The following is a 243793-nucleotide window of genomic DNA, read 5'->3' as shown; positions in this document are numbered from 1 at the left end:
GCTACTGACTTTAGGCTCCAGTAGTCCCCTAGGACTACACATACCAGTACTTCAGGTGGGGCTAAACGACTAACACATCTATCACTGTACATATTCTTCACATTTTTTATTTATTATTTGTGGTGTTCGTTTCTTTCCCTCAAGAGGGATCAATAAAGGTTTTTAATTTATATTATTAAGTTCAATTTCAAGCTCCATTACTGGCAATTTGTGCAATTTGCTAACGGAGCAAATTCACCTTGGGGTAAAATTCTGATTATGGGTGTATTGATTTTCTTTCACCCATTTCAGTTTTTCCTTATGCTGTTGTACGAATGTAAGTTTATTCGAGTTATTGTGTGTGTCTCTCTCTCTCTGGTATACTTTGAATTTATAACACTGATCACAGCTTCTTTAAAATATTTTTTGATACTGTGATTTCATACCTTCACTAGCAAGATTCCTGCATTGGTTTAATACGCTAAAAACAATATTTTATTTGCAATCAAAGTATAGAACATTTGCATAGATTGAAGAAAAACACCCATGTTTTATGCACATTACTTTTCATTACACAAGTGACCATTTTCGCTCCGACGTAATACTGAATTATTTCAAATAAAATTAACAAACACCATGTGATAAAGTTTTGTTTTATTGCAAAAGAAATCAAGGGAAAGCGAAACTGTCCCTGCAGAGAAAAATATCATCTAGGCTCTCTTTATACAATCTAATCTTGGGCAAGGGAAGGGAAGAGTTGACACACATACATGTGTGCACAACAGAAGTGTGTGTGCGCGTGTGTGTGTGTAAATATATATATATATATATATATATATATATATATAGACACACACACGCAATCAAATCAAATCTGCATATATCCACATGACTGCCTTTTCTATGTGAAATAAAGGCAAGTTTAACATGTATGTGCGCTAATGGGAGAGGTCTGGGCACAAAAGCAACAACCAAATTAAATTAAAAAAAAAAAAAAAAATATATATATATATATATAGAATTATTTTAACATTAAATCTCACTATGTTTCATGAAGCTGCCTTTTCCTCTCCCACTTTCTTATACAAACACTCCCCCCACCCATCCCAAATGCCCAGAGAAATAACTTTAACTTAGCCTTCACCCATGTTAATGCTACACAGGAAAAAACAAAAAAAACACAACTATGGGGAGGAGTTGTGCTTTTAAAAAAAAAAAAAAAAATATCCATCCAACTTAGCCCCTAGAAACTTCTTCTTTGACCAAACTGTAGGAAAGCCTGCATATAATGGTTTATAGTGAACAAAAACCAAAGTAAGAAAAACAGAACATGTTCTCTTCTATCATAAAGATCCAGTCCAGTAGGTCTCAATTCTCCAAAAAAATAAAAAAAAATAAAACGCAACTCCTGCTGACACTGCTACCAGAACTGGATAAATACCCGTTTCAGATTTAGCCCACTTCCTTGCACCAAGTCTTCGCCCAACCACAGGCAGACGAAGCAGGATCCAGGGATACATATTATTGCTCCTCATTGATTCTGATGACTAAGAGAAACGAACAGTGTGCTTTCTCACATTTTCTACCACTTCCTGCTTTGCGCCTGGGACTAGTGCTCCATCTCTAGCTGATTCTCTGAATGAGCTTGTCATCTGAAAGACAATACAAGGTGCTCACGGAAAAGTCTGAGATGAATCCCTCACATGCTCCTCGTGACACCTGTTTGCAACCACGAAGATCAATAAGTGACAGATTGGAGGCACGTCGCAGGTAAAGAAGTGATTCATCAGTTACCCATTTGCATCCTGAAAGAGAGAAGGAATGAATCACAAAAAGTCTACAATTCTATAATTATTGTCTTTAAAAAACAATCCTAGTCAAAACAGAGGGAATTTTTTGCATAATCTATACAAATAACATATCCTTATTGCTGTCAAATTACAATTATTATATGGCATTACAGTGTGGAGTAAAATTACACAAGAGGGCAAATTTGTTTATCTTTGGATTTACAACAGGTAGAACTTATCTCCGAATTATTACCTGCAAGGTGGATATGTGTGAGGGAACTACGGGTTGAAGAACCAACTGCAGTTAACAAATTAACAGATTGATCTGACAGCAGTGGGCAGTGACTGAGATCTAGCTTGGACAGAACTGGGCAGTGTCGAATGATCAGCCGCAGAGTGACATCAGAGATGTCCAGGCCTGAAAGTCGTAGGTCAGTCAGAAGGCGTAGCTTGCTTCGTGAGTCATGGCCTAAGAAACCACAAGAAAGTAGACAAATGAGTAACACAGGCATAGTGGAAAGAAAATGAATAAAGTACATAATATTTAAGCAGCCACCTGATTTGTCAGAAGGTGGTGTGAGGAGACCTCTGATCTGGGCGTCCTTTATCGCTACGGTCCAGCGCAGGTCCAGAGTACGCAAGAGAGGACAGCTTGAACTACTAAGTGCTGAGACTGCCGACCACGAACAACCAGCAAGTAGTAAATCTTTTAAACCTGTTACATAAAAGTGGGAAATATATGTGAAAGGGAACACTACAGCATACAATGGGAAACAAAAAAAAGTTTACTTGACATACAAAATGAAAATTAACTGTTTAGCCAATTTTATTTTTGTCCCCACTTTCCATTTATTGACCTCTTACAGTAAAACTTTATTGTTGGTTGGATGGGCAGTTCTAGAAACAAGATAAAAAGTAGGATGGTTCCAGAACCCCTCAATGGCATTATTTTGCCAAAATACACACTTAAGCTTTAAATGCAAATGTTTTTCGTTTAAGACTTTTGTTTACTCCACAGTAGCTTGATTGACAAAATACTATCTGTTCTCTCATTCTCCAGGTACTGTGGTCTGGAACACAAACCACACACTTTTTGGTAAAGGATTTCTTTTCTTCCAGGGTGACACCTTGGATAACAATCTCTACTTACTAATATATTATGTGTGATGTGCGCAGGTGTGACATACCAGGAAGGGGAGATTGAGACAAATTATGAAAAAAAAACCCCCCAAAAAACCACTTATCTAGCATTAGTTATTGCATTTTCATGAAATGAATTCCATTAACCAAAGTTAATTTAATGTATGTCTTCAGGAAGGAAGAAGCACTTTTTTTGAATTTTGTAAGTTGATAACATTTTTGCTGTTAAAAAGACCTTAATCTGCAATTCTAAGTAAACACCTTTAATGGAAGATGTTCTCCAAATGAGTGATTAAAATATTAAACTGGGAGATTGTCTATATTTTATCATTATCTATGTATTTCTAATGGTATAAAGCAAAATCTGCTCTCATAATTGTGAGACATATCCGAAAAGTTACTATCCTAAATATTAAATCTTAATCTAGTTGCAAATATTACAAGAATACTTTTAGGCTTTGTCCAAAATGCTTGCTGTTTCAGCAGTGTCTCCGAATTTCTGAATTGATGCAACATGAAAATAAATTGACTCAAAAAAAAAAAAAAAAAAAATCAAATTATTTCTGACCTATTATTAAACAACTAAAAGAGCAAGTTTAAAGGGACACTATAGTCACCTGAACAACTTTAGCTTAATGAAGCAGTTTTGGTGTATAGAACATGCCCCTGCAGCCTCACTGCTCAATCCTCTGCCATTTAGGAGTTAAATCCCTTTGTTTATGAACCCTAGTCACACCTCCCTGCATGTGACTTGCACAGCCTGCCATAAACACTTCCTGTAAAGAGAGCCCTATTTAGGCTTTCCTTATTGCAAGTTCTGTTTAATTAAGATTTTCTTATCCCCTGCTATGTTAGTAGCTTGCTAGACCCTGCAATAGCCTCCTGTATGTGATTAAAGTTCAATTTAGAGATTGAGATACAATTATTTAAGGTAAATTACATCTGTTTGAAAGTGAAACCAGTTTTTTTTTCATGCAGGCTCTGTCAATCATAGCCAGGAGAGGTGTGGCTAGGGCTGCATAAACAGAAACAAAAAGTGATTTAACTCCTAAATGACAGTGAATTGAGCAGTGAAATTGCAGGGGAATGATCTATACACTAAAACTGCTTTATTTAGCTAAAGTAATTTAGGTGACTATAGTGTTCCTTTAAGAAAAGGATTCTTCTTCATTTTGATCTTTCAGCTGTTTAGTATATTGTTTCCTAATTTGGTATCTTTACATGGAATTGCCATGTTTAAGAATACCAAATTAGAAAGCAGTTTGGCAGATCGCTTCATCATTCACTACCCTTAAAGGAACACTGTACTCACTATAACAACTTCATCCTGGCCTCAAAATTGCAATATTTCAAAGGGACACGTTAGGCACCCAGACCACTTCAGCTCATGGTGTTTATATTGCAGCTCTAAGTCTGCCCTCAGTGGCTGTCTATCAGACAGGGCTTCCGGAATCGTAAAGCAGGGGTAGTGGCGGGGTAGTGCCAGGAATACAGCTTTATATTCCTGGCACTATAGTATCCCTTTAATAATCAGAAGACTTGGAAGCTCGGCTTCAAGTCACTCCCTCCAAGCCCTCTGGATAGGAGAAACAGGACTGTATGCATGCACAGTGCTGTCACGGCTTGTCATACAGAATCATTACATTCAATGCCAGAATCATTGGCGGATCGTGGAAAGCCCATATATGCATGCATAAATACATCCATTGCTGCGCACAGAATCCTTCATAATAACAACAAGTACACAACCAGAAAAGGAGACTGCACTGCCGCTAAAAGCAAAAAAAAATAAAAAAATATGAATTTAAGGCAAGTAAAAAGGTCTTGTTTTCCCAGCTTATACCGGCAGTATCAATGGGATATAGCTAGATCCTACTGGGGTGAGTCTGTAATCACAGTGGCCTGTAGCACCTTCACCCAAATGTGGTTTTAACCGAGACTTTAATGTCTAATCTATAGTGCTTAAGAAAAGTGTTTAGTGAAAACCATGTTGCTGCTTTGCAAATTGTTTCAGGGGATGCCGTGGCTCTTATTAATTATATTATACAACCAATACTCTAACACCAGAGCATGCTGGTTATTGCTGTACCATTGGATATCTCCACTTTTGTTTCTACCCATTTTGCTTCTTGGAGAAACTTCTGCTGAATATGTATCGTAAGACAGGGATTATACTGCCCCCCACACTGAATACAGCAGAGCTCTTAGTAGCTCTAAGAAGTGTGAGTGTGCCTTTGCTACACTAGTGTATTTCAGTTACTTTTAAAACATATTGCACTATTCCAACACTTCCGAATAGTTTGCAAGGAGGTCTAGTAGGGGGGACAGTGTCTTGAGTGGGTTCGTAATAGTCAGGAGGAGGTCAATGGCATAGGCAGATACATTGTATGTTTGTGAGTGAACAGTGAAACCAATGATAATGCGTGTTGTGTGGATGAGATCAAGCAGAGGTTCTAATATGTGGACAAAGTTTATGGAGAATGGGCAGCCCTGTCATGTTCCATTATAGATGTGGAACGGTTGCGGATTTGCATTGGGGATCAAGAGGTTAGCTGTGGTTGCCGAATATATAACGTTCAGGGTGTCCAGAATGGGAGTGGGGTAGCTATGTTTTTTTCTAATGCTGCAAACAGAAAAAAATCATAGGAGTCTGTTGAATGCCTTTTTGGTGTAGAGTGACAGGAGCAGTGTTGATATTGCTCTATGGTTGGCCACCCATACTAGACCTAGGGTTCTTCTAGTATAATCACTAGCTTGGCGGGTGGGGATGGATCCCACCTGGTCTGGGAGAACCGCTGTAGTCAGGTTTGGGTGTTGTCTATTGGTTAGTAGTTTAGTGAAGATTTTGATGTCCACATTTAATAGTGAGATTGGTGTATAGTGCCCTTGGTCTAAGTGCAACTTATTTGGCTTAGAGATGAGGCAGATGTTTGCCTGTAGCATGTCTTTTGGCAAAGCTTTGCGGTAAGTAGCGGTCACAAGTGTGGGGTGAGAATGTCTGAAAAGATTGAGGCAGAGAAGTCATCTAGGCCTGGACTTTTGTTTTGCTTCATCAACCGTATTGTGCTAGCGACTGCTTCTGAAGTAACCACTGCAGACAATGCTGCTACAGCTTCGTCCAATAGTGTAGGGAGGTGCAGTTTATCTAGAAATTAGTATTCCCTTTTGCATGCGGGAAGCTTGTTTATGGGTTATGGGAATGATTATATTGGTCCGAGAAGTAGCTACGATAGATCTAGGCTATTTTGGTTGACAGTTCTGTGTGTTGTCTGGAGGGGACGCATAGTTTGCAAATATCTTTGGCCTTCAAATGCTTGTGGAGCCTATGCGCCAGGAGGGTATTAGCTTTATTCGACTTTTCTAGAACATTTTTTTTTGTCCATCGCAGAGCCCTAACAGCGCTCGTAGCCATGGTTCTGGTGGATTTAACAACAATCGATAAGTTCGTCTTCAAGGCCTTTACATTTTCAGGATCAGCCATACAGCAAACCAGTATGTTAAACTAAACATTCTAAATATTTTCAGTGATATTCCTTTGTTGTGGAGAATCTGTTCTTTTGAAGGAAGCTGCCAAGTCTTCCTTGTATGGCCTTGGGAGAGCAGAGGCGGGCCGGTGACCATTGTGTGAAATGGAGCCGGGCAGCGAGGGAGCTGTAATCTCCTGCTCTGCTCCCTCGTGTGCCCGGCAGTCATACCGGTAGCCGGAATATGACTAAACAGTGCGAGAGGGAGCAGAGCAGAAACAAGATAGCAGCCCCACTGGACTTCTGTGTGTGTGCGAGTGATTGTGCCTGCGAGTATGTATGAGTGACTGTTTAGGTGACCAGTCCCCCTCTGATTGCATGGGAAAGGTGATTTTACTCACTTTCTTTCCCACGACGCGACGGTCTCGTCGTGGGCTGTACCCGCCTCCATGGCTGAGAATCAATCTTGATGTGCATTGGGAGGCTATTGTGCATGCACTAATCTGTATCTCCTAATAGAGCAATGCATCTCTTTGGGGAACATTCAATGCCTCTATGCCGAGCTGTGCCTATAGTCACCATAACCACTGCAGCTTAACGTAGTGGTTTTGGTGTCTGGTGCCTTCAGGCTTTTAATGTAAACACTGCCTTTTCAGAGAAAAGAGTGTTTACATTGCTGCTTAGTAATACCTATATTGGTGCTTCCTATTCCAGTGCTGCACAGCTGAAAATTAAGCCGTGTAAATTAAAACAATACTGGCTCCTGGCTTTTTTAGCTGGCTACTATATTCCAGCAAATTTGTCATGCCCTGAGCTAATGTCACCGAAAATATGGACTTAAAAATGCACTCTAAGCAATGTAAAAGAACCACTAAAGGCATCCTGACTCTGGGTACAGTGGCGCTTTAGTATTAAAGCAGCATCATAAACGGCAAGCTGTTTTAGATTACAATTACAGAAATGCTGTGCAGGGCATAGTGCCTCACAAGTGAAGATGAAAAGGTCTACCAATGTAGTAAGAAAAATCATTGTATCTTCAACCATGTTCTACTAAATATACACAAAATTCTGTAGGAAGAACAGAGCATTTGGAGTTAGGGAGCAATGGAATTGGAATTCTGTCAATTTCCAGTAAAGGAGAGATAAATCCAAGTCTTGTTGTCTGTGACCATTACTGGAATAACATTAAATACTAGGAAGCCTCAAAAACCACAAGAAATTGGCAAACGTCATAAATATATCTAGTCCTTACCAGGCAGTCTGTTGATGAGCCATGTGAGTTGTTTTCTAGATATATTTGTCCAACTAAGGTCAAGATGAACTGGTTGTCTTTTAATTATACCACTGAGAGCCTGTGGTACCAGAGATTTGCAGCGACTAACATCAATCTTGGCCCAAAGACGCTTGTCACAGCCCCTAAAAAAATAAATACATTTAGACGTTTTGGTCAACTGACATCTAAATGCAGTGATGCAGGCCATTATCCAAAAACAAACTAATTATTAGGAAATGTATGAGGGGATGAGCATTTCAGTCTGAAGAGTACGAATAAGAGACTTAATAATGCACATTTAAACAGTTATAAACAAAGCAAATTAAATATAGTCATTCTTAAAGTGGTTCTTAAGGCAAACTTCACTACCTTTGTCAAGATTGTCAAGACAAATTGTCTACTTTGCCTTATGTTTTAAATATAAATCGATCACAAATGAAGAAAAGAAGAACAGATTGTGAAAGAGGATGTGAAGAAGAAACAATAGGAGATAGGCAAGATTAGGTGAGAGAGCCACTTTAAATTTGGATATAGATATAAAAAGCACAAACGTTCAGAGACTTTAACTAGTGAAAAAATGTAACTGCTTCTGTTAGTCTATTAGGTCGGTCCCTTAAAGCAATGACAAGATGGAAGCCATGTTATGGTGTCAGCTAGGTAGAATTTCATCTAACCAAATGTTCCACTACTATTTCCCTATGAACGTAAGATGATGGCCAAGAGGAAGACAGGCAATTGCCACAATTACACAGGCATGTATAAATATTTGGTAGTATGAACAGAAAAACCCTATTTAGTATTTTTTTTACTTTCTTTACGGATGGTCAATACAAGTTCGACACAGTTGTGCTGGGCGAACAAATGTTAAATTCCATCATCAGATAAAAGGGATAATAATAAGTCTGAGATGGTTTCTTTGTCATCAAAGTAGTACCAGAGTCACAAGCGGTCACATCCTCAGCTCTACACTTCTGTGAGTTGCCCGAGATATGGGCAAAGTACATAAACAAATGTTTGTAAAACACTGGAGTTGTACGGGTCACAGAAATGGCAACAAGGGTTGTTGGGGTGCTAACAGGGCTAGACTGTGATGGTTACCAGCATAAAATGGCCATGTGCAACTGTATTTACAAGTTGATCAACACTGTGAAGCAGAGGGTAATGTAAGCCCCCGGAGTGCGGTTAACTGTTTTCTATTAGTTATCATCTTTGCCAATGTAATTAATTCACAATAATTTTGAAACTCTTGGTAGTCAGTCATTTTTCAGTGCAATGGTAAAATGGTACATGTGTTTTTAGCATATGTTTTTGCAAGCATTGTACATTGAAATAGATTGAACTTGAGTCCAATATTGCAAAAATTAATTTTTACATAAAATTTTATTTATTTTTTCAAAATTGTGTTTTTTACAGAAATCGTCATTTCCATACCCTAAGTAATGTTACCACAACAGGTATTAATTTGATGACACCGCTAAATATAGAACTTGAGATCCAGTATTTACAATTTTGAAGCTGCTCGTGTTTGATGGCTTTTGATCCTGACAGGTCTGCAGCCTACTCAATGTAGGCAAGAGGGAAGGGTTGATCCCTCTGTCCTTGGAATCCCTGCTACCTGCAGAGTAAACTTTAGCTTACACTCTCCACCCTCGCCAGTGAGTGTTATTCAGGCACATATCGCTGGTGTAGTAGTGCCTGGCAGCCTGTACTATTGACTAAGCTGCGGGAGTGATATCTACTCTATCATGGTGGACACCAAATGCTACCTGGTTGTTAAAGGCCAGCAGTCTCCCGTTCTGCAGTTCAATCAACGACTGCACCGTTTCGAACTACAGCAACGCATACCTACTCTTCCGAGCAAACTAAGAGGTAGATGTAGCAGACTCCATTCCCTTATATTTGGTTGTACGTTCCCAGTGCATTTTGTCTCACAAATGCAGGCAGCGGTACCTGGTCGTTGAACGCCTGGAACTATTTTTTGCCTCACGATTCCGCAAACTCGGGCAAAGATGGTTGGGATGCCCGTCCTACTTCCCAACCAACTAGACGAATGGCGTTCAGGAGATATGATCTACCTAAAAGGGTTTGTTGGTGTTCGCACAGGTCAAAACTTGAACATTCGTTCGTTCTACTGAACCTGATTTTTGTGGGGTTCCTGTATTCCTTTCATGTATTTTGGGGGTATTGTAAAACACATATGTAAGTTTCTGTATTTGAGAGATAATTGAGTTATCCTAACTTGAGCTCAATTTTCTCTCAAACACAAAGGCTCTGGGGAAAATAAACCCATGTGTTCTTGATTTGAAAACCCCATGCTAGGGGCAATGCATAAAATATTGCGTATGATTTATTTTGTTTGATTCAGTTTTGTGCTTTGTCTTACTATATTTCAATCTTAACATCTCTACTCGCAACTAGTGCATTTACAGTTGAACGTTTGTCATAACATTTCACTACTTTGGTATCCTGCATCTCTATTTTACTCACAAAATGATGTTAATTCCATTTGGGGCAATTATATATATATATATATATATATATATATATATATATATATATATATATATATATTCCAATGTAATAAGGTGCACTCACAGGACTTTTTTCAAAGACTTACTTTATTTTTAAAACGTGAATTCCATGTGAAAATATCAAATCGACGTTTCGACCCCTATAGGGTCTTTTTCAAGATCAATCTTACAGTGTACAACCATGCATATATATAGGTATTTACTAATAATCACTTACCTAAACGGTGTGTGTGACCAAAGCTCCCGCTCGAAAATCTGAAACCCGGAAGTGATTCAGTGCCACCACGTGACTGCGTGTAATGACGCGTGTGCGTCGTTGCCAAGCAACGAATCTAAACAAAACATAGCCTCCAATGGAATATCTATTCCGCGGGCTGCGAGCAGCTCTAGGGGGGCTCGATCGTGTTCCTAAGTGCCAGTGACTGAGTGGTACCTGCCAATAATAATTGGCAAGGTCCATCCCTGCTTCCCCATGGAGGATTACTATAATGCATTATCTGAACTGTCCGAGAATTAGACGAGGGCTATAAAAAAGTGACATCACACGTGAAACATAGTGAAAGTGCTTATGCTAAAACATGCAAAATTACAAATAAAAATAAAAATAAAAACATCCTACCCAATCCTCCTCGGACAGTCCTGCTAAACATAATTCTAAACATAATAAAATCTTATATAAGATACTAGGGACAAGACTAATGTAATTAGAACCCATGTGTATTGTATCATAATATATAAGTGGAGCATATAATACGTGCTACTCTATAATATACCAACTTAATGTATTTTTTCAAAAAATCCATATTTACAACATATAATGGTGTCCATCCAAACTTATGGACAAAATATGCACATATCATGCTGCAGAATGTTTACTAATAGCTAGTATAAGGCCATGATGCCTTGCTATTCTGGACCTGTTAAAGGTAAAAACCTGAACCCAATCAATCTATACTGGACACTGTGAAGTGTCTGATGAATGGAATGCCTATAGTTTAATTATAGTACTTAAAATAACCAGACAATTATTCTATGAGAAGCATATTTACAAACATAACTACCAGAAATTCCGGTTATTTGATGACCAAAGTGTCTCCCAACTAGACTACCGAACCAATTCCAAAAATAAGTCTCTAATTCACAAAAACATAGAGTATGTGTTATATTCATTCAAGCCACGGGGTGGCTTGAATGAATATAACACATACTCTATGTTTTTGTGAATTAGAGACTTATTTTTGGAATTGGTTCGGTAGTCTAGTTGGGAGACACTTTGGTCATCAAATAACCGGAATTTCTGGTAGTTATGTTTGTAAATATGCTTCTCATAGAATAATTGTCTGGTTATTTTAAGTACTATAATTAAACTATAGGCATTCCATTCATCAGACACTTCACAGTGTCCAGTATAGATTGATTGGGTTCAGGTTTTTACCTTTAACAGGTCCAGAATAGCAAGGCATCATGGCCTTATACTAGCTATTAGTAAACATTCTGCAGCATGATATGTGCATATTTTGTCCATAAGTTTGGATGGACACCATTATATGTTGTAAATATGGATTTTTTGAAAAAATACATTAAGTTGGTATATTATAGAGTAGCACGTATTATATGCTCCACTTATATATTATGATACAATACACATGGGTTCTAATTACATTAGTCTTGTCCCTAGTATCTTATATAAGATTTTATTATGTTTAGAATTATGTTTAGCAGGACTGTCCGAGGAGGATTGGGTAGGATGTTTTTATTTTTATTTTTATTTGTAATTTTGCATGTTTTAGCATAAGCACTTTCACTATGTTTCACGTGTGATGTCACTTTTTTATAGCCCTCGTCTAATTCTCGGACAGTTCAGATAATGCATTATAGTAATCCTCCATGGGGAAGCAGGGATGGACCTTGCCAATTATTATTGGCAGGTACCACTCAGTCACTGGCACTTAGGAACACGATCGAGCCCCCCTAGAGCTGCTCGCAGCCCGCGGAATAGATATTCCATTGGAGGCTATGTTTTGTTTAGATTCGTTGCTTGGCAACGACGCACACGCGTCATTACACGCAGTCACGTGGTGGCACTGAATCACTTCCGGGTTTCAGATTTTCGAGCGGGAGCTTTGGTCACACACACCGTTTAGGTAAGTGATTATTAGTAAATACCTATATATATGCATGGTTGTACACTGTAAGATTGATCTTGAAAAAGACCCTATAGGGGTCGAAACGTCGATTTGATATTTTCACATGGAATTCACGTTTTAAAAATAAAGTAAGTCTTTGAAAAAAGTCCTGTGAGTGCACCTTATTACATTGGAATATTTACACGGACGCTGAGGTCAGCACCCAGGCAAGAACATTGAGAAATATTTTGTTTAAAAAAGGGTGAGTGCCAAGTTTATCTCCATATACATATATATATATATATATATATATATATATATATATAAATTTATTTATTGTTATGCGGATGTCGGCTGGAAACTTTATTCATTCATCATATGCCATCATCTCAAACATATAATTAGGAAATAAATAAAAAACTATGTAAGCAGTTTGCCAGTTATACTCAACCAAGACAAAAACCAACAACCTGTGGTAAAGCAGAGGCCATGTAAAAGGAAGACTAATAAGAATACCAAGACAAATAATACGGGTAAACAGCAGATAATGGATTGCAAGAGAAAGGATTTTCAAACCCATCTCTGCTAACATTGCCATATTTACCCCCCCCCCCCCCCCTCCTCTTCCTTGACCACTTTGCTGTCTGGCTACCCTACTTTATTTCCTCTAATATTCCATCCCTAATTCTCGGGGACTTCAATATTCCCACTGACCTCAGCAGTTTCTAAACTACTTTCAATTACTTCCTCCCTTGGGCTATCGCAGTGGGTAGTTCTCCCACCCATGTAGCTGGCAATACCCTTGACCTCATTTTCTTTTATGCATGTACAGTGTCTAATATCTGCAACATTCAATTTCCTCTCTCTGATCATCACCTCTCATCATTTCCTCTCGAGTACCACCCCGCAAACTAACCTTACAGACGTAGCTTTGCATGCTACTTTACCAACAAGATTTAACAGCTATGGAAATAATTCTCCCCACCCTGCCTTTCTCTTTCTCAAACACACGTAGATCATGCCTTTCCTACCCTTCAGACTTTCTCCCTACAAGAGGTGGCTGCACTTCTCCTTTCTTCTCACACCACCACTTGCCTGCTTGATCCTGTCCCAGCTCACCTTATCAGATCTCTCTTGTCTTGTGCCTTCTTTTACACACATCTTCAACTGATCTCTCCCCTCTGGCACGGTCCCTCATGATATTAACCCCATAGTGACCGGATGTAAAGGGTATGTCAGACCAAAAAAAAAAAAGGTCCTCAACGATATAGGGTACGTCTGTGGCCAATATGAGCCCTGGAAGTGATCATGATCGCTTACAGCTGCTCTAAGGGTATTGCAGCGATGCCTCGATGTTGAGGCATCCTGCAATACACCACCTGACTGCCAGGCCCCGAGTGATTGCTCCCCCGGAGCGATCACTTCCGGGTTCCCCCACGTGGAGTCAAGCAGTGTAGCGCAGAGCATCGAAAGCCATCAGGCAGGCTTCTGATGCTCTGCCTGTATACTGAGTGCCTCAAGGGTTCGAGGCACTCCGTGAATAATAATAATAAAAAATAAAAAAAAAGTGAAACAAGTACTAACCCCCTCCCATTTCACTTAGCAAATCGCCGCATGAGTCTTCTCCGCCTGGGGGGGGGGGGGGGGGGGGGGATGTCTGATAGCCCATACAGTCTCCCCTCAGCAAATCAGGACCCCCAGGGGCCATGTGATCACTCTGAAAGAGCGGTCACATGGTCCAATAGGTGTCCACAGTGCTGTCATGAAGAATTGGCCCACCGACGTCCTGTTGGGAAATGACCTCGGCCTTTGCCCCGTGCAGAGGCCAACCTAGTGACTACTCGGTCTCAAGCCCAGATGAGCAACCCTGCTGCGCACTCGGAGACACCACCAGTAAGTCAGATTGTCCCTTTCCCGACAGTAGTTGACCCCTGCTAGCTTGGGATGGCCCAGAGGAGTTTGAGAGGTAGCAACTGACCCCACTCTAGACAGATACCGAGCCGTCACTGACCAAGTTGGACTGGGAGGGGAGCGTTTCATCTGGGAACAGGGACGTTTATAAATCGGCTTTTGGAGGTGAAGATAGGCTGGGTTGCCCCCATCCCTTAAGCGCCAGCTGGTAGTTCCTTGGAAGTACCGGCAGGAGCTTATGAGGATCGGGCATGATATTCCCTTGGCAGGACACCTTGGAATATGTAGGACGTTAAACCGGGTAACCAAGAGCTCCTTCTGGCACGGGGTCTCCCAGGACGTTCGACAGTATTGCCAGATGTGCAACCTGTGCCAACGAATAAGGAAAGGCAGGGATCACCCCCGGGCCAAGCTGCAGTCTATGCCCATAGTAGGAGAATCCATTTGTAGGGTAGCAGTGGACCTGGTAGCTAAGCATAGTTCATTTGGTAAGAGGTACATCCTTATCATTGTGGACTATGCTACCCATTATCCCGAGGCGTTGGCACTGCTGAATATCCATGCCGAGACGGTTGCCGATGCTCTTATCAGTCATCTCTAGAGTGGGGTTTCCCTGGGAGATAGTCTCGGACCAGGGCACACAATTTATGGCGGAGGTTACTCGCCAGCTGTGGAAACCGTGCGGTATAAATCTCATTCACAGTTCCCCCTATCATCCCCAGACAAACGGTCTCTGCGAACGGTTCAACAGTATGTTGAAACTAAAAGTTGTGCACGTTTGTTAACCGATTGCAGAGACTGGGAGAAGTTCCTGCCAAACCTGCTCTTTGCGTATCGAGAGGTGCCACAGGAATCAACGGGGTTCTCACCGTTTGAGCTCCTATATGGGAGGAGCCCTCTGCATCTAATTAAGGAACACTGGGAGGGAGAGACCGAGAGCAAAGGTACACCCATCATACCATATGTGCTACAGTTGTGGGAACGAATGGAACAGTTGACCCAGATGGTACGAGAAAACCTGCAGGTGGGTTAGCAAAAACAGCATGTATGGCATGATCGGGGCGCCCAAAATCGTGGCTTACATGTCGGACAGAAGGTAATGGTCCTGCTTCTGCAACCTGTGCGACATAAGCTAAAAGCTGCCTGGCAGGGGCCTTACCAAGTTGTGGAGCAGCTCAATGATACTACCTACGTAATGGTGTACCATGAGAGGGCAGAGGACATGGCAGCAGTTTGTGCTCCCGCCTCCAATGACCTAGATAACTTACCCCTACCTGATCTCTTGGGAGAGGTGAGACCTGAGGAGGACTTGGAGAAGGTACGGCTAGGGGAGTCAAGCTGTTGCTTCCCCATAAGAGAGAGACTTTCTCCCAGCGACCAGGGTATACTCCGCTAACTGTACATAAGGTTAACACCCTGGAACAAGCTCCCCTCAGACAACCCCCCTACCGCATTCGCGAGGCTGTCTGGGAGGGAATGCAAGAAGAGATTCATTTAAAAACTACATGTTATTGAACTTTCCGAGAATCCTTGGGCTTCTCCGGTAGTACTCGTACCGGAGCGGGATGGCATGACCCGCTTCTGTGTGGACTTCCTGTGCCTGAACGATAAGACCATCACTGACGCTTATCTGATGCCCCAGGTGGACGAACTACTAAACCGTATTGCCAGGGGACGATATCTGACCACTATTGACCTGTGCAAGGGATACTGGCAGATTCCCCTGGCTGAGGAGGCTATCCCCAAGTTGGCCTTCATCACCCCGTTCGGCCTATACCAATTCCAGGTTATGCCATTCGGGATGAAGAATGCACCGGCGACCTTTCAACGGTTCCCTTATTTACCCTTATAACATCTTAAAGCATAGAACTTAGCAGGGCTAACCACACAGATATCTTTAGCCATAATATTAGTAAACAAGAGATCCTCCATTTAAAATATATAAATAATTGAGAATACAATATAAAATAAGGATGGTCTTGGAAGCAATAAAGTTTTGTCTTTAGATATTTTATTATATAAAAATATAAATATAGACATATAAAATCCATTACAATAATTTATAGCAGAGTTTATAAGGATTAAACTATATGCTTGCAATATTTTAAACAGAATAACATAACCTCTTGAACATGTCAACATCTCTCAGTCATTATGATATGGAGCGACAGTGTCTCTGTATCCAAATCTCCCCTCTGTGTATTAACCCCTTAAGGACACATGACATGTCTGACATGTCATGATTCCCTTTTATTCCAGAAGTTTGGTCCTTAAGGGGTTAACATTTAAAAAAGGTACACAAATTTATACCTTCTGTGTTTTCATTTTAGGGTTACCATAGTTCATATATGAAAAAGTAACACTTCTTTTACTTTATTAATTTTAGGATCTCCCTTAACTTGGCAAAGATACAAGGCCATAACTAAAACCTAAGGGTGCACACGTCATGGGAAATTCCCTGACTTATGACAAGATGGCATCTTAAAGTCTGAACATCTTTATCTATTTAGGCTTACCGCAATATATTATGTACTGAAAGAGTTGTAGCATAGCCTTGAAGCTTGTTATTGTATTTTGTCTGGGACAAAATGGCGCAAACATATTATGCACTGAAAGTAGGTAAAAGGTTATTGCTTAACCTCTTAAGGCCTGGACTGTTTTTGCGATGTACATTTGCGACCAGGCCTCTTTTTACACTTTTGTGGTGTTTGTGTTTAGCTGTAATTTTCCGCTCTCTCATTTACTGTTCCTATACAATTTATATTTTTTTTTTCCAGGACAAAAAGGGCTTTACATATCATTATTTATATATACTCATGTAATTTAATTTTAAAAAAAATAAATATGAAAAATTGAAAAGAAAACATTTTTTGACTTTTACTTGAAAAATCTTTTACTCATCTACAAAAGAGAATAAAAAAAAACTAAATAGATTCAAAATTTTGTCCTGAGTTTAAAAATACCCAGTGTTTACATTCCTTTTTGCAAGTTAAAGGGCTATAAGTACAAGTAGGATATTGCGGTTTCAAAACATACATTTTTAAAATGTATCAATAGTGACATTGTAATACTATTAACTGCCATAAATCTCTGAATAACACCCCACATGTACATATTTTTTTTTAAAGTAGACAACCCAGGGTATTCAATATTCGCAAACACTGGCCAAAGTTAGCGTTCATATTTGTTTGTGTGTGAAAAAAGTAAAAAACTAAATTGAACGCTAACTTTGGCCAGTGTTTGTGACTAAGTGGCTACTAAAAAAGACTGGACATACCCCATTTGCAATACCTTTGGTTGTCTTCTTTTGTAAATGGTAGGGATCGACCGATTATCGGTTTTACCGATATTATCGGCCGATATTCGGTATTTTCAGCAATATCGGTATCGGCCAATATAGCTACCGATATTGCTGATAATACCTCCCCTAGGACCGCCAGGCTCATTACAAGCCCGGCAGTCCTGGGGGGCTGGCAGCAAGCGCTGTCTTACCCTCCCAGCAGCTCCATGTCTAAATCTCGCGAGACCCGCGGCTGCAGAGCGTTGCCACGGGTTACCATGGCAACGCTCCGCGCGGCACTAAGGGCCGCAAGATTTACACTGGGGAGCTGAAGGGAGGGTAAGGCCAGCGCTTGGTGCTGGGACCCCCACAGTACTTAACAAGCCACCGGACCACCAGGGAATACTATATCCCCCCTCCCTGGTAAGAAGCAGGGAGGGGGGACACTAAAAGAAACAAAAACAACACAATTTAAATATTAAAAAAATAATAATAATTAACATAAACCCCCCCCCTCCATTTTACACAAATTACATCACTACACAAACACAAAAACACACACACACACACACTACACAAACACAAAAACACACACACACACACACTACACAAACACAAAAACACACACACACACTACACAAACACACATACACTGCATTACATATATACACACTACACAAACACACATACACTGCATTACATATATACACACTACACAAACACTCTGCATTCACTATACACACACTACACAAACACACTCTGCATTCACTATACACACACACACTACACAAACACACACTCTGCATTCACTATACACACACACTACACACACACACACTGCATTCACTATACACACACACTACACACACACACTGCATTCACTATACACACACTACACAAACACACACACACTACACAAACACACACACACTACACAAACACACACACACTACACAAACACACACTCTGCATTCACTATATATATATATATATATATATATATATACACACACTGCATTCACTATACACTCTGCATACACTATATATACACACACTACATTCACTATACACACTACACAAATACACACTGCATCCACTACACACACAGCTCCCCTGTCTAAATACACTTCATCCACTACATGTGGCATGTATATTTTGTGCATTTACCGTTAGAGTTTATTTTTTCAAAATGGTAAATGTACAGAATATCGGCAAGTTATCGGCTATCGGCCTGAAAGTTCACAGCTTATCGGTATCGGCTCTAAAAAATCTATATCGGTCGATCCCTAGTAAATGGTATGCCATCATGGGGGTAATTCTCATTCCTGGGCTACCATACGCTCTCAAAGGCAGCTTAACCAACCTGGCCATTTTCAGTGTAAAAATATTTGACCCATATATTTGACCATATAACTTTCAAAAACGCTATAAAACCTGTACATGGGGGGTACTGTTATACTCGGGAGACTTTGCTGAACACAAATATTAGTGTTTCAAAACAATTATATCATCAGTAAAAGTGCTGTTTGTGTGTGAAAAATGCAAAAAAGTGTCACTTTCACTGACAATATCATCGCGGTTACTTACCTTCCCAGCAGCTCCCTGTGTAAATCTCGCGAGGGTCGCTGCTGGGGAGGTAAGTAACAGTTTGCTGCCGGCCCCTCCACTGCACAGCCAAAGCCCCCCTCCCTGGCCAGGTAACAAGCAGGAAGGGGAGAAAACCCCCCCCCACAGTTTTCGCGCAAGTGTGGAATATTTTTTAGAAAGGATTATATTAATGCATGTTTATAATGTTTTTAACTTTATAACGTTTAATGAGAAAACAATAAAGTAAATTGAAATGACCTTTACTAGTGACTAATGAGATCCTTGAGGTTGATGCTGCGAGACTAAATATTTGATATCTGGTTCGACTTTTGAAAGGAGCAAACAAAGGTCTCCTCTTTCGGTGATATTCAGACGACTTCTCTGTTTGTGCATAATATGATTTCTCATCTTTGCGTCAGCTCCCCTCCTCTCCCTCCTCAATTCCCCTCCCCACTTTTTTCTCCCTCTGCACACACACAAAATATTTTAGTCACCCTCCTGTTTCCTACCTTTTAAGTGCAGGAGGGTGACATTCCCTGGGGTCCAGTGATGGCTCAGGTGGATGGGAGTCAGAGTTCCCACTCTGACTCCCTCTGCTTCCTCCTGCGCAGTCTGTGTGTTAGCTGGGAGGAGTGACGTGCAGTCACTTCCTCCCAGCTTTGTGATGTAATCACAGGGGGCCCGGTCGCGCTGTTAAAGCGCCCAGCGCTGACCGGGCCCCGTTACAATCCACATCTATCGGATGGCCCTGACAGCATGGGCCACCCGATGGACCCCTTGGACGGCGGACCCAGCGGTTTGCCGCGCGGGCCGGGGCCACAAATGGTGATGGGGGTATCCGGTCGCAGGGGTACCCGCCCGCCCACCCAATCTCTCACAATGAGGAAATCCCTACCGCACACACCGGGTTGACGACCCATGCACTACATGTGGCACAGCTCCCCTGTCTAAACACACTGCATCCACTACATGTGGCATGTATATTTTGTGCATTTACCTTTCCAAATAGTTTATTTTTTCAAAATGGTAAACGTACAGAATATCGTCAAATTATTGGCTATCGGCCTGAAAGTATCGGCTCTAAAAAACGGTCGGGCCCTAATAAGAACCTTGCCTGAAAAGTCCAGTGGTCTCCCGAGTGCGAGGAGGCGTTTATGTCCGTCAAGCAGGCCCTCATTCACGCTCCCGTCTTGGCAGCCCAAGATCCTAACAAGCGTTTTCTTTGGGTGAAACCGCGGTTACCCTTTCGGCAATATCTATAATCATTCTGGAGCCATCACAACCAATAAGGGGCGACCACAAGGTACTAACCCATCTTCAGGAGCTAATACCGCCACAGCATGTAAATCTCCCATGTTACAATTAGTGTAGCACCCACCAATATTGGGGTACTGTGACATAGTGGTGGGCTTAACACAATATGGCCAAATGGTGAAAGTGAATCCCCATACTTGTTTGCTGAAATAGGTGATTTTAAATCGCCTTGTAAAATTTTATATATTTTTGGTTTTATATGTGCACTGTTCCTTTAACTGTGTTTTACAAAAGGTCACCATTAAACTGATTTTATTTCTTGTAGATCGGTACTGAATTATGGAAAAGTCTATTATGTATATTTTTGTAAATGGTCCTGCTCACATTGTGCAAATATGGTATGGGTTTGACAAATTATGGATACTGGAGCTGTGACAACATATATGCGTGCAGGCTAAGTATAATCACGACAACATTATGAAGCATTTCTCAGGAACACTGTCAGAACCTTGTGTCTGGCTGAGCATCTCATTTGCAGCAGGTCATAACACCAAAAGGGTGCTCTACTAAGTACTGATGATGCTTGCCATGAAGGGGTTCAATAATTTTGAGACTGGAGAAGTCATTATAAGTTGCATTTTCAGTTGAATTTGGGGAAACCACTTGAAGCATTAGTTGTGTAGAGCTATTTCAATTGCTTTTGTTTGAAATGTTCATTGCCAACAGCTGAAAGTACGTACATTTTGACAATAAACCTGATTTTCAATGTTGGTTGAATAATTTTGATTACATATACATAAATAAAAAATAAAATAAAATTTCCCCTTAAGAGGGACTACTTCAAACGTAACAACCTTTATATTGTCAAATATCAATGCCTCAATACATATGATTGTCTGTTAAGGATAGAGGCAATATAAGACAAAAGATAAACAGATCTAAAATTAAAACTTACCATTTATACCAAGCCTTGCAGACCCTCATACACACACAGAGTTCCTTGCGTGTTAGGTATTGGAAGACAGAGTGCCAGACATCCTTCTGCATGGACATGTGCTCCCTTCTTTGGCCTGACGTCAGCCCATTTTCTTCCTCATTCTCATCGTCGTCGTCATCCTCATAATCCTCCTCCTCCTCCTCCTCTTCATCTTCTTCATAATCAGGAGGCTGAGGAGGAGTTGGGCGAATTGGCTGTCGAGGATTTGGTGTGATGGCTTGTAACTTAGGTACGATTGAAGAGCAACTTAGTTCTTTGGGGGGTCTCTGGAGTGTGACTGTGAGGTAGGATCCCCGAAGTCGCATTCTATCTGCCTCAGACTGCTCCCGACCACTGGGGTGATTTTCTTTCTCACGGGTTAGCTGACGCCTCTTCGCTCGTTCTTCGCGGCTGGCAAGGATGATCTGAGGTGTCGCAGAAGGTGGAGAGGGAGGACCAGAAGGTGGTGATGGTGTAAGGAGGAGCAATGGTGGGGATGGAGGAGACTGTCCAAGTGGAGGCCGCAAAACTTTGGCAGGAAAGTGGGGATCACTCTCACAGGTGTCAACAGCCTTGCGTTTCTGTGAAGAAAGATGTTTACAGTGAAACAGAACATTAAATACAACGGCACATGATGTATACCACAAATATGTAAGAGATAAACCAAATATTAGAAGTCACACTGAGCAGGTAATGGCAAAGGAGTTATGAAAAATATAGGTCAATAGACATATAGCAGACAAGGAAGGAAGGGGGGGGCGGAGGGAGGGAGGGAGAAGGAGAGCACAAGCGAGAGGTAGAGCGCTTCTTTGTATGGATGTATCCACTGGTGCAACAAGCTATTGATTAATCTACTAAATTACTCAATTAAGTTCCCAATTAGGGTTAATTTCATGTAGGGTTAAAGGTACACTTCACTGCCCAAATAAAATAAGTTTAATTATGCTTTTTTTCCCTTTGAGGGTATATCTAAAAACAGCTTGCAAAACCTGCAGTTATCTTGTCTGCTACCTTTGCAAACACTTTGCATCTTTCCTATCCCAGACCTTCAGTGGCTGTCCAATCACAGACATTCCAATGCAGCTCAATGAGAATTTTTGCAAGGCAGGTGCTCTGGGCAATTGCTGCCTCTTGAGTTTAGCACCACTGAACAATCCAAACCATAAAGTAACAGGCCGATTGCATGGTTGGAATCCTGGGGGCTCTTACCAGGTTAATTTATACAAGTGTTGAAAGCTGCACTTTTTGCAAAATGAAAAAAATAAATACAAATTATGGTTAGCCAAGTTAACGTTTGCTATGGTTAAAAATAGAGTAAAGATGTGTTATATAATCATAGAGTATATGTCAGCTATATAAACATATATTATGTACTCCAATAATATGATCTAGGAACAACAGAGCACCATAGTGTCCTTGTCCATATTTAGATTCACCCCCCCATAAAAGCATGGGGAAAGAGATGAGCATAGTCGTACGCGTTCAATCATATGCCAAGCAGTCTGTGGTAGAGGATCTTCTACACGGTCTAACAGAAAGTGCTCACTGGGAGCGACTAATGGCTCCTGTAAGACTGGGTAGAGTACAGAAGATCCTCTACCATGGTCCACTCGGCCTTGCTACAAAATATAGGTAAGCAGACCACAGGGCAGGGAGGGGGAAGTAACAGACACACAAATCTTTAAAGATGTTTCAGAAGCTACTATGACATGCAGGTGATCATTATTACTACCCTCTAGGGATCGACTGATTATCGGTCTGGCTGATATTCTGCATTTTCAGCAATATCGTTATCGGCCAATAAAGATACCAATATTGCATAGCAGGGCCGTCATCAGGATCCTAGGGGGCCCAGCACACTCTTACTTACCTTCCCAGCAGCTCCCTTCAGCTCCCCCGTCTAACACAGGCCACAAGATTTAGAGAGGGGAGCTGAAGAGGGCTACTGGGAAGGTAAGTAAGAGCGTGTTTAGTTATCTCCAGTTCCTTATCCCTGTGCCATGCCCATTATATTGGCACTACACTTAACTCATATAAGGAAGGGCTCGGGGAGGGGAGAGATTATCCATTAAACATTTCAGTTAAAAGTGCTTGGCACTGAAATTGCTAAACTCTGCAATGTTCCTGCCAATTATTTTTTTCTTATGTCACTGTGTACAACCGCATCACTACTTTAGTTGTGAAGTGGTTACTTTTGCTGCTTTCCCCTCCTCCCCATTTTATTTTTTTATGCTCGACCCCTGAAAGTGCTCTTTAAATCCCGCCCCAGCAATCATTATCAAATACCTAATTTTAACTCTCCTGAAACTGTCAGTAGAGACATTCACTTTCCACCTTCTCTCTGGTGGTGGTGAAGGTAAAATTCATTTTAAGGATCATTTAAAAAAAAAAAAAAAAAAAAAAAAAAAATAGTATATGCATCTATATAGATCTGTTGATGCTATATAGATACATGAATATCCAACTATAAATAAAAAGAGATATAGATATAAATATATAAAATACCGGCACTCCTAGGCTTTCCAAGAAAATATTCTTTATTCCAGAGGGTAAAATCAACGTTTCAGCTCCATTGCGGAGTTTTCATCAGGACACTAACAACATTTAAAAAATTAAAGGCTTAAATAGGAAGCTTTAATATGATTATTGGCTCCAGTACACAGGAGATTAACCAATGAGGTAATGCACCCATGGTTACCCGGGAAACGTGGTGTGCCTGACCTATCGGAACGGTCTCTTTGCAGTAGCTGATCACATGTCCATACCCGGAAGTGAACACACATGCGACCTGAGCACACCGGGCGGAATCAGGGAATGAGCTCCAGCTGTAAATGTGAGTACTTACCCGAATTTAGCTTCCTATTTAAGCCTTTCATTTTTCTAAATGTTGTTCGTGTCCTAATGAAAGCTCCGCAGTGGAGCTGAAACGTTGATCATATCCTCTGGATAAATAATAATAATATTAAATACTTTCTTGGAAAGCCTAGGAGTGCCGGTATTTTTTTCTATCTATATTCTCGGGGGGGGGGGGGGGAAATGGGAAAATGAGCGACGCTGGAGGTCCTCACACAGCGTGAGGACGTCCACGACACTCTAGCACAGCTTTCCTGTGCTAGAAACCAGGAAGTGCCCTCTAGTGGCTGTCTAGAAGAATATTGTTACCCTCAAAGCAGTATCTATAGTTTATCGTCTATAGAGGATAGTTGATGCATCCTTTAGAATGTGGTACTATCACTAGGGAGTCTGGATAACTCAGATACCAGCCTGGTTAAATTCAAACTAAAGCAAGAATCTATAACAAAAAAAACAAAAAACAAACACACAAAACACCGGTTTCTGGAGGTAATTAATTTTATTTCATCTTCTAAAGATGACCCAGCAGAGGGATACGTAGGACACAATAGGCCAAAATGTATCTATCTTTTGTTAATAGGGCAGTCGACTGCAATCTCCTGTGTTTGTTTTTTTTTTTTGCGGCATGCTCTAATATTACTACTTCATAATTTGTGTGCCAGTGTTAGGAGATTCTAGGGAAGGAGAGAGCTGCATATCGCTCTCCTCCTGCAGGTAGCTGTGCACAGGCACTTGTGACATTTAACCCCTTAAGGACCAAACTTCTGGAATAAAAGGGAATCATGACATGTTATACATGTCATGTGTCCTTAAGGGGTTAAACATATTGGTACTTGGGGAGTTAATTCACAAACAGTGATATGGAGTGAATTACAAAACAAACTGGAAAATTAAGGCTAAAATAACCATTCTATAGTGAGTTAGAGAATTTTTCCAAATTAAATCACCACAATTCAATGTATAGGGAATAAAACATTCATAACAAGCAGATTACATTGTATTTATCACACTGACAGAGAAGTAAAGTTGAGGGACAATTACTATGCACTGTCCTGCTTTTCTTGTGATTAACGCTTTACTCATGCACTCACAAGGTTATTCACAAAAGTTATAATTGTAGGGAATTTAAAGTGAATACAAAGCAAATTTTAATTTAAAAGCCAAACTGGCTCTTTTGGTCTTACATTTAAAATTCACTAAGTGGTGGTGAGTAAATTTCCAGCTCCCCAATATCCCAATAGACTTCAGCAATCCCACAAAGGGACATTCAATGGTCCAAATACAAAAACAAAACAATCACACTGCATTGTAGATAACATGCATGCATTTAATCGTGCAATTTGGTGTATAAAAACAACTTGCAAAAGCTGCAAATCTTGTCTGCTGCCTTTTGCATTTTTCCTAGCCCAGTTTTAAATTACCAAGCACTGAGTTTTAAACATCAGTAGAGAAACAACATGATGGATTCCATGTAGCAACTACATAAGCACCACCATTCATCCAGCAACTGTTTTCATTACTCTGCTATAACCTATAATCTCATGATGTTCTTGTAGTGATGGCGATTAACCTTCTGTTGACAAGTGACAATGTCTGGAAATACAATCCCAGGCATGAAACATGAACCATGTGAATATTTAACACTCCAAGCTTTTTCTTCCACAGTTTTTTTCTTACCATATGTTTCTGTCCATCGTAACATTTGGGGCACTCCCAGTAGTTGGGGAGCTCGTCACTTAGTAGTCCTTCACCGTCCATCTACAGCAGAAAAGAGAAAAGTATCTTAGGGACGTTGCTGTACAAAGCTAGACTCAATTGCATCTTTCAATTTAAGGTATTATGTATCTTATAAACACACACCTCTAAGCAACCAGGGTGCACAATCTCATTGCACACTGAACACTCCATTAGTTTTCTCTCGAAATCTTGTGAGTCATTTGTCTGGTCTACTTCTCCACATAGGGCACAAGTCACAGAATGAGGTAGCCTGGGCTGAAAGAATGATATTACTACATCAGGGAAGGTAAGCAAAACAAAGGTAGAATATATGAGGTAATGCTGTATCCAGAATATTGCACTAGTAACAAATAGAAGAAACTTACTGCAAGGCACTGCCGTAACACACAGGACTGTTTCATTCGACCAGGGCCACCAAATTTCTTCATGTCTTTGCAGTAGTGGCATGTTCCGCACTCTCTCATAATGCATGCTTGACACTTCCGACATCTAACACGTCTTCGTCGAGCACCAGAGGAGGCAGAGGTTCCAGAAAAAGTGCTAGAAGGCCGAGGAGGTGCTGTGATGTGGCGGGAAGCTGGCCGCATCGTGTGAGGTTTGGTAAACTGAATTTTGGGCCGAAGGTAAACCTTGTACTGGCAAAAATAAATAAGTAAAACATAAAGCATATGCCAACTATTGCAATAATAGGCGCGGCAAAGAGTAAATTAGGTAAACAAAAACAGACTAAAAATAAGAAACAAGCAAACAAAACTGATCTCTTTTCCATGTAAGCAGCAGTAAATTAAGCTAATTAAATTCAATACTTCACATACATAACATAGTTGTGTAACCCTGAAGAAAACCAAAGTTAATCTCTACACCCCCTCCTCCCTGCAAATTTTACCCATGTTATTAATCAGGTTCCCCACTAGCAGTCCTATCACAATCAAAACAAAAACTAAAAATAAATACAATGTTTTGCTTACATTTTTGTGCAAAGAATATACCAAACATCTAAAATGATTATTTCACTTATCACACCTTAAGAGTACCAATTTATCAAGGCAACCAACTTTATATTTCAAAAGTACACTGCTTCAATCATTTTACAAAATGGTAAACTAAAAGCTCAACATAAGTTAAATAAATAAAGCTGGTCTGTAAAAGTAAAAAAAAAAAAAAAAAAAAAAAAAATAGATGGTATTTTGTAGGATCAAATTATATATTTTTGATCATACCTTAATCAAATATCACACTATAAGAGGTCTAATCAATATTTAGATTTCACCAATTTTAATAAATGCATGCATACCTGAAGTAGCCATTTTAATTAGAAGAATAGCATAAGCAGCTACATAAATGTTCCTATATTTAGAATTCATCAGTAACATGATAAACTAGATATTAAAATAAACAAGCATTTGAATGATTTCAAATACCCCAACAATCGAGTTTTTAAAGAAATCTCTTCAAATAACACAATAATTAAAGGGACACTATAGTATCCAGAACAACTACAGCTTAATTTAGTTGGTCTGGTGTGTACAGTCAGTCCCTGCAGGCCTTTTAATGTAAACACTGCCTTCTCGGTGAAAAGGGTAGTGTTTACATTGCTGCCTAGTAACACCTGTAGCGGCAGTCACTCAAAGCATCTCTATGCATGGGAAAGAACTTAATTGACGGAGATAGTCAATTCTAATGATTTCAGTCAGGGGGGGAACAAAAACATAGACAAGGGTTTTATTTTATGTTTTTTGTATCAGGGCAATGGCTGGTCACCTAAAATGTTTTTTAACACTATAGTGTCAGGAATGCACTTTTGTATTGCTGACACTAGTGTTCCTTTAATGTCACCTACAGACAGAAGATTGCATATACACAGTATCAAAGAAAAAAAAAGTGAAAATAAGAGAGATCGGAATGCGATGGCATAGCATTTTGGTGCAGGTTTCATCATCTCACCTGATGTCTTTTCGGCCAATGAACAATCGGCAATCCAGTCAGTGCAAGCTCAGGTGGATCTTGTGCATGCTCTTCTAAGAGATTCTGTTACCCTCCAGGAAAAGGCAAAACCAAACAAAATAACAAAAAAAGGAGGAAGAATAGGAGGGGACATCTGTTATAGCAATTGAAAATAAATTTGCTTTCTCTTTTCACTAACAGTCAAAATTAACCAGAGCTTGACATAAAAATGTATGGGAAAAACACAAACACATACATACATACGCACACACACAACGTTCAATACACAAACATGCCACTGCAGACTGCACTTAATAAATAAATATAAATATCAAAGCCCTTAATACAAGACTAACAGTACAAATTGGTAACAAAGTCAGTAATACTCTACAGTACTGATTCACTGAACTATGGCACACAGTACAAGGTGTCACAACACACAGATTTAACTCAAAGGCGGTGAGTGACAAAAGCCAAAAATGCCAACATTGAGGAATACATTTATAAAGCTGTATTATAATTATAGGCAATGACAAAAACATAAGACGTCTGAGTAAGCGGTAGATAAAATATGAAAAAGTAAAACAAGCTTAAAGGAAAGATGTCAACACGAAAAGGCCAGAAAAACTATAGTAAAACGAATAATGCGAGGATGGTGTGGGATGAGAGCACTGACAGGCTCCCCCTGACCCACACAGCTCTAGGACATTTCCTGCTTTCTCACGCTGGAGTGGGAGGGATTGTTTGAGTGTGGCAGCTCTGCAGTCATTATGCGCCTGTTCTGCACAGACTCCTGTGTCTCTGGGACTGGCTGCCACATTCCATGGAACTCGGCGTCTCTACTTCCGGGCTCTGTGCTGACACTGACTGCCACATGGAGAGCTCCCACTAGCCAGCATGTTATCTGAACACAGAGCACGCTGCGGCTCGCCTCGTGGAAAGGGGAATAAAAGCCAGCAGCTTACCCTGCTCTGCCTGTGACTCCCTCTCAGAGGTCTGTCTTGCTTACACACTCTTCCCAGCAGTGCTTTGCAGGAGGCGGGGACACCAGTCAGACACACAAAGAGCAGGGAGATGAGGAGGAGAGCCCGTGGAAGGAAGGAAGAGGGAAAGGCGGGGGTGGTCATACAGAAATCCTATTGGTTGAAGGAGGATTCTCCTCCCCTCTGCACAACTGGTTTCTTCCTGTGTGTCGGCGGAGGGGAGTCTCCCTGTGGGAGTCAATGCAGGCTCTGCCCACCGCAGGCTGGGAGAAGCTCTGCGCAAAACTATCTGACAGACAGTGACCGAGTGTCCGGCCAAGGGGGGCTGTGTACTAAACAGCAACACAGAAACACACACCTGAATGTATACATGACATATGAGATCCCGCCTGGATAACATCAGAACCTTGGCTAACATGCACGGCGTTTCCGGACCAGAGCAATTAGGACATTTTTATATATGTGAGTTAAGCCATATAAGCCTCATATTATATAGTATAAGGAATCCCACCTCCAGTCCCCCCCCAAAAAAACATTTTTCCTAGAATAAACTGTACAGAATTAGTGCAGCTAAAGAAAAAACAAACATTAACAAAAAAAAAACAAAAAAAAACATTTGCAGCTAAACCTTAAAGGGACACTCCAGGCACCAGACCACTTCGGCCCATTGGAGTGGTCTGGGTGCCAACTCCCACTACCCTTAGCCCTGAAACTGTAATTATTGCAGTTTTCATAAACTGCAATATTTACCTTGCAGGGTTAACTCCTCCTCTGGTGGCTGTCTACTAGACAGCCACTAGAGGTCACTTCCTTGTTTGTAGCAGATTTTCTGTGCTATAGCGTCACTGGATGTCCTCAAGCTGTGTGAGGACCTCCAGTGTCGCTGAAATCCCCATAGGAAAGCATTTCCAATGCTTTCCTATGGGGAGGTCTAATGCGCGTGCGCGGCGCGCATTAAAGGACCACTCTAGTGCCAGGAAAACACTCGTTTTCCTGGCACTAGAGTGCCCTGAGGGTGCCCCCACCCTCAGGGACCAACTCCCGCCCGGCTCTGGAAAGGGGAAAGTGTTTAAAACTTACCTTTTTCCAGCGGTGGGCGGAGAGCTCTCCTCCTCTGATCCTCCTCTTCTCCTCCCCGTCGGCTGAATGCGCACGTGCGGCACGAGCTGAGCGCGCATACAGCCGGTCACATAGGAAAGCATTCAAAATGCTTTCCTATGGACGCTTGCGTGCTCTCACTGTGATTTTCACAGTGAGAATCACGCAAGCGCCTCTAGCGGCTGTCAATGAGACAGCCACTAGAGGAAATAGGGGAAGGCTTAACCCATTCACAAACATAGCAGTTTCTCTGAAACTGCTATGTTTATGAAAAAATGGGTTAATCCTAGAAGGACCTGGCACCCAGACCACTTCATTAAGCTGAAGTGGTCTGGGTGCCTAGAGTGGTCCTTTAAGTCTCCCCGTCAGCGGCCGCTTGCGCAATAGGTCTCCCCTGCTGGATGGCGTCGGCGGGAGAGGAGTGTGGGCGGACCCGGAACCAGCGCCGAGGGACATCGGCGCTGGATGCAGGTAAGTCACTGAAGGGGTTTTAACCCCTTCAGCAACCTGGGATGGGGGGGTGAGAGGAAGAGGGGACCTGCAGTGCCAGGAAAATGGATTGTTTTCCTGGCACTGGAGAGTCCCTTTAATTGTAAACTATCCTTTCAACCAACTTTTCCCTTGCATTAAATATATCCTGCCCTTGTGTTTACCCCACTCCCTTTAGAATGTATAAATCATTTGAGCAGGGTCATTAACACCCTCTGTCCTGAATGTCCAACTTATCTTAGTGTAAATAAATGTCTGTTAGTCCACCCAATGTACAACGCTGCAGAATTTGTTAGCGCTTTAAAAGGGACACTCTAGTAACCAGAACCACTACAGCTTAATGTAGTTGTTCTGGTGTCTATAGCCTGTACCTGCAGGCTTTTTAATGTTATGTATTTACATTACTGCCTAGTAACACTTGCAGCACTGTCGTTTACCATCTCCATGCTCTACATGGAGGCACTGAACATTCTCCATGAAGATGCATTGATTCAGATGCTGATTAGTGCAGTTTTTTTGCTGCGCATACGCAATAGCCTCCCAATGCTTTCTTATGGAAAAGCATTGGATTGGCTGAGATCATCAAGTTTGATGATCTCAGCCACAGAGGAGGGGCCAGCAGGTGTGCACAGTGTTGGAAAAAAGGTAAAATCTAATTTTTACTGTGTCGAGATGGGGCCAGAAACTTAGTTATTTTACCACTTTAGTGCCAGGAATACATATTTATCTTACTGACATTATAGTGTTCCTTTAATTATAATAAAAAATAAATTTGCTCTGATTTGTAGAGTGCTTGATACAGCTAGGATATCAATCTAATTAGGTTAGTGCAATTTGCAGTCCAGGAAAAATAATGTAATATCACAATATGCCTAAGAGGCATTGTTACTTGTAGGTCTTTATTTTTTATAAATAAAAGCCTAGGGTGGTTTCTAATGGTGACTGTTGGGTATGGGGCACGGACAAACAGTTTTTATGGAAGATGTCACTAGGGACAAGCTATAGGTCTTGTTTATTGCAGGATGCAATGTGATAGGCAAGGAGCATGAATAAGTAAGATGGATGTTTCCATCATCAGCTGCTGCCAGCTACTGATAGGACATGGAAGTAGAAACTGCCCATTTTTTTTAAATGTTCAAAAATGTGGTCCTAAAATAGTCCTACCTTGAAATAACAATGCAATAACAAGCTATGCATGCAACATTCCAATGTATTCAATCTAAGCTTTATAGAAATCGCTAAAGGGGCACTCCAAATACTTATCACTATTTTATAGGTTAGGGTGCAAAGAGGTTCCCTGCGACATCTCCTTGCACACAGCTAGTTACTGCTGGGATTTACCTGTGTAGTCTTATTCATTCATTTAGATTAACCATCTGAAACAAACAGCAGTGTACAGCTCAATTCACAAGTCTGATTAACAGATTAGCTACCAGAGATCAAACTACATATCTGCTGGACAGTATTATGGGATAACGTCAGAGATCCTATAGGTTAATTTTAGAGGCACTTGGTTCATAAAGCTACTCTTTGGTCTTTGCTGTACGAGATCCTGTGTTATAAATGAGGCTTGACGTGTTTCTCTTGTGCAATGGCATGCATTTCTATGTGTGTAATGTCAGTGAGGCCATGTGCGTGCATTGTGAATGTGGCAATCTTTCTGTATGTGCAACGACCGTGTTTGAATGCACTATCAATGTGCTGCATGGTCCTCAGTTTATACATTGTGTGAGGGGGATTATTGATTTAATTAGTCCTAATTTTCTATGAAAAAGGGTTCCTGTTTGTATCTCTGTCCCCATCTTCCCACTCCCTTGTGGGGTTTTTCCCCCTCACCCCATGCACGTGCCTCCTGCTCTCACATCTCTTCACAAACACCCTACCAGCATTCTCCTGTAGTATGGTTTAGCAGGAACGTGGTACAGAGCATACATGCCCTAATATCGCTTTTGAGAGTTTGTGTGTAGAAATAGGATTTCTACATATTCAAGAGAAAACGTATCATAATATTTGCTTATTTTTCTCCGAGATAAAACTACAAGGAATAATCGAGAAAAAGAAACGAACTAGTAGAGCCGCATTAGATACACACGAATACACACTATACTAGTAGGGATGATGAGAAGTAGCAACTGTTAGTAATTATTAATGTATGAAAGGGGTAAAGTTGAATTCTTCACTGAGGCCATCAGGTGCCAATGTCTTTAGAATGTATATCCATCTGGACTCTTTCATGAGTAATATTTTGTTGAAATTCCCCTTTCTAGTATTTAGAGTGAGTTTCTCTAAGGCCTGGAAAGTTAATTTTGTGAGTTTCTCTAAGGCCTGGAAAGTTAATTTTGTGGGGGACCCACAAAATTAACTTTCCAGGCCTTAGAGAAACTCACTCTAAATACTAGAAAGGGGAATTTCAACAAAATATTACTCATGAAAGAGTCCAGATGGATATCCATTCTAAAGACATTGGCACCTGATGGCCTCAATGAAGAATTCAACTTTACCCCTTTCATACATTAATAATTACTAACAGTTGCTACTTCTCATCATCCCTACTAGTATAGTGTCAACATTACATCTATAGTTATTATTGCTTCTCTTTGGGTCATTATGTCCCCCCTTTTTTCACCATCTTTTAGGGGTAGATGAATAGACTCCCCAAATGAATAATATTGACACCACATCTGTACCTCTGAACTATCCTGTTCATACATAAAAACTGGCAGGAGTGGTAGAATGGAACCATTATTAAGACACAAATACAATATTTATATTAGATAGTTGTACCATGGATCACACTGAATGTTCACTGTATTTCATTATATCATCTCTGTAGTACAACATCAAGTGACTCCTAGAACTAAGATACTGGCACAAAATCACCATTATTGATCATTTAATATGATCTCCATTTATTGCCTATATTATATATAGAACCTGTTCTAGTTGAAATCTCATAATTTTCCGTCTAGCTATGTCCTCTTTTAAACCTTTTTTTGGTCCCATCCTAAATTCACCTAATAAAGATCCATTTATGGTATCCTGGGGTTCTATTATATTCAACAAGGTTCTCCTATTTTCAAATGAACCTCTATAATAAGTACATAGTTGTTTCCACATTTGATTGTATTTTAGGCTTCTACCCCTAAAATCCAATTATGTGGATCCTTTTGAATGTGCCCAAATGTAGCTAACAGAATGCACTATTACTAGCAACATCCGTTTAGCAGCTTCATCCCTTTGTGAACCGGGTGAATTCTAACCCGGTCACTAAGGGTTAACGAATTCACACAAAGGTCTACTCCGTTCTCCGTCACGTCACACTTTTTCAACCAATTAGGAACGGCCCAGATTGGACCAATCAGGTGATTCCTTTGCATTTTTAAACCCGGCATTTTACACCAATCGTTTCCTTTCTGACGAGCTAGGTGTAGCGAAATGCGCGCGTCAGAGGATTAGGGTGTACTGCACTTCTGGATCCCTAGTGCAGTGCACGGACTGGTGACCGCGCTGTCCTACTTAATATATTTATTCATTTACTTTATTTTTTCCTTTTCACCTCACTTTGATTTGTTCTAACATTTTAGAGATTTACTACCTGGGGGTTGGGGTTAGGTGCCCTTGAAGGCACGGGGTACACCATTACAGGGGTTGTTTATATTCTTATTCAACAACAGCCTCCGTAGCACACAGAGTGCTACTTTCAATAGATACTTTGTAGCTCTGTCTACCGCAACTTCATCTGTATCTTTTGTTTCCCCTACCTCTCTACTTGTTCAACTGTCAGTTCTAGTATCGTAGACAGATGCCGGGTGTACCGACCTTACTCTCTGTATACCCGTCCGAATGCTACATAATTACTATTTAATTTGTTTCTTTTTCTCGTTCCCTGCAACCATTCATCGTTAGAATTATTTACTAGTTGCCACGGCTGAGACACTGAGGATTTCAATAAGCTCCTTGGTATATCATTGCCAGTTGTTTAAAATCGTTAACGACGGATATACCGATGATTGATATAATTTTCAGACATATCACTGCTACTTGGAAAGACTAATTACGATAGATATATTGAGGTTTTTGATGATTATTAAGCATATTATTGCTGCCTATAAGGACTGACTGCAGCATCAATTACCAAACTGTCAGAATATTGTCCATTCTGAACTAATTATCCACTATCACTGACAGTGACGTGTTCTCTGTCTGTAACCGCTAATTCAGCTAAGTGCGGGCAGAGGCCCGCCATATTAAATCAGCGATCTTTTAGTCTTTCGTTATCTCAACCTAGCGATCAGACTATTCCTCTTCCATTCTCTGCTGTCATATCACTCACTAAGTAACTAGTGCTGCAGATTTACTAATTTATTAGTGTTGCAGACTTTTTGATTAACTTTGTAATCCATCAGCTTATTATTGCTACCTGACGAGATAGACTGTGTAATCAATTGTCCAGCTCGCAGCTCGGTGCTCTGCTCTCTAGTCTGCTATATTACTGACAGTTACCGTTTTTTTATATTGGTGGGCTAGACGTCCTGTATCTGTATTACAGATTCGTCTAGCATGTATTTTTTTTTTTTTTTAATTCTTTATTTTATTCGTGCATGGGTAAGACATACAAGGTTGCACAGCCACAACAGCTTGTGCACGCTTAACGTCAGGTAGAGCTTAACAATTGTGTGACATGAGAAATAATGCACATTTTATGTTATTGAAAGATAGGTAAGGGTATCAGAAGAGTCTAAATGTCTTAACAGTTAATAACAATATAGTTGGCTAGTCTCAGACTTTTAAGGTTAACATGCTTGAGGTGTAAAGTTAGATCACGCTTATCTTGTAGAGTATCCTCGCCCTACCATCTATGCATCACTACTATTATGCCTATTTGTGTTTACTTGTAAGACATACATTCTATGTAATAACGACAGGCCTGAGTAGCTTAAACACCGAGTAGGTGAAGCATTAAGATTCAAGACATTTTAGAACAGTCTCGTTGCTCGCTTTGTCTATATGATACACAGCGCAATTATAGTGGTGTATAACATGGGAGGCTTAGTTCAGTGCTAAAATAATGCAAAAAGGAGATGAGAAACAAACTGATAAAAAATAAATAAATCGACATAGGCACTACAAGCAAGAGCAGAACACATGCCCCTCCGGTTTGTACTCGTCGGCACACTCCCGCCGCTGACTTGTGTGCATAGCGATGGCAGGTAGGAGAGTCCAGTGAGTGCCGCTCCGTCAGTTTGAGCCCTGATCCTGTGCCCAGAGATCCTGTTCGGGGTGATCCGTCCAGGCGTTGGGCTGCGGTGTGAGGCACATCCTCGCAGGTCTCAATGCCCAGGAAGGCAGCAGTAGGGGACCGGACCCAATTGCCTGGTACAAATGCTCGGGCTGCAAACTCCTTTGCTGGTGTGGCAAGACAGTCCAGGGGTGGGTGCTCCAGTCAGCTCATAGCAGTGTTGTGGTTCCTGTCTGCTGGTAGTCAGCTTTTCCAGTACAGACCGTGAGGCAGCCATTTTGTCTGGAAAGCGCGGTTGTTTGAGAGCAGGCTAAGGTCAGTGGGATCTGTTCCTGTTGGCGTCAGATCTCTCCAGTGTGGGCCAGGATAACCCCCCCGGCCCATGGGGGGGGGGGGGGGGGGGAGCGGGGCCTGTGAGGAGTGTCACAGGGCTGCTGTGTAGCTGCTAGATTAACAAACAGGATGGCGGCCGTCCACCCTGCTTCTCTCCCATTTAGGCCGCAGGCTCCAAAGTTTCGTGTAGCCCTCAGGGTCCCCAAAACTCCCGATCTTGGGGTCTGCGGTAGCACCCACAGCTCCCTGCTCACTTTGCTGTACTTCCATGCTGAAATCAGAGCCATGTGTGCCATAGTTTTCAGCCCAAACAGCCAGATTTTGCAAGAGCCTCTCCCGCATGCGACCGGTCAGCACGGCGGTCAGGCCCCGCCCCCCTAGCATGTATTTTTAACTCACAATTTTGGGTGTTTATTTCACAGCACACACGTATATTTTGTTTAATAAAACTTTATTATTTTTTCTATTTATCTGAATTAGAATTGGTCTATCTGGCCTATTATAAGTCCATTGGCTATTTTGATATCCCATTTATGCATACACTCTGCATTATACATTAGATACATCATTTCTTGTTGTTCTACAAGGAATAATCCATTTAAGTTTCTTTAACAATCAGGACTAATAACTCAAGATTTGTTTAAAGGGACATTCCAGGCTCGGTCTGACCAATTTTTTTAAATAAATATATCTATTACTAACGGCAACCAAATCTATCCATTGTTCCATATTTGTGGATGCGTAGTGTGCCAATGTAGCCTATGGTCTGAATTTTGTTCATTTGAAAAAGAAAAGATTTAATTCACTGACAAATTATAGAGTAGTGACATTAGAGCATATCACAAAAACAAAACAAGAGATTGCAGTTGACAGCCCCATTCAGAGATTTAAAGCGGTTGTAAATGGTTTGACACAGCCCACAATACTTTTGCTATAAGCTGTTGAGCATTTTCAAGCATCCTGTGATCAGTGGAATTGCAGATGGGAGCAATCGAATCCTGGTCAGACCACCTTACCAGTAAGTGTTCTAGGACAATGCCTAACAATATATCTGCTTACATCTTCATAGATTGTTTGAGCAGGAATTTCTTCACCTCTGGTCTCTGTATGTCAAATATTACTTTCCATAATTATAGAGAGTCGCAGAATACGGTGGCAATATATAAATGCCAACAATATTAACAGAAATAGAAATTTGGCCGAACATGGAACGGTATCAAAGTTTTGGTGTGCCTCTGCCCATTATAGCCACAGTTTATTATTCTTAGTTCACAGGAATGGAACTCAACTGTAGCCCATGGATTTCAAGGTGTTTTGTGTCCAGAAATGCTGTACCTACCGTATATACTCGAGTATAAGACGAGTTTTTCAGCACATTTTTTGTGCTGAAAAACCCCCACTCGTCTTATACTCGAGTCAGTTGTCTGTATTATGGCAATTTACATTGCCATAATACAGACATGGACCGGGGGCTGGCAGGAAGCTGTAACTTACCTTCACAGCAGCTCCTGTCAGCTCCCTTCTCTCTTCTCCGGTGCGTGCAGCTCCCAGGTCAGCTCCCTCTGAAACTCTCGCGAGAGCTGCGGGGTCAGAGCGTTGCCACGGGTTACCGTGGCAACGCTCCGCGCGGCCACGAGAGTTGCAGAGGGAGCTGATGACCTGGGAGCTGCACGCACCGGAGAAGAGAGAAGGGAGCTGACAGGAGCTGCTGTGAAGGTAAGTTACAGCTTCCTGACAGCCCCTTCCTACAGCCCATCCACTGGACCACCAGGGAGTGCGAGCCCCCCTCCCTGGCCAGCTAACAAGCAGGGAGGGGGGACGAAAACATAATAATAAAACAAATAATAATAATAAAAAAAAATAATAATTAAAATAATAACATAAAAAAAATAAAACAATTAATAATAAAATAAAAAAAATAGTTACCTAAAAAAAATAACATTAAAAAAAATATTAAAATAATAATTAAATCATAATTAATAAAATGCCCACCCCCACCAATGCTCTGCACTCACACACACACACACACACTGCACTCACACATACACACACTGCATTCATTATATACACACACTGCACTCATATACACACACTGCACTCATATACACACACTGCACTGCACTCATATACACACACTGCACTGCACTCACACACACACACTGCACTGCATTCATTATATACACACTGCATTCATACACACACACACACACACTGCACTCCATTCATTATATACACACTGCACTCATACACACACACTGCACTCCATTCATTATATACACACTGCACTCATACACACTGCACTCATACACACTGCACTCATACACACACTGCATACACACACTGTAAATAAATATTCAGTTAATATAATTTTTTTTAGGATCTAATTTTATTTAGAAATGTACCAGTAGCTGCTGCATTTCCCACCCTAGTCTTATACTCTAGTCAATAAGTTTGCCCAGTTTTTTGGGGTAAAATTAGGGGCCTCGGCTTATATTCGGGTCGGCTTATACTCGAGGATATACGGTACTTCATTGAAATGGCCTGGGTGACTTTATTGGTCCTTTAATAACATTAACAGCAAAATGTGCTGTGCATAAAATTGTGTAAAAACATATACAGTAACTGCAAATTTAGCAGAACTTACAGCCACGTGGGAATTTATATAACAAAGGGGAAAAAATAAAAATACATTAAGTAAAATATCCTTGGTTTAGTTTTGCACATTTGTTTTCTACCCAAAACTAGGACACTAGTACTATGGCAGGTCTCTTATTTGGCTTCCCAAAGAAACCTAAGGTAAGGCCCTGGCACCTGGGATGTCCGCCCTTTAAGGCGGCCGCACAAGGAGGCTTGGGAGCATTATAGGTTGTGCACAAGGGAGCAGTAATCTACCTGCAGCTCCTCTCCGTTCCCTCGCGTGCTGTTTAATGATGCCGGGAGCCAGAATATGACTTCACTGCTACCCCGGCATCATTTCAGAGAGCATCAAGGAGCTGTAGGTAAGCTGGGTGGATTTCAATTAAAATAAGAATCTCAATTTGTGTGTGTGTCTGTGAGCATGTGTGTGTGTCTGTCAGGATGTTTGTCTATCAGAGAGTGTGTCTGATTGTGTGTGTGTGTGTGTGTGTGTGTGACTGTTTGGGTACCTGTCTTCCTCCAATCGCACGAGAACTGTGTTTTTACTCACCTTTATTCCTACGCCGTGCCTTGACCGTTTCACCATGGCTGAAATAATCAGTCTTTATGATCTCAGCTAAGGGAAGATATTGTGCAGGTCGTGAGAGTCACAGCCACGGGAGGTGTGACTAGAGCTGCATAAACATAGGGCACAATCTATATAAACCAAAACTGCTTTGAGCTAAAACCTGTTTTCATGCCTATAGTATCCCTACAAAATTCGATTTGCTAATATCAGTACTGATAATAGCATAGGGAAATCTTTGGAATTAAGATTAGGTTAAGGATTAGTATTCAGTTTAGAATTAGTTTTAGGGTTCGGGTTAGAATTAAGATTAATTCCTGTGCTGAAATCAAGGGAATTCCTCTGCGGACAACAGCAGAGGGAATCCTAACATTGCTATGATTAGGAGAACGATTAGGATTAAGGTTAGTCAAAGGATTAGAATTTGGTTTAGAATTAGGATGTGGCTCAATGTCAAATGGTCCGTTAGGTATGTCATACGCAATGTAGGGTCTGACCCTTCAGTTCACAACACTTGAGGGAGATGCGCCACAACGTATCTCAGGAAAGGTTGCAACTCCAAATTCGGTGGATGTACTGGCTTGACTCAGTGCCACGCAAGCTTCTAATTAAGAACATGAGGGTACACAAATTCCTCTAGGTCAGGACTTGACAAATTTGTTTAAAATCTAGGAGCCAGCTAAAAAAAAAAAAACTACCGTATATACTCGAGTATAAGCCGACCCGAATATAAGCCGAGGCCCCTAATTTTACCCCAAAAAACTGGGAAAACTTATTGACTCGAGTATAAGACTAGGGTGGGAAATGCAGCAGCTACTGGTAAATTTCTAAATAAAATTAGATCCTAAAAAAATTATATTAATTGAATATTTATTTCCAGTGTGTGTATATAATGAATGCAGTGTGTGTGTATGAGTGCAGTGTGTGTGTATGAGTGCAGTGTGTGTATATGAGTGCAGTGTGTGTATGAATGCAGTGTGTGTATGAATGCAGTGTGTGTATGAATGCAGTGTGTGTATGAATGCAGTGTGTGTATGAGTGCAGTGTGTGTGTATATGAATGCAGTGTGTGTGTATATGAGTGCAGTGTGTGTGTATATGAATGCAGTGTGTGTGTATATGAGTGCAGTGTGTGTGTATATGAATGCAGTGTGTATGTATATGAATGCAGTGTGTGTGTATATGAGTGCAGTGTGTGTGTATATGAATCCAGTGTGTGTATATGAATGCAGTGTGTGTGTGTATATGAGTGCAGTGTGTGTGTATATGAGTCCAGTGTGTGTGTATGAATGCAGTGTGTGTGTATATGAGTGCAGTGTGTGTATGAATGCAGTGTGTGTATGAATGCAGTGTGTGTATGAATGCAGTGTGTGTGTGTATGAATGCAGTGTGTGTGTGTATATGAGTGCAGTGTGTGTATATGAGTGCAGTGTGTGTATATGAGTGCAGTGTGTGTGTGTATGAATGCAGTGTGTGTGTATGAGTGCAGTGTGTGTGTATGAGTGCAGTGTGTGTGTATGAGTGCAGTGTGTGTGTATGAGTGCAGTGTGTGTATATGAGTGCAGTGTGTGTATATGAGTGCAGTGTGTGTATATGAGTGCAGTGTGTGTATGAGTGCAGTGTGTGTATGAGTGCAGTGTGTGTATGAGTGCAGTGTGTGTATGAGTGCAGTGTGTGTATGAGTGCAGTGTGTGTATGAGTGCAGTGTGTGTATGAATGCAGTGTGTGTATGAATGCAGTGTGTGTATGAATGCAGTGTGTATGAGTGCAGTGTGTGTGTATATGAATGCAGTGTGTGTGTATATGAGTGCAGTGTGTATGTATATGAGTGCAGTGTGTATGTATATGAATGCAGTGTGTGTGTGTATATGAATGCAGTGTGTGTGTGTATATGAGTGCAGTGTGTGTGTATGAATGCAGTGTGTGTATGAATGCAGTGTGTGTATGAATGCAGTGTGTGTATGAATGCAGTGTGTGTGTGTGTGTATGAATGCAGTGTGTGTGTGTGTGTATGAATGCAGTGTGTGTGTGTGTATGAATGCAGTGTGTGTGTATGAGTGCAGTGTGTGTGTATGAGTGCAGTGTGTGTGTATGAGTGCAGTGTGTGTGTATATGAGTGCAGTGTGTGTGTATATGAGTGCAGTGTGTGTGTATATGAGTGCAGTGTGTGTGTATATGAGTGCAGTGTGTGTGTATATGAGTGCAGTGTGTATGAGTGCAGTGTGTATGAGTGCAGTGTGTATGAGTGCAGTGTGTATGAATGTGTGTGTTGCAGAGCCTTGGGGGGGGTGGGCAATTTTATTTATTTTTTTAATTATTTTCATATTTTTTTATTATTATTTATTATTTGTAATGTTATTTTTTTTTTTTAATTATTATTATTTTATTATTCATTTATTTTTGTTTCATCCCCCCTCCCTGCTTGCTAGCTGGCCAGGGAGGGGGGCTCCTTCCCTGGTGGTCCAGTGGGGTTGGTAGTTGAGTGGGGGGGCTGTGGGGGCTGCAGAGATGTTACTTACCTCTCCTGCAGCTCCTGTCAGCTCTCTCCTCCTCCGCGCCGTCCGGTCAGCTCCCTCTGTCAGCTCACACTGTAAGTCTCGCGAGAGCCGCGGCTCTCGCGAGATTTACACTGGGAGCTGACAGAGGTGCTGAACGGACGGCGCGGAGGAGGAGAGAGCTGACAGGAGCTGCAGGAGAGGTAAGTAACATCTCTGCAGCTCCCAGTCTGTATTATGGCAATGTAAATTGCCATAATACAGACTATTGACTCGAGTATAAGCCGAGTTGGGGTTTTTCAGCACAAAAAATGTGCTGAAAAACTCGGCTTATACTCGAGTATATACGGTATATATTAATGTAGTTGTTCTGGTGTCTATAGTCTGTCCCCGTAGCCTTTTCAAAGTAAACACTACCTTTTCGGAGAAAAGGCAGTGTTTACATTGCTGCCTAGTCACACCTCTGGTGAGAGTTACTCAGACGGCCACTAGAGAGTCCGGTGTCAGTGCTGCACAGTGCTCTGCATGGAGGCGCTGAATATTACCCATAGATAACATGCGCAATATCCTCCCAATGCTTTCCTTTGAAAAAGCATTGGCTTAGCTGAGATCATAAAGATTGATGATCTCAGTAATGGAGGCAGCACCAGCTGCGGAGAAACTGGGACTGCGTGGGGGGGGGGGGGGGGGGAGGAGGAAAAATCACCTCTGATCGGAGGGGGCTGATACCTAAACAGACGCACACATTTATTTATGTCCACCCAGCCTCCCTATCTTCAGGAGAGCTGAGTGAATCATTCCCTGCTGTCCAGTGGAGCTGCTCACTAATCTTCCTGCTGCTCAGTCAGTGTCTATATATTCTGGCTCCCAGGCATCACTAAACAGCATGCAAGGGTGCAGAGAGGAGCTGCAGGAAGATTACTGCTCCCTTGTGTACTACCTCAGCCGGCCGCCTCCATGCTTCCCACGGCGGTGGGCTCCATTGTTCCCTTTAGCTCAAGGGCTGACAAATCCCTGGAGCCAGGGCGAAATTTCTAGTTGCCATGGAGGCCTGGCGCCTGGGATTTGTCGAGCCCTGCTCTAGGTCCATCCCCCAGTATCCATTGTATGGTGAGCCTTGTTCATTTCTTTCATTTAAGGGTAGCAGTGTTTGCCTGTAGTTTATAATGTTTATGGTCACTTTGGGATGTGGTTGGGATGGCTCCTACATCTACCTTTGGCCCTGTTGTACACTGTACTTCTAATCTTGTATTAATGGTAGGGATCGACCGGCATTGATTTTTTTAGAACCAATACCGACAATCTGTGAACTTTCAGGCAGATAGCAGATGACTGACCGATACTCTGTACATTTACCATTTATAGAAAAAAATATTTTTCAACCCAAATCAACTGTTAATGGAACATGTTTATTATTTATTTATGAAAATCTTTTTTTTAAAGTGGTAAATGCACAAAATATACATGCCAGTCAGATTTTTTGTTTTCAAGAATATTTATTGTTAATCTCCCTTCCCTGTCCCTTAGTGTTCCTTTACCCTCACCTCCCCCTCCCTGTCCCTTAGTGTTCCCCTACCCTCTCCCTCCCTCACCCCCCCCCCCCTCAATTATTGGGAGTATATCTAAAAACAGCTTAAAGTTCCAGTTCTGTTACTACCTTTGCAAGCCCTTCCCTTCTTCCCCAAACCAAGCTTTCTGTGGCTGTCCAATGAAACATCTTTGCAAGTTAAACATACTGAGCAATTGCTACATCTTGAGCTCATCTCCACTAAGCTACACAAACCAGAAAGTAACAGGAACTGTTTTCTGCTTGAAAGCCAGGGGGTGTAACAAGGTGAATTAGAAAAAAAGTGCCTATTTCTATTAAAATCTGCACTTTTTGTAAAATGAGAAGAACCCACCCCCAATACACTAAAGCCCACAAGAATTGGACCAAGCACAAAAAAAAAACCATGTGTACGTGCATATGCTGACGTATCGATCAGTTGGTTGCACGTGGCAAGATACGATCAGTAGTGTACGGAGCATGTGCAAGAATACAGGATATAGTATTCCCCCTCCTCCATTGTGCTGGACAAGCCATGCGGTCAAACAGGAAGTTAATTCTTATTTGTGTTGATTGGTTAAGAGAATGTGCGGGTGGAGCTTAATATGGGAGGAGTTATATGCCTATATAAGGAGCCTGCACTATTGTCCGGGGCTCAGACTTTGCTGTATTTTGGTGACGCTAGTCCCTCTGAGTCCCGATCGGTGATCCAATAAAGAATCTCTTCCTTCCTGAAGAAACCTGTGTCCATCTCTCTGTGCTTGGCTTCCGTCAGTTTCTCCGGTATCATTTGGTGCATTGGCCGGGAAGCTCATCGTTCAACGGTAGCTGAGAGGCAGAGGCGTGAGACGGTCTATCTTTGCCCACGTTCTCTACGGCTGCACCCCTGAACTTCTGCGTGGACCTCCCTTCGTCTCGGCGCCACTGGTCTGTTGTCCAGGAGATCATCGGCCTCTACGTGAGAAGTGCTGGGGTGTCCCCGTCGATGAGTGTGAACTCAGGTTCAGGGACGAGGAGGTAAGATAACTGCTGTTTTAGACGGCAGGACCCGCTAGGGGTATACCGATTGTGCGGTAGGCCCAAAGGGGTTTTTGAATCTGTATCTGCCCCCTCTGTCGGAGGGAAGGAGCGAAGGCGCACCGCTCGATCGAACGCTCTTTAGTCAGACCGTTTGATTTGGTTAGTCAGGCAGGGCGCTCTGGTGTAAAATAAGCCCTAGCCGGACACCGGTGTCTTGTCTAGACTAGCGTTCTAGGGTGTATATTTTGTTCGCTAGGTCGGAGGGACCGGGAGACTAAGCGGCGTCTGTGTAAATCCGGTTCGCTAGTTCTCATCCTATCTGGGCTAAGTGGGAAGGCGTGTAAATTTGGAACCCACTAGACTTTTGATAGTGCGACTAAGAGGCGTCTGTGTAAATTCGGTTCTCTAGCTCGCTATATATGTGGTGATTGGGCAGTGTGGCTAACCAAAACGTATGTAGATTGTTTTTAGGTAGTCCATTCAAGGTACTGGCCAATAGTTTAGTTGGGAATTGTAAATGTGTTAACGATTGTTTTAGTAAAGTGTATATCTTGTTAGATAGCGCGAGCTCAGCCGTCTAGCGAGAGTGTTAATAGTGTGTTGCTGTATTATAGTGCACGGTACCATAACCCTGTATATTTACTGACATTGTATAATAAGTACTAATCATTGTCGTCCATTGCATGTTTAACACCATAACCACTAATAATTGTATTGTGACCTTAACTTGTGCTTTGACCTATGCTAACCGTACTGTAACCGCTATTTGTAAAAGACGATGTTACTGGGGTGTGTTATAGACGGGTAATTCGTATATAGAGAATTATAGCGTGGGTGACTGTATAGTTACGCCAAAGGGCATAATATTGATTATATAGTGACTGGTGTAACAGCTGTGTGTGTACGGGAATTCCCTGGGTGATTATTGTTATTGTGTACGTTTCACTTGGTAACCGTACCACGTGGTGCTGTTGCCAGAGGAAACGGGTGTGACTGTTGAATAAGTACGCGTGTATAGTATTCGTTGTCGACGACGTTCCATTGTTAAATATGGGTGCGTCGCAGTCAACGATTCCGGATCCCTTAGGATGTATGGTTAAGAATTTTAAAAAGGGATTCAAAGTTTGTGATTTTGGGGTAAAGATGTCTCCTGTACGTTTGGTCACTTTGTGTACTAGGGAGTGGCCTACTTTGGTTGCGGCATGGCCGCCACGTGGCAGTTTGGATCCAACTCTGGTACAGCGCTTACACGTGGCTGTATCAGGTAGGCCTGAACTTTACGGCCAGTTTCCTTATATTGACTGTTGGAGACAGGCCGTAAATGACTCGCCAAAATGGCTCCAGACATGCCACGAGGAGCAGTGTCGCCTCATGGTAGCTAGGACTTGTTCGTCCACTAGGACTGGTGTTAGGCCCATTTTGGACACGCCCCCTGAGTCCGAGATCCCTTTGCCGCCCCCTTACTTTCCGTTAAGAAGAAGTGACGCAAACGCAGGAAGCCCTGCACCCCTCCCCTCATTACCCTCATCCACTTCCGCTTCCTCCTCCAGTACAGGATCCACCCCCCCTCGTACTAAATCTCCCCTTCCGGAACCAGAACCCACCCCCATTAAAAACGAATATCCTGATTTGGCGCCACTTCAGACTTCCGGTCAAGCTTCATCTAGCTCGGCCCGAAGTGTTCTATTCACTACCTTTTCCCAAAACCAACCTCCCACATCCCCATACCCTATCTCTCCCCGACCGGAACCCATGACTGACGCTTCCCTACGTAGCCCCATCCAAACCCGACAGTTGACTGGTGCCCAACAATTAAAGCACTATCAGATGCCTCTTCGCTTAAATCCCGGGTCAGCTTATATCGATGCCGCAGGACAAATGGCACACGCTGACCCAGTCTTCGTATATGTCCCATTTACCACTACCGACCTTTTAAACTGGCCCATAATTCCTCGTATACTGAGAAACCACAAGCCATGACTGATCTGTTCACCTCAATAGTACAGACGCACAATCCGACATGGGCTGATTGCCAGCAGTTACTAATGACTTTATTTAACAATGAGGAAAGGACAAGAATAAATCAAGCAGCCATTAAAGCATTAGAAGATAGAGCCCGTGCTTTGAACCAAGCTAATCCAGCAGCATGGGCCGCAACACACTATCCCAACACTGATCCCGATTGGAACGTAAATGGTGCTGATATGGTTCAACTTAGAGCCTATAGAGACGCTATAATTGCTGGCATGAAAGCCGGAGGAAAGAAAGCCATTAACATGTCGAAGACAGTTGAGGTGATTCAGAAAAGCGATGAAGCGCCCAGTGTCTTTTATGACCGATTATTGGAGGCGTACCGCTTGTACACCCCCTTTAATCCGGAAGACGCAGACAATTCCCGAATGGTTAACTCCGCCTTTGTCAGCCAAGCATACGGAGATATTAAGCGCAAGCTACAAAAGTTAGAAGGGTTTGCAGGTATGTCCATCACCCAACTAATGGAGGTAGCAAATAAGGTCTATATGAACAGGGATACAGAAAGTAAGAAAGAGGAAGAGCGCAAGATGCGTAAAAAGGCTGATATGCTAGCGGTAGCGATCGCAGGCGTAGATAGACGGGGCCCAGATAGAGGCGATAGTAGATGGAATGAGGAACCTCTAAGTAGAAATCAGTGCGCTTACTGTAGGGAAGAAGGGCATTGGAGAAATGAGTGTCCGCGAAGGGAACAGTCTGAGAAAGACAGACCTAGGACAGGTTATGGAAACTTTAGAGGCAGAGCGAGAGGTAGAGGAGGCCCCGGAGGGAGTAATGGTTATAGAGGGAGTAATGGGAACAGAGGAAGTGTTAGGGAAGACAGGTATATTCCAGCAGCGCAAAGGTCCCGCGATAGAGAAGGTAGGGACTTCGTAGGATTGGCTGACACGGTCATGGAGGACTATTGATACCGACCGGGCTCCATCCCCCTTGGTCGAGCGGAGCCTATGGTCGATGTATCAATAGGGGGAAAAAGGAGCGCGTTCATGATCGACACTGGTGCTGAACATTCAGTGGTGACTAATCTAGTTGCTCCTCCATCTGGAAGGACTATTACTGTGATAGGAGCAACTGGAAGAAGTGCTGAAAGACCGGTTCTTAAAAGTCGACTCTGTACATTGGGAGGCCACGTAGTAAAACACCAATTCCTTTATATGCCTGAATGTCCAGTCCAATTGCTGGGACGTGATATGCTATCAAAATTACAAGCGCAGATTACGTTCCTACCAAATGGAACAACATCCTTAAAGTTTAATGGACCTTCAGGTATTATGACTTTATCCGTACCAAAGGAAGAAGAGTGGCGACTTTATACAGTGTTGACTAGCCAAAACCCTAGGAGTGATGAGACATTATTTAACATACCAGGAGTTTGGGCAGAGAACAACCCACCAGGACTGGCCCGCAATATTCCACCTATAAAAATTGAACTAAAACTTGGGGTTTATCCAGTAAGCCTAAGACAATACCACATCCCGCAGAAGGCTAAGAAGAACATCCAATCCTATCTGGATAAGTTCATACGGTATGGTATCCTAAAATTCTGTACTTCCCCCTGGAACACCCCATTGCTGCCTGTTCAAAAGCCCGGTACAGATGAGTATCGACCTGTGCAGGACTTGAGAGCAGTCAATGATGCGGTTGTTAGCATACATCCAGTTGTACCCAATCCATATAACCTGCTTGCTTTAATTCCAGGCGGGGCTACTTACTTCACAGTCTTAGATCTCAAAGATGCCTTCTTTTGCCTCCGAATTGCTGCAGAAAGTCAATGTATTTTCGCTTTCCAATGGGAGAACGCTGTAACGGGCTCAAAACGCCAAATGACTTGGACAAGACTGCCCCAAGGGTTTAAAAATTCACCTACCCTATTTGGTTCAGCCCTAAGTCAAGATCTATTGGATTTCGAGTCCATCCCAGGAGAGTGTGTCTTGTTACAATATGTAGATGACTTGTTGATAGCAGCAGTTACAAAAGAAATCTGTCAGCAAGCAACGCACGATCTACTACACATTCTCTGGAAGGCAGGATACAAGGTGTCCAGAAAGAAGGCTCAGTTGTGTTTGCCAACTGTCAAGTATCTGGGATTCCATATCTCTGAAGGTCAAAGGATTATGGGGCCAGAGAGAAAAGAAGCTGTCTGCCAAATACCAATACCCAAGAATAGAAGACAAGTGCGAGAATTCTTGGGGGCAGCAGGCTTCTGTAGGATATGGATTCCCAGCTATGCGATACTAGCAAAACCTCTGTACGCAGCTATCAAAGGTACAGAGCACGACCCCTTCTTATGGACCCAAGAACAGCAAACGGCATTTGAAGATGTGAAGAAGGCTTTGATGAGTGCCCCAGCATTAGGTCTACCTGATCACACACGACCATTCTACTTATATGTACACGAGCAAAGAAGAATGGCTGTGGGAGTATTGACACAGTACTTGGGATCATGGCAAAGACCTGTTGCCTACATGTCTAAGCAACTGGATGCAGTGGCCAGCGGACTTCCACCTTGTCTAAGAGCCGTAGCTGCAGCCGCCCTGCTAGTAGCTGAAGCCGATAAACTCACTCTGGGTCAAGAACTTTATGTACGAGTCCCACATGCAGTACAGACGTTGTTGGATTACAAAGGAAATCATTGGTTTAGTAACAGCCGTATGACCAAGTATCAAGCAATGTTGTGTGAAAACCCAAGAGTGCATTTAGAGACTGTAAACACCTTAAATCCAGCTACCCTTTTGCCACAACCTACTGAAAGTCAACATGATTGTTTGGAAGTAATGGATGAAGTATTTTCAAGTAGACCAGATCTTCGTGATTTTCCCATCCAGAACCCCGATGTTCAATATTACACCGACGGCAGTAGTTATGTGAAAGAAGGGATCCGCTATGCAGGATATGCAGTAACAACAATAGACAAGGTGATAGAAGCTCGGCCACTGGCGAAAGGAACATCAGCACAAAAGGCAGAATTGATAGCACTAACACGAGCGTTACAATTGGCTGAAGGTTTAAGAGTAAATATCTATACGGACTCTAAGTATGCGTTTTTAACCACTCATGCCCACGGAGCTTTGTATAAAGAAAGAGGACTACTGAATTCAGAAGGCAAAGAAATCAAGTACGCAGCTGAAATCCTACAACTATTGGAAGCAGTGTGGGAGCCGAAAGAAGTCGGTATCATACATTGTCGAGCGCATCTGAGAGGAGATGGTGATGTAACCAAAGGAAATCGGATGGCAGATAGTGCAGCTAAGCGTGCTGCTGAATCAGGAAGACAGGAGTATGTGGGGCATATAGCTGCTCTAATACCAACTCCACTGTCCCAATGGACTCCAGTTTATACAGCTCAAGAAGAGGAGTGGTTAAAGACTGAACCGGGAAAGTATTTGGAGAACAAGTGGTATCAGCTAGAAGATGGAAGAATAGTCATACCAGCATCACTAGCGGTAGAAATTGTCCAAAATTATCACAACGGGACACATTCTGGGAGAGACAGTACTGAAGAATCTCTCAGGAAACATTTCTACATACCAAGATTGTCCAACTTGACTCAGGCCATTGTACGCAGATGTGTAACGTGTGCTAAGAATAATGCAAGACAAGGACCAGTAAAGCCACCAGGAGTCCAGTTTATGGGGGGACTCCCCATGTCCGATCTACAAATAGACTTTACAGTGATGCCTAAATCGGGTGGACATCGTTACCTGCTGGTAATTGTGTGCACCTATTCAGGCTGGGTAGAAGCATGTCCTACTCGTACAGAGAAAGCAGGAGAAGTTGTAAGATTCCTGCTACGAGAAATAATACCTCGATATGGACTACCCTGTTCTATAGGATCGGACAATGGTCCAGCTTTTGTTCACCAGTGCCTACAACAACTGACTCATATGCTTGGTATAAAGTGGAGGCTTCATACTGCATATAGACCCCAGAGTTCTGGTAAGGTAGAGAGAATGAATAGAACTATTAAGAACCAGTTGGCTAAAATGTGTCAGGAAACCCAACTTAAGTGGAACGTTCTCTTACCTATAGCTCTATTGCGAATCCGCAGTACCCCTACCAGAAGGATGGGCCTCTCTCCTTTTGAAATTATGTATGGACGACCACCTCCCGTACTTGGTAACTTAAGGGGGGATTTGAGTCAGTTGGGAGAAGGAATTACTCGGCAGCAGGTTGTAGAATTGGGTAAGACTATGGAGGAGGTACAGAAATGGGTACAAGATAGATTACCTGTGAATATTTATCCCCCTGTTCATAGTTATCATCCAGGAGACCAAGTGTGGATTAAAGAGTGGAATAATGTACCGTTAGGGCCCAAGTGGAGAGGTCCTTATGTTGTTCTTTTGTCTACCCCTACAGCGATAAAAGTAGCCGAAGTGACTCCGTGGATACATCACTCCAGGGTTAAACCAGCAGCAGTCGATTCTTGGCAAGTTACAGCAGATCCAGAGAATCCCTGCAAGATCCGGTTGAAACGCACTACTCAGTCGGAGTAACGAGGAATTATTGTGGATTACAAATTTTATTGTTACAGGTGTGAGTGAGAAGGCCATAATAAAGCCTGTCCTCTTACCAACACATAGTGTATAAGCCAGGAAAGTCTCGAAGGGACACCTGTGAAGACGAGCAGGACTCCATTCCCTGCAGCCCTCACATCCTGGAAGCTGAGGTTCCATCGCACGGACGAAGACTGAGGATGACGGCGAAAGATGTGCTTTTGATTGTGTTTATTTACATGTGTTTTTATATTCAGGAAGGTAGAGGTACCGACACTCCTAGCTGTGAGGTATGCATTAAGACTACGAGAACAGGTAACCATATTTCCCAAACCCTAATTTGGCATTCACAATACGAGTGTAAAGGAGATGTATCGAGATGTAGATACTTAAATATAGACTATAGTGTGTGCCATTTAGGAGTAGGAGAACCTAAGTGCTTCAGTCCGGAGTATCAACCTCGTACAATTTGGTTGACTCTCAGGAATGGAGATCCTCAGGGGACCCTAATTAACAAGACGGTGTTAGAATCCGTACATTCTTCGGGTGTTCTGCTATTTGATGCGTGCAAAGCGATATCGAGTGGTAGAAAGCCGTGGAATGTATGTGGGGATCTTAGATGGGAGAGGACGTATGGGTCTAATGATAAATATATTTGTCCCAGTAGTAAAAATAAATATGTGAGTCCTAGATGCCCAAATAAAGACTATAACTTTTGCCCATATTGGTCTTGTGTGGGGTGGGCGACTTGGGGACAGACAGTAGACAAAGACATGATAGTGACTAAGTTGCCGACTAGCCCTTATTGTAAGTCTATGGAATGCAACCCAGTCCATATACTTATTAATAACCCCGACAAGTTCCTAGATAAGTATGGCAATTTATTTGGGTTTCAGATATACGGGACGGGTTTAGATCCTGGGACATTATTGTTTATAGGAATAGAGACTGATACGGTATCCTCCCAGACTCATCAAGTATACCATTCCTTTTATGAAGAGATGAGTATAGATAATAAGATCCCCCATAACGCTAAAAACCTGTTCATTGATCTAGCTGAAAGTATTGCCGGTAGTCTTAATGTTACCAACTGCTATGTGTGTGGAGGTACTAACATGGGAGACCAATGGCCTTGGGAAGCAAAGGAGGTAATGTCCGGTTCTGAGGCAGTTGACCAATTAATATCTACACAAGCCGATTATCATATGAGTGTTAGAGGTAAATCTGAGTGGAGATTAAAGACCTCCATCATAGGTTATGTTTGCATAGCAAGGAAAGGAATAATGTATAATACTTCTGTAGGAGAATTAACTTGTCTAGGGCAAAAAGCTTATGATGATGATACAAAGAATACAACTTGGTGGTCGGCTTCAAATGTCTCAGAACCATCAAACCCGTTTGCTAGATACGCCAATTTAAAGGATGTGTGGTTTGATCTATCTATCACATCTACCTGGAGTGCCCCAGCAAATTTGTACTGGATCTGTGGTAAGAAAGCCTATTCAGAGCTGCCACAGGACTGGGAAGGGGCATGTGTGTTGGGTATGCTCAAACCATCCTTCTTCTTGTTACCGATTGAAACAGGTGAGACTTTAGGTGTTAAAGTGTATGATGTGAATCATAGGAAGAAAAGGGGACCCATAGAGATAGGCACCTGGGAAGATAATGAATGGCCTCCCCAGCGTATTATAGATTATTATGGGCCAGCCACGTGGGCTGAGGATGGTACCTTTGGTTATAGAACCCCTATTTATATGCTCAACCGTATTATAAGATTACAGGCGGTGGTTGAGATTATCACAAATGAGACATCACAAGCGCTCAATCTTCTAGCGAAGCATAACACCAGGATGAGGACAGCAGTCTACCAAAATAGATTAGCCTTGGATTACCTTTTGGCAGTAGAGGGAGGTGTATGTGGGAAGTTTAACCTAAGCAATTGCTGTCTTCAAATAGACGACGAAGGGCAAGCAATAGCTGAGCTTACTAGCCATATGGTTAAACTAGCGCATGTGCCTACTCAAGTATGGAAAGGGTACAATCCAAGTAGTTGGTTTGGTAGCTGGTATGAGTGGTTTGGAGGGCTTAAGGCAGTGGTAGGTGGAGTCCTACTGATTTTACTGTTGTGTCTACTCCTACCGTGTCTTATACCCTTAGTAGTTAGGTCTGTGCAAAGCCTGATAGGAAGTATAGCAGAGAGGAAGGCTGCTGCACAGATAATGGCGATATATAAGTATAAGGCTCTAGATCAAGGAGAACCAATGCAGGAAGATGAGTGTTAAAAGATTCACATCATAAGATAAGTCTGGTCTGGTTCAAGGTAACTTGCGGTGTAAGCAAAACTAAGGTTATGTGATGCCTCAAGTAATTGTAAAATATCAAGAGGCATCAAAGGGGGGAATGTGGTGGAATCTCGGTAAAAATAAATTTAGTAGGCCGAGATTACCACGTGGCATGTGTACGTGCATATGCTGACGTATCGATCAGTTGGTTGCACGTGGCAAGATACGATCAGTAGTGTACGGAGCATGTGCAAGAATACAGGATATAGTATTCCCCCTCCTCCATTGTGCTGGACAAGCCATGCGGTCAAACAGGAAGTTAATTCTTATTTGTGTTGATTGGTTAAGAGAATGTGCGGGTGGAGCTTAATATGGGAGGAGTTATATGCCTATATAAGGAGCCTGCACTATTGTCCGGGGCTCAGACTTTGCTGTATTTTGGTGACGCTAGTCCCTCTGAGTCCCGATCGGTGATCCAATAAAGAATCTCTTCCTTCCTGAAGAAACCTGTGTCCATCTCTCTGTGCTTGGCTTCCGTCAGTTTCTCCGGTATCAAATACATGGCTCTCCAAGCACACAATCATACCCACTCTGCAACAGTGATAATGTGGTTGTTTCACACCCACATTATTTGCACAAATTTAACCAAGTCTGGACAATGATATGCTGTGAATGATGGGCTACTTGCCCCAAGCACCCACAGCCTATTACTGTTCTCTATAGCTGGATTTCTACAAAACACACAGAAGTGAAACCACATTTTTACAATAGCAACAGCCCTATTTTAATGCACTTCAAGATTCATTGCGCCAAAACCACTAGAAATGGCTTTAGTGTTTATGGTGCTTATCGTGTGCCTTTAAGGAACAGGTCGAGCCGATCTGTAAAGTCAGAAAACAGACTTCAAACAAGCCTAGCCTTTTTTTTTTTTTTTTAATCATCAAGCTATGATGCTTGAAATAGCATGTGACAAGTGTGACGGACCGCAGTCACCGAATACCATGCCCACTGCTTATTCGTGTGTTTTTCCCTTGTATCGTGTGGTCCCTCTGTGTTAACCCATGTATTTCTATGCCTTTTGTGTATTGTGCCTGTACATGCAGCTATGTAAAGTATAGAAGTGAAATGTATTGCTCTGTACCTCTCCCCCTCCCCTTTGTGAATGTATGGTCTGTCTGTATCTCTTTCCCCTCCCTCTTTCTTTCACAGCAGGATGTGTCCCTCTTCTCCCCTCCCCCCCCCCCCCCCCCCAGCTTCTTGGGATTGAAACCCCTGTTTTGTGTTGGAGACCCCTTGTAGGGATCTGTGCATGTAAAACCATATGTGACTTAATAAACAAAGTCAGTAAGTGTTGTAACCTCCAGAGCTGTGTCTTGTCCAGTTACTGGGGGGGGGGGGAATGGCTGAAGGAAGGGAATGAGCGGAGGTAACCAGTTGGGTTACCCGGGGGTCCGCTACAACAAGATCCTTCTGGAGTATAATGGCCTTGTCACATCCTGGCTCAGGCAATACCAGATGAAAGGTCACTGGTTTCTCACAAGCAACGAAGTAATTGTGCAAGGCAGTGGCTGCCCAGGCTCTGCATACAGAGGTACTTTACTTAATGGATGCCTCTGGCATCACACATGATAGACCGCACACAACAGCCTTGATCTTAACAAGTTAACACAGAACCTTATAACACACATTGACAATGTTTAAGATATAACACACAGGCTTAATTCACAATGTGAATTTCACATTTAAGGCCAGAATAGATTAACTGAATGCATAACTTGCCTCGTGTGGCTATTTTCACCTAAAATTTGAAATTCACATCGAATTCTCTCTTTAGGGTTTATAGCACCACAGTTGGAAACTTACTACTACTACACGCAAAATGAATGTTTCTTTAGCTTGTTTACTCAGTCATTACACACTAGTTAAAATATACCAACATTTTTTTACAACACTCACCTTGATGTCTGTTATCAGAGCATCTGGATCATGTATACCATCTGGTAGGCACTTTTTGTGTGGTGGTAGAGATTCAAGCTTCCTCACTAGACAACTCAAGCCTTCAATTTCAAACCATGTCAGAAAAATGGGAGTATTGGGTGGTGATGGGGGTGCAGGCAGTGGGAGGGAAGGTGGAGGAGTGAGGGGTCGTAGAGAAACAGGGATGGGAGGGATGATAATTCTCTCAGTGTGCCGTCTTCGCTCTCGCTCACTCTGTCTCCGTTCTCTCTCTCTCCTTCTCTGCAGTTCTCTCTCAACTCTTAGACGATCACGTTCCCTCTTCCTTAAACCCTCCTCTTCTTCCCAATCTTGATCTGAGGAATCATCATAATCCGAAGAGGAGGGAGATGAGGAGGAAGAGGAATTAGAAGAAGAAGAGGATGAAGATGGGGTGTCTGGTCTCTGTCTTCCATTAAGTTCCAAATCTACAAAGAAAAAAAGATAAAGAAAATTAGAAGAAAATGTGTCATGTAATGAAGGCAGAACTTTCTCACAGTACCAAACTCAATGCAAATGTTGCAACTTATTTATTTACATTTTGTGTTCAGCAGCGGCTACTGTGAGTGTGGTGTGAGTTAAATGCAATCTCTGTAGTCCAATGTTACATAGTTTTTAAACAATCCAAAGGAGAAAGATTTAAAACTAAAAATAATAATAAATAAAAAAAATAAATTGAAATTTGACTCAAAGTAAATGCTCTTGTCAATAGCACATGTGGTGGTGTGAAAGATGGGTAGTCACCTTTCCACAGGACAGGTAAACAGTTATAATAAAATTAACAAAACCAAGACCAGCCACTCCCCTCGATTGCTCCTTCCCATAGGTGTATATAGTGTAGAAAGACCATAATGTCCCAGTATTAAAAAAGCTAGACACTAAGAAGTATGCCAAAGCATATTATAGGAATAAGGGAACACTGCCATTTGGACTATGGAAAAGAGAATTTACAGCGAGTAAAAATTTTGTTTTTCCATACGTCCTAGCAGCAGTGTGACTGATAGGATGTAACAAGATGAAACATCATAGGGAGGGAGTATTAATTAACAGGTGTGTTTGAAGGATCTTACGCTCGTACCTGGCATCTTCAGAGGCAAGAACGTCTAGTTTGTAATGTTTTGAAAAAGTATGTAATGAACTGCATGTTGCAGCAGGACAAATATGTTCCAGAGTGGCTTATGGCTTTTTAAAATTAAAGAATTCAAGACAAATAGGATTGCTGTATCCACAAGTGGCTTAGATACATTGATGACATCCTAGTATTTTAGACAGGATCCATACAGAATTTTGAAAATATGGTGAAAGACCTTAACGATAATACAATTTGATTACAATTTACTTATGTAATTGATGTGGAAAAATTAGATTTTCTTGATCTCAGAATTTTGCTCAAAATGGATGGATCTGTAGAAACTGAACTATTCAGGGAGACCACAGCATCCAACAATTTACTTAATTGGCAAACCTATCACCCGTATAGACTGAAGGCTGTCATACCGTATGGTCAATATCTATGGGCAAGAAGGAATTGCTCCAATTCTGAATCTTTCCTTCAGGAAGCAAAAACCCTGAGAACAAGATTTAAGAGTAAGGGCTATCCAAAAAAAGTACTCAAGAGAGCTTTCCAAGAAGTAATGGCATTAGATAGAGCTACATGCCTACGGACTATGAAACCTATAACGTTTTTCTTCCGAAATTGGCCCATCTTAAAACATGATACAGATATTGAACCATACAGTATACCTTATCCACATATTAAAGCTAAAAGATCTAAAAACCTCAGAGCCATACTAGTACGAAGCCACTTTGAAAGCAATAATAAGAATAAAATATCTTCCCAAACTTGGCTGACCAGTACTAAGGGTGTGTTCAAGTGTGGACATTGTAAAGTTTGTAACTTTATAAAACCATCCAAGATAATAAAGTGTACCAGGACATTTAAAACGCTTGAATTCAACCAATTTATAAATTGCAGCTCCACATGGTTCATCTATGTAATTACATGCAGTTGTGGACTGCAATATACAGGTAAGCCATCAACAGTTTCAGAGACGAGTATTGCAGCATGTTAATTCTGTAAAAAATATCAATATCATCACTCCAGTGGCTAATCATATAATGAATTTTCACGATGGTAACCCCTCAAACCTTTCTTTCCAAGCCATGGAATTATTGATGCTCAATTAAAAAAAAAAAAAAAATTTCAACACAATACTACTAAAAAAAAAGAATCAAAATGTATCCATCAATTCCATACTCCAAACCATTTATCCATTGATTTATCTTTTTAAAAATCTTTGGAAAACTATCAATAAGACATCATTACAATCTGTACCAAAGAGGGGCGATCAGCTTCCCATATATGTCACAGTTTTTGAAAAAAACTTTATTGGATCATAATCAAATACTTAAATACGTTAAGACACCACATCCTTGAGTACAAGCATGAACCAATACAGACGTTTAAACTTCTTCCCCATTATTAGTGCTTATAATTGTAATAAGCACAAATAAATTTAACAAGTTCACAATCACTGGTGATGTATATACACTTAATTTGGGATGTATCTGATTAAACTATGTGACCCGATTCTACAATTATTTTAAATGTGGTCTTCGGGATAAGACCGATCCACTTGTTTAAAATATATCATCTTTCTCTCTTAAGATTTACCAACTATGGTACAGTTGGGATAGGGCAAAATCTTAGTGGAATGCTCCACTTCTGTTCTTTTCAAAATATGAGTAAATCTTAGTGATCGTGTAACAAGGTTATCCGTTTTTGTTTTTTCCCCCTTTTCCTATTTTACAAGAATCGGGTTCTAATTACAACTAGATGCCTCATCAGAATTGAATATAATTGATCAAATATGGGCTTATAGAGGAGACAAAATCTTTCAGTTTCGTTGTCCTACATTCTAGATATCCTATTAATGGTAAACAGATTATTACTACATACATTCAGCCGATGAGACATTCAAAAATACAAAAAGGAATCGGATTTCAAATGTTCTAAATACCTGACAGTTATTCCCTTTTCTAAAGATAAACCACTACTAAAAATTAAGTAAAGAGGATTGGTATTCAACTAATTTTATTTCGCCAATTCTCTATTCATTACCATCATTCCTATACATATTCCTAAACTAATGGAATCAGATACATCAAAGTCTAAAATAAAATACATTAAGTCTCTCTTTAATGCCTATATATGAATACGGTTTTCTTGTGGGAGCTAGCTATGACAAAAATACTTTGCAGTATTCATCTATTAGAATTCCATGAACGCAATTTAGCTGACTGTCCTCGCAACTGATGTTTTATCACAGTCTGACACAATTTGCTAAATATGGATCTTCAGTGGAAACAAAATATTCAAGTTCTGTTTTACTACATTTTTACATTACGAGTATCTTGTGAATGGTGAAAATCTTAAAGGATCATTATAGGGTCAGGCTGATGAAACCATTATTAGTGGAGAATTTGATATGCACATGATGCGAGAATGGGACCAGAGGGCTTTATGCTTCCTGGGCAATGCTAATGTGGCTATATCCACTGAGAGACGTAAGGCGGCACTATACAAAATTGACACTAAGTTAGTGGATTTGAGTTCCCGAGAATTGGGACCGGAAGCCAATGGCTTATTATTTGGAGACTCTTTTATGAGAGATCTGTCTAAACATATAGTGGTATTTACTACCTTAAATAAGCCCAATTTCGTTCCCAGTCACACAGGTTTTCTGGGAAAGCTGGTCGTTATAGGGGCCGAACGAACAGCAGAGGCTACCAACCTCGTCCCACAGAAAATTACTGGAATTCGGGAACCACCCGAACATACCACCGACAGTTGTTCACCAACAGGGGATCCATTCGGGGACGTGCTTCCCTATGCGGACGCACTGCTCCAGGTAATAAACCTTCCTTTTTTCAATGTACCTATAGCAGGTCGACTAACCCATTTTTTTCCAACAGTGGGAATTGCTTTCACAGGGTCTATGGTTCCTACACACAGTCAAAAGTTTCAGAATAGATTTCCTTTCCATTCCTGTCCAAGACACACCGCCTACACCGTTACGGATGTCTATAATAGACAATCTGGCATTACAAACAGTTGAACAAACTGGTGGAAAAAGGAGCGATCGAAAGATCACCTTTCCCACATACTTTTCTCAGCAACATATTCCTGGTTCGCAAAAAGACAGGAGATCTTCGTCCAATTATCAATTTGCAAGATCTGAATCGACATGTCAGATATCACTATTTCAAGATGGAGGGCATCCATCTTCTCAGGGTCCTGCTATGTGTGGGAGACTGGTTCTTCAGATTCGATCTCAAGGACGCATACCTCACAGTCCCTGTTGCCCGCAACCATCAGACTTTCCTTCAATTCCTCAGGCAAGGGGAAATTTGGCAATTTACATGCTTAATGAAACCAGTTATGGCACTGCTCCGATCGCAGGAGATTCGTTCCATTGTATATTTGGACGACATTGTGATCACAGCTCAGAATCCAAATCTTCTCCATCAACATACGGACATGACAACTGCCTTGCTACAAAACCTAGGTTTTGTCATACATTTTCAGAAATCAGATCTGGAACCTCGAATTTCTAATAGATTCGATACAGGCGATTTTACAATTACTTTCCATAAAGATCAAATCTATAAAGAGAGACTTCGGAAATTGCTGTCAGCTCAACAGATTCACCTACACGATCTGGCACATACTATAGGTCTCCTGCCGGCCTCTATCTAGGCTATATATCCGGGACCCTTAGACAACCGAGCTTTGCAGCGGCTCAAAACATATTACCTACACCGGTCCACATCATACAATCAGTTGATTTACCTACGGGACGAAGTCCGTATAGAACTCCACTGGTGGCTTCACAACATGGAAGTCTGAAATAGTAAAGCCATATTCAGATCGCAGCCAGACTTCATTCTAGAATCCGATGCCAGTCTCCTGGGGTGAGGCGCAACGCGGTAGGAAAAATGCACCGGGGGACTATGGTCCCCCTCGGAACAGGCTCTACACATCAACTGCCTGGAATTAATCGCAGGATCCTTTGCGGTCCGCAGTTTCGCAAAATACTTTCTCAATTGCTCCCTGGTACTACGCACTGACAATGTCTCGGCAGTGTGTTATGTGAATCGGTTGGGAGGATCCCGATCCAAAATGCTGTCCAGGGGGGCGGGGCCGGGCCGCCGAGCCGAGCGGCAGTCATCCATGCCAGCTCCGGCTATGAGATGCTAAAACTCACCTCAACACACTAAAATTAAGCACCAAAAGCCCACCTGGAGCAGGGGAGAGGCACAGGAGCAAAACGCAGGGACACCTACTAAGCCACCGCCGCACAACCGGAGCAAGATGAGCCCATGAGGCCTACGCGCACTCGTCGACGGCAGGAGCCACAAGACCAGATGGCTGAGAGAGAGAGGGGGGACCGGACCCGGCCCCGCTCCCCCCCCTTGGGCCGGCGGGGGTGATCCCGGCCCGCGAGTCAAATCTCCGGAGACTGGAGGCAGAAGGCCTGCACATTGGGGAGCCCTCTCCCACGTGGAGCCAGGATGGCTGCTATCTGCGCACACTACTTGAAGTCATGCGGGGTCACCCTGGCCCCCCGGGAAGACGGATCCCACAGATGGACCCCTCCGGGCAGCAGAATGGTCGTCGTGGAGCCGGCTCTAACCCCTGGATTTGGTGGTGGTCCAGGGAGACCAGCCCCCAACTCTGTGAGCCCTGTGGAGCCGGGGCGAGCTGGACCCCCGGCGGACCGGTGGCCGGGGAGGCGAACACCGGCGACATGCATGTGACCGGAGAAGGGTGAGGCACAATGGAGCTGGAGCTCCAGCGGGGTACTGCAGATGTTGGGGAGGTGCAGGGGACGGGGGCCCAGGGAATTTTCAGGGGTGGGAGTCTGCCGGACCGCTGAAGTCCTTGAGTGCCCACAGCACTGCAGAACTTTCGGCCGACCGGCCAGAGCAGGCCCGGAGCGGAACACAGAGGGGGTTGGTAGCACTGGGGGAGCTGGAGGGACCCTGCACTGAATCACCAGCTTGGCAAAAATATGCACCCCGGGCACAAGCCTGCAAGAGGCCACGGCAGAGAGAAGCCCGCACAGCTATACCAGAGGGTGCCATTACCCCACGCTGGACACTGCTTCCCATCAGGCACTACAAAGCCACATCCAGTGGAGAGACTCACCGGTCATTGTTCCACAGAACTAGACCAGGATATACTATATTGATCCAGCAATTGGACACTACACTAATCATCAGTTGCTTAAAGAAGGGACTTTTTTTTTTTTTTTTTATTTATTTATTTTTTATAATGTTATATATGATTACTATATCACACGTTTAAGTGTTTTTTGAGCTTATATAGAGAGCATATGGTTGATACTTGCTATGGAATAACTTTCGGATGCATATTAAGGCTTACGTCTACTTAATTACTTTAATTTAATTACTTCTCTAAGTTTATTTTTGTTTAATGAGTTTTCAATGAGGCTTAGCCAGGGCAGTACAGAACATGCGATATGATTCCGGCAAACGAGCCCGGACCTTATTAGGCGCTGTTAAAAGGCCAATAGCGCAGATTTATCACTGCTATACACAGCCTGATCACAGTATCCCATTCTAACCGCGTGAGCTTATCTCGCAAAGTGCTGCTGCAAAAAAGTTAATAGGATTTATCGATGCCTCAAGATGCCATATGTGTTTGATGTAATGAGTAAAAAGCCTCTGCGTAGGCAACTGTATGTTGTGATGGATGTAATGAGTAAACGCCTCTGCGCAGGCAACTGCCTATACAGATTGACGCAAAGAGAAACATGCCTCTGCGCAGGCAACCGAACGTAATGATTGAATGCAATGGTAACCCACGCTTATGACATGATACCAATAAAAATATTTAAAAAAAAATAAATAAATAAAAAAAAAAAAAATGCTGTCCAATCTTACGAAGGACCTCTACCAATTCTATCTAGAGAGAAATCTATCCATCCGAGCGGAGTATCTTCCAGGCCCGGACAATCTAGTCGCAGATTGGTTTTCCCGACATTGGAGGGACATCAGAGACTGGCAATTATATCCCCTTTTGTTTCATCAAGTTCATTGTCTTCGCGGACCCCTCACACTAGACCTTTTCACGTCTCGGTTGAACCGCCAGATAGAGGCCTTTTTTAGCTGGCTCCCAGATTCCCCAATCCTGGGCAGTCGCTGCATTTCTAAACCCATGGCTAGAGACAGGGGTTTATGCGTTCCTGCCATTTTCCATGATCCAATGCACCCCTTTATCGGGTCAAAGCTCTAGTAGTAACGATAGTCCTTGTGACCCCTTTGTGGAGGGTCCAGACTTGGTTCCCAATTCTTGTAGAACTATCAGTGAATTACCCAATTTTATTGCCTCAATTCCCTGACATCATCAGGAACCCAGCACGGAACTGCCACCCGCTCGCCCTTCGGGAACGGCTCCAGTTTGTAGCTTGGACTGTTTCAGGGGATCTTGGAATGACTCTGGACTTTCGAAAATATCTCAGACTCTCCTATGGGATTCCTGGGCCCCAGGCACTAGTTGCGCTTACCTCTCTGCATGGCAGACATGGGTCAGCTGGTGTTTGGAGAGGGATATCGATCCCTTTTCAGCACCTCTTACAGCCATTCTAAATTTTCTATCTTGATCAAGGCAGATCCTGTAGGTCGATTATTGTGTTTCGATATGCTATTTCTGCGGTTCACAACTCTATTGACAATTCATCGATAGGGAAACACCCTTCTGTTTGTAGACTTTTACGGGGTATCTGCTTGGCTAGACCCCCTCATCCAAGATATTCCAATTTCTGGGATGTCCACCAGGTTTTCTCCTTTTTGGAATCTTGGCCTTCCAATGAGACTTTGTCGTTACACCAACTTTATGCCAAGTTGACATTACTTCTATGTTTAGTATCCTTCCGTAGGGTTTCCGATATTCGGGCGTTTGACTACCATGCTGTAGTTTTTCCACCCCTGAGGGAGTTAAATTTCATATCACCAGTCGCACAAAGATTAATTCCTCCCCAGGCTTCTATCCTTATTTTCCGAACAGACCATCCCTCTGCGTGGCGCGTTGTGTTCGGTATTATATAGATACCACAGCCACGCTGTGTTCTCCTACCCTTCTGGTTTCTTACATCAGACCGCACAAGCTGGTCTCCACTCCCACTGTTGCTCGTTGGATCCTTGTCCAAGCGGGATTGACCCTTCCTTTGGAGCACACTCGGTCAGAGGAGCAGCTGCATCCTCTGCCTTTCGTGCAGGCAGTTCCCTCTCAGACATCCTATCCTCTGCAGATTGGTCCAGAGAGTCAACATTTCGTACCTTCTATTTTAAACCTGACACATGCTGTACCTTCTATCATATAGGACAGTTAAAACAGCAAATATGAAGCCTCCTGTCTTGCCATAAAATTTTGGGATTATTCTAGCTCTAGTGAACAAATAATCTAAATTTTATTAATGACAGGAGGCGAATATTTCCACCCCCTTTTATAACGCTTATTCCCACCCTTTAAGGTAAGTTTTTAGTTAAGTTAAAGGTGTATATCTGTTCCAACGTTAAATCTACGCACCGTCTGCCATAGGTTTACACTCTTATATTATGTTCATAAATTTATCACTCCTTCACCAATATTTAATACAAAGTATGCCAAGGACTGCTGTTCACTCTATTCACTATATGTGTTTCAAAAACCTGTTTTTTCTCTTGTAAGAGAACCTATACTTTCACAGAATTCACGGTTTCCTTTTAGTGTGAAGACCTTTCTACGGTTCTTAAAAAGTGGAGTATGCAACTCAGTCTTGAATTTACAGGGTTGACCAAGTACAGGACCTTCAGTTTCATCCATTGTTCATGAAGTTATACTGTTTACATGGTTGATCTCGGCTACAGCAAGAAAGAGGAATTGGGAGGAGCTTAATGATATTATATGATATTGTTATACACTCTGATTGGTTAAACTTTTTTTACATCATTGTTAACTACTTCTTTGCTGCTGGGAGGTTCAGTAAAGAAAGATAAGGAAATGTTGGCCTCCTGTCGTTAATAAAATTTAGATTATTCGTTCACTAGAACTAGAATAATCCCTAATTAACAGGTGTTTGAAGGATCTTAGCTGGCATTTTCAGAGGCAAGAACGTCCAGTTTGTAATGTTTTTGATTATTATGTAATGAACTGCATGTTGCAGCAGGACAAATAAGTTCCAGAGTGGCTTATGGTTTTGGCTGCCCAGGATGTGGAAACAGCCCTAGTAGAACGTGCTTAAGGTTAAGAAGGAGGAGAGAGACCTTCAGACACATATGTCTACTGATTGTGATTTTTAGCAACCTGGCCAATAAACCCTTTATGTTGACCTTGGGAACAAAAACAAATGTTATGATATTTGACAGGAAGTGTATCTGTGAATGTAGATTTTTAAGCATCTGACAATTGTTCTTCATTTATAGAGAATTTGAAGCTATGTGCCAAAAAATAAATAAAAAAAAAACGATTCTCCAATATCATTGCGGCAGTGGGCTGGAAAACTATTCTTTAGGTCTGGAACCAGCTGGGTACACCACCAAAAAATAAAATGGAATGAATGTGCTAAAAAGTAAAAAAAAAAAAAAAAAAAAAATCCTGATTTTGAATTGGAGAGAGACATGACTCATTTTTTTTTTTTTTTTTTAAACTGGTAGCAGCTGAGTCACTATTCTTGGCCCTAAAGCAGACTTAGAATATACACAACGGCTTTAATTATATTTACGACATAAGTGCCCACAATTGTATTGCACAAGCTCTACGCACATTACTATTGTAGTGGAATGTAACACAACCTATATGTGTAGTCTACTTTCTAATAGTTTTTTCCAGCGCTCGTATGCACCATGCACTGATTTATTGCACCCGACAAGACTAATGGAAGGGAAAATAAGAGTGGACTTCTTGTAAATGACACCTAGCATGAGTTCCAGTAACACCACAATGTGAACCGACACCTGGTTTGGGTCATTGAGATTCAGCATGAACCCAAGAAGCAGCGCATGCGACCCCCCCCCACCTTGGCATGTAATAAAACAAAAAAGTGACAAAACGACAATCCAAAAAAATAAAGAAATGCACCTTATACACACACTTATATACAAGGATATTTATCAGTAGTAGGTAAATACAGCCTCCCTCAGATCGCTCCCAGCTAGCAATCAACTTGAACACAAGAATATACAAAAACACAACGAGGGAACCGGCTGGTAGTCTAAATAAAGATAAATAAAAATAAATATAGTGTAATACAGTTTTACAATGTTAACACTGCGCAATATGAAATGCACTCACAGGATCTTGGACAGTTCAGGCATATATGGTGCCACCCCTGATGATATGTGGGGCTGGGGGAATCCCCTGGACACTTCCACTCAAAATGCAGGACTCTGGGTGAAGGTATGAAAAAAGCGGCTTTAATTGGATAAAAGTATATAAAATAAATACAAATAGAGGTCCTACGCGTTTCGTCCCTTCTGTAAAGTATGGGACTTCCTCAGGGACCACAATATTAAAATAACAATCAGTGCAGCCTTAGGCTGCTTTTTTGATTGTACTGCACTGATTGTTATTTTAATATTGTGGTCCCTGAGGAAGTCCCATACTTTACAGAAGGGACGAAACGCGTATGACCTCTATTTGTATTTATTTTATATACTTTTATCCAATTAAAGCTGCTTTTTTCATACCTTCACCCGGAGTCCTGCATTTTGAATGGAAGTGTCCAGGGGATTCCCCCAGCCCCCCATATCATCAGGGGTGGCACCATATATGCCTGAACTGTCCAAGATCCTGTGAGTGCATTTCATATTGCGCAGTGTTAACATTGTAAAACTGTATTACACTATATATTTTTTTATTTATCTTTATTTAGACTACCAGCCGGTTCCCTCGTTGTGTTTTGTATATTCTTGTGTTCAAAACGACAATCCCACCTGCCTGCAGAAGGAACAGATAGGGTCTTGAGGGATACAAAAGAGGAGTGGTCGAAGGAGGTATTTAATCAATGCAATTAAAGTTTTAAGGTTCAAAGCGCTGCCAGTTCACCGAGACATGCGGAGACAAAACACACGTCTTTACTGTCACTATCCAAATGAAAAATAAGATACACACTGACAAAACATACAGACCACTTCAAAATATGAAGAACATAAAGAAATATGCACTAATCATTCAAAATATGCAGCACCATGCTGTGATTCCCCCACAACAAAGAATATAAATTTTAAATATACGGTTGTGTGCAATATTTATCCGCAACAAAAAGGTATATTTAAAGTAATTATCCCTAAACAATAAGTGCATATACACCAATATCTATTTATTATAGAATTCAACACACATTAAGGTGTAGAAAAAGAAACACCACTTGTTTAACTGCAAGAGTGATATTTATCTATTATTAAAGAAACATTCCAAGCACCATAACCACTAATTTGGGCTGTAGAGTTTATCGTGGCAAGTGTGTAAGTTTAACACCCAACCTGGATTCTGCTGGTGCTACTGAAGCCTCCCATACTGCTGAAAAGCGCTGCTGTAGTGATTATAGTGCTTGGAATATTCCTTTAACCCCTTAAGGACACATGACATGTGTGACATGTCATGATTCCCTTTTATTCCAGAAGTTCGGTCCTTAAGGGGTTAAACAGCATTTATACCATCATTCCCACTTTATACAAGTGATCGAATAACTAAACAGAATATATTTATTATTTAAAATGTCACTGACCACATCTGAAATTATAGTGAACACTACAACCCTTGTAAAAAAGGTAAAAGGTAAAAAGACCAAAAAAAACTTACCAATGCTCAGAGACTCTCGCTGGAAATCCTTAGTTAGATGGGAACGGCGCGTCATGCAATACACATATCGTTCTAGCACATACCAGCACATTTCATAATAAAATGGGTAGCGAAATTTTGTGGGAACCTAGGGAGCAAAAGTAATCGTTAGTATCTAAAAATAAAAAGCAAAACACCGATTTAGCTTGCTGGTCAAGTTGCAAGCAAGTTCAAAGTGTTTTTTTTTTTAGAATTTGGCAAACTTACCCTTGTCCTATCTTCAATGCTATATATACGCAGCTGCGTAGGGATGTTAAAACTGTGAAGAAAGTTGCCCCCGAACACAAGGGTATCCTGTGGTGTATACACAGCATGAATCCATCCTATAATCCATGATTAAAACAGTTGAAAATAATAAGTTTACAAATTTGAAACATTAAAATATGTTGCAACACAGCAAATATCAGTTTTATTTAGGAGAACTATTGTAGGAATTTTGTTTGAGGACTTAAAAACAAAAAAAGTTATACTTTTAATATCTTAATGTTATGATAAACAATTGTTTTATTATTACACACACCGTATATAAATATATAGATATTTAATTAATATTAAGAAAGTGTTGCCTACCGTTTCCACTACACCTTTTTGATAGCCATCTTTATACACCTTTGGTTAGATTGTCAGTTATGTGACCCTATGTCCTATTCTTATAATGTTAAACTGCCCTCTGCTTTTCAATATATCCTTACAGAAAATGCAAAATCGTGAGCAATTGTTCACACAACTGACATTACTACCATATTAACATTGTACCCCTCTCTACACTATTGTAGCTCCTACAATGATTTCATTTTGCTTGCATTGTCCATTGAAAACCTTCTTGACCCTGGGAGAGGACTCCCCAATTACACAGACGCTAAAGCACTGGAGCATACTGAGAAAGGAACCACAGATCTCGCCCAAGCCGAGCCCGCTAATCCCCATAACCCATAACCCACACCTGGGCGATGGACTCGCGCCGTCCGCCTGGCCGATAGACAGCCAGGATGGATACATACCCATACACATTGTGCTTAATAATACGGGAGTGAAACTGCTACCAGAAATAGCAGACGGAAGACCGGCCACGCTCCTACACTAATTCCATTACACCCAGTTGAAACACTACTACCATAACCTGCCACACAGGGCTAAAATCCACAGAGACCTTACGTGGTATGAGACGCAGTGCTCACAAGCACTGGAGGCAGACGGGAGAGTCTCGGCGATATACCAAACCCTAATCACAGGAAATAGAGCAAAAAACAACCGATACAAGCGCCAATGGGAAGAATGGACAACCAAATCCTTCACGGACGACCAATGGGAAAAAATCTTGATACTGCAACACAAGAGCTCATCTAGCTCCCACTTCCAGGAGGTAAACTACAAGTTGCTAGCGCATTGGTATCGCACACCATCCTTACTCAGCCGATACATCCCGACTATCCCAAACACTTGCTGGAGATGCAACGAGGGCTCTGGCTCAATACGGCACATCTGGTGGGACTGCACAAAAATTCAGCCATACTGGAGGAGCATAGAACATGAAATACAAGACATACTAGATGACCCCCGACACCTAACAATGGAAGCAGCCCTCTTACATCACACGGAGCAACCCCTTTCTACCTATAAAAAAAAAAAAAAAAAAAAAAAAAAAAATCGACCAGGAGGCATCTGCTGAATGCAGCGAAATCCCTGATCCCACTGCATTGGAAGAAAGAGGATCCACCCACAACGGAACAATGGAAACGCAAAGTGGAAGAAATACATACTGCAGAAGCCAAGATAGCAGACCTGTTGGGAAGAGGAGAACGGCACACGGAAATCTGGAGACCGTGGCTATTATATATAGTGTAGGAGACGAGGCGCAAGTAGACCCGGGGGGGGGGGACCCGGGCGCGCCAGGAGGGAGACCCGCACACCTCAGCCTCACTGCCCCCCCACCCCAACCGACCCTACATGTCCTTCCCCCCCCCACCGACCCAACCAGAGACAACACACAAAAACAAACACGATCCAGAGCAAGACACAAGTAGGGACGACACCCTTGATACCGCTGTGGAGCTGGAGACGAGCGAAACCCACAATATCGCTGGGGCTCAGGAGGTGACACGTGGGGTTAAATGATACACAAAAGGGGAATTCACCCAGAAATGTGGAGAGCCGCCGCAGACAAAGGAGGACACAAAGCAATAACACAACAGGGGAAACTTGGGACACCACAACTGACATGGCCCCACGATACGCCAACACCACATGTATAGATAGAGGTACAGATACCCACTGACACACACTGACCGACACAGGAAATAAAGCCAGGAGTCAACCACACCAACACTAGATTGAACAAACAAAAGGTTCCGACCATCTCCACGAGCAAGGAACCCACACAGGCAAACACACAACAACTAGAAAAGGCCACACACGCGACCACTGCATACTACCCGAACAATGACCACCACGTTCAAAAAAAAAAAAATAAAAAAAAAAAAAGCCTACCATATGACAGGATCCCGAGACACAAAACACACATGGGGAAGACTCCAATAAATACAGGAACCCAGGGGACTTGGGGGACAGAGTCTCCCAGGTTATAACCAGATAATCCTACCTACCCTAACAGAAGGTGCACAACACCCTGAGCACAGGTACACAAATCAGATAAGGGGAATTGCAGCGGAAAGGAAAATGTGAAGAGAGGAAGCTGGCAAACGTACTGAAACACGACCTACTGAAAACGAGGCCTGCGAGCCCGTAGGAATATGATGTCAAGTTAGATGCATTGATATATAACATTACCCATGAGACCTGCGTGTCTCCTCACCAACTTTGCATGCTTATACACATCTGCATTTTCGTCAATAAAAAACATATTTACAATCTAAGAAAAAAAAAAAAGAAAACCGTCTTGACTACAAAGCAAACCTACTCTTTCATTAGATACTAATTATTATTATTATTTTATTATTTATATAGCGCCAACAAATTCCGTAGCGCTGTACAATGGGTGGACTAACAGCCACATAATTGAGATCAGACCACTGGACGTACAGGAACAGAGGGGGTTGAGGGCCCTGCTCGATGAGCTTACATGCTAGAGGGAGTGGGGAATAGTGACACAAAGGGTTAAAAAGTAGGGGAATTAAACAGTTTGTTAGAGAAGGGTTTATTGAGTGATTGGTATGTCATTTTTGACAGTTGCAGGAAAGGAGTCATTGGGTCGGGGATGAAAAACCTGCTGACAGTGTAATTGATACGCTTTAATGAAGAAGTGTCTACTCATCCAGGTTCTCCATACATGTGCATTAGCACACTTGGCTTGTGTACTTTCTGAGGCAATTCTGCTAAGTGGAGGATTTTATGTGGCTTAGGGAGGAGGATTAAGAGGGGCTTAGTTTTGAAATTTATCCTGTACTTCCCACCTGCCTTTCCTGATGGAGACGTTAGACAACCCTGTTGTAGAGCACTGTCTCTAATCTGGGGGGTGATCAATCACGCTTTCCCATGTCTTCAAATAATGCTATCATACTCATAAGGAATACTAAACTCCTAAGTGAATTTTAAAGTTTGGAAATTTACTTAGGTTTTATATATAAAAGGAAATGATGTGTGTATAACTCAATGTAAATTTCAACCAGTGTCTCTATACACATACATATAGTATATTTTAGGGTGTTATCAAAGAGCCTTGCTGTATATTATTGTGTAATAAATACATAGTTAACAGTTCTTCAGTGCATTTTCTGGCCTGCTCTTGCATGGGTGTGCTTATCCTTCGTTCTCTTCTGTCAGAAGCAGCACTTATCTGCAAAGACCATGCACAATTTAAGAACTAGTGTACATTCATTAACCCCGATAGCTCAAAAATGCAGTCTAGGAAATTTCAGACCTTTAAAAGGACCACTATAGGCACCCAGATCACTTCAGCGGTCTGAGTGCTAGGTTGCCCTAGTTGTAACCCTGCAGCTGAAAACATAGCAGTTTCAGAGAAACTGCTATGTTTAAACTGCAGGGTTAATAAAGCCGCTTCCCCAATTTACTAGGAGTAAATCACACTTATTTGACGATGAACGTCCTCACGGAGTCCAGCGCCAAAAAAGATCCCCATAGGAAATGAGAAATGCTTTCCTATGGGCGGGTTTGAATGCGCGCCTCTGGCTGCGCATTCGGCTCCACTTGGGAGCTGTTGTCGATAGAGGAGGAGAGGTCACCAGCGCTATGGGAGCCCAGCAGTTTTACTCACCTGGTTCCAGCGCCAGGAGCCTCGTGAAGCCGCGCCCCCTATTTCGTCAAAATGACGAAATAGGCGGGCGCGAGCAATCAGACGCTTCCATTTGGAAGCGTCATTGCTCCCTTGTGCGCATGCGCGGCTTTGCCGCACATACTTCAGAGGGCGGCATTCATGCCACCCTCTGAAGTCCTGAGCGCACTACGCGCATGCGCGCGGTCGCGAGCTGAGCTGACTAACAGCTCAGCTCGCGGTCTTTGCCCACCCCCTCTCCTCTCTGACAGGCTGGAGAGAGAAGGCGCGCACACATCAGACGTATTTTCAAACGTCTGACGTGCACAGGGCCTTTTTAGGGCCCTGCATGATAGGAAGTCCCTCTAATGGCCGTCTGAGTGACGGCCACTGGAGGTATTCCTATCAATCAATGTAAACACTGTATTTTCTCTGAAAATACAGTGTTTACATTAGATTGCCTGCAGGGAGCTATAGATCTCACATGAACAAATACATTAAGCTGTAGTTGTTCAGGTGACTATAGTGTCCCTTTAAGGTAAGCAAATAAATGGTTGATTAACGCTATAGAGTTCCTTTAATAACCGTGAATTCTCTAGTCACACTCCTGCCTATACTCGAGAGTCTATTATTCCTATTTGCAAGCAAATAAAGCCCTTCAATTACTATTTTTTTATTCTCTCACATTTACACTAATATTTTGCTTTAATAATTTAAAGGGGCATTCTACTGTCAAATGAAATGTTTAGTAGATATACCCCCATTGAAAACATGTGTACATTCAAAACAAACAAAAAACATATTTTCAATGAGGGACCCAGTGTATTAAATTGGGGGAGGTAGTGGGCAGTGTGTTAAACTAGGGGAAGGGTAGTGTATTAAATTGGGAGAGAGAGGGGGCAGTGTATTAAATTAGAATGGTGTGAGTGGGAGCAGTGTAATCAATTAGAGTGGAGGGAGATGGGGCAGTGCATTAGTTTGGGTGGTGGAGGCAGTGTATTAGAGTGGAGGGAGGGGGGGGGCAGTGTGTAAGAGTGGAGGGAGGGGCAGTGTATTAGATTTGTGAGCAGTGTATTAGATCGGGGTGGAGGGGGCAGTGTATTAGATTGGGTCTACATGGTGGAGCTGAACGTTCCCCATGGAGATGCTGATTGGCCACACAGCCTTTTGCCACACATGCACAATAGCCTCTTAATGCTTGATCTTAGCCAAAGTGAAGAACACACTCATAGGACTTCAAAATCAACAAGATAACGTAATTTGGTTTTTTACAGCTGTACAACAGCATACATTCACCATTTCAGTCACATTACCAAACGTTCCTTAATATGTCAAGGTAGTTGGACTGAAACATTGATTATATGCAAATGCAGGTTTCCTTAAAATAAATTCGCTCTTTTGTTTACTTTGAAGCCCTACGAGCGCGAGGACGTCAGTGTCAGTTGGGTAACTTTTTTATACAGTACTTTTTAAAATAAGCCTACGTTTCTATGAAAACTGAAGTTTTTGTATTTTTGGCGGCCCACATAAACTTAAACCTTGTTTGTTTGGCCAATGTTAGCCTTTGTGTTTGACATGCTTGGTGTAGAGAAGCCTTTGCTGTGCGGGTCTACCCCTCCCAAACTTTTAGAAAAAAAAAAAAATGAAAACAATAACATAACTCTGTTTCAGTGCCAAGGCCAAGTTCTCCCTCCACCCTGCTCTTCCTCTGAAGCGATGTAGAGGGAGAACAGGCCATGTCACCATTGGATGCCAGTCATAAGCATGCTGTACATGCTTAAATCAGATGTCCAATACGCACAATTAAATTTAGCCACCCTCCCAAGCTGGCTAATGACACCTCATTTAGATTGAAAGTAGGGTTAGGCGAGTTTTTTTCCCCCCTTCCCTTAAAAGGAAGGTTTTCTCAATTTCAAGTTTAAGAGAAGTTGGTAAGACACTAAAACGGAAAGAGGGGCTGAAAATATGTGTTAGAGGGGGTACACAACAAAGGAGAAGAGATTGGAAAGAGTTGAGGGGAAATGAGATCAATGTGCAGGCGGTGAAGTGAGAATAAAGAAGACGAGTAAAATAATTGCGGAGTTGATGAAAAGAATTGAAGTTGAATTGATGAGGTGCAGGAGAGGTAGATTTCCCAAATTAATCAATTAGTCTCTTCAATAAAGTAATATCATTTCTGGCTGTGATGTTGGTTATGGAAGGGCTTGAAGCACTGTGGAGTTGATGGTGTTGATTAAAGCATTTGGGTAATGAGAATAAGTGTTAATGAGAGAGGTAATTACACTTGCTTGGAAAATGAGAAGGTGGTGCTATGGGGACATGATATGGTAATAAACAGCTGTATACACACTTCTAGGAGGTAGCAGTGAGTCTAGTGTGCAAGGGTCGAAACCACAACCTCATGGAGCAGGGTTTGAATAGCTACACGAGGAGATTGCTTCAGAGTACAAATAAAAGTTAATAAAAAGGTGAAAGTGGAGATTGTAGAGCAGAGGTGAAATGCTGCGCAAGATTACAGACTAAAAAAAATGTAATTACAGGAACTAGTTTTGTACCAGGTGGTGGCTGCTCAGGACACTTAAAATTACAATATGTCAATGTAGTCATACTTGTAAATCTCACCTATCCACAAATTGATATCACTGACATGTTTACAATGAAATAGTTCATAAAAAATAAAAACATGTGATCTATACCATGAAAAAAATAAAAATCTAGTGCTCATATTTGGGTCAAACACTTACCAATATGGCTTCCTGACAAGAAAGGATATCAGATAATGTGTTTCTTAATAGCAAAACAAAAAGTATATATACAACACACGTGCTCCCCAATGGTTAAAAATATATAAAATAAATTTACCAACTGTAGAATTGTAAGAAGAACCTTCTAATCTTCTTAATATTAGTATAAAAAATACAATCTACAAACAGAAATGGACATGGAAAAACATAGTGTAATATGTTAAAACACCAGAAAGTGCGCTAATTCAAATTGCACTCGCAGAATAAAAGTGCAATGTAGGCATATAGCGATCTTGAAGACTTGACGGGTATCTGTAATCTTCTTTAAAACAGAATAAGAGAAAGTGAGCTTATGCGGTTTCCAGATACCGCTACTCACGCAAGCCGGTATGGCAAATAGCCAAATGCAGGGAGATGTCTCCAGCACTGCTGACCCGGTCCGAGTGTGGGCAAGGTATTCCAGCGACTTGATGCTAGTGTGTCTGCCCTCTCTGCTCCTTGATTGGGGAACAGCTAAAATAAGTAACAAACTCCCAATGGAAAGTTTGCAGGATTCAAGCTCCGCCCACAGCGTGACGCTAGTGCTTGCGTGAGTAGCAGTATCTGGAAACCGCATAAGCTCACTTTCTCTTATTCTGTTTTAAAGAAGATTACAGATACCCGTCAAGTCTTCAAGATCGCTATATGCCTACATTGCACTTTTATTCTGTGAGTGCAATTTGAATTAGCGCACTTTCTGGTGTTTTAACATATTACACTATGTTTTTCCATGTCCGTTTCTGTTTGTAGATTGTATTCTTTATACTAATGTGTTTCTTAATGTATGCTGCAGGGATAAATCTCCATGACTAGCCTCACTAACCTCTTTGATAACACCCTAAAGTATACTATATGTATGTGTATAGAGACACTAGTTGAAATTTACATGGAGTTATACACACATGATTTCCCTTTGCATATGAACACTTTACATGTGCTAAAAGAAAAAACTTAAATAGAAAGAGCCCACACATACCTGAAGGGATTACAAACGTGTAACCCTGTTTCAGTTCAATACGTTGACATTCGGTTACTTTGTCTCCCAAGAAGATATCACCTTGCTTCCCGGACAACAGCCAGTTCTCATACATCTCCAAATTCTGGTCTGTTGGTGGTATTAACCAGAATACCTAGGGTAAAAAGAGAAATAAAAGATGGAAATAAGGCACTTCGTAAATATCTGTTCAGATCATAAAAATTGCAAAAGGAAAAGCTATCACAATCCAAGCTATCAGAGCCGTGTGGTTTCTAAAATGGCACTAGTGACATTAAACCATTTACATAATCAGATGCAGGCTTAGCTGGTAATATCAAAAGTAGTGAGTGTTACGCAATTTCTTAGAAAGGAACATTTTAAAACTGGACAATTTTAAGTCATAGTTGGCTGCAGTTAGACAAAGGTCAATTATTTTGGCTCAAAGTTAGGCAAACTTTGTGGTTGATCATTTTCTACCTTAGGAAAACTGTGGTCCTCCTAACTGCTCTAGTACTACCTTCAAAATGATACATCGATTCCTGATAACAACCAATCCCATACATGAAACAATCCTGGCAAATAACACTAGTGTATTTCACCATCACATTTTCTCATTCTCCTGTTTTTTCAGTGAGGACAATGACAGTAAGTTAGCCTCATTGCACAAGGTAGATAAAGCTTAACTGGAAATGATGTCTACTTGAAGCCTGCATCATTGAACTTTGCTTCAAGGGACACTATAGTCACCAGAACAACTACAACTTAATGTAGTTCTTCTAGTGAGTAGAATCATTATATACAGGCATTATCATGCAAACACTGCCTTTTCAGAGAAAAGGCAGAGTTAACATTGCCCCTAGGGACACCACCAAGTGGCAACACCTTAGATGGCCACTGGAGGGGCTTCCTGGCACAGTGCTGCACAGTAGGCAGCTCTGCCGTTCAGCGTACCCAATTTTCCTCATAGAGACGCATGGATTCAATTTATCTCTATGAGGAGGTGCTGAATGGCCAAAATGGCATTTGGCCCGCCCCCTTGCCGATTTTAGCCAATCCAATGCTTTCCCCGATGGGAAAGCATTGGATTAGCTAAAAACGGGCAATTCTGATGTTGTCACCAAGGGGGCGGAGCCAGCAGACCCGCGTGGCGCTGGAAATAAGGCGAGTTTTATACATTTTTAAGGGGGCAAGCCACCTAAATGGTGGGTTTTGCACTACAGGGTCAGGAATACATGTTTGTGTTCCTGACCCTATAGAGTTCATTTAACAACATTGTTTCACTTCACAGTATATTTCTTGATCAGCCAGTGCTTTAAGACTGACACATAGGGTTAAAAGTATTTCAAGCAAATTTGTTAATTTCTATATGGATTAAAATGCAAAAACTAAGTTCAGAAGTTATTTTCAGATGAAGCGCATATGGATTACAAAATGAGTGAAATCCCAAATTTATGGACTCATTTGGAAAAGAAAGCTTAAAAGAACAGGATATAAAAGGATCACCAAATGATTTTGATGAAAATAATTCAAGGTCAATGTATATTAACTAACCAATATTTGTTATAGGGGAATAAAGCATTACAAGCTGAATGATACAATGCTTTAAATTGCAAACATACACCCTAATTAGAGATTTAAAAACATGTCTTTATATAACTACCAGTGAAATTGAAAATGCAATAGGACAGGATAAAAGTAATTCAGTTTACTACACATCAAAATTCACTTGGTAAATCTGATAACAGAGAGAGGGAACAAAAAAGTGGAAAAAAATAAATAAAAAAGGTTAGAAAAAAAAAGAAGGGGAAAAAGGGGGGGGGGGGGAGAAGGGGATTAACTAGCAAGCAAGGCAATTTTTAAAAGAAAACAATGTTTTCTGAAGTGGTGGTAGGACAGCTTCCAGTGATTGGGAAACACTAATATCTTTACCATTGCCCAATTCAGTAATGACAACCTCTACAAATGCCTCAGTGAGGATGTTGAAACCCAAAGAAATGTTCATGTTGCTGAAACAATAACTAGAAAAAAAAACTAAAAAAAAAAACACAACACACGCTGTAAAATTTCAGATTTAAAAATTAAAAGGAACCAAAGAGCTTAGCATGAGGTAGATGTGGAAGAAGACAACATAACGTAATCAATAATATAACATGGAAAGTAAAGGGGTCCAATGGATCAGCAATTTAAGAGTGTATAATATTTCACATTACTGTTAGAGAAACAGAGAGGGTTCTTAAAAGAGGGTTACAACCTTTACTTAATTTTAGTTTATTTAAAACTGTAATTTGTTTAAACCTTTTTGTGAGGAATTTGACCTTTAAAGATTTATGATGAAGGAGGGGATATTTATCAAACATGATTTATATCTGGTAAATCAAGCATATGACATATTATATCTGATGTGCTAATACAAAGAGCAGTGTAAGCAATGATAAACATATTTTAGACCAAGTGCATTCCCCATCCCAAATTAATTTGGAGTTTGAGAATCTAAGTATCTAACATCCTGGCAATTACCGTATTCATTCGGAAAATGTAGTTGTATCTTATTCTATACGTGTGTAAAGTGCAATAATCCAAAAAGACAACCTGCTTGATGTATTTTGTGCAATTAATGGGCTAATGAGGAAGTGCATATAGCACAAAATGAGTCAATCTGTGCTTTTTTTTTTTTAGCACTGCCCTTCAGGTTATAGCACAATACACCAGTATAGAATAAAATATACTAGATTGTATGATTATATATTCTTATATAAAAGAAAAAAAGAAAAATATATATATATATATTAAAGAGCTAAAAGATTATAGAAATATTATAGCCTAAAGAGAAATCAGAATACAGAATGTGCGAGTCAGCTGCTTCTTTCAGTCTATCACTGGTGGCAAGTCTGAGGCTTCTCACTGAAACTGGGGCTGAACTGACTGGTCCGGTCTATACCAATCACCTTCTGAATCTCTTACTGTTTCCACATCCAAAAATAAATAAGTTTGGGGAGAGCGTCTAAAAATTCTGTAATGTATTCCTAATATGTGGCTATTAGAGCTTTGCTCTGAGATGCAGCAGTGAAAAATGACCTGTGTATAGCTGCAGTTATCCCTTTAGCCATTGGATCTTTTGAATGAAATGAGTCTCGTACTGGAATAGTATTACTTGTGAGCCACCCAGATGCCACATGCACGGTAGGAGAAGAATGCTTCCCCTTCTACTACTGAAACAAGAAATATAGCTTTAAATCTTTATGAAATGAAGGGTATTTATCTGGATCCATTCTCTATTAAATGCTTGTTTTAGAGATGGATGAAAAGGAAAAACCTCAGGTTTTTTTAAATGAATTTTAGAAACAAATTTTTGTAACCATGAATAGAATGAATGGACTTCTGATTCATTTTCATAAGTATTCACAGACTCTTTAATACATGAGAACAAACTTTCTATTTAAAACCATTTGGTATGGATTAGGAACATGATGCATATCAGGTGCTTGCTCTTAACAGAGTTTAGCTAGTCTATCTGGGGGCGTATTCATCGGATTACACATTCTGATAAAGTAAACAAGTAAATAATTCTGCTTAATAACAAACTTAATATTTATAGACATATATCATAGACCCAAATATGTGATTTACAGTGAAGAAACTCACTAACATCCAGGAAGACAGAGGAAAACAGGCTAGGGATTTGTGCTAGTGCACAGGTAACTGTATTTGTTTGTTTTTTGTTGTATACATTGTGGTTAATGTGTACTACGGTCATTGCTGTGGCCGAGGAGTAGTGAAAGTCTGAGCGCATAACTTATTTTTGTGTACAAATATTTTACAGCCTGCAAGGAGTACAAAGTGTTCACATCCCCCCCCCCCCTCGTTTGTATGCCCTCCTGCTTCCTTTCGTTGCACATTGGTTTGTATAGCCCCCCCCCCCAAAAAAAAACCCTCCCTCCTCTGCCCCACTACATCCCATCACCGGCCCAGAGGATTTGCACGCGCTCTGAAACAGCAATAGGTCCAATTATCCAATCACAGGCTTCTCTATGAGAAGTCTGCAAATGGACCGTGCAACCCCTGTGATGTCAAAAGAGGAGTGGAAGTGCTGTTTTTTTTGTTTTTTTGTTTTTAACAGGTTATACTCCAAAAAAGAGGAGGGGAAGAGTACCTTTTCCATACGGTCTTTACTAGAAAATAAGACAGGGTCTTATATTAATTTCGCCTCTGAAAAGGGCTTATTTTCGTCTGGATGTCTTATATTGGTGAAAAATGTTTGCTAGAAAGCAGGTCTACGTTTGGGGGAATTCCTGGGGCATGGAATCCTGCAAATCTATGTTCAGAGATAATTCCCCGAACTTAGATTTGCGAACGACCAGGGCTTATTTTCGGGGAAACACGGTAGTACCCAATAGGGCATATTACACAGAAAATACCCCCACCTCCCCTTTTAATCCCTAATAACCTTGCTTTGCTGTCTTCCATCCGCTTTGTTCTCTCCTCCCAAACACCCCTCCTATCCTTTCAGGTATATGATGTGTATTTGTCCCTCATCCTTCTAGATTGTAAGCGTATATGGGCATAATAGGTTCAATTTCCCCACCTCTTGTTCCGTTAGCAATATCTAAATGGGAGAAGGATCTGAGATGTAGAATAGATAAAGATAGATGGTATTAGGCCCTTTACCATGTTACGAAAACTATACATCGTTCAAACTATATAGAAACGTCTTAGAAATTATCTAACAGGTGGTACTACGTTCCAGAAAATATTTACCCCACATATTCGAAGATATGGGCATTAATAACCTGCCTACAACTCTGAAGGTGACTTTACTCCATCTCGACTGGCCCAAATTAGGAAAAATAAATAAATGTCTAATCATTCACTGTTTCATTGCTGGTAAAGTACTAATTGCCTGTTCCTGGAAAGATACCCAAGCTATCCCTTGGGCACATGCCAAAAAAACTAATTATAATAGAATTGAATATGGAGAAGTACTATACTCGAATAACCTCCCCTTTCGAAATTAAATAAGTAAGATAGACAACTGGATCTGCAATCTCAAAAAATGCCCCCTCCCCCTGCTCTTGCGCAGATGAACAAAATTAGGTTTTTAATGTATTATTTTTATTAGGAATAATAGTTACCAGATATTAGACACTGAACTCTGCCTGCTCCTCTCTTTTTACTATTGTCTGTATTTGATATTTGTCATAATGCACACTACGCTAAAGATTGATAATTTCTTCCTTTTTTTAAATGTTTTGTTTTGTTAGAATTGTACAGCGCTGCAGAATATGTTGGCGCTATATACATGACTATAATAAGGCATATAAAATCTACAATTCTAGTACCTGCAGCTCCTGCAAGCCCTCCAGTTATTGTCCAGCACACATATTCTGTGATTCACAGACGTCTAAATGAGTTTTATTACATTTTACTGAGAGGTCTTTGCAAGGCAGGTGCTCTGGCCAATCGCCTGCTACTTGAATATAACTCCACAGAGCTAACACAACAGGAAGTACCCGGAGCAGCTGTCTGACAAACAGCAGAAGAGATGCAAGAAGATTAATTTATATAAGTGCCGATTTCTACTTCAGTTTGTTACTTTTTTTTTTTTGCAGCATGTATACATTTACAATGGCAATTTGCTTATACATTTTCTGCACTGCCAAAAATACCTTTCCGCCTCTGAGAATATGGTACCAAACAGACGTTCCCCCGAAATCCACATGAAAATCAGTGTAACACCCTCGAACACTCATGAGACAGTACCTGTGGAGAGGAGATGTTACTGAACACAAGAAACTGAAACATAAGCATGGGTATGCTTGAACAACTTATATACAAAACATGCAATATTTGACAAGCAGTAGCAATTACATCACAGGGGCATTCCAGACACCATGTTTTTGCAGGAGCTAGATCAGGCTCTCATGTCTTCCTCTTTGAGCAGATACGTCACTCACCACCAGCCATTGGCAAGTGAAAATGTAGCCCCGGCAAGTAGAAATTCATCCCGATAGCTTGCAGTGGTGAATAACTTTTAAGCTCTGATAAATATACACATACATAAACATTTGAGAGATTGTAGAATAGGCTTCTCTTACATGCACTAGGGCTCCTCATTCATATTATTTTCAGGAATGAAAAGCAAGCAAATTAGTGTATGTTGGATGCTTTAAGGATACGTGAGATGTGTATGGACAAATGTTTGTGGGAAGGAGCTGGAAGGGAAAGGGCTAATCACTGCTCAGCACCTTGTTCCAGCTCGTGGAGGATTCTCCTTGTAAAGTCTACAGCTCCCAGGACTGTGTGTCGTCCAGTCCCTGGGAGGGAATAGAGCTAGTCCCCTATCCTGTTCTAGGACGGAAAAGCTCCAGGACCTGTTCTTGAAAAAAGTCCGGTTGGACTGAAACGTCGATGTATCATTTGTGCTGAATAAAAGCATCTATACTTTCTACAGACCCCAGAGTGCACTCTTCTTAATTTCTGTATTATGGCTGGAGTTAGCACCGGGGCATTCTAAAGACCAGGGAACTTGAGTGCTGGGATCGTGGGTGGGTGAGTGGGTGAGTGGGTGTATACACACACACACACACACACACACACACACACACACACATATATATATATATATATATATATATACACACACACACACACACATTTAAACTCTACGTATATATTTATGTAATATTTTTTACATAATTAAGTAATTTTATTACTTACAGTGTGAGGGACCTGCCTGACAAACAAGGCTGAAACTCCACAGAATTTGGTTTGCATGCCCTATATTTAACCCTGTAACTTTCCAAGACACCATAAAACCTGTACATGGGGGGTACTGTTTTACTCAGAAGACTTCGCTGAACACACTACTATTTCTGTTCAGCGAAGTCTCCAAAGTAAAACAGTGCCCCCCATGTACAGGTTTTATGGTGTTTTCAAAAGTTACAGAGTCAAATACAAGGCTTGCATTTCAGTTTTTTTACATTGAAATTTGCCAGATTAGTTATGTTGCCTTTGAAACCGTATGGTAGCCCAGGAATGAGAATTACCTCCATGATGGCATACCATTTACAAAAGTAGACAACCCAAGGTATTGCAAATGGGGTATGTCCAGTCTTTTTTAGTAGCCACTTAGTCACAAACACTGGCCAAATTAGTTTTTTTTTTGCAATTTTCACACACAAATATGAATGCTAACTTTGGCCAGTGTTTGTGACCAAGTGGCTACTAAAAAGACTGGACATACCCCATTTGCAATACCTTGGGTTGTCTACTTTTGCAAATGGGGGGGTAATTCTCATTCCAAGGCTACCATTTGGTCTGAAATGCAACATAACCAGTCAGGCAAATTTCAATGTGTATAAACTGAAAAATGTAACATGCTATATTTGACCCTGTAACTTTTCAAAACACCATAAGACCTGTATATTTGGGGTACTGTTTTACTCATGAGACATTGCTGAATACAAATATGTGTACTTTATTGCAGTAACAGCTAACAGTATTATGCTATTCACAGTTAAAATGACATGCAGAACTAAAATAAATAAAAAATATTCGAAATGACATAAAAGCCCTGTTTTTCCTGAACAAAATGATATATAATAAGTGTGGGTGCATTTAATATGAAAGAGGTGAATTCTGGTTGAACAGACATATAGCGCAAATTCAAAGTTTTGTTTACAACTTGTACAACTGCCTCAGTCCTTAAGGGGTTACAGAGTTAATGAAGAGAGCCACTGCAATCTATTTTGATGCAAAAGTATATAAATTGAGTTTTTCACTTCCTTGGAAAATAGAACAACCAAAATAGCCAGCAATCACTTACTTCTGCACCTTAGGATATTGCATCTCCTGAATAACATTAGTAGATTCGGTCTGCCTTTCTTTTAGGTGCCTTGGCCAAATGTTGTCAACCCAATCTATCTGATCCACCTGCAGCACGAACAAAAAAACAAAATAAGTTAATTGAAGAAAAAAAAAAAAGTTATTTAACAATGTTAAGACAGCAACAGAGGAGAAATACACATCAACTGTTAACTTATTATGACAGGATGATGCAGTTTGTAAGAAACTTCCTCAAAACAGCATTTGTAAAAGAAACAATTTAGACATGCTATGAAGAACATAATGCTTTAGCCAAGAGTGCAATCACAGGCTAAATGATTTTTATCAGGTGAATATCCCAAATCCCTATACACATTTAAGTAACGGTTTTTATATTTATTTTTTAAACTGCTGCATTGGTCATTAAAGTGTAAGCTCACCTGCCATCTCAAGGCAAACTTTGTTAGGGAGTACTAACCTAACAATTCCCCTTGCTGCATTCTGCTAAAAGGCAAAATCTCTAATGATATTGAAAGGGATATTCTTATGAAACCCACCAAAACACATAATGGGGCATATAAATGCGGTGGATGGGCCAATGCCGTAAGACAAAAATAACCACTGTTACAATTGCACACAAATTACAGAGCATTAATATGTTTGACATTTAGGTCTGGTCAGTATTAGAACAGAGTAAATCCCAGTACTAAATAACAAATGTAATAATTAACGTAATTAAAAAGAGACAATCCAAGGATCACAACCACTAAGGAATTTATGAAACAGTCCCTGTTGTTTTTGTCATACCATTTTCAAGCAATCAGACAAAAATCTGCATTCATATAACCCAAATCCCTCTTTCAATTCCAACACAATAGTAAAGTTTAACTGACCAGCACATCTCTGCCCAAAGTTAAAAGAACACTCTAGTGCAGGGATAGGCAACTTCGGCACTTCAGATGTTGTGGACTACATCCCCCATAATGCTCTTACACTTATAATGCTGGCAAAAAAAAATCTTATCTCTTGCTTTGTTAAGAGCCTTCTAGACCTTGCAGGAGCCTCCTCTGTGTGATTAAAGTTCAATTTACGGAGCAGGAGATAAAAACGTTAAAACTGGTTAACATCTAAATGAAAAATGAAACGGTTTTCTTTCATGCAGTCTGTGTGATTCACAGCCAGGGGAGGTGTGGCTAGGGTTCGTAAACAAAAAATAATGTGATTTAATTAATAAATGGCAGAGAATTTAGAACATCAGAGGCAAACTGCTTCATTAACCTAAAGTTGTTTTGGTGACTATAGTATGCCTATAGTATTTAAAGGGATCCTATAGTGCCAGGAAAATAAACCAGTTTTCCTGGCACTAGAGTCTCCTGGAGTGCCCCCCTCCCACAGGGCTGAAGGGGTTAAAATCTCTTTAGCCACTTACCCGAATCCAGCACAGATGTCCCTTGGCGATGGGTCAGGCTCCGCCCATACTCCTTCCCCTGTCGATGTCAGCCGACGGGGGAGACCTAATGCGCATGCGAGGTCCGTGAGGACGTACAGCGTCAGAGAACGGGCCAAAAGTCTAGTTTAGATTCCAGAAGCCCTCTAGTGGCTGTCTGTTAGACAGCCACAAAGGGCAGACTTAGAGCTCCAATGTAAATGTTGCAGTTTTCTGAAACTGCCATGTTTAACATTGCAGCAAAAAGTGACACTGCACCCAGACTACTTCAATGGGCTGAAGTGGTTTGGGTGCCTACAGTGTCCCTTTAAGGCATTTTCTAAACTTTTTATGTTTATTAAACAATATTTTTCAGTGAAAAGTGCATGTTAACTTCGAAGACCCAAGCTCAATTAACAGATTAATTGTATTCATCTACCAAAAATTTTAATATTACATGAATACAGAGCCTCATGTTAATCCATATTTCACAATGAACGTTTGGACTAAAATGTATCCTAAATAGAAAACTATATTTAGATTTCTCCGAAAGCATTTTATTATATAAACCAAAAAAAAAAAAAAAAAAAATATATATATATATATATATATATATATATATACACACACACACACACACACACACACACACTACAGTATTTATATTATTACTCATACCACCTTTACCGTCTGTTAGATATTATTATTATTATTATTTATGAAAAGCCAAAAAAATACCACAGCACTGTACAATAGGAGGACTAACAGAAAGATGAATTTATAACCAGACTAGTTGGACACACAGGAACAGAGGGGTTGAGGGCTCTACTCAATGAGCTTGCATGCCAACGGGTGTAGGGTATAGTGACACAGAAAGTAAAGGTAGGGTAGAAAACTAGGTTGCTAGAAAAGTACTTGCACAGCAGGTTTTTTGTTTAATGATATTTGTAGGAAAGGAATCAGGGTGCAGGTACGGAAAGCTGATAACAGTTTGATATTCTTTCCTGAAGAAGTGAATTTTCAATGATTTTGTGAATGTCTAACAGAGCAGGGAAGGAAGTTCCACAGGAATGGTGAACCCCTTGAGAAGTCTTAAAAACCCAGGCATCAGAGGTGGTAGTACAGGCAGAGGATAAGACATAGATCTTGCGCAGAGCGTAGCGGCCTAGACGCAAGACCTCCTCAACTTGACTAGGCACAAATGAAAATTTCCTTTCACTCAATTAAAATAGAGCAGGTACAAACTAGAGCTGTTGAGAGAATTGCTGAGACGTGAAAGGAGTTCATCAGAGACAAGCACTTGTTAAACCCTGTAGGACCCCCCTTGGACTAGTAATGGTGACACTATACTGGACTACATTCCATATTTGAATTGATTTTATGTATTTTTTGTAACACATTTTTCACACACATACATACATTTTTTTTCCCTTGGTGTCAACTCTCCTGAGTGTAGGGAAATTTTAAAATGTGCCAAACAATTTTAAAAATGGTTATATGGACTCATGGAGGCCTACTTCAGCTACTTACTACCCGACATCGCAAAAGCCCAGTGGGCGATGGACCGGGCACACAGGGCTCTGCGAACAGACACTAACACACCAAGAGATATAATAATCTGTTTTCACCACTATACCACTAAGGAGGCTATCCTAAGGTACAATAGAAACCATGAGCTTACATATAAAGGCAAACCTATCTCTCTCTTCCAAGATCTGGCGCCAAGCACGCTTCAGAGACGGCGGGAATGGAGACTGCTGACGGATCTTCTGAAACAACATGAAATCCGCTTCACCTGGGGCCACCCGTTTAAGATTATAGCCTTCAAAGCAGGAAGAACACTCACACACCCACCTGGAGGGGACCCACAAAAATTCCTCCGTGACCTGGCTATCACTCCCCCAAGGGACTTCGCCTTACCAGGACCTACACGACGAGCCCTAACACCTCTCCCAAGAGACTGGTACACAGCCGCGGCAACTGCCGCCCAGGAGAACTAAAGAATCAGGCAGAACTGCTCAGCCCTCCAGGGGCAACCACAGTGACTTTGGCGGCATAATATGCGCACAGGACAGCTAAGTCTCAAAGGGGGGGCACCGCACTGGGCAATGTTTTTTTTGGGGGATACCCTTGTCAGTCGCACTGGGCTTCAAACTAACCTGTTAAGGGGGGGAGGAGGGGAGGGGGGCAAAACGGCACATTATACAGCCTTGATACCAGGGATAAGATGGGGAAATTATCCCGTAACACTGCAAACACGGGTAACACCGGCTAACAACGCAGTTATCACGCTCACTAAAGGGAACAACCAGGATTTGGCGCAACTAGTAGAATGTGGGGGGGGGGAGAAAGGTGGGAAGGAGAGAGACAGCACACAGCCATCACGCACAAGGGGGGGTGAAAAAAAAAAACCCTGGCGAGACCGCCCACGACCCCCCTAGATCCCACCCCAGCACTATAAGGTAAAGGAGAACGGGGCCTACTCAATAGCAACGCAAATGTAGGAATAGTACCTAGCACAACACTCAGGGACAATATATCACACAAAGCACGGAATGGAAAAACACTGGGGAGGGCACGGCAGATAAGCACGCAGGACACAAATACTGGATCACTATTATTTAACTGGGATTGCCCAGAATGTAAGATATATGAAGCCGCTGGTTGCGTACAACATCATAGTGGAAAGGCGCAGGGAGATCACCAATTCCGAGAGGTGAACTTTCTCACACCACTCGGGAGGGGTGAACACCCCCACCATAATCTGGCACAGGTTAAGACCAGATTGTCACCTTACGTTTATTTTTCATGTTTATATTTATGTATATTTAAATTGGTATTTGTTACTCAACTTCTTTCTTTCTTACTCTCTCTCATGACAAGTACTGATCTCCAATCTCGTCTCTCTGCCTGGATGCCGCCCGCGTCGCTGGGGGTGGACCCCACATCAGACCCCACACACAGTGCACACAACAGCCTCCAGATGCCCAGAGAACCTGGCACGCCAACAACACTACATGCACCTCCTCATGGCTCTTAAGGTACTATCACTTAACGTCAAGGGCCTCAACTCCCCAAATAAACGAAGATTACTAGCAAGGGACATAAAGACCAAGAAAATAGATATTGCACTGATACAGGAGACGCACCTCCCCAGGTCGGCACCCACCAGACTGACCGACGGAACCTACACGACAGTACACAAGGCACGCTCGCTGGCGATCCTCATTCACAAAAATTGCCCACTACAAATAAATACCATCCAAGCAGACCCGGAGGGGAGATTCCTTTACATAGGAGGCACCCTATATACTACAAAGGTACATATCATAAATGTCTATGCACCCAACGAACCGGACCAACAGTTCTGGGCGGGCTTGGAGATCTTAGTAGCTGGGGCTCGGGGGCGACTTCAACGCAGTGCCAAGCCCAGCAGCTGACCGGAGTTGAGGCACTGTAAGATCACAGGGTAGAGGGGGACAAGACAAGCTGTTACACACATTTTTGACGCACATGGGCCTAATGGATGCATGGCGACTGCAGCACCCGACCACCTCAGACTACACATTTTATTCAGCACCACATAACACATACTCCAGAATAGATAAAATTTTCCTCAATGGGGCGGGGATGGCTACAAGCCTACACACAGACATTAGCAGCATCACATGGTCAGATCACGCTGACATAACGCTCACCCTAGGCAACCTTCGATATCAGTCCAACTGGTCATGGAAATTAAATACTAGTCTTCTCAGGGACGACGAAACACAAGAAACGACCCGACAGGCTATCACAGAATATTTTGAGCTTAACGCGACACCCGATGCTAACCCCACCACGGTCTGGGCAGCACATAAAGCAGTTCTGCGCGGACACTTTATAAAAATAGCCACGCATAAAAAGCGAGCTAAAACAAAACGGCTACTCGAACTACAGTCAGCCCTACGTAAGGCAGAGCAACAACACAAAACCAATCCGACCGAATCCAAACTCTAGGAGAACTTAACGCCCTCAGACACTCTATCAGGGACATATCCCTGGAAGCAGGGGCTCTCACCTGGCGTTGTCCAGCACACTGCATCATCAGTGTCACATTCTATCCCTGCCAAGATTTTCTAACAGGGTTAGACACACGGCAACACTGACTCATCTGCTCTATCTAGAAGCAAGTTCAGATAAATTTATCTCTAGCCTGTTTTGGCTTTCTGCTGGGAGGTTGGGACTTTATATCACTGCACTAGCGATCAGGAGAAATCAGGCTTTTTGCTAAGGGGTGCCCTCGAAGGCACGAGTTGCTAGGGTCACTAGTGACAGGCAGATAGTCTCCTTTACTATACACCATATTATCTGCAGTTTTCTCTCCCCCTCCCCTTTTGAGTATCAGTTTTGTATTTGAGCTTTTCAGGAGCTCAGTCATCCTTTCACGCTTTACCAGTATTAGCGATTTAAATACTGCAAATTTACCGGTCTCTCTCAGAACCTTGGTCTAGCAGTCTGAGAATCTGCCAAAAGTTGTTTGGTCAATTTGGCTAATATACCGACTCAGCTACTTACTACCTAAACGTCTGTATATATGTGCATTATAAACGGCAAGCTTATTTCATTACAGACCGCTTGCACCACGCTCTACAAAATATCTGACATAAGTGTTTTGGTAAAACTGTCAATTATACCCATACAGCTACTTCACCGCTATAATGTCTCTAAATATAGTGTTTTGAAAACGGCAAGCTCATCTATTTAATGATCATACCGCTTGAACAGACGCTCTGCTATATATACTCAGTAGCAGGAATTTAGTTAGCAGCTTACACCGCTGTATACACTTTGGTGGCTTTGTATCATTAACAGTATAACCCCTTCGACTTTGCAAGTCACAGTGGCTCACTGTTTTGTTCCACTGTCTCCTGGTGTTGCCACATTTTTTTATATATATATATATATATATATATATATATATATATATATATTTATATTTGTGTTTTGGTGGGTCACTATACCAACCGCTACTTTTATTTTTAGTTATAATTAAAAGCGAAGTTTTATTGTTGGGAATTAACTACCCACTTTTTCCCCACATTGGTTTCCCTCCAGATTGAGGGAAACCCACTCTATCAGGATTATTTCTACCTATTTTTCCTGTCCTTTTTCTCTACGTTCCTTCTATTATTTTGTATCCCTGGAAGCGGTATCGCGCTCCCTACAATGGTCAAAAAGACTCTTCTATGAGAAAGCTAATAAAACTGATATATATTGTTTACGGACTGTACATGGAGTTTATCGCTTGATCTCTTTTAGTTCACATATAGTTTTTATGTTTATGTGCACATCTCCGATTTTTCCCATCAGTCCTTTGTCGACAAGAATATGAATAAGGGGCCCCTTACTATTCATCACGCTTACATCTGATACTGGACATTTTGAGATGTTGTTTCATATTTTTTATGATTGGCTTATTATACAATAAATGATATTTTATATACTCTTTATATATGTGTAGAGTATTCTGATTCAGATAGACTCACTCAGTACATTCAATTTTGGTTTATGGTGGTCATTGTGGTGATCCCAGCGATATTGGTCATTAGTATTATTTTTTAAAAAAAAATTATTTTTACTTTGATTTTTATGTTGATTTGCATAATTAATTGGAGCGCTCACATACCAGTTATATCTTTTCTGTTCTAATAAAACTGATACACTTTTAGCCAGAGTGCTCCGCCCGAGACCTCAAGGCAAAACCATTACGAAAATACGCACAAAAACAAACACACTAGTAGAGACCCCAGACACTATTAATGAAGTTTTCACCTCATACTTTTCCGGCCTCTACAATCACTCCCCTCACCTCCAAGCCAATAACACAACCTATATAGAGGACATACAACAATTCCTCTCGAAACTTACCATCCACAAAGTGAGAGGTGCAGAAGCACCTAAGGTCCCTACGAGATCCGATCACTCAGATCGAAGTAGAATCGTCCATAGCATCCCTTAAAGGTAATAAGGCACCAGGACCAGACGGCTACGATATCAGTTATTACAAACAATTTAGGGAGATACTGGCCCCTCCTCTCACGGCCCTTAGTAACCACTTTATGCAAGGCGGGGTGCCCGACAGGGACATGCTACCAAAACCAGATAAAGATGACACACTAGCCTCTAGCTACAGACCAATATCACTCATCAATACTGATCTCAAGATATTTGCTAAAAGATTAGCATCCAGACTCAATCCCCTACTCCCGCGCCTGATCGACCCGGACCAGGTGGGCATTATGCCCGGACGCCAATTGTATGAGAACACCAGACGGGGGGTAGATACACTGTGGTACATGACGGAGTCCAAAACGCCTTCTCTAGCACTCTCACTGGATGCAGAGAAGGCGTTTGACAGGGTGCTGTGGCCCTACCTTTTCAAGCTGCTCCGGTTCCAGGGGTTCCTGGAGCCATTTGTGACAGCGATACAAGCCCTATATACAGACCTGAGGGCGCAAATACTCATAACGGGGGCTCATAAAACACCATTTACCCTGGGTAATGGCACTAGACAGGGCTGTCCATTATCCCCCTTACTATTCGCCCTAACTCTAGAGCCTCTTCTACAAGCTATCCTGCAGCACCCACACATCAAGAGAATAGAGATCAGTAGCACACCATTCAGTGTCTCAGCGTATGCCGATGATGTCATGCTGACACTCCGGGACCCAATGGACTCACTGCACCACTTAACACTACTACTAGAAAGGTTTGGGAATATTGCAGGCTATAAAATAAACTACTCCAAATCAGTAGTAATGCCCTTCCATTTGAAATCTCCAGACATAGCGCACATACGCAGCCACTATCATTTCAAGATAAACACAGAAGAATTTATGTACTTGGGGGTCCACTTAGCAGCAAACACATCATCCCTTTACGCCCGCAACTACAAACCCCTGCTCCGGACCCCAATTACGGAAATGGAGAGTGGACAAATAGGCCCATATCCTGGCTGGGGCGCATAAACACTATAAAAATGAATGTGATGCCGAGGCTTCTGGTCCTCTTTCAGGCGCTCCCGGTCCGAATCTCCCGGGGGGACCTGACGGGCATACAGCGGGCGATCGACTCCTTCATTTGGCATAATAAACGCCCCAGAATGGCACGCACCCTCATGTACACACCAAAACCCAGAGGGGGCCTGGGACTATCTAACGTATATAATTATTACTTAGCGGCACAGCTAGCTCAGGTAGACATGGAGTCGCTAATGACGGTACAGGACCTCCCACAGTTTTTCATATGGGCACCCAAAACACAGAGCCATGCTATGAACCACAAACCCGGCCATACTAAACTCAATACAGATATGGGACCAAACTAAAAGCTCCCCCCTGTCCCCCATGACACCGGTCTTTAGAAACAGGGCATTCCCGCCAGGAATGAGGGCCCAGGACTATAAAGGGATAGAGGCCAGGGGGGCTACAGAGATACGTCCACCTATTTGTAAACCAGGACATAGTCACATACGCGCACCTAAGCACCAAAGCCACACTACAAACAAGAGATTACTTAAGGTACCTGCAGATCCGAGACTTTGCGCAGAGGCCTGAGGTTAGGAAGGCAGCCCAGACACCTCTAACCTTTTTCGAAAGACTATGCTACACGGAGACTACACAATCTAAGCTAATTACATTATTGTATAATCACCTCAACATGGTCCCAGACAAAGAGGGCACACTACGTTACACTGACCAGTGGGAAGCCGACCTGGGGGAGGTCCTAGAGGGAACGGAGTGGCAAGATATATGGGAAGCATGCACCAAAACCACAATATGCGTAACACTCCAAGAACAGGCGTAAAAAACGCTATTTCGATGGTACATGACGCCAGTAAAACAAAAACACATGAGATTGGGCCCAACTGATGATTGCTGGAACTAATGCGGGGGGAGAGGCACATATATACACACACATGTGGTGGGAGTGCCCGAAGGTTTCGACATACTGGCGCAGCATAGTAGACTTCAGCTCACAAATCTTACAAAAACGGACACTAGACCCATGGGCATGTCTCTTATCTAGACCCACAGAGGGCCTCCCAAGACACGAACAAAAACACCTAAACATGATTTATCTTGCGGCCCACCGGGCCGTAGCACAAAAGTGGTCATGCCCAGACCTCCCACAGATATCTATGGTGGGAACAAAACTGCGGGACAATTATTTGATGGATAAACTCACTGCACTCAAGTGCGGAATACGTTGACCACGTTCCATAAGGTGTGGAATCTGTGGGAGCAGTACGACACATAGAACCGAGGCCCGGGGCGTGGGGCGGCATCCACGCGATATATGTCAGTGGCGAGGCCTTAGAGTCGCCCAATGGCCACTGTCATACCAGAGCCCGGACGGGTGGAAGCGGCACCACCGCAGACCGGGTAGCTGGTTAAAGCCAGAACACGGGGCGCAGTCTGCTGGGACAGACGGACCCTGGTTCTAGGCCCCCAGGAGATCACTTCATTTCAACACTTAATTAATTCTACTTGTCTCTAACTCACTATCTTTTCCTTGTACATATTCTATCCACTGCAAGCACACTAGACTTGTAAACAAACAGGAGGAGTGAAAGGCTTGAACACACAGGAAACTTGCAGACCACTTGAGGGGATAGGTGTATGCTGGCGCAAGACTAGGAAAGGGTAGCCACCACCAACGAGTACAGTACCCATGCCAGCGAGGTCACTAAATGAAACTCTCGTTCACACAACTAGCCGATAACATTTACCCCCCACCACCGCTACCACAGTATATTGCTCTACCTGTATACACACTTAACGGAATAGTAACATAAAGAGGGTGGGGTAGACAGAGCATCCAGGAGATGTACAATGCCTATACTGACCACTCAAGATGAGAACACAATTTACATAAGCCTGGAACACCACAGCATAACAAACTCATCAGAGCCAACTTGAATGCTCACGACACTCTACCTACAAAGCCTACTCCTCAACAATACTGCCATTGTATATAGTTGCATTTTGCTTGCCAATCTAAAAGAAAAACCTCTGACAACAATGCACACAGAGTGCACAATATGTGTATAATGCCTGTACTAACCATCCAATTTTGCATTCTGTAATACACGATACAACATTGTACTGTTACTTCCACACTTATGTCTGCATTCTTGTATCACTGCTTGTTCGTCAGAACAAAAATAAAGATTTTTTTTTTTTTTAATGGTTATATGGAATATAACTTCGCAAGACAGATGATATGAGGATTAGCTGGGGTACCAATTAACTCATATGCTTTTAGACCTCTTCTCCCCCTAAATATATATGTATATACACACTTGCATACTTTACAGACATGCAGCAAATAAACAATAAATACTATGCTCACATTTTTTGTGATATGTATCTTTTAGAACTAGTTAGGGGTGGTGAGATGTTTAATTGCAGTAAGGCTAAATAATTAAAGAAACACAATTTTAGCTAACTTCTTGACAATGAAAGCTCACAAGCCTGCAGCTGTCACCCTGATTTTGGTTTTGACTCACTCTGAAACTGAACTACTATAGTAGAGGAACTAGCCAAGCAAAAAAGTTTCACTTCAATCTTCAAACCGTTTCAGATGAGCTTTTACATAGATATGTGAAACAAGTCACATACACTATTATAACTACCAGACGGGACATCTGAGGTTCAAGTGGCATGTATTTAAAATACCATGGGCTCTACTAACTCACCAAACTAAGATTTTAATTAATTTATTGCTCGACATCTAAATAAAGCTGCAGGAAACATGAGAATGCCAGAGCAGGCCAAGCAGCAAAATTACATAGAATTGCTTCTTTACCATCTCATTATTATAGAGATTCACAAACAGAGGATAAAGCACTCACACTTAGGGTTGGTAAAACCAAGTTTAGCAGAGACTATGAATTAGGTCCATGCACTCAGGATTGCTGCAGGAAGGCAGGTTTATTGAAACAAAAACTTCAATGTTTTGGTCCACACAGAGGACTTCATCAAGCTGTGTGTTGAGTGACAGCTCATCTTGCCACTAAAGCCTGCCCCACCTACCAATTCCATATACACCCCCAAGGCAGCAAGTAGCAGCCTGCACTGGCTCACCGACATCCCATCTCATAGCTCTGAACCGAGGAGGAGAGAAGGAGTGAGTGTGGAAAGAACAGAGGAAGAGGACAAAAATAAAAAATAAATAAAAAAAAATAAAAAAAAACACACTGCGATCTCCGACTCCGCATAATAACTTTGGTACTCATGTTGTGAAAGGAACACAGTTGGATCCTCCAATGTTCTCTTATGCGCACTGCCATTGATAAATTCTGACACCAAAAAAGTACTTTTAAACAAATGCAAGTGAAGTTTAAACATCAAATTTCTTACATTTTCCAATAAACACTGCAGACATCAGTCATCAGACTATGTAATCTAGGGCTTTCATATTGCTTAAATGGAACACTCCAGCTTGCTGAAGAGCTTTATGTTTGAAGAATATGTCCTATTTTTTATTTTACAAAAAGTTCAGATTTATTTTAATAGGCTGTGAAGTGCCCATTTAAGATAAAGCACTCCAAGTATACCAATATTCCAAATCCCACTAGTTGCAAACAAGTGGCTTGTGTTTTATAATGTTCTTTATTAAAGGTAAACTCCACTGCCAGGAAAACGATCAGTTTTCCTGGCACTGGAGGGTCCCTCTCCCTCCCACCCACCAATCCCCAGTTACTGAAGGGGTGAAAACCCCTTCAGTGACTTACCTGAGGCAGCGACATGTCCCACGTCGCTGCCTGCTCCTCCCCTGCCGCCAGGGCCGGCGCTACCATTAAGGCGAATAAGGCATTCACCTGGGGCGCCGGCCTCTAGGTGGCGCAAACCGAGAGGTTTCCCGGTGGGCTGCCCTGCTGTAGCTGTCTGGGGATGCTGTGCTGGGTGAGCGGCTCCTTAGCCACCCCCAGCGCAGCCACTCACCTGCTGGGCTCCCTCTGCAGCCGATTACCTTCTCGGGCAGTGGGGTTTGCTGTAACCCCATCCCCCGAGCAGAGCACTGTGCTTCCTGGAGGCAGGGGGAGCCTGTGAACACCGGAAGCATGGTGAAGGGAGCAGGAAGCAGGCTGTGCTCACAGTGCACGGCTCTCCTGCTCCCCCAGGAGAAAGAGCAACATCCTGGATCCTGCAGCCTGGACCTCTTCTCTTCACAGTACCCAAGTATGGCATGGTTAAGGTGGATTTCTTATTGTGTGCATGTTTGTAAATGGGGGAGTGTGTACATTGGTTTGTTTGTGTGTGTAAATAAAGTGTGACTTTATGTAAAGTTTGTGTTTGAGTGACAGTATGTGTGTTAGGGAGAGTGTGCAAGTGACTGTGTGTGTGTGTGTTAGGGAGAGTGTGCAAGTGACTGTGTGTGTTAAGGAGAGTGTGCAAGTGACTGTGTGTGTTAAGGAGAGTGTGCAAGTGACTGTGTGTGTTAAGGAGAGTGTGCAAGTGACTGTGTGTTAAAGAGAGTGTGCAAGTGACTGTGTGTGTTAAAGAGAGTGTGCAAGTGACTGTGTGTGTTAAAGAGAGTGTGCAAGTGACTGTGTGTGTTAAGGAGAGTGTGCAAGTGACTGTGTGTGTTAAGGAGAGTGTGCAAGTGACTGTGTGTGTTAAGGAGAGTGTGCAAGTGACTGTGTGTGTTAAGGAGAGTGTGCAAGTGACTGTGTGTGTTAAGGAGAGTGTGCAAGTGACTGTGTGTGTTAAGGAGAGTGTGCAAGTGACTGTGTGTGTTAAGGAGAGTGTGCAAGTGACTGTGTGTGTTAAGGAGAGTGTGCAAGTGACTGTGTGTGTTAAGGAGAGTGTGCAAGTGACTGTGTGTGTTAAGGAGAGTGTGCAAGTGACTGTGTGTGTTAAGGAGAGTGTGCAAGTGACTGTGTGTGTGTTAAGGAGAGTGTGCAAGTGACTGTGTGTGTGTTAAGGAGAGTGTGCAAGTGACTGTGTGTGTGTTAAGGAGAGTGTGCAAGTGACTGTGTGTGTGTTAAGGAGAGTGTGCGTTAAGGAGAGTGTGCGTTAAGGAGAGTGTGCGTTAAGGAGAGTGTGCGTTAAGGAGAGTGTGCGTTAAGGAGAGTGTGCGTTAAGGAGAGTGTGCGTTAAGGAGAGTGTGCGTTAAGGAGAGTGTGCGTTAAGGAGAGTGTGCGTTAAGGAGAGTGTGCGTTAAGGAGAGTGTGCGTTAAGGAGAGTGTGCGTTAAGGAGAGTGTGCGTTAAGGAGAGTGTGCGTTAAGGAGAGTGTGCGTTAAGGAGAGTGTGCGTTAAGGAGAGTGTGCGTTAAGGAGAGTGTGCGTTAAGGAGAGTGTGCGTTAAGGAGAGTGTGCGTTAAGGAGAGTGTGCGTTAAGGAGAGTGTGCGTTAAGGAGAGTGTGCGTTAAGGAGAGTGTGCGTTAAGGAGAGTGTGCGTTAAGGAGAGTGTGCGTTAAGGAGAGTGTGCGTTAAGGAGAGTGTGCGTTAAGGAGAGTGTGCGTTAAGGAGAGTGTGCGTTAAGGAGAGTGTGCGTTAAGGAGAGTGTGCGTTAAGGAGAGTGTGCGTTAAGGAGAGTGTGCGTTAAGGAGAGTGTGCGTTAAGGAGAGTGTGCAAGTGACTGTGTGTGTTAAGGAGAGTGTGCAAGTGATTCTGTGTGTGTGTGTTAAGGAGAGTGTGCAAGTGATTCTGTGTGTGTGTGTGTGTTAAGGAGAGTGTGCAAGTGATTCTGTGTGTGTGTTAAGGAGAGTGTGCAAGTGATTCTGTGTGTGTGTGTTAAGGAGAGTGTGCAAGTGATTCTGTGTGTGTGTTAAGGAGAGTGTGCAAGTGATTCTGTGTGTGTGTGTTAAGGAGAGTGTGCAAGTGATTCTGTGTGTGCAAGTGATTCTGTGTGTGCAAGTGATTCTGTGTGTGTGTGTTAAGGAGAGTGTGCAAGTGATTCTGTGTGTGTGTGTGTGTTAAGGAGAGTGTGCAAGTGATTCTGTGTGTGTGTGTTAAGGAGAGTGTGCAAGTGATTCTGTGTGTGTGTGTTAAGGAGAGTGTGCAAGTGATTCTGTGTGTGTGTGTTAAGGAGAGTGTGCAAGTGATTCTGTGTGTGTGTGTTAAGGAGAGTGTGCAAGTGATTCTGTGTGTGTGTGTTAAGGAGAGTGTGCAAGTGATTCTGTGTGTGTGTGTTAAGGAGAGTGTGCAAGTGATTCTGTGTGTGTGTTAAGGAGAGTGTGCAAGTGATTCTGTGTGTGTGTGTGTGTGTGTGTGTGTGTGTGTTAAGGAGAGTGTGCAAGTGATTCTCTGTGTGTGTGTGTGTGTTAAGGAGAGTGTGCAAGTGATTCTCTGTGTGTGTGTGTGTGTGTGTTAAGGAGAGTGTGCAAGTGACTGTGTGTGTGTGTGTGTGTGTTAAGGAGAGTGTGCAAGTGACTGTGTGTGTGTGTGTGTGTGTTAAGGAGAGTGTGCAAGTGACTGTGTGTGTGTTAAGGAGAGTGTGCAAGTGACTGTGTGTGTGTTAAGGAGAGTGTGCAAGTGACCGTGTGTGTGTTAAGGAGAGTGTGCAAGTGACCGTGTGTGTGTTAAGGAGAGTGTGCAAGTGACTGTGCGTGTGTGTGTGTGTGTTAAGGAGAGTGTGCAAGTGACTGTGTGTGTGTTAAGGAGAGTGTGCAAGTGACTGTGTGTGTGTTAAAGCGGCACTGTCATGCCGAACTTACCTTTCCTCAATCTCTTCCTCTTCTCCCCCTCTCTCAGGATCTGTTCTTCTTTTCTTCCTGTCTTCTTTGGTTTTCTTTAAAATCATAAGACAAAGTAGGGACTCTTTGTCTTATGGAGGATTTCTCCGCTTGACCAGCTCTGACCAGCTCAGACCAGCGGATGAGCAAAGTGTGCTTCATTTCCGCTGGTCAGAGCAATTTTCCCATGATCCCTAGCGTTCCTCCCTGTTCCCACAATGCTTCCTGTCAGTACTGCCGAACGTCCTGTCACTTAGACAGAACGCCGGCAAAACTGCCGAATTGCATCCTAACAGAATGAGCACTGTTTCTCCATTGGTGTTAGGAGCAATTCGGCACTTTGATCGTATCGGAATTTCATTCTAATGAATGAAACTCCGATCCTATTCATTGCTGTGGCTGCATCTTGCAGCCGCTTAGTAGATAACTCCCTAATTCCCACGGTATCAGGGAGCTATCTACTAAAAGGCTGAAAGACCTAAATTGGTCTTTCAGCCAAATTTACTAATACTAAGTAAAGATTACTTCGTATTAGTAAATAATATGCCCTACTCGCTATACCGCGAGTAGGGGCATGTCTAGTAAGCAGTGAGCAGCCTGTGGCTGCTCACTGTAAAAAAAAAATAAAAAAATAATAAACACTCCTCCCCCCCGGCCCCCACCCCTGCGCGGTGGGTGGGGGCCCTAATAAAACAATTAGGGGGGGGACCTATTATCCTCCCCCCGCCCCCACCCCTGAGCGGTGGGGGCCCTAATAAAACAATATGGGGGGGGGACCTACTGTCCTCCCCCCGCCCCCACCCCTGCGCGGTGGGTGGGGGCCCTAATAAAACAATTAGGGGGGGGGACCTATTGTCCTCCCCCCGCCCCCACCCCTGAGCGGTGGGTGGGGGCCCTAATAAAACAATATGGGGGGGGACCTACTGTCCTCCCCCCCGGCCCCCACCCCTGCGCGGTGGGTGGGGGCCCTAATAAAACAATTAGGGGGGGACCTATTGTCCTCCCCCCGCCCCCACCCCTGAGCGGTGGGGGCCCTAATAAAACAATATGGGGGGGGGGACCTACTGTCCTCCCCCCGCCCCCACCCCTGCGCGGTGGGTGGGGGCCCTAATAAAACAATTAGGGGGGGGGACCTATTGTCCTCCCCCCGCCCCCACCCCTGCGCGGTGGGTGGGGGCCCTAATAAAACAATTAGGGGGGGGGGACCTATTGTCCTCCCCCCCTGGCCCCACCCCTGCGCGGTGGGTGGGGGCCCTAATAAAACAATTAGGGGGGGCCTATTGTCCTCCCCCCCGGCCCCCACCCCTGCGCAGTAGGTGGGGTCCCTAATAAAACAATAAGGGGGGGGACCTATTGTACTCCCCCCGGCCCCCACCCCTGAGCGGTGGGTGGGGGCCCTAATAAAACAATATGGGGGGGGACCTACTGTCCTCCCCCCCGGCCCCCACCCCTGCGCGGTGGGTGGGGGCCCTAATAAAACAATTAGGGGGGGGGGACCTATTGTCCTCCCCCCCCGGCCCCCACCCCTGCGCGGTGGGTGGGGGCCCTAATAAAACAATAAGGGGGGGGCCCTAAATGATCCCCCCCCCCCATCAAGGTGACTAGGGGTCCCAAGCCCCTAGTCACCCCCCACCCAAAACATTCTATCCCCTACCTACCCCCCTCACCCTAAAAATAGTGAGGGGGGAATAAAATAACTAACCTGTAAAAAAAAAAAAAAATATTAAACTTACCATTTGACGTCTTCTTTTTTCTAAATTCTTCTTTCTTCAGCCCCCCAAAAGGCCAAATAAAAATCCATCATACCCGTCGCAATATAAAAATAAAAAAACGAGCGCAAACAAAAATTAATCCATGTTCACCCATGGAGGGCACGCCGCATACTGAGCTCCGCAGGGCGGGTCAAGGCTTATAAAGCCTTGCCCCGCCCTGCAATTAGGCTTAGAACACACTGATTGGTTGGTTTAAGCCAATCAGAGTGCTCTGTGTCATTTTACACAGCGTGGGAAAATTCAAAAGAACTTTCCCACGCTGTGTAAAATGACAGATCACTATGATTGGATGGTTTTCAAGCCATCCAATCACAGTGCTCTGTGTCATTTTACACAGCGTGGGAAAATTTTACTTTCCCACGCTGTGTAAAATGACACAGAGCACTGTGATTGGATGGTTTGAAATCCATCCAATCACAGTGCTCTGTGTCATTTTACAAGCGTGGGAAAGTTCTTTGGAATTTTCCCACGCTGTGTAAAATGACACAGAGCACTCTGATTGGCTTAAACCAACCAATCAGTGTGTTCTAAGCCTAATTGCAGGGCGGGGCAAGGCTTTATAAGCCTTGACCCGCCCTGCGGAGCTCAGTATGCGGCGTGCCCTCCATGGGTGAACATGGATTAATTTTTGTTTGCGCTCGTTTTTTTTTTTTTATATTGCGACGGGTATGATGGATTTTTATTTGGCCTTTTGGGGGGCTGAAGAAAGAAGAATTTAGAAAAAAGAAGACGTCAAATGGTAAGTTTAATATTTTTTTTTTTTTTTACAGGTTAGTTATTTTATTCCCCCCTCACTATTTTTAGGGTGAGGGGGGTAGGTAGGGGATAGAATGTTTTGGGTGGGGGGTGACTAGGGGCTTGGGACCCCTAGTCACCTTGATGGGGGGGGGGATCATTTAGGGCCCCCACCCACCGCGCAGGGGTGGGGGCCAGGGGGGAGGACAGTAGGTCCCACCCCTTTTTGTTTTATTAGGGCCCCCACCCACCGCGCAGGGGTGGGGGCCAGGGGGGGGGGGAGGACAATAGGTCCCCCCCCCTTATTGTTTTATTAGGGCCCCCACCCACCGCTCAGGGGTGGGGGCCGGGGGGGAGGACAGTAGGTGTCCCCCCTTATTGTTTTATTAGGGCCCCCACTCACTGTTTAGTGGACATGCCCCTACTCGCGGTATAGCGAGTAGGGGCATTGGGGAGATTTTAATCTCCCTTGTGCTATTATGGGGGTCATATTGACCCCCATAGAGTGATGGGGGGGACCTGGGGGGCTTATGAAGTGGCAGGGAGCTCTGCTCCCTGCCGCTTCTATAGTTACATATTACAAAGAGGGAGCTGCACGCCGGTAGCTCCCTCCTTGTAATAAACTGAACGAACAAACTAACACTGATACACAGTGTTAGTTTGTTCATCTGATTTTTTCTATTCATTCATTCGTCTGTCTGATGAATGAATGAATAGATGAAATTCCCGTTCGCATGTCCAGGTGTTTCACTGGGCATGTGCGGGAATCTCACAGTCTGTGTAGTGTGGGCAGATGACGTGTCCCACAGGGACTTCACCTACCCACACAAAGATGGCGGCGCCCTGAATAAAGATCGGGGCAGAAGATAAAGAATAAAAAAAGGTAATGTGGGGGGCTTAGGGGCATTTGGGGGTGACTAGGGGGTCGATTGGATGTAGTGGAGGCGGGAGGGGGATTAAAAAAAAAAACAGGATTCGGCATGACAGTGCCGCTTTAAGGAGAGTGTGCAAGTGACTGTGTGTGTGTTAAGGAGAGTGTGCAAGTGACTGTGTGTGTGTTAAGGAGAGTGTGCAAGTGACTGTGTGTGTGTGTGTGTGTGTGTTAGGGAGAGTGTGCAAGTGACTGGGTGTGTGTGTTAGTGAGAATGTGCAAGTGACACTGTTAGTGAGTATGTGTTAGGGAGAGTGTGCAAGTGACACTGAGTGGTGTTAGAGTGTGTAACTGACAATGTGTATAAGTGAGTATGTAGGTGACACTGTGTGTGTTAGTGAGAGTGTGCAAGTGGCACTGTGTAGGTAAGTGAGAATGTGTATGTGTTAGTGTGTAAGTTAGTTAGAATGTGTAAGTGTGTATGCCAGTGAGAGAGTGTGTATTAGTGAGATTGTGTAAGTGACACTGCAAAGGTAATTATTGCAATTTTTAGGAAACTTCAATAATTACCGTTCAGGGTTAACTCCTCTAGTGGCTATGCACGGGGACGTCCAGTCACGGAAATACCACTGCGAGCGCGCCCAATGAGGAGCGAAGGCGGAACCAAGCCAGCACAAAAGACTGCTGGACCCAGGTAAGTGACAGAATGTGTTTTAACCCCTGCTGCACCACGAGGGGAGATGCGCTTGATGGAGGGGGAAGCTATAGTGCCAGGATAACAAGTTTATTTTCCTGGCACTATAGTTTCCCTTTAATATCTACTCAGTGCGCCTCTTTCCCTAAATGTCTCTTTAGTGTAATTCAGAGTTTAGTGAATAAGCCTTTGAGGGAATGTAGCTGCGTTCATAAGGGGGGCGTCAAAATGTATTCTTGCCTAGGGCGGCAAGAATCCTTGCACCGGCCCTGCCTGCCGCTCCTCCTACTGGCTCCGTCGGCCGGCCGGCGAGACTGATCCCGCTCACCGGCCGAGGAGACCTAATGCGCATGCGCGGCAATTCCGCGCATGCGCATTAGGTCTCCCCATAGGAAAGCATTGAAAACGAATTTCAATGCTTTCCTATGGGGATTTGAGTGACGCTGGAGGTCCTCACACAGCGTGAGGACGTCCAGCGACGCTCTAGCACAGGTTTCCTGTGCTATGGACCAGGAAGAGACCTCTAGTGGCTGTCTAGTAGACAGCCACTAGAGGTGGAGTTAACCCTGCAAGGTAATTATTGCAGTTTATAGAAAACTGCAATAATTACACTTACAGGGTTAGGAGTAGTGGGAGTTGGCACCCAGACCACTCCAATGAGCAGAAGTGGTCTGGGTGCCTACAGTGTCCCTTTAATTATAATCTTCTTTATTAATTACAAAAAGTATGTCAATCAACTTTGGTCACTAAAAGTCTTGTAAACCGTAAACAGAAGAAACAATACAAATAAACCAGGACAGAGGATGGCACAACATGAGATTAAGCATTTAAAAAAAAAAAAAAAAAAAAAAAAAAAAAAAGCAACAAACAAGACAAGTCAATGAAAAACCTTAGACAATGAATAACGATGGAAAGAAGTTATGTGAGCTAGCAGTAAGAAAACAAAACAAAAAAAAAATATAAAAGTAAATTTACAGTTTTTGGGGTTTTGTTTGTTTTTTAAACACCAGGGTGGTATCCAGAAACAGCCAAAAAAGTGGAAAATAGCCAAGCCAGGCTGGAGAATACTTTGGTATTAGTGAAAGAGGGTGGGAATGCTTACCGTAGTTGGCCTCTGCACAAGATTTTCAAGTTTTGTGTGGCTGAACTCCAGGCTGATTACATTATATAATTTTTCTCTTTCATCTGCAGGAGTTTCATAGTATCTTGCCCACTGTGCCATTGTCATTTCAATGCCCCTTTGAGTGCCTACATCCATAACATCAACAATGCGTCTGCTCCCTGTAAAACAAAACCAACATGTTTAAATTTGAAATGGATTTTCAATAAAATCACCTTCCCTACATTTTAAAACACACTAGATTTAAAGGGAGGAAAATTAATCAATGAATAATACCTAAACTAAACGCACGTTTTGCAGCTCCCATAGTTTTTGATCAAAAAAGCTGAACATCCAGAGCACATTGAGTCATCCAGCCAGGAGTGACCCAAAACTCACTTTCGGGTATCCTCCTGAGCAGATAGATGCCTAATGCATGTCAATCTTACCTGCTTTTGAGAGCCTCCCTGGCAGTTCCTTCACAGGAGGAACATCTTGTGCAACCACCAATCCTTCCGCAACGTCCGCTGATAGCACCTTGACCATGGGTTGCCGATCGCACAAATTGCCAAGAAGTGCACCCACCAAAACAAGGGCTATTGGGACACTGCACCAAGAGCAGGCCAAGATGGCCACTGCAGAAAGCCTTGAGGCCTCTGCCAACTAAACCTTGTGGTATAAATGTGCAGCCTATGATTCTAATAGGCCTTGCTGCTCCATTACAGACATCAAAAGGGTAAGTCCCAGTCACAAAACAGGATATACAAAATCTCCTACAGGATATCCAGAAGCTACTGGCAGCAGACATAGCTTTGGTGAAAGGTGACATCCAAGACATCAAAGACTGTGATCGAGCCACAGAGGAGGACATAACAGACCTTTAAACTGATATATCTACCATAAGGGACACTATCCACCAATTTCAGTCTGCCCAACAAATGATCACTGTGCAAATGGCAGTTATGGAAGACTGATACCGCATTCCAGATACCATCACGACTGAGGAACTACGACACTATGTCAGACGCTTTGTGGCATCCATCTTACCACCTGGTCAGACTAAAAAAAACTCACCTTTGATGGGGCATACAGTTTGCCTTAAGTGTCACAAGCACCATCTTGTATTATGAGGAACGTAATTAATTGCTGCTCATTCTCACAAAATAAGGACCACTCCATGTCGGCACCAAGTCTTATTCCTATAAAGAGTCTAGCTTTACTCTCTACCAGGATTTCACAACGTCCACACTTCCATGGCGCAGATCTCTTGATTTTGTGACACGACAACTGCAGGCAGCTGGAGTGGAATATAAGTGGGCAACTTCTAGGACCCTCACAGCAACTCATGACGTGACTGTAAATAAGCTCTCCTCTTTCACAGAGGCACCTGCTTTTCACAAGGTTCTGGGACTCCCGCTACCAAATATAGGAGCAGTAAACCACGCTTATCCGCCCAAGCGGAAACCTGAGTCGAGTTGGCGGCATGATGGGCAATGCTCTATGTTTCACTAGTTCCCTCATTAGGTGTCTTGCTTTTCTTTTTGCCAATTCGTTTAACACAAATTACAGTTTAAGAAGGGCTCTATAGCATGCACTATGGTGCAATGTTTAACGCAATGATCACCAGCTTTGGTAAAACTGTAACAAACCCCCAACGCCACCTTTGTTAGTAGTACCCATTAGTTAGATATCACAAAAGGTAAAATTATCTTCTAATCTAAAATTACAGCATAAGCCCTTATTCTCTTGTTTAAACTCGGCCACTGGTTAGAATTGTTATACTACTCATGTTACAATAAAATTTAAAATTAGGGGATATAACTTACGGCTTCTGTACTTTTCTTTGCATATCATGTGTTACTCATTGTGTGATTTTTGAAACAATGTATTGTCTATCGCCTGCCATAAAAATAAAATGAATGTAAAATTTAAAATAAATAAAATGAATGAAGAAATGAAAAAAATTAAAAAAATTAAAACAGCTGAAAAATCTGTGCTATTTATTCCAAGGATGTGTTCATTCTGTGTACCATCAACTATTTAATGGTATGTGTATTTCTTAATTTAGAAGCATACATCCATGGAAGAATATGAAACTGAGAAAAAGGGAGAGGATGATTAAACACTTACCTACAAACATCTTCACATCATTCACAGTGAAATCTGAGTCTGGCATACTGTTGAAGAAGACAGAAAAGTTAGACATATTCCCATCTATGTTGTGCAGGCTACAAAAGCTATTTACCAATGCTTTGGTATTAGGTCTAAGTAATGGTGTCTGCACTTACTTGATACCTAGTCCTTCAGAACTAATGAAGATCAGTGGATCACGAAGACCACACTCTTGAACATATCTCATGTTGAAGTCTAAAAGAGAATACCAAGAGAAAATTATATATGTAGGGGAAGGGATAAAACCACAAAAGATTGATAGGACAGGAGTAGATAAGGGACAGATTGATGTGATTAATGTAACACTACAAGCACCATAACCATACTGCAGCAAACTATAGAAGTTATATTGCCATAAGTGCCATGGCGCCCTCCCAGGGTATGCAGTCAGACCATTTAATGGAAAACTATTGCGTTAGGAGTCCCAAATCTGTATTCCTAATACTATACAGGGAGTGCAGAATTAAGCAAATGAGTATTTTGACCACATCATCCTCTTTATGCATGTTGTCTTACTCCAAGCTGTATAGGCTCGAAAGCCTACTACCAATTAAGCATATTAGGTGATGTGCATCTCTGTAATGAGAAAGGGTGTGGTCTAATGACATCAACACCCTATATCAGGTGTGCATAATTATTAGGCAACTTCCTTTCCTTTGGCAAAATGGGTCAAAAGAAGGACTTGGCAGGCTCAGAAAAGTCAAAAATAGTGAGATATCTTGCAGAGGGATGCAGCACTCTTAAAATTGCAAAGCTTCTGAAGCGTGATCATCGAACAATCAAGCGTTTCATTCAAAATAGTCAACAGGGTCGCAAGAAGCGTGTGGAAAAACCAAGGCGCAAAATAACTGGACATGAACTGAGAAAAGTCAAGCGTGCAGCTGCCAAGATGCCACCAGTTTGGCCATATTTCAGAGCTGCAACATCACTGGAGTGCCCAAAAGCACAAGGTGTGCAATACTCAGAGACATGGCCAAGGTAAGAAAGGCTGAAAGACGACCACCACTGAACAAGACACACAAGCTGAAACGTCAAGACTGGGCCAAGAAATATCTCAAGACTGATTTTTCTAAGGTTTTATGGACTGATGAAATGAGAGTGAGTCTTGATGGGCCAGATGGATGGGCCCGTGGCTGGATTGGTAAAGGGCAGAGAGCTCCAGTCCGACTCAGACGCCAGCAAGGTGGAGGTGGAGTACTTGTTTGGGCTGGTATCATCAAAGATGAGCTTGTGGGGCCTTTTCGGGTTGAGGATGGAGTCAAGCTCAACTCCCAGTCCTACTGCCAGTTTCTGGAAGACACCTTCTTCAAGCAGTGGTACAGGAAGAAGTCTGCATCCTTCAAGAAAAACATGATTTTCATGCAGGACAATGCTCCATCACACGCGTCCAAGTACTCCACAGCGTGGCTGGCAAGAAAGGGTATAAAAGAAGAAAATCTAATGACATGGCCTCCTTGTTCACCTGATCTGAACCCCATTGAGAACCTGTGGTCCATCATCAAATGTGAGATTTACAAGGAGGGAAAACAGTACACCTCTCTGAACAGTGTCTGGGAGGCTGTGGTTGCTTCTGCACGCAATGTTGATGGTGAACAGATCAAAACACTGACAGAATCCATGGATGGCAGGCTTTTGAGTGTCCTTGCAAAGAAAGGTGGCTATATTGGTCACTGATTTGTTTTGTTTTTGAATGTCAGAAATGTATATTTGTGAATGTTGAGATGTTATATTGGTTTCACTGGTAAAAATAAATAATTGAAATGGGTATATATTTGTTTTTTGTTAAGTTGCCTAATAATTATGCACAGTAATAGTCACCTGCACACACAGATATCCCCCTAAAATAGCTAAAACTAAAAACAAACTAAAAACTACTTCCAAAAATATTCAGCTTTGATATTAACCCCTTAACACCGCAGCCAAATGTACAAGTTGTGAACGAAACAAAACATAAACAAAACCTGGCATTTGCGCTATATGTCTGTCCAACCGTAATTCACCTCTTTCATATTAAATGCACCCCCCCTTATTATATATCATTTTATTCAGGGGAAACAGGGCTTTCATTTAATATCAAATGTTTAGCTATGAAAAATAATTTAATATGAAAAAAATGGGAAAAAATAAGATTTTTTTAGTTCTACATGACATTTTAACTGTCAATGTCATAATACTGTTTGCTTTTACTGCAATAAAATACACATATTTGTATTCAGCAAAGTCTTACGTGTAAAACAGTACCCCCTATGTACAGGTTTTATGGTGTTTTGGGAAGTTACAGGGTCAAATATAGCGTGTTACATTTGAAATTGAAATTCGCCAGATTGGTTACGTTGACTTTGAGACTGTATAGTAGCCCAGGATATAAATTTACACCCATAATGGCATACCATTTGCAATATTAGACGACCCAAGGTATTGCAAATAAGGGATGTCCAGTCTTTTTTAGTAGCCATTTGGTCACAAACACTGGCCAAAGTTAGCGTTAGTATTTGTTTGTGTGTGAAAAATGCAAAAAACGCCAATTTTGGCCAGTGTTTGTGACTAAGTGGCTACTAAAAAAGACTGGACATACCCCATTTGCAATACCTTTGGTTGTCTACTATTGCAAATGGTATGCCATCATATGGGTAATTTTCATTCTTGGGCTACCATAGGGTCATAAAGGCAACGTAAGCAATCAGGCGAATTTTAATGTGAAAACAATGAAACACAAGCCTTATATTTGACGCTGTAATTTTTGAAAACACCATAAAACCTGTACATGAGGGGTACTGTTGTACTCTGGAGACTTCACTGAACACAAATATTTGTGTTTCAAAACAGTGAAAAGTATTGCAGCAATAATATCGTCCGTGTAAGTGCTGTTTGTGCGTGATAAATGCAAAAAACGTCACTTTTACTGGTCGATATCATGGTTGTAATACATTTTACTGTTTTGAAACACTAATATTTGTGTTCAGCGAAGTCTCCCGAGTAAAACAGTACCCCCCATGTACAGGTTTTATGGTGTCTTGGAAAGTTATAGGGTTAAATATAGTGCTAGCAAATTAAATTCCTTATACTTTCGGCATGGGTGGTCAGGCAGTTCCCGCTAATTGTAATTAATTAGGATACCTAATTATGTAAAATGATTACATAAATATATGTATATATATATATATATATACACATATGTGTATATATATATATATATATATATATATATATATATATATATATATATATTTTTTAATATTTTTATTTATATATAGGTATATATATATATATATAGTGATATATACGTATATATTTATGTATATAGATATATTATTTCGTTCTACGTGTATTTTGATATAAATATATATATATTAATATCACAATACAGTTAGAACGAAATAAAACACATCTATATATTTTTTAATATTTTATTTGTAATTATTTTTTAAATTTTATTTTTTTACGCATTTACATATTTATAAATATATAACAATAATTATATATATATTTAATCAGTATCAGTCTACGTGTAATTTGATAATATATATATATATATATATATATATATATAATTATATACATATTAATATTAAAATACACCTAGACGGTGTATGTGTGTATGTGTGTGTGTGTGTGTATATATATATATATATATATACTTAGATTATATATATATATATATATATATATATATATATATATATATATATATATATATATATATATATATATATATATATATATATATATATATATATATATATATATATATATATATATATATATATATATGATCTAAGTATATATATATTTTTTTTTTACACTTGTTTAACTTATTTAAATTTTATTTCCAGCCAGCAGGGGGACCAACTGTCATTACAGTTGGTCCCCCTGCTGGCAATACAGAAGCCAGCTATCCCGGCCATGTGATTGTGAGGTCCTCGCAAGGACCTCACTCTCACATGACCGGGAGGCACCGGAGGAGGAAGATCTGCCGCGGGGGGGCTCCCTGGGAGTCCCCCCAACCGCGATCGCCGGCGTGGGACCGGCGGCGACCGGGTAAGTTACTAAAAAACGGAGGGCGTACTATTACGCCCTGCGGCGTTTAGAGCCGCTTTTAAAAGGACGTAATAGTACGCCCTCCGGTCATAAGGGGTTAATGAGTTTTTTGGGTTCATTGAGAACATGGTTGTTGTTCAATAATAAAATGAATCCTCAAAAATACAACTTGCCTAATAATTCTGCACTCCCTGTAGTGTACCTACTGTCAGTCAGCCCCCGTGTCCAATAAAAATGTAAAGTTGTACTTAGCCTTTTTCAGCACCAAGCCTGCCTCAGTGCTGCCTACCTATTTGCCACTCCCCATCGTCACAGACAGGAACATTGGGAACCTAATGAATCAATTAGTTAAAGGGACACTATAGTCACCACAACAACTACAGCTTAATGTAGTTGTTCTGGTGAGTATGATCATTGCCTTTAGGCATTTTCATGTAAACATTGCCCCTAGGGACACCTTCAAGTGGCCCTTCCTCAGATGGCCACTGGAGATGCTTCCTAAAGCAGTGCTGTACAGTAGGCAGCACTGCCGTTCAGCATCTCCACTCTCTGCATGGGGACGCCAATTTTCCTCATAGAGATGCATTGATTCAATGCATCTCTATGAAGAAGTGCTGATTGGCCAAAACTGTGTTTGGCCCCGCCCCCATCCACCTCCTTGCCGATTTTAGCCAATCCAATGCTTTCCTTATGGGCAATTCTGATGATGTCATGAATGAGGTGGATCAGGGGCGGGGCCAGCGCCGGCAAACCCACGCAGAGCTGGAAAGAAGGTGAGTTTTAATTCTTTTCAAGGGGCCTGAGGGGGGACAGGCCACTTAAATGGTGGGTTTAGCACTATAGTGTGGGTTTAGCACTATAGTGTTCCTTTAATCAATGTTTTCCAATGGGGGTTTCCGCTTCATGTGACAGAGTATTACTCAAGAGGCTGTCAGCATGACAACAGACTGAGCGCACCTAGAGTCCTTTCAAGTGTGTTTGGAACCACTCTAACCCACTTGAAAAAGCCTTTTACAGAAATGAAACGTGTTTTTAACTGGATTTTATTTGCAAGTAATTGTATTTGGTTCATCCCCATTTGAAGTTTAGCCATAGATTTTATTTCTTTGCACTATTCGTTTTTCTTTTATTGGTTACAAACTCCAATACATTACCACACAAAGCAAAACCACCTGACTGAAAGAGAAAATTCCAGACTGTGTTATTTGCACTTTTTACATCATTTTCCACCAACATTAGGCACATCCGGTAATTTTTTTTTTTTTTATTTATCTAAAGGGTAACTAAGGGGGCTTTCTTCTCAGTTATTGCTGCCGCAAGTCATCTATCGTGTTACTAACAAGCGCTTAATGTGTTTTATTGACAAGCATTTGACTGGTGAAGTGCGACAACAGACTTGCATGCACCAATACATTGGACTTGACTGAGATTATTAAAACTGATGATCTTAGCGGCAGAGTTGCTGTAATGTAAACACTGTATTTTCTCAGAAAAAAACTGTGTTTATTGCAAAAAGCCTGAAGGGAATGATTACACTCACCAGAATAAATACAATAAGCTGTAGTTGTTCTGGTGGCTGTAGTGTGCCTTTAAATTAACCTTTACCTTAAATTTTAAAGAAAGGAAATAACACTTGCACATTAAATTGCATTCTCCTATTAGAAGGGGAGGGGGGGGGGGGGGCCTGAAACATCAAAATTCAAATATGCCTGCAATGAAAAGATTAAAATCTAAGGGTACAACGGATTAATGCGTGCATTTATTGCTCTGCATCTTCCAATCTGCAATACAATCTTTCCCTCTAAAAAAAAGAGCATGAACAGAGGTACAATTTGCTAAATGTATTAATGTGCATACAAAACCTAAGTTTTAATTCACAAAATTTACTCAGATGGTTTTTTAAACTGATCTACAACTAGATTTCTAAAAAAAAATTTTAAAAAAGAGTCCAGAACCTCCAAACGTATAGGTTTTATCATCAAAAACTAGCATAGCAGCATGGTTTCTGAGTCTGAAATGGTTAGTTATCTTTGAAATAGTGAAAAACATCCACTACAACTAGATAGAGGTGTTTGACAAGAGACTCAAACCTTTCCCCTCCATGAAGTGGATGAAGTTGGAGTTATATTTATTGCTCTTCAATTTCTCCTCCAAGTCAAATGTCCTCTTCCCTTCGATCTCTTCATCGGAGATTCCATCATCTTCATAACGTCGCTGAAGTCTCCGTCGCTGGTAAATAATACAGAAATGTTCTTGAGAATCAATTTAACTCCACAAGCATTATTCAAAAGGACCAAAAAAGACACTCATGTAAAAAATACAATTTTAAGATAAATTAAACTTTCATATGAAGAAGAATCTGTTATATTATACCATGTAAGCAGCAGTCTGACCAACTGCTTGTGTACAAAGAATAAATGCTTTAAAATGTATGGGTCACAAAATGATGTTGTTTCAACCATAATTTCAATACATTAAAGGAACACTACGGGTACCATAACAATTTAATTGGAATTAAGTTATGGTGTAAAGAGCTTCTGGGCTCCAGCTTGCCTCAAGAGGTAAAACTGCATCTAAGATAAACCATTCATTAACGGTTTAACATCTTGAAGTAAACCAGCACCAAGGACCTTCTTGCACCATAACAACGTTATTCTATGGAAGTTCTAGCATCCCTTAAATTCTAACACCCAAAAATGTATACAGAGAACTCACAAATTACAAAGTATGTAATAAGATCACAAAACCTAACTGGATATCCTTGACTGTACCATCAGTGGACACCTTCCAATCAAAATTTGATTTGTTTTATTGGGTCCTACTAAACTGCACTTGTATTTTTATGTTAACCCCTTAAGGACCAAACTTCTGGAATAAAAGGGAATCATGACATGTCACGTGTCCTTAAGGGGTTAAAGAGACTCTCGTGAAATTCCACACATTTCAACTCACCAATCTACGGCTGTAGCGCACTTGCTCTTCTTCCATTTCTTAGAGTACTTTGTGCTATAAAGAGCGCACAAGTCTGAACAATAATCCCCAAAGAGACTACCACCTAGCAAAACAAAAGGCAAAATCTGTCATGGAACATAATTTGGTAATATATGCATGACAGCATCACATTACTCACTTAATATATTGTATGTTAATTGCTAGTTACCAAACATCCCCTTTTGCAATTAGAATATGCTGGCACTACAGAAATAATGATTTAAAAAAAAAAAAGAGAGAAATGGATGAACACACACACATGCTTGTTTTATCAAAGAAAATGTTGTTTAAAATATTTAAGTGATCCATAAGACAAAAACAATGAAGTAGTATTTTTGTACAGAAAACAATGACTTGGGTGCAACTTTACAATAACATGCTCTTTATATACTTGCATTAATACTTTGATTATTATTTTGAAAAGGTGAACTTGAAGGAGCATAATCGCTACAATGACAGTTTCTATGTGCCATTTCCCTGGTTTGTGCAAAAATATATGACCGATTTAACAAAAGCAGACGCCTCCCAGCACCTAAAGTACCTCTGCTGTGCTCAGCCAATTCAGAAATTTCCACAATAGCCATCCAACGTTGGACAGCAATGACAGGCTGAGAGGGCAGGGGGAGCTGAGCTGTCAACCTATCACTGCTGTGCCAAGTTTCATGGCTATGCAGAGTTCATTCGTGCATTAGCCAAGTCACAGCTCATTTAATATGAGGCTTTACACATCTACACAAAAGGCCATTTCATTACTGTCACGTGTTTTGTTAAAAGAAAATTTTTTTTTTAATATAAATATTCAATGTTATTGCCCAAGACTAGCAAAGACCCACATGTATACTTATAGGGTCAAATTAGAGACATGCCCTAGTATTCATATGCTTCTTAGTTTGCCTCCCGGAGACACGATTTTGAAAAATAATACTATCAGAAATAACACTTTACAACTATTTCTAAATATTTTTACTAATGTACTCCTCAGACACGACTTGACAAGATTTCCACCTAACCGATAATAATCTATCCACATATATTTGATTATTTACCGTGTTTATACATAAATGCATACTACATAAATAATTTTTCATCATGTACAATTTTTTTTATCAAACTCAATCACTTTATGTTAGAATATGTATGTGAATTTTTTTTTTTTCTCCTCCCCCAGGTTCCCCAGTCTTTAAAAAGAACCAAACGGAGACCATAAACTACTAAATAATTTAATCCATACAAAAAGAGGAGGGAAAAGGCAGTACTGCCACTATACTAAGGAAAAGGGAATTTACGGTAAGTTTTTCCCTCACGTATAGTGGCAGTACTGTAACAAGTGAGATATAGCAAGATCCCTGCAACAAAATAGGGTAGGAATTCGGTAGGCTACTGATCGAAGCACCTTTCGCCCAAAAGCAGCTTCAGAGGAAGAGAATATGTCCAGCCTATAATGTTTGATGAAGATATGGAATGAAGAGCAAGCAGCCGCCTTACAGATGTCTTCAGGAGAAGCTGCAGATCTTTCTGCCCAGGAAGTAGCCAGCGCCCTCATGGAGTGTGCCTTTAATGGAAACACCACGGGTTACATAAGCTAGCTTGATAGCTTTTGTTAGCCACCTGGCGATTGTAGGTCTGGAGGCGTCTCTACCTTTGCCAGACCCTTGAAATGTGACAAAGAGGTGATCTGAGATTCTAAAGTCCTGTGACCTCCGAAGAAAGATTTCCAAAGATCTTTTAATATCTAGAAGATGCCACTTTCTTTCCAACTCTGACGACTGAGACCGGCAAAAGGAAGGCAAAACAATGGACTGGCCCATAGATTTCCTTGAAATAATTTTAGGTAAAAAGGAAGGCCTGGGATGCAAGATCACTTTGTATTGGTGGAAAATGGTAAACTGAAGAAACTGCAGTTCTCCAATCCTCTTTGCGGAAGTTATAGCAGAAGACCCTCTTGAGTAAAAGCATCTTCAAGGAAACATCCTGTAATGGTTAAAATGGAGGTTCACAAAGAGCCTGAAGAACCAGTGACAAATCCTAGGTAGGAAAAGTTGAAAGCTTAGGAGGTTGTTTCAGCAAAATTGACTTAAAATATACGCAGCCTTTAAGAACACACCAGTTCAGGAACTTTATCCAAATCCTAAGATAAATCTTGGACGTTGATGAACAGACAGATGCCAAAATAAACTCACTCAATTTGTCAGAAAACTCCTGCTCAGGGAGGATCATCCTTGCAGCAACCATACCGTCAGTTTGAACATTTCCAGGGTCTCTTCTGGAAGATCCATATTCTTTATGAAGTTGCTTGAAATTAGGAGAACCTAGCTTGAAATCGTCATATGCTCTATTTCGGAAAACCAGCTCCAGATTGGCCAGAAGGGAACAATGGCTAGAACCCTTGCTTTATCCCATCTGATCTTTTGAATTATCCTTGGTATCAAGGCTACCGGAGGGAAAACATCCCATGTTGAAGTTCTAGGTGAGGGACAAGTTGTCAAGGAAGTCTGGAGAATCCAGTGCGTGGATGGAAGCAAAGAGTGGGACTTTCCTGTTTTTTCTTCTGGCCATAAGAACGAGGTCTGGTAAGCCGAATCGGAATACCAGTCTCGAGAACATCTGGGGTTTTAGAGACCAATCCGCTTGAGACCAACATTGTCTGCTGAGGTCGTCTGCGATGACGTTCTTATTACCTCTGATATGAGTTGCTGAGAGTGATGTTACTTTTGACTGTGCCCAAGACATGATCTGGTAGCTCAGATCCTGTAGAGAATTTACTTTTGTGCCTCCTTGACAGTTCAAGTAAGCAGCCATTGCGGCCAACAACGCCACCATGGTTGCTTACTTGAACGGAGTACCTCTTCTGACAACCACCCCTGGGGTCAGACAGGTCCTGCACAGCTTTTAATTTCGAATTAAGCACCAGTGGCTGTGGCGCAATCGGAAGTTCAATGGAATGCAAACGTCTCCTTTTTGTGCATTCCACTGCTGTGCGCATGCCTACGTCCTGCAATGTGGAAGGCCCACCTGGGATCTGGCCACATAAGCTGGCTACTAGTTGCGATCCATAACGAAACAGAACAGAAGCCTCTGCCGCTCAGCTTCCACCTGGGGAGCTTTCGGGCATTCACCTCCCCGGCCAGCAGCCTATGCTGACCGCACCGATATTCTTTACACCTATTCCTGGAGGAGCCTGTCTGTCCCATGTGCAGGGACAAAAAGAACTGGGCAACCTTGGAGGTACAGGGGTTATAAGGGAAGCAGCAGGCGGGATCTCAATTGAATATTTAAATTTTGGTGGGAGCTTCTTATCCACTGGAGAAGATACAACCCACTTGTTACAGTACTGCCACTAAACGTGAGGAAAAATGTACAATTTCTTATTATTTTAAAATAATAAAACACATTTGAAAAGAAAAAGGTGATTTTACTAACCCTTTTCCTGCGCCGACAGAGTCTGTTATGGTTGTCTCTGTCCACGTTCCGTCCCCTTTGCAGAAATCATAAGAGTTGACTATCCCAGCCAATCCAATGCTTTGCCATAGGACAGCATTGGGAGGCTATTGCGCATGCGCAGCAAAACACCACGCTGCGCCAATCAGTATCTTCTCAAAGAGATGCATTGAATTAATGCATCTCTATGAGTAAAGTTCAGCATCTCCCTAGGCACTAATGTAAACACTGCCTTTTCTCTGAAAAGGCTGCGTTTACGTTAATTTTTTTTTTTGTAAATATAATTTTTATTGTCAAACGGGTCAAAGTGAGACTCGCAGGTCTCCAGTTGCATGTAAATCAATCGTTTAGGACACAACATGTGTCTGAGCATAAGAAAGTATAAGGTATTGCATCAATCTTGCGAGGTTGGGCGCGCAGGCCCGTAGCAACATCGGACTCGCAGGTCCTTAACCATAGTAAGTGGTCCTGTCTAAGGGACCGGGCCTTGATGAAATCTTTCAACTTCAACTGTGTCAGAAATTAGGACAGGCCCTAACCTGCAACGTTTACGTTAATTTTAAATAAAACAAAAGCCTGCAGGGACATGCTATAGACACCAAAACAACTACATTAAGCTGCAGTTGTTCGGGTTACTATAGTGTTCCTTTAACTCAATACTTAGTTGAAGTACCTTTGGCAACAATTACAGCTGAAAGTTTTTTGGCGGGTATGATGCATTTGCTTAGTTTCTGCCATTCATCTCAAGCTCAGTCAGGTTGGATGGGGACCATTGGTGGACAGCCATCATTGGGTCTCTTCAGAGATGTTGGGTTCACACAAGAACAGTTACAGAATTGTCCCTAAGTTATACTACACCAAAGTGATATTTCTGTTATGTCTTTTTTACAAATGTTCAAAGTTCTCAAAAAACTTGTTTCTTTTGTCATTACGAGTGTAAATTAAAGTGAAAAAGAAGCAACTTAAAATACTTGCGAGAGAGAAAAATTGGGTCGGAGTCTAAATACATTGTACGTAACCAAGTAGGTTTCTTCCAATTTCACATTCTGCCTCTCATAGAAACTGCACAGATTAGCTACTGCATCCCAATCTCCCAGAACTGGCCCAAGTAACTTTGCATTCCTGCAATAAAATAATTATACCCTTTTTGACAAAATTACATAACTTGGTCTACCCTATCCACTCCTGGTTCCTTAAAGAGGAATCAAAGAGCCCTTTCCTCACGTTCCTACCCACATTATATCCTAGAGTCAAAGCCAAATCAGTTAATTTCCCCAAATTACCTTCACTTTATTTTGCAGGGAAAGACAACAATTTGGGATCTCCTCTTACAGCAACTCATGACAAAAGGAAAATTATGACCCATGTTTCGATATTTATATTAAGCTACCCCAGGATAGTTTGTAGAGCCCAGACACAATACAAAGTAAATGACCATTTACGTTTCCCTCCAAAACAATTACTATCCAGTTATTGTGGCCAAACTAATTTTAAAATTGCACACACACACACACACACACACACACACACTTCACCACTACTCAGCAACAAACATCATTAGAATTGATGAAGCGGCCAGGAGAGTCCTAGAAATGTGGTTCAGGGTTTTCAGATCATGGAACAGTAACAGGGTTATTATTATTATTATTATTTATATAGCGCCATCAGATTACGTAGCGCTGTACAAAGGGTGAACTAACAGACATTTAATTGTAATCAGACAACTCGACGTACAGGAACAGAGAGGTGGAGGGCCCTGCTCAATGAGCTTACATGCTAGAGGGAGTGGGGTATAGTGACACAAAGGGTAAAAGTAAGGGTATGAAGTAAGTTGTTAGAAAAATATACGCTATGGGGTTAGTATGTAATTTTTGACAGTTGCGGGAGAGGAGTCATGGAGGGTGGAGGATAAAAACCTGCTAACAGTTTAATTGATATGCTTTCTTGAAGAAGTGAGTTTTCAATGATTTTTTAAATGAGTGGAGACTGGGTAATATTCTTATGGAGGAGGGAAGGGAGTTCCACAAAAGAGGTGCAGCCCTGGAAAAGTCTTGGAGGCGAGCGTTAGAGGTGGGAGTACGGATAGAGGATATACGTAGGTCTTTGGCAGAGCGTAGAGGCCTCAACGGGACATACTTGTGTATTAGGGAGGATAGGTAGGTTGGAGCAGCATTATTTAGGGACTTGTAAGCAAGCACCAGAATTTTAAATTGAGCCCTATATCTAACTGGGAGCCAATGCAAGGACTGACAGAGCGGGGAGGCGTGGGAGGTGCGAGCGGACAGGAAAATGAGCCTCGCCGCTGCATGCATTATAGATTGGTTATCACCAACAATCATGGAACAGTAACAGGGTTATTCACCAACAATCATGGAACAGTAACAGGGATATTCACCAACAATCATGGAACAGTAACAGGGATATTCACCAACAATCATGGAACAGTAACAGGGATATTCACCAACAATCATGGAACAGTAACAGGGATATTCACCAACAATCATGGAACAGTAACAGGGATATTCACCAACAATTATGGAACAGTAACAGGGATATTCACCAACAATCACGGAACAGTAACAGGGATATTCACCAACAATCACGGAACAGTAACAGGGATATTCACCAACAATCATGGAACAGTAACAGGGATATTCACCAACAATCATGGAACAGTAACAGGGATATTCACCAACAATCATGGAACAGTAACAGGGATGTTCACCAACAATCATGGAACAGTAACAGGGACAGTTCTTTATTGATCAGTAAGGGTTACCCCTGTTTGAGATTACTTCAGTAACCATATGTGAGACTCATGCATATGATTCATGTGCAGTAGTCACTCTCTTAGATATTCACTAATAATCAAACAGTAACAGAAATATTTACTAATAATCATGAAACAGTTACAGGGATATGCACCAATAATCATGGAACAGTAACAGGGATATTCACTAATAATCATGGAACAGTAACAGGGATATTCACTAATAATCATAGAATAGTAACAGGGGTTATTCACTAATAATCATTAAACAGTAACAGGACTATTCACTAATAATCAAGAAACAGTAACAGGGAAATTCACTAATAATCAAGAAACAGTAACAGGGAAATTCACTAATAATCATGAAACAGTAACAGGGAAATGCACTAATAATCATGAAACAGTAACAGAAATATTCACTAATAATCAGAACAGTTACAGGGATATTCACTAATTATCACGGAACAGTTACGAGGATATTCACTAACAATCATAGAACAGTAACAGGGATATTCACCAACAATCATAGAATAGTTACAGGGTGATTCACTAATAATCATACAACAGTAACAGGAATATTCACTAATAATTATAGAACAGTTACAGGGATATTCACCAATAATCAAAGAACAGTAACAGGGATATTCACTAATAATCATGGAACAGTAACAGGAATATTCACTAATAATTATAGAACAGTTACAGGCTGATTCACTAATAATCAAAGAACAGTAACAGGGATATTCACTAATAATCATGGAACAGTAACAGGGATATTCACTAATAATCATGGAACAGTAACAGGGATTATTCACAAAATATATGCGTGGGTCCAACCAGGAACCTGTTCAGCATTCTATAGATCAAAGCTGGGCTATGCAGGACCACACTCATTGGCTGAGAGCATCAGCCAAGTGCACTCAGCCAATGAGCACAGTGACTACACTGGCTGTGCTTTATTTTACAGAAACATCTGGCTTAATTTGCAGAGTTAAAATAAAAAAGGCTCCTTGATTCAAAGCAAGTTTGTCAAGTCCTGCCTTATAGAAACCAGTCCTTTAATAACTGGTGATTTACAGTCAGTATTTAACAATGTTGTGACAGAACTTGGTTGGTTCACAATCAATTTCTCACATTATTTTCACTAGTAGACCCTAGTCCATGCTACCTTTTAACACTGTCACTTCTGTTAATTGTTTGAATACAATAGGGTCAAGTTATATTTAGCTAGCATTCAACACCACATGATTCTCCAATCCTAACCACAACACTTGCATGTCAGAGCCTCACTCAATGGTTTACAGAGAATAACTCCTCATATTGTCAATGATTATCTGCAGATGCACAAATATTTTACAAATTAGCGTTCTAATTTACTGCCTCCCCCTCTCACCAAATTACTAACAGTTAGACTGCTATTAATTGACTCTTGTAGGATTACTGTGGCCTGAAGCAATTGCTACTATAGTAAGGAAATAAAATATCTAGAGGGGATTAGGGACTTCCTCCCTCCATCTACCAAGAATCAGCTGTGACAAGTTGAAATTCTTGACATATCTACCACATCACACTTCAACCTAGATTACACATTGCTTATGCTGCAGGGAAAACCACCGACTTAAGAAATTGGATATATTTATGGCAGGCCAGTAGGTTTAACCCAGCAAAATTCTAAGGACACCTGTTCTGAAAAAGCAAGCCATGCAAAGCTTAATTATAAAATCAAATCTGTTCTCTATTCAGCCGAATTATTCCCACAAAGATCTTGAACAAATCTAGAAAATAAAAAAATAATATAACCACCACTACACAACGTCTACAATACGGAGAGATATCAGGGATGAAACCAGCAGTATAGCCTTACTGTTGGAAATGTGCGGAGTTTGGGATTTCCATGTTACCAGGACTATCTACCATCCTTGAATCATCCCCAGGCCACTACTCTCTCCCCCCCCCCCCCCCACACACAAGCACGGGAAGCGAAGAGTTGTCCATGGTAGTGTAGCAATTGAATGCAGAAGCACTGTGCCTCGCTGTAAATAGTATTATACAGAGTGGAGAGTTCTATCTACTACATACAGCTGAATGTTTCTGTTAAAAATAAAATGTCTTGAATTCTATGCCCCTTGACTTCACATTATATATTAACTATGCATAATTATTTGTACTGCCGTTGTCAGCTGGTAATCAATCAACCCCTATTTCAACAAACAAGGGAGACAACATACATGGCACAACGTTCTTGGTGCATTGGGTTTAGCAAACCCTGACTTAGCACCAGAGCAATTTTGGTTTAAGCCATAATTTCCTTCTAAGAGGAGAAAAAAACCTTTTTATGTAGTCATGAAATCTATGTTCCTGGGTTTTGTATGCCAAAAACCAATCTATAAAAATAAGCAATTAGAGGAGCACTCAAGGCACCAAATATACCAGCGGTCATGGTCCAAAAAGTCTGAGATGTCATTTGAGCAGTTTACAGCTTGTATGGCGGGGATTAACTGGGAGCAAAAGTGAAATTTAGCATTCTTTGTCCAACTGTGGATAACAATAATAGTTGAGTGGATTTTAGACTTATACTCTCTGCAGATGTTTGCCTTCCTAAGGAAAGGGTTTTTAAAACCAGGAGAGCCCCAGTTTATGTCAGTCAGACCAAAAAGATCGGAAACATTTAAAGTACCATAAACACTACTGCCCACTGTAGTGATTATAAAACCATGAAAAACCTTGGCATCGTTCCAGAGAAATCTGTGGAAATGTTTTAGAGTTTGACACAAACCTGGTTCTCACCAGGTGCCCGTGCTGCTTCCAGTCTTCTCAGGATAAGTTGATTGTAAATGTAGACAGTCATTCATTGGCTGATATTGGCAGCACACCTCTCCCAGTCAATAAATGAATTCCTGCCACAAACAAAACTTACATCTGGCTTGTGCGGACGCCCAGTCGACCCAGAAGCAGTGTGGACGTCCATTAGACCCAACTAAGTGTAAATCTGTGCTAGAATGGTTTGACAGATCATGCTTTGACAACACAAGGGAACTTCCTGGCAACATAGCCACTACAGTGTTCTGATAATGTTATGGTGCTTGGCATATTCCTTTATCAAATTATTCACTAGAGCTAAATTGATAAAGACGACCAAGCACATGCAAATATAATATTAAAATCATGTAAATTACAGTGCGGTATAAGTGACAAAGACCTACACCTTTAAGTGGAGCGCTCAAACAGATATAAAGCTTACCAAGCATGGCTTGATTCAATAGTACAGTATGCAGTACATGTCAAGAAAAAAAAAAGGAAACAATATAGTGCAGATGGTATTTCAAAGTTGCAATTCAAAAAATAATAATAGAAATGTGTACACCTGTAAATCCCAGCTCTGAGGTGTATAAACGTGGTGCCAATTTAAATAGGGATGGCACTGCCGGTATGGAGATTCCTAGAGGTTCCAAATAGGACTTTTTTTTCCCAAAACATTTAATTTCAGGGGAAATGGCTACCTGAAATTTTATAGTACTTTAAGACGGTAGCCATTTCCCCTGAAATTAAATGTTTTGGGGAAAAAAAAGTCATTTTTGGAACCTCTAGGAATCTCAATACAGGCAGTGCTATCCCTATTCAAATTGGCACCATGTTTATACACCCCAGAGCCGGGATTTACAGGCTCAGGACCAGGTGAGCACCACATTTACTACTTTATATCCGTGCTTTTATTGCTACAGTCTACATATTGGTTTGTTCTCCCTTTATGTTTCATTTATGGGAACTACTCGAAGCTGAAATGGAAGGGTGGTGCTGCCAAAATAGGCACACAAGCCTAGATACGGAGCCAGTTCTTTATATACAGGCTCCTTACCCCCTTAAGGACACATGACATGTGTGACATGTCATGATTCCCTTTTATTCCAGAAGTTTGGTCCTTAAGGGGTTAAAATGTGAGTGTACAGTTAGTCACATTTCTGATATTTTTTGAATTGCAACTTTGAAATACCATCTGCACTATATTGTTCCTTTTTTTTTTTTTCTTGGCATGTACCGCATACTGTAGTATTGAATCAAGCCACGCTTGGTAAGCTTTATATCTGTTTAAGCGCTCCACTTATAGGTGTAGGTCTTTGTCACTTATACCGCACTGTATTTTACATTATTGTTTAGTGGAAAATAGGATATTTTCACAGAAGTGTAGAGAGCTGTTTTTTTATCACTTTTATTCACATTTAAGCACTTTTGTTACACACATTCCTCCGAGTAAGGATGTAATTTTGGATTGGTATTCATAATATTAAGTCATGTTCAAGTCTGAAGCATAGACATTTTCCTTGTGCAGAAACAATTTATACAAATATAGTTAATCTGTCACAGATATTATTGATCTAAAATCAGTAAGTGCTCAATTTCAACAATGATGTACAACTCCAACCAACGTAACTGCCCTTAGACCCTCTCCAGCCTGGCTAGCCATGCTTGGGAACACTTCCCCAAGCCAGGTTACCCCACTCTATGATGTCAGAATACCAGCTTAATTTGCAAGTTAGGGCCATCTTAACAAAATGACAACACTCCAGTCCAACACTCCGTTCCAAACCGAAAGACATGACTAATCAAGGCAACTGCAACACACACATCTTTTAGTCGCTGTGAAAGAAGGAGGTTCTCCTTCTCAATTGTTGACACTTACAACAGATCTCCATGCCAACAACAGATTTGAAGGATGATGTCATGTCTCCATATTTACGTCATATTTGTCTTTATGTAAAAAGAAAACAACACAGCAGCGAACAATTCTTCTAGCACACCGCATAGTATATGAAACTGACCCCTATATTTTAATATTGTGAAATGTACTTTGTACAAGAACAGCTACATGTTAAAGAGATGTTGGTTACAGAAAAACCCACCAGCCATTGTATCAGAGACTTATAATCCCAGAACCAAAAAGAGAGTGTGAGCTTAGTGCGAGCAGTCCATCAGCAATGATTTACCAGAAAGCAAAACCCACTGACAGCACTAAGCACCATAGAGATAGTGTATTGTACCTGTCCAGACACCAGCTGTATTAACCCACCCCAGGGCAGGAGTACAGAGCCCAGCCTGCCATAATCCCCACACAATGTATGTAGCTATACCTGAACCCAGGGCTGTCAGCTCACTGTCACAGGGACCTGGCAGCCACCATCACTCCATGGCTTTGTTCAGTCGCCAGATAAACACAATACCAGCATGAAAACAGGACCCAGATCTCACCCCCTTCTCCTTTTCGTAAACAGATGATTGCAATGACGTCAAAGAGTCGCGACTTTCTGACGTCAGGCTTCTTACCCAGGAAGTCGTCGCCTTAGTTGCACTGAAAGACTAGATCGAGGGACGCCACCGGCGCCATCTTGGACAGGAACAAAAGTGACGTAACGCTGGATAGGACGGGTCGGCGTGCGAAGGCATCGCCAGGAACCAATCATACGAAGCAGAGGGGCGTGGCTACGGAACTAGAACGCTAATTCGACCGAAACGGGAAATACGTCACGTAACAAAGCGCCTGAATCCACGCCCACTTCCGGTATAGCTAACCAATTGCTGTGCGGGTATAAATAACTGACATCACATAACGAAGGGTCAGGGACGCCAATCAAGGCAGTGCTGTGCGCCGATTGGCTGAAGAGATTTAGCATCAAAACAAAGCGACAGAGCCTGCTCGATGTCCAGCGAGCTGCCCGTCACACCGTACGGAATGGCATTGACGGTGGTTCGTGATCCGGTATAGAAACGAATGGAGACCGGCAGCCCGCCCATGTCGCTCGTGGCTGTCACACAGTGTATTCCTGTAATTTCGAAGTTTTTTGTGGGAGTTATAGAGTCTGTCCGGGAGATCACCGGATGTCGCCCTTAATCAAAATGGCGGATAGTGTTTCTAAGAGGGCTCCGCCCAGCCTCTGGAAGGATGTTTGGGATCCCACGTGCGCCATGGCGGTGTGAGCCGCGCTGACTGGGCGCCTCGGGTCACGTGTGCTGGGGGATGGGGAGGTTGTTTCGGGATACTCGGCTGTCACGTGATGCGTTGTTTTGCTGTCTGACAGCCAGTGACAGGGAGCTCACAGCTGATCTCTGCCATACAGGCTCACAGTGTACGTCATGGGCTAGCGGTGTCATTGCTCAGTATGCCCTCAGACACTGATATTACACAATGTCTAAACCATACAGGGCCTGGCTGTGGTAGCACCATGATCATTGCACAAAGCTGATGAGTGCCCCTTTAACCCCTTAAGGACACGTGACGTGTTGCGATTCTTTTTTATTCCATAAGTTTGGTCCTTAAGACAGCAGGGCGTTATATGCCGTCCTTAAAGGGACACTCCAGGCACCCAGACCACTTCTGCTCATTGGAGTGGTCTGGGTGCCAACTCCCACTACACCTAACCCTGTAAGTGTAATTATTGCAGTTTTTTAAAACTCCAATAATTACCTTGCAGGGTTAACTCTACTAGACAGCCACTAGAGGTCTCTTCCTGGTCCATAGCACAGGAAACCTGTGCTAGAGCGTCGCTGGACGTCCTCACGCTGTGTGAGGACCTCCAGCGTCGCTCAAATCCCCACAGGAAAGCATTGAAAATAGTTTTCAATGCTTTCCTATGGGGAGACCTAATGCGCATGCGCGGAATTGCCGCGCATGCGCATTAGGTCTCCTCGGCCGGTGGGCGGGATCAGTCTCATCCGACGGAGCCAGTAGGAGGAGCGGCGCGGAGGAGGAGACAGCGGCGAGGGACATCGCCGCTGCCTCAGGTAAGTGACTGAAGTGGTTTTCACCCCTTCAGTAACAGGGGATTGGTGAGTGGGAGGGAGAGGGACCCTCCAGTGCCAGGAAAACGGATCGTTTTCCTGGCACTGGAGTTTCCCTTTAAGGAAGCGGCTCTAAACGCCGCAGGGCGGCATATAATGCCCTGCGATCTTATGTACTTACCCGGTTGCCGGCGATTGCGGTATGGGGACTCACCTGGGAGCCCAGGGAGTTCCCCTCCTTCCTTTTCGCCCCCCCAAGGCATTGCCAGCAGGAGGAGTGCCTGTAATGACAGGTACTCCCCCTGCTGACTGAAAATAAAATAATAAATTTTAAAAACAGTGTAAAATTAAATATATACTTAGATATTATATATTACATAGTTGAAAAGATACTTGCGTCCATCAAGTTCAGCAAATTCCTTCTTGAACCTAAAATAGCAGTCAGATGTCTTCTTGGATCAAGCAGCTATTACCCCACTAATTCCCAGATTTTACTATTAACATGACGTAAAGTCATGATTTTATTAAAGACACGGAGGCGAGTATTATGCATATCTCTTTCTTTATTACTCTCAGCAGCAAAGAAATGGAGATAAATAAATAACTGAAATGAACAAAAATATACAGTGCTCAAGCAACCAATCGCATAACACAGGAAGTGACTATAATATGCTTGAAGCACCCACAATCCCCCCTCTTTCTTGCGGATAACGAAGACCAAAACGTTGGACATCCAACTTCAGCTAACGTAGCCAACAGCATCTCCAACATGGAAAATCACGAGAAATTCAGGCTAAAGGCATAGAAAAAATATAGTAATATCTGGGCTCCAACTGTATGTGCATAACGACAAACAATTAAATCACTTGTCAAGCCCAACTCTTCACACCCAAAATATGTTAATATATCAAGCGGTAGCATAAACGCATTTCTCCAATACATAGAATGTCAGATACTGAAACATAAAATCAAAACTTCCAATAGAGAACTTGCCATACTTACCCACCATACCAGCTAATGTCCAACCACAACCGGTTGGGTGGGTGGATAACTCGCCTCCGTGTCTTTAATAAAATCATGACTTTACGTCATGTTAATAGTAAAATCTGTGAATTTTATTAAAGACACGGAGGCTCCTATTATGCAAGTTCAAAGCTTAGAAAATCACCTGAGATGCAAAATGGTCAATCGGCTTGAAGTAGAAATCACAAAAAGTCGATTCCCGTGACCAATCCGCTAGAAAACGTAGAATATCTTCCAAGCGGCAGCCCATAGCCGAAGCCTTGGAGGCCATAGCTCCACGGACTGAATGAGGGGTGAATCTGGACGTATCGATCCCGGCCAGAGTCAACAACTCCCGTACCCATCTTGCCAACGTAGGGGTAGACACCGGAAGGTGTGGGGCTCGAAACGAAATGAACAAGGGGCATAAATCCGCGGATCGCAACGGTCGAGTAACCTCTAGATAGGCCTGAAGGCAATCGACCGGACAGAGAGCAGGATTATCTTGGAATCTAGGGTAAACGAACACCTTCAAAGCCGACTTCGTCCTTCTGGATATGTTAAAGGAGATGCCTTCCGGGGTAAACGCAATGGCATTCCAGTCAAGTGCTCGAACATCCGACACCCTCTTACAAGAAATCAGACATAACAGCATGACCACCTTAGCCGACAGCTGTTTCAGTGTCAGATCTTGATTTGGATTCCAAGATGACAAAAATCGTAGAACCACTTTCACGTCCCAAAAGGCAGTGAATCTCGCACAGGGTGGTCTAGTGAGACGAATCCCTTTGAGCAGCCGGCATACGAAGGGGTGACGCCCTACAGACAAACCATCCAAACCTTGATGCCCAGCTGATATAGCGGATCGGCATAGATTAATGGTGCGATACGCCTTCCCAGATTCAAACATCCCAGTAAGGAATTCCATGATCATATGCAAAGGGGCAGATACGGGATCCACTGACCGTCCCACGCACCAACTAGACCAGATTCGCCAGGCGGATCGGTATGCCACTCAAGTACCTGGTGCCCATGCATTGTCGAGGAGATCTAGAGTTGATTGCGGAACTCCCGCGATAGTCCAGGGTCCCCTGAAAGGGGCCATGCCATCAGATGTAGAAGGCCGCGGTCCACTAACTTGTGCGAGTTGCCATCCGGATCCCTCAGGAAATTCGGGAAGGTTGGTATTAGACGTGGGTAATCTGCGGTCAACTCCAGTAACCAAGGGAACCAAGGTCGAGACCGCCACAGTGGTGTCATCAGCACCATCGAGCAGCCGCGTCTAGTCAGTTTCAACAGCGTGCAAGCTATCAGATTGAACGGGGGAAAGGCGTAAAGCCGAGCCAATCCTGAAGGAACGCATCCGTCGCCACTGCTGCCGGATCTGGTCTCCAACTGAAAAACTTGGACACTTGCGTTTTGAGACGGGACGCGAAAAGATCCACTTCGAATGGGCCCCAAATTAAATCCAATCCCTGGAAGGCCGCAGCGTGTAAGTGCCAATCTCCAGAGTCTTTCAAGTAGCGTGAGTTCCAATCTTGCGTTAAGTTGTCTAGTCCCGGAATATGTTCCGCCTGCACGGAAATGTTGTTGCGAAGGCTGAACCGCCAGAAGTCCTTCGCCATGAGAGCTAGCATGCGCGATTTCGTGCCTCCCAGGTGGTTAATGTAGCGCACCGCTGACACGTTGTCCATCCCGAGCATCACGCAACAATTCGCACGTTCCGGTGTAAGGCTGTGAATAGCGAATGCTCCTGCCAATAGTTCCAGGCAATTGATGTGGAGTGTTTGTTCTTGATCTGACCATCTGCCTCCGGTAGACGCGGTACCATGACGTGCACCCCAGCCGTGTAAGCTGGCATCGAACTCTATCACGATGTCCGGGACGGATCCAAATATGGCTCTCCCGTTCCAGGCGTCCATGTGGGCCAGCCACCAGGTCAATTCGTCTCTGGACTCTTGGTCTAGCCTCACCCTCATCTCTTAAGATTGGCCTGCACGCAGGTGAGAGCCCTTTAATCGTTGAAGGGCCCGATAATGGAGAGGCCCAGGAAATATCGCCTGTATTGAAGCGGCCAAGAGGCCGATCACTCTCGCCAGATGCCGAATAAAGAGGTCGTCTGCACGTAACGTACGTCTGATCTCTTTCTTGATAGCCTTCATCTTGGACTCCGGAAGGAATAGGAACTGTTGGATGGAATCCACCGTAAACCCCAGGAATTCTATCGACAGGTTCTGATATGGCCATGGTAGCCAACTTCGGGTCAATCTTTAGCAGGATCGCTTTCCTGCGCTCAGCGGATACGGCCGTGTTGGCATTGCCTAGCAGGCAAATGGCACGTTGAACCCAGCCAATCGCCACATCTATATCAAGCTCTGCCTCACCCGCTTTGGCGGCTTCCAATACCTCATAGGCCTTAGACAGAGGACCAAGGGTGTCCATTATCTTATCCTGACAGTTTCTCAGGGAAAAATCCAGGCCCTTCTTCTGTTTCCAGCCCGATTTTATTAAGAAATTGAGCAATCTGAGGATCGACCTCTGGCGTCTTGCACGCCGATCCTGGGACTGAAGGTCTAGGGCATTCAGCCCGTAACTTACTGCGACTCTCCTTAGAGAGTGGCGTGCGCATCTTGTGTGCAATATAGCGGGCGATATGCACAGGTGGTTCCCACTCAGCTGAACGAGGATGACGCAGGTCGTCCGGATCAAACAGAGGGTTACCCTGCGGATCCAGAAGCCCCGCGTCGCCAATCGCCCCCTAGGAAGTAACACCCTTAGCAGGGATAGCGCCCCCAGTACGGGATGCTACGGCAGGGGGAGCTCCCTCCTCCGAGCCGGCTTCATCATCGGAAGCATAGTCCATTTCCTCATAGTCATCCTCCTCACTCCGGTCGCTCTCCGACCTTTCCTCACGGGATCTAGCCCGTTTCCATAATCTGCCCGTTTTTGCCTGACCAGGGGCTCTTTTGCGCGGTGGAAGCGCGCCATCGGTGACTGCCTCAGGCGAGTCTGTCAGGGCAGGTATAACCTGCATCATGGAGTGGGAGGAGAGGTGTTTTCACTTTCGCCTTGGCCTGACTACAGGCGAGGTGGACGTAGGGTCGGGACCCGTTCCCTGTAGGGTAGTGGTAGCCATCTGGGGCAGTAAAAGGGATTGCGCTAGTGACTGGGAAAAGGAGGAGGACATAGCCCCCATAGCGGAGGCAAGCGCTCTCTGTAGAGAAGACGCCATGGTGGAGTCCAACAGGGCCTGGAACTCTTCAGGCACAACTTGTTCCTCAGGAAGTCCTTGAGGAAATTCGTCAATGTGGCCCTCAGGGCCATCACCCTTATCCTGCATAGCTGCAGTTGATGAGGGATAAGCAATTGCAGTAATAAAAGTTTTCTGTAATAACAAAATATATAAATAAGTACAGTGAGATACACTCCCTGCAGTAAAGCAAAGGAGTATATAGTGAGAAGAAAAGGAGAAAGGATTAGGGTTTAATAACCCACAAAGGAGTAGTGGAAAACAAGGAAGGAGAAATATAGAAAAAAACAAATAATATACAGAGCATGTATAATTTGCACAATAAATAAATCCAGCAAAACTGAATGTCATATATTTAGTATTGGTGTATTCAGGGGCTATCAGGGAAGAAAAACTGGGTGTCTGGGCGAAGTACCCTGGCCTGAAAACGAGGTCAGGAAAGAAGGTAAGATGGCCGCCGCACGAGGAGGCGGCCAGCTACACTGGGGGAAGGGCGCGCACGTGGGACCGGGCGGCCCGACTGACACATGCTCGGGAGCCGCCGCCGAGCTAAGTGGAGGCTCCCGGCGTGTACCCGAGCAGGATCGGGTGTAAGCACTCTCCCCAGGGGCCAGAGACCCGCGGGGGGAGAGGGGAAGGGCGGGCGGCGGTATCTCAGCGCGCGGAAAGAAACAGGCGCCATGGGGAATACACCACACTAAAAACGGAATAAAAGCAACAGGCTCCAATAAAGCCAAGAAGGCAAAAGTAAGGAGCAGCAAGCAAAACAAGTAATCATAAATATCAATGCACAATTAACACAGAGCATGAAAAGTGTGTACTTAACTGGTCTGAGAGCAGCAAAGAAAGAGGGGGATTGTGGGTGCTTCAAGCATATTATAGTCACTTCCTGTGTTATGTGATTGGTTGCTTGAGCACTGTATTTTTTTTGTTCATTTCAGTTATTTATTTATCTCTATTTCTTTGCTGCTGAGAGTAATAAAGAAAGAGATATGCATAATAGGAGCCTCTGTGTCTTTAATAAAATTAGAAATTATATCCCTGTATGTTATGTTTTTGCAAGTATTTATCCAATTGCAGTTTAAACATCTGTATAGACTCTGACAAAACCACCTCTTCAGGTAGAGAATTCTGTATCCTTATTGCTCTTACTGTAAAAAAATTATTTGCCTTGGATTACATCTCCTTTCTTCCAGCCTAAATGTGTGACCTTGTGTCCTTGTAGCCCTGTTTCTGAATAGATTTCCAGATAATGGTTTGTACTGTCCCAGAATATATTTGTATAATGTTATCATATCACCTCTCAGGCGACGTTTTTCCAAACTAAAGAGATTTACATTTTGTAACCTTTCTTCATAACTAAAATGCTCCATTCCTTTTATCAATTTTGTATGCCGTCTCTGCACATTTTCTAGTGCCATGATATCCTTCTCTAGAACAGGTGCCCAATATCACACTGCATGTTCAAGGTGTGGTCTTACCAGCGATTTATAAAGAGGCAAAATTATATTTTCATCTCGAATTTATGCCCCTATTTATACATGACAAAACCTTGCTGGCCTTAGTAACATACATGGGGGTATGATAAACCCTATTGATGACACAATGGTGTTGATCCTTCACCATAGCAGGTGATAGGTCTATGTGCCCCTTTGTCCGTCCTCCCCCCCCCCCCATCACTCCAGCATCCATACGATGTTGCACACACTAGACCGTACGGAGGTTGAATTATATTTAAAAAAAAAAATTGGTTACAAATAAAAGGAAAAAAAAACAATTAAATAAATATTCATGCCGTGTGTGGGATCCTTCACCCCCCTCCCCCACCCCGCATCTCTCTGGCATTCTTACAGGATGGAACACGTTTTGACACTTGCCAGCACGGAGGTACAACTGTTTCCAAAACACACTAAAGTTAAATATAAAAAAGAAAATGGAAAATGTTTAAAAAAACAAGGCGGGAGATGTTACATACATGTTTAGTATCTAAATGCAACATATAGACAAACCCTCTGGTATAGTATAGAATGAACCGGAAGAATTCTTTGTATTACATACCTGTTTTTTTGGGAATGCTGTGATAATGTTTGACAGTTTTGCATAGTTTTGAAATGTACTACCTTCTCAAAGATGTTATATGATGGTAAACTGAATATGTGGGGGGAGGGGGGAGTGAGGTGGGCATTGTGACAGTTGTCTGTAATCGTGCAGGTTTTTTCGGGGGTCATGACTGCCTGTGGGACATCCGCAGTTGAGCAGGCCCTTCCCAGGTTTCTTCCCTCCCCCTCCCCTCCGGTATCCTTCTGGGGTGGACCTCACTTGACACGTACAAGCACGGAGACGATATATATATGTAAAGCTATAATATATAAATAAACATGTAGAATTAAAAACCAAAATATTATATAAAACAAAACAAAAAAACAGAGGGGGATGATACATGCATGCTATATGTATACGACACATAACTTGATACCGCTGATTCCCTGGACAGGTATATATGAATTCATATACTGATGCTACATGCTTGATAGAAAACTCTGTGCTAATGTATGCAAACCTTTCAATGACTCTTCCTGTATAATCCTTGCTGACAATGTCATGTGACGGTACAATGAACATATGGATACGGGCGGGTAGGTACTATAACCAGTGTCTGTAATTACTACTCTTCTACCGACACGACAATGTTTATGGGGTCAAAGCGACCTTGTTTTGGGGCTCACGCAGACGGGTAGACCGGTCACGGCAGAGATGGGCCCGGTATCAGGGGGTGCGGGATAGCACCACAAATGTGTGATTGAATCGATATGTCTGATAGGGCTTTCGCGAAAAGTACACGCCCTGGAGAGTGGAGTAGGTGCGGGGCATTGGGAGAATATAACCTCAAGGGAAAGGCGTGTTAAGCCTCCATCATACACAATCCCGTAACTTACAGAACAGGGAGCTATGTGCAGAAGCACTAGGTACGGGACTCCCAGACACTCCCAACCTAATGATACAGATAGACAAAGGAGGGGGGGGGCCTAGTGGGGGATATACCTACATCTAAATAGACAAGATAACTTAGAGGTCACTTCAAAATTGAAGGGTGCGTAGGAGACGGAACTCAGGGATCCTTGTTTCCTTCTTACGTTGATCGTGGTGGGAGATGAGGGAACAAGACTCTGGCTAATGGTGAGACCAGTCTTTTTCTGCATCTGAAAGAATTCGGATGCCATGGCTCTTTTCTTTCCTCTTTCCTTTTTTCTCTTTCTTCATTGTGCAGTTTTGGGGGGTAGCGGGAGTGGGGTGGGCGGGGGGGTCACCGGAGCTAGAGGCGGGCTGTGTGACGAACCAGGTCCCATACAGCAGAGATGACCACAACACACTGACACTTAAAATCACTACATTGAACGTGAAGGGCCTTAATGCCCCTAAGAAGCGCCGTCTTATGGTCAAAGAATTAAAGAGGCTACACACGGATATAGCATATATTCAGGAAACCCACTTGCCTAAAGAGGCCAATTTCGGTTTGAAAGACCATGTCTTCAAGGGATCGTATGAAGCCATATCGCACCGTAAGTGCAACAGCGCAGCCATTCTTATCAGAAACAGCCCAGGATGCGGACCCAGAGGGCCGATATATTATCGTCTCGGGCATTCTACACTCACATACCATCCACCTGATTAATTTATATGCACCGAATAAACCGGACCTCACGTTCTGGAATGCGCTCCGAGAGAAAATCGCAGCACTACCACACGGTATGGCCTTTGTGGGAGGGGACTTCAATGCGACCCCGTGCCCGGCGGTTGATAGAAGCACAAGGGACGGAGCACTGAGGTCCCAGGGGAGGAGGGGTCAAGATCGATTATTTAAAGAATTTCTAGCAGACACCCAGGAGACAAGGACTATTCATTCTATTCAGCATCGCATGGCACGTACTCTAGGATCGACCTCTTCTTGACCAACGCGTCGGGCATGTCCAGAATAGTAGGGTCAATGATTGGTAATATCTTATGGTCAGATCATGCCGATGTGTCCATCACATTGGGTAATTTGTGCATGGCCTCACCATGGACGTAGAGATTGAACACGTCTCTATTGCGAGACCCTGAGCTGAGAGAACAAATACTGGAATATTTCACCACGAATAACACTCCGGACGTCGGTGCGAGCACGATATGGGCGGCTCATAAAGCAGTGATAAGGGGGTCCCTTATCAAACTAGCTACCAGACATGAAACACTTTCAACTATAACCCCTGATGGGACAACTGAGGACCCTTGAACAGAAACACCAAACAGCCCCTGACAATGAGATCTATAGGCAATTGGAAACCGTGAGAAGGAACATTCGGACATTACTACTAGATGATGCAGCTAGATCCATGGTTTGGTCAAAACTGACTTTTTATGAAAAGTCCAATAAAATGGATTCACTCCTCGCCAGGATGTTGCAACCTAGACTGGAACGATCTCATATCACAGCCATCAGACATCCAGATGGCACGACAAAATCGAGGCCTGACGAGATCGTAAAGGTATTTGAGGAATTCTACAAACAATTATACAATCACACTCCGGATAAGAACACTTATGACAAACATGAAGAGGAACATATCCTCGGATATCTCAGTAGACTCGGGATGACCAAACTTGGGAGAGAGGCGGTGAGTACCCTAGCGGCGGACATTACCGAAGATGAAGTATAAAGAGCCATATCAAGCCTGAAAGGTAACAAAGCACCAGGACCTGATGGATTTGACGGCACATATTATAAGACCTTCAAGGAGGAACTCACGCCTCAATTAATGGGACTTTTCGGCGACCTAAGACAGGGTGGACGGTTGGACCCGGACATGGCCCTAGCTACTATCGTATTGATACCCAAGCCCGATAAAGATACACTCCGACCAGAAAATTACAGACCTATATCACTGATTAACCAAGATGTGAAAATCTTGGCGAAAATCCTAGCTAATAGTCTGAATCCACTGCTGACCTCACTTATCCATGCAGACCAAGTGGGTTTCATTCAGGGCAGACAACTGTTCGGAAATACCAGGAGGAACAAAGATCTGATTTGGAAACAGGCGACCTCAGGGATACCCACGTTAGTGGTCTCCATCGATGCAGAAAAGGCCTTTGATAGGGTGAGGTGGTAATTTCTGTTTACGGTGTTGAAGCACCTGGGATTCCCGTACGAATTTATAACAACCACGAAAGCGATGTATCATGAAGTGCGGGCACAGGTACAGATTGCGGGCGCCCCACTGAAACCTTTTCGGCTATACAGCAGAACCAGGCAGGGGTGCCCACTCTCTCCCCTCCTGTTTGTACTAGCATTGGAACCCTTGATGCAACCCTTGATAAGACAACATCCAGGAATTAGAGGAGTACGAGTAGGAGACAGTGAGTACACCGTTTCGGCATACGCAGATGACGTCCTCCTGACCATTACGAACCCCATGGACTCTATGGCGGCACTGCAGGACGTGATAAAGGAATATGGAGCAGCATCTGGATATAAAGCTAACATGCAAAAGTCCAGTGCTATGCCAATCTGCCTACAAGAGGCTGAAACAAGTCGCATACTAGAGACCTACCGACTTAGGATAGAAAGAGACACCTTGAAGTACTTGGGTATTCATCTAACAGCTGATACTGTACTCCGCTAACTATGGTCCCTTGATTAGGACCTTGACAGGAGACTTAGAAAAGTGGACGGATAAACCCATCTCTTGGATAGGACGGATTAACTCTGTTAAAATGAATATCCTCCCGCGTATCCTATTCTTATTCCAAGCATTGCCTATACGCGTTACTAAAACTCAATTGACACCGTTACAAAGATCGATAGGAGACTTCATTTGGCAGAACAAGAGGCACAGAATATCTAGACAGGTTCTCTACAGATGTAAAGACATAGGGGGATTGGGCCTGCCAAACTTATACTTCTATTACCTCGCGGCCCAACTGACGCAAGTGGCTATGTGGCACTCCCCACCGGAAGAGAAAAGATGGGTTGAAATAGAATCCATGATGATGGGATGGGACGTCCCCCAATTCACTATGGGTCTCGAGGGAATATAGACCTATGACACGAGTGACTTGCCCGTCCATACTCAACTCACTTCAAATATGGGACGTGAACAAAATCAAATATGGATTGGCAGCCTCCCCCGCCCCCTGACTCCAATTCTTAGAAACAGAGAATTTCAACCTGGAATGGCTCCTAGAGATTTTCGGAACATAGAAAGAACAGGACTACAACGGATCCACCAATTATATCACAATGGGAACCTTGTCCAATTTGAGGAACTCCAACAAGATACCCACTTAACCCCAACGGATTTCTTTAGATATCTTCAGATCCGGGATTTCGCTGGGAAACCACACATATAGGCAGCAGCTCAAGAAAGGCTGACTTTCTATGAGAAATTATGCCTAGACGGAGTGGTCCCCAAGGGCATGATAAAATTCATGTATGCCCACCTTAGCACAGAGAAGAAAGAATGGGGGCGGTTGACTTACACCGACCAGTGGGAAACGGATCTGGGGGAAGTTTTAGAAGGAGTGGAATGGCAAGAAATTTGGGAAGTGAATAAAAATGCTTCTATCTGTGTCACGCTACAGGAACAGACGTGGAAAACCATGTTCAGATGGTATACCACTCCCATAAAACTGTATAAAATGCACAAACTGGACACAGATGACTGTTGGAGGGGTTGTGGAGCCCGGGGAACATACCTCCACATGTGGTGGGAATGCCCGAAAATACGTAGATTTTGGAAGGCAGTTGAGGATTTATTGAAACAGACATTTAACAAGCCCCTACTACTAGATCCATGGATATATTTATTGAATAGGTCTCTCGATGGTTGGACCAAGAGAGAACAGAAACTGGTCCATAAAATAACTAAGTGCGAGACGAGCAATAGCAACCGCGTGGCTCTCGCCAGAAGGTCCGGAGTATCCGGAGTGATATCCAGGATCCGAGAATGCAGGATAATGGACGACCTGACATCACGGGTGAGGGGGACGACAGTAACGTTTCTGGAACTCTGGGAGCCATGGGATAATAGTATAGTAGGATCCAACGAAGACCGATAAAACCGAATAAGAAAGGTAAAGGTGAACTAACAGTTTGCGCAAGTGGTCCCTGGTTGTCCTCCGTCCGACTGGGTCTCCTCGCCTCCCGGAACCTGCACCCCATCTTTTTCTCTTCCCTCTCTCACTATCTTTTCTGTTTTCTTCTGTTCTGATTTCTTTTTTCTTACTTCCCGATTCCTAAGGGAAGGATACCTCTCTTACTTATACTATTGTTTTCCTTTTTTATAAAAAAAATAAATACAAATTTTTTACTTAAATCTCCTCAGGCATGGTCAAAATAATGAAGGAACAAGGAGCTCTAGAGCTACCTGGTTAGATATCACGATAGGACTCCTATAGCTATGCTCGAATTGCCTGATAAATGTAAAACCCTCGATGGGAGACAAACATCAAAGATGTATAGAAAAGGTATCATAAGGTTCTTCTGAAACATGTTCTGCATTCTATTGTAATACCAATGTTGGCTTCTGCATAAGCAAAATGTTACTGTACACCTGTTACTCCTGTCGAGTCGAAAAAAAAAAAGATAAAAAAAAAAGGTTCACTTATTTCTATACTTGGCTCTTCAAGTACTCATGGGTGAATACCATCAGGCCCCGGGGCTTTGTTTACATTAACTTTCTTTAGTTGCTACAGCACCTTGTCTTGAGCAGTGTCTTGGAAATCTTTTGCAGCAATTATTTGCATATCTCTTGCCATTGGTTCCTCCTTACATAATTAAGAAAAATGATTATGTAAAACATCTACATTTTCCTGATATTAGAAACATAGAATGTGATGGCAGATCAGAACCATTCAGCCCATCTAGTCTGCCCAATTTTCTAAATACTGTCATTAGTCCCTGGCCTTATCTTATAGTTAGGATAGCCTTATGCCTATTCCACACATGCTTAAACTCCTTTACTGTATTAACCTCTACCACTTCAATTGGAATGCTATTCCATGCATCCACTACCGTCTCAGTAAAGTAATACTTCCTGATATTTTTAGACCTTTGCCCCTCTAATTTAAGACTGTCCTCTTGTTGTGGTAGTTTTTCTTCTTTGAAATATAGTCTCCTCCTTTACTGTGTTTATTCCCTTTATGTATTTAAATGTTTCTATCATATCTCCCCTGTCTCGTCTTTCCTCCAAGCTATACATGTTAAGTTTCTTTAACCTTTCCTTGTAAGTTTTATCCTGTAATACATGAAGCAGTTTTGTAACCCTTCTCTGAACGCTCTCTAAAGTATCAATATCCTTCTGAAGATACGGTCTCCAGTACTGCGTACTATACTCCAAGTGAGATCTCACCAGTGTTCTGTACAATGGCATGAGCACTTCCCTCTTTCTACTGCTAATACTTCTCCCTATACAACCAAGCATTCTGCTAGCATTTCTGCTGCTCTATTACATTGTCTGCCTACCTTTAAGTCATCTGAAATAATCACCCCTAAATCCCTTTCCTTAGATGTTGAGGATAGGACTCTATCAAATATTCTGTACTCTGCCCTTGGGTTTTTATGTCCATGATGCATTATCTTACACTTATCCACATTAAATGTCAGTTGCCACAACTCTGACCATTTTTCTAGTTTACCTAAATCATTTGCCATTTGGCTTATCCCTCCTGGAACATCAACCCTGTTACATATCTTAGTATCCTCAGCAAAAAGTCATACCTTACCACCAAGACCTTCTGCAATATCACTAATAAAAATATTGAAGAGAATGGGTGCAAGTAAAGATCCCTGAGGTACCCCACTGGTGACAAGCCGTGCTTCAAATATACTCCATTGACTACAACCCTCTGTTGCCTGTCACTCAGCCAATGCCTTACCCATTCAACAATATTGGAATCCAAACTTAAAGATTGCAGTTTATTGATAAGCCTTCTATGTGCAACAGTGTCAAAAGCCTTACTGAAATCTAGGTAAGCAATGTCTACTGCACCACCCTGATCTATTATTTTAGTTACCCAATCAAAAAAATCAATACGATTAGTTTGGCATAATCTCCCTGAAGTAAACCCATGTTGTCTCTGATCTTGAAATCCATGTGATTTTAGATGTTCAACAATCCAATCCTTTAACATGGTTTCCATTACTTGCCCCACTACTGAAGTATAGTTGCCCGACTCCTCCCTACTACCTTTCTTGTGAATGGGCACAACATTCGCTGACTTCCAATCTTCTGGGACTACTCCTGTTAACAATGATTGGTTAAATAAGTCTGTTAATGGTTTTGCTAAGCTCTTTTAATAACTTCGGGTGTATTCCATCAGGTCCCATTGACTTATTTGTCTTCACTTTTGACAGTTAAAATAGAACCTCTTCCTCTGTAAACTCACATGTAACAAATGACTCATTGTCCTTTTTCCTAACTGAGGCCCCTTTCCTTCATTTTCATCTGTAAATAATGAACAAAAATATTAATTGAGACAGTCAGCTAGACCTTTATCCTCTTCTACATATCTTCCTTTTGTTTTTAATCTAACTAATCCTTGCTTTACTTTCCTTTTCTCATTTATGTATCTAAAAATGTTTAGTTTTTTTATAATTACTAAATGATAAGTTTTTGTTGTTTACTATTTTGACCACATCTGCGGAGTACCACAGTGGTTTCTTTAATTTTTTGCTTTTACTGACAAGCCGAATGCAATTTTCTGTTGCCTTCGGCAGTGCAACTTTTAAATAATCCCACTTCTCTTGGACTCCATTTAAATTGCTCCAGTCTGATAATGACTCCTTTACACATATTCTAATTTTAGAAAAGTCTGTTTTTTTTAAGTCTAAAATTTTTCGTTTTGTGTGGTGTGACTCAGTCACTGTTCTTATATTAAACCACACTGACTGATGATCACTGGATCCTAAACTTTCACTTACAGTAATATCTGATACCAAATCTCCATTTGTTAACACTAAATCTAGTATGGCCTCTTTATGAGTTGGCTCCGCAATGGCTTGTTTTAGAGACAATCCCAGTAGGGAGTTTAGAATATGTGTGCTCCCGGCACAAGCAGCTATTTTGGTTTTCTAATTCACATCAGGAAGATTAAAGTCACCCATGATGATAACTTCCCCCTTCATTGTCATTTTATCTATTTCCTCAACTAGTAGATTACTGTATCTAACTCTTCTATTTGTCCTAGGGGCCTATAAATCACACCTATACGAGTTACTGTGTGATTATAAAATTTGAACGTAACAGACTCTATGTTCGCCTCACTAACTTTTATTAGGCTAGATTTTATGCGATGCTTACCCATACAGGGCCACCCCTCCCACTTTCTTTCCTTCCCTGTCTCTTCTATATAAAGAGTACCCTGGTATTGCTATGTCCCAGTCATTTTTCTCCTTATACCATGTCTCCGTAACAGCGACTAAATCTACATTATCAGTTGCTATTATTGCCACAAGTTCATGGATCTTATTCCTTAAACTGCAAGCATTTGTAGACCTGACTCTAAGCTTATCACTTGCTACAGGCACCTTCTGTCCTTGTTTTGGGGGGTGATTGGATTGATGTTTTATCACCCTTTTGCCCCCCCTCCTAGTTTAAATACATCCTAGCAAAACCTCTGAACTGCTCACTGAGAACATTTGTTCCCTTTTGAGAAAAATGCAAACCATAGCCACAAGTTAAAGTCCCTAATACGCATCCGCCTGTCGTTCTGAGTGTTATACGCAGGCAGAACTTCAGAGAATGACCGTGTGTAAACAACCTGCCGTATATCATTGGCAAAAACACTAAAAACTTCCTTTACCTCTGAAACCTCTTTGCAAGCAAGCCATTGGTCCCTAGATGGACAAGTACATCCAATTCCCCTTGCTGCTTTGCTCGCTTAACAATTTTACAAATACGTCTCCTGTCTCTGTGAGCAGTAGCTCCGGGAAGACATCTCACAAGACCACCATTGTCCAGCTCCACACCTCTTATGATAAAATCCCCCAACAACAACTGATTTCTATTATGCCTCACCATAGTCTCCAAGCCTGTCTCCATAATACCACTACACTCGGTTCCTGAGCCGGTCTACACAACACCACTACACTTGGTGCCTGAGCCGGTCTCCACAACACCACTAGATGAATCTTACCTGTAACAGTAAAAAAATAAATAAATAAAAAACTCTTAGCAAAATCTTAAACAGTTGAAGATTCTGTAAACCTCTCCAGAATATCTCCAATCACACACTTTGAAGCAGCACTTAGATGTAGAAACCAAGCTACAAATATTAATTTAACATACCCATCTCTGTTCTCAGTGCAGGGGCGGACTGACCGGTCAGGCACTTCGGACATGGTCCGAGGGCCCGGCCGGGAGGGGGGCCCGCCATCAGGGGGCCCGGCCACCCCTTTAAATGCTGCAGCCGCCTGAGCGCTCTCTTAAGAGCGCTCAGGCGGCTGCAGCTTCTCACCTCCCCTCCCATGTAGCGTGGCCGAGCTGCTGTGCGGTCCGCGGTGCCCGGCCGGAGTCATAGGAAGGTGCACACTCAGTGTGCACCTTCCTGTCAGTCCGACCGGGTACAGGAAACAGAAACTCTTGTTCCGCGCGGAACAGGAGTTTCTGTTTCCTGTACCCGGCCGGACTGACAGGAAGGTGCACACTCAGTGTGCACCTTCCTATCACTCCGGCCGGGCGCGCGGACCGGAGAGCAGCTCGGCCACGCTACAGGGGAGGGGGTAAGAAGAACGAGGGAGGGAGAGAGGGAGGGAGGGGTAAGAAGAAAGAAAGAGGGAGGGAGGGGGTAAGAAGAGGGAGGGAGGGGTAAGAAGAAAGAGGGAGGGAGGGGGTAAGAAGAAAGAGGGAGGGAGGGGGTAAGAAGAAAGAGGGAGGGAGGGGGTAAGAAGAAAGAGGGAGGGAGGGGGTAAGAAGAGGGAGGGAGGAAGGGAGGGGGTAAGAAGAGGGAGGGAGGGGGTAAGAAGAAAGAGGGAGGGGGTAAGAAGAAAGAGGGGGGAGGGGGTAAGAAGAAAGAGGGGGGAGGGGGTAAGAAGAAAGAGGGAGGGAGGGGGTAAGAAGAAAGAGGGAGGGAGGAGGTAAGAAGAAAGAGGGAGGGAGGGGGTAAGAAGAAAGAGGGAGGGAGGGGGTAAGAAGAGGGAGGGAGGAAGGGAGGGGGTAAGAAGAGGGAGGAAGGGAGGGGGTAAGAAGAGGGAGGGAGGGGGTAAGAAGAAAGAGGGAGGGGGTAAGAAGAAAGAGGGGGGAGGGGGTAAGAAGAAAGAGGGAGGGAGGGGGTAAGAAGAAAGAGGGAGGGAGGAAGGGGGTAAGAAGGAGGGAGGGAGGGGGTAAGAAGAAAGAGGGAGGGGTGTAAGAAGAAAGAGGGAAGGGGGTAAGAAGAAAGAGGGAGGGAGGGGGTAAGAGGAAAGAGGGAGGGAGGAAGGGGGTAAGAAGAAGGAGGGAGGGAGGGGGTAAGAAGAAAGAGGGAGGGGGGTAAGAAGAAAGAGGGAGGAGGGGGGTAAGAAGAAAGAGGGAGGAGGGGGGTAAGAAGAAAGAGGGAGGATGGGGGGTAAGAAGAAAGAGGGAGGGGTGTAAGAAGAAAGAGGGGGTAAGAAGAAAGAGGGAGGGGTGTAAGAAGAAAGAGGGGGGTAAGAAGAAAGAAGGGGGGTAAGAAGAAAGAAGGGGGTAAGAAGAAAGAGGGAAGAGGGAGGGGGGTAAGAAGAAAGAGGGAGGGGGTAAGAAGAAAGAGGGAGGGGGGATAAGAAGAAAGAGGGAGGGGGGTAAGAAGAGAGTGAGGGGGGAGTAAGAAGGGGGGTAAGAAGAGGGGGAGGGGGATAAGAAGAGGGGGGAGTAAGAAGAGGGAGGAGTAAGAAGAGGGAGGAGTAAGAAGAGGGGGGAGTAAGAAGAGGGGGAGGGGGGAGTAAGAAGAGGGGGAGAGTAAGAAGATGGGGGAAGTAAGAAGAGGGGTAAGAAGAGGGGGAGGGGGGAGTAAGAGGAGGGCAATTGCCCCCTTCCCTGTCCGCAGGCACCGTGCGGGCAGCCGGCAGGGGAGGGAGGAAGAGAGGACCCGGGAGCTCAGCCTTCAGCTCCTCTGGGTCCTTCTTGCGCGAGCACAGATCGTTTCCGCGGTTACCACGGCAACGTTACGGCTCTTGCAAGAGTAAACTCTAGCCCTGGAGAGAGTTGACTCTCAACACTGTGACCACCAGGGATTCCTGGTGGTGGCAGTGGTGAGAGTGAACTCTAGCCCCATAAACACACTGCCCCCCATACACCCACACACACCATACACATTTACACACATTGCCTCACACACACATACACTGCCCACCCATACACACACAGCCCCCCATACTAACATTGCCACACACATACACAGCCCCCTCATACACACATTGCCCCCACACACCCTACACATTCACACACTACACCCCCTCACACACACTGAACCTTTCACACACACTGCACCCCTTACACATTGCACCACTGCTCCTATACCCTACTACAGCCTCATATCCCAGCAGACCCCAGGTAAGTTGTCAAACTGTTCTTAAACGGTTTGACTAATTACTCTGAAAGGGGGGGGGCAGCCCTCCTGGCACCATAACGACTACACAGAGCAGTAGTGGTTATTGTGCATGGATTATTTCTTTAAATAATCTACAAGTGCCCCAGTAGCCAGCCAGCCCACAGGCCGGCCAGCCAGCCCAACAGGCTGGCCAGTAGCCAGCCAGCCAGCCCACAGGCCACCAGTTAGGCTTACAGCCAGCAAGCCCACAGCCTGCCAACCGCAGCCAGCAAGCCACAGCCTGCCAGCCAACAGCCAGCCAGCCGCAGCCAGCAAGCCCACAGCCTGCCGGCAGTAGCCAGCAAGCCCACAGCCTACCAGCAAGCCCACAGCCTGCCAGCCGCAGCCAGTAAGCCCACAGCCTTCCAGCAAGCCCACAGACTGCCAGCCAGCAACAGTAATTAAGGTAAGAGTAGCCAACTTGGCCTAGGTATCAGCGAGCTATGTTGTGTTGCTATATTGTGAATAGTGTTGGAGAGACTCCCCTCCAGGCCCCATTAGACTCCATTGTAGTCTCTAATGGGACCTGGAGGAAATTCTTTCTAACACACTCTCTAAAGGACACTGAGAGAGCCTCTGCTAGAATGCTCCCCCCCCCCTCCATGGTCCATTAGCCCTCAATTGTTGTCTCTACTGGGGCCTGGAGGCGACTGTTTCCAGCAGGGACACTGAGATGGCCTCTGTTAGAAAGACCCCCTTCCAAGCCTATTAGACTCCATTGTAGTCTCTAATAGGGCCTGGAGGGGATTCTTTCTAACACACTCTCTAAAAGACACTGAGATAGCCTCTGCTAGAAAGACCCCCCTCCATGGCCCATTAGCCCTCAATTGTAGTCTCTACTGGGGCCTCGAAGAGATTATTGCACTTTTGTTCCTTGTGTCTAAAGATTGTGTAGGGTGTGGCTGGAGGCGGTGCATGGAGGCGGGACATGGGTGGCGCTTGCTGCGGAGTATGGGTGGGGCCTGTAAGGGGGCCCTTGATTTATTTTGCCCGGGGGCCCTGAGGGTTCTCAGTCCGCCCCTGTCTCAGTGTACCTACACACTTGTATTTTTGTTTTTTAAATGTATGTACTAAAAAAACCAAACTATTTTTGGGTTTGCTCTTACTATTTTTGGCTGGCTTCCTTGTATCATTTAGATATATATGATGAATCTGGTTTACTGAGAAATGTAAATTTCTGGATACTGTACTGAGAAATTTACATTTCCAATATTTGTATATAGTTTATTCCACTTCTTCTCACTAAAGATTTTATGCCAGGAAATATGTTTTAAAGCTGCCCTTATCGTATTGAAATTTGGTACTTGAAAAGTATGTTTTAGCACAACGCCTGTGTATTTGTATGATTCCCCTTGCTGAACTAAACTCGTCCCTCTCATTTATGGCTGGTTAATTTAAATCTCCAGTTCTTAAAGAGTTGCCCAGATGTGCAGCTTTACCGGTTTGTGCTAGCAGCTGTTCTTCTTCGTCCATGTCCACATTGGGTGATTTAGAAATCTCGTAATGGTTAAAAAAAAAAAAAAAAAAAATCCTTCCTACACCATTACTTTAGCCACTCAGTAATCTCTTGCTGTCTTTCTACTTTAGCGCATGTCACAGATAATATACTTAGAACGCTCTATTCTCATAGTTCTTCAGACACACCTGGCTGCCATCAGCGTGCCGTCAAGGAAAGAAAGGTATGCTGGCCGCTAGGAGCACTCTACATATCTGTAGTGAAATGCACAAACTGACCAGCAAACTTGGCAAGTTCCTCTTTCACAACTTAGCTATTTGAAAGATTCCCCTTTTATCATAGAAAATGAAGCACCCATAACTCTCATGGTTTTATTAGCCTACTGTTTGGACCTAGCGGTCGGGTAGAATCTTAAAACTGCTCCAAAGGCAATGCTCGTTGGCTGGCAGTACCACTATCTTTTGGCCCTTAAACACCTACCTTATCCTGCCTAACTGTTGCTAGTAGTAGCTGCCCTGCTGCCTTCCTTCTCCCTCAAACAGCCTTTTGATGGTTCGTCCTGGCACTGGTGAGATTACTCAACACTCTCCCCCCTACTAACTTCTCTCCTACAAAGTTTGTACTTTGTAAAGTGCAAGTCTCCATCGCTTTAAAAGTGGTCCCAAGCTTTGCTTCAATGCAACCCTTTGGTCTGTTGCTGCCAACGCTACGGGTGGGTGCACAGTAGAAGCGTGACAAGTGGAAGCTGGTACAGTCCTAGCCTCTGCACAGGTATTGATGCTGTGTGAAGGGGAGAGGGAAGCAGTGTCTCGTGAGTGTCAATTGTTTTTGAGCGGATACTAGCTTGAAATATATCTGCCAGGTACGATGGTGGTACAATCCCCGCCTATGGATTTACTTGATATCTTGTTACTTTGTGAGAGTTCCAGGTGTTATAAAAATAGCAGCGATATATTAAGTACAATGAATATGAGTTCTATTTGCGGCTGCATTTTGTTTCATACCACCTAGAGCTCTCACACTGGAATAAGATATCAAGTAATTCTACAGATGGGGATTATTTGGTACTAATTATCAGCTCAAAAAAAAAAAATTTACACTCCAGGAGCGGCTTCCTTTTCCCCTTCACACAGTATAGATGGCCCGAAAGTAACGACTCTGGATTGTCCACGCCGTCTATCCACACTACGAACAAACACCAGAGTCCTTTTATCTGTATTTTGTACCACAGGTGCTGATGCGGTTCGTACCAGGGATTATGCTGGTAACAGTCAGTTACACTGGTGATGGCGTTAAGTGTGTCACTGCAACAAGAAGAGGAACACCTGGTAGTTGGCACAGTTCTACCAGTTTGCTGAAATAGGTGGTCCACTATAGGTTGTAGCACGGGCAGATGCTACTATCGGAGAAAGTGGAGAGGCAGGGGAAAGGCGCATGCTAGCCGCTGCTTAATAAGTTGGGCTCTTCCTCAGCCAGACAAAATGCAATTCCTACAATGATGGGTTTAAAGTGATATCACCTTTTGCAATAAAAGACGATGGTGAGGCTTCTCGTTTAGTTCCTTTTTAAAATTCCTATAACGACTAGGAGAAGTGTGTGACAATGACACACCATTTTTTTCCCAATGGAGCCATTTCTAAAAACCAGCATGCAGATGCTGCATATTGCATGTCTGCAGCTTTGGAATCCCACACTTTCTTCCCCAGCCCACACTTTCTAAGGTTGTTCAACTCCAATCAGTTCAATTAAATATTTGCAAGGCAGGTACTCTGAGCAATTGCTACGTCTTGAGTGTTTGGAGCATTCCTTTGAATCACATGGAGGTTAGGTAGAGATCCTAGATTGAAAAAAATACATTAGCAGTAGAGTCCCCAAATATCCCTATGTGAAAAGGCTATAATAGGAGGGAATCTTCTCAGGAGGCCAACTATGAATACTAAGAGTGGGAGTCAGAGCCCAGAATAGTAGCAACAGAGGAAAAAATGGTTTTCCCATATTAACACCCATTATTTCCCTTTGGCCATACAGTAGTGGAGCTCCCTTTTTAGGTGGATCCTCTGGCTGGCTGTAGACATCCTTTGCTCACTTCTATCATCCCTTAAAAAAATGGTCATTGTGGCCTCTTAGACTTTTGCCCAATGTCTAGTCCGGACCAGGAGTAGGAGATAGATAAGCCTGGCAGTGGCGTCAACAGCACTGATTACTTAAGGGATTCTCCCTACTAATGAAAGATTGTGACAAACGCTGCCTTGCCTGGATGTTCGCCACGGGTTCCTGGAGGAGTGTGGAGGCTAGCCTTCTGCCCACTGACTATGGGCCATAGAAAAGGCTGGTAAAAAGACTTGGTTCGTGTTAGAAGATAGGACCATGTGTGCGGCCGGTCAGAACTTTACCCCTGGGGCGTTTCTGCTGTGTTGGTGGGATCTGCACGCTTTTTGGATATGTTTGGCGCTCAGATCCAGGCTATCCGGGGATGTATAAACTACAGGGATTCCTAGGTGGGAAATGTGTGATTTTGTGTGTTTTTCATATTTTGTCATTTATTGCAGAGTCATGGTGTGTTTATGGGAGTGCCATGGGCATGTTTCCTCTGTCTCTGTATTGTATTTAAGTGGGCCATTGAGCCTGGATTAAACAGATTCATTTTACCCTTCATCAAGTCTAGGCTGATGTTTGGGGAACTTGGGCTATAATCATTACTTCGCTTGGGACTTGGGAGATTCATAACGGATATACTCAGCCGGAGTATAGGAGATCCGTTAGAAAGATCAACCTTTATTTATAGCTCACACTTTCCTTTTGCCTCTGTTAGTTTCACTTGTTCATGGACTTTATATAAACATACCAAATAGTCATGTTACCTGATATTGTTTGCATTTTTACACTTTTTTTGCATTGCCATCCTCATGCCTGTATAACTAAATATTTTGACCTAAACACCCCGAGTATTATTACACTTTTTCTTTTTGTCCAGCTATTGTGACACGGGTTTTGACACAGTGTCGGTCTACTCCAGGCCTGTCCAACCTGCGGCTCCCCAGATGTTGCTTAACTACAACTCCCATGATTCTTTTAATGACACAGATAGCCATGGAATCATAGGAGTTGTAGTTCAGCAACATCTGGGGGGGCGCAGGTTGGAAAGCCCTGGTCTACCTATATTTGCTTGGTAACTGACAATCCAATGTTCTCTGGTCCAGACAATGACCTTCATGGTCTGATTTACTTTTCTTTATTATGAAAAAACTCCTGTCTATTTTGAAATTATGCTTTTTATTTTCACCGACTCTCATATTCCCAATATATCATGTTGTACTGTCTCTTGTAAAATGAGATCAAACAAACAAAACTTGTATGTATACATCAGAGAAGAAGAAGGTGGATAGCAACAGACTTGACTTTAGGTTGATGCAATCATTTAGCTGAAACAAAACCATTAGCTATCCAAAGTGTACCTTAAGATACACACATTTAATAGCACCGTATCAGAATGAAGTCTTAAAAGCAGTTTATTTTGCATTGTGAAGACTATCACAGATTTAAACGGTGTACATAAACAGTACCGTTTGCCCCTAACCCACAATTCTAGAATATATTTTTAAAAAGGTCAATAGAATGAATCAAAGTGGAAAGGTGTGAGCTTGTATCCTGCTCCAGTGTAAAACTTGTTTTGGAACTCCACCCTGCAGAGAAGTAAAGAAAAAAGAAAAAAAAAAAAAAAAAGTGTTTAAATAAAAACAAGCTGCATTAAGGAGAAAAATACCAAATCATATATGCTTTGTCACACAGGCCTAATGTGATTTTCCAAGAACTTACCAGTGCAGACGCAGAGCATGTAAAAATGCTGAGAGTCCCTCCATGATGAGGAGGATAGCAACTGTCAGGACAGCGAAGAATGTGAAGATAACGAAAATAACAATGCTCCATACGTAACTCACATTTGAAAAGCCAATGCGCATAACCATATTCCACAGGACCTCTGAAAGCTCTGAGAAATAATGGACAATGAAAAAATAAGAGGCAGATTCTCTATTGCTTTTATAAACCTGTCCAAAATAAATCTAAATGACGGGGGGGACGTCCGAGCAGAGTTTGGGGCGGCATTTTTTGCCTAGTTTGCCTGGGCTAAATAAGGCAGTGCGTACAGAAAGCTCTATGGGTAGGTATATGTTGCAAGTAGTAGGGCACATGCTTTGTTTGGATATCATTTTTTAATCTTAAATGAGGACATTATAGGTGTACACAAACATTTTGGTTTACAGAGCTGCTTACCCGAACAAACAACTGCACTGATCTGTTTGCAAGTAGGAATTTCTACAGACACTGGAGAAAACCTGGCACTAAATCTATAGATGATGCATGCCCCTTCAACTCTAAATAAAAAGGTGTCCCTGGTCACCCCCAGCACTATTTGTGGTATGTTCAAAACAGATTTACGCACTTCCTTCTAGCCATACAAATCCATGCCAGCAATGTACGCGGTGATAGGCTAAAAGCAGTCAGCTGAAATGCTCAGCCAATTACCGCTACCCATTACTATTACTGCTTCCTCTTTAGCCCCAGCAGCACAGATCGTACAGGATGCTCGGGACGATTATTTAGCAGTACAACATTTAAAACGGTATAGCAGTAAATAGAACTAGGGGATTCCAGACAATATAACCACTTCAATGAGATAAAGCAGTTACAATGCCTACAGTGTCCCATTAAGTAGAAGCACACTAAATAGGGATATCATTTATTAAGTATTGCCCAATAGTTTTACAGGAATGTATATGAAATCCATGGAAAATGTATGCAAAACACAGGTCTTAAACTGTAGGTTACCCCTCACGTTAATAGCCAGTAACCTATGCTTCTTTTTGCACCATTTTACTCATTAAAATGAGTGGATAATCCCGCTGACATTTGGATCACAAAATCTTATACATATTGCAAGGGTCTATATTCTCACAATTGTAAAAACCCCAAAAAGTTGTGAAAACTCGAAGCAAGTAATAAATAAATATATGGTGTGTAAGCTGAAGTCTGAGTAGTATCTGTCTCTCTCATTGCCCTACAGGATTTTAGATTATGTATTTTTTTGTTCACATTGAAATGCCATAGTATAAGCGATGGGTGAGAAGGGGGTGGGGGAGAGAAATCAGCATTGCACTACCATTCAAATCATAAACTCCTAACTTGAAGGTTAAGAAAAAAGATTAAATTTTTGATATTTACGTGCATGTGCCAGGCTTAGAGCCCAAAGCCGTAGGTAAGATGCAGTATTAGAGATGCAGCCCAAACAGTACTCAATGGTGTGAATCATCTGATGCATGAACACCTCTGAAGCGTCAAACTGTAAAGAGAAATACGGCTTAACAATGTATATGTACAAATGGTGGAACAGTGCTAATTCATCTGTACACATGTAGAATAAAAAAAAAGTTTATATTGTATTACTTTTTTTTGGAGTAGAATGTTGGATGCTCTAAAAAAACAAATAAAGTCTGATCATTTAAAGGATTATGGCCTTCTTTTAATAAAAACTTTCCAGACGATTCAATACGGTTAGAAGAATTTTCCAAAATGATTTAGCTAGAGAAGTCAACATTATTATTGGAATGTTTTTTGATAAATCATTTGGAAAGCTTATTAAATTGAAGCCTATATATTATATACACACACTTTTAGAGATAGATAGGATAGATATCTTTATTTAGGTTTTCTACAGATTTATAAAACATATAAATGGTGTACAGATATACAAAGCCCCCAAAGACATTACTGTAGTAATAGTCATTGTTAATATGCAGTTCATGATCTCCAAAAAAAAAAAAAAAAAGAAATAAACAGTAATTCAGGAATAGAATGGAGAGTCACATCAAATCACTTAACTTAAGGGTATAACATTTCTTTTGTCGTAAGTACATCTAGGGATGTATTGAAACAGAACAAAAAAAAAATGTAAAAAAATAAAATTTAGTTTAAAGCTAATAATTTCTGCCGGTGGGCGAGTGGGAGGGTTTGTTTTCTGTAGTTTATACTCAAGCTCACAGGGTGAAACTTGATTACGATATTGTATCCAAGGGTCCCAATTATTCTTATATATCCGAGTTGACTTTGTATCCCTATTAAAAAAAAATGCTGTTCTGCATCACATTAAAAGTTTATTTGTGTTTGTATTTCAGCCCATGTTGGAATAGCTGAATTTCTCCAATATCTGGCTAAGCAGACTTTTGCTGCTGCAAAAATATATATTTGTGTTTATCACATGATGGGAGATCAATGTGGAATAGCAAAGCCTGAGAGGTCAGCCTATATTGTATACCGAAAAGATCTCTGATCTGTTGCTCTAAATCCCCTTTAAGAAAGAAATGTTTAGGACAGTCCCACCAGATATGTACAGGAGAACCTGATGGACTTTGATATCTCCAGCATTGATTCACTTGAGTGGAATACATTTTTTGAGAGCCTGGCAGGGACCATATACCATCTTTGGACTACTTAAAAAAAATATTGCTCATGTTGAAGCCTATATTTTAAAGGAAGATAACATTAGAAGTTCCTTATGTTCCTTTATGCCATTTAATCCATTACCTTTCAAGTGGAAATTCTTCATATAAAAAGTTTATAATGCCAAACTAGGACCACACTAATAATTTGTAAGGAACCTTTGTTACATAAATCATGTAATTTTCACCTTGGCCAATAACTGAAAACTGGCTGGTGCACCAAATATGACAAGAGTTCAAGAGATACACAACACAAGTATGACAGTGATCATTGCAAAGCTAACCTTTCCAGTGCAATATTAGTTGCATTCCTCGCCTATTACCAGGTCCCGGATTGAGTTATAACACAGGTAGGAGCAATTGCATTTACAGAGTCCTGTTGCATCAGCTCTGATGCTAGAATCAGACAGGATGAGGTGATTAACGCTACATTCTCAGATTCAAACGCACGATGGCTACTCATCACCTTGCTTGTCAATCTCAACAAGATGTTTGCCTTAAGCAATCTTTTTATTATAGAGTAAAAGTTGAAAGATCATTATGGAACCCAGCGCACCAATACGGATCACTGGAGAACTATCCCACCATTTCACAACGGAACTTGCCAGGGGTGCCCCCTGTCCCTACTCCTGTTTGCCCTCTCGCTGGAGCCCTTTCTTGAGGCAGTCAGATGGGACGGGGGCATACACGGGGTTCACATACAGAGGATTGACGCATAAGGTCGCGGCATACGCTGACTACCTGCTCTTCTTCCTGGAGGCACCCATGGTCTCTCTACCGAATCTCTTGAAGGCCTTCGGCACGTATGGTAAACTAGCAAATCTTAAATTGAACTTTGACAAATCCGAAGCGTTATCACCAACGATTCCACAGACTTCACGCCCCTACTGCAGACACTACAGGTTGACTTAAAAAAAAGTGATGGTCTGTACAGCTCCTGGTTTGGTCAGATCAATGCCATAAAAATGAATCTATTACCCAGAATACTCAAACAATCCCGATAATACTGCCGAGAGCCTTTTTCCAATCCATAGGCTCTACCTTGATGCGGTTCGTGTGGAAGGGATGCTCACCTAGAATAAGACTGACACACGTGACCATGCCAAGATGCCTGGGTGGGGTGTACCTTCCCAGACGTATTATAGGGCAACCCACCTCTTACGACTGGCATGCGAGGGACACTCAAACAATGGATACCACTGGATAAAGCCCAGATGAATGGCGCCCTCCCTGCATTGGCTGAACGACCCACTGACAAATGCGGCCGCCCGCAAACACCCTTTAATTAGTGTAACACTACAAATCTGGTGCTCGGTTTGAAGAATGCTACAAATTTCTTCTATCCCATCAAGCATGGCTCCAATCACACACAACCCAGAGTTTGCAGAGGGACTAACACAGTCGGACCTGAAAGGATTTACAGACTCAGACTGGATATATTTCAGTCAATGGTCAGACGGTCATACCCTCAAAACCATCGCCGCGCTACTAGGAGAAGGAACCCCCACGGGACTTCAGAAATACTGCTATCACCAAATAGTGCAACATTTCAACTCCATACCACGCACGCACCTATTACACAGAGACATCACCGCACTAGAGAGCTTATGCGCTACTAGGGTTCACCTAAGCCACAGTATAACAATCCTCTACAACTTACTCCTAACAGCCACTAAACCGAAACCGATGGCCTACATGTCTGCCTGGGAAAGGGACATGGGGATTACACTAACAGATAGTCAGTGGCCACAGGCCCCCTCCCCCTTCTCTCCCCTTTTCCCTTCGCCACTCCCTCCCTCTAAGTACATCACACAGAGTAGACGCTACACTAGACGGAACCTCTTACCAAATTAACCTAGTCAGGAAGAAGCCACGCACATACAATAGGTGTACGCAAGCTACGGGGCATTTCCCCACCCAAGACAGACCTACAACGTAGCAGTTAGACTCCTTAAATGTTCCAGGCTCGATGACCCAGAACCTGACTGCCCCTGTTTAGGTTACAACCTGCTGTACATATTCTACAGGACCAGACCTTGCAGTTTCATCCTTTTCTATACATGCTTTCTGCACAATAACGCTCCAAGACATTCCTAGAGATTGTATGTTTATATAGTTCCCTTATTTTCCATTACTGTAAGAAATGCACATTCTGTATCAAAATGGTCTTACTCCTGTAAACCCGCTATACCCCTGTATGCAAATGCATACTCAACGATGCTTGTCATAGCCTGTTCACATACGTTCTCTGACCTGAGGATATTTAGCACCCATCACATCTCTGTTTTACTATAATGCCTGCATTAATGTTTTGTACTGAAAATATATATAAAATAAAGATGGTCAAAAAAAAAAAAAAGTTGAAAGATAATTTAAGAAACCTTGAATAGCCGAAGCATTAGCAATTTATAAGAGACACTAACCTCTTCACCGTGAGCCTTTGCGTCTTTGGCCATATTTTTGGGATTTTCCTCATGTTCTTCACTTTCAGCTTGAGAGGGATCTTCCACTAGTAGAGGTCCATTGTCGCCATCATTTTCTGCATGCTTAAGACAGGAAAAACAAAAACAGAAAATGGAGAGATTTCTTGCTGTCACAATGTAATACCCCAATGTGCAGTATTCAGAACAGCAAGGAACGAGACAGGAAATAACATAACCAGGACTTAAAATGGCCAGACTTAAAGGGACACCTTTACAGCTTAATGTAGTTGTTCTGGTGAGTATAATAATTCCCTGCAGGCATTCTTATGTAAACATGGCCTTTTCAGAAAAAAAAGGCAGTGTTTACATTGCCCCTTAGGAAAACCTCCAGTGGCCACTCCTTAGATGGCTACTAGAGTAGCTTCCTGGGGCAGTGCCGTTCAGAGTCTTAACGCTCTGCATGGAGATGCTGAATTGGCCAAGCCGGCGTTTGGTCCCGCTACGGTTTTTCCTCCTTTCCGATTTTCACCAATTCAATACTTTGGATTGCTTGAAATCATAAAATTATGATGTCAGCAAAGAGGCGGATGGGGGCGGGGCCAGAATCGAAAAGAAGGTACATTTTATTGACTTTTAAGGGGGGAAGCCATCTAAATGGTGGTTGTAACACTATAGGGTCAGGAATACATGTTTGTGTTAACTTAATGTTGGACAAGAAAAAGCGTAGTCAGTAACGAGCCAAGGTCAGGTATAGGGCTATGGAGGTTTAAATACCCCAACAGTAACTTGTGATTGGTCCACTTCATGCCTGCGCCCCCAAAATGTGCATGCATGAATAATAAGTGTAGAAATGTGTAGGAATGATGCAGACCAATGGGAGTCAGAAACTACTTCAGGCTCCCATTGTATATATATTTTTTTTTTTATAAAAGAAAGTGTTCACAACGCTCTTAATTGCTCACAATCGGGTGGCCCGCTCAGAAAGCAGTGATCAAGACGCGCAGAGGACCACAACCCAGGTAAGTACCGCTATACATGCATAAGCTAATTGCAATGGTCAGAAATTCAAATGGCATGGAGATTGCCACAAACCTGGTTCAATCGCAGACTATGGCGTTTCTTCCTCTTATGTTGAATATAGAGACAAATGGGATCTCCTAGAAGAAGAACAGGGATGCACACCACAGCAACTACAACCAGAACAAGCTGCACAACTTGCTGAAAGTATAGAAGAAGGAAACATCTTTACAATACAATAGGTTAGACAGTGAATAGAAAGTACAATCTCAAAAGATACAATACATACATTATAAAGTGCTGTGGAATCTGTTGGCTCTATATGTATAAATGTTAATTATCAATACGCTGATTAAACAGACCAAATCTAAAATAAAATATAAAAACAAATGAGATGTCACTGTTTAAAATGAACAACAATGTTACAAATATACTAGTTAAAAAAAATCTGCAGTAAAAATTCACCTTTATCCCAGGACCTCATCCTCACAGCAGCCTGATGACAAAGTCATCCTTATATCAGGTCTAATCAAATGCTTCTCAAATAGAGGCAATCTGGACCTACAGCACACGCACTACAATCACCATGCTCAGCTAATCCAATGATTTTCAGAGTAACACTGAATCCAACACTAAAGCATTAGCTGTGTTCCATGTCTTGACATAGAAAATAAAGACCTTAGATTTTCAAAGATCTTCATAAGGAAGTGCCTCCAGTGACTGTTAGTCTGACAGTCACGAGAGGCAAGTTCTTGGCCAACTATAAAACAGGTTTTACATTGTCAGAGTAAAGGAACAGGGTCTGTGCATCTAAACCACTACATTAAAGATTTAATGGTTTTGGAGCACAGAATATCCCTTTAATTTATTAAGCCCATACTAAATAGCTTTAAAGTGTTTGTGGCGGAACCCGCCTCGCCACTGGGCATTGGAGAGGCCTGGCTGCCCGCCTCCTACCTTCTGACTATGGCCCCTGGTAAAGTTGTACTTTTGAATGCAATATTTGGGCATATTGTATTTTATGGTGCGGCTACTGGCCCTTTAAGCACAGTGAATGGACTTTTATTGTACTGTGCTGGCCTTTTAAAAGCAGTGTATGGACATACTGAAACTTTTTGGACACTTCCCCTCCCCACAGTTCCCACTCTTCCCCTCCCCAGGATCCATTGTTCCCCAGCAGGGTGTTGTCCCAGGGACACTGCCAAACCAATGGGAACTGGTTTGGACAGGAAAAGCCATGCTTGCAAGTGAAAACAAAGGCCTTCGACCTAACCGTTAAAACCCTGAACCTATTCAAGTGAATTTTGGATATGTTTGTCCCCAAGTTATACTGGTTAAAATAATATAAGTTTTATGTATGTACGATGTTAACTCACAAAGTTATAAAAATGTATATAAAGTGTAACTTTTCAGCTTGGAGATAATTGAGTAGATACAGTAATTGACTCAATTATCTCCTAAGCAGAAGGGAGGAATATGCTGGGTGTGTTTCTATTGTCCCATTGTGTCTGATTGGCTGCTGTACGTGCATTGTATGTGTTGTAATGTGTTTATTGGTTGTTCTGCAAAACCCTGTGGGCAGTACTATGTTTTGTGGATTGTGAATAAAAGAGGCTGTATGTGCCAGTACAGGGAGTTCCTGTTTTAACCCTCAAAGTGAAGTCGTCTCATTCTTGGGGGAGGATTTATTGTATGCTGTTCCAGTTTGACTGCTAGGAGTGTAAACCTATTCATATGGTTTCCTATTCAACTGTCTACAGCATTCAGAGGCTTGAGAGGATTTATATGCTTCTTCGGTTCGGTGATTGTGGTGTCTGCCAGAGTGCTAGGAGCATCCTGTAACGGAGGTACCCATTCGGTGTGCCAGGCGATCCGTTACAGTGTTACTCAAAAGGACATCAATGAAAATAGCATAAGGGAATAATTACAATACACTGTTTAGTTGACAGTCTTCTGTGTACAAGTCTTTTTAAACCTCAGTTGCTTAAAAAGGAAACATGTCCCCAGAATACGGCCAGCCAACTTAAACAGTTCATCCTCTTATTTACTAACTTTCCAGTGATACAAAATTGTTGTACCTTACAAAGATCACAATAAATGTGCATCATCTTACACTGTAAAATGTGTATTATAACATTACTGTAACAGTCTCAATTAAGATAATTTGTTCTGTGATTAAAGGAACACTTGATTTTTTTTTTGATTTTTTTTTACACTTTAGTAGATTTAACCCAAAGAAAATATGCCCATATTTTTTTCTGCATGTTTCCATATGGTTATATGAAAAAAAAATAACTTGGAAAAGCTGCAGACCCGTTGTCTGCAGCCTTTGCAAGCCCTCATGTCTCTCAAAACGAATGTACATAAGGTAAAAACCAAAAACTATATACAAAACCACACGACTTGGAATGTTGATCAAGTTGTTAAATCTTTTCCTCTATACCAGCCTGCTTTATAAAATATATTTCCTATGGCCATTTAGGAAGGTACATAGAAATCGCAGTACAAGTTTTATTTATAGAGTAAACATTTTTTTTTTTAACTGGTATTACTCATGTTTTTCAGGAAATATGACAGTAGTTGAGCCTACTCCCAAAAATTATATTATCCGAGAATAATTTTGACATTTAAAATAAGTTTTAGAATGTGTACTAGGAAGGATTTGTAAACTGTTCAGACAAGAAATGCATGGGATCTATATTTTGAAGACATTAATCCCTATTGCTTTAAATGAAGAACTAGGGTATTGTGGTTTATTAAAAGTCTTTTTCTTACTTGTTTAGGTTTTGTTTTTGGTTGTGTATTGCTGGTCCATTTTACAGATTAACAGGAAGTTCGATCACTTGCACAATACTTTATGAATTCTGATTATTGCAATGCAGGTATTATAGAATACCTTCTGTTTAATCTAGTACGGCAGCAATACTGTAGCAGTGCAGGTATTTAGGGACACTGATATTTTTACGGTTATCAGAGTATTATTTTAAATGCCTTTTTTAATGTTCTACAATAGGACATTTTCCAGTTTTGTATCCCAAATAAAAATAAATAAAAAAAAAAGTGATTTAGAATAACTGCAACATAAACACCAATGTTTATGGTAAAACTGTAGGCGTTTCCCTTTCTTCCCCTCAAAGAGTATCCAGAACCTTTTCCAATTGTAAGCTTGTATTGGCAGGGCAGTCTTGTCCTGTTCTCATATGCCAAATGTGTTTTGTCAGAATTATTAGTTTTTTTTTTTAATATATTGAACAGCAGTGCAGGATATGTTGGCAGTATATAAAATTGTTGTGATTGTAACTGTGGGAATAATATCCCTAATTAGACAATTCAGATACACCTATTGTGAATATACCTTACAAAACTCACTAGTGCATTAACTAAAACAATACCTTAAAATATCTTACTGTGTGTTAAAAGCAATAAAATACAAACTGTAGAGGTCTGAACACTGAAGACACATAGGCAGTTAGGCTGTACATATGTGGAAATCATCCAGCAAAACAGAAAAAGAACATCCACATGGTGAAATACTGAATCACAACCTGTGTGCACAGTCCCATTTCTTGTTATTGTAAACACTGTAATCGGTGTGTGTTCACCAAGAATTTATAGAAAACCCAGGCTTTTTTAAACTAGCACGCGCATGGCAAAGCTTTTTCCTCGGTGAATATCTCAACTCTGGAAATAGTCTTAAGTTTACAGACACATCCAAGCCTCTTCCAGCACCCGGTGCGGATTGGGCAGTTGTGATAAAAGAGTTAGAGTGGAACACAGAAACTGGGCACGCGTTCCTTAGCCTGTAACAAAAGAAGAACAAGCTCACAGGCCAAGCAATCCTTCACAAAAGCCAGACAGAGTGCTCTGGGAGCTGCAGCCCCCCTCAGGACCTCATCACGTCTGGTCAAAACGTGAGTGGACTAACCTATTCTTTCAAGGACAAGCAGAGAACTCTGCTTCTTGACCGGTCTGTCCTTACGACAGGCAGACACTGGGGAGGAGGTCAGGGTGGAGTTGCCCTTTATAAAGGTTAGGAAGGGTGGAGACTGCATTTTATTTTTTAACCTTTTCAAGGAAACCTGTCCTGTGAGAGAAAAGGCAACTTTCCATTTGTGAGGACTACAACTTGGACTTATTCAAAATCGTCCCAGGATTATTTAGGACTTTTAAAACCCATGCATTTAAATAGTTTTATGATATTACACACTTTCCATTCAATAGCCAACTATGATACTACAGTTTCCCATTTGGCAAGTAAATTTTCATGTGTGTTCTGTGCTTTTTACATGATGTGATTTCCTTGGTACGGTACCTTTATAGTAAAAGGACATCTATAAAGTTAGTGATGAGGCACAACCTGTTCAACTTGAGAAAGTCTGGTAAGGGTTTAACGCATTGATGCAATATGTAACATTGACCATGTGCACAAGACACTAGAAATTTGTGTAGATGTGGATAAGAGGATGGCTGGTCATGTTCTGGGACTGTTTTTACAGTCATTAAGGAGGAAAAGTTAATAGCCTCTTGTGTTAAATGGCAGATAATTGAGCAGTGAGACTGCAGACGCCAAAACTGCTTCTTTAAAATAAAAGTTGTTTTGGTGACCCTTTAATCTAAACTGAGATTTCATATGTTTTTATACCATAGTTGCTAGTATTACAATCGGCATTAACCTGATAATGGCCTTGATTTAATATTTTTGGATACGCTTTTCAAAGGATTTCATATTATGAAGATTTTAATATATTTTTAAATTTTTATATGTTGAAAAATCATTTTAAATGTTTCGCCCTCGCCACAACAACCCCCCCAAAATAATAAAGGCCAATGCTATTAACGCTTACCTGTCCTTCGTAAAGATAGATATTTACACTGCTTTTAGTAAACAGGAACATGTCAATGAAGTGTATGAGGATACTTGGGGCTTCTTTTGCATCTACCACCGTCCACACCAACCACTTATACACAACCATAAATACCAGGTACCCAAAAAGACAAAGCAGGAACAGCAGCTCCGGTAGAGACACAACAAAAATCCGATATATTTGTTTGAGGTGACTGCATACAAAAATAAATAAAAATACACAAATGTTCAACAGGAAAATTATGTGCACATCAAAATAGGAGACAATATTTTCCAAGTCTAAAGATTTAAATATATTTAAGAAAATGTTAATTCTCCATTAAATAGATGGTGCTATTCATCAATTCGGTGTTAAACAATGTTGCCAGGGCTAAGGTTTGAACCCTGTATAGGTGTAAAATTAAAACACACACACTCACACACACACTTGTGATTAATGGAAAATGTTTTGCAGTAAATCATACTGTAATTAAAAGCAACTCTCAATGCAGTCTTGTATCCAAATATAGCATACATTAGTGTGTACTGAAACCGCTTTGAACTCAAGTGAATGTGTGGAAGGATAAAAACGTACTTACAAATGTGATCGTGCTAGAATTAGAGAATTATAGAATTTAGAGGATACACAGATACTCACACAAAATTGAAAATACTAAGACATACACCAAATGTCATGTGAAAGACGCCCAGAATAACAGACATCTTCATTTTAAAAGAGTTTAGAAAAGTGAGTTTGTTTGAGGCAAGGCTCCAAATCTGTAAACAAAAGGAAGAAATTATACAACAATAAAAAAAAATATATATATATATAAATAAATAAATAAATAAATAAATAAATAAATAATAATAATAATAATACACACCCCACAACAAATAGACAAAAATCATATAAAGATGCAATTGATTTATACAAGAAACTTACTGGATCAATGCCAAATGGATATACACCTATGAAGACACCAGTCATGTTTGGGTTCAGCGGATCCACAGGAGACTTTGCCTGAAATGCCTTACTAAACAATACATTTAAAGAAAAATGTTAGGCAATAGAAAGCAGGTTAAGAAACATGTGCATACAGAGACTGAGTTTTACTCACTGCAAGTCATTATTATCATATGCCATGGATGTAACATTCCAACCCGAAGGAAAAATTGAAGTTGCACGGCTGAAACACTCGTTATACACAAACCCTGTGTATACAGAGAAGGCACCCATCAGGAGGATAAGATAACGACCACCAAAACACATAGAAAAAATCTGAAACAGAAAGAAAAATATATGGAGAAAATTCTAACAGAACTGCCTACATTTCCCTTTAACATTTTAGTTTCATGACATTTCTCACCTCATTCTCTGAGCGTTTAAGTTTTGGGTCGTCCTCGCCAAGAACTAGCCAGAGAGCGAATAGAAACATAAGGATACCATGTCCAACATCACCAAACATCACAGCAAAAAGGAACGGGAATGTTATGATCGTGTACAATGCTGCAAGAACATCAACATTGTTTTAAGCAACAAGAACACAGGTATGGCAGTAAGTGTAGAAAGTGAAAGCAAACACGAACAAGGACACACCTGGGTTGACCTCTTGATAACTAGCCACTCCGTAGGAATCAACAATTTCTTGAAAACCTGCAGTGAATTTATTAGTGCGGATAAGAGTTGGAGGACTGACAGAACACGGAATCCGATGACAGAATGATTCTCCACCACCTCCACTGTCTTCCTGTGAATGAAAATAGTTCTACATAGTAAATTGCACAGAAAAATTTAAACTATTTAGATTGTAAATTTTTATAATGCAGATAATCCACAAAATGAGATTAGTAATCTAAAATATATTTTTAATTTAATTTGTGGATAATGCCTCAAAAGGGTCCAGATTACTTCCAAAACATTTAGTACTTTACCAAACATACAATGAGAAATCTCTCAAAAACAGACTCACCGAAGCCCTGGCTAGAGCTCCCTGGAGAACGGGTAGGTCATTCACAGGACACCACACTTCACCAATGAGACAGCGCTCACGCACACTACACAAATTCAGGATAAGATAGATGTGCTTCATTTTTCTCACACTGACTCTCCAATGGTGCAGAGAAGAAGCAGCTCGATTTAGAACCTGTGACTGGTAACTCTCGGTCTGAGAAAGGACCTACAGGAAACCAAAAACACATGAAGCATGAAAACATTCCATTGACTCAAAATACAATAGATTGTCACCACTCATCCTCCCTAGGCCAGGTAGAGAAGCAGATAGTACCCTCCTTATGTGCTCTCCTCACTCACCCTACAAAATCATACATTCCCCCAAAGTTCCCAGTAATACTAAATCGCACAAGATAAGTAGACAAATATTTACGGTATACAAAAAAGGAAGGATGTAGAATACATATATTCTATATTTTGGTGATTTTTCTTACATGCATCTCATACATGGTCAATCTTTAGTGACATGAACAGATAATAAGGGACACATACACTTTTGGATTTTGGAGTGGAATGCTCATAAAAATTGAGGGTTGTTACTCTAGATGACCTTCTAAAAAGGTCAATAGAATTGCCAACAAGAGTATCAATATCATAGATATTGTAATGATAATGGGTATTATTCACTTAAAGGACCACTCTAGGCACCCAGACCACTTCAGCTTAATGAAGTGGTCTGGGTGCCAGGTCCTTCTAGGGTTAACCCATTTTTTCAGAAACATAGCAGTTTCAGAGAAACTGCTATGTTTATGAATGGGTTAAGCCTTCCCCCTATGTCCTCTAGTGGCTGTCTCATTGACAGCCGCTAGAGGCGCTTGCGTGCTTCTCACTGTGATTTTCACAGTGAGAGCACGCCAGCGTCCATAGGAAAGCATTGTGAATGCTTTCCTATGTGACCGGCTGAATGCGCGCGCAGCTCTTGCCGCGCGTGCGCATTCAGCCGACGGGGAGGAAAAGAGGAGGATCGGAGGAGGAGAGCAGGAGGAGATCTCTCCGCCCAGCGCTGGAAAAAGGTAAGTTTTTACCCCTTTCCCCTTTCCAGAGCCGGGCGGGAGGGGGTCCCTGAGGGTGGGGGCACCCTCAGGGCACTCTAGTGCCAGGAAAACGAGTATGCTTTCCTGGCACTAGAGTGGTCCTTTAAGTTTAAATGCCACGTCTTTTGCAAAAGTCTGGATTCATTCAGGGGCACCTGGACTGCAAAATCAACACATTATTCACACTATCTGCATGAGGGGGGATTTTGGATGGATTTCAGTATTCCTAGATTATCTAGTTTGCTGAGCAATCTGAGCCTAGAAGTCTTTCAAATCTAAAGAAGGTATTGTTGAGAATTCAAAGTGGAGTTCAAATTTTAGACCAAAACAGCAGAACTCAAATCATAGCTGACTTGGAGAATTTTACCAATTCAGCTTTTTTTGGTCTGAACATTTAATTCACTTTGAATACCTGACAATTCTCACGTTTGTAAATAACCATTTTTGCCTTATTTTGGCTCCAACAAATATATTTCAGGCATTCCCTGGATGGTGGGCTAAGGTAACATCCCCAGGACGTATCGTTCCTGGTTAAATACTTTGTTATTATTATTATTCCAAATTCCTGAGTTATTTGATAAAGCAGGCCTTCTTGTAGCTATGCTCAGTGTGTGGTCTATAGAATTTTCGGTTCCCTTTAAGTAACTGTCTGATAGTAAATGCAAAGTGTGTTTTCTTCCAATCTCATTATCAATTTATTTTCTTTCCCCTTGTTGGCTTATACACTTAACTGTCAACATGCAATTAGATTATAGATAAAATGTTTCAGATTCAGTGGTGCCTTGCAATAATAAACAGAAAATAAGCTTGTTTTATGGAGTCCATACACAACCTGTATGAAACTTTTATTTACAATAAACTTATTACATAGTTACAAAATTGACTAGGTTGAGAAAAAAAACTAAAGTCCATTAGGTTCAACCTTAAAACACATTATTTTATGATCCAAAAGAGGGCAAAAACCCCAAATGTAGCCATTTCCAATAATGCAAAATAAATCAATCTTGACTCCACAAAGGCAATCAGATTTCTCTTTCGATCAATATCCTGGTTGACTAATTTGACTTTGCTTCACCAAAGACAGTCTCCTGTATTTACCTAGAGTCTATTCTTGACGTCTGTGACTGGCAATAAGCTAGCTTTTCATTCAAGGCATTTACTTGAGTCCACATCTGTAAGCAGAATGTTTTGTGCAAGTATCTCTGCAGCACAACTTCTTAAAAAAAAAAAAAAAAAAAAAAAGGATTTTGAACAGCCGAACAGAGCGGTCGCAACTCCAGTGAGCTCCGTGGATTACAAGCTTATTTACAGTCAAACTACAAATTTCACCCCCCTAAAATACAAAAAAGCAGGCTGATTACCCCGACAATCCAGACAGCATGGGGAAGAAGACCAAAAAACTAAAATCGGACGGGACACGTCCAGGCGCAAGTATCGGGGACCTGTGGCGGAGAGCGCAGGGGGCCCAGGAACCCCACATGGCGGACTACACAGACTATATGGACGACCTCACTAATTCTGATGACCCACTCTCGGACCGAGAAGAGGTGGCCATACCCGCTATAAAACAGCCGTCGCAACCCAAGACACAGACGGACACGGCACCGGTCACCAAGGCGGAGATGAAGGAACTGCTGGCGGAGCTCAGACGGGGCATCCAGGCCGACATGGCGGATATGAAGAAAAACATCCAGGGCCTGTCGGACCGAGTGGGTGTCGTCGAGCGGGATTCCAAAAGCCACACGCAGCAAATAACCGCGCTGCAGCGAGATGTAACCTCCCTACAACAACAGTACCTGCAAACGGAACACAAAATGGCGGCGATGGAAGACACGCGGCGGGCCCAAAACCTCAAGATCCGGGGTATAGTGGACTCTATCTCGGACGCCGAGGTACCTCACCTCATCAGACGTCTGGTAAGCACGATTCTCCCCGCGAGACAAGCCAAGGGAATGAGCATTGAAAGCGTATTCCGAATACCCAAACCCGCGACAGCCCCAGCGACGGCACCCAAGGACATTATTGTTAAATTTCACAAACGTCATGACAAAATGGCAATAATGGCCGCCGCCAAAGGAAACACACCTTATACCTTCGAGGACATGTCCCTCACGTTCTATACGGACCTATCTAGAGGAACTATGCAATGGCGCGCATCCCTCAGGCCACTCACCACCTTACTCCGTGCACACAATATAACATACCAGTGGCGTCCACCCCGCAAGTTACAGGTGCTCCATGGGAATGATACCTACCTAATCGCCGACCTCCTAGAAGCAAACAGGCACCTAGCAGCGTGGGGCCTCCCCCCCGACACCCTACAGCGGCCTAGCAGACCCGCCAACACCCATACGTGGAATCCAGCCACATCAGAGACATTTGTTCCGAGGGGATCCCCCCAAACGGCACGGTCAACGAGCCCCCCTTGATACCGTAGGTGGACTTACGGACCCACACCCCTCATTTCCTGTGCTCCCGTGGGCAGTATGGTCTGTTGCCCGTATCAGAAGCTACCCCATGAAGCATACCGGGAACATTGAGTGACAGACGGCGGCTGCCTGCACCCCGGTTACCGATCTGGTCGCAGTACGAGCTGCCTGACGTTCCTGTGGGGATATGGTTGACTTCACGCCCGAAGATGCGAATGTGTCAATTTGCTTGTTTTGTTCTCATTGTTGGACTCGTTTTGCACATCCACCCAGAAACAGCTGGACACCGAGCTGCCTAAGTATACTGTTTGAGGACTACCTTGCCCGACTACTCTCCTAAATCTATGTCCACGCTCAGGTCTTCTGTCTAGGACCAGACTCCTTATCTAAATGTGCCCATTAATTTAGCGGGATCAATAGCGCATGTTCTTAGGCTCTTACTTAAGTTCTTCACTCAGTTACATAAATATGTGTTCTCTTTTTGGCCCATAACTCACAGGCCTCTTAAGGTTGGGGCTGCAACTAGTTAAGTCTTGTAGCGCAATAGATTAAGGGCAAGATCGTTGTCTCATAGTTGGGTAACCCGACAATTAGTGCCAGTATACTGGGACATGACCCTCAGGCTGCCACTAATTCACACAGAGAGCTCAGTGTCCTAAGACTCACCCAAATGACATTGCTGTATTACTGTATTATGTTTTTGCTCTGACCGGTTAACCTGGACTCTCTCGTTACGCACTCACTGGATATCGTTTGATGTTTATATGTTATTCTCAGGTATCACAGCGTGCTAAATACTTGGCACTCGGAAGTAGCATGTTTTTCCTGGGCTTACCAGGTGCTCCGGCAAATTAGTCACAGGTCAGACTCTCCAATTAATGCCCACCCTTTTTTTTTTTTTTTTTTATTATTATTATTTCCCTTTGCCTACTATAGCATCCGCATAGATTTTAAACGTGTCGCCATTCCACTGCTCTACCCAACTCCCCAGCGTAGTCCACATGCGGGGTTAAGAAGCTTCAATCTAGTATCTAAAGTAACACACGCTAGCAGAGACCAATCTTTTTCATTCTCTTTATTAGTGAAGCGACATCACTGTGTAACCTCATCCTATACCCACCTAGTATGAACACTGCTCAGGATAACCATACCACAGGCTGCGCTGGCTAAGAAAAATCGGGCCACAGCATTTAAAAATCTTGAACTACTCTCCTGCTATTTCTATGATATAGTTACCACAATCTTGACCCAGATAGCCTTACAAAACTTGTTTGAAAATCCTGTTATAGATATTTTAAAAACAAAATGGTGCACCGTGAAAGTATTGCCTTATTGCTTGTAAATTAGTATCCTGACTCTCTTGTCAATTGCCGTTGGGGCATGACAAGCGGTTTGTTATTATTTGCACTACAAAAATAAAGAATTCAAAAAAAAAAAAAAGAATTCAAAAAAAAAAAAAAAGGATTTTTATGGCTATATATTTGTGGCCGCATACAAACCTCTGATTGGCAGCCTGGTGTCAGAACCTCTTTAGTCGTCTAGTAACAGAGCTTCAATTTGCACTTAAAGGGACACTCTCCAAATACACTACCAATCAAACCAGTCTTCCTGGTAAGCATTCTTACAGATTGTGTGGGTTTTCAGGATTACCTGCACTATAGAGGCCAAGGTGGGGTGACAACGGAACACTTCCAATAAAAATATCAAACCGCATCAACTTGGTCCATACATTAGAACAAGAAAATTTTGATTATATTTGTTTCTGACCCACACAAGTTTTATCTACTACAAATTGCCATCTTACCTTCTGCATGTCCTGGATTTGCACCAAAAGGTCTCTCAGCGTCTCCAAACGAGCAGATTCTTCATCAGCATACGGGTATATGTGACAATGAAAGCTAAAAACCCAAAACATGACAGAAATTGAAGACACATGCAAACTATGATCGAATAAACAACAGATGCACACACTCACCAGTTGGCAATCTTTTTTATCTTCTCTCCAATTCTCTCCCCCCAGTAGGAAATCAGGAATATTATCTGAGTAACACTTTCACCCTACACCCAAGAGACCAAACAACAAGAATTGGTCTGTTAATTCACGTGTTCAATTTAAAAATATTTTTTCTAACATATCAAGTACCACAATATCATAAGACCTCATTCACCAAGAGTACTGGTTATGGCACAAAATAAATATATCAAATCACAAACAAAAGCTCTCCTGGTACTTTAAATCTGGACCCTTTTCTGCAGCTTGGCTAATCCAAAAGTAACATTTCATAGCTCAGGTGTGATGGATACCAAAATATCAGGGTCCAGACAATATCTGACAGACCTTTTCTCTTGGATTGGTGTAGACGCAAATGTATTACTGATTGGTTGCTTCTCTATAGACCAAAAAGGCTCTTTACAGCATCAACTGAAATTATATGCAGTGCTGTGTAGTTGAAGTCATGTAGTCTGAGTCAGAAGCAGTTTTGGGTTACTGGAGTCATTAATTAAGGAGTCGTAGGTTTTGTGTACAGACTCCACAGTGCCGCTTTCAATGTGGACTACATTTGTAAGCTTCACTTGAGTTCAGTCTACTCCTCCAAAAGCTCTCAAATTCTCTCCTCCTAGTGTCTAGGTTTTGCAATGGTTCCACCGTACCTTGTTTTTCAATTTCCCGGTCTTAAATAACCCAATCCCTAAGCCTTTGCCCTTGGCCCATGCATTCATGCAGGACTATGTTAAACGCTCTCTGCCAATGACATACTACCAAATTACAGTATTCCATGCATCACTAGCTGTTCTATACCAACTCCTAGAAAATATATAAGCCTTTTCAGGGTAAAAGATTAACTCAAGAGCAAAAAAAAAAAAAAAAAGTAGTGTGATGTAATTCCAGTAAAATACAAGTTTAGCAGGCTAAGATTGCCACAAGGCATATGTATGTATATGTGTTTGTAGTATCAGTTAGTTAATTACACGTAGCTAAGATACTGTTATCACTGTACTGACCAGGTGCAGGAATGTAAGAACTGGAATTACGCGTCCCTCTCCTTTGTATCAGATGAGCCACGTGGTTAGACCGGATGGATGAGTTTAGACTCTATTTATTAAATAGGTTAAGGGTATGTGTGGGTGTAGTTAATTGTGGGAGGAGCTACAGTGCTATATAAGGAATGTACTCTATGTATTCAGTACTCAGACTTTGCTGTATTTTGGTGACGCTAGTCCCTCTGAGTCCCGATCGGTGATCCAATAAAGAATCTCTTCCTTCCTGAAGAAACCTGTGTCCATCTCTCTGTGCTTGGCTTCCGTCAGTTTCTCCGGTATCATTTGGTGCATTGGCCGGGAAGCTCATCGTTCAACGGTAGCTGAGAGGCAGAGGCGTGAGACGGTCTATCTTTGCCCACGTTCTCTACGGCTGCACCCCTGAACTTCTGCGTGGACCTCCCTTCGTCTCGGCGCCACTGGTCTGTTGTCCAGGAGATCATCGGCCTCTACGTGAGAAGTGCTGGGGTGTCCCCGTCGATGAGTGTGAACTCAGGTTCAGGAACGAGGAGGTAAGACAACTGCTGTTTTAGACGGCAGGACCCACTAGGGGTATACCGATTGTGCGGTAGGCCCAAAGGGGTTTTGAATCTGTGTATCTGCCCCCTCTGTCGGAGGGAAGGAGCGAAGGCGCACCGCTCGATCGAACGCTCTTTAGTCAGACCGTTTGATTTGGTTAGTCAGGCGGGGTCCTGGTGTAAATAGCCCTAGCCGGACACCGGTGTCTTGTCTAGACTAGCGTTCTAGGGTGTATATTACGTTCGCTAGGTCGGAGGGACCGGGAGACTAAGCGGCGCCTGTGTAAATTCGGTTCGCTAGTTCTCATCCTATCTGGGCTAAGTGGGAAGGCGTGTAAATTTGGAACCCACTAGACTTTTGATAGTGCGACTAAGAGGCGCCTGTGTAAATTCGGTTCTCTAGCTCGCTATATATGTGGTGATTGGGCAGTGTGGCTAACCAAAACGGGTGTATATAGTTTTAGGTAGTCCATTCAAGGTACTGGCCAATAGTTTAGTTGGGAATTGTAAATGTGTTAACGATTGTTTTAGTAAAGTGTATATCTTGTTAGATAGCGCGAGCTCAGCCGTCTAGCGAGAGTGTTAATAGTGTGTTGCTGTATTATAGTGCACGGTACCATAACCCTGTATATTTACTGACATTATATAATAAGTACTAATCATTGTCGTCCATTGCATGTTTAACACCATAACCACTAATAATTGTATTGTGACCTTAACTTGTGCTTTGACCTATGCTAACCGTACTGTAACCGCTATTTGTAAAAGACGATGTTACTGGGGTGTGTTATAGACGGGTAATTCGTATATAGAGAATTATAGCGTGGGTGACTGTATAGTTACGCCAAAGGGCATAATATTGATTATATAGTGACTGGTGTAACAGCTGTGTGTGTACGGGAATTCCCTGAGTGTTTATTGTTATTGTGTACGTTTCACTTGGTAACCGTACCACGTGGTGCTGTTGCCAGAGGAAACGGGTGTGACTGTTGAATAGTACGCGTGTATAGTATTCGTTGTCGACGACGTTCCATTGTTAAGTATGGGTGCGTCGCAGTCAACGATTCCGGATCCCTTAGGATGTATGGTTAAGAATTTTAAAAAGGGATTCAAAGTTTGTGATTTTGGGGTAAAGATGTCTCCTGTACGTTTGGTCACTTTGTGTACTAGGGAGTGGCCTACTTTGGTTGCGGAATGGCCGCCACGTGGCAGTTTGGATCCAACTCTGGTACAGCGCTTACACGTGGCTGTATCGGGTAGGCCTGAACTTTACGGCCAGTTTCCTTATATTGACTGTTGGAGACAGGCCGTAAATGACTCGCCAAAATGGCTCCAGACATGCCACGAGGAGCAGTGTCGCCTCATGGTAGCTAGGACTTGCTCGTCCACTAGGACTGGTGTTAGGCCCATTTTGGACACGCCCCCTGAGTCCGAGATCCCTTTGCCGCCCCCTTACTTTCCGTTAAGAAGAAGTGACGCAAACGCAGGAAGTCCTGCACCCCTCCCCTCATTACCCTCATCCACTTCCGCTTCCTCCTCCAGTACAGGATCCACCCCCCCTCGTACTAAATCTCCCCTTCCGGAACCAGAATCCACCCCCATTAGAAACGAATATCCTGATTTGGCGCCACTTCAGACTTCCGGTCAAGCTTCATCTAGCTCGGCTCGAAGTGTTTTATTTACGACCTTTTCCCAAAACCGACCTCCCACATCCCCATACCCTATCTCTCCCCGACCGGAACCCATGACTGACGCCTCTCTACGTAGCCCCATCCAAACCCGACAGTTGACTGGTGCCCAACAATTAAAGCACTATCAGATGCCTCTTCGTCTGAATCCCGGGTCAGCTTATATCGATGCCGCAGGTCAAATGGCACACGCTGACCCAGTCTTCGTATATGTCCCATTTACCACAACCGATCTTTTAAACTGGAAGACCCATAATTCCTCGTATACTGAGAAACCACAAGCTATGACTGATCTGTTCACCTCAATAGTACAGACGCATAATCCGACATGGGCTGATTGCCAGCAGTTACTAATGACTTTATTTAACAATGAGGAAAGGACAAGAATAAATCAAGCAGCCATTAAAGCATTAGAGGATAGAGCCCGTGCTTTGAACCAAGCCAATCCAGCAGCATGGGCCGCGACACACTATCCCAACACCGATCCCGATTGGAACGTAAATGGTGCTGATATGGTTCAACTCAGAGCCTATAGAGACGCTATAATTGCTGGCATGAAAGCCGGAGGAAAGAAAGCCATTAACATGTCGAAGACAGTTGAGGTGATCCAGAAAAGCGATGAAGCGCCCAGTGTCTTTTATGACCGATTATTGGAGGCATACCGCTTGTATACCCCCTTTAATCCGGAAGACGCAGACAATTCCCGAATGGTTAACTCCGCCTTTGTCAGCCAAGCATACGGAGATATTAAGCGCAAGCTACAAAAGTTAGAAGGGTTTGCAGGTATGTCCATCACCCAACTAATGGAGGTAGCAAATAAGGTCTATATGAACAGGGATACAGAAAGTAAGAAAGAGGAAGAGCGCAAGATGCGTAAAAAGGCTGATATGCTAGCGGTAGCGATCGCAGGCGTAGATAAACGGGGCCCAGATAGAGGCAATAATAGATGGAGTAGGGAGCCTTTGAGTAGGGATCAATGCGCGTATTGCAAGGAAGAAGGGCATTGGAGGAACGAATGTCCGCAAAGAGAGCAGTACGAGAGAGACCAACCCAGGGCAGGCTACGGAAACTTTAGAGGTAGAGCGAGAGGTAGAGGAGGCCCCGGAGGGAGTAATGGTTATAGAGGGAGTAATGGGAACAGAGGAAGTGTTAGGGAAGACAGGTATATTCCAGCAGCGCAAAGGTCCCGCGATAGAGAAGGTAGGGACTTTGTAGGATTGGCTGACACTGTCATGGAGGACTATTGATACCGACCGGGCTCCATCCCCCTTGGTCGAGCGGAGCCTATGGTCGATGTATCAATAGGGGGGAAAAGGAGTGCGTTCATGATCGACACTGGTGCTGAACATTCAGTGGTGACTAATCTAGTTGCTCCTCCATCTGGAAGGACTATTACTGTGATAGGAGCAACTGGAAGAAGTGCTGAAAAACCGGTTCTTAAAAGTCGACTCTGTACATTGGGAGGCCACGTAGTAAAACACCAATTCCTTTATATGCCTGAATGTCCAGTCCAATTGCTGGGACGTGATATGCTATCAAAATTACAAGCGCAGATTACGTTCCTACCAAATGGAACAACATCCTTAAAGTTTAATGGACCTTCAGGTATTATGACTTTATCCGTACCAAAGGAAGAAGAGTGGCGACTTTATACAGTGTTGACTAGCCAAAACCCTAGGAGTGATGAGACATTGTTTAACATACCAGGAGTTTGGGCAGAGAACAACCCACCAGGACTGGCCCGCAATATTCCACCAATAAAAATTGAACTGAAACATGGGGTTTATCCAGTGAGCCTAAGACAATATCACATTCCGCAGAAGGCTAAGAAGAACATCCAATCCTATCTGGATAAGTTCATACGGTATGGTATCCTAAAATTCTGTACTTCCCCCTGGAACACCCCATTGCTGCCTGTTCAAAAGCCCGGTACAGATGAGTATCGACCTGTACAGGACTTAAGAGCAGTCAATGATGCGGTTGTTAGCATACATCCAGTTGTACCCAATCCATATAACCTGCTTGCTTTAATTCCGGGCGGGGCTACTTACTTCACAGTCTTAGATCTCAAAGATGCCTTCTTTTGCCTCCGAATTGCCGCAGAAAGCCAATGTATTTTCGCTTTCCAATGGGAGAACGCTGTAACGGGCTCAAAACGCCAAATGACTTGGACAAGACTGCCCCAAGGGTTTAAAAATTCACCTACCCTATTTGGTTCAGCTCTAAGTCAAGATCTACTGGATTTCGAGTCTATCCCAGGAGAATGTGTATTGTTACAATATGTAGATGACTTGTTGATAGCAGCAGTTACAAAAGAAAAATGTCAGCAAGCAACGCACGATCTACTACATATTCTCTGGAAGGCAGGATACAAGGTGTCCAGGAAGAAGGCTCAGTTGTGTTTGCCAACTGTCAAGTATCTGGGATTCCATATCTCTGAAGGTCAAAGGATTATGGGGCCAGAGAGAAAAGAAGCTGTCTGCCAAATACCAATACCCAAGAATAGAAGACAAGTGCGAGAATTCTTGGGGGCAGCAGGCTTCTGTAGGATATGGATTCCCAGCTATGCGATACTGGCAAAACCTCTGTACGCAGCCATCAAAGGTACAGAGCACGACCCCTTCTTATGGACCCAAGAACAGCAAACGGCATTTGAAGATGTGAAGAAGGCTTTGATGAGTGCCCCAGCATTAGGTCTACCTGATCACACACGACCATTCTACTTATATGTACACGAGCAAAGAAGAATGGCTGTGGGAGTATTGACACAGTACTTGGGATCATGGCAAAGACCTGTTGCCTACATGTCTAAGCAACTGGATGCAGTGGCCAGCGGACTTCCACCTTGTCTAAGAGCCGTAGCTGCAGCCGCCCTGCTAGTAGCTGAAGCCGATAAACTCACTCTGGGTCAAGAACTTTATGTACGAGTCCCACATGCAGTACAGACGTTGTTGGATTACAAAGGAAATCATTGGTTTAGTAACAGCCGTATGACCAAGTATCAAGCAATGTTGTGTGAAAACCCAAGAGTGCATTTAGAGACTGTAAATACCTTAAATCCAGCTACCCTTTTGCCGCAACCTACTGAAAGTCAACATGATTGTTTGGAAGTAATGGATGAAGTATTTTCAAGTAGACCAGATCTTCGTGATTTTCCCATCCAGAACCCCGATGTTCAATATTACACCGACGGCAGTAGTTATGTGAAAGAAGGGATCCGCTATGCAGGATATGCAGTGACAACAATAGACAAGGTGATAGAAGCTCGGCCACTGGCGAAAGGAACATCAGCACAAAAGGCAGAATTAATAGCACTAACACGAGCGTTACAATTGGCTGAAGGTTTAAGAGTAAATATCTATACGGACTCTAAGTATGCGTTTTTAACCACTCATGCCCACGGAGCTTTGTATAAAGAAAGAGGACTACTGAATTCAGAAGGCAAAGAAATCAAGTACGCAGCTGAAATCCTACAACTATTGGAAGCAGTGTGGGAGCCGAAAGAAGTCGGTATCATACATTGTCGAGCGCATCTGAGAGGAGATGGTGATGTAACCAAGGGAAATCGGATGGCAGATAGTGCAGCTAAGCGTGCTGCTGAATCAGGAAGACAGGAGTATGTGGGGCATATAGCTGCTCTTATACCAACTCCACTGTCCCAATGGACTCCAGTTTATACAGCTCAAGAAGAGGAGTGGTTAAAGACTGAACCGGGAAAGTATTTGGAGAACAAGTGGTATCAGCTAGAAGATGGAAGAATAGTCATACCAGCATCACTAGCGGTAGAAATTGTCCAAAATTATCACAACGGGACACATTCTGGGAGAGACAGTACTGAAGAATCTCTCAGGAAACATTTCTACATACCAAGATTGTCCAACTTGACTCAGGCCATTGTACGCAGATGTGTAACGTGTGCTAAGAATAATGCAAGACAAGGACCAGTAAAGCCACCAGGAGTCCAGTTTATGGGGGGACTCCCCATGTCCGATCTACAAATAGACTTTACAGTAATGCCTAAATCGGGTGGACATCGTTACCTGTTGGTAATTGTGTGCACCTATTCAGGCTGGGTAGAAGCATGTCCTACTCGTACAGAGAAAGCAGGAGAAGTTGTAAGATTCCTGCTACGAGAAATAATACCCCGATATGGACTACCCTGTTCTATAGGATCGGACAATGGTCCAGCTTTTGTTCATCAGTGCCTACAACAACTGACTCATATGCTTGGTATAAAGTGGAGGCTTCATACTGCATATAGACCCCAGAGTTCTGGTAAGGTAGAGAGAATGAATAGAACTATAAAGAACCAGTTGGCTAAAATGTGTCAGGAAACCCAACTTAAGTGGAACGTTCTCTTACCCATAGCTTTATTGCGAATCCGCAGTACCCCTACCAGAAGGATGGGCCTCTCTCCTTTTGAAATCATGTATGGGCGACCACCTCCCGTACTTGGTAACTTAAGGGGGGACTTGAGTCAGTTGGGAGAAGGAATTACCTGGCAGCAGGTTGTAGAGTTGGGTAAGACTATGGAGGAGGTACAGAAATGGGTACAAGATAGATTACCTGTGAATATTTATCCCCCTGTTCATAGTTATCATCCAGGAGACCAAGTGTGGATTAAAGAGTGGAATAATGTACCGTTAGGGCCCAAGTGGAGAGGTCCTTATGTTGTTCTTTTGTCTACCCCTACAGCGATAAAAGTAGCCGAAGTAACTCCGTGGATACATCACTCCAGGGTTAAACCAGCAGCAGTCGATTCTTGGCAAATTACAGCAGATCCAGAGAATCCCTGCAAGATCCGGTTGAAACGCACTACTCAGTCGGAGTAACGAGGAATTATTGTGGATTACAAATTTTATTGTTACAGGTGTGAGTGAGAAGGCCATAATAAAGCCTGTCCGCTTACCAACACATAGTGTATAAGCCAGGAAAGTCTCGAAGGGACACCTGTGAAGACGAGCAGAACTCCATTCCCTGCAGCCCTCACATCCTGGAAGCTGAGGTTCCATCGCACGGACGAAGACTGAGGATGACGGCGAAAGATGTGCTTTTGATTGTGTTTATTTATATGTGTTTTTATATTCAGGAAGGTAGAGGTACCGACACTCCTAGCTGTGAGGTATGCATTAAGACTACGAGAACAGGTAACCATATTTCCCAAACCCTAATTTGGCATTCACAATACGAATGTAAAGGAGAGGTATCAAGATGTAGATACCTAAATATAGACTATAGTGTGTGCCATTTAGGAGTAGGAGAACCTAAGTGCTTCAGTCCAGAGTATCAACCTCGTACAATTTGGTTGACTCTCAGGAATGGAGATCCTCAGGGGACCCTAATTAATAAGACGGTGTTAGAATCCGTACATTCTTCGGGTGTTCTGCTATTTGATGCATGTAAGGCGATATCAAGTGGTAGAAAACCGTGGAATGTATGTGGGGATCTTAGATGGGAGAGGACGTATGGGTCTAATGATAAATATATTTGTCCCAGTAGTAAAAATAAATATGTGAGTCCTAGATGCCCAAATAAAGACTATAACTTTTGTCCATATTGGTCTTGTGTGGGGTGGGCGACTTGGGGACAGACAGTAGATAAAGACATGATAGTGACTAAGTTGCCGACTAGCCCTTATTGTAAGTCTATGGAATGCAACCCAGTCCATATACTTATTAATAACCCCGACAAGTTCCTAGATAAGTATGGAAATTTATTTGGGTTTCAGATATACGGGACGGGTTTAGATCCTGGGACATTGTTTATAGGAATAGAGACTGATACGGTATCCTCCCAGACTCATCAAGTATACCATTCCTTTTATGAAGAGATGAGTATAGATAATAAGATCCCCCATAACGCTAAAAACCTGTTCATTGACCTAGCTGAAAGTATTGCCGGTAGTCTTAATGTTACCAACTGCTATGTGTGTGGAGGTACTAACATGGGAGACCAATGGCCTTGGGAAGCAAAGGAGGTAATGTCCGGTTCTGAGGCAGTTGACCAACTAATATCTACACAAGCCGATTATCATTTGAGTGTTAGAGGTAAATCTGAGTGGAGATTAAAGACCTCCATCATAGGTTATGTTTGCATAGCAAGGAAAGGAATAATGTATAATACTTCTGTAGGAGAATTAACTTGTCTAGGGCAAAAAGCTTATGATGATGATACTAAAAATACAACTTGGTGGTCGGCTTCAAATGTCTCAGAACCATCTAACCCGTTTGCTAGATATGCCAGTTTAAAGGATGTGTGGTTTGATTTATCCATCACATCTACCTGGAGAGCCCCAGCAAATTTGTACTGGATCTGTGGTAAGAAAGCCTATTCGGAGTTGCCACAGGACTGGGAAGGGGCATGTGTGTTGGGTATGCTCAAACCATCCTTCTTCTTGTTACCGATTGAAACAGGTGAGACTTTGGGTGTTAAAGTGTATGATGTGAATCATAGGAAGAAAAGGGGACCCTTAGAGATAGGCACCTGGGAAGATAATGAATGGCCTCCCCAGCGTATCATAGATTATTATGGGCCAGCCACGTGGGCAGAAGATGGTACCTTTGGTTATAGAACCCCAATTTATATGCTCAACCGTATTATAAGATTACAGGCGGTGGTTGAGATTATTACTAATGAGACCTCACAAGCACTCAATCTTCTAGCGAAGCATAATACCAGGATGAGGACAGCAGTGTACCAAAATAGATTAGCCTTGGATTACCTTTTGGCAGTAGAGGGAGGTGTATGTGGGAAGTTTAACCTGAGCAATTGCTGTCTTCAAATAGATGACGAAGGGCAAGCAATAGCTGAGCTTACTAGCCATATGGTTAAACTAGTGCATGTGCCTACTCAGGTATGGAAAGGGTACAATCCAAGTAGTTGGTTTGGTAGCTGGTATGAGTGGTTTGGAGGGCTTAAGGCAGTGGTAGGTGGAGTCCTACTGATTTTACTGTTGTGTCTACTCCTACCGTGTCTTATACCCTTAGTAGTTAGGTCTGTGCAAAGCCTGATAGGAAGTATAGCAGAGAGGAAGGCTGCTGCACAGATAATGGCGATATATAAGTATAAGGCTCTAGATCAAGGAGAACCAATGCAGGAAGATGAGTGTTAAAAGATTCACATCATAAGATAAGTCTGGTCTGGTTCATGGTAACCTGAGGTATATGCAAACCAAGGTTAAGTGATGCCTCAAGTAATTGTGAAATATCAGAGGCATCAAAGGGGGGAATGTGATGTAATTCCAGTAAAATACAAGTTTAGCAGGCTAAGATTGCCACAAGGCATATGTATGTATATGTGTTTGTAGTATCAGTTAGTTAATTACACGTAGCTAAGATACTGTTATCACTGTACTGACCAGGTGCAGGAATGTAAGAACTGGAATTACGCGTCCCTCTCCTTTGTATCAGATGAGCCACGTGGTTAGACCGGATGGATGAGTTTAGACTCTATTTATTAAATAGGTTAAGGGTATGTGTGGGTGTAGTTAATTGTGGGAGGAGCTACAGTGCTATATAAGGAATGTACTCTATGTATTCAGTACTCAGACTTTGCTGTATTTTGGTGACGCTAGTCCCTCTGAGTCCCGATCGGTGATCCAATAAAGAATCTCTTCCTTCCTGAAGAAACCTGTGTCCATCTCTCTGTGCTTGGCTTCCGTCAGTTTCTCCGGTATCAGTAGTATCTGTTCTACAAAGTTGTGCAAACACATAAAAAGCACAGAGTCCCTAATAGAATGTGCCTTCTGGTTCCACAGTGACTGCCCCACTTGTAGTACTTTAGACAAGTTTTCATAAACACACAATGTTTTATACATAACTCACGGTCTTCTCTGTAAAGAAACAGTTCATCCACCCCAATAAGCTCAGCTGAAGCACACACGTGAAGATGTGCGAATGCAGGAAAAATATAAACACATTTACGCACTTCTATGTGCACGTTGTGATTCCATGAAGCTCTGTGTGCACTCTAGCATCTGCTGACGATAACATTAAAGATGCACATTCACAAAAAGATTTACAGAAGATCCTGTGGTCTTCTCCCATAGACTCCCATCTCCCATAGGGCACCACTACACACATGGACATGTCACCCTGGAGTGGACTTTGTCCCCCCCCCCCCCCCCAAGGGACAGTGTAGCTTTTTAATGTTTTCTCCATATATTCCTATTATGGCAGGTCAAGCATAGGATTTCAGAGTGGCATAGTCAAAACAGAGACCTCAAGCTCATTGAGAATCTGTAGTAAAACAAAACAATAGAATACACTTGTCTTACCGTCACCAAGTCTTCCATAGGCTCTGACATCTCCACAAAGTTAACAATTAGGTAACCACGGCATGCACGAAATAGCAAGCGCTCAAAAGAATTCACACGCCATGGATGAATGACACCGGCCATAAAACTGTAGGAAGAAGGTCACACATGCAGCAATAAAACATACAGTAAGAAGGGAAGCAAAAAAGCCACTACATATTCCACATGTCTGACATGAAGTCTTTTTTTATTTTTCAGTAGAATTGTTCCCCTCTACTCAAAACAAGAACCTAGACGGATCGGATTGGATAAGCGGCTGACAACTGTATGTACCCACTTGCTGCACCACTCCCATTAATTTGCTGAGAGATTAGGAATATTGTCTAATAAAAGGAGACTCCGAGCATCAACACAAATTTATTGTATTTGCCTAATTCTGCAGCACAAGTACTAAAAAAAATAAAAAAAATAATATCTTTATTACAATAGTTAAAAAGGACAACTGTCACCTCAAAATAAAATTTTTTCATTGGAGTGGACCGGACTGCTAAAAAGGCATGGTTGCACATTAGTAGAGCTCCCAAATTTCTGAGCTCTAAGCTGCGACTTTTAGTTGCATCGAGCAATATTAGGAAAGAAATAGTGCCTCATGAAGACCCTTCGGTGACCTTTTGCCCTCAGTCTTCTGCTCTCAACTTTCTCTCTTCTTTCCTGTCCTCCTTACCACTCTCCTAATTCTTTACCTAAGCAATGGATTTCTCACCGGTCTCACTGTATTTTGTCTCCCTCAACATTAAAGGGACTGAACATCCCTGAAAAACTGTCCCATCTCTTGTGATACCTGTGGCACCAAAGTGCCACTGTGACCTTTCTCCAGGAGACCCATTTTTGGATGGATATGATCTGGCACTAAGGGATTCTCACTTTCCAATTTTTAGTGAGCTTTTCAGATCCATTCCCAACCCTCAGACTAATAAATACCACCACCCCACCGACTTTGAAGACACCTAGAGCTTGACATACTGAGTATTGCATCAGCTAGGTGTAAACTTTCTGTACCCCTCTATACATCCTTTACCACTCTACTGAAAATTGGTACAATAGCAAACAGTATGGAGATACAACTTAACCTATAGAAGATCCACAATATAACTTTTAAAACACAATGATTCCACTCTACATTGTAAGCTTGTTTGAGCAGGGTCCTCATCTCTCATCTCTCACTTTTGCAAGGGATTCTGGGTAGGCGTATGCAAATGAGCTCAACAAAGAAGTAGTGAGTGCACTGTTAAAGTGAGATTTCTGTGGTAAAAGCAAGTCTTATGGCTTGCCTGGTATGTGTATTTGTGTTTAACATTGCATTAACTATCTTCTTTTTTCAGGTGGAATGGGTTTTCATCCACACTTTTTTTCCCCACCACAACTTATTTGAGATATAATAAATATATATATATATATATATATAAAAAAAAAAAAATTATTTTCAAGAAAAAACTTGAAGAAAGGATTATCCTTACAAATCATTTTGAGGTGACAATTGCCAATTAATCTACATATTTATGATAGTTTATAGACTCCCCTAACGAGTATGCTTGATCAAGCACCATTATGTTACACATTCATCTGGGACTGAGAAATAGTTACCTCTTATGACCAATATCTGGAGTTGCCTTTAGCGGTTGATTGTAGGATACTTTTTAAGCCTGGTTTTGTAAAGGTTAATGAGGTTATTTACTAAATGCAGGGATGACATTTATTGTCCACATCGGCCAGGGAGAAGTATGAACCTCAAATTAATAGCAGTCTTAGTCAAGTGCTGGACATACCCAGAAGCATACTTACAGTGAAAGTGAGAGAGGCTTGAAAAATATCATGATATATATGTTCACAAATAACAAATAACACTCACCTAACTCTGAGATCCTTGTTGCTGGTTACCGCATGTTCTATCAAAGGATCAGTTTCAATTCTTTCCCTCCAGTTTTCAGATTCTGTCTGTCAATATAATATTTTTTTAAAATTATACTACGCAATACCCAACAAAAAGCATTCCAACAACCATGAAGGGGAAAAAAAAACACTAAAAAAAAAATCATATAGCTCAACTCTTTGCAACTCTTACACATTTTACGATGAACCAGATCGGTTGCATTCTTCTTCTGGTTAATCAATATAAAAACAAGCACAAGCACAAGCACTGTTGAGGAGGCAGATAAGGTGCAGAGCCAGCACAAGCCAAAACACAGCCCTGGACAACCAGCATCTCCTCATAGAAATGCATCTCTATAAGGAAAGTTCAGTGTCTCCATGCAGAGAGTGGAGGCACTGAATGGCTGGTACACTGTGCAGCACTGCCACAGGAAGCACCTCTAGCAGCCATCTAAGGAGTGGCCAGTGGAGCAATCACTAGGCTGTAATGTAAAAACTGCATTTTCTCTGAAAAGACAGTGTTAACTGCAAAAAACCTGAAGGGAATGATTCCACTCACCAGAATACAATAAGCTGTAGTTGTTCTGGTGACTATAGTGTCCTTTTAACTAATTGATTCATTAGGTTCCCAATGTTCCTGTCTGTGATTTCTGTGATTTCAGAAATCAAGTATGAAGATGAAAAGTTAAATAACTGAATGTGCAAGAATTAGAAGTTGCTGTGTCTTCTTTCTGCTTGCATTATTGCCGATACCCATGTGAATGTGCATGCAAGATATGTGCACAGAATTGGGAAGAACATTGTTCTTTGCAAAAATCAGCATGGTTTTATGAAACATAGGTCATATTTTGTCCCCTCCTTCCTCCATGCTAGAGTCTGTCAGTCATTGTAAGCAGATGGGCCGGAGGTAAGGCCTGCAACACCAACAGCACAATATCCTCTTATCTACTGTCAAACATACACTGATCAGCCACAACATTAAAGGGACATTAGTCACTATAACAACTACAGCTTAAAGGACCACTCTAGTTGCCCATAAACTACCTGATTTAACAGCCTTATTCTATAATTGACTACTCTGTGCCCCACTGAACCCCATTTTAAACCTATTCTAAATACCCATTTACTTACCTTCTTTGCAGCGCTACGTCACCGATCGTCTATACCTCCCACGCGGTCATCGGGTCTGCTGACTCTCTTCTCCGCCGTCCACCAATGAATTTCATCTCATAGGAAATCATTGCGGGTGAAAAGCGCATGCGCTCATCCAATGAAAATCTTCTCTTTGAGATTCATTGACTACAATGAATCTCAATGGGAAGAAATTGTAGCCCACCTCCCATTCCTCATTCTTCTTCGGCACTCTGTCTTCAGTGAGAGATTCTCTCTCACACACTGGCCTCCGAGGAATATAACTGAGATGTGAACGCGCTCCGGCGCATTCACATCTCAGCATAGGCAATAATGCAGGCGCGCTCACATCTGAGCTGCCTGCATTACAGGGGAATAACGTTAGACGTCCAAGAGGACGTCTGCTCACTGTGATTCTAACAGTGAGGATTGCGGAAGCACCCTCTAGTGGCTGTCTCATTTAAAAAAAAAAAAAAAAAAAAAAAGTAGGAGGTACCTGGCACCAAGACAACTTCATTGAAATGAAGTTGTCTTGGTGCCTATAGTGGTCCTTTAAAGGGACACTCAAGGCACCCAGTCCACTTCTGCCCATTGGAGTTGTCTGGGTGCAAACTCCTATCACCCTTAATCCTGCAAGTGTTATTATTGCAGTTTTTATAAACTGCAATAATTACCTTGCAGGGTTAAGTCCTCCTCTAGTGGCTGTCTAGAGGGACTTCCGTGTTCCTAAAACACCAAAAGTGTTTTACACTATGCATGAGGACCTCCAGCGTCGCCGGAATCCCCATAGGAAAGCAATGAATTGCCGCACATGCGCATTGGGTCTCCCCCGCCGACGTGTGGGCCGAGCCTGACCCAGCATTGATGGACATCGGCACTGGATTCAGGTAAGTCACTGAAGGGGTTTTAACCCTTTCAGCAACATGGGATGGGGGCACTGCAGGGTCCTGAAGAGTTCCTTTAATGTAGTTGTTCTGGTATGCATAGTCAGTCCCTGCAGGCATTTTCATGTAAACACTGCCAGTCTAAGGATAGGGATCTTGTTTAGCACACCATGATGCTCCTTTCATGCCAGTGGGTACTCTTTGCCTCAATTCCCACCCTTTTCTAAAATAAAACATTGGTCAAGAGGTAGTTGCTCGTTATCAAAGCTGCCGTTAAAGGGGCACTATAGTCACCTGAACAACTTTAGTTTAATGAAGCAGTTTTGGTGTATAGAACATGCCCCTGCAGCCTCACTGCTCAATCCTCTGCCATTTAGGAGTTAAATCCCTTTGTTTATGAACCCTAGTCACACCTCCCTGCATGTGACTTGCACAGCCTGCCATAAACACTTCCTGTAAAGAGAGCCCTATTTAGGCTTTTATTGCAAGTTCTGTTTAATTAAGAATTTCTTATCCCCTGCTATGTTAGTAGCTTGCTAGACCCTGCAAGAGCCTCCTGTATGTGATTAAAGTTCAATTTAGAGATTGAGATACAATTATTTAAGGTAAATTACATCTGTTTGAAAGTGACACCAGTTTTTTTTTTCATGCAGGCTCTGTCAATCATAGCCAGGGGAGGTGTGGCTAGGGCTGCATAAACAGAAACAAAGTGATTTAACTCCTAAATGACAGTGAAATTGCAGGGGAATGATCCATACACTAAAACTGCTTTATTTAGCTAAAGTAATTTAGGTGACTATAGTGTTCCTTTAACCTGCGAAATCCACTGGAGTGTAGCTTATATATCTAGTGCCAGTTCTATTTTGCTACCTATGGAACATCAGCTTGCCACTGGTTAGCTATTTTTGCTTACAGCAATCTACAACTCCTGTACTTTTGTATGCACATTTTGGCAATAAAAAAAAAAAAAAAAAAAATACTTAATTGTAAATGTACTATACCACTTTCCTTAAAGGGAACCTGTAAGGACAGCATGCACTGCGGTTGCTATGCTGGAGAGTAGAATGACATTCTTCCTGTCATTCAATATTTCAGCAAGAAGGTCTGTGCTAAAGATGTGATTGACTGACTGGAATGGATCCATTTTAATTGTTTGTTTTTTTTACTCCCAATTATACACATTTGCTAGCACAATGTTCAAGTGAAAAGTGGCGTACAATTAAACCAATCTTCTGTATACCATAACAGGAGCACTTAATCAGTGTGGGAGGAAGGTATTAGGCTGCATGATTTGTACACTTACTTTTTCTGCATATTTCTACTGATTGATTTTATTACTGCGGTCCCTGACAAAGTTCCTATAACAGGAACGAAAAACAAGTAGGACCTACCCACACCTGCTTTCCGGATTCCCGTCTGGGTTCCTGATCAACTGGTAACATTTAGGAGGGTTTAGCTCCGAACCATCTTTGGGGAAGGCACCTTGGCAGCGCTTGATTTCTTACATATTGAGTAAGAGTGCAATCTAATGTTTGCGTAATTTGCTACATATGTAACAATACTACACAACGATTTCTCTAAAATAAAACCCCCCACCTCACACATTTAGCACAAGTTATATTAGTTTTTTAATGTCTTCTTCAGCTGTGTAATTCTATGAGAAATTACAGTTTCCCTTTTAACAGAACCACTTAACTATAACAGCAGTGGTTTCACGTACCAGTGGTCCTGTGAATCTCTGGCTTTCACGTAAAATATTGGCATATTCCCTTAACTCTCTCAAGCGCTCTCTCAGGGACTGTCTGTTTCCAGAAACTTCTTTCAGTTCTCTTGCCAATTGCTCTGACTCTTCTTGTATCCTCATCGCGTCTCTGGGTAAAGGCGCTGGAGGAGACATCACAGAAGCTGGAACTTCAATATTTGCTTTGCGCATCTCTTTCTCAAGGTACCCTGGAAAAGATTAAATTTGTAGACAGACATTCTCAACAACAAGGCACAGCTGGAATAGAATAATAGTAATAATAAAAAGTAAAGCTCTCAAATTTACCAAACGTTGTCTCCATGTCCTCGCAACGTCTAACTTCAGATACATAGCGACGCTGGAATGCATTAACATTAGAATTGAGCTGAAATGGAGAGGAAGAAAAAGGATATGCATTAACATAAAAGCAGATTGCAAACATCACGCACGTACAAGGAATTTTAAAAAGCACTTTGAGTACCATGGTGGCAGGGTTGCCCTGGCACCCACCCAGGGGAAATAGTTGAACCTCATTGAACAGTTTACCAAAGGTCTTGTAGGTGTCGCATGTCTAATCCTCTAGAGACAAGAGTGTCTGTTAGCTCCCCTTAGCGAAGCTCTGCAGGGCGAACTCCTTGACTGACCGTCTCAGCTGAATGTCCGGCTCAGCTCAGGACAGGGAGAATTCAGGCTAGAGAGGAGTCGGCAGCAATTGTTTGGCAGACCCCCGGTAAGTTGTGAATGATCTGACTACTTTGCCTGGGTGCACCAGGTCACTCCTGGCACAATAGTGCTTTGATTGTTCCTTGATACTCACATCTCTGAACTCCACAATTCCAAGTTCTCCCAGCTCACTTATGCACTGATATTCTGAACCAGACTGCAGGAATAATTGGGCAAGGCACACATCCTCTCCACGGAACATGGAACCCATCCTCAAACTAATATAAAAATGATAAATAAAATTAAGGGGGGGGGGGAGAGAAAATTATGTTTGATAATATTCTTCTTGCATATTAAAAAGTAATAAATTATTTTAACTTAAATACAAGGAAAAAAATAATAAACACAGTATGCAGTTTTTGACCAGAACAAACTATCAAGTTCTCAGAAATCAATTGCAGTTTATTGACTAACACTGGAATTCGGATTGCAAAACGGAGGACAAAAATATCTGGTTTGGAAGAATTCAGCAACTCACTCATAGCCCTAGCAGGTCTATTATAGGCTAAATTTTGCATACTGATTTTCATTGCACTACACTTTGCTGCTTAGTGAATAAACCCCAAGTGTGTTTCACAATACCTGCTTACTTTGCTGAACCGAAACCTGAATTGCAACATTTGAGCAAAATGAGCTACGGTTGAAAAAAAGGAACCGATTTAGTAACTATTTCCCAGATGTCTTTTTTTTTTTTTTTTTTTATTCACCACACTTCACTTTTTAATAAATTAAACTCCTAGATACTCCTCTTCGATCAGCAAAACTTTTTTAACAGCAATACTTGCTAAAGGCTCTGGTTTGCCAATAAACAAATAGAACACCGGGTTAAGTACCCAGCATGATTGCTAAATACATTGTGAGTGTCCTATATACAGATAAGGTTTGCCTTAATAAGCATTTTCAGGCAACTTTAAAAAAACCGATTTAGAACTGCAAGGTACAACCAACACATGAATAAACATCAAACAGCTACTAATAAAGAAAATCAAAAACACATAGCATTTGATTTATTTCTAAACACAGACATAAAAACAAGTTAGTTACTTACTTGCTGAGTGAAACAGAAAAATCACACTGGGTTCTACCCCAACTTCAAAATACACAACTTCCTCTTTCGCTTGTTTTGTGTCCTGTGGGTGGAGAATGGGAGGGTGTAAGATGGGGGGAAGGTAAAATAATTCATGGCGACAAACAAATACAACAGGCTGACACCCAGAATGGGAGATAATAGTGATGATGGGACAGAGTCTGCTGGCAGTGCTATGTGACTACATTACTGAGACTGAAAGAGGAAGGTTGTAGAGATCACATGCATCTTTTTCACCTGGCTGGGAGTTTACTGTTCCGTTGTGCCTTTTTTTTTTTTTTTCCATTTCCTCCTATTTTCAAGGAGAAACATGTGATTTTTTTTTTGTTTGACTTCTCATTTTTAACCACACATACATTAATTGGAAGGATGAGTTGGCTAGAAGAGCAAAGGCTGAAATCGTTTAACCCCCTAAGGACCAAACTTCTGAAATAAAAGGGAATCATGACATGTCACACATGTGTGTCCTTAAGGGGTTAAAGTGCATATACTTACAGACAGCTGTGTTTTTGGTTCTGCTACTCTGGCGTTAAAGGGGCACTGTCCCCCATCTAACCTCCCCCACCCCTTTGCAAAATTAGTATTTCATAAAAGGTAAAATCTTACTGACTGTGTCGAAATGTCACTGAAATTCCCATCCCGTCAAAAGATATATTGATACAATGATGGGACTAATTATTCTCACTATATTTCCTGCATCTGACACTTCTAGACATTGAGCGAGGCTGTCCTCGATTAGAAGTGTCAATTGTTGTGATTTGCAGTAATATGCATCTATGTGTCTATATTTAAATTATTATTATTATTTGTAAAACACCAACAAATTCCTCAGCGCTGTACAATGGGTGGACTAATCGACAAGTATTTGTAACCAGATGAGTTGGACGCACATGAACAGAGAGAGTTTAATTGAGGTGCCATCCTGAAGAAGTGAGTTTTCAATTATTATTTTTTTTAAATTGGTATTTTATTGAAAAAATCTTCACAATTGAACAACTGTATCATACTATGGGTATGGTAATAAGCATATATAAAATGTATTGTCGCATGTATGAGGTTGCAAATGAGGAGCAACATATAGATATATATATATATAGGTCTTGTCATAGTCATGGGAACACGGTGAGTATCGATAAATGCTTATGCTTGGGATGAATGCAGGTGAACCAAATGTTCGGTTTTTGGAGTTTCGTACACCTCTTCCTCTCATCACTTTCCTCTGGCTGGGAGTCTCCTTGACTGTATTTTCACCTTTAGAGTCAGCATGTAGGCCCAGTATGTGGAGTAGCGTCCCAGGATCGTCAGCTGAGGAAAGGGTGAGTAAGCCATCTTTATGTGAGACCGTGAGAGAACCCTCAGGGTTCCATTGGTATTTAATAGAGTGGGCGCTTAAATTCCTGGCCACAAGGGCCAGTTTTCTTCTCTCTACAAGAACAGAGAAAGGCAGGTTGTTGTATATAGAAACTGTGCACACTTCAAAGGTCACCTTCACCAAGGGCCTAGACTTCGCACCACAATGTCCCTGGTAATGGCAACGGTGTCTATGGGAACTTTTGCCGTCGCTGCTGCTGATTTGCGCACCTGGTAGGAGGACAATATTAGTGCCACATCCAAGGCCTATTGAAGTCACCAGTCTCTGGATGAAAGGTAGTAAGTTCCTATCAGTAATCCTTTCAAGTATGCCACGCAATCATATGTTACGCTATCAGTGGTGAGTCTCTAAGGACACCACAATTTTGTGAAGCTGCTGAACTTGCTTGGTGAGATCCTTCACCTGTCTAGAAGTGACCGGGGTGTGGTCCTCTCTTGCCTTCTCGCTTCCTTCCAGAACATTCACTTTTTGGTGTAGTATGCCCAATGGCATGGACCAGCACCTTAGTGGCATCTGGTGTTAAATAGGGGTGGATGCAAGCTATGTTTTTGAGATGGAAGCAGCAGGATTTGGCAATCGACTTTTATTACTGCTGTCCTTGACAAAGTTCCTATAACAGGAACGAAAAACGCATATGACCTGCCGCTTTTATAATTTTTTCATATAGAATTTGCCAATAAATATATTTTTTGATGCCTGCTGTCCAGAGTCCCATCTGGGTTCCTGATCAACTGGTGACCCTTAGGAGGGTATAGCTCTCCACCATCTTTCGGGAAAGGCACCTCGGCATTTGTGATTGCAATCTAACATTTGCATGATTGCTATATATGTAACAATACTAGAGAATTCCTAAGCCTGCAAGGTAGAGCTGATGGTAGTGCCTTTGACTTGGAGGGAGACAGACACAGGAGTAGCAACACTTAGGGGAGAAAAGACAAGAAGTTATCTATTAGACACATTAAGTTGAAGGAACTGAGCAGCAATCCAGTTAGAAATAGCAGAGTGGCAGTCAGCAACACAAGTCAAGAGCAAAGGCGAGAGATTGGGAGAGGGCAGATAGATTTGCATGGCACATGCATAGAATTAATGTTGGAAGCCAAAGGAGCTGATGAGTTTACCTTATAAGTTAGGCAGTATAGATCGAGAACAGTAGTGGACCAAAGACCGAAGCTTTGGGAACACTAACAGAGAGGGGTTGCGGAATCCAGATTGAAGCGGGTCAAGTAGAGTTGGATGCGAGAAAGTTGGTCAGTCTTGTGTACCCAAAATATATAAATGTATATATCTATATGCACACACATACATACACACACACACACACATATACACATACACAAACCAATATAGTTATGGTAGGAAAAAAAGTGATTGAAAACCCTTCCTACCTGAAGACGTAGGATAGTCAATACATTGTTAAACACAGATGTGGCGCTTATACAATGTATGATCATATTGTGGCGGGACCGCTGCCTGTTTGTAAATTGCTGTGTGTCATTCCCCGTATTTTCTCCCTATAGTGTTTGTGTATTGGACCTAATACCTGTTTGGGAGGCCCCATACGAATGGATTCTGTTCGCCTCCCGAACGGGGACCACCTCGCTACCCCATTTAGAATGTTTGGTTAGAATGTTCACGTCTTGTTAACGAGATGTGAAAACCACAAACCGCAAGGGAAGCCTCGGCGCGTGCCGACCCTGGGTTGCGGCCCGTTTGTTATACGAACACCGTCCAGGGGGACTATTCGCGGACTGCTTCCCACCTCGTTCGGCTCCCGAACGAGGACATTCCCAGTGCCTCTTGGAGTGTTCACACCAATCCATTAGAACATTGGCAACTAGCAACATAAGTGTGAAACTGCAAAGGAAGTAATTAATGAGCGCTTCCCTGGGTGGCCGCCGTTCGTACAGATAAACACCGGCCAGAGGGAGCAGTCATGTTCCAAAAGGAGACACTTCCCTTGCCTGGTTTCACCCAGATGGTTCAGGACGGTTGCCGTTTCGGTGGTCCCTGGGATTGCCGGGAACACTCTTTGGGGACAATGGCGGTTTGGCTGGCTTTCTGTGCCTGGGAGCCCATGAGGCAGGGCTCTTGCCCACGATGGGACTCCCAGGTACAGAGGGTCCTGGGAAAGAAGACCTCCCTGCCACGGTAAGTGGGAAACCATGCATTTGGGTGATGGAAACTGGGGACAAAGGGACTGGGAAGGGGAGGACCCTCGAAGGGGACACTTAGTGGTGGGAACAAGTGACAAAGAGACTGGGGTCTGGTTCTGTTATACGACCCCTGGGAGGGGGAGGAACCTGGGAGGGGACATTGTCTGTATGTATAAACCACCCCTTGCATGGGGAAAGTATAAAGCCAAGTGTGGCCATTAAAGCTGTTGTTGTACCCTGGAACTGTGTGTCGTCCAGTTATTGGGGAAAATGGGTCTCTTAATTAATAGCGGGGGTAGCCATCCAGGTTCACCAGGGCCTGCTACACATATACTGTAACTAAACCCCCATTTTTTTTGCCTAGGTAAGGTGTTTAAACCCCCCCCCCAAAAAAAATTATATTCTGTGAGCTTTGAAATCGCTGTATAGTGAATCAGTGAGTGCGCTGGATCTTGTTTGTTGTACATACAAGTGTATCTGTCTGGAATGCATCCAGCCATGTAATATCAAAAATAGAGACATTTAAGATACAAGAAATATTTACATAGGACAATGACGCCTCAGACCAGGTTGCACTGGGGCTCGCACACTAGGGAAGTCTACTAAATCAGTATATAGAGATACAAATGTTAGACCACCCAAGTGCAGTATGTGCAAAATATGCAAAAGGATAATTACTTCCCTTCGTATGGTAAGGTATAACAAAAGGATTCCTCTTAGTCCTTAAAATACACAGATACAAAGCAAGATATACCTATACCTAAAAAATACAAAAGAAAATACGCTCATAGGGGATTAACGTCGCTACAATAAAGTGCCCCTTATTTATATATCACACTCACAAGATTGAGGTTTTTTTCAAGCTCATCAAAATGATGTGGATTCTCTTGGACCCCTCGTTTGTTGAAGGAATAGATATTACATGCAAGAGATAAAAGATGACATAGTGTAATGCTGTTTTGAAAAAGTATAAATTGGCTTTAATGGTTACACTTACAGCATAAAAGTTGTAAAAAGGCCCATCAATACAAATCTGTCGTCCAGACAATGCAGGAAACGAAATCCTTGTAGAGATCTCAGCCAGATAAACAAATATAAAATCAAATAAAGTAAAATCAAAGTTCAAATAACTCTACGCGTTTCGTCTGACTTCGCAGACTTCCTCAGGAGTGATGGAGTGCTTCAAATCTTCTGGGTGCTTTGTCCTCCATTTATAAGTCTTCCCGCCGTTGATTCGGATCGAAATCAGCTGTAAATCATCTGTTGTATTTTGGTCCGTGATGTTTTCCCATATATGGAGTTCCGGAGCGTCTCTGTGGAACGCACGTGCGTTCCACCAACCCGGAAACATCCACCTTCATCTCGGCTGGGCGGAAGTCATCGACTTTGCGACGCAATGCGTCTCACTGGAACGCACGTGCGTTCCATCTCACCCCCACGAAGCAGTCATCATAAAATAAAATTGGACAAATACATAATGTTAAAAATTTGTTCACATCATTATCATTTTGAGCCAATATAAAAGTATATACTAGGACTTCAGTTATCTTCTAAAATATATTCTTAAGGAGTAAGACACTCATAGCGTTTTTGTGATCTTAAAGTGGTACCAATGTTGAGCACACATAGTAATATCAAGGTTTTTCACATATAATGATTCTATATTATCTCTTAACATTCTCTTAACATTCCTTGTTCACACTCTATTTATGGGGAATATCTTTTGGATGTACAAAATATCCAAGACTAAATCGAATGGAGCATCACAATCCAAGAATTGGATACACAAAGAGACAAAAAACAGAAGTAAAAAATAGGATACAGTGACTGGAATAAGTGCACGGTGGAGAAACCAGAGAGAGGGATTCTGGACTACAAAAAATAGATAAAAATAAAAATAAAAATAAAAAATAAAAATAAAATAAAATAAAAATAAATATAAGAATAAAAATGAATCTATGTTAAAAAGGAGAGTTATAAAAAACAAATTAAATCAAAATCCACATTCAGCCCTAAGGGCTGAAGTGTTTGCAACTTATGAATCCAGAATCCCTCCCTCTGTCTGAGTTTCATCATAATGTCCCCTCCCCTTGCATCCAAAATCACCCGTTCGATGACAACCCAGGATAAATTATGGGTCTTAAAAGCTGGGCATACATTGCAATGTGTGGGGACTGAATGGTTCCTGACCCCCTTCTTAATATTATTTAGATGTTCTAAAAAACGTATTTTAGCCTTGCGTCCTGTTCTCCCCACATATTGGGCTCCGCAACCACAGCTAAGTAGATAGACTACATTGGTGGATAGGCATGTGGTATGCCCCTTAATCCTGAATTCCTCTCCCGTTGTTGTACTCTTAAAGCCTGAGATATGGCTTGGCATAAATCTATAAGCTTTACATTTTCCGCATGTATAAAAACCCTTTCTACTGTTCTTTTCTTCCCTATTTTTATTAGGAGGTTTAAATAGACTAGGTGTCAAGTGGGTTGAAAAATTTCTCCCTTTTCTATAAATCATTTTGGGGATGTCTGGTAATTGACATCTCAAGAATTCGTCCTGTTGTAAAATGGACCAGTGTTTTCTAAAGATTTTATTGATGTGGAATGCTTTCGAGTTGTACTGTGTGTTTAACACACAGTACAACTCGAAAGCATTCCACATCAATAAAATCTTTAGAAAACACTGGTCCATTTTACAACAGGACGAATTCTTGAGATGTCAATTACCAGACATCCCCAAAATGATTTATAGAAAAGGGAGAAATTTTTCAACCCACTTGACACCTAGTCTATTTAAACCTCCTAATAAAAATAGGGAAGAAAAGAACAGTAGAAAGGGTTTTTATACATGCGGAAAATGTAAAGCTTGTAGATTTATGCCAAGCCATATCTCAGGCTTTAAGAGTACAACAACGGGAGAGGAATTCAGGATTAAGGGGCATACCACATGCCTATCCACCAATGTAGTCTATCTACTTAGCTGTGGTTGCGGAGCCCAATATGTGGGGAGAACAGGACGCAAGGCTAAAATACGTTTTTTAGAACATCTAAATAATATTAAGAAGGGGGTCAGGAACCATTCAGTCCCCACACATTGCAATGTATGCCCAGCTTTTAAGACCCATAATTTATCCTGGGTTGTCATCGAACGGGTGATTTTGGATGCAAGGGGAGGGGACATTATGATGAAACTCAGACAGAGGGAGGGATTCTGGATTCATAAGTTGCAAACACTTCAGCCCTTAGGGCTGAATGTGGATTTTGATTTAATTTGTTTTTTATAACTCTCCTTTTTAACATAGATTCATTTTTATTCTTATATTTATTTTTATTTTATTTTATTTTTATTTTTTATTTTTATTTTTATTTTTATCTATTTTTTGTAGTCCAGAATCCCTCTCTCTGGTTTCTCCACCGTGCACTTATTCCAGTCACTGTATCCTATTTTTTACTTCTGTTTTTTGTCTCTTTGTGTATCCAATTCTTGGATTGTGATGCTCCATTCGATTTAGTCTTGGATATTTTGTACATCCAAAAGATATTCCCCATAAATAGAGTGTGAACAAGGAATGTTAAGAGAATGTTAAGAGATAATATAGAATCATTATATGTGAAAAACCTTGATATTACTATGTGTGCTCAACATTGGTACCACTTTAAGATCACAAAAACGCTATGAGTGTCTTACTCCTTAAGAATATATTTTAGAAGATAACTGAAGTCCTAGTATATACTTTTATATTGGCTCAAAATGATAATGATGTGAACAAATTTTTAACATTATGTATTTGTCCAATTTTATTTTATGATGACTGCTTCGTGGGGGTGAGATGGAACGCACGTGCGTTCCAGTGAGACGCATTGCGTCGCAAAGTCGATGACTTCCGCCCAGCCGAGATGAAGGTGGATGTTTCCGGGTTGGTGGAACGCACGTGCGTTCCACAGAGACGCTCCGGAACTCCATATATGGGAAAACATCACGGACCAAAATACAACAGATGATTTACAGCTGATTTCGATCCGAATCAACGGCGGGAAGACTTATAAATGGAGGACAAAGCACCCAGAAGATTTGAAGCACTCCATCACTCCTGAGGAAGTCTGCGAAGTCAGACGAAACGCGTAGAGTTATTTGAACTTTGATTTTACTTTATTTGATTTTATATTTGTTTATCTGGCTGAGATCTCTACAAGGATTTCGTTTCCTGCATTGTCTGGACGACAGATTTGTATTGATGGGCCTTTTTACAACTTTTATGCTGTAAGTGTAACCATTAAAGCCAATTTATACTTTTTCAAAACAGCATTACACTATGTCATCTTTTATCTCTTGCATGTAATATCTATTCCTTCAACAAACGAGGGGTCCAAGAGAATCCACATCATTTTGATGAGCTTGAAAAAAACCTCAATCTTGTGAGTGTGATATATAAATAAGGGGCACTTTATTGTAGCGACGTTAATCCCCTATGAGCGTATTTTCTTTTGTATTTTTTAGGTATAAGTCTACTAAATCATCTGAATAGTTTGCGCGAAGGAAATTTCGAGCTTAGCACAAAATTACATGCAGATTACGCCATAATTGTGGTTGTAACGGACCGTTTTGCTCACCAGAGGTTAAAAACTGTTTAGGCGATATTCCCCTTTCCAGATGCACAGGCAGCTACTGTAAGCACCAATCTCCCGAATAGCAAACTACACGAATCCTGGAAACAGCTGAACAGGAAAAAACATACGAAAGGTTTACACTCCTGGCAGTCAGCATACAATCCAATTCCCCCAATAACGACACTTTGTTTTGAGGGTTAAGCAGAATCTGACTGTACTGGCACATACAGTCTCTTTTATTCCCAATCCACAAACACAGTACAGCCCACAGGGTTTCCCAGAACAACCAATCAATCCGTACAATACACAGAGACACTCCCACACAAAATCCTCCCCTCTGCCTGTGATATGATTACTGAACACAATGGGTAATCTCATTATCATAGGCAGAGGAATACAGTTTTTACACAATATTTATAACTTCTGAACTATACATGCCACAAACATAAAACATACATTTTCAGAATCAGCATGCTTAAAATATACACATACTCAAAAATCAGGGCAATCAGTTCAGGGGTTAAAAAGTTAAGGGAAGGGGCCGGGCCTGACTGCGGAGGGGAGCAGACGCATGTCGCTGTTGCTCCCGCGTTTCAACTTACCTACAGCCGATTCCCATTAACCGGAGGCCACAAATCGATGACCCGGTGCTCCCAAGCGATAGAGGATATCGAGCCCGACATGTTGACCCCAAGCAAGTGGCACTATGTTCCGGACCCGACCCACGCAGGTTTGCGGCCTACAAGCATGGTGGCGGTGGGAGAGGCGGCTGCTCTCCCGCTGCAGACGAACACGGCAAGGCAAAGCTGGAAACCCCGTTCCCCCCCCTATGGACCGGCGGGGGTTATCCCGGTCCCCACTGAAGCGACACACATGGCTACACGGATGGCATCTGCCCACACGGGTTCGGGCTCCGGGCCTAGCACTACTGCAGAAGCCCCTTGCCTTACAGAACCTGTACCCGTACAAGCCACAAGCCTGGATCTAATCTTCCAACAATTCATGGAAAAGCTGGACAGACTCTTTGCAACACCCCGCGTGCAATACGGAGGTACAGCATGTGGGCCGGGGAAACAGGGCGGAACGGGCCTACTAAGGGCACTACACACCCTTTAGCGCCAAAGTTGAGCACTGGCTGCCCACCCGGGCCGGGGGTCACCAGGAGGATAACTCCACAGCATCAGCCACATCGCCGGAAGCCTAACTGCCGCTGGCGGCGCCGTAACACCAGGGCTCTCCGAAGCGCCCTCACAGGGAAGAACTGGGCCTCTTGTAGCACCCGAGTTCGTGGAGCCAGGATGCAGACCCCACTAGGAGCCTGGGGCCACGGGGAGACCCGACCGCCCTCGCACCCCTCCCACACTCGACGACCACAGCCCCTCACCGGCAGCAGACTTGGACTGAGCTTCTCCCCAAGATCTGTCGGAAAGGACGACTCACAGAAGCAACAATCCGACCACGATGTTTGGCCGTCCATTCAGCACTCAGAGCCGGCATAGGCTAAGCAAATCGGACTGCATTTACGATAACCCTGCAGATATCACTGCGGAGGCAAGACTGGACCCCATCGTGCAATTTATCATTTGACAAATCGTGAGCAGTATAGTGCCTAAGCAATATGCATTTGCCTTTCCCTGTATACTGCTAACAGAATCTCACTGTTCACACCACTGATAAGTTTTAAGCTTCCGTTTACAAGAATATATTGTTTGCACTAGACTATCAGCTAAGACAAGTGATGTACGTAGCCTATGTCCTAACCGACAGACACTAGGCCTGACTTTAGCACTGTTTGAAGCACTACTTGTATTGACTGTATTTACATGCCAATAATATGTTCAGCATTTAGCCTGCTCCATCTGTTACGTGACGCTAGTGACCAAAACAGCTTGATTAATCTTTCGCTATCAGTGCAGCTTGTTTGTTTAGGCTGTAAAGCTCTTGGGCTCAGACAACTATCCTCATGATGCCCCTCAAGTTATTCATACTATTAAGCCTGACACAGTCTCCCAGCGTGTATTTACCCATGCTTTACTCTAATAATTACTCGCCGGTTACTGCTAACTTGTAAATATGATGTTGAAATATTAAGGATCACCTGCGCACTGTTAACTCAACATGCTACATACTAGATCAAACAATCCTGTAATATTCCTGTTATCAAGCCTGGCGCAAATTCTTAGCGTGTTTTAACCCATGTTTCACTATAACACTATAACAATCACTGTTACTGCTAAGAACCTACGTTATTAAGCCATGTATATCATACTGAATGTCGAAGCGAAGAGACTGAAAAAGGGATTACAAAGTGGTCCTCCCAATCATCAGTCTCTATACCCCAAGGCAAAAGTGTTCATAATCATGGCTTCAAAATTTGCCAGTATAGAACATGAATGAAATATATGTAAAATAATAAATTTGTATTAGTCCCTTCTAGGGAAGATAATGAACAACAAAATAAACAATAAAAGTGTATATACAGTGAAAAAGTGTAAAAAATAGGAATCGTCTGTAATGTACTGGTCAAACGACACACCTTGTTATCACAGTAATTTGTAGCAAAGTCTCAGCGGCTAAAGTAGCTATTGGTGTGTATATTGAGAGAGCGTAAATATCTCCCTAATTTGTATCGCTAAGTAGCAAAGTTGCTAAGGAGGGAAGGGAGGGATCCGCAGCTCCAAAGGGTGTGTTGGTAGAGAAATATGTTGAACGTTACAACAACCTCAGATTAGCATCAGATCGTCAAAATGGTGTGAAATGGTGCTAAAGTTACCAAACACTCCCCTAAGTTCGGAGCTTCCCCCTGTATATAAAGTGTAAATCAAATAGACCAAATCCCTGGTAACAATGAACAGTAGGCTGTGATTTGGAAAGAGAGCTTCACAACCCACGAAAGGGAACTAGAGTGACGAGATAGTCTGAGAAATCGTCAACTCCTAAGGTTCCGTCATTCAGGATATGCTGTTCATACACAGCTGTCGTCCTAAGCACTAATGGGAAGTCTAGATGCTCACTTAATAAGAGATATTGCCAGGGCCGGCGCTACCATAAGGTGGCACAAGCGGCCGCCTTAGGGCGCACCGGCCCGGGGGGCGCAATCCTGGGGTGACCGGCAGGAGGAGAGCACCCTGCATAGTGCTCCTCTCCTGCCGGTCATTGCGTGTAGAGTGGCCGAGCGGGCGGGCCGGCGGCGGTTTACCCGGTCTGACAGGAGATGCAACAAACTGCTTCCTGTCAGACCGGGACAGGAAATGGGATCCTCTACCACATACCGCCCGCTCAACCACGCTACATGGAGAGAGAAGGGGGCCCAATGAAAGGTAGGAGGGGAGTGGAGGACAATACAAGTTACAGGGTGGGGAGAAAAGTTACAGGAGGGGGGGCACAATAAAAGTAACAGGGGTGGGGAGAAAAGTTACAGGGGTGGGGAGAAAAGTTACAGGGGGGACACAATAAAAGTAACAGGGGTGGGGAGAAAAGTTACAGGAGGGGTACACAATAAAAGTTACAGGGGGAGAGAGAAGAGTTACAGGAGGGGGGACACAATAAAAGTTACAGGGGGGGAGAGAAGAGTTACAGTGGGGGGGGGCAAAATAAAAGTTACAGGGGGGGAGAGAAGAGTTACAGGAGGGGGGACACAATAAAAGTTACAGGGGGGAGAGAAGAGTTACAGGAGGGGGGACACAATAAAAGTTACAGGGGGGAGAGAAGAGTTACAGGGGGGGACACAATAAAAGTTACAGGGGGAGAGAAGAGTTACAGGAGGGGGGGACAAGAAGAGTTACAGGAGGGGGGACAAGAAGAGTTACAGGTGGGGGGGGGACAAGAAAAGTTACAGTAGGGGAGGGTCAAGAAGAGTTATAGTAGGGGAGGGGGACAAGAAGAGTTACAGGAGGGTAGGTGGGCAATAATAATTACAGGAGGAAATGGAGGGGCAATAAAAGGTACAGGAGGGTATGGGGATAATAAAAGGTTCAGGGGAGGCAATAAAAGGTGGGGGACATTTAAAGGCACAGGAGGGGAGGTGGGACAATGAAAGGTATAGGGGAGGGGGACATTGAAAGACACAGGAATGCTGGGGGGGCACAAAGAAAGTCACAGAGGCTGAATGCACACGGGGGGGCAAAGAGACACACAGAGGGGCTGAGGGAGGACACATAGACAGACAGAAGGGTTGTGGGGAGAAAGAGACGTACAAAGGGACTCTGGGGGAGAAAGAGACACACAAAGGAGCTGGGGAGAAGAAAGAGACAGACAAAGAGGCTGGAGTAAGTAAAAAATACACAAATGGGTTGTAAGAGAAACACGAGGAGATAAAACACAACAAAGCGGGTGTAAGACACATAAAGGAGAAAAAGGGAGTAAGATATTCGAATGATAGGATATAAAACTCTGAAGGGGGTAAGAAATTCAAAAGGGGGGGGGTTACTTGACACACAGGTGAAGACGCATTTTTTTGGGGGGAGGAGGGGCGGCAAAACGCATCTTCGCCTGTGTAGTCAAAAATCCTTGCACCGGCCCTGGATATTGCAGACCTAATCTTAGACCAAATGGTCCTAGTGATAACTCTGCAGGAAAAAGCACACACACTACTCATATACAAAAATTCTATCTAAGTGCTGATGAGAAGTCTGATTGCTGAAGTAGCGAGATGACCTGATACAATAATTAGAAGATCGTAGTGTATAGAGGAAAAATCCTCTCCTAGTAGGCGTATAAAAGACAGATTTCTAATCTAATCTACAGACAGATTTCTAATCTAATTCTAGACCAAGTGGTCCCGGTAAAAACTCAACGCGCGTTTCAGCGCTGGCGTTGCGCCTTTGTTATACTGAATGTCCATCACCTTGACCTTTTTACTTTATGTTGTACTCTCTCAGTTAAGCTTGTTTATATAATATAAAACGAGGCCGTTAATCCTAAGAGATATTGCAAATTGCCATGATGTGTACAACATGTATGACCCCTGCATGTCTCCCTCTCTTTATTCTGTACCACCATAACCACATGCCTCAATAAAAGAAAGATTGACAAAAAAAAAGTTAAGGGAAAGTCCTATTTGACCAAATGAAGCATGGCTTTTCTGCCCAAAACCAGTTCCACAGAGTCTTCTATCCTGGAGATAATTGGGAAGTAATCCAATTATCTCCAAGGACAGAGGCAAAACTCCATTAGCCACATGGTAGCAACATATAATAAAATACAATATGCCCAAATACTGTATTTAAAGGGCTAAATCTCCCAGGGGCCATAGTCAGCAGGCAAGAGGCGGGCAAGCAGCCCCCTCCAAGGACGTGTGGCGAGGTCGGTTTCGCCACAGTGGTTGACTAAGTTACTCTCTCTATAATACGCGGTCGTTGCGTCTATGAAAAATGTATCATTCAGTTTCTAACAAGGGATGTGTATGTTCCTTTGGTGAATGTTCTATTTACTATTTTTGCACAACATTTTTATAATAACCACAGGCACACTTTCTCCCAACTCTTACTTGGCTGTTTAATGACTTTAAAATACAGCCCTTGTCTACTTACCAGTTAGAACTATGTTTTATATTGGCTCTACTCATCCTTAAAGGATCACTATAGGGTTAGGAACACAAACATGTATTACTCAGCCTATAGTGCTAAATCCACCATATAGGTGTCTTGCCCCCCCCCTTAACCCACCCCTATAAAAATGTAAAACTCACCTTATTTCCACGGGTGTGCTGGCTCCGCCCCCTTTGTGACAGCTTCAAATTGGCCGATTTTTTTGCCAGTATAATGCTTTCCCTGTGGGAAAGCATTGGATTGGCTAAACTCTGCAAGGGGGCGGGGCCAAATGCCATTTTGGCCAATCAGGACCTCCTCATAGAGATGCATTGAACCAATGCATCTCTATGAGATAAATTCAGCGTCTCAATGCAGAGCGTGGGGAAGCTGAACGGCAGGGCTGCTTACTGTGCAGCCCTGAGACAGGAAGCCCCTCCAGTGGCCATCTGAGGAGTGGCCACTTGGAGATGTCCCTAGGGGCAATGTAAACACTGATTTTCTCTGAAAAGGCAGTGTTTACATGAAAATGCCTGAAGGGAGCTATTATACTCACCAGAAAAACTACATTATTATGTAGTTGTTCTGGTGACTATAGTGTCCCTTTAAATATATCTAATACATCTGATCCCTCTCTGTAACTCTGTTAGTTGTATCTCTTTATTCAAATGTGATACAGAAGTTTATTGCTACATTGTTACTATATAGGGATTTAGATACAATATAATGGTAACTGCATGTTCAAAGGCACATATTGAGCACAATTTAAACTAATTAAGACCAAGGTGTCTACATGTAGCCTTTATTTCCCTGGTCTTTTTAAGTATCTAACTAATTGGTCAATGGTTTGACTAATTTCCTCATCTCACACAAGGTTGCACATTGTCTGTTTTTACATATATAATATATCTTGGTTCATTAGAAAGGTTTTTTTTTTTCCTGCTATTACCTTAGAATGACTTTAAGGTCATTTTAGTAATCTTAGTACTAAGTAATCTTAGTACTTAGTAATCTTTTTTAGACAGGATCCTTCCCTCATTCGGTCTCTGTTCACTAAATTGTTCATTTTGGATTAGCCCATATTAGCTCCTCCACCCACTTCGAGCAAATGGTGGAGCTTTTTATATTTTTTCTCTAAGTGTGGAGGATTTTAGAAAAAAACTGCTTTCTGTCTCATTAGAGATTTTGCCTTTTAGCTGAAAAAAGCAAGGTCAATTATTAGTGTTTGCCTTCAGGGTCGGATATATATATATACATACATACATACATATATATATATATATATATATATATATATATATATATATATATATATATATATATATGCAAAGTTTAGAGTATTCGTTTGGATGCATTTATACGACTACTTTGGCGTATGATTGAATGGTAAATGTGACTAGATGGATGTTTGGATGGACAGGGATTGTCACGAACATACCCTACTCCAAGCTTATGTGTGACTTGGTTCTGGTAATTTAAGGTTAAACTCCACTGTCTTTTTAATTATTTTTTTTTAAAGTTTGTAGGTTGATATATATACTTACTTGATAGTGACTTCTATCCACTCTTGACAAAGGCCTCCTGCACCAAAACGTTGGGGGTTTACACTGTCCCTTTTTCACTAACTAGGTAAAGTAATTTTGTACAGCAATTTATCATCATTTTTTTCTCTACCATATGATTTTGTTTGATTTATTGTTTATTGTTTTGTACTACAGTTAAGCTCAAAAGTTTGCATACTCTTGGAGAATTGGTATTATATATACCATTTTAAAGAAAATATGAGTGAGCAGGAAAAACACATTTATTTTATTTCTTATGGGATTCATATTCACCTGTAGGTTATAACAGAATAGCACAATCATAAAACAAAACATGGCAACAAAGAAAAAAAATGAAATTACCCCTGTTCAAAAGTCTGCATACCCTTTATTCTTAATACTGTGTATTGCCCCCTTTAGCATAAATGTGTCACAGTAATATACCCCAACATGCAAGAATAGTCCAGATAGTCTAGAGGCAAGAAAACAAGATATGTCTTACCGGACCTTAGAATGGCCGGACTCGACAAGGACAAGAAAAGACAGAGTTCAGAACGAGCCGAGGTCAAGGGGACAGAGAGACAGCGTAAACTAGAACAAGCCAAGGACTGGTACACAGGAGAGCAAACCGGCGAACAAGACAAGCAAGGATAAAGAGAAAACGGAGTCAGGAACAAAGCCAAGGTCTAGCACCAAAAAACCACAACTGAACGATACAAGCACTAAAGGGAACTGAACTAGAAACCACGATAGGGCAAGGTACTAAGGGAAAAGGTGAGTATAAATACCCTAGTATTCAATTTGATTGGCCCTGTCATATCCACGCCCCCAAAACGTGAGTGTATGGGGAATGTGGCATGACAGGGGCCAATGGGAGACCATTTCATATTTCGGCTCCCACTGTCCCTTTAAGAGCACGCCTGAGACACGCGGTGTAGCGGATTGGTACCGGGCTGTCCCACGACATGTATGAGAATAAGTGTATTTGGTCATATGGCTGGTTTAATGTGTATGTACATGTATAGAAAGCATGGTATCCGGGTATAATGACAGTTAAATGTATGTAAAGAATTGTATTCCTCTAGTTGTTCGGTAGAATCATTCAAATAAAACAAGGGAATGAAACTACCGAACAACCAGACCACCCAGGAATGAGTGTGCCTCCAATTACCGTTTGCAACAATGTTGCAAACAGGTAATTGGCAATCAGTGCAGTGTGGTCTTTGTCCTCTGGGTGGCCGCCATTCGGGAAACAAACACGTGGCGGCGGCCATCTTAAACTACCGAACAGCGGTGTTTTGCCGTCGAGTGTCTGGAACTAAAATCGGACACTTGACTAGGCAAACACCGCTGAGACCTCCATACTTCCAGAAATTCGTATGGAAACTACCGAATGACCCGCCGTTCGGTAGAAAGAGCCCCATAAACAAGGGAATTCATTCAAACCCTCTCCAGGCTCTATAACACAGGCAATTCGCCTGTTTTCATTCCCTTGTTTGTGACCGACCGCAGGGCCAAAATGCATGGAACTGTTTTCGGATACTTTACCCATGCGGTCGGTCAAATCTTTGGAACCCCATATCTCACGAACCATTCATCCGAATGGGCTAATTTTTAAGTATGTTGGTCCCCCAGAATAGAGCTATCTGGGGATGTTGGATTTGTGGATGTACCCCAAGTATTTAGGGTACATCCAAAACTCGGGGAAAACTGTGTACACAATAAGGGGATTATGATGCTAGAGGAGGGGAGGAGATCTGTGGGAGGTTACTACTTAGAGATTGGATAATGTCTTAAGTGATAGAACCTCCTCCCTTGCATGGGAGAGGGCTTTATAAGGAACTGTGGAATAAAGCTTGTCAGTCTACTCCTGAAACTGTGTGTCGTCCAGTTATTGGGATTGCGATGGGGATACTGCTGTATTACTTTACCTGCTGGAAACCTTGCCTATGGACTTAACATCACCTTGTTCCTGAGCCTCACTGGAATCTCTAGTGGAGAATAGCTGGGCAAGATCGGCTCTCCGCTACATTGGTTGGCAGCGCTGGGATCCAAACTCACAGAGGAACAAGCGTAAATGGAGTACGGATGGAGATTGATTTTTCTGCGCTAAAACGCTCCACGCTAAAGGACCTCCTAGAGGCAAGGGGTATACAAGCCAGCAATAAGAAGAAAGCAGTACTTGTTACAGAACTCATGGCAGAGTACAGAATGGAGGGCGATTCAGTTCCGGCACAGAGGGAGCCGGGAGGAACACCACAAGGATCGGAATTCCAGAGGCAGGTTCAGTTCAGGCTATCCTTTTATGGGGAAAACCCCCCAACAGAAATTGTTACCAGGACAATGGCCGAGGTACAAGAATTCATCCTAAGGACACAGGCACCAGAACAAAGCTCTGCAATTAATGTGCCACAGGAAGGTAAGCCTAAAATACCATACCAGGCTTTTAAAACATATGTGGAGGCAGAGGAAGATATAGACGCTTTCCTGCAAGACTTTGAAAGACTGTGTGCACTGCATAAAATTAACGCAGAGGACTGGGTACCTATTTTGGCCGGAAGGTTAACCGGGAGGGCAGCAGAGGCATATCGGACTGTACCTAATGACGAAATAAGGAATTACAGTAAAGTGAAAGAAATTATACTCGCCAGGTATGCTATAACACCCGAGGCATACCGGCGGAGGTTCCGGGATCTAAAGAAAACAGAGAAGGACTCGCACGCAGAGTGGGCATGCCGATTACAGGGGGCAGCGCTCGGGTGGGTGCAAGCTAGCAAGGCACGTTCTATGGAGGATGTAATACAAATGTTGCTGATGGAGCAGTTCTATGAGGGAGTAACCAATGAGGTCCAGGAATGGGTAAGGGACAGAAACCCTACTTCCCTTACCGAGGCGGCTAGGAAAGCGGATGACTACCTGGATGCACGCAGGTCACAAAAACCTGCAGCTCCAAAAGCAACCTTTAAAACATTCGGGGGAAACAACTACACCCCAGCTCCACCGAGACCGCTACCACCACCTCCACCACCCGCTGCACAGCCCCGGTTCCGACAACCCACCGCTGGCCCCTGTCATCACTGCCAGAAGTGGGGACATTATAAAAGGGAATGCCCACAGCTACGGGACCGTTCCACCTGGATTCGTCCAGGCCCACCTCCACCCAGGGCGGCCGCAGCCCACCACTACCAGGACCTAGTCAATACCCCATATGGTTCCGCAGTCCCCATTACTACTGTGGAACAATGGGAGGTACTGCACGAGGCAGATCCGGTCCAGGCCAATGTGGATAATCTACGGCACCATCGACAGACGGTATATCTGAATGGTACAGCAGTCCGGGGATTACGAGATTCGGGAGCCACCATCACTTTGGTACAGAGCCACCTGATTTCAGATCAGGCAAAACTGAACAAAACTGTTGCCGTCCGGGTAGCTGGGGGAGCAGTGTACCGGCTACCTACAGCAAGGGTACATTTACATTGGGGAGCGGGGGCAGGGGAAGTGGAGGTGGGGTTGATGCACATTTACCGGCGGAGGTTTTATTGGGGAACGATCTGGGGAGGCTCACTTCTGCTTTTGAGCCCCAGTCACCCACCACAGGAGAGGTCAACCCTGTAGTCACCCGACAACAGGCCCGCACCCAGGACCACAACACACTGCCGGAGGTCCAGGTAAGCAACCCTACCCCCCCTCTAGAATGTGTCCCCTGGGCTCCACCTAATGAATTTGTAGCTGAAGTCGCAACAGACCCCACGCTTCAGGTGTATAGGGACAAGGTTGGCACGGGTTCCCCCGGGGCGGAGGGAGAGAAGTTTATCTGGGATAAACAACTTTTATACAGGGAAACAACCAAACAGATTACGGGGTTAGACCCGATAGCGAGGAGACAATTAGTGGTACCACAGCGGTACCGGGCTGAATTACTCCGGATAGCGCATGATATTCCGCTATCCGGACATCTAGGGGTTAGTCGCACCAGGTACAGACTAACCCAGAGTTTCTTCTGGCCAGGGATTAGCCAGGAAGTACGCAGATATTGCACGACTTGCGATACCTGCCAGAGAGTGGGAAAAAGGGGGGATCGCAGGAAGGCTAAACTTCACCCCTTACCCATAATAGAGGAACCTTTTAGCCGAATAGCGGTGGATCTGATAGGCCCCCTCAATAAAGTTAGCCCGTCAGGAAAACGGTATATTTTAACGGTCGTAGATTATGCCACCAGGTATCCAGAAGCAGTGGCTCTGACCAACATCCACGCTGAGACGGTCGCGGATGCCCTCATGCGGATATTCTCCCGGATGGGATTACCCAGGGAGATTATCTCGGATCAGGGTACCCAGTTTACCGCAGAATTCACCCAACACCTCTGGAGGATCTGTGGCATTAAGCCTATTATCAGCGCCCCTTACCACCCCCAGACGAACGGGCTCTGCGAACGATTCAATGGTACCTTGAAGCAGATGCTCCGAACCTTCGCAGAGACCCACAAGGACTGGGAACGATTCCTGCCGCACCTCCTATTTGCATACCGGGAGGTGCCGCAGGAATCCACAGGGTTCTCCCCGTTTGAATTATTGTTTGGAAGGAGGGTCCGAGGCCCATTGGATCTTATTAGAGAGCATTGGGAGGGAGACCGGAGCACAGATGGCACTCCCATCCTACCATATGTGTTGGCCTTTCGGGACCGCCTAGAAGCGTTGACCAAGACGGTACGGGAAAACCTTCAGGAGGCCCAGACCCGCCAGCGTACATGGTATGATCGGGGAGCCAGGGACCGTAGCTTTCAGGTCGGGCAGAAGGTACTAATTTTAAAACCTGTCCGACATGATAAGTTACAGGCCGCCTGGCAGGGCCCATATAAGGTGGTGGAGCAAAGATGCGATACCACCTATATTATCGGCCCCTGCACAGGGACTGGGGGGCGACGCATGCTCCATGTGAACATGCTGAAGCCCTACCACGAGCGTACTGAGGAGGTAACCGCCATCTGTGCCCCTAACACGGAAGAGTTTGACAGCTTACCCCTCCCCGATTTGCTGGGGGATGGGCAGCTGTCCGGAGATTTAGGGGAGGTTACGCTGGGAGATCGGCTGAGCCCACAGGAGCGGATCGAGGTACAGCAACTATTGGAAGAGAAACGCGACACGTTCTCTAATGTACCTGGATACACGCCTCTGGCAACTCACCGGGTCGAGACCCCAGGGCAACTACCCATGCGCCAGACGCCATACCGCATTCCAGAAGCGGTACGGGCAAACATGCGGAAGGAGATCGACGAAATGCTCCAACTGGGGGTGATTGAACCCTCAGACAGTCCTTGGGCATCTCCTGTAGTCCTCGTACCAAAGCGAGACGGTACGACCCGCTTCTGCATGGACTATAGGAGATTGAACGAGAAGACTGTATCTGACGCCTATCCGATACCCCGGAAAGACGAGTTACTGGACAGAATGGCCAGGGGCCAATACCTCACCACTATTGACTTGTGTAAAGGGTATTGGCAAATCCCCCTGGCCCCAGACGCCATCCCGAAGTCGGCCTTTGTCACCCCATTTGGCTTGTACCAGTTTAAGGTCATGCCATTTGGGATGAAAAACGCCCCAGCCACCTTCCAAAGGATGGTGGATCGACTCCTAGATGGATTCCAGGACTATACATGTGCCTACCTGGACGATATTGCTATTTTTAGCAATACGTGGCAGGAACACTTAGCTCACATCGGAGCTGTACTAGATAGGATAAGGGAAGCAGGTCTGACCTTGAAGCCGGCCAAGTGTAGTATCGGCATGGCTGAGGTACAATACCTGGGACATAGAGTAGGGTGCGGTAAACAAAAACCCGAACCCGCCAAAGTAGAGGCTGTAGCCCAGTGGCCCACCCCTAGGACTAAGACCCAGGTTTTAGCGTTTCTAGGGACAGCAGGGTATTACCGGAAGTTTGTTCCCAATTATAGCGCCCTGGCCAAACCCCTCACTGACCTGACCCGTAAGAACCTTCCCCGCCAAGTAAACTGGACCCCGGAGTGTGAGCAGGCATTCCAACAATTGAAAAATGCACTGATAAATGCCCCTGTCTTGGCAGCTCCCAATCCAACTAAACGTTTTCTTGTTCACACAGACGCTTCTTTGTTTGGATTGGGGGCAGTACTGAGTCAAGTCGGGGCCGATGGCGGGGAACATCCAGTGGCTTACATCAGTCGCAAACTGTTACCTCGAGAAGTAAGCTACGCCGCCATCGAAAAGGAATGCCTGGCTGTGGTGTGGGCCCTAAAGAAGCTACAACCCTATTTATATGGACAGCCCTTTTCCTTGCTCACGGATCACAACCCGTTAGTCTGGCTGAACCGGGTGGCTGGAGACAACGCCAGGCTGCTGCGCTGGAGTTTGGCGCTACAGCCTTTTGACTTTAATATCCAGTACCGGCCGGGTAAGCAGAATGGAAATGCTGACGGGTTGTCAAGACAAACTGACTTAGAGAAATGATCCGTGAGCCCCCGGACATCCCCAAGCCGATCCGTGTTGGATCAGACTGTGTATGCCGGCTTGTGGGCAAGGGGGAGCAGTGTAGCGGATTGGTACCGGGCTGTCCCACGACATGTATGAGAATAAGTGTATTTGGTCATATGGCTGGTTTAATGTGTATGTACATGTATAGAAAGCATGGTATCCGGGTATAATGACAGTTAAATGTATGTAAAGAATTGTATTCCTCTAGTTGTTCGGTAGAATCATTCAAATAAAACAAGGGAATGAAACTACCGAACAACCAGACCACCCAGGAATGAGTGTGCCTCCAATTACCGTTTGCAACAATGTTGCAAACAGGTAATTGGCAATCAGTGCAGTGTGGTCTTTGTCCTCTGGGTGGCCGCCATTCGGGAAACAAACACGTGGCGGCGGCCATCTTAAACTACCGAACAGCGGTGTTTTGCCGTCGAGTGTCTGGAACTAAAATTGGACACTTGACTAGGCAAACACCGCTGAGACCTCCATACTTCCAGAAATTCGTATGGAAACTACCGAATGACCCGCCGTTCGGTAGAAAGAGCCCCATAAACAAGGGAATTCATTCAAACCCTCTCCAGGCTCTATAACACAGGCAATTCGCCTGTTTTCATTCCCTTGTTTGTGACCGACCGCAGGGCCAAAATGCATGGAACTGTTTTCGGATACTTTACCCATGCGGTCGGTCAAATCTTTGGAACCCCATATCTCACGAACCATTCATCCGAATGGGCTAATTTTTAAGTATGTTGGTCCCCCAGAATAGAGCTATCTGGGGATGTTGGATTTGTGGATGTACCCCAAGTATTTAGGGTACATCCAAAACTCGGGGAAAACTGTGTACACAATAAGGGGATTATGATGCTAGAGGAGGGGAGGAGATCTGTGGGAGGTTACTACTTAGAGATTGGATAATGTCTTAAGTGATAGAACCTCCTCCCTTGCATGGGAGAGGGCTTTATAAGGAACTGTGGAATAAAGCTTGTCAGTCTACTCCTGAAACTGTGTGTCGTCCAGTTATTGGGATTGCGATGGGGATACTGCTGTATTACTTTACCTGCTGGAAACCTTGCCTATGGACTTAACATCACCTTGTTCCTGAGCCTCACTGGAATCTCTAGTGGAGAATAGCTGGGCAAGATCGGCTCTCCGCTACACGCGGCGCGTGCTCTTAGAGTCAGGCGGGACACGTGACCGCTTCTCGCGGTCACTGCCCATATTCCTGGTATCGCCGTCGGATGAGCCGCGCGCGGCTTGTGCAAAAGCAGGACCGCGCGCGGCGAGAACAGAGGACCCCGGTCGGCCCCTGGAGAGGGTAAGTACCGCTACAGTACCCCCCCCTGAAGACACACCCACCGGGCGGGGAGGACCAGGCCTGGCAGGAAAACGAAAATGGAAAGAACGCACAAGGCGAGGAGCGTGAACAGCGTCAGCGGAAATCCAACTGCGTTCTTCAGGCCCATAGCCCTTCCAATGTTCCAGATACTGGAGGCGACGCCTAAGAAAACAAGTCGCGTACAGCAGCCACTTCAAATTCCTCATGACCCTCCACAGAAACTGGAGGGGGAGGAGGAACACACCGGGTATAACAGTTGCACAGGAGGGGTTTCAACAAGGAGGTGTGAAAGACGTTAGGAATACGTAGGTTCCTAGGAAGATCCAAGGCATGCGAAACAGGATTAACCTTATGTAGATATGAAAAGGACCAATAAAACGAGGAGCCAACTTCATAGAAGGCACACGAAGGCGGATATTGCGAGTGGAAAGCCAAACCCTGTCCCCCACGACATAGGATGGAGCCGCCCTGCGATGCTTGTCAGCCTGAACCTTCTGGCGAGCAGCGGAATCCGCCAAAGAACGCTGAACCTGCTCCCAAGTAGTACGTAAACCAGCCAAATGTTCATCCAGAACTGGCATGCCCTGTAAGGAGAATGCAGCCGGAAGAACAACGGGATGCCGGCCATAAACAACGTAAAAAGGGCTCTTACGGGAAGATTCATGAGCAGCAAAAACGAGCAAACTCAGCCCAAGGAAGAAGGTCAGCCCAATTGTTCTGATGGTGGGACACGAAACAACAAAGATACTGCTCTAGTGATTGGTTGGCAAGTTCAGCAGCTCCATTAGACTGGGGGTGGTAAGCGGAAGAAAACGAGAGAGAAATACCCATCTCTGAACAAAAGGCTTTCCAGAATCTGGAAATAAACTGACTACCCCTATCAGACACAATCGTTATGGGAATACCATGCAACCGAAACACCTCCCTGGCGAAGATAGAGGCAAGTTGGGATGAGGGCAACTTGACAAGAGACACAAAAGGAGCCATCTTAGAAAAACGATCCACTATCATCAGGATGACTGTTTTACCATTCGAAGGGGGCAATTCAACAATAAAATCCATGGATAGATTGGACCAAGGCCTCTCGGGTACGGGCAACGGATGCAACAACCCACAAGGAACTCTGTGGGAGGACTTCATACTGGCACAAGTAGTACAAGCATGTACGTAATCGGTGACGTCCTTGCATAAGGAAGCCCACCAGAAATATCTAGAAACTGCTGATAATGTTTTAGAAATACCAGGGTGTCCAGCAGTTTTTGTGTCATGATACAATGACATAATGTCTCGTCTCTCGGGAACATCAACGAACAGTTTATCAGCAGGTCTCTCTCTAGGTGCCATGTTTTGTTTAGCCTGTATAGCTTGCAAGAGGGAAGAAGAAATAGATAGAATAGTAGTAGCTATTATTCTGTCCGGGGGAATAAAAGGGGTAACATCAATTTCTCGTTTGTCAGCAGTTTCGAATTGTCTGGACAGAGCGTCTGCTTTAGTGTTACGATCACCTGGTCTGTAGGTGATGATATAATTGAAACGAGATAAAAACAGTGACCACCTGGCCTGCCTAGAAGACAATCTTTTTGCTTCACTAAGGTAGGAAAGGTACGTAAAAATGAGGATGGGATCCTTAGTTCCTTCTAGTAGATGTCTCCATTTCTTGAATGCTAAAATAATAGCAAGGAGTTCGCGATTGCCTACATCATAATTCTTTTCTGCTTTGGACATCTGTCTGGAAAAGAAGCCACACAGCACCTACCCCTATATCAGAAGCATCAACTTCAAGAATAAAAGGCAAAGAAGGGACCGGATGCTGTAAAATAGGGGCAGAAGCGAATGAAGCTTTAAGGAATTCAAAGGCCTCAAGCGCTTCCGGTGTCCAGACATGAGTATTACCATCCTTTTTAGTCATTCGGGTTATAGGTGCTACAATGGCAGAAAACCCTTTAATAAAGCGCCTATAATAATTCGAAAAACCAAGAAAACGCTGAATGGCTTTCAAAACCTGAGGTAGAGGCCATTCCATGATAGCAGAAAGTTTCTTGGGATCCATACGAAAACCCTTAGCAGAGATTATATAACCCAAGAATTGGACTTCTGATTGATCAAATGAACATTTTCCGAGTTTACAATATAGACCATTAACAAGAAGAGTCCTCAAAACTAATTTAACATGCATGTGATGAGTATGTAAATCAGGTGAATATATTAATATGTCGTCCAAGTACACGATTACGAATGTGTGTATGTACTCACGTAGGACATCATTAATAAATTCTTGAAAAACTGCTGGGGCGTTACAAAGACCAAAGGGCATCACAGTATATTCATGACCACTCCTGGTATTGAATGCGGTCTTCCATTCATGATCCTTTTTGATACATATGAGATTGTAAGCACCCCTAAGGTCCAGTTTAGTAAACACAGTGGCATGTTTAAGCCTGCCAAATAATTCTGTGATTAATGGTATAGGGTACGCATTTTTGACGGTGATTTTATTAAGGCCCCTATAGTCGATATAAGGTCTTAAATCGCCATCTTTCTTGGATACAAAGAAGAAACCAGCCCCTGCCGGAGAAGAGGATCTTCTTATAAATCCCTTTTGTAACGATTCTTTAATATATTCCTCCATAACAAGATTTTCTTGAGGAGACAAAGGATACACTCTCCCTTTGGGAGGTATAGCACCAGGTAGCAGATTAATAGCACAGTCGCAGGGTCTGTGAGGTGGCAACTTTTCAGCCTCCCTTTTATGGAAAACAGACTTAAGAGACATGTACTGAGGAGGTATAACAGTAGACACAGGAGGAATATTAGTAGAATTCAAAGGTGTGATTTTAACAATACAAGACTCTTGGCAAGCATCACTCCAAGTGATACTATTTGTCCTGACTCCCAGTCAATAGTGGGATTATGAGAACGCAACCAAGGATACCCTAACACGAGGTGAGAGGAAGGAGAAGTAATGATCTGAAACCGAATGGTTTCTGAGTGTAACACCCCTGCAGACATATGCAATGGTTCAGTTTCATGTGTGATAACTGGGGAGCATAATGGTCTACCATCTATGGCCTCAACGGCCAAGGGTGTCTTCTTCTCTCTAGTGGGTATGTTATTTTCCCTGACAAAGCCGGAATCTATAAAGTTTTTGGCCGCACCGGAATCAACCAGGGCTAGTATGCAGTTTTTTTCAAAGTGCAGGAAAACAGGGATAAGCAATTTATTAAGAGGCAAATGTGAGGACTCTGATGTCACACCCAAGGCCTGTCCCCTATACGTTCTTAGGTGCGATAGTTTTCTGGACACACGGGACATTCTTGTCTCATATGGCCCTTCCTACCACAATAAAGGCAAAGTCCCTCCTTTCTCCTATATAGTTTTTCAGCATCAGTAAGTTTAGCAACCCCTAACTGCATGGGTTCTTCCTCTGATCCTTTAGATCCCTCAGGAGTTTCAGCTCTAGGTGTATTAAAGGAAACAAAGCTCTATTTCTAGACTTGGTATATAGCCTGTCACGAATCCTGTTATCTATATCGATGAGATAGTCGATAAGGTCCTCTAAGGGTACAGGAAGATCCTTAGCTGCTACCTCATCCAATATAGTTTCAGATAGGCCTTCCATGAACGCAGTAGTAAGCCCATTGTTAGTCCAATCTACCTGTGAAGCAAGGGTACGGAACTGAATAGCATAATCAGCTACAGACTTAGATCCTTGCTTAATTCTCATTAACGTCCTGGCGGCATTCTTTGACCTTTTAGTTGTGTCAAAGGTTCTACGAAAAGCCGTGAGGAAGCTATTGAAATCATGTACCATAGGTCCATTAGCCTCCCAAATAGGATTTGCCCACTCAAGTGCTTTATCAGTAAGCTGGTGAATAAGAAATCCCACCTTAGAGCTATCAGTGGGAAATGAACGTGGATACATCTCAAAGTGGAATTCCACTTGATTAAGTAATCCCCTGCATGTCTTAGCATCCCCTCCATACCTAGGTGGAGGGGGTAGATGTGCTGAAGCATTAGGCATATTAGCTGTGTCTGGTACAGGGGTTACAGGAGGCGCTGGTACAGGTACCAGAGCCGTTCTGGATAAAAGTGTCTGGATGGCTTGAGCCATCTGATCCATACGGTGATCCTGTTCTGCAAATCTAGCCTCATGAGTGGCCATCTGTTGTCCTAAACCTGCGGGGTCCATGGCCCTATCGTAATGTCACGGTAATATACCCCAACACGCAAGAATAGTCCAGATAGTCTAGAGGCAAGAAAACAAGATATGTCTTACCGGACCTTAGAATGGCCGGACTCGACAAGGACAAGAAAAGACAGAGTTCAGAACGAGCCGAGGTCAAGGGGACAGAGAGACAGCATAAACTAGAACAAGCCAAGGACTGGTACACAGGAGAGCAAACCAGCGAACAAGACAAGCAAGGATAAAGAGAAAACGGAGTCAGGAACAAAGCCAAGGTCTAGCACCAAAAAACCACAACTGAACGATACAAGCACTAAAGGGAACTGAACTAGAAACCACGATAGGGCAAGGTACTAAGGGAAAAGGTGAGTATAAATACCCTAGTATTCAATTTCATTGGCCCCTGTCATATCCACGCCCCCAAAACGTGAGTGTATGGGGAATGTGGCATGACAGGGGCCAATGGGAGACCGTTTCATATTTCGGCTCCCACTGTCCTTTTAAGAGCGCACCCGAGACACGCGGCACGCTCTAGAGTCAGGCGGGTAACGTGACCGCTGCTCGCGGTCACTGCCCGTCTTCCTGGTATCGCCGTCGGATGAGCCGTGCGCGGCTCGTGCAAAAGCAGGACCGCTTGCGGCGAGAAAAGAGGACCTCAGCCGGCCCCTGGAGAGGGTAAGTACCGCTACACAATGACAGCATGCAGTCTTTTGTAATAGTTGTCTATGGGTCCCCTAATTCTTGCAGGTGGTATAGCTGCCCATTCATCTTGGCAAAGTGCCTCCAGGTTATACAAAGTATTTGGTCGTCTTGCATGAACAGCAGTTTGACATCTCCACAGAGTGGCTCGATGATATTAAGGTCAGGAGACTGTGATGGCCAGTCCAGAACCTACACCTTTTTCTGCTGTAACTGAGATGGATAGAAATTAATGTCTAAAATGTCTATTTACTATGTGTACCTGTGCTCATTTATTACTCAAAATGGCTGCTAGAGCACCCCCTCCCATCGTCTAAGACCCTCGTGTAGCAAGATGGCCTCACACTCTTCCACTGCCAGTTCCCCCGAATCCCAGATCCCCCCTGATGACGGTAGCCTGCTTGGCGGTGTCCAGGCTACCTGTATTAATGATGTCACCCAAGATAAGACAGAGTCTGTGGAGAAATACCACACCAGGCTATCCCAAGTCTTCTCCGATCTGGGTTTCAGCATGTCTAACAGAGCCCATACTCAGATGTTAGCTGCGGCCTTTGTAACAGGCCTTAAAGAATCTATACGCAAAGGCCTGCTTCTGGCCTGCTTCTGTCCCTGCCCTTGGACACCCTCCTGCTGGTTGCTAAAGGCATAGAGACCTCTCAATCCCAACTTCCCAGGATGCCAGCCCCTCTTATGGTTTCCCGTCCTGTGTCTCTACCTCCCAACCTAGGCCTCCCCACTGGTCAGGCCCCTATACCACCCGCTTTGTGGTATCCTCAACCTGCCCCATGAATCTTTTGGGTGCAGATGTCCTCTCCCGCTTGCAGGCCTCTATCACCTTTACCTCAGATGGCCAAATTCAAATGTCTTCCCCCCTATCTGCTGCTGATACATCAGCTCTCTGCTCACTGCCCCTATTGCTCCACCTAGAAGAGCCTGCCAAGAATGCAAGGGTACTATATATTCCCCCCAGTGCTTTTTCCAGAATTCCTCCAAAGCTGTGGTCCACAGGCCCAGAGGACATTGGCCGCCTCCATGCTCCCCCAGTTCTGATAAAGCTCATCCCAGGTGCCTATCTACCTCGCAAGCCGCAATACCCTCTGAAACCTGCTCAAGCTCAAGCTATCTCCCAGCAGGTTCAAAGTCTCCTGTCCGGGGGGCGGAGCCTGACCACTGATGGAGACAAACGTGTGATTCCTGAGCTCCCTCTTCCCTGAGAGCTACATCAGCATCCATCGGCTCACAAACTCACTTTACAGAACCAAAAACCACAGAAACTGTCGTACCAAACCACCTACGACACAAGACAGGATTTTTTATCAAAAAAAGAAAAGAAGAGCCGCTATCGGTGGCTACCATATTCTGTGCCAAAGATCAAGGGCGGCCATCTTTAACACAAGGCCTACAGGACCACGAGTCCAAAGAGGAGGTAAATGGAGGCACTACCGACCCTAATGCCCCCCTCACCTTGGGCACCCTCCGGAGACTCCTCCATGAGACATCCACAGCATCAAGGCCCACACAGCCAGCGAACTAGAAAAACAAATGGTGGGGCTCAGAGAGGAACCTGAGGCCCTCACGGCCCGAACCAGTGCCACTGAAGCCAAGGTCTCAAGCGTCACAGACGAGGTTCAAGCCCACTACCACGACATCTACATCATGCAAGATTGCATCCTGCAACTCGAGGACGGCCTGGAAGACCTCAATAATAGGTCGCGTAGGCAAAACATTAGAATTAGAGGCCTACCTGAAACGATCACGGCGGACGCAATTCTCCCCAGCATCCAAGAGATCTTCCGGGCTCTCCTTCCAGAAGCATCAACACAGGACCTCAGGATAGAAAGGGCACACAGGGCACTGCGACCATCCCTGCCCAATTCCACCAGCCCGAGGGACGTAATTGTCAAACTGCTTCTGTTCCCAACAAAAGAACAACTTATGGCAGCAGCAAGGGACCGACCACCGTCACATCAAGGCCCTGAAATATATGTGGGGCCATCCCTTTAAATTAATGGTCCGTAAGAACAATCAGACCTACACCCTCCACAGGATCTCAGATATGGAGGACTTTGCAGCTCACATAGGGATCTCCCTCACACCATCGGCCCAGCAAGAACCATCCAGACCCCAAGAACCCCCCAACACAAGAACCGGTGACCCACCTCTTACACCCAGCCAACCACAGAAGAAGCGCCCAGCCATACAGGCCGACGGACATCTACAGGACACGACCTGAGCACAGTGCATTAACCTGCGGCCACAGCAGGAGAGGACGGACTTCTCCATCCTTGACAATTGATCAGGTCGTAATTACTAAACACCACAAAAATGACTCACCATGTTATATCCTGAGACCGATACCGCTGCCCCACTAACCCAAGATTTATTATATAATTTCAAAAGTTGTACTTATGTTCAATGTTTATTATTACAAACAAGTCTGCTCAGTGCACCCTACCACCAGCTCTCCCCAGTCCCTGTTGAAGCTTCCTGCACACGAGGGCAACAGCTACCAACCCGCGACCCCCCCATACCCCCCACAACCAGCCCAATACAGGGCAAGCACCCAAGACGAAGCTCACCGATACCCACCCTATCCCACTTGGCTCAGCCACCCCAATAAGCCGAACTGGCCTATCAATGGCCTACCACCCCACCACCCCCTGGAACGCTAAACCAAGCCCCATAGGGGTCCCCATACCCTGCACCACAAAACCCCGGGTAATAACCCTAATGAGGCATAACGTCGGCAGCCAATAGACTAACCGAGGCAATCAACTAGAAGCCGAACATAAGCCCGACCGGATTACTCAGGTATAAGGGCACACAACTGGTGTGACATCACTCTTCCCCAACCCCCCCAGACCACACCAGAGGCATTTGCCACCTACCTAGAACAGGAACGGCTAGGGGAGGCCGAGTGAACCTATTGCGAGGCCGGGGGGAGGAGGAGGGATGAAGGGATACCAAAAGGGACCCCCGGAGGCCGACCCCCCCTAACACAACGAGGTGCTCCGAAGCTGGAGACGAACCGGGCTTTCCCCAGAGGGGGCGCCCACCCATCCTCCTCTTACCCCCCGTAAACCTCACCCACTAAGGCCACCCAAGAACATGTGCGAGTAGCGGACCCCCAACACAAAAGGGCAGCGCCCCGAGGGGCAGACACCAAGGGCCCACCCGAGAACCAGAAGGGCCACACGAGAACCCCCCTTACTTACCCCCCCCCTCCCAAACACCCAGGCTGACAGCCCAAACCGGCAGGGAAAAAACAATTCCGTGGCTTCTGGCAGGACATGGGAGACTTACCCCCCATAATAGGCTGCACTCTGAAATGTTTCTTGTAAAAAAAAATAAAAAAAGGACTTGAACAAAGGATGTTTATTTGTATTGTAATGTATAAGTTATGTATGTACAGCGATAACATGTCTTTTTCTCCCCAAAGGCCCACATGACAAAGTAGACACCACAATTCTAACCACTATGACTAAGACCCATGGGGAAACCACCCCCTTCCACGCCCGCCTCACGATCGAATGCACCGCCTTACCAAGGGCAGGCTACCACATAGCCACGCACACCACCTGAACAATGAACACAGGATATGGGACCAAACGACCTTAGGGAAAACCAAACCACAACCGGGAAACAGGAACCCACCCATACCAACACCGAGGTACGCTATAACACTCAACTACCAGACCACATACATAACCACCCCGACAGGTACTCACCAGATGGAAATCTACATGGCTACCACTAGGATATGCTCAGGGGGATTGACAAGACCATCACTACCCTACTGGTGGGACACCCCTCCTCCCCCCCCGACAAGCAGGTAATACAAGTGGAGTACCCCTCCACCCCCGGGACCGGGCTCAAAACCCTTGGCCCCTCAGGATTACTCCGCCCCAACACCGCCTGGCGACCCAGGGATAAGACCAGGCTCACCACCCTAAATACCCCTCGCTCCTACAAAATCCTCCCCTACCCAACGGTCACACAGACATACCCCCATCCCCTCCCCCTCCATCCCTTCCCCCCCCACCAACAGCCAAACACCCGCAAACCGGGTCCCCCTCCCTAAGCTCAACAAGAAAACCTCCCGGCCACCCACCCAACCACACAAACACCAACAACAACGGGAGACAGGAGCAGACCCCCAGCGTGATGGCTACTCTGTCCTGCACATCCATAAACTGCAAGGGCCTCAACAACCCCTCCAAACGCCACCAAACGATGAGATGGGCAAATAGAACCAAAGCCCAAATCATACTCCTCCAAGAAACTAATTTCACGCAGTCCAAACCATTCCCTCTCCTAAGCCGACACTTCAACAAATACTATCTAGCGAACGCCCCAATGGAGAAACAAAATGGGGTCGCAATCCTAACACACAAATCATGTCCCGTGGACCGCACGGTAGCTGACCCACAAGGCAGATTCATCACGATAGCGGGACGCATAGGCCCCCAGAAATACTCCATCACATCGGTGTATGCTCCAAACATACCCTCCCCGGCGTTCTGGCAAACTTTACAAGCCCATCTGGCCCTGTTCCCCTCACACCTCCAGATAATAGGAGGAGACTTTAATGCCACACTCCCCCCGTCTAAGAACAGATGCAAACCAACCACCCTCTTTCGACGGAGACCCCCCACGGCTAAATCAGAAACTCTTCCAGTCCTTCGTAACTCGTACGCATCTCTTGGACACTTGGAGACTACAGAACCCTGAATCTCATGACTACACATTCTTCTCCCATCCTCATCAATCACATTCACGCATAGACCTATTCTTAACCACTCCAAACGTTGCCCCAAGGATTAAATCCACATCGATCGGCCCCATAACATGGTCCAACCACGCTGAAATAACGCTACAAATCTCCTTACCACACACTCACAAATCATGGACATGGAGACTGAAGTAGTGGCAAGCTAGAGTGCATCAATGGCACCCTAAAAGCTAGAATGTTAAAGATGGCCCAAGAAACTAACCTGTCATGGCCAGAGAGTCTCCCCATCGCCCTGTTTAGTGTAAGATACACACCAAGAGGAAGGTTTGCCTTATCCCCACATGAGATTTTGTCTGGATCAGCACCCAGACTCGGATGTTATTTTCCCCAACAACTCCAGCTCCAATCTGATGTATTAGCAAGTAAAACTAATACAGCAGAGAAAAGTGATGGAGTGTGACAACAAGACTGTTGTAACCACCTGAGTGGGACCCCTCCAACCACTCTAACAATAACAAATACAATACATACAATGGTGGATCACACTTCTTAAGGCTTCCTAAAACATAGAAACATAGAAACATAGAAACATAGAATGTGACGGCAGATAAGAACCATTCGACCCATCTAGTCTGCCCAGTTTTCTAAATACTTTCATTAGTCCCTGGCCTTATCTTATAGTTAGGATAGCCTTATGCCTATCCCACGCATGCTTAAACTCCTTTACTGTGTTAACCTCTACCACTTCAGCTGGAAGGCTATTCCATGCATCCACTACCCTCTCAGTAAAGTAATACTTCCTGATATTATTTTTAAACCTTTGTCCCTCTAATTTAAGACTATGTCCTCTTGTTGTGGTAGTTTTTCTTCTTTTAAATATAGTCTCCTCCTTTACTGTGTTGATTCCCTTTATGTATTTAAATGTTTCTATCATATTCCCCCTGTCTCGTCTTTCCTCCAAGCTATACATGTTAAGATCCTTTAACCTTTCCTGGTAAGTTTTATCCTGCAATCCATGAACCAGTTTAGTAGCCCTTCTTTGAACTCTCTCTAAGGTATCAATATCCTTTTGAAGATAGGGTCTCCAGTACTGTGTACAGTACTCCAAGTGAGGTCTCACCAGTGTTCTGTACAATGGCATGAGCACTTCCCTCTTTCTACTGCTAATACCTCTCCCTATACAACCAAGCATTCTGCTAGCATTTCCTGCTGCTCTATTACATTGTCTGCCTACCTTTAAGTCATCAGAAATAATCACCCCTAAATCCCTTTCCTCAGATGTTGAGGTTAGGACTCTATCAAATATTCTGTACTCTTCCCTTGGGTTTTTACGTCCAAGATGCATTATCTTGCACTTATCCACATTAAATGTCAGTTGCCACAACTCTGACCATTTTTCTAGTTTACCTAAATCATTTTCCATTTGGCTTATCCCTCCTGGAATATCAACCCTGTTAGATATCTTAGTATCATCCGCAAAAAGACACACCTTACCATCAAGACCTTCTGCAATATCACTAATAAAAATATTAAAGAGAATGGGTCCAAGTACAGATCCCTGAGGTACCCCACTGGTGACAAGCCCAAGCTTCGAATATACTCCATTGACTACAACCCTCTGTTGCCTGTCACTCAGCCACTGCCTTACCCATTCAACAATATTGGAATCCAAACTCAAAGATTGTAGTTTGTTGATAAGCCTTCTATGTGCAACAGTGTCAAAAGCCTTACTGAAATCGAGGTAAGCAATGTCTACTGCACCACCCTGATCTATAATTTTAGTTACCCAATCAAAAAAATCAATAAGATTAGTTTGGCATGATCTCCCTGAAGTAAACCCATGTTGTCTCTGATCTTGAAATCCATGTGTTTTTAGATGTTCAACAATCCTATCCTTTAACATGGTTTCCATCACTTTCCCCACTACTGAAGTAAGGCTTACTGGCCTATAGTTGCCCGACTCCTCCCTATTACCTTTCTTGTAAAAACTGCTGTGGCTCAAAGGTAGAATGCAGGCCCAGGATTGCAAAAATAAAAGCATAAAAACATATAGTGTAATACAGTCAATATGCAAATGGAAGGAAGATAATAAAGGTCATGTACTCACAAGCCGGGAGCCAAATAGAATCATATGGCTCCCATGAGTTTTGCAGTGGGACACTTAATAGGACGTCCCTGTCCTTCCTTTGGTCGTTCTGGAGATAACAGGACCGACAGAGAAAGGAATTCTTTCATCAAAGTAAATTTATTGATGCAAAATATATATATGTACAGGACTGCTCTTGATAAAAAAGAGGGTTAAAAGAAGCAAAGTCCAATAGCCAGATGGCTATCCAAGTCCATAAAAGGCACTAAAATATAACGTGCAGCTGGAACAGGTGTAAATCACCTTGTAAGTCTTGTGTAAAGTAGGCACAAATGTCCTCAAGGGTCCTGATACGCGTTTCGCCCCTAGTGTGGGGCTTCCTCAGTCTGTGAAAACTTGTATGGTCGTTGGTGGTCTTTTATACCGCTTTCTGCGGTTACTTCCGGGTTCTGATGTCGGCACTTTTGTGACGTCACTAAGGTGCGCGGTGGAACGCACGTGCGTTCCACACTCGTATATACGTGGAAGTAGAAGGGAAAAAGCATAAAAATAGGCAAATAGTACATTTAAAACATATTTCAGTGGGAATTCTTTTGGAGGAAAGAAGATCATAATACAATATTGTGTATACAGAATGTATGTCAATATTAGTTCAATACCTAAGTGATAATGCCTTCAAGGTATTGTACAGGAGTATTTGTACAGTTATTTTCATAATCCATATTCTCATCATTTAAACATTTGTTGTAAAATATAACACAAGAGTAAAATATATTTATAGAATCTATTAAAAATAAAGGTAATAAAACTATAACTTCATAAAAATGCAGTATTATAAAATGTTTGTATGTTCACCAGTTGTATGTGCATTCTTTAATCTTACTTTCAGTGACTTAATTAAAGTACCGTATTTAAGTGCTTAAAAGTGTTTTAAGTGATTTAAAATATAGAGAATATTTTTAAAAAAGTGACACAATTCAAAATTCAGACCATTTGGTATTAAAGTGTTGAATTCAAATATAAATTTCATTTCTTCTGACCCTATTTTATTTTTTATAATTGCCTCCCCTCCAATCTTTTTTGACAAACTTCAAAGGACAGAAAAAAAGGTTCTCTGGGTTCTGATTGTGGTATTTTTTTAAATGGTTGGAAACACTATGGGTTTCCAGCCCATTCCTTATATTTCGGATGTGTTCTGAAATACATACATGGATACATCTAATGGTACGGCCTACGTAAAGGAGGTTACATGGACACTTGAAAACATATATAACACCTTTTGAGAAACAGGTGAGTTGGTCTCTGATAGTAAATTCTTTATTAATGTATTGTTGTATATTGGTAAGGTGTCTCTTTTTACTTTTTGTAGACCTGCACGCTAGGCAGGTGCCGCAGCCGTAAAAACCTCTTCCCTGTGTAAAATTGTGTTTGGTAGTTGTTGGGTTTTTGCTACTTAGTACTAAAGATCTTTTTAAATTCAGCGCTCCTCTGTATGTGATTTGTGGTCGTATAGGTAAAATTTCTTTTAAAATAGGGTCTTCCTGTAAAAGGTGCCAATATTTATTAATAATTTTTCAAAATTTTCCATTTTGGCCATTAAAATTGCATATAAAAAGGGATTTTTTGGGGGGGGGCGGGGCCGGGCCGCCAAGCGGAGCGGCAGCCATCCATGCCAGCTCCGATCCTGAACGGCACAATAGCCCTGAAAAAGCCCCAAAAGGGCCCAGGAAAATACTCCCTGTGAGCACCGGTGTCAGGGTACCTGTTGTCTCTACCTCAGAGGAGGTGAGACACTTAGACGTTCATCCTCTCAGAGGGGCTGACTCACTCGTTCCTCGCAGTTCTCTCGGTCGTTTACACGCCGGCCGCGAGGGACCCGCTTCCTTTTATGACGCGGCGCTCAGTAGCCGACGTCATGACGACAATCCGTTCCGACCTGTCAATCAAGTCCCGAGCGCGAATCAGGACTCGTCGGGGGCGTGATTACCTATCTAGAACCAGGGTATAAGTAGGGCTTTCTGCATTTGTTCATTGCCCTGTCGTGGTTCTAGCTTGTCTAGTCACTCAGTGCTCTTGTTTTCTATTTGTCTCTTTGGTTTTGACCCGGCTTGTTTGTTCTACCCTGCTTACCTCTATTACCCTTTGACTCGGCTTGTCTCTCGCTTATCTGCTCTCTCGTTCCCTCGACCTCGGCTTGTCTCTAGACCATTCTTTGCTTACTCCTTACGTTAGTCCGGCCATTCTAAGGTCCGGTATACGTACCTACCTCCTGTTTGTACTTTGCGTGTTGGATCCCTGTCCCGATCCTGACATTACGACAGGGCCAATGGATCCTGCAGGTACAAACACTCAGGTTGGTTCTTCCGACTCTAGATTTGAGGCCATGGATCATAGAATGGATCAGATGGCTCTAGCGCTGCAGGCTTTATTATCTCGTTCTAGTAATCAACCAGAAGAGATGCGTACTACATCCATCTCCCCTGTAAGTTCAGGTCTAGAGGTAGCCACAGTAGGTGCTTCTTCCCGTATTACTCCCCCTGTACGTTATGGTGGCTCTCCGGATAAGTGTCGTGGTTTTTTAAACCAGATAGGTATTCATTTCGAATTACAACCCCGCTCCTACCCTACAGATAGGGCGAAGGTTGGATTCATTATCACACTACTCATTGATAAAGCTCTGAGATGGGCCAATCCATTGTGGGAGAATGATAACCCGTTAGTCTATAATTATAATGCCTTTGTCGCTGCTTTTAGAAGAACTTTTGACCCTCCAGGTAGAAAGGTCAATGCAGGTAGATTACTGTTGCGCCTTAGACAAGATAACCGAACCCTTGTGGATTATGCACTAGAGTTCAGGTCCTTGGCGGCAGAAGTTAAGTGGAATGAACAGGCTTATATAGACGTATTTTTAAACGGATTATCAGATGAAATTCTAGACGAGGTTGCTACAAGAGAGCTTCCTGAAAATTTGGAGGATTTAATTTCTTTTATTTCTCGTATTGATGAACGTTTAAGAGAGAGGCAGAACACTCGAGATAGAACCCGTAGACCTTCCTTTAAACTAGCTCCTTCATTTCAAAGTCCTGAATCCACAACCTCAGCTTTTCCAGAACCTATGCAGATAGGCAATACTCGCCTCTCAGAAGAAGAGAGACAGTACAGGAGAAGGGAGGGGTTGTGTATGTATTGTGGAGTAAGAGGGCACCTACGCCTAAATTGTCCTAATCGCCCGGGAAACGCTCGCACCTAAGTTTCTCTAGAGGACAGGCCTTGGGTGTTTCTATTTTGTCCTCTATACACAATTATAAAGATCACATGCTTCTGCTACCTGTTTCTTTAGCTTGGGAGAAGGGAGTACTAAAAACTATGGCGTTGGTAGATTCCTGAGCTGCTGAGAGCTTTATTGACCAAGTTTTTGTTACTAAACACTCTATTCCATCCCAGCTAAGGGATACACCCTTGGCCGTTGAGGCCATAGATGGTAGACCATTATCTGAACCTGTTATTTTTCGTGAGACCATACCTGTTAACTTAACTGTTGGTATCCTACACGAGGAAGGTATATCTCTTATGCTTATTTCGTCTCCTTCTGTTCCTATAGTCCTGGGGTATCCGTGGTTAAAGAAACATAACCCTATTATTGATTGGGAACTAGGGGAGATAGTCTCATGGGGCCAGGGTTGCCAGAGCAGGTGCTTACAGAAAGTCTCACCGGTTTGCGTAGTTAACGCACCGGCTAATTCTACCCAGTCTACAGACGTACAAATACCGCCTCTGTACCTGGATTTAAAGGCAGTCTTTGACAAAAAGAATGCTGACACTTTACCTTCACACAGGCCCTTTGACTGCAAGATCAGACTCCTGCCTGGGACCATGCCTCCGAGGGGTATGGTATACCCTTTATCCACTAAGGAGAACTTAGTCTTAGAGGAGTATATTCGTGAGAACCTAGACAAAGGATTCATTAGGAGATCCTCCTCTCCTGCTGGGGCCGTTTTTTTTTTTGTGAATAAGAAGGATGGTACGTTAAGGCCTTGCATTGATTATCGAGGCTTGAATAAAATAACTATTAGAAATGCCTACCCGATTCCTTTGATTACTGAGCTCTTTGATCGTCTAAAAGGCTCCAAGATTTTCACCAAGTTAGATCTCAGAGGGGCGTATAACTTGGTGAGAATTCAGCAGGGAGACGAGTGGAAAACAGCGTTCAATACCCGTTATGGGCACTATGAGTACACGGTAATGCCTTTTGGGCTCTGTAATGCACCGGCAGTATTTCAGGACCTGATCAATGAAGTTCTTAGGGAATTTCAACATGATTGCGTTATTGTATATTTGGATGATATACTAATACACTCTAGAGAAATTGAGACCCACCACAGACAAGTCAGAAGGGTATTGCGCAAACTTCTACAACATGGGTTGTACTGCAAATTGGAGAAATGTAGTTTTGACCAATCTCAGATAAACTTTCTTGGTTACGTGATTTCTGGGGACGGGTTTAAAATGGATCCGGATAAACTCCAGTCTATTTTAGATTGGCCATTACCCAGGGGTCTCAAGGCCATTCAGAGGTTTATTGGATTCTCCAATTATTATAGGCGTTTCATTAAAGGATACTCTTCTATTATTGCTCCTATTACCAATATGACCAGACAGGGGGCTGACACTAAGACTTGGTCTACTGAAGCTCTCGTTGCTTTCAAGACACTCAAGGAACTTTTTGCTTCTGCACCGATTTTAGTTCACCCTGATACGACTTTGCCTTTTCTACTCGAGGTAGACGCCTCAGAGACAGGTATAGGCGCTATCTTGTCTCAAAGGTTAGGTGTGGATAAACCGTTACATCCATGTGGTTTTTTTCCAAGAAATTATCTGGGCCTGAAAGCAGATATGACATTGGTGACAGGGAACTACTAGCGGTTATCATGGCTTTAAAGGAGTGGAGACATTTATTGGAAGGGACCTTGCATCCTGTTACTATTTTGACGGATCACAAGAACTTGTCCTATATTGGGGAGGCCAAGCGCTTGTCCGCCAGGCAAGCTCGTTGGTCCTTGTTCCTCACTCATTTCAATTACGTGCTCACTTATAGACCTGGTTCTAAGAACTCTAAAGCCGATGCTTTGTCTCGCCAACATGAACCTTCTACTATATCTGAGGCGGTTTTGTCTTCTATAGTTCCCAAGTGCAATATTATCGCCAACACGAGTCTCAGGATTCATTCTCCGTTGCTTGCCGAGATCATGAAGTTACAGCATCTGGCTCCTAGACAGGGTCCTGGGGCACGGTATTTCGTTCCTCCTGAACTCCAACTGGAACTGTTACAGTGCTTTCACAACAGTAAGGTGGCTGGGCATCCTGGCATTCGCAAGACGTGTGCCTTGATTTCTAAAGATTTCTGGTGGCCTTCACTACGTAAGGATATTAGGGATTTCGTTGGAGCATGTGAGGTCTGTATGAAGACTAAACAACCTCATACGCTTCCATGTGGGTTTTTGCATCCCTTGGAAATTCCCGAGAGACCGTGGTCCTGTCTGGCTATGGACTTCATTGTCGATTTGCCTGTTTCTAAAAAACAGACTGTGATTCTCACGGTGGTTGACAGGTTTACTAAGATGGCTCATTTCGTGCCCTTACCTAAACTTCCATCTTCTCCCGAATTGGCTGAGATATTCGCGAGAGAGATTTTTCGTTTACATGGGATACCCTCCGAAATTGTTTCTGATAGAGGTTCCCAATTTGTTTCCCGTTTTTGGAAATCCTTCTGTTCTCAACTGGGCATCAAATTGAATTTCTCTTCTGCCTATCATCCCCAGTCTAACGGAGCTGCTGAACGCACCAACCAAAAGATTGAACAATATTTGCGTTGTTTTGTTTCCGAACACCAGGACGATTGGGTCGGTCTGATTCCTTGGGCGGAGTTTGCACACAACAATCTCGTTTGTGATTCTACTCTTTCTAGCCCCTTTTTCATGAATTATGGCTTTCATCCTTCCATTCTTCCCTCGGTTTCTCCTTCCCAAGAGGTACCGTCGGTTGATGTTCATGTTGCCAATTTGAGGAAGTTGTGGGATCAAACTCGACTAATTCTCCTGCATAATTCCGCGTTGTTCAAGAAACACGCTGATAAGCGTAGAAGGGCGGCTCCGGTTTTTGTTCCAGGTGATAGGGTATGGCTGAGTACCAGAAACATTCGCTTGAAGGTTCCTTCTATGAAATTCGCCCCTCGTTACATTGGTCCTTACAGGGTTCTGACTCGAATTAACCCAGTTGCGTATCGTCTGGTCCTTCCATCTGCCTTACGCATTCCTAACTCCTTTCATGTTTCCTTGTTGAAGCCTCTAGTATGTAACAAGTTTTCCTCCACTGTATCCTCTCCTCGCGCTGTTCAGGTTGAGGGTCAGGAGGAGTATGAGATTAACTCCATCCTCGATTCTCGAATCTCTCGGGGGAGGTTACAATATCTTGTTGACTGGAAGGGATATGGTCCTGAGGAGAGGACTTGGGTACCTCAGGAGGATGTGCATGCTCCTCGCCTCCGCAGGGCTTTTCACTCTCGTTTTCCATCTCGCCCCGGTTCCTTCCGCCCGGTGGGCGTTTCTGAGAGGGGGGTACTGTCAGGGTACCTGTTGTCTCTACCTCAGAGGAGGTGAGACACTTAGACGTTCATCCTCTCAGAGGGGCTGACTCACTCGTTCCTCGCAGTTCTCTCGGTCGTTTACACGCCGGCCGCGAGGGACCCGCTTCCTTTTATGACGCGGCGCTCAGTAGCCGACGTCATGACGACAATCCGTTCCGACCTGTCAATCAAGTCCCGAGCACGAATCAGGACTCGTCGGGGGCGTGATTACCTATCTAGAACCAGGGTATAAAGTAGGGCTTTCTGCATTTGTTCATTGCCCTGTCGTGGTTCTAGCTTGTCTAGTCACTCAGTGCTCTTGTTTTCTATTTGTCTCTTTGGTTTTGACCCGGCTTGTTTGTTCTACCCTGCTTACCTCTATTACCCTTTGACTCGGCTTGTCTCTCGCTTATCTGCTCTCTCGTTCCCTCGACCTCGGCTTGTCTCTAGACCATTCTTTGCTTACTCCTTACGTTAGTCCGGCCATTCTAAGGTCCGGTATACGTACCTACCTCCTGTTTGTACTTTGCGTGTTGGATCCCTGTCCCGATCCTGACAACCGGGAGCCGAGGCAGCACATACGGAGAGCCCAAGAGATGAACAAGCGGCCGCTGCAACCGCGACGCCCGAATGACCGACACGAGGCCTACACAGGTGGAGGCGGCGGTGCACATGAGGCGGTGAAGGGAGAGAGGTGGAAGCCGGCCCGGCCCCGCTTTCCCCCCCTGGCCGGTGGGGGTAATCCCGGCCCATGAGTCAGACCTTCAAAGGCTGGAGGCAAAGGCCCGCGCAGCGCGAGGCCCCTTCCCAGGGAAAACCAAGATGGCGGATGCACAACCGCGGCTGAGAGCCACGCAGGGTCGCCTGGATCCCCAGGATACCGGACCTCATGGAGGAACCACTCGGGACGGAGAACTGCCGGACAAGGAGCCGGTCTGGGCCCCAGGATTTGGTGGTGGTCCAGGGGCAGACGCCCCCAACTCTGCGAGCCCTGCGGTACTGAGGTGTGCTGACCCCCGGCGGACCGGTGGCTGGGGAGGCGCGCACAGACGCCGAGTATGTGGCCGGAGAAGGGTGAGGCATCAAAGGACTGGAGCTCCAGTAGAGGTCAGCGGGAGTTGGGGAGGTGCAGGGGACGGGGGGGACCCGCGGACTTTTCAGGGGTGGGAGACCGCCGGACTCTGCCCGACCCTGAGTGCCCACAACACTGAGAGACTCTCTGATGCACAGCAGGGGCAAGCCCTGGAGGGTGCTGAGGGGGTTCGATACCTGCAGGACACTAGGGGGCCCAAGCGGCAAACAGTCAACACAAAGCGCAAAAGACCACCAGAGAAGCCATATATCATGGGATAAGGGATCCCCCACGCAGCAGAGCTGTTAAACCATCTCCAGAGAAGAGACTCACCCTTTTTTCTTTCCTATATGTCCTGGGACACAAACCCTGAGATGGCATAACATGCATAACACGCATGGTCTACTGAAATTATTCCCGAATTATTATGCCTGTTATCTTAATTACTGATGCAGTAATGCCCATAGGAATTCTTAAAGTTGATATTTGTTTATGCATTCCTAAATATAGTAAGCCAGAGATGAGACGCGCAATGCGCGACCAACGCACCTACTATAAGTTCTTGATGCATATTAAGGTTTTTAGTCTTTACGCTTTTTTTAAATTCATGACTGATGCGAACATTTTCCCACTCTGTCATTTAGACACAGTTTAAGCTGCTTAGTAACCAGCAGTAATTGCATATTTGTATTGCTTAGAAAGGCTAAAATGCTCTTACAGGGGCTAAAGTATACTGTTAACTGTTTAGTCACTCAGCCTTATACGTCACTGCTACATTGACATACTTGAGTGACTCTACGCATTAGCTCCAGTATGCATACGTCAACTAAGGTTGCTTATTAAAATGGCCAGACGATTGCATTGTACAACGTAAACCATTACGCCTCAGCCTAATTATAGATATACCTATGCTCATTGAGGCATATATTTGTAAACTAACAGCACTAATGATATTGCACTCAACCTGCGACATGCTTATTCTGCGTTTAATGGGCCGCTGCCATAATGCTTATAGAAAGTATTATTCATTACATTGAGACGCCTGCCTTTTATAATACTGTTTTTATATATGGTTACCGTACTGCACGTTGTATTAAATTCTCAGAAATGCTTGTTCATTCTGAGTTATATGCCTCTGCGCAGGCAACCTCATACTACATTTATCGCTTTAAATTGTGCCTGCTCATGATCTTTTGCGCAACTTGTGTATTTTTTCTTTTATATGTTAAAAGTTCTGAGCGTGACTTCTTTTGGACTTCTTCTAATTCTAAAGTTAGTTGTTCCTCCTTATATCCTTTCTCAACGAATTGTTCTTTTATTTTTGTGGCTTGTATATAATCTTCATTATTAGTACAGTTTCGTCTGATCCTTAAGAATTGGCCTTTTGGTGCGTTCTGTAGCCACGGTTTGTGGTGGCAGCTATTTTTTTCGATATATCCGTTGGCGTCTACCGTTTTAAAGAAATTTTTGGTGGTAATGGAGTTATTTTGTATAAAAATATGGAGATGTAGGAAATGAATGTCTGTTTGGCTGTGTGTGGTAGTTAGTGCGATGCCCTTGTCATTTTCACTCAGGAAAGAATTGAACATATCTAAAAGTTCAGTCGGGCTATTCCAAATGAAGAGTATATCGTCGATGTAACGGCGATAGCACACCAAATTCGACACCCAGGGATGTTCGGAAAATATGACGTGTTCTTCCCAGTATGCCATAAATAAATTAGCATAACTGATGTATTAGTTGATTATGTTGCTGCTCTCTCTCGTGCATTGAAAAAAATCCATGCACAAGTGTTCTCTTCCATTCCAGATCCCGAGTCTGACACCGGTACTCATCGATCGCTGCCTGTTTCTTTGTTTTTGGTCAAGAAATTAGTGAGGAAACACTCCCTTGAGCCACGATATGATGGTCCCTTCCAAGTCCTCCTAGTCACAGCTACTTCTGTTAAATTGGCCGGGAAAAGCACCTGGATACACGCCTCCCATTGCAAAAAGGTTCCGGCTCCAGAGGAGGTGGACTGTCCTAAGACATGATTGTCCTACTTGTCGTCTCACTGCTAGGCCTGACAAGGTCCCAACAAGTAGCTATTACTAAAGATAACAGTGTGGTCACATTCTGGTATAACTCTTCTAACACACGTGTGGCTACTTTTGCATTTGACTATTACGAGATTGTCAGTTGTCCATTCCCACACTCAATGATTCCAGCATTATATAAGGATATGCCCTGCATTAAAGACCCATATATATGTGTTACTGACGATTACTGGGGACAAGACTGTGGCTACTGGAGGGCGGTGGGTTGGAATGCAGGGCCAGATTGGGAGTATAAGCCACAGAAAACAATGAATAGAAAAGATAAGAATGGAGAGTCCTTATTAAACAGAATGACTCTTCGCAAACCGGGAGGGGGGAGCCCTATGAAACTCACCCTAAACATAGAGAACCCTAGTCCCCGTGATGCTGGCCGATATATACGTGGGATGTATTGGAAAGGGGAGGGTTCCTACAATAAACAGGGAAGCTTCTACCTCCAAGACATGTACCAATCATCTGAGTGGGTAGCCTCCCAACATGTAATTACAAATCCACTCAGGCCCCACATCCAGACCTTTAAGGACATGATTGCCATAGTAAATACTATGGCCACAGAAACTGGGTTCTCTGATACTAACCTATGGCCAAAATGGATGATATATTATGCTAATAAACATAATCAAACTAACTGCTATGTATGTGGAGGAGCCAGACCCCACTTAGGTACCATACCCTTGAACCTACCCTTTAACGTAGAATTGAGCTTCCTGAGCCTCTTCACTAAAACCGGGGCTAACCAATGAGTGTGTGAATCATGGAAAAAGGAATATCCAATTCTAACTAAGACCCCCAAACCAGATGAGGGTATTACAATATACCCAGGGAACTATACATGCTATGGTAGATATGGAAGGAAAGGCAGATTTCTGGGAAATTTCACCAGTGGGTATTGTGCCACCTATAGCAAACTTTCAGCCACCTTGCTACTAAATCAGATTCGATCACTGGGAGATATATACTGGATTTGTGGGGATATGAAGATTAGGACAAGGTTGGAAGGCCTATGGTTGGGACAATGTGCCTTAGCTAACGTTATCTTGCCCCTTCACATATTATCTGAAGGACCACAACACTCACTGGACAAGTCACCCCCGCACGTTAGAACAAGGAAAAACACCCCTGTAAGAGGCAGTTTTGACCATCATGTATATATTTATGCCATTGGGGTGCCAGACGAATTCAAAGCTAGGGATGAAGTTGCGGGTTTCGAATCCATTCTCCCAATCATTACTGCCAATAAGAATGTGAATTGGATAAATTACATATATTATAACGAGCAGCGGTTTGTAAATTATACAAGAGATGCCCTTCAAGGGTTAGCTGAACAATTACAAGTCACCTCCCAGATGACCTTCCAGAATAGGATGGCCCTAGATATGATTTTGGCAGAAAAAGGAGGAGTGTGTAAATTGCTCCCAGACACTATGACATGTTGTACCGTCATTCCAGAAAACACAGGCCCTAATGGTAAGGTGACCCTGGCGATAGAGAAATTAGTGAGTCTCTCAGAAGAATTGAAAAAGAACTCTGGGGTTACTGATCCATGGGAAAGATGGATTGGATGGATGAATGAATGGTTGGCATAGAGTTCTGGCCCAAATAGGTGTAGCAGTCCTGGTAATGTTGATTATCCTTGCTCGTATTGTCTATTGTGTTCTTCCCTGCATTAGAAAGTGTCTCCAGAAAACAGCTGATCAGGCGGCCACACCAGCTTTCATTTATCAAGATATAGATGAAGAAGACTACAATAAACCCTATACCCCGTTGCAGTCCCTACCCACTAACCATAAGGCTACTGATTTTTAGGGATAGTAGGGACAGCGTCTGTCCTTTTTGGCAAAGTCTGTAGCGAGGGGGGTGGTGGACAAGCCACTGCTCGTCTTATGCGCAGCACAAAAAGAGTTCCAAGGCCTGTTGGACAGATGAGCTATAGGCTATTAGGGACAGATAACAGGGACATATATAGCTGCTAAAGATAGATGTTAGTAAATAGTAATTTTAAGGGGGGGCTGTGATGGATAGAAATTAATGTGTGTAAAATGTCTATTTACTATGTGTACCTGTGCTCATTTATTACTCAAAATGGCTGCTAGAGCACCCCCTTCCATTGTTTAAGACCCTTGTGTAGCAAGATGGCATCTCCATCCGAAACTACACACAAAGACAATGATGACATCACACCTTGGAGGAAGTACATCAAGACAGTACACTTTCATTGAACTGAACTTTTCTGTGTCAGTGTGATTTCTTTTGATATGCACACATTACTACATTCTTTAAATATTTGGACAGGAGCAGATATTCAAGCAAACACTTGGTTTGGTCTAACACATAACCACTGGATTGTCAACTTGGCCTTGTGCTTAGGGTCATTGTCATGCTGGAAAGTCCTAGAGTGTCCCATGCAGCCTTCGTGCAGAAGAATGCAAATTGTCTACCAGTATTTTCTGATAACATTCAATTCTAATTCTCCTGAGGTTACCTGTGGGTTTTTCTTTGTATCCCGAACAATTATTCTGGCAGTTGTGGCTAAAATCTTTCTTGGTCTACTTGACCTTGGCTTGGTATCAAGAGATCCCTGAACCGCGTAAGTGATTAAACAGTACTGACTGGCATTTTCAAGACTTTGGCTGTGGGAAATTAACATTTAATTGCCATTTTAACCCCTTAATGACTGTGCCAAATGTACACGGTTTGATCAAAATAAAACGTAAACAAAACCTAGAATTTGACTATATGTCTGTTCAACCGTAATTCACCTCTTTCATATTAAGTGCACCCACACGTATATATATATATATATATCATTTTATTCAGGAGAAATAGTGCTTTCATTTAACATCAAATATTTAGCTATGAAACATTTAATATGAATAAAATATAAAAAAAATGTGAGAAATTAAGAAATTTTATTTTTTTATGTTCTGCATGACATTTAACTGTGAATGTCATAATACTTGCTTTTACTGCAATAATATACACATATTTGTATTCAGCAACAGGGCCGCCATCAGGGGGTGACAACCATGACAGATATCATGGGCCCGGCGGCCCTGGGGGGGCCCGGCCGCCCTGGTCCCACGTGTAGCGGCGGAATTGCCTCCGGTGCAGTTGCACGGGGGCCCGCACGCTGATGGGGCCCATCGGGTGGCCCACGCACTTAAGGCCACCCGATGGGCCCTATATCTTCAGGGGCACGGTCAGCGCTGTGGCCGTGTAATAGCGCAACCGGGCCCCTTTAAAAGAAAAACTGCACTTCCTCCGAGCTCACTCAGGAGGGAGGATGAGAAATGAGTATCAATGTATGTCTGTATTCCAGTATCAATGTATGTCTGTATGCATGTATGTATGCCAGTATTAATGTTTGTCTGTATGTCAGTATGAATGTATGTATGTGTGTATGGATGTCAGTATATGCATGCATGTCTGTCTGTATGAATGTATGTCAGTATGTTTGAATGTATGTCTGTATGTATGCCAGTATGAATGTATGTATGTCTGTACAGGGGCGGACTGACCGGTCGGGCACTTCGGACGTGGTCCGAGGGCCCGGCCGGGAGGGGGGCCCGCCGCAGCCGTGCACATAATGTGCACGGCTGCAAAGTTATTCAGTGTGGAGATCGGGGCCCGGGCCCGGCGCTGTAATATACACGTACAGGAGGAGGAGGAGGGGCCCGGTCCTGTGCGCGGAGGCGCGTCGACGTCACTACGTGACGCGATGACGTCGACTGGCGCCGCCTGCACGGGACCGGAATCCACATGGGTCGGCCATCTTCACATCACAGGCCCAGCAACCAGCCAGGTCAGCCACAGACCCCCCGGCCAGCCACAGACCCCCCGGCCAGCCACAGGGCCCCAGCCAGCCAGCCACAGGGCCCCAGCCACAGGGCCCCAGCCACAGGGCCCCAGGCCCCAGCCACAGGGCCCCAGCCCCCAGCCAGCAAGCCACAGGGCCCAGCCAGCAAGCCACAGGGCCCCAGCCACAGGACCCCAGGCCAGCCAGCCACAGGGCCCCAGGCCAGCCAGCCACAGGGCCCCAGGCCAGCAAGCCACAGGTCCCAGCCACAGGGCCCCAGCCAGCAAGCCACAGGGCCCCAGCCAGCCAGCCACAGGGCCCCAGGCCCCAGCCACAGGGCCCTAGCCACAGGGCCCCAGGCCCCAGCCAGCAAGCCACAGGGCCCCAGCCACAGGGCCCCAGGCCACAGCCAAAGGGCGCCAGGCCAGCCAGCAAGCCACAGGCCCCAGCCACAGGGCCCCAGGCCAGCCAGCCACAGGGCCCCAGGCCAGCCAGTGGGCGCCAGCCAGCAAGCCACAGGGCCCCAGCCAGCAAGCCACAGGGCCCCAGGCCCCAGCCAGCAAGCCACAGGGCCCCAGGCCCCAGCCAGCAAGCCACAGGGCCCCAGCCAGCAAGCCCCAGGGCCCCAGCCAGCAAGCCCCAGGGCCCCAGCCAGCAAGCCCCAGGGCCCCAGCCAGCAAGCCCCAGGGCCCCAGCCAGCAGGCCCCAGGCCAGCCAGCCCCAGACCACAGGCCAACTAGCTGGCCAGCCAGCCACAGGCCCCAGGACAACTAGCCGGCCAGCCAGCCACAGGCCCCAGGCCAACTAGCCAGCCAGCCACAGGCCCCAGGCCAACTAGCCGGCCAGCCAGCCACAGGCCCCAGGCCAGCCAGCCACAGGCCCCAGGCCAGCCAGCCCCAGACCACAGGCCAACTAGCTGGCCAGCCAGCCACAGGCCCCAGGCTAACTAGCCGGCCAGCCAGCCACAGGCCCCAGGACAACTAGCCGGCCAGCCAGCCACAGGCCCCAGGACAACTAGCCGGCCAGCCAGCCACAGGCCCCAGGCCAACTAGCCAGCCAGCCACAGGCCCCAGGCCAACTAGCCAGCCAGCCAGCCACAGGCCCCAGGCCAACTAGCCAGCCAGCCACAGGCCCCAAGCCAACTAGCCAGCCACAGGCCCCAGGCCAACTACCCAGCCGCCGACAGGCCAGCAGCCGGCGACAGGTCGGCCACAGCAGCCAGCCACAACCCAGCAGCCGGCCACAGGCACCCACAGCCCTGCAGCTGGCCACCACAGGCCGCCAGCCGGCCACCACAAGCCAGCCGGCCCAAAGGCCAGCAGCCGCCCATAGGTCAGCAGCCGCCCATAGGTCAGCAGCCCAGCCGCCCACAGGCCAGCAGCCGCCCACAGGCACCCACAGCCCACAGGCACCCACAGCCCAGCAGCCGGCCACTACAGGCTGCCTTCCAGCCTGCCTATAGCAAGCCCACAGCCTGCCAGCAAGCCACAGGCCTACAGCCAGCAACAACACAGCCTGCCAGCCAAAGCCAGTAGGCACACAGCCTGCCAGGTGCAGCCTGCCAGCCGGAGCCAGCAAGCCCACAGCCTGCCAGCCGGAGCCAGCAAGCCCACAGCCTGCCAGCCGGAGCCAGCAAGCCCACAGCCTGCCAGCCGGAGCCAGCAAGCCCACAGCCTGCCAGCCGGAGCCAGCAAGCCCACAGCCTGCCAGCCGGAGCCAGCAAGCCCACAGCCTGCCAGCAAGCCCACAGCCTGCCAGCCGCAGCCAGTAAGCCCACAGCCTTCCAGCAAGCCCACAGACTGCCAGCCAACAACAGTAATTAAGGTAAGAGGAGCCAACTTGGCCTAGGTATCAGCGAGCTATGTTGTGTTGCTATATTGTGAATAGTGTTGGAGAGACTCCCCTCCAGGCCCCATTAGACTCCATTGTAGTCTCTAATGGGACCTGGAGGAAATTCTTTCTAACACACTCTCTAAAGGACACTGAGATAGCCTCTGCTAGAAAGACCCCCCTCCATGGCCCATTAGCCCTCAATTGTAGTCTCTACTGGGGCCTTGAAGGGATTATTGCACCTTTGTTCCTTGTGTCTAAAGATTGTGTAGGGTGTGGCTGGAGGCGGTGCATGGAGGCGGGACATGGGTGGCGCTTGCTGCGGAGTATGGGTGGGGCCTGTAAGGGGGCCCTTGATTTATTTTGCCCGGGGGCCCTGAGGGTTCTCAGTCCGCCCCTGTGTCTGTATGTCATTATGAATGTATGTCTGTGTGTGTATGGATGTCAGTGTCTGTATGAATGTATGCCTGTGTGTCTGTCTATGTGTGTATGTCTCTGTATGTGTGTGTCAGTATGTATGCCTATATGCGTGTATGTCTGTTTCAGTATGTGTGTCTGTTAGTATGTATCTGTGTGTGTGTGTGTGTATCTGTGTCCTTTTGTATCAGTGTGTGTTTGTGTCTGTGTGTGTATTCCTGTGGGTGGGATTTGGAGGCGGACCCTGTGGGCGGGCTTGGAGGCAGGCCCTAAGCTGAGTTAGGGGCCCCAAAATTTTGCGTGGCGGCCCTGTTCAGCAATGTCTCACGTGTAAAACAGTACCCCCTATGTATAGGTTTTATGGTGTTTTGGGAAGTTACAGGGTCAAATATAGCATGTTACATTTTTCTGTTTTCTCACAATTCGCCAGGTTGGTTACGTTGCCTTTGAGACCGTATGGTAGCCCAGGAATGAGAATTACCCCCATGATGGCATACCATTTACAATAGAAGACAACTCAAGGTATTGAAGCCCATGGAATAAGCAAAGCTAGGTGGAATGGGCCTTGACAGAGCTAGGAGGCAGGCCTATGGAGGAGTGTTACTTGATTGGTTAATTGGTAAAATGGGAGTGGCTTAGTCATATAAATATTCGCCATTTTAAAATTGGGTTCCATTTCGATGTGAAATCTTTACCTGTTGTTAGCTGTTGCTGGCTTCTGGTGGGGATTTTTCTTCTTTGTTTTGCAGATGGATTCCGTGGCTGAGAGTGATATGGCAGCGATCCTCGAGGGCGTGAAGGCAGCAATCCGGCAGCATGGAACAGCTTGGATGGAGCAGCAGCTGGGGGCAGCACTGAGAATGGCGGGTCCGTCGCCGGCGCCGGCGCGTAGGACTTCGCGCCGGACCAGGCCTCCACAACGCTTGAGCCCTGATGCCGGTGCTGGCGCGGTTAGGAGTCACAGCCCGTCAGCAGGCATGACAGGGACCTGCAACAGGAGAAGTGGCGGCCGGGCTAGGATCCGCGGAGGTAGCGGCCCGGGGGCGACCGCGCACCAAGGTCGGCAAGCAGCATCTGAGGTGTGCGGTCAGGACAAGATGGCGCAGAGGACCACAGAGGCAGCGGGCTCGTTACCAGCAGCGGGCTCCGTTGGGAGCAAGGAGCAGCCCGCAGGACAGAGTGATCGCGGTGAGTCACCCCCTGGGGCAGTTAGGGCAAAAAGGGGTAAAAAGCAGGGGTTGGCGAATGAGGCCCTCTTAACCCGGTCAGGTTCCGCAGATGATGGGGCAGCCAGTAAGGGCTTGGACAGCAGGGGACTGTCAGCACCTGCCGCCTATTCCAGGGCAGGTAGGGAGGCACCCAGAGCACGCAGCAGGTTGCAGCAAGCGAGGGCTAGGCCGCAAGCACCCCTTCCATCGGCGCAGCGGCCGCAGGTGACAGGCAAAAGGACTGATCATCGGGCGCTGGTGACGGGTGGCGGGGTCACAGCAGGCAGTGGCATGGCCCCCTCCAGAACTGGCACAGAGATGGGGCGCTGTAGGCCGACAGATCAGCGGGTGGGCAGGGAAGGCCGCGCTCAGGAGAGGTCGGACAGCCCCATTAGTTGGCGCAGAGACAGGGGAGGTGATAGGGGATCTCGTCATCGCTCCAGGAGTAACCGGCGGAGCAGGCAGCGCAGTAGCAGCGGGGAGTCTTCGGTTGGGCGTTACCGCGGCTCACCCGTTCGGGGACCAGTCTCGCGGGGGAGTGCATCCAGGTCACCGAGCGGGGGCTCTCCTGACAGGCGGGACAGAAGTTTTTCCGGGGACAGGTGCAGCCAAAAGGGCCGGCAGGCCAGGAGTAGCAGTACGCATAGAAGCGCAAGGGTTGAGGTTACGGAGGACTTGGGTTCTGATGACGGCCTCCCCAGTTGTGCTTCTTTCGTTCACAGGTCATTGGAAGTCGGGTCAGCAGGCTGCAGGAGGCCTCGGGACGGCGGAGATTTTACAGCAGCATCGCCAGGACCATCGCATGGCGGAGTTCGGGATGCAGCCCCAGGATCAGCAACACCACGGGGTTTGGTCGGTGAGTTGCACAGTACACCACACTCTGGAGATTTATTAGAGGGTTTAAAATCTTTCCTTACATCTTGGAGTTCAGGGCTGGATAAGGGGGCTTCATTTAGCAGGGCTTGGTTGCCAGGATCGTCGGGTTTGGGGTCGGGGGTGAATCCGGTCTCCGAGCGGGTGGGGAGCGGGGCAGGCGAGTTGGCAGCAGCGTCAGCGGGTCAGTAGCCACAGAAGTGGCGGCGGAGAGGGACATGCTAGTGGGGGAGATTCTGGATGCAGCACGGCAGAACGTGCACGTGTCGTTTGCGGGTCCGCTAGGGTGTCACCTTAAGGTGGAGGTTAAGGAAAGGTTGTGGAAAGGTGAATTTGTGGAGATCTTCTCCCTTCTCCCTTTAGATGAGTACCTAGATTTGAAGGAAGAGGACAAAAAGGACGCTAAGAAAGAGGAAGAGGAAAAGCGGCGTCGGTATAGGAAAATCCCAAAAACTTTCGGGAATTGGCTACGAGCCTTTTGCATACTGGCGAGTGTGCTGGGGGAAAAGGCCCCTGAAAAATGTTCGCAATTATTTTGTTACTTAGACGGGGTTTGGGAGTCTTACCGCACTTATGGGGGGCTAGCCTGGTGGCGATACGACGAGCAGTTCCGCCAGAGGCTATCGGCTAATCCAGGAATGAGGTGGGATCAGATGGACCTACCGTTATGGATGAAGCTGATGATGTCCCAGAAGGCGGCTCCCTTTCAAGGGGGGGCTGGCGTTGGTGCCTCTTCCACCTCGTCGGCTGCGCAAAGGAAGGGATTTTGCTGGCTCTATAATGAGGGCCAATGTAAGTGGGGTTCCACATGCCACTTTAAACATGAATGCTCCGGATGCGGTGGGGGGCATGGTTACAACCGGTGTTTCAAGCGGGGTAAGCCCACAACAACTAGCTCGGCCGGAGGTGCTTCAGCACCATCCGCTGCCGCTGGGTCGGTCACCGGTGAAGGTAGACGCGATGCTCCCGTGGCTAAACAGCTACGGTAAACGAGAGGATGCTCGTTTGTTGTTTGAGGGATTTACGAGGGGTTTTATCATCCCCTTCCGGGAGCGGGTGGTGGCACCTCGTTTCCGTAATCTGCGCTCAGTAGGTGAACATCATGATGTAGTGTGTGAGAAATTGCTTCATGAGGTTCGCCTGGGCCGGATGGCGGGACCGTATAAGGAGCCTCCGCTGCCTGATCTCAGGGTTTCCCCTCTAGGCGTAGTGCCAAAGAAGGAGGCTGGAAAATTTCGCCTCATCCACCACTTGTCATACCCGAAAGGGTCATCAGTCAATGATGACATTGACGGGGCTCTCTGTTCTGTTTCCTACGCATCATTCGACCAGGCGGTCGAGCTGGTAAGGGAGGCAGGACGCGGAGCGTTGTTGGCTAAGGCGGATATTGAAGCGGCTTTCCGCCTTTTGCCCATCCACCCAATGTGTCACCACTTGCTAGGTTGTTTTATTGATGATAACTATTTTGTGGATCTGTGTTTGCCCATGGGATGCTCCATTTCATGTGCGTACTTTGAGAAATTTAGTACGTTCTTGGAATGGGTAGTGAGGAAGGAGGCGGGCACCAAGTTTGTGGTCCATTACTTGGACGATTTCTTGTGTGTCGGGCCGGCCGGCTCTGACGCTTGCCGTTTCAGGTTACGGTGTCTCGAATGGGTTAGCCAGGTTTTTGGGATACCTCTGGCTCGCGACAAGACCGTGGGGCCTGTTACTTGCCTTAGTTTTCTAGGACTTGAAATTGACACGGTCGCCGGGGAATGTAGGTTGCCATTGGATAAGGTGGAGTCCCTACGCGACGCTATTTCGGAGTTGCGTGGGGCAAGGAAGGTCGACACTGCGGGCTATACAGTCGTTGTTGGGACGGTTGAATTTTGCTTGTCGCATTATTCCGGTGGGAAGGGTATTTAACCGGTTCCTAGCCAAAGCCACGGCGGGAGTGCGGTCACCTCATCATTTTATTAGAGTCACCCTTCCGATCAAGGAGGACTTGGGTGTATGGGAGACCTTCCTGAAGGATTTCAATGGGAAGGTCTTTTTCAGGGAAAAGTGTATCGAGTCACCCGAGTTGGAATTCTTTACCGACGCATCAGGGAGTGTAGGTTTCGGGGCCTACATTGCGGGTCAGTGGTGTGCGGAAAAATGGCCCGAAAGGTGGGCAGTCAGCCCACTGATTCGGAACTTGGCCTTTCTCGAGCTGTTCCCATTGGTCGTAGCACTCTCCTTGTGGGGCCAGGTCTTACGCAATAGGAGAGTGGTTTTCTTTACAGACAATATGGCCGTTGTGGAGGCTGTGAACAATCTGTCAGCGTCATCGGTCCCAGTCGTTCGCTTGCTTCGTCGGTTCGTTTTGTATTGCATGCAGTTGAATATTGTTTTTCGTGCACGTCATGTCCCTGGTTTCTTAAACGTAATTGCTGATGCTCTTTCTCGCTTTCAGTGGGAACAATTTCGGGCGGAGGCTTCGAACGCGCAAAGGGAGGGTCTGCCATGTCCGGATCAGATGTGGCGGCTCGGGACCTCTTGCTTGGAAGACTGATCAGAGATTCGTTGGCTCCGGGCACGTTGGCGGCGTATAGTAAAGTGTGGGACAGGTGGGACGAAGCAGTAGGCTGTACAGGGGACATGGTATCGGCAAAGGTACGTCTCGAGACTCTATTATGGTTGCTATGCCAGCTGTTCGCAGGGGGGGGCTTCCCCGGCGGTGGTTGGCCGGAACTTGGCAGCATTGGCATTTCTCTTCAAGCTCCGTGGGTGGGAGGATTTGACAAAGTCGTTTATTGTGCGGCAGGCAGTTAAGGGTTATCGCAAGGGGAAGTCAGTCCCTGACAGTAGGAGGCCGGTGTCTTTCACGGTGCTTCTACAGCTATTGGGGGTCCTGCCAAGTTTGTGTTTCTCGCTGTTCGAGGTCTTGCTATTTAAGGTGGCTTTTGTATGGTCTTTTTTCGGGGCTTTTCGGGTGAGTGAGATTGTAAGTGGGAGTAAGCTTAGGCAAGGGGGTCTTCAGTTCGAGGACGTGGACTTGGGGGTAGCAGAAGTAGCTATTCGGCTACGGCGCTCGAAGACTGATGTCTTTGGGAGAGGACGGACGATTAAGCTGTCTGCTATACCTCAGGTGGAGGCTTGCCCGGTGGGCTGTGCTCAGCGATATGTGGAAATCCGCCCAAAGGGGCAGGGTTCATTTTTTCGCCATGCGGACGGTTCGGCGTTGTCGAAATTCCAATTCACCAGGGGATCCCACGCAATTTGGCACCCACTCGTTCAGGATCGGGGCTGCCACAGAGGCGGCGAGATTAGGCTTGGGGGACGAGTTGGTTAAGAAAATTGGGAGATGGGAATCGATTAGGTTCTGTTCATATGTACGACCTGACCTGTTATTATAAACCGCGTTGTTGTTATGGCGGTACAACTTAAGTTGGCCCCGTGGTTATAAGTTATTTCTTTTCATTTCAGGTGGAGTCGCATGGATAGTAGGCCACTCATATGTCTACTGGGCTGAACGTAGGGCTGCAGTTCGGAGACAAGGCACGCAGCTCGGCTTTCCGTTGGATGTATTACGTGTGTTGTGGTTTGGTTTTCGGGGTTATGGTTGGAGAGATACGTGTGTGGATTTATTTCGGAGGATAGAGCAAGGGGAAGTCCCCGATTTCATATTGTTCCACACAGGGGGGAATGATTTTGGGTTAGTTCCGCAAAGGGAATTAGTCCGTGGGATTAAAAGGGACTTGGATAAGTTGAGGTCTTTGCTCCCCGGGGTGGTTATTGTTTGGTCGGAAACGGTACCGCATTTCCATTGGCGTCATGCGAGGGATTTCGCAGCTATGGCAAGATACAGACGGAAGTTCAATAAGTTGCTGGCAATTTTTATTAAGAGATCTGGGGGGGTAGTAGTGAGACACAGGGAGCTGGAGGATATGTTGCCGGGATACTTCAGGCGTGATGGGGTTCATTTGTCTGAGGTGGGTTTGGATTTTCTTAATTTGGGCTTCCAGGATGGTTTGAGGCAGGCTTTGTTTATTCGGGGTGGGGGCGCGCAGGAGGCTTGAGGGGTCAAGCTCTGTGCTGTGGCGGGGGATGGTTTCGTTTAATTGGGGGTAGGTCGGTTTTTGGTAAGTGGGATAGGTCAGGAGGAATACTTACCTTTAGATTTGGTGGTAGGTTCGAACTCGGCGGTAGCTACGAACCTGGGGGTGTAGGGGTGTCTTGGTATGCCCCTACACTGGAAATGGATGCCCTTGGTGGCTGGGATAATGGTGTAGGGGTGTCTTGGTATGCCCCTACAGTGGAAAGGGATGCCTTTGGTGGCTATGTTAATGGTGTAGGGGTGTCTTGGTATGCCCCTACAGTGGAAAGGGATGCCCTTGGTGGCTACGATAATGGCGTAGGGGTGTCTTGGTATGCCCCTACAATTGGAAATGGTTGCCCTGGGTGGCTGTGTTAATGTTTATGTTACTTAGGATATGTTACACTGTTATATGGATGTATTATGTAAATATGTTTTGAGGTCATTGTCTGGGTATTTAGTTATGTTAATTGGGGGGATGTCTTTTCAAATGTTGGTGACAATGACCTCTTAAATTTTATATCTTATTTTATATATATATAATTAATAAAGCCGTGGAATATTTTTGCCAAATAATCCTTGTGTCTGTGTTTATTGGAGGTTAATTGGTTATAACTGGAATAGGCCAAAGAGACGACAATGCGCATGTCATGCAAATGGGGTATGTCCAGTCTTTTTAGTAGCCAATTAGTCAAAAAAACTGGCGGAATTTAGGGTTAATACTTGTTTGCGTGTGAAAAATGCAAAAAACGAATTTGAACGCCAGTTTTCCAGACACTCCCCCTGCTGGCACTGCTATGGACGGCTATTCCGTCCATGTGATTGTGAGGTCTTCGCAAGGACCTCGGGATCACATAACCTAGGAGGGCCGGTTAAGCAGCAGGGGGACTCCCTGGGATGCCAGGTAAGTCCCCCCATCGCGATCCCACGCTGGCAAGCAGGCAAGTCCCCTGGACAGCATGGATGTGCTATGCTGCCCGCCGGCATTTAGAGCTGGGTCCCCAAGGACAGCATAGCACACCCGCCGTCCTTAAGGGGTTAACCTGTGTGTCACCTTGTGTGTCTGTAACAAGGCCAAACATTCAAGGGTATGTAAACTTTTGATCAGGGCCATTTGGGGGATTTCTGATCATTAAAATTTAAAAAGGAGCCAAACAACTACCGTATATACTCGAGTATAAGCCGACCCGAATATAAGCCGAGGCCCCTAATTTTATCCCAAAAAACTGGGAAAACTTATTGACTCGAGTATAAGACTAGGGTGGGAAATGCAGCAGCT

The 243793-nt window shown here is 43.5% G+C and overlaps 2 protein-coding genes across 5 annotated transcripts; both read right to left on the bottom strand.

Moving 5' to 3' along the window:
* Positions 1-616: 616 nt before the first annotated feature.
* KDM2A (lysine demethylase 2A) lies at positions 617-123882 on the bottom strand. Of its 4 annotated transcripts, none has more exons than XM_063434978.1 (21): positions 123815-123882; positions 112249-112351; positions 111387-111525; positions 105375-105453; positions 105217-105263; positions 103090-103268; positions 82765-82871; positions 80606-80699; positions 74943-75096; positions 67163-67278; positions 66917-67043; positions 55012-55478; positions 27846-27929; positions 26267-26536; positions 26025-26156; positions 25842-25922; positions 21291-21892; positions 7626-7789; positions 2326-2484; positions 2023-2238; positions 617-1784 (listed from the first exon to the last, which is right to left on the bottom strand). In XM_063434978.1, exons 2-21 carry the CDS (start codon positions 112282-112284, stop codon positions 1603-1605), a joined length of 3435 nt encoding a protein of 1144 aa, XP_063291048.1. In that variant the 5' UTR covers positions 112285-112351; positions 123815-123882; the 3' UTR covers positions 617-1602. The 4 variants fall into 4 exon arrangements, with proteins under 4 accessions (XP_063291048.1, XP_063291047.1, XP_063291049.1 ...); XM_063434977.1 differs by lacking the exon at positions 123815-123882 and adding an exon at positions 123622-123642; XM_063434979.1 differs by lacking the exons at positions 55012-55478; positions 66917-67043; positions 67163-67278; ... (7 more) ...; positions 112249-112351; positions 123815-123882 and adding an exon at positions 28811-29047.
* Positions 123883-148046: 24164 nt separating this feature from the next.
* LOC134575636 (V-type proton ATPase 116 kDa subunit a 3-like) lies at positions 148047-186021 on the bottom strand. Its single transcript, XM_063434975.1, has 20 exons — positions 185762-186021; positions 184808-184931; positions 184297-184375; positions 183970-184199; positions 180215-180300; positions 178327-178453; positions 166782-166864; positions 166611-166704; positions 161303-161509; positions 160930-161080; positions 160700-160839; positions 160451-160611; positions 160276-160366; positions 159991-160109; positions 159334-159547; positions 154565-154690; positions 153473-153595; positions 149776-149893; positions 148372-148543; positions 148047-148238 (listed from the first exon to the last, which is right to left on the bottom strand). Exons 2-20 carry the CDS (start codon positions 184922-184924, stop codon positions 148163-148165), a joined length of 2514 nt encoding a protein of 837 aa, XP_063291045.1. The 5' UTR covers positions 184925-184931; positions 185762-186021; the 3' UTR covers positions 148047-148162.
* Between the last annotated feature and the right edge of the window lie 57772 nt (positions 186022-243793).

The sequence above is a fragment of the Pelobates fuscus genome, chromosome 10, assembly GCF_036172605.1.
Source record: "Pelobates fuscus isolate aPelFus1 chromosome 10, aPelFus1.pri, whole genome shotgun sequence".
NCBI classification, from domain to species: Eukaryota; Metazoa; Chordata; class Amphibia; order Anura; family Pelobatidae; genus Pelobates; species Pelobates fuscus.
This window is presented reverse-complemented; position numbering and strand designations above follow the sequence as displayed.

Bases quoted from the DNA above. Each gene is read 5' to 3' on its own strand.
- LOC134575636 (XM_063434975.1), bottom strand. From the start codon at position 184,924: ATGGGTTCCATGTTCCGTGGAGAGGATGTGTGCCTTGCCCAATTATTC. The intron at 160,612-160,699 runs GTGAGAAATGTC...TTTCTGTTTCAG, and splicing joins TTAAACGCTCAGAGAATGAG to ATTTTTTCTATGTGTTTTGG. The intron at 148,544-149,775 runs GTAAATATCAAA...ATTATTTCTCAG, and splicing joins TCTAAGCCTGGCACATGCAC to AGCTTTCAGAGGTCCTGTGG.
- KDM2A (XM_063434978.1), bottom strand. From the start codon at position 112,284: ATGGAAGAAGAGCAAGTGCGCTACAGCCGTAGATTG. The intron at 103,269-105,216 runs GTAAGTGTTTAA...TTTGTTTTACAG, and splicing joins TGATGTGAAGATGTTTGTAG to GGAGCAGACGCATTGTTGAT. The intron at 80,700-82,764 runs GTAAGTGATTGC...TCCTCTCCACAG, and splicing joins CAATATCCTAAGGTGCAGAA to GTACTGTCTCATGAGTGTTC.